The following is a 262,594-nucleotide window of genomic DNA, read 5'->3' as shown; positions in this document are numbered from 1 at the left end:
ATTTCCAAATAAGATTGCATTTTGGGGCTGGGCACAGTAATCCTAGCACTCTGGGAGGCCGAGGTCACTCGAGGTCAGGAGTTCAAGACCAGCCTGAGCATGAGCGAGACCCAGTCTCTACTAAAAATAGAAAGAAATTAGCTGTACAACTAAAAATATACAGAAAAAATTAGCCGGACATGGTGGCACATGCCTGTAGTCCTAGCTACTGGAGGCTCAAGCAGAAGGATTGCTTGAGCCCAGGAGTTTGAGGTTGCTGTGAGCTAGGCTGACACTACGGCACTCTGGCCCAGGGAACAGAGCAAAACTCTGTCTCAAAAAAAAAAGAAATTACATTCTGGGGAACCAGTGGTCAGGACTCCAACATATGTTTTTAAGGGATACAATTTAACTTATGACACATACTCGTCCACTCCCCATCACAGGAGATTGGATGGTGGTCTTTGCTAAACTCTTCCAACCCCTGGTTTATCCCAAGTCAAGCTCAGCCCCGGCTCCCCTACCTTTCAGGCCTTCCCTTTTTAACAACCTAATCCTTCTTGCAAACATAGTCAACAGTACTACTGTTTTCTATGACTATTCCTGTATGCATGAATATATTTCATCTCTGAGTACTCACTTGGAAAAAAAACCAATATTAAAGCATTTTCTTAGTGTTCCACTCCTGACTGAGACATGTTCTTAAACTGTCATTCAGTTTTAAATCCATTTCACAGGGTTTTAGGAATGCAGGAACTACCTAGTTTGTCTTTGTAAAAGCCTAAACTGAAACTTGAAAGGAAACCTAGAATATAGGGATAAACTTTCAATCACTTAGCAAATTACATTTTTGTTAAGTGTCCCTCATTTTTTTCTCATACAGATACACGGACACATGTCTTACAGTGAATTCCTTTAATTATAGTCTTTGCCACTCACAGTCAAAAATTGCCCGTGTGTGTGTGTGTGTGTGTGTGTGTGTGTGGTGTGTGTGTGGTGTGTGTGTGTGTGTGTGTGTGTTTATGTATGTGTATGTGTGTGGGTGTGTGTGGTGGGAGTGGTGGCCTCACACAGATTTCAAGTCCTTTCCCCCATTTTATTATCAAAATGCAGACAGCCTTGGGTGGTTAGAGTCCTGAGTAAACTGCCTTTCAAGCATGGGCCAGATTTCTACTATTGTGTGGTGAATGAGCTGCTATCTATGGGGCAGGACTGGGGGGCTCCTGCAGATGTCACACCTTGTCACCAGCCACCCCCACCATGCAGAGAACACCCTGTAGGCATCTGTTCCCTTTGAGTAACTGCCACCCTCCAAAGGGTTTTATCTTTTCCACAGGACAAAACATGCTTCGCACAAAGTCCATTCCTGATTCAATGAGGGGCACAAAGAACATTCTTCTCAGGGGTTAAGTAAATGATCTAAAATGTAGGGGATATAACGTTTTGCATTTTTTTCCTACTGGCTGCATCTTATCAAAGGAAAGATTCTTATTGCTGAATCACGAACAACTGATGGTGTGCATTAGTTAATTTACGGGAGTAAAAAGAAAAAAGGGAAAACTAATAAGTATTTCAGTCGAGACCCAGGAGCTTTTCTATACAACAGAGTAAAAAAAAAAAAGCCTGGTAAGATGTATTTTTCTGTATTTCTTCAGTCTTTGCCCGGGGGCAGTGCAGCCCCTGTCTTTGAACAAGGTCAGGTGCATTGTGCATACTCTTGATTTGAAGAGCATTGAAAGATTCCTGCAGGGGGTGTAGCCCCAGTAACAAATGGGTCTGTGGGGGAGGAGGAGGGACCCCACACAGACTGCCTCTTTATCTCCCAAAGGTAGGAGCCCTGCAGGCTCTTAACTAGCAGAGGTGGGTTAACACCTGCTTCCAGAAAGAATGTACTCAGGCTCTCTGGTCACAGGTAGCTGACTTCCTGATGGGCACGGCTGGAGGCCCCTCTCGTGGGAAATTTGTCTCTCTCCACAGCAATGGTAAATGGATGGTAGACAACTGTACAGTGTTTTCCAAGTTGTAAGGTCAACAGGCACTAGCTCTCAAAGCATGTAGCAAGGGAAAAAAAAAAACCCTGAAAATGTCAAATACGTACATGTTTGTATACAACTGTCCATTTTTGTATTTTAACATTACCTTTGGATACATAAATATTTTTGTTAAGCATCATAGTGTACTTGATTGAGTAATTAAGAAAACTTGAGATGCGTGCAGTAAATCAGTCTGATAATTGATATTTATATCAAGAACTGCTGTGTGTGGCTACCAGAGACTATGTCATTTGGAGAATGCTTTAATGATAAGTCATGGTCCCTGCTTTTAAGCAGTTGGCAGATTATTTGGAAAACAGGACATGCACACACATAACATTTCTAACAAATCAACAAGTACTGACTTGTAAAACATATCACAAGTATTAATAGAGGATGTCAATACTCAGGCTCTGTCAAGTGGAGGAATAAATAGGAGCCAATCATAGGTATCTTCCAGAAGGATTTCTTGCATTATCACAGAGGATGTGGAGCTCACTGCGGAGAGGGGGGCTTGAAAGAAAACTCATTTATTTACCATTTTCAAATGAATTGATTCAGACTTCTATAATGATTAAAAGGCTGTGAGTTCACCTTTCTGCTCTGAACATATTACCAGTGACAGATGAAATATTCTTAAAAAAGAAAAGAAAAGCAGGAAGATCTAACCAGGCTCTGGTACAAGATAAACATCTCTGCAGACCAGAAACAAAAGAAAAACATAAATTGTGGGTTGTCTGGGCTCTGGAAGTAGGCAACAGTGAGAGTTTGGTCGCTCTGGGACAAGGAGCTCTAACTGTGAGTGAGACCTGGCGCAGAGCCAGGCTTCCTGTTTGATGCCAGAGCGGACAGGGCCCTCCACCCTGCTAGGACTGTGACCTCAGATGAAGCTGAGAGCCTGCAGGGACAAAGGGGGAGATGAAGTGTGACTCCCAGGAACTGAGGTCCAGACTCAGCAGTGGATCTGCCATATCCCTCAATGTCCCCTGGGATAAGTACACCCCGAGCTCAAATGGAAACCTGGTCCTGCTTTAGGTGTAAGAGAGATGAACCAGGTGGAGAAAAACCACCAAACTCTTAGGCAGGGAAAAGTTTGGAGGAGATACTCAAATGAACTGCAAACCAAAATTTCAAAATGTATGAAGAAGGCTAATTTCTCAAAGGACAACCAAGAAACAAAAGACTTGAAAGTGTAATTTCTCCAGAAAGAGTAATTCAGTCCAAATGAAAGGTATTTTAGACAATAGTCTGAAAAGACATCAGCATTAATTTGTTAGGGTCATTCAAAGATATAAATAAAGGCATTTATGCATTAAAGAAATAAATTATGGAATAGAAGTAGTCATAAATGAAATGAAAATGAAGCAAATTAAATCACATCGTCAGTTCTGACATTGCTAGAAAGGCTGGGAATAAGCCTAGGTCATAATCAGATTTCTTCACCTGCCTAGGAAGGCATGATGAATCCGTGAGACTTACACAACATTATTAGATGGATGGAAGATCTCTGTTGTTAGTCCATCCTGGTCATTGTTAATGGCCTCATGTCTAGGACCTATGGTCCCCCACAACAACTGAGCTGCTTGAGTTATAGGGGGGCAAAGACTGTCCTGAAGCTAAGAGACCTCCTGTCCAGGGCTCTGGCTTCCTGGTGTGCAGGTCGTGTCACTGAACAGAATGTCACCAAGGAGGAAGACACCAGTCCCACCACTCTTAGGACATTCCCATCACTTTTGTGTTTAAATATATCACACATGTTCTTAGGCCCTATTCAGAAATTTTTGATTCCTTAGATCTGGGGCAGGTCTTGGAAATTGGTGTTTCTAGAAAGCTCTTCTTGTGAATCTTACTCAGCAGGCCCAGCACTTTGGAAACACTGATATTGTTTATAATCCTCATTTTTCAAGTGATGAAACTAGGCAGAACCAGAGAGAACAATACTTGCCCAGGTCCCATGGTTAACTGTTGCCAGAATAAAGCCCGATTCTTTCTTCTGTTCATTTTAGGATTAATTCCCTCTTCTTTTTCTAGTTTCTTAGGTGTGAAGCAAACTCATCGATTTCAGACCTTACTTCTATTCTCATAGAGGTGTTTAGTGCTATAAATTTCCTCCTAACTACTGCTTTAGGAATCCCACAGATTCTGATATATTGTATTTTCACATTCCATTCAATTCAAAATATTTTTTAATCTCCCCCTTTGAATTCTGCTTTGACCCATGGGTAATGTATAAGTGTGTTACTTATTTTCCAAATATTCGGAGATTGCCAACATATCTTCCTCTTATTGATTTCCACTTTAATTCCTCTGTGGCTAAAGAACATACCGTGTATGACTTGAATCCTTTTTGATTTACTGAAACTTATTTTATGGCCCAGAATATGGTATATCTTGGCAAATGTTCTGTGTGCCCTTGAGGAGAATGTGTATTCTGATGTAGATGGGTGGGCTGTTCTATAAATGTTAACTGGATCAAGTGGCAAAGGAGTATCAAGTTTCCTGCTGATTTTCTATCTACTTTGTTTATCAATTATTGAGAGAAGGATGGTGAAACCTCCAACCATAATTATGAGTTTTTCTATTTCTCCTTGCAGTTCTATCAGTTTTGGCTTCATGTGTTTTGAAGCTCTGTTGTTAGCTATATAAATATTTAGGATCAGTATGTTCCTTTATGGAATTGACCGCTTTATCAATATGAAATGGCGGTTTTTTTATCCCTGATATTAGTCTTCGTTATGATATTGACTTTGTTTGATATTAGTACAGCCAGTCCAACTTTCTTTTGATTAATATTAATATGGTATATCTTTTACCACCCTTTTACTTTTAACCTATTTGTGTATTTATATTTAAAGTGGTTTTCTTACAGACAGTATATAGTTGATTCTTTCTTCTTTTATCCAATCCAATAATTTCAACCTTTTATTTTCATTTTTATTTTTTATTTCAGAATATTACAGGAGGGAGTACAAACATTTTGGTTACATAAATTGCTTTTGTACCATTTGAGTCAAGGTTATGAGTGTCCCCATGCCCCAGATAGTGTGCATTGTACCCGTTAGGTGTGGATTTACCCATCCACCCCACCTGCTTGATTTCTAATGAATTTTATTTCCATATGTGCACATAAGTGTTGATCAATGAGTTGCAATTTGATGGTGAGTACATGTGGTATTCATCTTTCCATTCTTGTGATACTTCACTTAGAAGAATGGTCTCCAGTTCCATCCAGGTTAAATACAAGTGGTATTAGTTCACCATTTTTCTAATGGCTAAATAGTACTCCATGGGATACATATACCACATTTTATTAATCCACTCATGTATTGATGGGCACTTGGGTTGTTTCCACATCTTTCCAATTGTGAATTGTGCTGCTATAAACATTCAAGTCCTGGTGTCTTTTTTATAGAATGTGGTTTTTCCTTTGGGTAAATATCCAATATTGGGATTGCTAGATAAAATGATAGTTCTACTTTTAGTTCTTTCAGATATCTCTATACTACTTTCCATAGAAGTTGTACTAGTTTACAGTCCCACCGGTAGTGTATGAGTATTCCTATCTCTTTGCATCCACGCCAATATTTGTTGTTTTGAGACTTTTTGATAAAAGCCATTCTCACTGGAGTTAAGTGATATCTCATTGTGGTTTTGATTTGCATTTCTCTGATGATTAGAGATGTCGAGCAATTTTTCAATGTTTATTGGCCATTATTCTATCTTCTTTTGAAAAGTTTCAATTTATGTCTTTTGCCCACTTTTTAATGGTGTTGTTTGATTTTTTTCTTGCTGATTTGCTTAAGTTTTTGTAGATTCTAGTTATCAGTCTTTTATTGGATGTATAGTACGCAAATATTTTCTCCAATTCTGTAGGTTTTCTGTTTGCTCTCATGATAACTTCCTTGGCTGTGCAGAGGCTTTTTAATTTGATCAGGTCAGACTTACTTATTTTTGTTGTTGCTATGATTGCCTCTGGGGTCTTCTTCATAAATTCTTTGCCTAGGCCAATGTCTATAAGAGATTTTCCAACATTTTTTCTAGAATTCTTATAGTTGCATGCCTTAGGTTTAAGTCTGTTATCCACCATGAGTTGATTTTTGTGAGAGGTGAAAAGTACGGAACCTGTTTCAGTCTTCTACATCTGACTATCCAGTTTTCTCAAAGCCATTTATTGAATAACAATTTTTTTCCCCAGTGCAAGTTTTTGTCTGATTTTTCAAAGATTAGATGGCTATATGAGGATGGTTTTATATCTGGGTTCTCAGTTCTGTTCCATTGATCTATGTCTCTATTCCTATGCCAATACTATGCTGTTTTGGTTACTAGGGCCTACAAGTATAGCTTAAAGTCTGGTAAACTGATGCCTCTCAATTTGTTCTTTTTGCTTAAGATTGCTTTGGCTATATGGGGTCCTCTCTGGTCCACATGAAGCATAGAATTATTTTTTCTAAATCTATGAAAAATGATGTTGATATTTTAATATGGATTGATTGCATTGAATCAGTAGATCACTTTGGGTAGTACAGATATTTTAACAATGTTGATTCTGCCTATCCATGAGCATGGTGTGTTTATCCATCTGTTTATGTCCTCTGCTATTTCCTTTTTCAAGTTTAATAGTTCTCCCTGTAGAGGTCTTTAAACTTCTTAGTTAAATACATTCTGAGATATTTCATTTTATTAGCTGCTATCATGAAAGGTATTGAGTCTTTGATTTGGCTTTCAGTTTTACTGTTATTGGCATATATGAATGCTACTGATTTGTGTACATTGATTTTGTAACCCGAGTCTTTGCTGAATTTATTATCAATTCCAGTGGTCTCTTGGCAGAATGTTTGGGGTTTTCTAGATATAGGATCATATCATTGGCAAAGAGTGATAGTTTGATCTCTTCTGCCCCCATTTGGATACTCTTGATTTCTTTTTCTTGTCTGATTGCTCTTGCTAGGAATTCCAGCACTATGTTGAATAGAAGTGGTAATAGTAGGCAACCTTGTCTGGTTCCAGTTCTAAGCAGAAATGCTTTCAATTTTTCTCCATTCAGTATGATGTTGGCTGTGGGTTTGTTGTGTATGGTTTTTATCATTTTTAGGTAAGTTGCATCTGTGCCTATTTTGTTAAGCATTCTTATAAAAGGGTGCTGAATTTTGTCAAATGCTTTTTCTGCATCTATTGAGAGAATTATTATGGTCTTTGTTTTTACTTCTATTTATGTGGTGAATTACATTTATAGATTTGTTTATGTTGACCCATCCCTGCATCTCTGGGATGAAGCCTACTTGGTTGTGATGGGTTATTTTTTTGATGAGCAGCTGAATTCAGTTGCTAGGATTTTATTAATAATTTTTGCATCTATATTCATGAGGGATATTGGTCTGTAGTTTTCTTTTTTTGTTGAATCCTCTCCTGGCTTTGATATCAAGGTGATATTGGCTTCATAAAACATGTTGAGGAGGAGTCCTTCCTTCTTGACATTATGGAATAACTTCTGCAGGATAGATACCAGTTCTTTGTAGGTCTGGTAAAATTCAGATGTGAAACCATCTGGTTCAGCACTTTTTTTGTTGAAAATTTTATATTTTTGCTTCAATTTCATTACTTAATATTGGTCTGTTCAGGAATTATATTTCTTCCTGATTAAGCCTAGAGAGGTTGTCTGTTTGTAAGAATTTGTCCATTTCCTCCATGTTTTCAGGTTTATGTGCATAGAGATTTTTATAGTATTCAGAGGTGACATTTTGTATTTCTGTGGTATGAGTTGTAATTTCTCCATTTTCATGCCTGATTGAGCTTATTAGAGTCCTTTCTTTTCTGTTTCTGGTTAATTCAGTGAGAAGCCTGCCAATTTTGTTTATCTTTTCAAACAATGAACTTTTTGTTTCATTAATCTTCTCTATAGTTCTTTTGCTATCAATTTCATTTAGTTTTAGTCTGATCTTGGTTATTTCTTTTCTTCTACAGGGTTTGTGATTGGTTTGCTCATCTTTTTCCACATCCCTGAGATGATTCATTAAATAATTGATTTGAGATCTTTCCGTTTTTTTGGATTTAGGCATATGTGTGACTATGAATTTTCCTCTCAGAACTGCTTTAGCTGTGTCCCACAGATTTTTGAAAACTTGTGTCTCTTTTATCATTTAGCTCAAAGAATCTATTGATTTCCATCTTAATTTCCTCCTTAATCCAATAATTATTCAGCAGAAGGTTGTTTAGTTTCCATGACTTTGTGTAGAGATGAGTGTTTCTGTTGAAGTTGATTTCTAATTTTATTCCACTGTGGTCTCAGAAGATGCATGATATAATTTCTATTTTTTTTAATTTGTTCAGACATGTTTTGTGGTCTAGGATGTGATCAGTCTTAGAGAATATTTTATGAGCTGAGGAGAAGACCGTAGGTTCAGTAGTAGGGGAGTAGAGTGTTCTGTAAATGTTTGTTAGGCCCATTGATTCTAGAGTTCTATTTAAGTTATTTGTTTCTTTGTTTATTTTATGTTTAGAGAATCTGTCTTGTTCTGTCAGAGAGGTGTCAAAGCTCCTGGCTACTATGGTGCTGCTGTTTATTTTTTTGTTTAGAACAAGTAGGATTTGCTTTATCAATCTGCACACACCTGTATTAGGTGCATAAATATTTAGAATTGTTTTGTCTTCTTGTTGAATTTTCCCTTTACCATTATAATGACAGTCTTCCTCTTTCTTTACTTTTGTTTGATTTTAACAACAAACATATGTTATCTGATATGAGAACTGCTACACTAGCTTTCTTTTAATTTCAATTTGCATAGAATATTGTTTTCCATCCCTTTACCTGAGTCTGAATAAGTCCTTGTGGGTTAGATGCGCTTCCTGGACAAGAGATGCTTGGCTTGTACTTTTTTAATCCATTTCATCAGCCTATGTCTCTTCAGTGGGAAGTTCAAGCCATTCACTCACATTTATTAAAATAATTGATAAGCGGGGTAGATTTCTGATCATCCTCTTGAGTAGAACTTTGTTCTTTTGTTTTATCTCTTGAGCCATTGTGTCTGGGCTTTGACCTTTAGCTTTTGGGTGATTTTACAGTAGTGGATGTTTGTTGTGCTCATCCATGTATAATGCAGTTCTGAGTACTTCCTGGAGGGCAGGTCTGGTCTTGACAAATTCCCTCAGCATTTGCCTGTCTCAGAAAGTCTTTATTTCCCCCTCATATATGAAACTTAGCTTTGTGGTTTAAAAAATTCTATGCTGGCCATTATTTTATTTGAGAAAACTGAGAATGGGGCCCCAATCCCTTCTGGCTTGTAAGATCTCAGTTGAGAAGATGTCTACAGTCAGTCTGATGAGTTTTCCTTTGTAAGTCACCTGATGCTTTTGCCTTACAGCTTATAGGAGTGCTTTTTTTGTCTTTGTTTTGGCCAGCCTGATGAATATTTGTCATGGTGTTTGTCTCTTTGTGATGAATTTCCCAGGAGTCTTTCACCTTCTTCTACCTGGATATCTAGATTTCTGGCAAGATCGGGGAAATTTTCCTCAATTATTCCCTCAAATAGGTCTTTAACCCCTTGAGTATTATAGTCTTCACCATCAGAGATGTCTATGATTCTTATGTTAGGCCTCTTTCCATCATACCATATTTCTTGTAGCCTTTGCTCCTTACTCTTGTTTCTCTGTTCTATCTCTTTGATTGACTTGATTAATTGAAAGGTGTTGTCTTCAAGCTTTGAGATGCTTTCTTCTGTGTGAAATAACCTATTCTTAAGGTTTTCCAGTGTGTTTCATATTTCCTTGAATGAATTTTTTTCATTTCCAGAATTTCTATTTCATTTTTTAATAATTCAATTTCTTTAGTGAATTTTTCATTCATTTCCTGCATTGTTTTTGTGGTTTCTTTGTGTTGGGTTTCTATTTTATTTTGTATTTTATTAAGTTTCCATACAATCCATGTTCAAAATTCTTCATCTGTCATTTTGATATTCTGATTTTGGTTGGTATCCATTGCTAGAGAGCTGGTGTTCTCTTTTGGGGGTGTCTTTTTGCTCTGATTCTTCATTCTTCCCAGAGTTCTTTCCCTGGTCCCTTCTCATGTGGAGCAGCTGTTTCTTCTTACTTTGGGATTTTCTTTTGTTTAGATAATGACTCACCCAGTTTAATCTCTGAGCCAGTAGGTAGTGCTTGTGGATGAGAATAGACCACATCCTATAAATGGGTAAAAATTGACCTCCCTGTCAGTAGATAGTGCTTGCAGAATGAACAAGCTGCAATGCTGTTTGGGGGTCATGGGACCAGCTCTAGTTCTTTAAGAGAAACATTCAAATGCCCCAGATAGTAGGTGAGGCCCTGGAACTTCCAGATGAGTCTTTATTCTCCACTACAGCATAAGTGGGTAGAAAAATGAGGCTGGGCAGGGTTAGGTTGGGTGAACCTGCCCTCAAGCTTCACAAATGGTGGCCCAAAGTATCTGCAGTGGTCAAAAGTCCATTCCCCACCTCTGGGCAAAGCTTCCAGGGGGGGACTGAAGTGGCCTCACTCAACCATAGTCTGCATGTAGAGGTGGGGCTGTATGAGACCCACAATACACCAGTCTGGAGAACACCTCACTCCTTTCCACCCTCCCATATTCCATGGTTTCCTCTTGGCCTCTGCTGTCAGGCAGGACCTCAAGCCATCTGAGCTCCCCCACAAATGTGATGCAGGCTGGGAGGTTCCCTGCCCTGGCCTGAGCTCAGATAATTGCCCTTTCTTGGGAGGAGGGGTCCCCACAACCACATTGCAGCTGGAACCCACATTGTACTCTCCCTCCTGTTCTGCCCCTGTGGGCACCCACACCTTCCGAGACTAATTCACAAATATTCCCTCTGTGCCCCCAGGCAATGTGATTGAGACCTGGGGGTATGGACTCTTGCCTGGGGTCCCATCCCCAGGTCCCAGAGATCAATCCATGACCATACCAGGGAGAAGCATGCTGGTACTCAGTCATCCAAGGGGTATCCAAGCTGGGCCAATGTCCCTCCACTTTGGGTTATGTCCTGCTCTGATGGAACCATCTGGCAAGCAGCACCAAGGAGGGCTAGTGATCAGGGAGCTTACAGTCCAAGCACCCCTCAGTTCAGTTCACTGTAGGACACCAAAAGGAAAAGCTGAGCCCTGCTCGCTGTGAAAGCCTCCATGTGGCAGATCAATTGTCTCTCTCTGTAGCTGCAGGGTGAGGGAGGAGAAAGGGAGAAAAAGAGTCTGGGTTGAGGAAATCCACTCTGTTCCAACCTTCTCTCCAGGATGCAGTCCACCCAGAATGACTAGACTTAGGAGTCACCAGGTCATCTGGGACCCACTGGACCCCTGTGGCTCCTGCATGCTGGACCAGAGTTGGGAAATGTCTGTGTGGGGAAGAGCAAGACAAAACTTGAGGATTTGAAGCCCCCTTGGAGGACAGAGGCCCACTGTGGGTAGAGAAGCAATAAGTTGCCTGTCATCAGGGCTCAGGTATGTGGAGTGAGAGGCACCCTGGGAGGGCTAGGAGCCAGGTACCCTGTCCACCAGCAGCTCCCAGCTCAATGGTGGTGGCAGTCTCTGGGCTCCTGTGGACAGAAGGTCCCTCCAGCAGCTCAGTATCCCACCAACTGTCTGAAATTCAAGAGATGGGAAAACTAACCACTCCACCTACCCTTCTCGGTGGTTTCCCAGCCTTTTAGGGGTTGATCTCCCCTATAATTGATTCCTTCCAGTTCTGCCCCACAACCTCTTCCCATGGAGTCTCCTGAAGGTTCTGGCACCATTCCTTCAGACTATCATCTGATCTATGTTTTTCTGACTCTTTGGCTTTTCTCTTTCATCTAAACCTTCTTCTTACTGAGACACTCTGGCTGGTGGTGTCTCTGGTCCACCATCTTGGAGTGACTCCAGATCATATCATCTCTACCTTTTAATTAGAATTCTTAGTTTATTTTTATTTAAGATAATTACTGATATGGTTAGGTTTAAAATCTACCATCTTGCTATTTATTTTCTATTTATTCCTTTTTCCTCTTTTTCTGCCTTCTCTTCAATTATTTTGTATGATCCCACCTTATCAGCTCTGTTCATTTAGATATATCCTTTTGTTTCATATTTTGAGGTTTCTTTAGAGTTTATAGCATATAATTTCAATTTATCAAAATCTCTCTTGGATTAACTCAATACTACTTTATACATACAAATATTAATAATAGCATAGTTTCATTTTTCCCCTCCCAGGCTTTGCTGTATTATTATTATCATTTATTGTACTCTTCCTATGTTAGAAACTTCACTTGACATTATCATTTTTGTTTAAATAGTCAATTAATTATTAAAAATATGTAAATAATAATAAAATATGTTATATCCTTATCCATGTACTTACCATTTCTGGTGTTCTTCATTGTTTTGTATAGATTCATATTTCTCCCTAATATTCTTTTCTTCTCTCTAAATGACTTCCTTTAATATATTAGTATGGTTCTACTACTGGTAAAAATATTTCTTCCTTATTTTTCAGGAAAAAAAGAGACTTTGCTTTGCCCTTGTTTTTGAAAGATACTTTTTTGTGTATAAAATTCTAGGACTTTACGACTATTTCTCCACTGTCTTTTCACTTGCATTGTATCCTATGAGAAATCTGTAGTCATCCTTATCCTTGTACCTCTGTATGTAATGTGACTTTATCTCCTGGATGTTTCCAAGATTTTATCTTTATTACTGGTTTTGAACATTTTGACTATTATATACTTTGGTGAAGTTTTATTTCTGTTTCTCATGCTTTGGATTCTTTGAGCTTCTGGAACCAGTAGCTTTATAATTTTCACATAATTTAGAAATTGTTCAGCCATTATTCTTTAAAATATTTTTTTGGTCCACTCTCCTACCTCTTTGGGGACTACAATTACATGTTTATTAGATTGCTTGAAGTTTTCCCACAACTCACTGAAGCTCTGTTCATTGTTTAACTCTTTTTTCTTTTATGTTTCATTTTGGATAGCTTCTATTTCTATGTCTTCAGTCTTGGTCTTTTCTTCTATAATGTTCAATGTGACATTAATCCCATCTAGTGAGCTTTTTTCCTAGTAATTTACAGGTTCAGAGAAACTTCTCTAGTAACAAACTATAAAATGATCCCTAAAAGTATAGCCTTCACTCAGTGTACCTTGTACCTCAAACATTGTAGTTTTCACTTTTACGAGTCTGATTTGACTTTTTCACCTTTTATTTCCTTATTAACAATCTTCAGTCTTTCCTTTAGCATTTTGACCATATTGGCATATAGCCACATATGTTATTGTAACTGATTTAATGTCCTTGTTGACAAATTCTATAATTTCTGTATCAATTTTAGTTGATTGCCTTTTCTCCTCATGCTTCTTTGCATGCCTGAAATTTCTCATTAGGTATCAGAAATTGGAATTTTACTTTGTTGGGTAATGGATATTTTGAGTTTTTAAATAAACATTCTTGAGCTTTGTTCAAGGATGCAGTTAAGTTACTTGGAAACAGTTTGATCCTACCAGGTCTTGCCTTCAAGCTAGACCTTTTGTTAGGTGAGAACAGAGCAGGGTCTAGGGCTAATTTTGCCCTACTATTGAGGCAATACCCTCTGAATACCCAATGTTCCATGAATTATGAGGTTTGGCTGGTGGTAATAGTCACTATTCCCAGCCTTCTGCAACTCCTGCTGATTGTTTCCAGCCACCCCATCACTTTGTCTAATTATAGGAAAACTAACCATATCCCAGGATCAGGCTCTGTGACATAACAAAAAATATATATTTGATCTTTGCCCTAGGTTACTGGCATAGAGCTCTAAAACCCTTGTAATTTCCTAAGTGATAGGGATATTAGGAACATCTTTGTATTTAATATTTGGTCTTTGATCCTGGTTCCCAACATAGAGTGCCTAAATCCCTTAGAATTTCCTGGAGATAGGAGCATCTTTTGTTCTTATGAGGCAATTTTGGATGGGCTCCCAGATAGCTTCAGGATTGAGGGAGGTCACCAGAAAGACGAGACATGATCAGAAGCTTGGAACTCAGCCCTACTTCCCATCTTCCAGGAGGGGGAAACAGGTTGGAGATTGAGTTAATAATTGGTCCTGCCTCTATAAAAATCCCTAAAGTGTGGGGTTCAGAGAGTTTCCAGGTTAGTGAACACATCCATGTGCAGGGAGGGAGATGTACCTCAATTTCGTAGGGACAGAAACTTCTGTGCTCAGATTCCTTCCAGATGTCATCTACATACCCCTTTCTCTGGTTGTTCATTTGTATCCTCTGTTACCTCTTTTATAGTAAATCAGTAAGTGTAAGTAAACATCTCCCTGAGTTTTGTGAGCCACAACAGCAAATTATCAAACCTGAGGAGGCAGGCATGAGACAGTTTCAAACGAATAAAAGCATGCAAGCAACTTTGTTTCCATTCAGTTCACAAATCATAAATGTAAGGTTAATCATGACTTTTACAGAAATCCCATAGAATCTTTTATAACAAACCCAAGCTTACCAAGAAGCCTCTCCTGGAATAGATGCCCAAGGGAATGAGATGAACCAGTCAAAGAAAGGACCTGTGTAAGAGATAAGTTTTTGGAGGTTTTGTAGGTAGCATTAGGCACTAACAACTATGGCTTCTTCAGAAGGGCCAGAAAGTTCACACAATGTCACTCATGTTGCTATCTTTTTTTCTCCTTCGGCTTCCCCAATAAATAGAGTGCAAAACTGCTGAAGAAGGATCCTCATGACTCACAAGGAAATGTTAACACACCTCAGGGCTTTAAGTAAGTGTATGACATGAGGAGCCCAGCTTTATGCCACATAAAGTAGTAACAACGTTGATGGCAAATGAAATCTACTCTTTAAAAGCCCCATAGTATTAATTAGTCTTCATGAACGCTGTTAGGCATCTTAGGAAAGACTAAAAAACATTTTGAAGAGAGAAGAATGAGTTTAACCAGTAAGATCAAAGCTATCTGGTGAAAGCTTGAATTAGCTCCACTTTCCCCGTGGTAAACCTTCCCTGCAACCCTCAGCTTCAGCCGAACACATGATAGCAGTAGTGGTGTATTCCTTCTCTTCCCAGACACTAGAGTAACTAACAGGATCTGATATCAAAAATCATAAATACTCCCAGAGCAATGCAGTACCACTAAGAGCAGAATTGTTTTGATGCTGCCTAAGAGCTGCCCTTCAGTAGTTACCTAACAACACTATACTCTGTGCATAGTCATCTCTCTGCAACTGCTTCTGCAGCTCTAATCTGTGCTATGCAATTAACACCTCATTCTACCCTACTCTGTTCTCTGTGCTTGGCTCTTTAGCACTTTGTTTTGTCAGTATAAAACATAGTTAATTATCACATTGTCTTCCCACTAATTGCTATTTGTGATTATTTTGTTTTCTCAACTAAATGTTAAACTTCTTGTGAACAAAAAAGTACTGAAACTCTTTGGCACAGCATACTTACTAAAATAAGTCTAAATACCTACTAGCTTCTTTATTATAGAATCAATAATTGACCGGGTTCAAACTACACATCAAAAATAAAACAAAACGGAATTATTTCTTAGTTTTTTTCTTCCCCAAATTAGATGTTGCCTCAGAGATACTACAAAATGTGAGATTTTTTTTTTTGTTATAAAATCCATTTTTTTCTTTGTAAAAGTCCCTTTTAGGAAACCAGTCAGAAAAGTGCAATACCACAGAGAGATGGTGACATCATAGGAGAGTGAAGATAAAAGGGGCTTCCTCTTAGAAATGCGGTTGTTTTAGTACTAATTTGAGTCTTCAACTGGATTAATTAGATTAAGAAGGATAGAACTATTCCTCAGGCATGTTTGGAAGAGTCAAATTTGGACAGGTGGAACACTAAAGATAAAAAGAACAAGACCCAGGTCAAAGGTCTTCCCAAGGGAGAGCACTTCATGACTCTGCGTGATGAAACCCTTAGTGTCTGTCACTATGTTCAAAGCACAAAACAGTGCACAGCCCAGAGCAGGCCCCTGGTTCCATCTGCCCTGTGATTAGTGACAAGATCACTGAATTGCAGGCTGATGGGCCCAGTTGCTGACTGAATCTGTCGGGCTCACTTTTCATCATCCTAGTAGGCATTTGTGAATAACCAGAGTTTCCTTCCTCCCCTTCCTGTCTGGTTTGCATCACTGACAAATTCCACTTTTCCTATCTTGAGAAAGACATTATTCCTTGGCCTTGCCTATTTGGAAGAGCACATTCCATTTCAAGATGAACTGGTATACGGCCTTTATCATAAAACAAGTGTAAGTGGTTGAGATAAAGCACCCAATAAAGCAACTGGAAGCAGAAAAAGGCAGAAAGAATCCGTGCCTTCTTATGAAGCAATACTCCCCATCCATCAGCTAAGAAGGAAAATCTGGGACGTGGCTTAAAATTTTCATTAAAATGGAATAGAGCATCAGGAAGTCAGATTTAGACCAATAAGGATGAAATATTTTTCTTATGGTTCCTTTCCTTAGGACAGCCTTGCAGTAGGCTTCAAAGTTCTCTCTCTGACCAAATTCAGTGAAGTTGCTTTTTCCTCCTCTCTCTGATTGAACCAGAGCTTTGGGAAGGGCAGTGAAGTAAGCCGAAATGAAATTGCCAAAGTTATGGTTCCCAAGTAAATGAGATTTTCTCTAATGCTCACCGACTGTCACCAGGTCAGATGGATTTTTCTGCTTGAAGTCCCTTGATGCATTAATTTCTCTGCTGTCTCATGGTATCCCTCTGAAAGTAACCTTAGCAGCCATAAAAACGTAAAAAGAAAATGCATAGCATAACTGGCATACAAAAGGATGGTAAGAAATAAAAAGTGGGAGAAGGCTGGAAGAAAGGTGTTAGATAAGCATGTTGTCTTGCTTGGCTTCCAGCTCAGAGGACAATTCACACATCATTCTATTCAGACCTACCGGAAAATAGCATGATGGGAGAAGTCTGAGTGGCCTGAACTAGAAATCCTAAGGTAGCTGTGTATTCTTTTTTCTTGGTTCATCGAGTGCAGTGATTTTTGGAAAACTCATTAAAACAGAGGAACCACGATATAGAAAGGAGGTGAAAATGAGGCTGCCCTGGTTGCGTAAAGGGTCTGTCCAGGAGGGGCTCTCCTTCCCACAGCAGTAGCCCAGGCAGGATTGGAGGCAAGATAGTCACCACTCTAGAGGAATTTTAGTGATCCAGCAAGTGACAACACCAGGACTTAATTTCTCTGAATACAAATGGCTGTCATCTAAGTTAGGGAACAAAAAGACATCCTCTGCTTCTCTGTAATGTATTCATGTACAGATTCCTCCTTCACTCTGGTTTCTTGGGCTAAAAATGAGTATCATTTATAATAGATGCCACAAGCCTTACCACCTACCATCCAACAACCTTCATCTTCCTTCCTTTGAAAAGCACTTCACCGGGTGCTTATTGAATGTCTCTTATGTCCAGGGCACTATCTGGTCATTGAAAGACATAAATAAGTAAAATAGTAGTAGTGGTTATCTTAGTAATAGTAAAAAAAAAAAAAAAAGCAAACACATAATAGCACTTACTAAGTGCCAGACATTGCTCTAAGCTTCTTACATGTATGAAGTCATTCAATCATCTAAATGACACTCTAGGAAAGACATGATTGTCATTTCCAATTTACAGATGAGGAAACTGGGGACCAGAGAGGTTGAGTAATTTGCCCAAAATTACATATCTAGCAAGTGGCAGACCTGAGATTTGAACCTAGACAGTTGAGCTCCTGAATCTGTGCTTTCAGTATATTGCTTGTGCACTGTCCTTGGTGGATGCCAGTATGCTTTTATTTGTCTTATCATCTATCCTGAAAAAGAGAAGTTTCTGCTCATAGACCTTTAAAAGTCTCTCTTCCTTTAAGAACTTAATAAAGGACTATGGACAGTGTGTATGTGAGAAACACCCTGACTGCATCTTTCCCTCCCAAATCACTCATCGAATGCCTATTATTTCTTAGGTATTTCACATAATCAATACCATTAATTATAAATGAATCAATGAAAAAACTGAGGATTAGAAGAATTTATTAATTTGCTCACAGGCCTATAACTCATGAGGATTCTTGCTGAATTCTGACTCACACTCATCTCACGACCAAACCCATATCCTTAACTCTTCCCTTATGCTGTCAATCTTGGCTAAGATCGTGAAGTAGTCAAAGTTGCTCATCAATACCTCTAATTAGTATCATTAATGCCATGAATCTTTTGCTTCAACTTTCTTCTCTTATACTGTGTATGTCCTCGGGTAATTGTTACGTTGTATATATACTCCGCAAAGCATATTTATAGCCTTTCACTTATTGACTGACAGTTGTCTAAGAGTGGAAGAGGGACAGATGCTGGTTCCTTATAAGTCCTGAAAATGGCATGTGGCAAATATGGGGACTTGGACACTCCAACTCCTGTGGTTTTCCACTGCTTTATCCTGAACCCTGAGCCCTTGCTTGCTCAGAAGCATTCAAATGTCTGAATATTTATGATCTCGTTCACTCGTTAGAATGCACCACAGAGCTTTGATAACTTGAATGAAGCTAACAGGAGCTGACAAAATCTTGCCACACCAGGGGAGTTGAGCTAGTTTCGAAGAGGGGCAAGGATGACAAGTCTGCCTCTGTTTAAGTTGGTGTTCACTTCCCTTGCCTACCAACTGGCAAATAAAGCGGTCCAAAGAACGTACACACAATTAAAGAGCAACACGAGCGGTTATCATTCTCTGGTTCCTTTAGTGAAAGTCAGCGGCCCACTGGAGAGAGGACTCTGCTGTGCTGGGGGACCTGGACCTACAGACTTGTAGACGGATTATAATAAGTACCCAGGAGTGCCCGGGGTGGGCCGGTACACACGCCAGTGCACACTGGTACCGTGTAAGGAATTCCGTGCAGCGGCCAGTCCCACTTTTGAGTTCATCACTTACTGCATCGCTGGGGCTGCAGCAGGCCTGGCCACGGCCTATTGTACTGACACAGAAAATCACTGACGTCACCCTTGCATGACTGATAAACACTATTCCTGCCAGACGTCATTACGTGTTCTGTCTGGGCTGGGTGTGGGACTGTTTGGGTAGAGCATGGGGTTAAACAACACCACTTCCTGAAAGTCTTTTGGGTTTTGTTAGCGAAAAGCCACCTATTGTAGATATTCAGTGAATTTCTTACTCATGGTACAGTACTTGAAGATATTTAAAACAGATGCCCACTAATTTCCCTTGATTTTTATGAAACCTCACAGACTCATAGCAAAGAACTTGAATCCTCTGTACAATGTGGCTTCAGACATGACGAATCTATTGGATGGCCTAGGCATCCTTAAAAAGAAGCAAACTCCAAGAAATGGAACCTGAATTCCTGCAAAAAAAAAAAAAAAAAAAAAAAAAAACGTCTTGAGGAAAGACCTGTCAAGCATAGCCAGCTGAGCAAGAGGGGCTGAGCCTATCGTTCTGAGTGGGGATTAAGGCCCTCGGATGCCCACCCAGATACAGCCCATCGTGCCCCCAGGATGCCTGGGAGCTCAGCAAAGCAGAGGGATGGGGAATGGGGGACTATGTCATTAGCCACCCTGCAGCTCTGATATGGGGAGCCCTTCTGAAAGATCTGGCCAGGGAAGCAGAAAGTGCTTCCCTAGTGAATGGTGTGGAGGAGAAGCCACGCGATTGGTGAATTGGACAAATTCAGGCGCTGTGTTAATTTGGAACCTGTGGCAGCAGGGAGGCCAGTGGTCCTAGGGCAGGCGGGGCCTGGTGAGGGATAGAGCCAGCAGGCTCAGGCTTGAGCAGCTTCCTGTGGTGGTGCAGACACAGACAGGCCAGGGGAAAGCCAGCAGCAATGTGGGAAACAGCAAGGGCAGTGCCCAGCGGGTGGCCAAGTGACAGCAGAAAGATGAGAGGCAGAAGCAGAGCTGCAGAGCTGCATCCGCTGTGAGATGACGCCCCAGCTGGGACTTATGGAGGGGGACTAACTCCATATCGGACCCTCCAATCCTAGAGGAGGAAGGGGGGAGCTAGGAACAGTCACGGCGCACTTGTCATCACAGTTAGAGATTCTCCACCACCAGGGGAGAAAGGAGACCAGGCTTCTTGCCAGCTAGGCTGGCAGGGGCTTTGGAGCATTGAGATTCCAGCTATTACTACAAATGTGACATGACATCTCACCGTGTGAAGCCTAGGACTTACAAATTACATGAATAACATTTGAATCTTAGTCCAGATGAGCGTGCCATCTCTGTTGTTTGGAAAGGGACGCTGCTGGAGTTATGTTTCAGGACATAAGTCTCTGGGGGCTGCTTTAGTTTGTATGCGTCCACCTTTTTTAATTCAGCAAACATTTGTTGAACATCTGTAACATGTCAGACAGTAGGCCAGGGGTTGAGAAAGCAAAAATACATACACGAAAATAAATATGGTGTAGTCTCTGACCTCAACAATCTCACAGCTTAGTGGGGCACTGACCTGTTAAATAATGCATGTGATATGAAGTGATCGGTGTCACACAGAGGTATGGCCACGTGTGGGTGGATACAAAGGAAGGGCTTGGGGGAAGTTCCAGAGGGTAGCAGCATGGACGAGCTATACAGGGTTTAATGGGTGACAATGAGTTTGCTGGGTCAAGTGGGAGGCAGGGCATTGGAGCTGCAGGGGTGAAGGGAGAATGCCCCCCACCATTCTCCCTGCTCTGTGTCCTGTGAGTTTGACTTCTATGAACCACGTCGCCCCTTGTTCTCTGCCTTTCAGTTTTGTATTTCTAAGGGGAGGTGCCAGAAGGATGTCAGAGGGCCCCAAGGAAAGAGAGATGTTTATTCCCCCAGCTCCCTCTCTGCCCAGTTTGGCAGTAGCTGTGTTCCTCTATCCAAGACCAAGAGCACAGAGACCAGAAGGGGGCAAGATTGGCAGCTTCCTGCTATTGCTGGCCCCAGGGTAGTTACCTTCCCTTACTGGCTTCATTAACCTGCTCACACCTCTGTAAAGAGTCCCTTCATTTAACGTCTTCCATCACCTTTCTGGAAGCACCATCTGTTCCTGTTGGGGCACCCCCCTGCCCTGCACGAAATAGCGCTCTAAGCATAATAGCACGTGCAAAAGAGCTGTGAAATGACACCGCTAAATCAGGGAGCTGTTACTAGATCACTGGCTGGAGGCTGAGCTCCCAATGCAGAGACAGGAGATGCAGGCGGAGAAGGTGTCAGGGGCCAGGCCACATGGACCTCGTGTGCTTTATGTAAGAGACTTTATTCCAAAGACCCTCCACTGTTAATATCACTGGGGTTTATGTATTTGACTTCACTGGTGGGTTCTTCAGAATGCCTCAAAATCCCTTAGAATCTCATATAATTCATAACTTTGGATTAAAGGTATTTCTCTGAATTGTAGAATAAAGCTTTCAAGTAACCAAGCTGAAAGATAATACGATAGAACTCGCTCTGTCTTCTGCTGAGAACCCCTGTGAATTACTCTTAGGATGAAAACACAGGACTTAGTCGAAGGAAGTAGTTTCCCCCTCTCAATGTGCATAATCCCTAGACAAATCATCTACTAGTAGATGATCCAGAACTTACTGCTCCCCTAGAATTAAACAGTTGTTGCTCTTCATTTTATCTTTCCCCTAAACAACCACTGAATTATCATGCGGACATGAGCCAGGTGCGAGTCTTTGCAAGCCCAGAGAATAAAAGGTCTCTGTATTACATATTCCTTCTAAAGGCAGATTTTTATGCTAGCTAAGAGTAGAAGAGCCAAGTGGCAGAGAAGACAGTTCTTTATTATCAAGCACAGAACATTTACTATAATAGGATCTTGTTGGTGGACGAGGGTTCTAACACATATACTCAAACTCTGTAGCTAGCCCTGGATTAGAGAGCTGTTGTAGGTGGGCTGATCTACACTTATTCCCAACTCCTTTCTCCCTTGTCAACCTCTATCATAGGAAACAGAAAAGTTAAATATTCATTTCACCCACCTCCCTTGTAGAATGAACATGTGTTGAAATTTTGACCAATGAAATATAAGTGGGAGTCTGTTAGGGGTTTCTGGGAAAACTTATGCATTTGTGAGAAAAAAGAGACATCATTCCCTCCTCAAGTCCTCCTGACCTGAACGTGGAAGGGCTGTCTGGAGCAGCAGCAGCCATATTGTAAGCAGGAGGCAATAACTATGAGGACCAAAGGTATACAAAGAAATTGGGCCCCAGATGGCATTGCTGAGCATTTAAAAGAACAACACAATGGTTCCACCTCTGGATTTCTTGTTATGTTAGATGCCATTGAGGCTAATGTTTGTTGAGTAATCTGCTCTTATAACCAAATACATTCTTAACTAACACACAGGAATCACAGAAAAGCCACAGCTATTCTAAACCTTTCATTTTTTTTTTGATTGGAATCAGTGGTTTTAAAAGATAATAGCGTGTCTTGCATAATGAGCCAGTATTTTTTTTCCCCAAATGACCTTGACATGTCTCTACACAGAAACTAATGTTCCTATCTCAACTGACACACATTTTACAGGAACATTAAACTCACTTCCATTCTTGCCCAGCTTAGATTCCACGGCCATTATTACAAGAATTTTTTAAAAGATCTTCCTCTCTTAAACCCCTCACTCCCGTTGCCATACTCAATTTGCAAGACCCCACAATCGAGAAATCCAACCATCTTCTTCTCCTTGTGGGCACCCAAACTACTAAATATCGGAGACTGGTTTCACATGAAGTCGCAGCTGCCAACCTCAAATGGGCTCTCAACTCTGCCCCCAGATCTGTGTTTCTTTAGGGCCTTACGTTTCTACTCTCTCAGATGGCTTTTCTGCCCTTTTTTCTCTTCTCACATTTCCTATTCAGCCTCCTGCCTTCTCACTGTCACAGTTTACTAAAAATCTAGACACTCTCAGGTAACTACCCCTTCCCACCTCTGCAGCTGCTCGTTTTGTCGGGCTTCCCTATTCTTACAACCAAAGAAATAGCGTTTCTTCAGTTAAAGGTATAACCCTTTATCCTCCATTCTTGCTACTCAAAGTGGTCTCTGGACCTGGGAAACTGCTAGAAATGCAGAATCCCAGGCCCCACTCCAGACCCACAGAGTCAGAATTTGCCATGTAACAAGCTCTGAGGGGGACCATGTGTATATATATGTACATGAACATTGGAAAAGTACCACTCTTGATTCATTCTTTCTTAAGAACTTCATGCCTCCGGCCACCCTCATTCTCCTTAGTTATCATTTGCTTTTTCTCCCACTGACGCATAGTTAATTCCTATTACTAGAAGATTGCATTCTTCTTTGGGGAAGGTGGTCTTCTTGATTTGGCAGAACTATCAGAAGGGGCCTTTTACTCTTACTTAAATAAATCAAGTTCCTACCAAGTTTTCTTTGGGTAAACTTTGAAGTCCTCATTGACCTAAACACTTTTAGTCTGCATGCTAAGAACGCCAGGTCATCTGAACCACTTGGTATAATTAAAGCAAAATTATTGCTCTCCCCTGCTTATGGGTTAGGAAGCGTGTGTTTATCAGGCAGATTGTATGCTGCGCTGTGCCTGCTGTTGTCTCTTCTTGTCTCAGAGGCCTCGGGACAATCTTTTGTAAGTAAAAGCTCACCGAGGTAATGAGGAATGTGAAAATCAGAATCAGAAGTTACCATTTATCAAGAATTTAGTACCAATCAGGCACTGGGCTAAGATCCTGGTATATATTGTCTCAGTTCATGTCTTGACACATCTTTGAGGTAAGTACTATCTTTGTCTCCATTTCACATTTGAAGGAAACAAGACTCAGTGGTTGAGTTACTCTTTCAAAATGTAATATAGCTACGTAGCAGCAGAGCCAGGGTTTGAATAAAATTCCAGGCAGTGTTAAGGGATGTGTATCAAGCACTGTAGGTTAAGGAAGGATCTTCATCTCTTGCTGGAAGGAAGAGAGGCACAAACAAAAGCAACTCAACAGGACTGGACTGGTCTGGCACGGTCCTACACAAGGTGCTATTAAAGGCTGATTGCATTGTTGGCCAGCATGTGCTGAGTCATTATCCGGCCGGGCCAGTGAGCAAGACCATGTTCTCTTGGGCGAGGTGGGCTTTCTCCACAGGGAAAAGGCATTTCCATTGTTCACTGTCTTGGGAACAGGAAATAACGTTTGGAGAGGTGGGCCTTAGTCTGGAGAAACTAGAAATTTGCTCCCCTTTCCGGGGCCTTGGCTCTGAAGAAAGGACACGTGTGGAGAGCGTGGAGTAGCCTTGCCCCTGCGGTAAGGCCGAGCCGGGGAGGCTGGGCCTGTGGGCAGTGAGTGCAGCCAAGCTAAACACAGCGGCGAAGCTCCGCTCTGCTCTCAGGTGTGCGATCCAAATTAAGAGAAGGGCGTACTCTCAGGTTTGAGAAGGAGAGATAAAAGGAATAGCTGCCCAACCCCACCTCACAAGACCAGACTTTGGTGACGCAGTGACCCAAGGGAGACAGTGTCCTGGGGCCCTAGGGAAAGTGTCAGAAACAGTGGTGTGACAGCATGACAAGGAACAGAGAATGCCAGAGGCCTCTCTGAGGGACCTATTTCTGACCACTGGTAGGAAAGCACTCTTTGAGACACAGATGAGGCCGGGCGCGGTGGCTCACGCCTGTAATCCTAGCACTCTGGGAGGCCGAGGTGGGTGGATTGCTCGAGGTCAGGAGTTCGAAACCACCCTGAGCAAGAGCGAGACCCCGTCTCTATTATAAATAGAAAGAAATTAATTGGCCAACTAATATATATAGAAAAAATTAGCCGGGCATGGTGGCGCATGCCTGTAGTTCCAGCTACTCGGAAGGCTGAGGCAGGAGGATTGCTTGAGCCCAGGAGTTTGAGGTTGCTGTGAGCTAGGCTGACGCCATGGCACTCACTCTAGCCTGGGCAACAGAGTGAGACTCTGTCTCAAAAAAAAAAAAAAAAGACAGAGATGACTGGGAACACTTTTGTTTCTTGTCCCCGCCTTCTGATGATGAGGATCTAGCCTCTCTCATGCATAATTCATTGCTTAATATCTGTGAGATTGTATTTGTAGTCATAAGCTGGTGAGACCTTTTCTTGTTTAAGGTGACATTCTTGACTTATAACGGATATTTTGTGTTTGTGTTTTAGTCAGAAATCTTTCAGATGCTGTGACAGAAATCCTGCAGAAAAGGGAATTTCCTGGCCCATAGACCCTAAAAGGGTGGGAGCCTGGGGCCAAAAGGTCTCCAGTGCTCAGGGCAGCCCTCACCCTGCCGGTTCTGCTGTTCTCTGGGCTGGCTTCTTTCTCAGGCAGACTCCCCCGTGTTGTGGCAAAGATAGCCCCTGCTAGTCCTAAGTGGTGCTCTCTTTACAGCTAGCAATCCCAAAGGAGGTGTAAGACAGGGCCACTGGCCAGAAAAGCTCCCACAAAAATTGCAGAGAGAATTTGCGATTGACTTGGTTTAGGGCACTTGCCCCCTTCTGAACCACTCCCAGGATTGAGGCTAAAGGGATGGGCTATTTTGGCCAGCCAGAGCTGGGCACCACAGAGAACAAGAGAGACAGCTCCATCAGGCAGGCAGCTCCTGAAAGCAAAAGATGCTGAACTAACAAAAAAGTAACATATGTCCCTTTCAGTGAATAGCACATAATCAATGGACAATTTAACCAAAGGCCCTTTCCAGTGGGAAAAGATGAAACATGAATGTGCAGACACAGAAGAGTGACCTGGAAGAAAGAATAAATCCCAGAGGTAAAAAGAAGAAAAAGAATGACAACAAGGAGGAAAAGGTAAAAATGGGTTGACTCCAAAATAACCAAGAAGCCAGTGTACCACTGAAAATATCCCGTAGATAACAGGAGTTCCCATGGTCTCCCGAAGGTGTAGCAATGATTTCTAGAGCTGAGATCCCGGGATATGCAACCTGAGACGATGACATCCCCTGCAGTCCCCAGAGAGAAACAAAGACTATTCACAGACTGGAATTTGGAACACAAGGGGGAAAGGCGTCCATAAAAAATTCACAGGTTTTGGGTTTGTCCTTTATTATTTCTTGTAAATTAAATTTCTGTGCAGGCGAGCTATAATTTTAGATATTCAAAGGAGTTCCAGGCCAATAGTGACGACTTTCCCTGAAGCAGAATACTAGGGGATCCTACATGATCAAACTGGTATAGCAGCTTGTATGTAATGCCCAGGGAGGCCAAAGAGAGAAAGAAGCTACATGTTGGTTATGATCTTGAGATATGGTCTGACTCCAAAAGTGTTTAGGCCCAACTGATATCTCTGCCAATCAGTCTCTGGAACAACAGCCTGACTGTGGAATCCTGTTAAAGGTAAATATCTGAAATCAAGGCAGATTTCATAGACCATGAACCACCTGGTACCAGGCATGTAAGTGTCTCCATTCAGAATACTTTAAAAATAGGAAAGGGCATACAAATAGGGAGAACATACACACAGAGAACGAGAGAAGGATTTTGGGATACGTTATAACTGGCACCTTATTTTCACAAAGAAACTGGCACCTTATTTTCACAAACCTGCACAAGGTAAGAGAGTAACGTGATGAATTCCGTAGGGCACACAGTAGCCAAGGGACTGCTCTGGCTCATAGTGACCCTATCACGGAAGAGTGATCCCCACGGTTTTAGCCAAAGGACCAAGAGAAAGATGTATCATGTTTTCAGCATTTCAAGTTATCATCTTTCCTCCCTGTGCCCTAATCCCTTACCTATAGCATTTCTCATAGTGCTGGGATTTTCTTTCACCTGACAAGACATCTAACAATGTGAAAAAAGAGCAAAAAGTAAGTCTAGAACAGGTGAGGAGCATGCATGGGGCCGTGCGAGTGATGGAAAGGGGAGAGAACGCACAGGTGCTTAATTGTCAGCCAGCCCCAGTCCCAGAGGAAATCATCAAAACAACTGTTTCATTAAAAGTTAAACACCAGCCATCATCCCTGTTATGTCATCTTCTAGGCGCCACTCATATTTCAAGTTCAAGTGCGCGGACACTGTATTACTTGGTTTTGAAGATACACTAATAAATACCCCACCTTGCAGATTCATTTTAATCAGCCCTGTCTTGAAATAGCTGTTTACTAATTTTGTATAATATAATTAAACGCCCAAACACTGTATTTAAGAAACATTAAAGATATGACTTATCCTGATGAGAGTTGGGAAATTCCAAATTTAGAATATCTACAATCCCTGGTGTTGTGAAAATAAGATTCCCCACAAAGACAGCAAGTTGGAATGAGAATTAAAGAGCATGGTTTCGCTTCTATTAAATATGATGATACATGCAGAATACAAAAGGCAGGAGTTCAGGGACATTCGGAATCTCGTTCAACATTTTCTCCCTCAGCGAACCCCGTCCACAAAAACTGAACTCGGCATTAGCTTTTGGAAGCCCCTAGCTGGAAGAGTTCGAAGAGAAAGGAAGAAAGGTGTGATAAAGGAGTTAATCGTTTCTACCACTTTCCAGACTACCCGTTCCCTCTCTGTCATTTGACGTCTCCCCAAAACCTCCACAACCAAGTAAGAAACCTTGAGGTCATCTTTGATTTCTCCCTCTTCCCTTTGTATATCTTTGATGTCTCATGTCTGAACATTCTTATCCATCCTACATGGCCTTTGTCCCAGTGAGGACCATACTACATAATACCCTATGTGGGTCTCCCAACTGGGCTCCTAAGTCATTGCTGCTCATACTGTCAAATTGGCCTCTAAGAAGTTGTCTATGTCATTCCCATTACTCAATACCCACCAATAATACTGCAAACTCTTGCTGCTGGGATTTAAATTTCCAGGCCATGTTTCTCATATGTTTTGGATGCTTCTCTACTCAAATGTTTCTGGCTCAGGCAAATTGATTTACTTCTTTTCCCCCTAGTAAAATAGGTCAGTAACTTAGCACAGTGCCTGGTACACATAAAGGAGGATAAGATGTATTAGTTTATCCCGCTTGGAATTAAATAAAGCTACTATGCTCCTAGCCTTTTGTCTACATCATCCCTGGTATCTAATGCCCTCCTATCTCTTTGCCACCTGTCAAAATCTGTTCTTTCTTTCAAGAGATAAGGTTCCATGTCTTCCAGGAAGCCTTTTCTATCCAGCCATTGTGGTTATTCCTCTCTAAACTTTTGTAGCATTTGCCTGTCTAGGGCATTATTGGGTTCCAGTCCAAGGAAGAAGCTGGGGTTATTTGTCCACTGACTCCCATCCATCACTGAGTGAGAGTTGCTTTCAGGAGCATTGACACTCTGGCATTTCAGCCCTCCCCATGCATGGACCAAGAATGCTTTCAGCCAGAGAAAAGCCTTAGACAGAAGATGGCAATTCTTACAGTAGAAAACTATAGGATTGTAAGGAAATGTTGAGGTCCCAGGGGCATGGGAGGGACATCCTTCCATGGTGTCCCAGACAGGGAAGCACTATGAGCTCCCCCAGGAAGCCTCTTGTGTGTCAGATACCCGCCTCCCTGCCTCTGTGTTGTAGCAGTCACCCTCTCCCCTCAAGATGTCATTATCAGATGGAGCATGGTGGCTCATGCCTGTCATCTCAGCACTTTGGGAGGCTGAGGCAAGAGGATCACTTGAGGCCAGGAGTTTGAGGCCAACCTGGCTAATATACCAAGACCCCATCTCTACAAAAAATAAAAAATTAGCTGGATATGGTGGTCCATGCCTGTAGTCCCAGCTACTTAGGAGGATCACCTAAGCCCAGGAGTTTGATGTTACAAGGAGCTAGGACTGTGTCATTGCACTCTAGCCTGGGTGACAGAAGAAGACCCTGTCTCAAAAAAAAAAAAAAAAAGGACATCAGTGTCAGTAAGTGACTCCAGTAACCCCTTTCTCTACCTGCTAGACTCCTGGCATGAGGAGCCAAAATGGCTGGGCAGCAGTGGATTAGTATGATGTTCTGTGGAATAGCAAGATAATCAAAATTCTTTGGACTATATTCTGCCAGAGAACAGTGAACACAGCCAAGGTGAGGCTCTGATTGGGTACTGCTGTTCATCCAGGTGAATGGAAACTGCTTTGGATCCACTTTCTGATACAGCCTCGGGGTACATGCACCAAATAGTCACATACCAGGTGCCCAAGTGGGAGGAGCTATGTTGATGTGACAAAGACACTACATCCATCACAGTGCTGTGACTGAGGCTGCTACTTGCCTGAGTTGATGGTGGCCCACCATAATTTGCCATGATCCACCTGGATTTTTCAAGGGCTAGGTGGGTGTATTAAATGCAAAAACCATTGTGGGAAACACACAGAGTACCCTGGGGTTTATGTTCTGTGTGAAGCTTGTCTCCAGAATCTTTGCAATCTGGGGATTATCAGAGATACTAGGGGTGAAAAACAAGGCTGCTTTCAACTGGCAAGAGGTGGAAGACTTGGATCCATCTAAATGGTTTGACCTGGGAAAACCACCTGAATCAACCATTGACTTATATGAATGATAGATACCATTGCTAGAAAAAAGGGGTTTGAGATTCTCTGGCCATATGTTGCTAAACTGTTCAAAAGTTCCCTGTGTTGGAAGCAGAGAACGCTGAAGAGTTAAGGGGCTGAGGGCTGGGCGCAGTGGCTCACGCCTGTAATCCTAGCTCTCTGGAAGGCCGAGGTGGGCGGATCGCTCAAGGTCAGGAGTTCAAAACCAGCCTGAGCGAGACCCTGTCTCTACTGAAAATAGAAAGAAATTAATTGACTAACTAAAAATATATATAGAAAAAATTAGCCAAGCATGGTGGTGCATGCCTGTTAGTCCCAGCTACTCGGGAGGCTGAGGCAGAAGGATTGCTTGAGCCCAGGAGTTTGAGCTTGCTGTGAGCTATGCTGATGCCACGGCACTCTAGCCTGGGCAACAGAGTGAGACTCTGTCTCAAAAAAAAAAGAGTTAAGGGGCTGGGACTTCAAAGTCTGAAGCGAGAGTGGTGCGAGCCTCACGCTGAATTCACTAGGGAGGAGTGAACAACTGGACCAGGATGGATAAAGCTTCACCTGGCCTGTTGATATCCTACACATGGAGGTTAGACCAAATAACTCAGACTTTGGGAAATACACCCGTGTACTCTGATATCGTTTTTCCGATGGAGATTAAAGGCCAGAGTTGTAGCTCTCCCTGGGAGCCTGGTCATTTCCACTCTGAGTCATCCTGGGAAGCGTCAGCTCTGAGGACAAGATAGAGATTAGAGACAGGCTTTCAAGGAACTAATACTTTGAGGAGAAGATAAGAATATAAACAGTGATTATTAAAATAAATAATTATAAACAAAAACAAAGAGTACTGGGTTATCATTATTTTCATCACAAGTTTAGCTGCCCAAGCAGGTTTAGCCTGAAATCCTATGAACCAGTGCCACAGAAGGGAAACACGCAACCAATAGCAAGGACCCACACAACTAGAAAGCAACTGTTTCATCCTGCAAAAGAATTTCCAAGGTGCTGTAAACGACGCCAAGAAAAAGATGGGCTAAGGTCAAGGATAATGGAATGAGCAAAGGAGCTCAGAACAAAGGTAGTCATTACACTGGCTTTATTTCTCTTGAAATCTTTAATAGAAAAGACCAACCCTAACTGACAGTCAAATACTTATACTGATGCTGCTTGAGGTGCTCTGAGGTGCCAAGTAGCAGGTCGTTACTGACCAGCTCAGAGTACCAGCTTGCAGGGACAAATCTGTGTCTTCGGCCCCCCTGGCCACACCTTCTCCTACCGCTCGTGGGATCCACTGGGGGCCTCCACAAGGCTTCAGATTTCTCTAACCCCATCACCAGAATGGGGAGTAGTCTCTCCACACAGCTTAGGGGATTTTATTTCGCATCATTATTTGATTTGGTGTATCTCCTCTCCAGCGATTTCCAAGGCAACGAAACCTACTAAAGCTAGCTACAAAGCCAACACTTCATGCATAACCAACCATCCATCCCCATCTATAGGTATTATTAGGTAATATTCTGTATTATCCTACCAAAACGGGATAGATCCTAGTTATTGCTAAGTCTTTGATAATAAAAAGTAAGTATATTCATCCAGTTTTCATATCACATAAAAGGCTGTGAAACACTACACCTGGAGATTGGTACCTTCTTTTCACAATGTGTCCCTCTTTGCCTTTGTTCACAGAGCGGCCAAATGTTATCCTTTTGTCTGAAGCTGATGGATGGGGCCTCCACTTTGTCTACTCTCAGCAGCTGCGGCCATCATCTAAATGAATATGTGAATTGAATTAACGTGCAAAGTGTACCCACAGTGTCCTGAACTATATTAACAATGGGGATTGATGGCCCCGAGGAATAAGTTCCTCTTTTCTTTGAAGCTCAAAATCTGTGCGAGGAATAGATTAAAACTATCTAGTCCATAGTTCGCCTCCCAACTGTGAACTAGAAAGATGGATAGCTCGTAAGTGTACTTTACTTTGATCCTGGGGTTTATTTCTGTACCAACCCCTATAGGTATGGGTGAAATTCTGGGAATTTATGAAACTTTGATCAAAATAACAAAACCACTATGTGAAGCTCTGAGCCTGCCAGGAAGGGTGTTCAATTTCCCCTTGGCAGTCCACTCCAGACTGAAGAGGCCATAGCTCTTATAGTCGGGGGCCCCCCCAAAAATAGAAGGTGTGCTCTGATGGGGTTTCTGGGGAGACTATAGTGAAAGGACTCCCGGCAGAGGTTTTGGTGTGGTCATGGAAACTTGCAGGCAAAGCTGCGACTCCCAAGGATGATACCAGGGGAATTCATTACCACCCTGACAGTTCAAATAGTCTCTGACATTTTGTCTGTGTCTAGATGCTGCTAGTGGTGGTCATTCACCTTTTGCCCTTTCCTAAATCCATTCTCCACCCTCCTCTACCCTGACCTCTATAGGCTACAACATCTGGGTTCCATTGCTCTCTGGTTTCTGGTTGCATTTGGCCAATGTGAGGCAATGCAAGAGACGGAAAGGCAGGGAGAGGGAGAAAGAGGTCAGAATGTGTCTTCCACTACCCGTATCTGGAACTAGTTCTAGTTCCAGTGGTGGTTACATATCTCTCTCTCTGACGGTCACTCTTCCTCCCCTGTGGACCCCTGTCCTCGCAGCTCTCCCAGGCTCCAGTAACACTCTATCAGGCCTCAGGGTGGTATTTCCCAAAACATATTCCAGATGGGGGATCTGTGTGGGTGGGTGGGAGGGGGAAGTTTCCCATGCTTGCATTCATTTTGGAAACACTGGATTAACTCATTCAACTCTGGATCAACACACAAAACAGGTCTCATTACTCCAGGAATTTTCAAAGCTGCAGTATGCTCACAAATCTTTTTTTTAACAAATAACTGAGAGCTACGATGGGCCAGGCACTGGGCCTGGTGTTAGTGACACAGTGGTGATAGGGTGGTGACTACACTTGCAGTCCTTACACACAAGTGGAGGGCAGACATAAGCAGCAAACAAATAACTTACTTATTACAAAGTGTTTGCAATGAAGCCATCACATGGGAATGAAACGTGAAGTGTGTTTCAAACATAAGTTATTTAGCTTCAAAAATCCTTATTCTGGAAATCTTTTAGGGACAGAAGGACTGTATTTGAGGAAGACCACTCTAAGTTTTTCTCAACTATCATTTACATGTTTTTGGTCTAAAATTTACTTAATTAAATGCTTAAAACCTAGTTTTTGACACCAGCTTTTCCCCCTGCTGGCCCTCGGCAGCCAATCAGAGAGCAAACCCGAGATTTACAGAAAACAGGTAATGTGGAGGTAACACAACAAATGGGAAGTAATGTCTCAGGTGGCAAAGCCACTTAAATCAACTTAGCATTTTTCTTGCAACGTAGACTTTTTCTTGGCATCCGTCCTATAAGGCGAAATGAGATTGTTACTGAAATGACCATCTGGGTAGAGGTGCATGGGGAAGACAGACTGACTTACCAGGTTTCAAAGCAAAGTGCACCATGGTTCAACAAAGATAAACAAAGAGAAGAGGGTAACTTTTAGGGGTAATTTGTTTATAAGACACATTTACCTGACTTTCAGTTAGAGAAAAGGCTTATTTATTTATTTATTTTTGAGACAGAGTCTCTCTCTGTTGCCCGGGCTAGAGTGCCGTGGCATCAGCCTCGCTCATAGCAACCTCAAACTCCTGGACTCAAGCAATCCTTCTGCCTCAGCCTCCCAAGTATCTGGGACTACGGGCATGGACCACCATGCCCAGCTAATTTTTTCTCTATATATTTTTAGTTGGCCAATTAATTTATTTCTATTTTTAGTAGAGACGGGGGTCTCACTCTTGCTCAGGCTGGTTTCGAACTCCTGACCTTGAGGGATCCTCCTGCCTCGGCCTCCCAGAGTGCTAGGATTACAGGTGTGAGCCACCACGCCAGGCCAGAGAAAAGGCTTTTTAGAAGAAAACATGTGGCAATTGGCATAGGTGTGGTTATCTGTACGGTGCACGCTGCCCCAGCTGCTGTGACTGTCGTTTGCTAAGGGCTAACAGCTGTCCCTTCTTACACCTTCCCTGACCTCTCTCCTGCAAGGGGCAAGTGCTCTTGAGTGGTTTATGACAGAGGCACCTGCAAATCAGGCCAAGGCTCCACGTCACCCATGCCACATGCGTGCTGACCTGCCCCCTCACTCCTTCCCTCATAAACTATTCCTACAGAGCCTTTCCATGGCTGTGGCCCACTGTTGTCATCAGCTTCACAGGAAACAGGAATCAGAAGGGACCTGGAAAGAATCACACAGCAAATTAATGACAGAGTGTGAAAGACATTATTAGCTTCTTCAATATTCTGTCGGCTGGCCTTTCTATTATGCCTCGTTGAGATCTACTACATTAGCACATTTAATAGCTCTCAATTTTGACTCATCTTCAAAAAGAATATATGTGTAGAAAAGCTTATTGAATTAACTCTTTCTGCTACCCACGTCTATGAGAAGCTGAGCTATTTAGATCATTAGTCACCATGACCTTCTGTTGACTATTGATCCAAATTATGGGCTTAACCATCTATGAAGAAAATAAAAAATGTGAGCTTCCAAGGGAAGCACTCTAGTGAGCTCTTTAACGTGACAGCAAAGGTTACAATCCTTAAAGAATTGTGCCACATATTAAATGTTGTTAGAATAGCATTTGCATTGCACATTATGACTTATAATACACTATCATAAATATTTCATTTATCCTCACAGTAACCCTGTGACCTGAGTGAAATATTAAGATCTCTATTTCCTAAGTGAAGAAACTGAAGTTCAGAGATATTAAGGGACTTGCTCAATGTCTAATAGTTATTAAGTTGCATAGTGGAGATTTGACAGAGTATTTTTTTATTAGCAAATTTGGAGCCTTTCTACTTAATTATCTATTTTATCTATTTTATTGTGTTTTGTCATTCCTTAAATTGTTAGACTTACAACATCAGCTTATTTAATCATCACAAAACTCTGTAGTACTGTTTGTTTGTTTTTTATTTCAGAATATTATGGGGGTACAAACATTTGGGTTACATATAATGCCCTTGCCCAAGCCAGGGCTACAAGCGTGCCCTTCCCCCATACAGTGCACTCTGCATCCATTAGTTGTTTTTACCCACCCCCAAAATCCCCCTCCCACCTGACCGGCACCCAGTGAATATACTTCCATGTGAGCACCTTAGTGTTGATCAGTTAATACCAATTTGATGGCTGTGGTGCTATGTGTGTGCTAGAACATGAGACCTTCTAGAATTTCTGTAAGGTAACAAAACAGGCTGTATAATTAAACATTTATCCCATTTTTATGAAGTTGATGTGTCAAGATTTTTGTTTCACTCCACGTGTTACGAATTTGATTTGTGGTTCTATAAAATTAATGTCCATTGATTTCTTAGAAAACTGTGTATTCCCTACAAAGAGGGTTTAGTTTTTAGAAGAACCAAACAGTATATCATTATTGATTATGTATTGCCTTTCCTTAAGCTGTGTTGAGAATGTGAATACTCTTCTAAACGGATACTCAAATGTAACACTTTATTTAATTCATCTCCAAGATTTAATTCATCTCCAGATTCAGCCTGTCTCATAGCCAACCACAACATAGTTTACTTTAGAAATATCAATATATTTTTTTCAGCCTAAAAAAGTCAAACAGGAAAATATTGCCCCAAGTGTTAGCTTTTATACACAGAGAAAATGTATGGTTTCAACTTAATGAGAGAGAATAGAAACCATTTCTTCTCTGTAGCTTATAAAGATATACTCTCCATTTCCAGTATCTTCTTGATACTGGAATGTGCAGTTGAAAGGGACAATGGGAATATTGATAAGCCAGAGAGGGAACACAGAACTATTGAGGGGCTCTGGCATATCTTACAAATTATCATTCCAAGTTCCTTATGCACTTATCTCTGACTCTGGGCATGCATGAAAGAGCCAAGCAAATTTCATGTAATTGCCATACTCTGAAGGCTCCAGAGGGAAATCACCGATCGCAATTATTTACTTACACACAAATGGGAAACTTAAGTAACCTCAGGGTCACACCGAAACAGCTCTTGACTTGGGTTACAATTTCAAAATTAATGGGGAAAAGCAGGCAGTAAGGTCACTGGGGCCCATGGAGCAGCCTCACCATAATGAAAGACCCACACCAGAAAAATGACATTATCCGCTGCTCTGGGAGGGGAGAGGGTTTGCTCATTCCAGCAGATCTTAAACATCAGGTAGTTGCAAGTTTTGGCCACAAAGTTCTATGCCTTTAAGAAAGCAAGTTTCCTTCTGTGTTGTTGGTAAACTGTCATGGGCAGTCATTTTAATTACTTTTAAATCTTTTCTAATCATGTTATCAAAGGATTTACATATCATCCCGTGCCTGGCATAGGGCTGCAGGCACCGCGCACAGAAGGTATCCATGTACGATTAATTAGCTCTAATAAGCATAGAGAGCTTAACTCGGCAAGCTTCAAACAAACATAACTTGTAAGTCGATCAAGTTGCTCAGAGCCAGAGATCTAACTGTTAGATTCTTGGAAGGTACAACTCACTTTGGAAGGTTATTAGAATAACAAGATGAAGTAAGATTTGGAGTGGAGTGAGAAACACGTGCAGAGCCCCAGCTGACAAAACTTCACTGCCAAGTTCTCCTATGGGACACATGCAAGCAGCGATGCAAGCCTGTGAATGCACCAAGGTCACCGCGGGTCCCTGGGCTATTCCATCACAGCTGGGTTTCCGTCACTGTATTGGCAGAGTCTTTGTCCAGAGATGGCTCTTCACACAAGGAAATAGGCAGCTCTTACCTGTGGCCTCCCAAAAAAATCCTACTCTGGTCACTCACCCTTAAAGATGGAGATGCCACAGAGCTCCCCTTTGTGAAACGTGTGAACATAAATAAGGCAGAGAACCAAAGCGATACAGCAACAATGGAGAAAAGAAAAAAAAAATTTTTTAAATTGTTTCTTTTCAAGATAGCTGATAAAATTAGCTGACAGAAATTAGAGTGTTTGTTTCTTTTTTGTTTTGGGTGTGGTATTTTTGTTTCGATTTTTGGATTTTTCTTTTTTTTTTTTTTTAGCTTTATCTGCATGATTGCAGATCTTCTGATTCCAGCTGCCCAATCTGGGTGATGACACACCAGACATTGGTTCCAGAGGGATCTCATTAGGGCTGAAGGTTGACACAGGGGCAACTGGCTTCACCATGTTCAAGGCCCACACATTTCCTCAACTTTTCTGGCGTAGAAGGAGCAAAAACAGCAACTTAGAGAGCTGTAAACAAGAACAAGAGATTTCGCTTTTATAGAACTTTCCCACATGACATTTGAAAGGCATGACAGGTCTGAAAAGTTGGATAATGGAGAAGCTGAGTAAGCGCTTAAGAATCATTTGCCCCAAGTCAGGGAATCTGATAGAGTCACCTCTCCCAGGTGCAGTGGAGCATCTTTGTGAGTGGAAGTATTTGGGATTAGCCACCCACAAAGGTGTCCACTGTTTTTTAGTTAAACCGATTCTCAGCAAGCACTTGAAATATCAACCAATGTTTTTGAGTCTGTAAGTGATCCACCAACATCTTCCTTTGTCATGGATTTCTACTTCATTTCCATTTTATACTCTTTATTTGTACAGTACCAAATTGACTACGAATGCTTACAGAATTCTGGATGCAATACATGGAAGATTTGGATCTATAAAAGTTTCCCTTTCCCAAGCATTAATGTTGACTGTATCTTCTTCCTAGTATAACTCAATCAGACTAAGAGATAAAACTAGGATCCAAATACCCACGTGTTCAATACATGAGTGGATTAATACAATGTGGTATATGTATGCCATGGAGTTCTACTCAGCCACAAAAAACAATGATGATCTAGCACTTCTTGTATTATCCTGGATAGAGCTGGAGGCCATTCTACTAAGTGAAGTATCACAAGAATGGAAAAATAAGCACCATATGTACTCACCATCAAATTGGTATTAACTGATCAACACTTAAGTGCACATATTATAGTAACATTCATTGGGTACCGGGCAGGGGGAGGGGGGAGGGGATGGGTATATTCACACCTAATAGGTGCAGTGCGCATCATCTGGGGGATGGGCACACTTAAAGCTCTGACTTGGGTGGTACAAAGGCAATATATGTAACCTAAACATTTGTATCCCCATAATATTCTGACATTTAAAATAATTAATTATAAAAAATAATTATGTCTTCCTAATAAAGTGACCATTTTTTGTTATAAAATGTCTCCGCTTATCTTAGCTAGTTCTCCTTATCCTGAAGTCTACTTTGCCTGATATGAATATAGCCACTCCAGCTCTCTTGTGCTCACTGCATGTATGGTATATCTCTATTCATCCTTTTACTCTCATCCTATCTGCATTTTTATATTTAAAATGTGTCTCTCTCTTATGTTAAAAAAGCTGGGTCATTTCAAAAAACTCATCAGAAAAAAAACCAACAATAAATATTCATGTTATTGGTAGACTACAGAAAAATCTGTGTTTCTTAATATAACAATCAGGAATACTGCCTGCTCTCCAATTATTGGGCATTGTATTAATTTTTTTAAAAAACCAAAAATATTTAATATTTAAGTGGATTGTTAAACATGCAATGCTAACCTACTTGCTGCTAAGTGCGAAAGAGATTTTAATGCACCACTCGGCTGGTGAAGCCATGTGTGCCTAGGATAGCACATGACACATGTCCCTGCAAAGTTGTCTCAAGCTCAGTGTCTACACCCACCTTCCTAGACGGTAGGATCAGGAGCCTCTAATTTCTTCCAAAATCTTCTGTGGCTCTTTAAATGAAAGCTACCAACAGCATACAAATTAAGCTACAAGCCGGAAGAGGCATTTAAAGAAAAGTTGAGGATCTGCCCTAACATTATTCCACCATTCTTATTCTAAAGAAATCTTTTGTATCTTTTTATAGTTAAAAAAAATAAAAAGAGGAAATTGCTCATTTCAGAAAAGTAAAATCAGATCATTTGTATGTGTCTTCATATTTTCAGTGACTGATAGATAGGCTTTTTAAAATGAATATCCTTTTTGTTTCTTGAAATAAATTTCTTCTGTTCCAAATGCAATGCTTTATTTTCAATTAATCTAAGACCTGAGAGCATTAATTATCCCAACAGCAATTCAAACTAAAACACTGATTACAGACATTTAAACTTTGACCCTAAGAAGTAGTTACTCTTCAACATGATTCATTTTATTTTTTTCCTCTGGAGGTCTAATCTTTCAACCCTTCCCAGACAACCTATAATTCTGTTCCTTTGCCCTCTCTGAAATTACCCAAGTGCTGTCTGCCTTCAGGGGAGATTTACTGCCCTCATGGCAGAAGCTGTGAAGGTCAGCCGAAAGCTTCAGGTCTGTCTGCCTAGGGACAGGGGATTCCTAAATAATTTCAGCAGTCCCCAAAAATAATGATCGGTTTCAGTAACTTGATGACAGGCAAACTACTACCCCATAGAGCAAGGAAGTTTGTTTCTCCACTGGGAAGAATTCATTCTCTGAGTTTCTGTATATAATGGCAGTCACTGACAGTGGGCAGAGTCAACATGACTGACTCTGTGACATCATCAACAAGCTGTTAAACCACCAGCACATCTCCAGGAGTCTGTGGCTGTTGCTCCCTTTTAAGCGCGCACAACATTTTGTTCTCCTACCGAATCTTGCCCTTGCTTTCCTCAGGGCCGTACAATGCAGTGTTTTATCGCCCATCACAGAACTGCCTCAGACCTGGCTTCCCAGCTTCTCTTAAAAGATGTATGAGATGATTTCAGCTAAATTCTTTTGAAGGTTTGGTCTTGAACTAGGTTAATATCCATAAACTTTGTGAGCTAGAAATGGACTCGAAATGAAGAAGTCAACTCTTCATTACCTGAGAGGGGTTTACACCTTGGCTCCCATGGCCCCCTACCTGCCCGAGGGTCAGCCCATAAAACACCAGAAGAGACTAGATGAGGGTAGGATGAGAGTGTGAAGGTTCCAGAGATTGGTGTGTGTGCTGTGGCTCAATGTCCTTCCCATGTTGAAAGAAAAGCCGAGAAAAGAAAAAAAAAATGTCTTTCCCATGGCCTGAGCAAGGCAGATATTGATAGCTCAGTGTTCACTGAGTCCATTTATGGTTAACTCCCTAGTATCTTCCACATTTTCCCCCTACTAATTGCATGCTTAAATTATGAACATAAAGCTTGTCACAGATGTGACATTATATTTGTGGACAAATCCACAAGTATTTGTCTGGTTAGTGGTCCTCTTAAGCAGTTTTTAGCGTCAAGTGGACAAAAAGTCAAAAAAGAAACATACCAATAGCATGAGGCGAGTCTTTGGAATATCAAAGAGTTTAGTTCCTAAGGCATAGCTTAATTTTGTAGCTGGCATCACAAAAAGCATTATTCAAATAGTAGAGAACTAGACTTTCTTGTACTCCACACCATCTCCTTTCCATTTCAATTTCTAGATTTCAATTCAGTTTCAATTTTCTTCAAAAAGCACCAAATGAGCACCCCAAACACATACTGATGCACATAAAGTCACATGATCTCAGCTCTGAAGGAATACCAAATTGTACTATTTTCCTTAAAATCTTCACAAGTCATTCTTTTCTGCTCCTGGGCCTTCATCTGCCTTTCTCAGAGGGTGATGTTGACTTTCTCCTTTCATCTGTACAGCATCAGGGAGCTCATCTTATCTTAAAATGTCTTCAAAGAATTGCTACTTCTTAAATCTCTTTCCAGGCTTCACTGTTCCTCTTATGTTCTACTTCTCTAGCTTTCTACAAACTTCCCGTGGTCATTTAGCGTTGTTCGTTTTTTTTGTTGTTGTTTCTCTCAAGCTGGATGCATGAACAAATTCAATGACACCACCTATACATATTCGCATGGGGCTATTTGCCTTATTTTTATCCTCGCTTTAAGGTAAAACTCATTCAGTTTTAACAACTAATTATTGTATATCATTGCGCTCATTATATCTATACCCAGAATACACACCAAAGAAAAGTTATTGGTTTTCTAAATACTAGACCATTACCCCACTAATTGCTATTCTTGTTTAGAGCTACTTATGCAGGCTTGAAGGTCATAATTTAGCCTGGCTTCCTTAAATAAGTTTCTGCCTCATTTTTCTTCCTTTATTTAAACTTGCTTTGTCCTTTTTTTCATCCTTCAGTTTGATTATTAATCATTTGTCCTTGTTTTCCACCAAACTGAGATTAAATTTCTTAATAAAAATCTCCCAAATACTAAATCAGCATTTCCTATGCAGCAAAAGACACAATCATTCACACTGTGCGGGGGATTTGCCATCTATCCACAATAACATCTGCTTCCAAAAACAAAATCAGATATATTACTTCTGTTGATTTTTATATTTTGGTTTCTGGCTTCCTCAGAAGCTCTGGATTTATTGCCCCATTACTATGATTTGGTCCCTACTTCATCTTTGCATTGTTGACCCTTCCATCTATTCACTGATACAATTACTTTCCTTCAAAAATGGAAATAAATCTGCCTCAACTTGGGATGGAATTATAATTTATTCTTTCGGTTGACTTCCTTGATTAGTCTCTCACTTTTCTTTAAGAGTAGTGGATTTTTCACATCATCTCTTTGTCCTTGCTTGTCTATGAGAGTCAACACCCTATAGTAATTTGATAAGAGTCAGGTAGCATTGGTTACTCACACATTTTTGCAACACTCAATAAATTCGGCACTAGTTCCCTAAGGTTTAATCAATAGAACCCTTGTAGTATACTTGGCTAAGCAAATGAACCTTTCTTGAAGTTTTTCAATGAAGGGAACTAGCATTTACTGCCATGCATCTGTCCTTTCAACACAGTAACTCATTTAATTATTGGAAATAGACTTATGAATTATATATTATTATCCCCATTTTGCAAATAAGAAATAGACCATCTCACAGGTGAAGTCACTTCATAAATTATATAGTTGCTAAATAGCAGAGATGAAATTAGTGCCCAAGTCAGCCTGACTTCAAAACAGCTGCTTTGCCTATAATATACTATACCATTCTGTCTCTAAACAAATTCTATTACTCCTTTCAAGATACAGAAGAGCAAGACCTACCAGCCTACCCTCCCTCCGAGTCAGAATAATAAATAAATAAAATGCACATTCTTTGTTAATGGCCCACCATATATTACTCCCAGACGAGCTGGGGCAGGCCAGTCATTCCATGACTGTTCATGTTGGAAAGACTTTTGCTATCTTCAGTTTCTAAGTTCTATCCAAACTATTCTTATAATTTAGTATCACCAGTAACTAGCTCCCGAACCTATCAAAATTTATTAGCTTGTTCTTAAACATTGTTGACTCTGAGTTTACATAGTATGTTTGTGTCTACAAAATAGCCCTCGGCCATGGAAAAACAAAAAAAAACTTTTATGATTTATCTGCGTGGCTCATCTAACATTAAAGTATTGAATATGTATTTGAGAGCATCTGGATTTTCAACTATACATATCCATTTTCTCCCAGCTGTTAAGCATATAAATTCTGTTGCCATTGTTTACTTGTTCTTCTTTAAAGAATTTCTTGGTATTGCCTCTTTCTGTCCATTCCCATAAACTTGGCCCTTGGATTTTTATTCCTTTGTTGCTGTAAAACATTCCTGCATGCAGACTCTCTCTCTCCAATTCACAGGACGTGCCATCATAGCCAAGCTAATCTTTTCAAAGCTTTGCTTTCATCCTGTTACCACCTTGCATAAGCATTTCCAATGGTTCTGCTTGTTTCATCAAATATGAAATTCCTCTAACCGCTGAGCACTCAGAAATCAAGCCCCACCCACACCAAACTCCTTTCTCCCTGTTCCCCAGCACAAAACCATCCCTTTGGTCAGGCCAGTTCTCTCCTTGGGTTCCACATGAGTCTGTGCTGTGTAACCTAAAGTCCCACATCTGTGCTGACAGCAATGTGGCTGCCTTGATCTGGAACCTTCTCCATGTCCCACCCATGTTGTGTAACTGAACGTGCATCTGGTGGAATGAATGGCTGGTAGACAGGACAGACACCAGTTGGCCTGAAGAAGGCCCATGAAAGTTCGTGGGAACTGTGATGCCTCAGGAACAGAGTGTCAGCAATGGACCCAGGAGGGATGAGAAGAGGAAAACGGGCAAAGCAGAGAAGAAACTGATAGAAAGGGGGTTAAACAAGTGATACCCTTACAGGAGCAAAGGTCTTGGGGAAATAAAGCATGAGCCTATTTCTGGGACGTTGGAAAGAAATTGGAGATCGTCAGAAGTCAATGAACTAAGCGGAGAGATTTCTATTTTCCTAGTGTAGAAGCAGAGAATTTAGATTCTGAAGAGAGACTTACATATTTTCAACAAACGCTGCTGGAAGTAGATATTTATGGGAAAGAAGTAAACCTGGATTCCTGCCTCACACCATACCTGTACATTAATCTGAGATGGATTATACCTCTAACTGTAAAAACTAAAACTAAAAACTTTTAGAAGAAACATTAGTGAACATCTGTACCACGTTGAGGTAGGCAAAGATTTCTTAGCGGGAACACAAAAAAACCAGTAACCATAATGTGGAAAACTGAAACTTAAACCTTATCAAAACTTAAAAGTTCTTCTCCTAAAAATAATGTAAAAACAAGGTCTCAGAATAGGAGAAAATGTTTAAATGTATCTGATAAATGACAGGCATCCAGAATATATAAAGATCTCTTACAAATTGGTAATAAAATGACAAGCACATTTTTAAAAAATGGACATAAGTTGTAAATTGTAATTTCATTAAAAAGATGTAAAACTAACCAATAAACACCTGAAAATGTGCTCAACATCACTAATCATAAGGAAAGTGCAATTATAATACCCATGAGACACCGTTTCAAACCCATCAGAATGTCTAAAATTAAATAGGTTGACAATAACAAATGTTGGGAAGGATGTGGAACAAGTAGAATCCACACACATTCCTGGTCAGAATTTAAGATGGTACAATCACTATGGGAAATCACAATATATTATTATAATTTGAGGATGTTTGCCCTTTGACCTAGCAATCCCACTCTCAGATATTTACCCAAGAGAAATGAAAACATACATCCACAAAAAGACCTGTAGAAACATTCATAGCAGCTTTATTCACAATAGCCCAAATCTAGAAACTACCCAAATGTGTATCAATGTATGTATGTGTAAAACAAGTGTGGAATATTCATACAGTGATATGATAGTTAACAAAAAAAGAACAAATTATAGACTCATGTGACAATATGCATGTATATCAAAAACATTTTGCTGACTGAAACAAGCCAGGCCAAAAAAAAAACCATATTATAATAAGATTCCATTTTTAAGCATTATAAAAATAGAAAAAAACAATTTATTATGTTAGAAAATCAGAAGAGCATTTACCTCTTTAGTTAGGTAGGGCTGACTGGAAATGACATGGGAGACTTTTCTAAGGTGACAGAAATGTGCTCTATTTTGGTTCGGGTGTTAGTTTTACAGGTATACATAGTTATTAAAACTCATCAAATTGTTCACTTTATTGAATAAAAAGTAATTTTTTTTATTTTAAAGTAAAACTACTCTATCCAACTGGTCATGGTCAGCCTCCTCCTCCTCATCCTCGTTAGCAGTTTAGCTCCCTGTTCTCCCAACTCTAGCACAAGACTCTCCTCAGAGCAGGCAAGAGAGCACGCAAGCCCAAGTGTGAGCTCCAAAGCACTATTAGGTGTTGCCCCCACTTGTTATTAGACCTTGCAACCATGGGGGAGGGGAGGAAAGAATTTATCAAAAGGGCAGAATTAATTTTTATAGACATGTCAAAGTAGAGTTGTATAATATCTTCCAGGATTTCACCTGTCCCAGTTGCACCTAAGGTTAAAATAACCTGGTTTTAGGTAGTGGTGCATGCTGTAGAACAATCTAGAAAATTTGCATGTTCCCACAAACAATTTTCCAAAGAGAAAAATATACACTTGCTAAATAATTGGTTCAACTGTTTTGTGCACTGACTTAAATTTGTATTCCTTTTTAATTTTTTGTATGTTTTGCCCAGGTTATATATAGGGGCTGAAATTTACTACATAACATCCAGCTGGCAGAGCAGGGTCTAGGTTTTCTCCAAACTTCGCAATAATCCAGTTCCATTCAAGAGATAGCCTCTGATTCTAAGTAAGTGTGAGTATTTATTTTTTATAGCCTGAGCTTTTTATGAAAATGAATCATGTAGCAAAAGTCTCAGAAGCTATTGAGATCTTGAAAGAAGTTTGACTTATATTAAGTCATCCCAAGTAACTCAAAGAGTTTTCAAGACTATTTTCTAGTGTTTTCTGCCTCTCACCTTGTAGTCAGGTTGATCACAATCATTTCTATTTTTTTCCAGCTTCATTGAGATAATTGGTAAATAAAAATTGCATATATTTAAAATATACAGCGTGATGTTTTGATATACATATACATTTTGAAGTGATTACCACAATCAGGCTAATTAACATATCCATCACCTCACATAGCTACCTTCTGTGTGTGTGTGTGTGTGTGTGTGTGTGTTGAGAACATTTAAGATCTATGTGCTTAGCAAATTTCAAGCATATAGTACAGTATTATTAACTTTAGTCATTGTGCTATATGTTGGAGATTCATCTTGTTCATCCTGTATAACTGGATTCAACTTGTTCATCCTGTGTAACTGAAACATGGTCCCCTTTGGCCACTATCTCTCCCCCCGCTGCCCGAGACCTTGGTAACCACCATTCTACCCTCTACTTCTACCAGTTTGACTATTTTAGATTCCACATGTAATTGAGATCAAGAGGTATCTGTCTTTCCGTGCCTGGCTTATTTCATTTCTCATAACATCCTTCAGGTTCACCTTGGGAAAAGTATGGTATAGTAGTTCCTATCAGGAGGTCTGATCCTGGTCTCAACCCTTGACTCTAACCACATGAGCACTCTGGGCCTCAGTTTCCCCATCTGTTAAATAAAGTTGTTGACCTATTTATTGCTATACCCTTTTTGGTCGAATGTTATACCCTAGAGAAATGCAAAAAGAGCAGATGAATCAAGGTCTTTACACATGGCTATATCTTTAGTACATAACAGTTAGGGTCTTTGAGCTACTCTAAGTCACAGTTTTTAAAGCCTAAAGGAAAGTATTATTAATTTGCCAAACAGCTAGAATTATATCAATCTATTATAGCACTGATTATGTCACATCAATCAGAAACTCCAATTGGCAGTTAAGTATCTTTGATTAATATTTTTTAAATTACTTAATAAAAGAAGTTGATTTAGTATGCTACAAGGCACAGAGAAAAGTGATGAACACTTTGCAAACCACTAGCCTATGTGCCTAGTACCAGTGAAGATATCCCAGCCACTAACAGTTTCATAGGAAAGTAGAAGTGATGCTAATTTCCTCTATAGAACACATAACAATAGTAATAATGAACATACCCAATAGTGTTGGGCATTTATAGTGAGCCAACAACTGTCCAAATCTCTGTATGTGTGTGACCTCCTTTAATACTCACAACAACTTTGTTTAGTTATTTCCATTTCACAAATAAGAAAACTGAAACTTGGGAATGGGACTTGTTGTAATCTAAATACATAGATCTCGGCCAGGTGTGATGGCTCATGCCTGTAATCCTAGCACTCTGAGAGGCCAAAGCAGGTGGATCGCTCAAGGTCAGGAGTTCGAAAGCAGCCTGAGCAAGAGCAAGACCCCGTCTCTACTAAATATATAAAAAACTTACTTAGCCAACTAAAAATATATAGAAAAAATTAGCCGGGCATGGTGGCGCATGCCTGTAGTCCCAGCTACTCAGGAGGCTGAGGCAGGAGGATTGCTTGAGCCCAGGAATTTGAGGTTGCTGTGAGGTAGGCTGACGCCACGGCACTCTAGCCTGGGCAACAGAGTGAGACTCTGATTCAAAAATAAATAAATAAATAAATATCCAGAATGCAGTGTTTCAAGAACCAAAAAGTCTATAAAAAAATAGTCTGAAAATATTTGAAATTAAATGCCTCTTTTTTTCAGGCGAAGCATTGGTAACACACAAGCATACATAGGATGTAGCTACTACTGCTGAAGTCCTGAGTTTTAGCAGGATAAGTGTTGGTAAGACACATAAATAACATATGACTGTCATTTAGAAAAAGTAACTGTGGGTGGATTACTTATGTAAGAATTATCACTGGAACATTTTTAGTTTACTCTTGATGTCTCCATGCTATTCAACACCCTCTAGGTTTGTAAATTCATATAATTAGTGTGAAAGTACTAAAAAACATGAATTTTCATATTAACCCAAGCAAAATGTAATTAAGGAAGTAAATCTACAGCAGAAAAAAAAAAGAAAGAAAGAAAGAAAGCCATGTACTGCTTTGCAACATCCAAGAAAATAGCTTTTGTATTATCTTCTATTAGGAAGTATTCTGCATATGTTCCCTTCTCTTTACTCATTTATTCATTCTATAATTATAGGGAACCTGCTAAACATACAGGAATGTGACCCTGAATTAAGGCAGATTATGGAAAACTGATGGTGCTGAATTGATGTTGAACAACTGTTATCATCATTAACCTGAGGTCCCTTCCAGAGATGTCCTTTGATCTCCAAGTACAGCTGCAAAAAGTGAAAAAGAAAGAGAAAAGTCAACATTGGCCACAGTCAGGGCTTTGTCTTTTTGGCCAGAGGGTTCAAGGTGGATTTACAGCTAAATCTTTCACAACTGATTCCAATTACACAGCTGAGTCTCACCTCCCGCCAGTGTTGTCCTAATCTCCCCCAAAATACAGAGGTCACTTTGAAAGTGCCTCAAACAAACTCTAAATTACCAGGCTTACTTGCTATTGTTTTGAAAATGACTTTCATGTGAAAATGCTCCAGCAACATAAAAGTTAATCACCCCCTATCATTACTTGCAGCGAGCAGCAGGGTAAAGAGGAAATTGAATTCTTCTTCTTTCTTTCCTACAAAATGAATTAGAAGCTCACTCAATCTCCTTCATAGTATATGTAGAAATGGAGCACAACCCAATGCTTCTCTTTTTTTCTTTCTTTCTTTTTTTTTTTTTTCTTTTTCAAAAAGCCCAAGGTAAAACACAGAGAATGTTCTAAAACTTTCAAAGTTGGAAAGGAATTCCAGGGAGAGTTATATTTCTACCAGAGGTAGGAATACACTAGGGGTATGTTATGAAGGTCTGGAAATACAAGTTAATGAGAGGTTAGTTCTCTAGCAAATGAGATGTGACTTATTCATATATTCAACATAAACCATTGGGGGCTACATAAGAAGTCTGTTACCCCAGATAGTTTATTGTCAGTATTCAGCAAATCCTTTATGTTCATTTTTTTAATAATGATGCCCAATCTCCAAGCTCCCTTCCATTTCAAACTTTTCCATAGACTGGCCTGAGTATGAAATGGAAAACTTGTGTTTTCCTAACTCCAGGCTGCTCAGCTTGAGCTCTATGAATAAAATATGACTCTGATCATTAAAATGTAATAAAAGCTAGTACTTTGAAGCCTTAACCTAAACAAGCTTGCTCTCTGATCTTGGGGGCAAACTTCAGCTGTTCTCTCAGCAGGGCCTCCTCTGCAGAAATCCCAGGCCTCCTAGAAACCACTGTAACCTGCTAATCTGAGACCTACACAGCTAAACACACAGTCAGGACCATTTCCACAGTGGGGACCTCCCAGTGGCTCTCGGTGTGTTGTCATTTTCAGCATGCAGGAGTCTTCTCACCCTCCTGCCAAGAAGAACAATGGAGTAGGCAGGGGTCAGGCTCGGGTTATACAGAGGCTAAGTTTGTAGCTGAGTGTCACTACCTTTTGTCTCCCCAAAAATCCCCTTCCAGGGGAACAGAATAAGGTGACTTTTCAGGCAGCTCGTTCTTTAAGGGAAGGTCGGGCAAATGTTCACAAAGATTGGTCAATGGGATGGAGAGAGAAGGCCCTCAAGTAACCCACAGAGAAACGATACACCTGTGGTCAGACTGTGCTCTGGGAATTTCCTCCTGACTGGTGTTAGTGCAACCACCTAAACAGTGGATGGGAAACAGCCCCAAACTACTGCTGCTCCTGCTGCCAGGATTTCCCAGACAGGATGTTAACACCCAGAGAAAGCTGTCCTAAGGCCTGTGTTCCCGTGCTGGGGTGAAAAGGCCAATGGCAGTTCACGTCCCAGTGTGGAAGTGGCACTTCCGTTCAAGAGAACATGGTTCAAGATTTCTCTTCTATTATCACAGCATGGACAGAAAACAGAATAACTCAACCAGAGGAAAAAGAGGTTTTATTGAAGAAAATCAAAGCTGTAAGTAAATAAATAGATAACCCCAGGTAATATACAACTAACTGATGATTTTTGTGGGGCTTTTCAGAGGAAGGAGAAAACATCTTCGCAACACTAGTGATTAAACTTTTATACTTAAAGAGAATTGGGGGTAATCACGTAATAAGAGTGAGAACTTCCTGAAATAAAGAAATAAGTAAAGGACTGAGAGTCTAAATTCAAGATCCTGGACATCCTAGTTCGAGGCAAGTGTGACTATGTCAAAATGGTGGGTTTGGAATTTACTGAAATACTGATCACTATAAGTTTTTACTCACAATACAGAGCTAGCAGCAGAAGGAGAAGGTAACTGGCCCAAACACACACACACACACACACACACAAAAAAAAAACACACACACATACACACACACACAGAGATATCAATTAATTTGGTAGGGGCTTTTGAAGATAGAGCCGACCTATGATCTAACTCTTAATGTATGCTTGTCCCAGATCTGGAACTGTGTTGAGTAAATTTCTGCTTGAGGAATTTGATCAATAGCTTGAATCCTTTAAAGAGATCAAATCACCAAATAAGATGGAGTCAGGGTATTCTTTCGATACAATACTGGCAAAGTTCTATGCTCAACTAAAGCATTTTTCTTAACCTTAGCTCCTTAGGAGGCTGGGTGCCCCAGAACAGTCTATCAATCTAACCCCAAAGCTCAGCTGGTTTCTGGAAAATATCTATATCATTGATGAATTTTTCTCTTTCATTTAGGCCAGAGTCAGGTAGGCTGACCTTCAGAACACATCTATTCCTTGTTCTAATTCCTTCCAGCCTACAGGATGATAATATTTTAATCAGTGCAGCTGAAAGCCAGAGACTAATCCTTCTGTGCCTGATGTAGTAACAATCCCATTAACACAGCAGTGATATTCGACGTGTTTGCCAACCCATGTGCTTGGAGCCCTGGGACAGGGCCCTGCAGACTCTGCTGGCCCCGGGGTTAACCCTTTGGTTGTCAGGTGGTGAGAAATTAGGGTCATAAAGAGGGGGCTGAGGCATCAGGCAGCAAGGAGGAGTAAGTGGGTGGTGTACCTTGGTGCTGAGACCATTGCTAACTCAGTATTTTAACAGCTGCTACCACTGGACTGGTTCATCCTGGCTGAAGTGAGCACTGAGTGGCTCACAGAATACAGGTCAGAAGAACTAGAGCTGTGAAAATGAAAGATCCGTAGAATCAAAGTTTTAAGTGCCTAGTTTAATGTACCCAACAGTTAACCTCTACTAAAGCTCCCTTTAAAATTACTCTGCCCCTCTTTAACCTCCTTCCCCTTTCTCTCAACCATCTCTCGTTTTTCTCTATTATTATACTTATCTTCCATTTAATGCCTGGACTCTCCCATCGCGTCTTCCCTTCAAAAAAACAAAAAACGTCTACATTGTTCTCTGTCTTTGCTCCTTTTCTTGTTGTCTTCCCTTTTTCTTCCATTTCCCCTCTTATCACTTCTCCATTTCCTACAATGTCCTAAAAGTACAACGTTTAATTTTGTAGAGTTTTTCTGTAAGTCATTGTGGCCTACTCTATGTAAGGGGTACATGGAAGGAATTATACACATAAGAAAGTAAAATGAAGAATAAGTCTTTGTCTTCATTGTGTGCAGAAAAAGAAATTAATTTCAAAATTACTAATTTTAAAATCCTCCACCCTGCCTTCCTTGGATGCGTTACCAAAGGCACCCAGTTCTTGGCTTTCCCAAACCAACCTGCCAGACTTGTTTCCATAAATTACTTAATTGCATTGTTCAGCTAAGGTCATGAGTTTGGCCATTAGGTTGCGCACCCTTCCCCTTGTCCTCCATTTGCACTTCTACCCTAGTACCAAATTGTCACAGCCTTGGCCAAACCTGAGGAGGACAGTCATTTCCCTTCCAACTGACAGCAGCCTAAGCATGAAGCTTAGCGGAGAGGCACCACGAAGCCCAGCAGATGACATGCACAAAAAGAGCTGGGATCTTCCAAGTAAAGCCCTGCACCGGCGTTCCAGGCACATCTTGCCATCCTGGGCCTGTCTGCCTTGGAGTGATTCCCTGCCTGTTCGCTGCCCTGCTGTTTTCCTGATTCCCAAGGCGGTTGGCTTCTGGCTGGAGGAAGAGAGAAGCCAGTGTGTTTCTCTCCTTTCCTTTCTGCTTTGGACTATTGCCCCCCTACTTTTCTGCTTCAGACAGAACTCTGGGTTGGCTATCTATGGCCTGGTTGGTTTGTCAGCTTCTTTTACCTTCTGTGAAATCAATTCCCTGAATTAAATTCTCTCTGTTTTAAGTGCTCGTGATGATTCTCATTTTTCTGGTTGGACCTTGACCTTGGTACATCGCCTCAGGAGCAGCCACTTACTTTAGGCAGCACCACTCCTGCCTCCCCCATCCCTAACTGCTCCCCACCCCCGCACACACCCTCAGCCACCACCTACACAAATCTGCACCTTCCTCTGTGCCTTTCCAGTTAAATTCCTGTTGTTGCAGGGACTGCAGACCTAACTCTTCTCCACTAGAGGAATCCAGGACCAGGGTCCAGAATCAAGCGCGTCTGGGTTCAGGACACAGCAGAGTAGGATTTGTGTCCCCAGTACCTGGCGTCTGCGCCTGCTCACAGCCAAGGCATCCTGAACTGTGCAGTCAAATGACAAAAACTTCCCCAGAGATCTCTGGGTGGATGCCAGGGAGTCAGAAAACCTCAGGAGCTGGCATGTGAGGTTTTATTTGAATGTGTCTATGTCTTGTTTATCAGGGGAGACGGTCTATTTATTTTATTGATTTCTTGAAGGGAACACAAGCCAAAAACTGGTGAAGGAGAAAGTGACTACGTCAAAATTTAAAACTTCTGAGCACCAAAGGACACAATCGATAGCGTGAAAAGGGCAACCTATGGAATGAGAGAAAATATTTGCAAATCATATATCTGATAAAGGATTAATACTCAGAATATATAAAGAACTCCTATAGCTCAACAACAACAACAAAAAAAACAACTCTATTAAAAAATCAGCAAAGGACTTGAATAGGTATTTCCCCGAGAAGATATGCAAATGGCCAATGAGCACATGAAAACATGCTTAATATCACCAATCATTAGAAAAATGCAGAGCAAAACCACCTCACACCCATAGAATGTTTAGTAACAAAAAAATAATAGAAAATAACAAGTGTCATCGAGGATGAGGAGAAATTGGAACACTTGTGTGCCGTTGGTGGGAATATAAAATAGTGCAGCCACTATGAAAAATAGTGTGGTGGTTCCTTGAAAAACTGAAAACAGAATTACCATATGATCTGGCAATTCCACTCCTGGGTATACATCCAAAAGAATTCGAAGCAGGGCCTCGAAAAGATTATTTGTGTACCCAGGTTCACGGCAGCATCAGTCACAATAGGCAAAAGGTGGAAGCGACAACACCCAGCTTGACAATTTACAATTTTTAAAAAAATTTTTTAAAAAGGAAAAAGTTGAAACCTACCATACACTTGAGAACCTATTTTATAGCCCAAAAGAGTAAATTAAGAAAGATTGGATTTAGGTCATATTACATCTGTTCTTCACAACTTAAAGTCATTCACTGGATTGGGGGTTTGGTTTGCTAAATCTGGGGGTGTGTAACTGGCCAGAATTTCTCGGATGAAGATGGCTTTGGAGATGTGGTGTGGAGGTATTGATTTGTTTTTAGATTTCAATAGATATCACATAGCAAGTGGGTTTATTGCTGAATAGCCAATCTAGGACCTCGGCCCTCTGGTGAAAAGAAAGCAACACGGCCTGAAGAGAGGAACTTTAAACCTGGAGTCGGGAAATCTGGGCACGAATCCTTGTCCCATCACTAATGACCTACAGCAAGTCAAACAACTTGTCTGTGCCTCAGATCCTTCGTTGAAAATGAGGCAAATGATACCTGTTCCCTATCTCATGATGTTGTTACAAGGCTCCAATAAGAATATGTACGCAGATGTACTTTATAAACTGTAAATGTGATTCCAACAAAGGTATTAGCATAAAATTTCCAGTTACAATACTTGGTTTATGTTCTCCCTCAATTATTTTTACATCACTTTTCCAAGTCAATCTGTTATTCATTAGTTCTATTAACTTAAGCAACTTAGCATATAACAAAGACTCTAATAAACAATACCAGCCTTGTGAAAACTATCTTCCAATCTTTGTTAATGTGCAGATGCACATCTCTATGTTGTAATGAGCTGTTGCATACTACTTTATGTTCTGTCTTTTCCACTTAACATTATACACCATTCTCAGGTATTAACATGCCATGTAAAATAACTGTGTTATTGCAAACCATCAACATGCTATAGTTTGCAGCATCATTCCTGAATAGGCCTTGGCTTAAAATATCAGCCAATAAACAGAAGGCTTGAGAGGAGAACCCACATGCTAGATGTGCTCTTGTACGAAAATGGCAGACTATACTCCGATGGGGTTCGGAGAAGAGGCAGCCTCAACCTTCTTGGTTGAGAGAATTCTGAGGCAATAACTGAAGGAAGACAGAAATGATGAAGGTAGTAAATGACAGTCCTACAGGAGAGAGAACTAAAGGCTCCAAGTTATTAACCAAGAAGCAAGACTAGATTTATCATAAGTGAAAGACCAAAACAGTCCAGCAGGGAGTGGGGAGAAGATATAGAAAGTGGCCCACAATTTCAATAGCGAGTTCATGAAAACTTGGGTTTGAGTTCTGATTCTACCACCAGCAGATATCACTTACCTATCATGAGACAAATACTTAACCTTTATCAGTCTCCATTGTTCCATCTATAAGAGGAGATAATAGTAGCATCTAACTCATGGGGCTGTTTGGAAAAGTCAATGAGGTCATACACATAAAGCACTGCGCTAGTGCTCAACATTGCAGATATGAAATCAATTTTGGCAGTATGTTTCTGTATCTTCTCCACGCTTAATGTAAAGGCTACATGAGGTCTCTGCAGAATGTTCAAAGCATATCAGTCTTGTGGGAGTCAAACAGACATCCTCAACTGAGGGGTACCAACTCTCAATCCCTTCTTAAACATGTTAACTGTTTCATAAAAGCAGCATTTTGGTTGCAGAGCATTTGGGGCTCTGCATTGGTGAGCATCTCCCCTGTTCGTGCCCACCTTTCCTGGGCCTTTTTGGGCAGCTTTAAGGAAGATAGCCACTGCTGGTCTGGTTGGCCTGGATTTAAAGCTGTTAGCTTATTTTTTATATGTGTTATAAAAAATACATTATTTGTGTTTGTCACATTGAAGCTCATCTGCCTCATTTTTGAAACACTCCATCACAGAACCTCATGTTAGCTTTCTAATATAAATGGCTACTAGGGATTCCTAGAGTTTCTTTGATCCTTTTTGCAAAGTTGGCAACTTCTGTGCTCTTGCCTTCAAAACAAGTATAAAAGACATAAAAATATATGGACCCAGCATCAACTCCTATGGGACCCCACATTTAGTCTTGCTGATCTGGAGAAATACTCATATAATTCCTAGTTTTACATTTCCTGGCATTCGTTTGGTTTCTTATCCTTGACAGCATATTTTATGAAGTTTATAATAACATATTTTTTAAAGATTTTGATGTAAAACCTAGCCCTTGACCTTTCAAAAATCCAATACTTATATCTAGTAGTTGACACTTATCCAACTAATGACAACAATGGTAATAACTAACATCAGGAATTTAGCATGTACTAAGCAACTTGCTAAGTGATTACATGCTTTTATCTCTTTGAACCCTTTCAAATATGCCATGACATAAGTACTACTACCACTCCAAGTTTAACAACTTGACTGAGGTCACGATCCCTCTGCTTGCAGAGCCTCAATGAGAATTGGTGTGCACCTGCTGTCCACGCTCTTAACACATTATTGCCCCTTTTGACGCTCACTCACTTCCTTGAATAAGGGAACTAGATATCCCACGCTATATTAAATATTGTGAATTCTTCATTACCCATGTTAAAATTAAAGCACCAAAGTGCATTTCAAAGCTATAGTTATTTTTGAATTGGTAACTGTTCTTAAATTATCTGCCGCCACTGGCATTGGTAATCAAGGTTTGAATGTAAATAGTAACAATCAAAAGAGTAACTGGAAAAAATACTTGGCCCAAAGTTTTGGTACAAAGAAAGGAGCAGAAAGAATCCCTCCTTTTGTCTGACTTTGCTGCTACAGGCAAAAGCGATCTTGTTATACTGAAGATGTTTCTAGCAAACAAATATGTAGGCAGGCGTATTAGGTGTCTTTATATTTATTTGTTACTTTATCTTTTTTTCTATTACTGTCTGCTCTCGAGAAGTCCACGGGATGAGTGTGCCAACCACTTATTTAATGTTAATAGTATGAATTGCACTTTCCTTTTACAGGACTGTGATAAATGCCCAGACTGTGGTCATCAGCAGCCTCAGGAAAGAGGTACTTAAACTTTCATAGGAAAAGTTAAGGGCCAAGAAGTCACTGAGAACATTATGCTAATGTACATTAATACTTATAAACAGAGTCCACTAAATTAGAAGCTTTGAACTGAAGAGGTAAGAGAAGTGAGGGTCACTAAGAAAGTGTTCCTCTAAGACAGCTCCTCTAAAACAGGCTCAAATGAGGACATGGAGGTTTTAAAAGGCTTAGTTTGAAATGAGCTAAAAAAAGAAGCCCGATAGTGAACTGCTGGACAGAAGTGAACTGGCATACATTTCATTCTAGCAGTATTTTTATCCTCGACATCATTAGTTCTGTGACTGAATCAAGAAGAACACTTGAAAATTAATTACACGTCTATTCAAAAATGGAGATAAGCCCGTACACACAGGCCAAGAAAAGGCTTGTTAGCTGAGCATGTTAATGCAAAAGCTCTGAGGTCATGGAAAACTCAGTATAAACCTCAGTCACCTTTGGGAATTGGACAATGAAGAAACAGGGCTGATGGGGCCTGAGAGATATTTATTCATTTCAAGTATAAGCCAATTTTACCGAGGTTGAACTATCTCCTTGGAGGTGATAATAAAACACTCACCAGGAATAGTCTTTTCCATGAAGAAAAAGAAAAAAAAAAATAATAATAATCCTCAGAAAAAATTCTCCTCAATGAATCTGCCTTATCTGTTCTATTGCAGTTACAAAAAGAAGAAGGAGGGAGGAAAAGAGGAAGGGAGGGAAGAAAGGGAAGACCTGCCAAAGGAAAACTCCTCTTTCTTTGTCCAAAAGGCAGTGCAATGTTTATAGTGATGTTAAGAGTATGGTGCGTATAATGCCCACCACTATTCGATTTTATTCTTTGACCCTGCTTTCTTTGTTTTCACAGTGCTTATCAATGCTTGAAATTAGCACATATCACTTATCTATTTGCTGGTTGTCATGTATTTTCTCCACTGCAATGTAAGTTCCATATCAGCAGGGGTGTGTCTCACTCTAGCTATATCTCCAGCTCCTAGAATACTGCCTAAAACAGTAGGCACCCAATACGTATTTGCGAAATGACTGAGCTAATGAGTGCACTGATTGATTAGTTAATTAATTAATTAGCTGAGGTATCAGAATATTTTATTTTTTCAAAATATTAATATCTGGGCTTCCTTTCCCTCGTCAGCCATCATGGCATGGAGGTGGGAGGTTGCTGCCATTACTCCTCCAAACTTAAGTCCCATTTAGGACAGCTGTCTTAAGCACACATACACACATTTTTGTTTATGCAAAGAAATTCAAGCTAAAAAGAAAAAAATACTCTCTGATAGAAAGTCAAATGACAGGAACAGGCAAGTCAAAAACCAACCAACAAACAAGAGAAATAGCAAAAAATACACTTTCTGCTGTGATTAAAGAGATAAAATTTAAAACAGTATTGAGATACCAGTTCTTTAAACTCTTTGCCATTGGAATGCAAAAGAGCTATAACTATTTTTGCAAGTATACAGGGAAACAAGCACTTTTATCTACTATTGGTAGGAGTGTCAAGGGTTGGATGTTCTGTTCACTCCATGTAGCCTTGGAAGGGCTGTCGACCCTGGATGTGCACTTTTCCACCACAGAGGTAAGTCCAAGATGGACACAGGACCCAACAGAAGGAAGATAGGCAGTTGTGCTGGGAAGATTAATCTTTTCCTGGTATAGATCGTCCCTATAGGGTCCCTATAGTCCCTATAGGGACCCTATAGTCCCTAAATGGGACTTAAGGTTGGAGTAATGGCAGCAACCTCCCACCTCCATGCCATGATGGCTGATGAGGAAAAGGAAGCCCAGATATTAATATTTTGAAAAAATAAAATATTCTGATACCTCAGCTAATTAATTAATACAGATACATAAAGATGTTGAGCTCATTCAGACAAATCAATGACCCAAGAACTGACCCACCCCCTTCAACTGACCAGAAGAGCAACATCCTATATGGACTTCTGGAGAAAGAAAGAAAAAGAACATGGTTTTCTGTAAGAGGCAAAGCTACAAAACACGCATTATCTAAAGCAGTGAAGAAAAAACTACCCTGTGAGTAAAACAGTTCCTCCTACTAAACCAATACCTCACAGAACCATATTATTATCTAATAAGACTATAAGGAAGAGAGTAAAAGAGGAAATGCCTCGTTGAACTATGGGCTGGGGATAGCTGTGTACTTACCGATACTCTGCCCATATATGTTTCTTATTTGAAAGCCAGTAGCCTTGCTTTATAAGTTATAATACACATTTATCTATATATATGCATATATATATATATATATATGCATATATATATATATATATGCTGGGGGACACCTGAATGATTTGGTGTTTGGTATCAATACTAAAACAATTTTAATCGGATTTTTGTTCACTTTCGGTTAGATAATGAGTCATTTTTCAATAAAAGCCATGTAGAAATTTTTGTGATTCACTCATCATTTTCCTAAAGTGATATCAATTTACATAAATAGAAGTATGTTCTCTTTTCTATATAGTTTAAAGAGAATCAAGAGCAATTTCCAGAGTTTATCAACTAAATATCCTCCTTTTAAATAGCACAAAAGGAATGTCATATCTAAAACAAAAATGTAAATCCTGGACCTGTCTACTTTCAGTGATGTAAAGTCAGATGTTGCATGCCCAGACCTAGCTTGTGACAAAAGGGGCAGGGTGATAGTTGTTCATCACTTTCTTGGAGTAATGGTGGATTCTGAATCATTGTGGCTAAGATTTCTGAGTTATATTTAGTATTATTTTCTCCATGCTTCCGCTTTAGGAATTCTAGAAATTACATTTGGTTAAATGGGAATGGTAAAAAATAAAAATAAAAAAAAAATAGAAGAACCATGGTCTGTCTACCACTGATTAAAAGTTCATGGAAAGGCCTCATTCTTGTTCTCCTTTCCTTCACACCCCTCCCTGCAAGAAATGGAATGTTTCTCCTAAAACTCACTTATGTGAGAAAAACTTCACTTTCACCATCAACTCCAGAGTCACTGCACTTTCAGAATTCATTGGTTCTAGAACTGATGCTTCTTTGGCTCTCGTCTTCATGGTCATGAAAGGGTTGGTTGCCCCTGCCCCAGTCGCCATACATTCACGTTACATTGCCAGGCACAGGAAGAAGGGTAGGGCAGGGTTTCTCCCATAGTCACAGGAAGATTATATGATTTACCATTCAAACTAGAATACTGCTGCAAGTGAAAGGAAACATTACTCATAATTATACAAGGACAATATATAAAAACCACTACTATCTCAAGATACATGTCCACCTTACTTATTAGAGACAAAAGCATTTCCCAGACACCCTGGGAGTTTGAAAGGGTCTCCCCTTCTTTGAGCCCTTTGCCACCAATATTGGCTTCTGTCGCAAAGAAGATGGGTGAGCTGTTGAGTAGGCAACAAACTATATCTGCCGTAATCCCAGCCCTCAATACGGGTCTATGATAATAAAACTGAATTTGTCCGTTAGGCGTTAGAAATAGAGAACGATGTCTGCTTTTCTGAGAACAAAGCTGCAGCAGAAAGAGGCAGAGCTTTGGTGGCAGTTACCACCCATCCTCCAGGCTTAAATCCTAACAAATCCCACCATTAGACATACAACTCTCTACTGTCCCATTTGAGTTAATGTTCTCCAAGTGCGCACAGCAGTACCTTATATTTGCAATTGGTTTTTCAATGAGTGGACATTCATTCGTGAGCCCAAAGCACACATGCACACGTGCAGTTAAGAATGCTCACCTGGGGAGACACATTTCAGCCCAACTCTCAGGGGGACTGGCATTTATATTCTCAAAGTTGAGAATTCCAGAATAAATATTTTAAGACTTTATTCTAGTTTCATTCTCTAAGTCATAACAATGAAGTATTGCCTCTTATATAATTTCTAACCAGCCCATTTTTAAAAATCATCTGATACACCTTTAAATCCAAAAGGCTCAAAGTCCTGAAAGGTTATTCAAAAGGCTGGCAAGCAGTCAAACAGATGTGCAATTAAAATCTTTGTAATCCTTTTTAGATGGCATGAACTATCTGAAAACCTCAATTCGACATTCTGTTCCAAGACAATTTCTTATGGTGGGAACACATACACAACATGTCTTAAAAACTAAATGCTCAGGGCGCTGAACCAGTTCAAGTTCAATATGTTCACAACGAAAGGGGAAACACTCGCTGTCAGATTTTGATTTTCCTTCACATTCATACGGTATGATGCCTAAGGTCCAAAAACCAAGTCTTTGGGTTTCAGTATGAAAAATACTTTTACTTCTACTTTTGACATTCAGTATGAAAAATACTTTTAAACCCTTATTTCCATCTGGAATCATTGACAATGAAAAGTAAGGATGAAGAGAAACCCTTTTTACTTTCTCTTAAGTCTGTTGCCTGACTTAAGCAGTGCAGGTGAGATTGCAAACACCAATCGCTGGAGCAAGAGGTCACAGCTGGAGAATGCTGTAGGATGCGTGTGTTTACACGTGCAGATATTAGGGAGTGATGCTGGTCCCTCAGGGAGGACTCAGACTCAATCACCACACCTCTAGGGGCATCATTTCCCAAATCCTCAAGGACAAGAATTAACCTATGTGTCAACTACTGTTCCTCTCAGTTCATAAAATATTGAAAATCCCTAATTAAGTAGAAGGCAATGGGAATCAGACCAGATTCTCCATTTTTAACATAATTATAATCCCATTATTCTAAACTGATGGCTTCTTCTCAGTTTTTAGTGTGTATTAGAGAGGCCCCTTCCCTTCCATGAATGTGTAACATGCCCAAGAAAAGAGAGCGCCCTAACTATATCTTAGACTTTGGTTTCAGTGACCTTTTACCAAGGAGGGTCGATACTCATAAATGTGCTTCCCAAATGATCATGTATAATCTCTTCTAATCAATCTAGTCCATTTTTTGGACAAAATCATATTTCGCTATTATTTTCAGCCACCTTGCATTGGTCAAAAACAACACAAAAAAATCAACTCAAACATTAAAATACACTCTATTTCTCATGAAATGAGCAAAAGGGCAGGTCCCCTGCATGCTCACTTTTTTCATGCAAGAACAAAATGATGTCATGGAGAAGATATTAATTAGGGAAGTGGCTTTGGAAGAGCAATTTTCTGGACATAAATGTTAGCCAATGGGGTGGGGGCGGGGCTGGGAAAAGCAGTTTCGTACCTGTCAGACAAAAGGATTCTCGTTCAGTAGGTTGCAAAGACTAGGGTTCAATCTAAGCCCTTAGTCTCCTGCTTAGATCTCAGACTGAACCCTAATATCACCACATAAAGTCCACCTTCCACCTTGGAAGACTTTGTTGATTTCTTTGCTTTGCAGCTCCTCGTGCAGAAATCGCATATCAAACATGTCATCCCGGGAAAAGCACCCAGGTAAACTGCAGTCAGGATCCTGCCAAGTGTATTAGGGGGTGACTAATAGTCAAACGGATGCAGGTAATATCTTTCTTCTTCTTCAGTAATAGTCTCAAAAATCCACAGGAATACGTTTTGCTTGTTTGCTTTTAACATGCCTCATTTATATAGCCTAAAATTCTACCTTGCTCAGCAAATGGGCAGATCATTTTTACCCAGAGGACAAATTTCATCAGACAATGGATGGTTTGTCCCAAGCTTCCCAGGCAGTGGTTCACTCAATGGTGGTTCTCGGTAAAGGCACCCCAAAGTCAGGAAAGCACCCAAGGAGGAAGGAGTTAGAAAGTAAAAACAATTCCAATAACAAACTTGGCATTTCCAAACTGCCTCTGCATTCTCATATTAAAAAAATAAAATCTCTAGATAAGTAAAATTGTTCTCAGCACACAAGTTCACTCTATCCTCTCTTGGATCTCCACTATAGCATTAAATGTTACCAGCATCATTCCCCCAATTAAAGACTCAACACAGATTGGGGTGCCCTGAGCTAGTAACACTAACATATAATTTAAGACCTTTACAACCAAATCATACTCCAAACTCACAGCTATTGACATAAAGATTCTCTACTCCCATGTGACTCTTCTGTTCTAGAACTTGAGTTCCCCTTTCACCCCAGCATTATACAGTGACATGAAAACATGCTAATTTTTTAAAAGTTAAATGGAAAAAAATATGATAAATAGAAATAAGACAATAGTAGTTATTCTTGAGTTACGAAGCTATGGGTAGTACTAATATTTCTTTCTGCTTTTCAACTATTTCTAGAGTTCTTCAATAAATATATGTTATTTGCATAAAGAAAAATAAATGCATAGAAAACTAATAGTCACAGTCATTATATTGTTGATATATTCTCTTTCTGAAATAAAGCATCTGGACTTTTCTGAATGCAAATGTTATGCAGTTCTCTTCAGTAGGTTTATTTCCTATTCAACTCCTTTCTTCACTTTTTTCATTGCTTTATAATTTCCATATTTAGGTTGGAAAGGGCTCAATCTTTGGTCCTCTTTAACAGAATTTTTAGACATCAGTTGAATACAAATAGATTATATATACTGCTACAACATCTAAACATCTTCCATGTATCTATGTACTCTCCTTTATAAAAAAATGTCTTGAGGGTAGGAAAATTACTATCTATGCATTGTATGCAGCTGTAACTATAAGGGCTTAAGTGGAAATATAATACAGGACCTATTCTCTTACCTGAAAGAACATTTTATTTACTTAGTATCTTTTCAAATGTTTCAAAACCCAATCAGCTGAAAGCCCCAGAGTTCTGAATGGTAAAGTGTGGAAGAGAAGAGATGTCCTAAATCTGGGAGATTCTGAGAGCAGGGTCTATCAACTTTCTGCTCCTTCCAAAATATAATTTTAATATTTCAGTAGAATACTTGAATTTTGAGGAAGACTGCACACCAATGAACCTGCTAGGTCAATTAACTACAAAATGTGCTTTCAGGTAAATCATTTACCCCTGCCCTCTGATGCACATCAAGCCCCTTTGCAATCGTTTCCACGCTGAGTTGAAATTATTCCCATATACCTCTACTGCTCTGGACATAAGGATCCTGGTGAAGGCAGAATGCTTGCTTCTTCCCTCCCAAGTCCTTATCAGAGTGCTTAGTGCATAGTTAATATTTATTAAATATTTACTCAATGACTCATTGAATGTATTGATTATTTGAACTTTTGCATAAAGTTGAACAAAGCTATTACCAGAAAAATACATTTTTTTAAAAAAAGGCCTCTGTGATAGACACAGATTAGCCAAGGCATGACACTTTTATCTATTCCTCTGCCCACTCCTGCTTCCCCTTTCTTTCTTGCACAGGAATTGACCCCCAATTAGCACCATGCACCTCAAAGTCTGTTTCTGTACCTGCTTCCAGAGAATCCAATCCATGACTGCCGGAAAATAAAACATAAGACAAAAAAATAGACTTTAAGGCAAAACACCTTAATGGCCTCTGATCAAATGTCACATCCTCCGAGAGGCCTTTGCTGACCCCTCACCCTAAAATAGGTCCCCCTGGTCATCCCCACTGACTCCACTCCTCTTTCTTCCCTTTTGTTGTTGCTCTATTTTTCTCCCTAGCAATATCTCTTCCTGGATTGTCTGCTTGCTTACTGTCTCCCTGCACCAGAAGATAAATTCCATAAAGCCAGGACTTTGACTTGTTCATTGCTGTATGCTCAGCACCCCAGAGCACTGCCTGGAATATTGGAAGCATTCAGTAAATATTTATTGAGTGAATAAACCATTACTACATTTATTATCTTGGAAGCGTAAAGGAAAAACCTAAAAGCCAGGTTCTATATAGTGAAATTTTAATAAGAATTTCTTATGGTTAAACTTTTTATAAAAACTTATTGGATATACCAAATAGTCTCAGCAGTTAATTGGATTCAGCGGTTATAACTATAAGCCTTTGTGCAATCATGGAAATAATTACAAATTCATAAATCCTGAACAAATAAAAATCTGAGGCAAACCTAAGAGGATCATCATCCACCTTTCTTCACTACTGTATTTTGGTTTGGTTTCCATGCAACCTTGTCTTATTTTGTTTTGTGCTATCTTGTTTTTAGAGAAAACTGGAAGGGTATTTGTTTTAGGAAGATGTCATTCTCTCATAGGCTGGAGAGGGGGATCGTGGTAGAGGGAAAATGCAATGGCTAGGAAGAGAAGGAGATGACATTATTCTAGGTGGGCTCAGCCTATTCATTAACTAACTTCAAAAGTATGTATTTAAAAGTATAGCAACAGAGAGATGACTTTGAGAGCTTTGGAAATAGATCCAACCACCTAGGTGAGAGTTGAGAACAGCTTTTCAACCGTGGGCTGCTCATTAGAGTTTAGATTCTAATGAATCTTCACTTCACATTTCACCTCTGACAGTTCGCACTTCTAAATTTGGATTCCCTGCTCCACACTCCTTATTTCACACTTCCTAATTCCCACTCACAACTGTAAAACTTTACAACAGTGTGATTCTATTGCCCTTCTGTCTGTGTGCCATTATTATATCTTTTACCTGTACGTTCATTATAAACTCCATGTTAACACGTTACTCCTCTAAATGCTTTTAAATAGTTGGATGTCTTCTAAGAAAGTTAGAAGAGAAAAGCCATATGTTTTTATATTTACACATTTTCCACTTCTTGTGCTTCTCATTCCTTTGTATAGACACGTTTCCAGACCATTTCATTTCTCTTAGCCTGAAGCTTTTATCTTTTCTTATGGCACAGTTCTTCTGGCTACAAATTCTATCATTTTTAATTTATATGAAAATGTCTTTATTTCACCCACATTTTAAAATAGTATGTTCACTACATACAGAATACTGGGTGGAGAAGTTTGGTATTTCTCTCTCTCTTTTTCTCAGCACTTTCAAGATGTTATTGTCTTTTGATGTCTATTGTTTTTGGTGGAGTATCCAGCCATCATTCATATCATTATCCTCCACATAATGTGAAATTTTTCTCTGGCTGCTTTCATAATTAACCATTGATCTTTGGATGTCAGCAGTTTGACCACAATGTGCCTGGGTTTGGTTTTCTTTGTGTTTTATCCTGCATGAGGATTACCAAGTTGCTTGAATGTCTAAGTTAATATTTTACATCAAATTTGAAAGATTTAGACAATGACTTCTTTAAATTTTTTCCCGCCACATTTTCTCTTCTCCTTCTTAGACTCCAATTATGCATATATTAGACCATTTGATATTTTCTATGAGTCCCCAAGGCTCTGTTCATTTTTCTTCAATTTTTTTCCCTGTGTTCTCCAGATTTTATTAATCTATCTTCAATTTCACTCTCTATTCTGCCATCACCAATGTGTCATTGAGTCCACCCCTTGAATTTTTCACTTCAGTTATTTTACTTTTTAGTTCTAGAGTTAAAAAAAAAAACTATTTAGTATACAAGGAGAGAAGGAATGTGGAAAAAAAAGAGAGGAGATCTAGTGGAAAAGAAGAGAGATTTATCTTTAGTTATAATGAAAGGGAGGAGGATGAGAAGACAGGTGCACATGAAGACTGACTTTTAGATTCTATCATGGGGGAGTTCAGAACTCTGCTCAATAGTGTCTGATTTCTCAGTGAAATATGAAGCATGTTGTCAACTGAGACAAGTTATGAAGAGGGGGAGACTTAAGCAGACAGAAGATGGTAATGCATTGTTATCTTCAAAAGTAGGAGTTTCTTTCTTAGAAAATAAGCAAGGATTGTTTGGTGTGTTTATAGGAAGACTTTTTTCATGACTTTCTCATAATGTTGGGCTACGTGACTGGAGGTAATTGGAAGTTTTGCCAGACAGGTGTGATGAAGGGAGAGGACAAGGCATTTGAGTGAACTTGATACTCAGTAAGCAATGCCCAAAAAGACAAATAGGAAAGTGAAGGTATTTGTGATAAAGTGTTGGGATCACTGAAGGGAAGGTCATGATGAGTTAGAAAACTTGTAGCGGTGAAGGCAGATGCTCTAGGGATCCTTAGGTAGATCCTTTGGTAGATAGAGCTGGGAGTGATCCAAGGCTGTGATGTTTAAAACTGAGAGTTTTAATTTGGCAAATTTTCTAGTGAAGAAAACTTTCTGCTAGAAATATAGAAGGAATTCATAGTTGAGACAGTCAAGGAACTGAGATGTTAGGGGGTCGAATGAATAGTAAGGCTTAGGAAGGTGAGAGAGTCTATGAGTCAAAAGGTAAACTAGATACAGAGGAAGACCTTTGAGGGGGAGAGAAACTAGGAGATGTGCCAACCACTAAGTAGAAAAAAGTCCAGGTGATGATGGAGACCTGGAAAAGAGAGTGGGACTTTTGGAAAGACCTGAAATAAACAGGGATGAAACATGATAGAACAAGTTTTAGAGGTCCCTTTAAGGGTGAGAATACAGTTCTAGAGTTATGGCCATGAATATTTAGCTCCTTCCAGCTCAGAGCATTCTGGCAGAGAAATGATTTGTGCAAACTACATACAATTATTCTGAAGGTCTCTGATGTAGGCTTGGCTAGGCTGATGATAAACTCCACCTCAACGGCAATATCTAGGCTGCCAAAAAATTTTTCTGGAAAACCGATGTTATATATCTATCTAGCTTTGGTGTTCCCCAACTCTCCCTAAACCAAGTCAATATAATAACTTCTATAAACATACAGATAGAGAATTTTTTCTATTTAAAAGAGAAATGAGTCTTAGAACTATTTTTATCAATCAGCATGCCTCTGAGTTTGTTCATGAACAAAGCAGAAGCAGGTACCCAGAGGCTCTTTTGCAATAGGTTTACAAATGCAGTCTGTGGTTTATAAATGTCTGCAGAAATTTTATGCACTCTTTGGATTTTGAACCAAATGAAGTAATATTGAAAAGGAACATATATGTTAGAACTTGAACTCCACATGTTCAGCACAGCTCGTTAGGAAAGCATTCCGCCTCCTTTGTGCTTGCAAGCTAAACAAGCAAACTACAGCATGGTTTTTAAAGGAAAACCCCTTCATTTCACAAAAGTAGCACAATAACACGATCATTTCATACACATTTACCACAAAGGACCCTCTGAAGATGAAGCCAGTCACATTTGTAATATGATATGTGCCCTCCCCATGTACCCTGATTTTTTTGACAAATATGCATTTCGATGTATGTATTCTTTCTGGTATTCCCTGCTGCTCTTAGGGTAGGATCAGTGGATACAAAGGCTAATAAAACCTTGCCCTCAGTGTCTGACATGTAACAGGTACTCAAGATGGATTTGTGGAGTGGATTGATATAGGCAGGCAAAGGAACACACCAATGTAGTCTGGCAAGGAAACTAATGTTGTAACCCCTTGAATCCAAGATTTGGAACAGAACAATAGTTCATCTTCTCCATTCTGTCTCGCATGGAAAGGAAGAGTTAATATAATGCACGAGTAATAAAATGGTCAGACTTTTTCCTTAAACTGAGTTTTGAATAGCACTTCCATGAAAAAAGAGAGGCTTCATGCTTCCAGGACAGAGAAGATGAAGAGAACACACTGACTCACCAAAATGTGCCAAGGAGTTGACTAGACCAAAAGCTTGTAAAAGTTCTTGCAGCATTCCCAGACACATGGAGGCATTTAATACGTAGCCTCTACTGACACTAAATTGAACATGGTATGTAGGCCTTGATTGACATATTGTAGAGATCCACTCTAGGGTGACAAATAAACAGGTATGTTGCAGTTGACACTAGTGGCACCTTTGAGAGTTTCTGGTTCTGTCCTTTCCTATTGCTATTTTGTGTGGCTGCATATACCAACAGCTTTCCCAGATACTTTAGTAGAAAACAAAAAGGGAGGCCGGGCGCGGTGGCTCACACCTGTAATCCTAACACTCTGAGAGGCCGAGGCGAGTGGATCGCTCAAGGTCAGGAGTTTGAAACCAGCCTGAGCAAGAGCAAGACCCTATCTCTACTAAAAAAAAATAGAAAGAAATTATCTGGACAACTAAAAATACATATATAGAAAAAATTAGCCAGGCATGGTGGCGGATGCCTGTAATCCCAGCTACTTGGGAGGCTGAGGCAGGAGGATCACTTGAGCCCAGGAGTTTGAGGTTGCTGTGAGCTAGGCTGACGCCACGGCACTCTAGCCCAGGTGACAGAGTGAGACTCTGACTCAAAAAAAAAAGAAAAAAAAAGGGAAAAATAGTATCTTAGTTCATGGAGAAGGGGGAAATTGGTATATAAATACTGTGTACACTTTAAAAAGAAAAAATTTGTGAATTGGCAATGCATTCGATATGTAGAAATCATTATAGCAGAAATCTTAAGGGAAAACATCCAGATTTTGCCTCCAAAAGTGATACAGCTAGTCTGCCCACTTAGCAATGGTAATACACCTCCTACACCCTTCCACATGCCTGTGATCATTGCGCTTTTCCCCCGCACAGGCCTCTGCAGCGATAGTACTTTGCACTGGCTTATGTATTTCCTTTGTGGTCATTAAGATTATTCACATGAGACCTGTTTGTTTTGTCATAATAAAGATTCGCAAAATGATATACTTTTTCCTTTTCTTCTTTCCCCTTCTTCTGTAGCTCTGCCTTTCCTTCTGCTTGTCTCTCCAGCTTTCTTTCCAACTTCTTCTTTATTTAGTCTCTAAAAGGGTTGCCTCAATCCATATGTTTCTCTCCTTGTTTACAATCACATTCCCACCACCCACTCTTAACTTCTGGGCTCTCTATAGTCTTGGAACTTTACTGGGTAAAGGGAAAAGCATGCCATGCAGAAGTGACAACAAGAATTTGTCTTGGAGGGCAGGTAGGAGGTGACTTCGACATACCTCTTTTTCAGTGCATCCCTGTGAGATACAGAGGATGGTGGTTTAGCTTGAAAGTGATGCCACTCACCCGGGCAGGAAAAGAATGTCAGGTGTTGAGAATGGAGAGCCAAAGACCACATCTGATCTCAAGGGCTGGGACATGGAAGTAGGAAGAGAAGGGCTCATTCCCGATGTAGTATGTAGCCAAGACTAGAAACCCCTCAGACACATCTATCTGCCATGGCATCATAGCAATGCCTGGGGAAATGTCTGTGCTTAAGTCCTAAAATAGCTAGTAACTTTGGGAGCCCAATTCTCAGAAGGCTTGGAATGACTTTAAATGAGCAAAACAACTGCAGATAAAGAGTTTTACCTCTAACCCGGGACCACTGATATGGTCAGTGGCCCTTGTCCACCAAAACTCTCTTCTTTGGTGAGTATATATCACTCCTAGTTGCCAGGTTACTGGACTTCAGTGCCGCGTCCCTGCCTGTCCTTCCAGCCATGGGCTGGTGTGGCACCTGGTGGCCTGATGTCAGTGTTTCAGCAGGATAAAGGCAGCAACTACCAAAAGAATAAGAGGACTCTTGGCTGGCTGAGCAGGTTTCCTGGATTTCGGTCAACAGAAGATGATCAAATTAGGCCTAAATCCCAACACAGTGCAAAGACTACTGAAGTTCTTGGAAAAATCCCAGGAAGGCTAACATCAGAGAGGAAAGAATGGTATTATTTGTGATAGACAGAATGGGACTCCTTGACATTTAATGTGCGTATTAAAAGTAATGAGCTCTGCTCTATGCCCTGAGCTGAAGCGGTCACTGCACCTGGCCAACCCAGAGGTCACATGCAGACAGTTTTTGCATGCACCAAAGTTCTGACGGCTCTCTCTGGAAGGAGACATATCAGCATGTTCAGCCAGCTGGCAGGGCAGCCCAGAAGGGTGGAGTTAACAGCCCAGGAGCGACCCTCAGCCAATGACTGACCCTCCTTGCCGCTCAAGGATACAATTCTTGGGTATGATCCACAGTGTCTCAGAATGTTCCAGGAGGATGTAGCTCCAGTTGCCGATAGCAGTAGCATGCTCGTTTTGGTCTCCTTCATGTCTCTCCTCCTTTTTCTGTCTTGCTTCCCCACTCCTTCCTGGGGCTTCCTAGGACTAGCTCTCTTCCCCTTGAAAATAGAGAGAAAAGAAAAAAAGCTGATTTGTCCACAAATCCTTGTCTCAGGGTCTGCTCTGGGGGAAACAAAACTAAGACAAGCCTAAACTATGGAGAGAGACTCATCTATTTAATCTCTGCATGTCTGGCTTCCTACGAGACTGAACTCTTTGGGGGGAAAGGACTCTATTCTTTGCACCTACCACATCCTGATATTTAGAGATTAAAAAAGACCTCATCTGTTCTTTCAGTGTTTGGTGAATAAATGAATGAGGAACTTGAAAATGTCCATTTAAGCTAACAAATTTTCCATCTTACAACCAATGCGTTCAGTTTATTGGGTAAAAGCAAACTGATGCCAAATATTATAGCCAATGAAAAGTGGTGCCTAGTTCTAAAAGAGATGTCCATTTGGCTTTTGACATAATAAGAAGCAAAGATGACCTCGCAGCCTAAGTCTACCAAGAGTTCACTGAGGAATCATTCACCACCACACACACAAACACACATACACGCTCACACACATGCACATGTGTGCACGCTTGCATGCTCATGTATATTTGCACACATATTTACACACACATGCACATGACTGATGTTATTCGAGGCAACACCAACAGTGTGCACACCATGAAGGGAAACACAGAGCTAAGGCAAGGTGCCTTTCCATTCCTCACAAAAGCATTCAGCAACACACATCCAGACTGGTGAAACAAACTTAAGAGAACTGTCTAGCTGCCGTCAGAGTGGAGAAATATCTGAGACCCAATTTTGAAAGACAGTAGTTTCAAACATAATTTCTATCCCTTACTTCTCAGCCTAGTTTTTGTATCTATTCCTTTCTACCACTCCCCCAAATTAATTGCATCGCTAATAAGTCAAAGAATGATCCAACATCAGTATATTCTTGGTTTTTCAGGCTTAGCTAATGGTATAATTTTTATTTGATTTTTTTAATTTTAACTTTTTTATATTTTATTTTATTTTAGTGTATTATGGGGGTACAAGTGTTAAGGTTACATATATTGCCCATGCCCCCCTCCCCCTCGAGTAAGAGCTTCAAGCATGTCCATCCCCCAAATGTTGCACATCTCACTCATTGTGTTTGTATACACCCATCCCTTCCTCCCCCCCCCATCCTCCCGACACCTGATAAATGTTACTCCTATATGTCCACTGAGGTGTTGATCCATTAATACCAATTTGCTGGTGAGTACATGTGGTGCTGGTTTTTCCATTCTTGAGATACTTCACTTAGTAGAATGGGTTCCAGCTGTATCCAGGAATATACAAGAGGTGCTATATCACCATTCTTTCTTAAAGCCGAGTAGTACTCCATGGTATACATAGACCACATTTTATTAATCCACTCATGAATTGATGGGCACTTGGGTTGTTTCCACAGCTTTGCAATTGTGAATTGTGCTGCTATAAACATTCAAGTGTAGGTGTCTTTTTCATAAAGTGACTTTTGATCTTTTGGGTAGATGCCCAGAAGTGGAATTGCTGGATCAAATGGTAGATTTACTACTCTATTGCTTTGAGGTATCTCCATATTGCTTTCCACAGAGGCTGAACTAGTTTGCAGTCCCACCAGCAGTGTAGGAGGGTTCCTCTCTCTCCCGCATCCATGCCAGCATTTGTTGTTTGGGGACTTTTTGATAAAGGCCATTCTCACTGGAGTTAAGTGATATCTCATTGTGGTTTTGATTTGCATTTCCCTGATGATTAGAGATGTTGAACATTTTTTCATATGTTTGTGGGCCATTATTCTTTCTTCTTTTGAGAAGTTTCTGTTCATGTCCTTTACCCATTTTTTGATAGGGTTGTTTGATTTTTTCTTGCTGATTTTCCTGAGTTCTAAATAGATTCTAGTTATCAGCCCTTTATCATAAATCGATTCTAGTTATCAGCCGTTTATCACATGTATACTTTTTATATGCTTGTTTTCAAGGTGAAAGGGTCATAATGCACCATCAGGGTGGGAAGCAGGTCTCTTGAATGAAGTAGATATTTCCCTGCAGTCACCCTGAGATGAGGCAGCTTCTGAGCCATGAACAGAGGCCTGGGAGACAAGCTATAAAACTGAAAGGGAAAGAAACTCTTTCCTTTCTTTGTACCAGGTAAAGACAGATCTGCAAATAATGAAAGCATGAGAATGTTCGATAGATTCCCAGCCGTCAGGGGTATTGTGGGCAAGGTAGCGGATGGTGTTGGCAAGTGGGTAGGAACGGTAGCTGGCTGGTGGCACACCTCCGTGCCAGGTGGGTGTCAGGGCCCTGTAGAGTGACCCTGTGCAACTGCTTTAAGTATCGGTGGTCACTTAGCCTGTGCTCTACTTTCTCTCCAAGTTGACCTAACTTGTTTTGTTCAAACTTTGCAGCCTGGTCTTAGCTAGAAGGGATTAAGAGAGAGGATTAGTGTAGGGGAGGCCATGCCCTGCTCTCTAAGCCCTGAGTGGTGTTAAGAGGAGCAAGCAGCAGGAGCGCAGAGGAGGGTTTGTCCTGACCATGGGGAATCAGAGAAGAAAGATGCAGGGAACCAGTTTTTACAGAAAAACAGCATTTTGGGGAGTTTTTAGAAATAATGAGAATCACTCTTTGATTGTTGGTTTCCTAGGTCCCCTCAAAGTGGGCATGGCTGAACATTCCCTGGAAGTCCTGGGTTGCATGCAGTGAGCTTCTGTTTGTTTTGTGCCATGATAAGGTGGTCAGATTGCTCAAGACACTGCCTCCGCGGCAGGCTAACCAGAAGTGACCCATCCCTCTCTTGAGAGTCCTTTGCAAATATCACCCAGACAGTTCTCATCTCCCAACTATTTGTCAAGAGAGAGCAAATAGCATTTATTGATTTCAGTGCTGGCTCATTGCAATGACCAAGGTTAATGATTGGTCCATTTTAACTAGACTAATGTGTTTACATTAATCATTAGGGTCCTGGAGAAAATTTTAAGGAAGTTGGGTTTTCAAACTTCTTCAGTTTCACTTCGATCTTGGCATTTGAAAACATAATTCATCAATCTGTGAATTCTTTGCTGCCATTTGGATGGACATCTGCTTTTTGGACTTTGCCTTTTACTGTACATCTATTAGGGGTTAATCGATAGGTGTTAAATTCTAACTCTCTCTCCACCTCACATTCTAGAGCCACTTTTTCTATAAAAACCAAAACAAAACCTACACAGAAATGATTGAAATGCATTGAAAATGGGACACAGAATGAGACCATGTTTCTGAAATTTTGATATAGAGGCACCTTTCTGGAAAAGCTCTTATACACTGATAGTCCAGATCTCTTGACCTTCGGGAAACACGAGAGACAACCCAGTAGCCAGCCCTTGGCCTGATGTGGTCAGAGTCCCAGAGCTGACATTATTTATGGAAATATAAGAGGTTGGTTGGATGAATGCCCAGGGACCTCGGCATTGGAGGTACTTAAATAAATCAAATGATCCAGAAAACCAGTATAATGTGAGACCTCCACTTGAACTGCCACCTCCCCCGTACCCACTGGCAATCCAAAGGGCAGGGAGGAAGAGCATTACAAGGAACAGCAGAGCCAGGGAGGATGAGGGGGCCCGGCCAGGCATGTCCACTGTTAAGCGACATGGAGACTTTGCAATATCATGGTAGGAGGCAGAAAGAGACTGTGCCCTCCAGAAATAAGAAATGCTGTTTAGAGTGTTTCTGGTGCAAGCTCGGCTTCTAGAATCCAGGCTGTTCTTTAGGACTTTGCCCTGAAGCTTTACTGAAGCATCCATGCATTTTAAATCAGGGTTTCATTATTTTAATAATTTTGAAATAAAGTTATTTCTATCATTTTACTAAACACCTTTATCCCTGTGGCTTGCTTTTCAAAATTCTCGTTATCTTGCAGTCTCAAATATTTCTCAGAAATTTGCCCCCAGGAAAAATAAATCCTACTTGAACATATTAAAGAAATGCAAACTTGCCATCTAAAAACTCAGGCTAAAGGCAAAAAGACCTAATTGAATATTGACCAAATAAAAGCTATCTTGCTTATTCCTTACTTTAATATTCTTTCTTAAAGCAAATTTAAGCAGTCTAGCCTCTTTTCCATTAGACAGATCTTCCAGCAAGATCAGCAGGAAATTGGAAATGCTGCATTAGGATATTTAGATCATAAGTCTCCAAAACTGGAACCACATCTGTCTGCTGGTTCAATGGATACTTGGGGAGACCAATGGATGTTACATCAATTAGCACAACAGCTACACCAGCAAATGTGCAGTGAGTTACAGCGAGAATGCATGCAAGATGGACTTCACTTCCTCAAGAGTTAATTAGATGCTGTGCATATAAATAATCTCACTCATTCTAATTTCCAATCCCAGTTAGAGTCACCCTGGACCTGCAGCCACTTGCTCTGCTTCCCCACTAGGTGTTGATCTGAAAACTAAGAGCAATTAATATAAGGGCCTGCCCCAAAGGAAAGCAAGCTTTCTGGACTTTTCACCTCTCGAACCTCTTTCTTTGTGCCTCTGTGGATTGTATCCCCGTATAAGCATAGGCCCCACTGTCCAAAACATTGGAACAAAGGATGTTTTCCACCAGCTCTTATCTTCAAAGTTTCAAGCCACTGAAAATGTGATGGCTGGCAAGTCATGGTCTTATTGATCAAAATGCAAATACTGATGGAATAAATTGGATGTTGGGGGCAGGTGGGGTATGGAAGCGAGAAGAAAGACCAAGAGGGAAAAGCACCCACACATCGCCACATTTAGTTTTTGAAAGACCCTCCAAGGTGTGTCCCCATATATTATTTGGGGTGCTGACCAATCACTTGGCCCACCTATGGCCACTTTTAAGGGAAACTGCCCCACCTAGCTGCCGTGCAGAGGGACAACACTGGGACCGGTGCTTCCTCACCTGCTGCCCTCCCCACTGTTGGACCACAGTGCCCTGGGGCAGAGGCAGCCAACCTCTGGGCCAAACAGGGGACCCTGTGGGAGCCTAGAATGGAAATGACTTCCACATCAAGAAAGCGCTGAGCAAATCAAACTGTGCAGTTGGAGCAAATGCAGAAAGGTCATGAGATAAAGAAGTTACAAGGGCCCAGGAAGCCAGAGTCCTGAGGGGCTCAAACATCTGAGTAAGCAGAAGCTACACCATAGAGAGAGAGGCAGGAAGCCAGTTTCTAGGAGAAACGATACAATGAAAAGACACCAAAAAGAAGTATAATTGGAAAATCATGTCAAAGGTATTGCAGTAGAGAGATCCAAGCTCTTCTGCTTTACAAGGGTCTTGAATCCTGGTGGGCTTTTTATTGCAGTCTCAGAAAGAACTGGCTAAACCACGTTCTGTTCTGCCCAGGAGGCCTGGTTCCTACGCCGCCTTGTAGCCGGGAGACTCGCTTTCATTTTCTCCACATATTAAAACTAAGACTCTGATAAGCTGGGCTAATGCTTTTCTGGTGGGCGCATTAAAGTCTCCTTATGTAACAAGCATCAAGGACAGCGTAGGAACACTCCAGATGAATTTGCTTTTAACTGTCAAGTGCAATAGAACTGTTACCCATCAGCATCTTGAGAAGCAGGCAAAAGCAGGATAATTAAACCCAGCCTTTCAAATAAGCATAGTTGTAAAGGTTACAAAACACTGCAGTGTTGCCAAACTTGGTGAAATCAATTTCCATTTTGTTGCAGTATGTGTCATGCAGAGAATGCTGAAGCCAACAAAATGAAAAGCATTAATAATTGGTATTAATAGCATGTGCAAATTAATTTGCTTATTTGCCTAAAAAACTTAGCCAAACAATTCATTAAGTGGAAGCCCTGCACGTTAGATAATATAAACATATACTTCCTATTGTTTTCAAAAATGAGCTGTTTGAAGTTGAGAAACTCTAACCTTAGAGTTGATGGAAACTAAATGAAAATCTTTGCCAAGAAAATGAAGTCAACTGAATGGGGTACATAAGAAGCGTCTTAGTGACATCAAAACCATAGAAAATATAAAGGATCGTGAATCGAACATTACTGATTGGCTTAAAGTGAAATGGAGATACTATTTAATATGTGTTCACATCTGTTTGCAGCACTTGCTGACGGCTAAATACTTGATCTTCCTGCAACACCTAGGAGGTAGATGGGGAATAGACAAGAAGCACAAATGGGAAATCAAATCCTGGTGAAGTTAAGCACTTTGTGAAAAATATTTCATGGATTCAATTTAGCAGGTGTTTATTGTTGGGCAAAGCCACGGTTTGCCTGCTGCCGGCTCTATTGCAGGAACCAGTGGTGGAAGGTGCCGGGGGGGGGGGGGGGAGTTGAAGACCCTCTGTGCCCAGGTTTTGTTTGTAATCATGTCTTTTGTCACATGCCTAAGCCACGTTCACTTCTTCAAAGACTAAGTTACAAGCTTTGAGGACTGCTAGACTCTAGGCATCATCTTTCCCTATTGTTCCTCCTTTCTGCCTCTTTATTTTTATTAAGGATCGTACCAGAGGTTGATTTCTAACTGCTCCCTATGAAGGACAAATACATGAAAAGTTGGCTACAATTACAGAGTCTTAGAACCTTATCATAAAAAGGCAGAACTTCAGCTACGTGGTGTAAGACAGGGAGTAGGAAGAACCTGATTCTCAAATGAAATAATATATGAGATTGCAAAACCATTTCCTAGTCACAACTTGTACATTATTCACTTTCCCACCTACTGACCTACACAACATGATCCACGCATCCTCCATCCAAGAGAACCACAGCCAGGAAATAGGAAAAGCCATTCTCATTCAACAGCCTGGTCCTGGGTGCCTACTCTGGGCCAAGCATTTGGTACATTAGTGCATAAGACATTCAAACGCTGGTTATAAACTCAGAACAGAGCTGCAACAGCCAAAGCCCCCCGAAGGGAAACCGTTAGGCCAGCCTTGACCCCTAAATTGAAGGTACTGCTGAACCCAGGCAGATTCCAAGAGAGCGAGTTGCCAAGACTCTCCGCATGTGTGGTTTTCCTACTCATCTGTGCAGATCTCAGATTACACTTCCCCTAAAGGCACTGCAGGCTTCTCTGAGTAAAAGAATTAAATGCTTATTAGGATTCTGCACGTGTGCCCTGGGAACTGCATCCCACATACGATGGTGCTGTCCTTGCATCGTTAGCACAAACACTTATCCAAGTCTGACAAGGGACATCAAACCACTTCAGGTAATTGCATTTTCAGAGCAGCTGATAATGAAACAGGAAAGATTTGGCCTTGCCCCTTGCCTAGCTCAGAAAATAGATAAGATCTAGCATTCTTGCTTTTTTTTCCCCCTTTAATAATCAGTCAAAAAGTTTTGCCTCCAACTATTTTGACTGTTTTCTCCCTAACCATGAACTCTAAGTTATAACCCCGTTCCTTTTGTTTGCAATATGTGCGTCATTATCTTATTTAATCATGGATTATCTTTCCACTTAATTAAACTCACTTTTCACATTGAAACTTTGCATTAAAAAGAAAAATACAGATGTCATGTAGAATTATTCCACTAATCTATTATATCAGTCAAATAATTGCTCCCTGCCCCCAGGTAGTTAAAGATGAGATATTGTTGCAACTATGATCAAAATCTTTCTCTTGTCTTTCTTCACATTCCTGAATGTTTAAAGCCAGGTACGTATAGAAGTGCCAGATCCTGAATACTGCTATGAAAATCTCTTCCAAAATCAATGATTACCATTTGATTTATGATTAATTACAAAAAAAGCCCACCAAAAGAAATGTGTGTTTACCTATGTTAGGTGCAATACTGCTTTATTCCTTTAGTTTACCTTTCAACTTAATCCTACCTTCATTTTCCTTGGTTGGGTAAGATATAAAAGTACTTTCCTTAAGGATCTGTCCAGATCTCTAACAAAAAGGTATTCTCTCAGTCTATGGATGAATTCTGATCAAAATTCATTAGTTAAATGTGGATAGATACTTAATATTCAGGACTCATCTCTGACTCAAGATTGATTTCATAATAAATCTGGTAATATTTAGAAATAACAAATGACTACTTCAGAGAATTCTTCAGAAAACACATGGAAAGATAGGAAACAAGAAAATATAATCAGAAAACTTGTTTTCTTGATTGAGTTACTGTTGAGCCCTCAGGAGTGGTGAGCACAAGTTTGATTAAAATCAGTTCTGGACACTAAATAGTCAACAAACATAAGAAGCAAAGAAAAATTATCTGGAACTTTCCCTTTTTTAAGGTGACCTCTGCTCACCTAAGGATGATGGCAACAGTTCTGTACAGGAAGGAGCCTATGATCTTGGAGACGTGAGTACTTCTGAAGGTTTAAGCTTCATTCATTCAGCGTGCACTTATTTAGTACCTATTAATAAGATACACTATCTATTTTGTAAGTCAGTTTCTTACCCACCCCCACGTTTTTGCAGGTTCCCCCTTCATACCTCTGTGCATTAGTAAGGTGGTGTTGGCTACACCAAGTGTACTCTACGGAAAGCAGACGCTCAGTGAGGAAAAGGTTCTCTCATGGAGTCATTTGGGAAGCGCTGCAGACTCTTTCCACCCCTTGCAGATTTGCAGTGTACATTAACTAAAAGAAAGGTAGGGATTGCAGGAGGCTGGGGAACTTCTCTGTCTGGGTCTGCTTGTAGCTCGCTGTGCGCTTACAGCAAGTTCATACAGTTCTCAAAGGTACAGCTCTCATCTCTGATATGATGGCATTGTCTCGGCCACCTGCCTCCCCACCCAGCCTCTCACCGTGCGACTCTGCAGCAGACCGTTCTGGCTGCCCACCCAGATCCATTTCTTCTTGCCTCCTTTCCAACCCTATTTTGTTCGGGTATCTCCCCTCCACCCGTGCACCCTACATGCCTCGGGGGATACTGAGTGGTCTTTAGCTGTACTAAGCCAAGGGCAACCACATCTTTTTTGCTTGTGATTTGCTGGGAGGCTGGGTGAAGACCTTCTCATCTTGGAGAGCTCCCAGCAGCTTCCCTCTGTCTGTTCCCCGGCGGGGCTAGACACTGGGTGGGCAGTATAGCACGGCTGTGGCCATCTGGGTACAAAGGACATGAGGGAGGTGAGAACCAACAGAACAGCAGAGAATGGAGCTAGAACCACTGGATAAAGTCCACCTTGAAACCCACTCTCCCTCTGGACTTCCAGTTGTGTGAGCCAAGAAATTCATTGACACCAATTTGGGACTTTCTGTTATTTCTAGTTGAAGTTAGCTGATGGCTACCGCACTCCATGAAAGGTGCCCTCCTTAGCTGGTGACCCTCAAAAACCTTACCAGAGTCTATCTCCAGGACCCACCTGCCCCATGTTGCCTGATATCTTTTGGATAATATTGGCATTGGAACTGGTTTCGAGTCTGTGCTTAGCCCCTGTGGATGGGCTCACCTTGTCTTTTGCTCTGCATGGCTTCTTCCTGTCTCTCTCAGCCATGACTCCCGGGGACTCCCCCGAACACCCTGCCTGCCTGCCTGCCTGCCTGCCTGGAAGGGGGCCCAGCCCAGACTCCCACCCCAGAGTTCCCACTTGTCCCAGGCATCCCACAACCATTCCCAGTGAGGCAGCCCTGCCAAGCCACAGTGTCCTCCAAGTGCTCTGACCTCTTAGCTGGGACTGATTTTCATGAACCAAGAGAGTCTTCATTTAGAGCTTTAGAAGGCATGCAGTGCTCTCAGCACAGAGCTCTATAGCCTTATGCTGAGGCCCTGGGCTGTTTATTGGTTCTGAAAATGAAGCTCTAAGACTACCAGTGTGAGAATCACCTGTAACAGAATCAGACGCTTGTTAAAAATGCAGAGTCCCAGGCCTGCCGCACATAATTCCTAGCAGAGCTGTGGAAGCCCTACTTTTCACAGCCCAGCCGTGGTCATTGCAAACTCCGGGTCACCCCAAAGGCAGCTCGGCTTCCAGCCTCAGCATCTGATGAAACAGAGGCCGAGGCAATGGGCGAGGGCGGCTAGGGAGGAGACAGAACTGTGAAGGTGGAGAGAGCGTGGGAAGCGTGACAGAAAGGTGCCGGCCTGTTTCGGATGCACAGTAGGGAACTGTGCCTAAAGGCGGGCTTGAGTTATCACAGATGTTTGTTTTCCATTTCCTTTGATTTTCGCCTTTGCGTGTCTGCGAGCCTTTGTCTGCAGGCATGATTTGCCTCCAGACACGTCCGGCATCACTGCACAACCCTCTACAGATCTAGAGTCAGTGACAAAGGATGAGGCTAAAAACAAAATGTCCAAGATCCAAAGGACATAGCAAACTCTTGTTAGCTGGTGACCTACATGTCACATAAGTTTTGCCTAACTAAGAGTCGAGTCATCTGACAAATATATTTCCCCGATTCCACGCCCCACCCCACCTCCCAGGTCCGTGCCCGTCCGTGTTTCTCACTTCATGCTTTGTGTGGCTTTCTAAGTTCTTTCCCAGGAAAGAGAGAGAAGCCTACCCACCACCACCTTTTAACTTATGAAATTTGTTTTACCCAGTGACTGACATGACAGAATGCAGATTGCATGGAAAATAATGCCTATAATTTCTGACTGCTAACTTGGACTCCGAATTGAATGTAGGGAGTTTGGACATAACTGGAGAAGAAAGTGTTAGGTTCCAGTTTTTGTGGTTTTTTTTCTCAAAGCATGATTGATGGATGGGAATTCAAAGTTTATTCTAGAATGTAGATCTATTCAAAATGGACCTTGACAGGCCATTCCCTCAGACCCTCCTCATATTCATAGCTAGCCTCCTTGTTTCTTTTATAACCATAAATCTACATATTCCCCTTCTTTCCTGGCCCCACTACTCCAATTCTCATTGGACATTTTGGCCCCAAAGTACTTCTCATTTTCTTGTGCGCTAGGGGCAAATTAATCTGAGGTCTGGGATATCTGGCCATTTCAGGTCCCTATGCAATGGACTTAAAAATCCATTTGATGAGCCCTAAAGTCTTTTTTGGATTCTGGTTTGTAAATTACATTGGCGATACCTCAGAGTCACCTTAACACGCACAGGGTTTTCACGTTAGAACGCAAAGCTCAGGTCGCAGTCTACGCCTCTGATCACCAGGAACACCCCCATATTTCATTCTTTCGTTTGGTGGCTCACAAAGTGGCTGTGTATCAGAATCACTTGAGGAGTCTGTTAAGAATACAACTTTCTTACTCAACCCAGACATCAAGAATCTGACTTTCTGGAGTTGGGGGCCAGGAGTCTGATTTTCTCCCCGCCCACCCCCCCTTTTTTTTTTACAAACTCCCCCATATGATTCTCATGCAGACACCAAGGACCTGTTTACTGAAGACTTTGAGGGAGCGCTTCCCTGATCCAGCGGTTCTCAAACTTGTTAAAACACAGATGGAACCCTCAGCGTTTCTGAGTCAGCAGGTCTGGCTGGCGTCCAAGAATTTGCATTTCTAATAAGTTTCCAGGTGATGCTGATGCCACTGGTCTGGGGGCCACACCCTGAGAACCTCCCTCTGACCCAGGTAGCTTGTGTGTGCGTTTATTATTCATTAGCATTTCTGCTATGCAGCCAAGGTCCAGGCTTCAGAAGAAGGAAATAATCCTCTGGGGTCAGAGGTGACACTCTGGCTGAGCATAATAAGTTTCACCTGAAAGTTTTTATTTTTTTATTTTTAATTTAACATTCAATTATTGGCATTAGGCTTGGGCTTCTCATCTCAGACCTACTGAATCAACATCTCCAGAATGCCCTGAGCATTTGTTTTGTTTTGAAGTTACCCAGAAGAGTCTGATTTATTACAAGGATTTGAAACCGTTTTCTTAGATGAGCCAGACTTGTGAGTTCATGAATAACCTCAATAAAAAAAATACTTGATTTTTATCGGAAATTCAAATTTAATGGGGCATTCCATATTTTATTTGTAAATCTGTAAATTAAGTTGTTGTTTACCTAAAATTCAAACTTAATGGAGCATCCCATATTTTTATTTGTAAATCTGTAAATTATTTTTTGTTTATCTGAAATCCAAATTTAATGGGGCATCCCATATTTTTATGTCAACCTCCTACTCACTGGGCTGTCTTTGCCAGAAGTTTCTTTCCTCTGTGTATTCCCTCCTTTGCTCAATAATACCCCTATTTTTAACGGCTTGAGGGAGTTGAGGTGAGAAGAGATATGCATATAAACGTGATGTGTGGGGTGAAGAAGAGAAAATTAAGATGTTTCCATGGGAAAGAATAAGGAAAGCACATACACAAAGAAAAATTCATTAATCTAGACAGCAGAAACAAAATCAGAAAAAAAAAAATGTGCTGTCTGCTAATGGTTTTTTTACCAGACAATTCGTCAATTACACAGTCAAAAGAAACCCCGGGGAATAAAAAGACACAAAAGATGCTATTAAAATGTTCCAAGTGAAGCCATATATAATTAATTTCAAACAAGCATAAGCTATGAAAAAGCAAATACTTCAAGGTGCTGAGTGAAAGGTGGGATAAATCTAACATCAGGCTTCAAAACGGATGCTTCCAGGTGAGTCTAAGTTTAGGCCAGAGACAGGGAGATAATGATGTCTGCCCCCTCCCTGTTTTATGGGACACTAAAGAGCCTTCAGATGAAACGCTCTGTGTGTGTCAAGGATGAGACGAAACATAAATACAGGATAGCCCACGACATTAGCACGTAACTGCTAAGAGCTGGAATGGAACACATGGAATAACAGAGAAAAAATATGCACTGATGCAGAAGAGAAAACAAGGGAAGGGACCTGGCAAACCATTGCCCAGGCTGAGTAATCCTCATTAGCACCATGGTGCCTACAAAGTAAGCAGTTTAAAAAAAAAAAGAAAGCAGTTTTCTTCTTAAGCAGTCTTAACATGTCATAGGTGAGGAGTTAGCAAACTTCTCCTGTAAAGGGTGAGATAGCTTTCAGACTTTGCAGACCATATAGCCTCTGCTGCATCTATGTAAGCCTGCCATTGTAGCGGGAAAGCAGACACAGACAATAAACAGACATAGCTGGGTTTTAATAAAAATGTGTTCACAAAATTAAACGGTGGGACAGATTTGGCCTGTGAGCCATAGTTTGCCAACCCATTTCATAGGTGGCCCGATACTGCAAGGATAGCATTATTACTAGATTCTAAGGGCACTCAACATTCTAATGGTAGACTTTTTTTTTTTTTTAAGAGCTAGGGTCTCACTCTGTCACCCAGGCTAGAGTACAATAATGTGACCATAGCTCAATGCAGTCTGGAACTCTTGGGCTCGAGCAATTCTCCTACCTCAGCTTACTAAGTAGGTGGGACTACAGGTGCACATCACCATACCTGGCTAATTTTTTGCAGAGATGGGGTCTCACTATGTTGCCCAGATTGGTCTTGAACTCCCGGCCGCAAGTGATCCTCCCACCTTGGCCTCCCAAAGTGCTGGGATTACAGGAATAAGCCACTGTGCCCAGTTGTGGATGTTTGATGAAAAAACATTCCATTAATGTATCACTATACATACAAGGGCAGAATGTTTAAAGGTCACTCCAAAGTATGAAGGCAAAAATCAGGATTCTAGAAACAGGGAGAAGACGCTCATTTGAATGTCTAAGGTTCTGCTTCTCTTTTAGGGAAAGAGAAGGAGAGAAGGGAACCAAGTATTTTACCAAGTGTTTAGAGAGGTTCTCCTTGGTGGACCTGACATTCAGAGAGATGATGACTATCGTGGGGAACATGGGGCCCTCACCATTTTCTCTGACTAGGACTCTTGAAGCTGCTACTGCTGAGGGTGTATCATATAAATAAGGAGTCGTCTTCCTTGATCAGGGAAGTTCCCTGACATTCTCAACTCACTAAGTTTATGTTTACCATCTGAAAATGTGTCCTTCCCAAAAAAACAGGAAAACTAAGTCACTTTGGTATAGAATTTTATACTTTAACCCAGCATACATCACCAACAGCACATGGAAACAGGACTTCAGTGACGCCCCCATGAGCCTGGTTACACCAGAGGCCTCCACATCAGCCAAGAAGCACGAGCATGCATTGACAGTGTATAATTTAAAAGCTTTATTTCCCCCCAACCATTAGCAAATGGATTTCAACAGTTAGTTCAACAGCAAGTTTTCTCGGTAGTCGCCTTTCTCATTGTCGATGCCATTGGTGGGGGAAACTGCTCTCTCATAGGGGGAAGGGTTAGACTTCACAGAGACACTCTGAACTAATCACAGAAACAAGAGGGTTTGCCCTGGCATCCCCCTGTCAACAAGGTCAACAAACCCTTGCAGCCAAAGGCCTAGTCGGGTGGGACTAATCGCCAGAATCTTCCCTGCAGACCTGGCCAAATGGAGCTCCCTTTTGACCAACAAGCCTGGAAGGTGGAGCATCTTCTCAGTTCTTGCTAAATTCCCATGCTTGGTCTTATGGTCTCACACGGGCGTATTTTATCCAAGCAAACCACCAGCTTCTGCCCTGGGGTCCGAGGTGCACTCTTCACCAAGTGCAAGATTGCTCTTCATGCCAAAGTCCACCGTGCACATTGTTGATGGCTTGTGTTTTCGAGGGCTGGTCTCTGCCCCTCCGAGGAATGGTGGCATCATAGAAACGGAAGCACAAAGACCCAGACGAGCACAGGTAGGCAGGGCACAGGGACGCTGCTGCCGGATGCTCTCTGAGCGTGCATTATGGCGAAGACCGCGTTGGTGTGATTGGTGGGTAGCTCTACGTTGCAGATCATTCCTTCACAGCAAGACCTGCACTCCTGTTACAAAAGGAAAAGAGGAGGAAGAGAGTGACTAATAGGAAAAAGAGAGAAAGGGAAAAACAAAGAAAGTCAGAAGAAAGGCTTCACCAGCTTTGTCTGCAGACAGACAATTAGAACTGGCTCTCCAGACTGTGTGTCACTCAGGTTCTCAGGTATGTTTCCCCTGGAAAGGGACCAGGAGAGAAAGACCATCTTGAGAGTCTTTTCATCCTAACTGTAATTTATCTGCATCAAACTCGAGCATCAGCCAGGCAAAGACTAGGAAGGGAAACGGAATAAGACCGCTTGATTAAGTCAACAAATCTTCTAAAGGTTTGTAAAGGAAAACACTGAGACGAAAATGAAAGCTAGGAAACTTTTGGATTAGTCATTGATTTTCTTTCTCAGGACTACTTGTTAGTGGATAATAATGGCTTTCTATTGTCCATGCTAACACCTGATTCCTATCATCACAGCAGCAATGGTTTGATAATTACGGCTGCTGAGTGAGAAAAAGGCTTGGTCCCTAACAGGTGTTTTCAGAGGATGTTTTCAGGCAATGCCGATTTGTGCCTGGTACCATTGCCTCCACCAGATCAACCCAGCCACTTACAGAGGCTTCCAGGACGGCATGATGAAGGCATCAACTCTAAGCATCTGTCTCAGTGGTTCTCAACCCTGGCTACACATCAGAATCACCTTGGGGAACTTTTTTAAAAAAAAAAATCCTAATGCCTGGGACCCCTACCCTGAGGTTCTCTTTTAATTGGTCTGGGATACCCACTACCGCCATGAGCACAGCTTGCAAAAGCTGCCCCGGTGAGTCTCGTGTAGCCAGAGCTAAAAACCTCTGATGTGGGAACCACTTTCTACACTCCAGCCTAAATCAAATTCTAAAACCTCATGAAAGAAACATACTTTCAAGCAATGTTTTCTCAAACATTTCAGGATTCCAGGCAAATGAAAGAGTAAAGTGTTCGTTTAGGATGATAGAATGAGAAAGGTAAAGAGATCAATTGGTCTAAAAATTATCTATAATTCATTGTATTAAACTGAGGCTAATCCTTCAGGCTGTCACTCCCTCATTAAGCAGAGGTAGTGGGAAAGACAAGGTTTCCTCAGTAAAAGGTGTCCCCATTGTCCCTGTGCAGTGTTCTTGGTGATTCCTGGCCATGAACCAAACAGGTGAGCTACACTGTCGTGTCTGTCATTCTCACGCAGATGGTTTGCTCTTGAGCCACTAGAGCTGGCTTCAGACCATTCACCCAGAGGCCTAGGGGCCAGCTCTGGGAACTGTCACTCATTTTTAGTAGCATTATTTCTCGCTGAAGGACAGAAAATCTTTGATTTCTTTTGGTCTCTGTTTTATCATCGTAATAGAGTCTTTCCTCAAAATATAAATATGTTCATCATGTTATCCTTACTTCCTCTCCCATGAGGTATAACTTACCATTACAAGCAGGAATTTTGGACAGTAACTTACACATACACACGATCCTTACCGTATGTTCGGAATCTTGGCTGCGGTGGCAACCGACAAAATGACATTCAGTCTTGGAGGCACACTTTTTGGTGATGGAGGTACTTCTTCCACGGCTGTTGAAGTGATGAACTGTCAAACAGTACTGTGTATCTAGGCAAGAAAAAACAAAAACAAAAACAAAAAAGCAACTTCATTTTCAACATTGCAAAAGAGATCTCTCAACAATCACTTCAGAAATGTCTAAAATTCAAGATGATCCTTAAGTTTCTGCAAGAAATTTAATAGCAGTGAACTCTAGAGTTTCCAGGTGGTATTTGTGAAAAGACATCAGCTTCTGAAGCGCATGTGTGTTTTGAAAGCGACTCCAAGCAGACACCCATCCGTTGGTTTCAGCTGAAGCCGAGGAAAAAAACGTGCAAGCTTTTCATCAAAACCATGGGTCTACGCATTTAACATTGAAGTGTTTATGTCTCTGGGCTTCTTTCTCTCCCCCTCTGAAGCACATGTTCTGGAACTAAAATACCATGAAAATTGTGAATGCAAACTGCAATGGGTCAGAACACCTATTGCATTATTCGATATTTGTCTCTTATATACTAATGGGCCACGTGTGGAACCGGAGTGAAAAGCAGATGCTTCAAATGACACATCAAGATCACCTTCCTTATCGTCTAGCTCTTACTCTTGTTCTAATCCTCCCAATATGTTAGACTTTTCCTCGGCAATGTATTTCCTGGTTTTCTCCTCTCTTTGACTCTTGCTTTCTCTGCTTCCGCCCACCTCCTGCTCTGCACAGCTACAGCACCGCGTTTCTACACAGAGTCATTGTTCCGGTTTTAACCACTCGCATGTTACGACTTCAGGTTCTTTCAAGACGTTTCACTCGATAACCCAGGACGTTCTTCTTTGGTTCCGCGTCTCCCCCATAGGCACCTCAAGCCAATGAAATGCGTCCCAGTTTACTGATCAGGGATTATGGCAGCAATGTCATAGAGTGGGGACAAAACTGCACTGAAGTTGAGAAGACTGGCCTTATGGAACTGCCTCTGTGGCGAGTGAGCAAGTCATGCTAGATCTTTTGATCTGGTTTCCATCATTTTCCTCCAGTAAAATGATGATAGCAAATGCCCTGACATTTTGATAGGGTTGTTGGGAGCTTTAACTAATGTCAACAATAGCAAGCATGTGTTGAATATGTGCCATCGGCCAGGTAGGTACTTCTAACTTGTGTTCATTCATTCAATCCTCACCAAACTCCTTAAGGTAAGTCCTATTAACATCCTCATGTTACAGATAAAGAAACCGAGGCCCATGGAAGAAAATGGTGGAAGGTAGGCTTCTAACAAAGGCAGTTTTCTAAGGTTTGTCCTCCTAACCAGAACACTATTCTAACCCTTAGGATATTTAATATTAAACTCGATGGTGTTATATATACTAGAGTGCTCTAAAAGAGTAGGTGACTTCTGGGTTCAGAAGGAAAGGGAACCACTACATGTTTTAGAGAAGACTTTCAATTTCTAGTACAAACAAATAAGAACTGAAAACTAGTAGCTGCATGGGTTCATATAGAATGTCACACATGCTAAAGCAACCCTAAAAAGTCAGCATAAAAGCCAGGGTAAATAAAACGAGAAATGTCATTCTTGTCATATCCTGTTACACTGAGAATCTCTTTTAACGGCACCAACAGACCACAGAAGTGAAGCTATAAAGTGCAAAAGAAACCTGAGATGACAAAGAACAATAGCTGCAGGCCTGTTTGCCCCAAGAAATGGTTGACTGTCACTCCCCGAAATCATGACAAAATGGAAAGTGAGAAATGACACCCTCAGTTAGAATTCCAGATGGTTAGCATCTTTGGGACTTGACTGGTAAGAATGTCCTGTCATGCCATGCTGGAATGCAGGCACATTCCATGTTAATCTCATCAAGAGTCAGCTCATCAGGTGGACAGAGCATTGCTGACTCTCTTCCTCCCTCCCATCCCTCACGTTTTCTTGGTGGTGGAAAGCCTCAGCTTTCCCTTTCTGTTCACCTAATCTTTCAACGGAGAAGACAGTCTAAAACCCAGAAATAGCCATGTATCGTCCTTGCATGCATGTTAAAATGGCTTTGGTTAATGAATGACAAATTGGTGCATTGTGCACACACCTAGTAGGAACAGTGTTTTGGCACAATCAAAACAACAGCATTGTCTATGGATGCAAGAGGTTGGACGTCAATGCTTCAGTTTACTACTGTTCTAACCCTTACCACACAGTTTTTAGGGGAATTTAAAGCAAATTGTTCAAGAATGATATCCTGTGAAGCAAATTAGTTAAGAGAAGTTATCAACCAACCTTGAAAGCTTTGAAATAACTAAGATAAATTTCTGCGGAAAATGTAGAAACAAATCCCCAAATGTACACAATCATTCATGTACCCATAAGTGCACACACGATTTAAGAATGATCACTCTACAGAAATGTAAAAGAACCCTAAGAACAACATTTTGGTTATCAACTATTCTAGAGAAGAAATAATAAAATATATTGTCCTTATAGATGTCACAGTCATTTGTGTTCATTTACGGCGTAAGATTCTTGGACACGGTGGAGGTCTCCAGGGTGGAGTAGTTATCTGCTCCACACATTGGCTTTATCTGAAAAAGGCAAGGCTAGGCCACTGTCATAAAGACTGTGGTCTAGAAATTTCCCCAAGAGTCAAGGTATAGTAGACTAAAACTAGTAATCTCTAATTCTGTAGGAGTCTATTTGTTTATTTTGGTCTTTTTGCATCTAAAAAACCTAAAAAATAGTACACCCGAAAATCTGAACACAGTCTGATCTCCTTATAAGTAGAGTTTTTAAATTCCATACCATCCATCAGCACATTCTGTCCCTGTCTGTTCCCACTTGGTGTTCCCTTCTACTCTTGTCCCAACCATCCATTCTTCACACCGCAGCCAGGGCAATGTTCTAGAATATGACCAGTATCACGTAATTCCTAGCTGACAACTCCCTACTGTACTGCCTTCCCATCACATTCACAATGAAATCCAAACTCCTTATTAGAAAAAGAAGACCTTGCATGTCCTGCAAGATTTTTTATCTCCCGCTGATTCTCAGTGGCCAGGCTCCTTCCCGACTACAACAAGGCCAAGCCTACTCTTGCCCCTTGAAACCTTTGCATGTTCTGTTCCTTCCTCCTGGCATGCTCTTCCTTCAGATCTCCACACGGCTGGCTTGTTTCAGGTATTTGGGTCTCAGTCTTAATGTATATTCCTTAGAGATTTCCCTGACTGCTCCATCAAAGACACTGACTCATCCGGTCCACAAATATTTACTGAGTCCCTAATATGAGCCAAGCACCGGATTAGGCACTAAAGACACAGGGCTGTCCAGAAAGTATCCAGCCCTGTTATATTTTCTTGTTGTATTAACAATGGCTGGATACTTTCCAAACAGCCTTTGTATATCAGGGCACTAAACAAACTAAAAAGGTACTCAGATGTTATTTAACATTCAGCATTATCTACCATTTTAGCTTGCTTGTGATTTTTCTTAAATGAATGAATGAGTTTCTCAAGGATCAATGTATCTCAAGAGTACAGAAACCTTTCTTGGCTTCAAGCCTCAGTCAGTGTGACTTTTCTAGAGGCATCATTAAGCATTTCTGGAATTCTGAAAATGCCTTAACTGACACTGTGGTCTATCTGTTCTCCCTGGTAGACACTACTTAAGAAATACTTCCTCAAGGCAGCAACTACAAATTGAGGCATTGGCACCAGTTTCCAAGTCCTCTCAGAATAGTCTGATGTCTGGGTAGTCGCTCAGAAAAAAAAAACCCTCTGATTCCTAAAGAATGTCATCAGCCTGTGAGTACACTAATCCATTAGGTAAGACATCTCTGCTCTAGGCAAGTCGGGAGAGACCTAAACGAAGTGAGATCGCAGAAGAGTGTTCCAAACACAGCACACTTACTTTGTGGACACCATTTGTCTTCTGCCCATCGATTGCAGTTGTAATTATCTGCTGCATTTTCACAGGTAAAACACTTGAAGCTATTTGGAAATGGTGTAGCTTTAAAGAAAAAAGAGGAAAGTGAAGAAATAAGTTACAAAAATTTACAAAAAGTTGCAAAACTTTCAAACCTCAGATATGGCACAAAATTAGCAACTTTTATTAGATGAAACAAAATTTATAAGCCGTCATCCTTAGAATTTCTGTTTCCAGGGAACTGGATTTACCCATCAGGCTTTCAGGCTATTTCTTTATTCCCTATTATCTAAATATTTCATCTGTGAATTTCCACTATAAAGTAATGAAAGTGATTCCATAAGCCACTCTGAAAGATCCATGATATTGTTCTACTATCATCAATGGTTTGGGAATAAGTGAGGTTGGAGGGGGTGGACAAGGGGGGTAGTAGTATTAGAACCAATCATTTGATCCGTATGTCGTCCCTGAGAAGAACTGGAGTCCAATTAACCTGAGTTTGGAATCTATCCCTACCACTAATTAGTTGTGTGATGTTTAACTTCTGAGATGTAATAATATTTATAATAACAATGAAGATCCCCATGACTTGCAAAGGTATAGTGAGGATTAAACGGGCAGTTATAAGAAAGATACCCAGTGGAGTCTCCAGCGCATCAACTCATGCTGGTTTCCATGTGTATGTACTTCTAATATAGCTACATTTAACCTCACGAGTAATCTCATTTGATATATGTCAATTATCACAACATTAGACCCTGACCAGGAATGTAACATTTAATATGAGAATGACAGTAATTCTTAAGACCTTACACTCAGGTCAGAGTGTTATGGAAAGAAGAAATTCTGAATTGCTGGAAGTATGGATTGAGAGTAACTAGTATTTTTTTTTTTTTGCCTTGTATCTCATCATTTTAATGGGCAAGAAGAAAAAATGAAATAATTTGATATTTATGAATAGAACAGGGTATAGGGACCTGCGTAAAACTTTCAGGTCATCCATTTTTGGAGAATGAAATAGACAAAGAAAAAGGTGAACCCCAAAGCATCCCAAGAATATAACCCAAAGTTGGGGTGGAAATCTGAAAGCAGTGGGCATTTCAGATAAAGGGGATGATATGTATTGTTGCACAAACCAAAAATTAAAAAAAAGCTAAATTTTGCAGGACATGAAGTTAAATATTATGAATACATTTCAGTTTTGCCTATTTATTAATATAATAGTATATTCAGTAGGTAAATAAATAATGACATCCATTTTCATTTATTAAATCAGTATAGTTTAAAAATACTAATAGTCGATGATGGAGGGTAAATGGTTAAAGTATAAATTGGCACAACTTTTTAAATTTGGTAATTTTAATTCCAAGAAATCTATTCTAAGGTCATTAGCCAATTGAAGAGAAAAGTACATTTAACAAGATTTTCAATGAAGCATTATTTAACATTTAGCTTGCTTGTGATTTTTTTTTTCTGATACAAAGTATGGGGAATAGTAAAATAAGCTACAGGCAGCCATATGCATTTTTTAAAAATGTAAAAGAAATTAAAATATTTTCAAAGACATGGAAAAATATTCAAAATAGAGTGTAAAGGGGAGAAAACTAATATAAAATTAAATTTCTGTGATCTCAGTATGTCACATACTTAAATATATATACATAGAAAAATGCTGGAAGGAAATATTCTAAAATATACAGAAGAGCTTCTTTGAATCTTGAGGTTATGCATAAATTCTACTTTCTTCTAAACATTTCCTGTTTCTTTGGAACTTTCTATAATGAACATGCATTACTTTTTTCTCTTTGTAAAATTTTTATTTATTTTATTTTTTTTGCAGAGACAAGGTCTCACTATGTTGCCCAGGCTGGTCTTGAACTCCTGCATTGGCAATTCTCCCACATTGGCCTCCTGAAGTGCTGAGATTACAGGTGTAAGCCACTGAACCTGGCCACTTTTCTCTTTGTTTAATGATTTTTTTTCTCATCATAAAATTATACTAAGTACTGTTTCTGGATACTCTCAAAAAAAAAATAAAATAAAATAAAATAAAATTATACTAAGCTTAACATGTTCAAAATGTGTAGATAATTTAGAATCTATGAAAACGATATGCCATGCCTTTCAGCCATCAGTGTATCATCATTATCAATTTAGAAATGTAAAATAAATGATAGTTCAAGGCATGTAGCATGCATGTGTATCTGTACACGTGTGCAGTATACATGTGTATTCACACATACAGATATGACTGTCGTAAATAATAAAGAAAACACAAAGTAAAGAACTGTAACGATACAGATCTCACTTAGTATAGCATAAAGACAGAGGTTCTCACACTTGACTGTGCATCAAAAGTATCAGGAAGGCTTTTTTAAAAAGAAGAAGGGAAAAAGAAAAGAAAAGAAAAGAAAAGTATTCTGCATCTCACCCTCCTGACTATTAAATCTCTGGAGAAGTGACGTGGGGATAGTAGTTTTAAAGGCTTTCATCCTGAATCTGATACTCTTCCAGGTATGGGAACCACAGGCATTCACATGTGTAATAAATAACTTTTACCATAAGAATCTCTCTCTGATAAGGAATATCAGAGAAGTTTTTTTTGTTTGGAGAAAGAGAAAGGAAAGGTTATAATACATGTATACACATATTTATACATATATGTCAAATGCATTAACATTCATTATCCTGTAGAAGGTATACACTAATGTTTGCCTATTTTTAAACTATAGTGAAAAAGTTGAGTGTTATATAACCTTTGCTAGTGTTGATCATGTATAATAGTAATAAACATCCAGATAATATTCCTTTCCAAATTTCAAACACACAAATCTGTTTTCGAAATTATTAATGGTCATTTGAAAGAATTAGTATATCATTTATGCAGAAGCTTTCCACAGCCAATATCTTTTTCCAGTGAAGAGATTAACAAAGAACAATGAATTTCCTCTGCTAAACCATGATTAAGGACAGTGTTCAAAAGTTTGTTGTTTTTTGTTTTTTGTTTTTTTTTAACAGGAAGTCTTTCAAAACTTCAGCAGGAAGCCAAACCATTTTAAAGAAATGGAGAAAATTCCTGTCATCATACTCTCACCCACAGAAACAGTGAAGACTTTCTGTTTTATTCTGGTTATAAACTAAATGTTCCAGAAAGATAAATGGAAAAGAGGGCCTCAGATGGACACTCTGACCCTACAGCCGTGCACTGGGGCGGCAACTGCTACTTACGGTCAAGAGGTGGCCTCACATTATAGAAGTTGATGTTCTTGGCAAATGCCCAGTTTTCTGAGAAGATAAAGAGCTGGACGACAGCTACAGCTAGGGCGTGACAGAGAGGCAGCATTGTGACCTTGTGTTTTGGACGGTCCAAACGCAGGTATCTATAGGGAAAAAACAGACTGGTTCAGTTTCTTTATATTTTACACATCAATGGGAGCACATTTTGTTCCTGTTTGGAAAGCTCATGATTCAAATATGTTCAGCCATCTACCTGTTGTGCGGGCCCAGTACCTGTGAGCAAACTGCAATCTTTTTGACCAGATGAAAGGTAAGCAGTGACTGCCTTCTACTGGTGAGGCCTCGGCACTAGCCAGGTAAGCTCTAGCAGGATGCCTGCCCAGTGGCCTTTCAGGTTCAGGAAGAACAGGCATCCGGAACTGGCCTGCCCATCCACTTCCACTGTGCCTGAGGCTAGCTGGTTTACTGCATGCTGGGTCACCTGATCCCTTTAATCCACCCCCAGCTCTGAGGCACGTTCAACTGAAGTTACTCGACCACCTATCTGTCAAGCCCGCTCCCTGAGTAAACACCTACGTTTGATAAATTTTGCAACCCTCTCAAAACCTGGAGGAAACAGTAAAAGTGGGAGCAGTGGGCAGGACAGTGGGGAATGGAACAATGAGGCTGAAAAATAAAATCGCTGCCAGATCCCAGAGCACACAGACATTGAGAAGAGAAACAAGTATCATCGTGAAATGCCAGCCCCAACTGTTTCTGTCACACTGGGGGCAAGGAGAAGCTGCAAGGAGGTTCTAGAAGAAACAGAATAAAAGTTGTTTGAAAAGCTGAAAGCCACGTAATGTAAGTCCTGGCCCACAAATACTACTCTCTGCATTCGTAGACTTTACTTAGGCAGGGATGGAACCTAGCAAAGGGACAGAGATGCACATGGCACTCAGGGAAAGACAGGATATCTTAAGCCCCATAGATTCTACCCCCTAGAGCAAGAAAATCTATAATTATAATGTCACCACTAACAGGTTCTTTTTGACAAGGGGGAGCTGTGGGTGGGTAGCAGAAGAATGTAACTTGGAGTCCAGTTTTTGGTTCAGGTGGCAGCTCTGCTACTTATCACCTGCCTGACCTCAAACAAGCTCTTTAAACTCTATTAAGCTCAATTTTCTTATGTGTAAAGTGGCTTAATAATACTTGGCGCTGACCACATGTTTAGGTAAATACAGGCTCAGATAGGATCACCATAGGATTGTGTACGTAAAGCACTCATAATAAAATTCTGTGAAAATGTTGGAATATTAGAGTTCAATAATACTGGCTGAACTCATTTTCTTATTGCTAAATCAAATGGCCTCAGTGAGTTTAGGGAACTTTTCAAAAAAAAACAAAAACAAAAACAGGTTTCATCTCTGCACATATGACAATTATCCTTCACATGGACATCTGGTTTGAAGCCAGGGTAATAATGCAGAGATTCTAGGGATTTGCCTCCCCCTCTGTTGTGAGTATATTGGTTTTGCCCATGTGTCTAATAATGTCTACCTATGGAGAGGGAACTAAATATTAGAAAAAATGTAGACACAACATCCTATCATCCCTATAGATGATATGTCTGCCACTGATAGAACTGAGTCGCTAAGGAAGTACTCAGTGTAAAAACAAAAAACAAAAAACCCTGGTGAGTAAGTTTCAAAAAGCAATAGTGCTAGACTTTCTACTGCATTCCATCTCAGTACATAATTGGTCCTAGTGATATATAAAATATTTATATAATATATAATTCTTTCCTAGTTCATTTCAGAAACCAAGATTGACCTTTCATAGTTATTGGATTTCTAAATTCTATTCTTATACTCTTTCCAAAGAAATCGACATTTATCCAAAAACACTATTCCTTACAGGCAAGTGGTTACACTTATACAAATTCTGCTTCTCCCATTCAATTCTCTGAGTTGGTCTGTTCCCTAGTCATGATTAATTTGTAGACAAGGAATGGATACCCCTTCTGTATACTGGGGAGACTAATCCCTTTTTCACAAATCTCAGAATGACTCTGTTGTAACAGCAATCCACAAGTGTTCTTGTAATACAGAGATGATGCCTAAGATTAGCAATTTCAGAATCATGTTGTTGACATTCAAATCCCTTTATTTTATTTTATTTTATTTTATTTTATTTTATTTTATTTACCACTAAGCAACTATGAGACCTCGGACAACTTGCTGAAGCCTCCCAAGCCTCAGCCTCCCCATGTGTAGAACAGGCATGGGACAGTACTCACCTCACAGTTTTCAAGTGAGGACTGAATGGCCCAATTTGAAGCACCCAGCTAAGTGCTGAGCACATACTTAATGCTATTAATAACATTTGTTGAGCACTTTCAACCTGGTAGTAAAGAGCATTGGCTCAAGCACCTCCTTCCTAATCTGCTACTTAGTGTAAGTTCCTTAACTTCCGTGTACCACAGTTTTTGCATCTATAAAGTGGGAATAATAAAAATACCTACTTCATAGGATTGTAGGAATTAAATGCATTATCTATTAGCAATATGCCTAGAATTTTGCTAATTCTGGCTAAGTAAGCATTTACGATTATGAACAAATCACCAGCTTGGAATCACAAGTCAAAATCCCTGGTTTTCCTCATGTAATCTCAGTGTGGGACAAAAGCCCATTTGTTCACTCAACATGTTGTTATTGACACCTAATATGTAGCAGTCATTGTTATCACCACCTCCCCAACAAGGCCTTTACTGTCATGCAAATTGCATTTTAGAGGTTGAAGACAGGCAATACACATGGCAAAAACATAATTTCAGATAGTCAAAAATTCGTGAAGGAAATATTAATATAGTAAGGTGACATGTTGGTGAACAGGAGAAGCTACATACATGGTGGCCTCAGGACATCTCTCTGAGCAGGTGACATTGGAAGGGGTGAGTTAAGTGATGAGAAGGAATTGGCCAAGCGAAGAATCCAGGGAAAAAACCAAAGTGCTAAGGCGGGAAGAAGCTTCCTCCTGGGGTGCGCAAAGAGCAGCCAGTGTGACCGGAACACGCAGATTGCGGGGAACAGACACGCTCAGGGATCACATGGGCACTTGCATACAGGCCGTGGCAAGGATTTGGAATCTAGGACAATCACAAAGTTGTTTAATTTCAATGATCTAATTTTGCAAAATACCAAAAACACTTTGTCTGTGTAGAGTAATTGGGCCCAAATTCCTAGCCTTATTTCCAGTTCCTGGGAATAAAGGAAAACAAACGATGGTCGGTACAGAGGACTATGGAATTCGGATATGCCACAGCGGTTTCTCCAAATAAATAAATGAATAAGTGATAGGCAACTTAAAATCAACCGAGTGAACAACACAATCAAGGACCAGACTTCGGTTTTGGTTTCTACATCCCTCAAAACAGCAGTGTGGGGACCGTAGCATCAATCATCTCATTGCATAAGTAAGGACATTGTGGTCCAGAGGCAATATATGCGAAGATTCCAGCACATTGCCCAGAACATAGTATCTGCTCAAAAAGTTTCCACAGAGCACACTTGGGACTACTAAACTTGAAAACAAATAAAAAGTAAACCAAATGAATACCGCTTCCATATAGAAAGAATGTATTTTCATTTCCACTTTTAACTAAAACAGCATAGCTTTATTCTATCCAAATTCTCCAAAACTGCAAAGGTTTTTGCCTGTCAAATGAGAAAAGCACTAAATAAAAATGTCTTATATCTCTGGAGCATGCTTTATAATCCATTACCATATACCACTTTTTCCCAAGCACTTCTATCTATCTCTGTCTATTCTTCAGTGTGTAGGTTTGTGTTAACATGACTGTTTTATTTTTCACAACCAAAAGACATTAGGATAATGAAAAAGTAAATGACTAACTGTAGCATCTGAGAGTAGTTTCACATTTGGAATCATTTCACGGAGACTCTGAACTAAAAATTATCTGCTGAGTAGGCTCTTACTGCAGTCTTTGTGGCAGAACAAGGTTATGATAGAGCTTATATTTTGTTCCAGAGAGAGAAAAAAAAACGTGTGATATGAGTTAGACTAAACCATTTGTGTTATTTTCTCCAAGGCCATCATATAGAGCAGGGTTACCTCTCCATATGAGGGAGGGGGTGACCTATGGGCTTCCTAAGGTTATTTGCAAAATTGTGTGTCTGGACATACTTTGGTGGAATATCTCAAAAGAACCTGCAACCAACATAATGCCTAAGAATGCTGCTTGCTGTTTCAGAATATGCCAGCAATAACTTGACTTCTTGTGACTTGAATATTTTCATATTTTGACACTACGAGAAAAAGTTCTACATATGCATCAGGTATCTGGTCCACACTCCTCAAAACTCAAGGGTAGCTCAAAACATTCTTCCCCAAACAGTACTTATTACCTTCATCCATTTTCCCTCATAGTAAGCCTGGTCAGAAACCCCTCACCTATGGTGTTGGTCTCCTCTGTGTTACATGAGTCTTCTCTTTGGAAGATCCATTGAACCTTGCTCCAGAAAGCGGGGTGCTTCTCTGCCAGGAGAAGGAATGGATTTCTGCAAAGTGTATTTATAGGAATATAGCAGGGATAGACAACTTGTAGGCATTCTATAGAATGGCAGGTAGCCAGATTTATAAATTTAAGAAACCCCACCTGAGACTACGGCCCACTACTGTCCAAAATAAAGGACTTAAATGGCACTTGCTCTAGAAGCACAACTATTACCTAGGTCTGAGCCCTGGTAACCATCTCATCCTAAGTGTGGCATTCTACACCTCCACAGAAAACACAGACAACTGGTGGGGGCCTTAGGAAGCAGCATTATCTTTGACATCATAAACTCTTTTGAGGTACAAAAATAGCCTACATTATTTTTTTATGTACCCCAGGCCCATGCTCAGCGCATGGTAGATACTCAGCAAATACTTTCTGGAAGAGAACCAACATCACTAGCTATGACCTGTAAGGAGTGCTTTTCTTAGCAAATAAGACAAAGGCTGTGGGCAGTAAGGAGCTGGGAGGGTGTCCAAAGATGATAAACAAATGATGGACTCAAAAGGAGATTTGGAAAAGAAGAGACTAAACAGAGGTGGTAAGTCCTGGCATTTCTTGCTCAATTGCTAAAAAATGAGTCAGCAAGCACAAGGCCAACTTCAACTGCAAACAAGACAAATAAAATAGATAATGGAAGGGAAACAGCTCTACTAAGGCCAACATGCCTATCAACACTCACGTTCACACCTTCCTGCAAGCACCACTTATCTCACAGTAAGACACTTTAATGACAATCTTTAATAGGCCTGGCTTTCCTTGTAAAAAGAATAGAAGGCAAAGTAGAAATTCAAAATGAGTGCTGAAATTTTACTCAGAAAGAATGGAATAGATGAAAACACTCCTCTCACAAGGGGAAATAAGCCAGAAAAGTTTACCGTCCACAATAAGGGTTGTGATACTTGCTTCTGGCTGTTAAGCCATGTTGACAAAAGGAGATATTCTAGTTCCCATTAAATTTAGGGTGAGTGTGTAGGGTTTATTTTGAAAGTGGATTCTCACTCCCTTCTTGCAGGGAAACTAAGGTTTCAGTTTCTAACCTTCCCTGGGCATTGAGAACTCAGTTCCTAAGGCTTTAGTTTCTACCTTCTCTCAATGTTCTTTCTCTATATTTTGTATGTAGAGGGTTATTTCCACCTCCTGCAAGTTTAAATAGGAATTATTTTAATTTTGAAGACATTTCTAGCATTCTATATGCCTGAAGCAGAATCCAAGAGAGAAGTTTAGCTTATGATCAATCCATCATCTTGATCTGAAAATATAAACTCTCCATAGACCACAACAGACTTTGCTCTTGGATAACAACATTCAACAGAGAAAAACAGAATCATGATTTAGCCTTCATTACAGCTTGTCCAAATCTCGAAAACAGTGTGATTATAAGTCATGCATGTATACCGGGTATTGCTCCAAGTGTTTAGTACACAATAGTGAATAAGAGAGACACAGTCCCTGTGGTCTAATAAATTATTGGGACCAAAAAGTCAATCTGAGCCACCGGTAAGATGTGATTGACATGATTTAATGCAATCATCTTTGAGAGGAGGAATAGCAATGGGCTTTAGATTCAGAAAGACCTAAAATGAAATTCTGGTTCTAGATTAACTAACCAGGTGACCACAGAGTTAAAAAGTATTGTGCCATTTGCCAATAAGAAAAGTGAGGCTTAGGGACATGCAGGTAACTTTTCTAAATTGTGTGGATTGAGTGCAATTATATAAGTAAAGCACCTTTTACTTAGATGGAGTTCAAGAAATCTTAAGTTCCTTCTTCCCCCATCTCTCCCTCCTTCTCCCCTTCTCTAGACATCAATAGCAGAAGAATACAGATCAGATCAAGGGATAAAATTGTGCAACTTCATTCCATATAAGCTGGACCAAATCTGGTAAACAGCATTGAGTTCTATGCATTAATTTCTTAAGAGGATTTAAAAATTCTCTGTTGCAACCAAGGGGTAAGTTGGTTGACCACCAAGGTCCCTTCCCTTGCTAATATTCTATGATTTTGATGGAAGGAGATTAATAAAGAATTTCAGTTATTCTATAAAAAAGTCATGAATGTAATACAGTATTCACATAATATTTCAGATTCCTGCTGCACTGCTTTAAAGAGTACAAACCTTACAAAAAGATCTCAACAAGCACAGAATCAAAAGCTCACAAAAATGAATATCTCCTAAGCATAAAACTGTACCTTTTGCAATACCAAAGACAGAATCCTTTTTACTACATGCAACCTGATCAAAGAGAATGTCTGAAACAGTGCTGATGTTAAAATAATTTCATTATGCAAATCAATTTTAAATCTAATCATGAATTAATACACGGCCTATAAGTGTATAATTTGGGTAGAGAAACAGTCTAATCAATTTTAGAGACATCTTTTTAATGTGATTCAAATTTTCAGAAAAAGCTAAAAGACATTTCTAAGGTAATAGCTTTTCAAATGCACTTTTTGTCAAAGACATGATTTTACATCTTTGAGGATGCTTTCATGGCACCAGAGGGGTAAGAACTCCACATGTACAAGATTTAAAAGATTAGATGTTTAGGAATTAGCAACTGTACTCCCATTAAAGAGAATCAAGATTGGTTTGTCATGTCTTATGCAACTATTTGGACAAATGGCAGGAACCTAATAAAAATGTGTTGATTAAATTTGACAGTATCCTTCACATAGGTGAAATAATTTTTACCCAGTTTGCTTCCATAAACAATTTTTAGGAGCCTTATGTCAAATTACTTATGCATTAAGGCACTTACTATACTGAATAAAAGCCACACTGGATGAGAAGGTACTAAAGATCCTATGCCCTTCCTCAAACAGCTCAGCTGTGCATGACCCTGTGCTCTGCACTTCCTGGAAGCCAGGGGAGACACAGTGGGACACATTCATTCTCATTATTTGAGAAAGGGAAACTCTTTCTGATATACTTAATTCTCAAATTAATGAGCCTTATGAGTTATCATACAGAGGTCACCAAACAACGTATGGATAAGGCCCACAATTTGTTTTGAAGAGCTCCAGATGCGTCTGTTTTTTTTGGACATCTCTTGAAAAAAGCCAAGGACATAATATTGAAAGGTAATTCTATAGAGATACTTCTGCTATCAGGTAGGTAAATGAAAGATTTGTTTTTCTTTTCCATGGGAGAGGGATGTCTTTACATTTGAGATAAAGATAGAGCTAGACAGAAGTCCTGCAGCAGAGCTGCAGGCACACAGGTGTTTGGTGCTATTAACGAGCAATCCACTTGCAGAACGGCATGGATTTAAACCGACTGGCAACCCAAGCTGGGCACGGAAGACAGTGTCTTTTATGTTTCATATCCTTGCTTGCTTTACTGAACTCATTTATTTTAATAACCAATCAAAGCTCTCATAATAGAAATCGAGGCTGAAATGTCTGACAGCTGGCTAAGGATCCATTACTCTGCATTTGTTGAGTGGAGGAGTGTACCATGCCAAGAATGCTGTCTCTACTACGTGGCATTCAGTACTCAATGAGGAAATTTAGCATTCAGGGTCACTGGGTGTGTAAGGTGATGGCTAGCATTTTTTACTTAGTTTAGCCTCAATGATATAGAAAAATGATCATAAAATAAAGTGTTCATGCAGATTAATTTCTCATTTGAATCTCTATATGTGTGTATGTATATATGGATATGTATATACATGCATACACACACACAGATATATATACACATTTTACTGAATGAACTAATTGTTTAAGCACTATGTGCCAACTTGTAAAGTGTCCCTAGAACTCTGTTTAAGAGACTGTATTGCCAATAATCTCAGCTGCTTTCAGCACCTAAACACCCACACAGTTATCTTGCAATTGGGAGAGCTGTAGGATGTAGAATTATCACTATGCATTTGTTCTGTCTTCTTTCTTCTGATCTAGGGTTTTATGTCACTGGCCATTGTTTATAAAGCCTCCATTAACTCAACTTTACTCTTCCTTCTACACTAAAAATATAATACACAAGTAACTAACATGTTTTTAGACTATCATCTGGAAACAAAAAGGCATTTAACACACTGACTGCCACACTAGAAAAATGTGTTTTTTTCCCTTGGGGCCACGGTGTTTTATTACAAAAATAGAATAAAAACGTTTAAAACAAAATGATCCTTTCTAATTTAGTGGAAAAGTAGTTATTTTTTATTGTTTTCTATGTGTGACTATATGCATCTTGAAAAATAGTTCTCCCAGCTCCCAAGGTGAAAAGACGTGTGAGTTACATATGCTTCACAAGGCCCCGGGCTCAAAACTAGCATGAGTTAAATACAACTCAACATGGCAGTTAATGTGTTAAAAAAAACAAAACAAAAAAAACAATGAACTGCATATGATGGCAAAAGAATATCATGCTGACTTTTGCATAGTCCACAAAATCCAGAACAGATTATTCAAAGAACTCTCTGGATGCTGACAAGCTTATAAAAGCAATCCTAATAAAAAAATTTCTGCATTCTGCATATATAACAAAGTTACAATGTGTCACTTGCTCTATAAATTGTCACTATTACCACTTGGAGCAGAACAAAATGTACATCTATAAAGATATATATATGCATAATTTCATATTCTCAGAGGAAACTGAAAAATTATATACATTAAATAGTGTTTTAATTGCCACATGAAGAACTACATTAAATGGTTCATGATATGGTTCATGATCCCACAAGGGTAAAGTTGAGCATAAATGCTGTCTGGTAAAATGGGGGGAAAAATGGCCTTTGTAGGCACTCGGGCCTGGGTGTGAATTCTGACTCTGTCCTCCATCTACCACCTCTGGCTATTACTTCATTGTTCTGAGACTCAGTTTCTCTCTTAGTGAAAGAAAGTTATTAAATATCCATTTAGCAGAGAGACGTTTCGTGAATTAAAGGACGATGAATGGTGAGTCCCTACTCGCTGCCATTTTTGTCAAATTATTAAATCAATTAGGAAGCTAAATGTAGAGATTTATTGTTCCTGTATGGATTATCATACTGGCCAATATCATCAAGGTCATGCAATAGCTGACAAGATTTAAGACTGAAATTCAATATACATTATTTTCGGCTCTCAAATTCTATAATTATCTGAGCATATATGGGAGAGCAGGATGTAAGATTCCTCTGAAGACTAATTTTAAGAAAACTACTCTAGAATATATGTGGGAACAATATGTAGGCCTCACTAGAGCATTTCCATTTGTCAGCTTCCCCATAAATCTATATTCTTTGCCTGTACCTATAGCAGTCGTTCTTAAAGCATCTGTTTTAAAAAGCAGTAGGCTGTGTGCTTTCACAGGGATCATTGTTTCATCGCTTCAAGTACGTGTTATATTTTCTTCCCACCCTACTTTGAAGGCCCAGTGAAATATTTCTCATTCACAAAACCTTTCCATACCTACTCCAGCCCATGAGGTAGTGTCTAGCCTGAACGAAGCTTGTTTGTGGACACAGGCTGTCCTTTCTTGCTCAGCGCTGGCTTGGGCAGAGAAGTTCTAGTCCATGCTTAGCTTGGAGATGGGTTGAAGGTCTCTACATGATTATAGACCTCACACACTTGGAGGCATTGGCACTTTAAAAAATATCTATTTTTTTCATCTTTTCTACCAACAGAATTATCATTTCCATTTTTATTAAATACTTAAGTGAATAATCTTTTAACAATCTCTTAACACTCTTTTAAGTTACCCACATGGAGATGGTGAGAACTCCATTCTCAGCAACTGGAGGTCTGTCCAATAATGACCTAGTGCATTTGTGTGTGGTTCAACACACACTATGTTGGGCCTAAAGTCGGCTGCAATCACACAATCTTCCCAAGCTCTTCCAGCTGGTAGACGGAAAGGGAACTCTGCTTTGCTTCACCCTCTGCCCCTCCAGAGCCACCCTCCAGCCTGCTCCACCTTGCACTGCACCCCAGGAAGCTGGGCTATAAAGACCACTTGCATGGTTCCTCTCTACTGGCTTCCAGTTTGGCTTGGCCAATAGCAGGTGCTCGCAGACTACGAGGTGGAAAGACAGTGAGGCTGGACATTTATTCCCCTGACTCCCTTCCTGTCAGGTTGTCATCATGTCCCACAGCTCCTGCCAGCTGGCCCACTCCATAGCTACCAACTCCTGGATTTTGGTAACCGTTTTCTCCTCTGGTCCTTTAGGCCTGTGATAGAACATGGTGGAAATGGCTCCTCTCTGTTGCTAACTCTGGAGCCTGGCATTGTTCCTGAATCTAGCCCACACCACACTAAACAGCCCTTTTTTACTAACTCTCTCAAATAACACCAGTTTCATTATGCCATCTGGTTCCTGCCAGGACCCCAACCAAGCCTTGAATCCGGGTCTTGAAACACCAGGAAACGAGCCACTCTGGACCAAAGCGTCATGGCTCGTGGTTATGGCAGAGCTAGTGCAGGAACAGCTGCAGGGAATAAACAGGAGCCTCTTTACCAGTGAAGTGTGGGTTATAGGAAACTAGCAGTTGGACTTATGCTACAGACCAGTCAGGGTAAACAGGGAGACTTTAGTAAGAAAATGAGAATGTTCATGAGCACTGTACCGGAAGATAAATCTGGCTGAAGAATATTTTATAATCTTGTGCAAATATCACGACCCACCAGAATTTAGCTTTTTCTGCTTCTATCACCTCTGAAGCATCTCATTAAATAAGCAGAGAGAGATGGGCAAGATTCTTGAACTTCAATAAAAGAGCTGAGAAATATGAATACCTATCGTCATGGACAAAGTACTGAACCCCACTAAGGCTATAGTATATTCTGGGTTGTACCTTCTTATTACATTATAGTACCTATAAATATCTGCACAGGCATGAAAGTTTATTTGAATATAATACACTCATTGAAAATGGGAATCCTCTCATGATCCAGTGTGCCCCATAAAAAAAAAGAAAAAAAGAAAATGGGAATCCTAGCACTATTAAGGTAATAGTGCTCGCTCTGCCCCATAATGTCCCTCTTAAGATCTTGTATTTCAAGAAACAACACTAGATTCTTACTTAGCAATGGGCTTCTCATCTAAATTAAGAACTTATTCCTGAGCTGCTGTCTGGTTATTCTTCCAGTGACCTCTCACCTTCCATAATCCCAGACCTTTCCACTGGGACAATGTTCTCAGGAGCCTCATGTGCCCAGGGAAACCGTTTCTTTTACTTCACTTCCCAAACTTACTCATACCCACCTTTCTTAATTTTCTTTCCTCCTCCTCTTCTTATTCTACTCCCTGCCACCCTCATTCAAGGACACCTCAACGGAAAAAAAAAGTTTAAAAAAAAAAAAAGTTCAGCTTGAAATGCACATTGAGATCTCATCCATATTCTGTACCAATTTCCAGACCATAAAACTCCTTATTGGCAGAGAAAGACATGTGTTCTTTGATAAAGCTTAAAATCGCCCCTTTTACCTTGTGTTGAAAGTAAAGCACACCTTGAATGTGCTTTTAAAAATAGTGGCATGCAACAACAAGAGTCAAAGGCCAAAAAAAAAAAAAGACTCTTCTCTCTTTTATTCCTTTTTTATTAATGAATGTAAAGCTTCTTCTCACTAAACGTGCATAAGAGACAAGCCTGGCTGAGGGGCTCGGTGAGGGTGGCATCTGGACGGGGAGAGGCCCGAGGCAGCACCGATGACCCTCAGGTTGTTCAGGGTGGGCCGGGCGCGGCGCGCACTGTAGCGGATGCTCATGCCCACCGATGGCAAAGACAGCTTCCACATCTCACAACCTGGGCAACCGTCTTCCACTACTGGCAATGATCCCTCCAGCAGGGAGCACTGTGCCTGCACTTCAGGGCTCCTCACCCTCCCAGGCAACCTCCCCCAACTCCCTCCCAGCTGCCCATCAGGGTCTGTGCAGGAGAGGGACTCAGGAAGGAGTCCTCGAATAAGGCTGACTCCATTCTTTCCTTCAGCTTGCAAAGCCTACCCCTGCCTCTGAGGCAGACCGATTTCCCTTCACCCTTGAGTGTCTGGGTTGGGGCAGGGGGCAATTATCCCAACTCCAGCGCTGGGAGGCCTCAAATTAGCACATTCACTGTACTACATGATTCATCTTCAAAGAACTTTCCCATCCGAAACTAATTAATCCTCCCCACATCCCTGTGAGGTAAGTGCAGTGTGATCATCTCCAGGGTATAAGGAGGAAATTGGGGATGAGGAGGTTACAGGCTGTGCCAAAGGTAATTAAGGCTGTCTGCGAGGGAATGAAGTCATAACACAGCCATCCCAGATTCGGTTTCTCCACCTTCCACCATGCTCTGACCGCCTGAGCACTCTCTGGGCTTTGGCGAAGGTGCAGACACAGCCTAGCAAACATGAGCATTTCAAAAAAAAACAAAGTGTTAGGATTTGCAATGGCCCTTTAAGGTGTCTTTCCTATAATAACTTGGTGTTAGAAGTCACTTCTCTTGGATCATTTCTGGTAAAGACGTGTTGCTGGGTAGATTTCGTGCTGTGTCCTGGGAAGAAGGCTGAGAATAATACATACTCATCCACCTTCCTAGGAAGCACGCGATGAGGTCCAGTCTCCCATCTTCAGAGGCACAAGCTGGCGCACAGGCAGCCTTTGGGGTTCGGGGTTACTGCCCGTCCAGACCCGTGAACTGCCCAGAGCAGAAGGAAGGATCCAAACCATCCAAAGTACAGCCCTCTTTGACACGCCTGACCTGGGTCCCATGCTCTGCAGCACACTTGGTGTCTCTGAGCACTCGCAGAGTGCGGCATATGGCAAACATTTCCGTCTCCTCTACCGTAAAGCTTCCTGACTTTGCTGAAAAACCACTCCAGCTATTTCCAAGGGAGGAGCACGCTTCAACCTCCAAAACGTTGTCCTCTTTCCTTTGCTGGGCCCTCTTCCTCCTCCCACCTGCCCCGAGTTTCAGGCTCTTATGTTATTACTATTTACTTTCCTGTAGCATGTTCTACAGGACGTTATTACTAGTACTTTCCTGAGGGATCGCATTCGCTGTCAGGCATTCAACTCCCATTCCTACTCTGTCAAGTCCTAGATCACCAGGCCTCTCCCTGACCTGAGGAGGCTGTGTTGCAAATGATAATTTTCTGCCATTCTTATATAGTGTGAGTTAGAGTAGATAATTTGCTATTTCATTTGAGGAATGACTAGCCTTAATATACATTAAAACAATCCTTTAATGTGCCAATAATTAAAAGAGTGTAGTACTAGCGTATGAGTAGACAGACAACAAGAACAGAACGGAGAGCCCAGAAATAGACTCTAATACATATGGGAAATTTTTTATACAATAAAAGTGGCTTCTCAAACCAGCAAAGTAAGGATAGACTTTAAGAAGTTGCGTTGGGACAACTGAGTAGCCAGGAAAAAATAAGGTTGGATACATACCTTATACTGTATATACAAAAAACAAAATCATAATAAAACCAGAAGAGAACATTTGAACGCAGCATGGTGGTAGTCCATTTTAAGAAATTATTGGTACGATAATGGTATAGAGTACACATTTTTAAAAGCCCTCTCATGTTATTGATATATATAGGTATACTTATGAAGAAAATAATATGCTGTCTGGAGTTTGTTTTTAATATTCTCAAAGTGGGTAGGAGAATAAAAAAAAAAACAAGATTGGTAAAATATTCCTAATTGTTGAAGCTGGATAACAGGTACCGGAGGTCTATTATACTATTTTCTCTAATTTGAGTATGTTTAAAGTTGTCCATGATAAAATGGGGTTTTTTTGAGTGCCAGAAGAAAGTATGAGTGACTTCTTGGAAGTAGAGGAAGGCTTTTCTAACTATGATTCAAAACCCAGAAGTATAAAATTAAAGTTCGATAAATTCAACTACATTAAACAATAACTTCTATATGACAAAATATATCATAAGCAAAGTTAAAAAACAAATAACAACCTGGGGAAAATATTTTCAACTCTCATCACAGGCAAAACAATAGATAATCTTACTAATATGCAAACAGCTACTAGAAACCAATAAGAAAATTATCAGAAATCCAATAGAAAAACTGGCAAAAGAGCATGAACAGATATTTCATAGGAAAATAAATAAAATGACCTTAAACATCATGAGAAAAGTTGAGCATATTCTCAACAGGAGAAATGGAAATTAGAGTTATACTTTAAAACTTCTAGATTTTGGCCAATCTAATAGACGAAAATGTTTTCTAACACTGTCTTTTGAGGGGATCACAGAAAAATCGGGCATTTTTGTATATTGCTGGTGGGAATACAACCCTTGAGGACCAATTTGGCAATGTCATTAAAATTACAAATGCATTTACCCTTGACCCCCAAAACTCCTACTTCTGGGAAATTTTTTCTACAGGTAGATGTGCTTACATTCACACTGATATGTTGCCATGATTTTCACTGCAGCACCGTCTGTAACAGCAATGGCTGGAGACAACCCAAGTACCCATTAAAAGAAATACTCACACACACATACAAATATCATATGTCACCTTTTGTGTTAGAGAGGGAAGAGAATAAAAAACTCTATATGTATTTACTCATATGTGCACAAATATACTAAGAATATAAAGGAAACTAATAAAAGTGATGGTCTGCAGGTCAAGGGGACAGAGATGAGAAAGAGACTTCTCAGAGTATAACTCGTGAATGTAATGACTTATTCAAAAATTAAATCAAAACAATTCAATTGGCTCTATAGTTTATGGATATGCACCTAACATATAGTTAAAGCTCAATAGTTCTCTCTAATGGACTGGTGGCTTGGAAAATCCTAATAGAAGATGGTACAAAATGGTACTTTCGTTTGGCTTTGAAATGACTCATTTGGGGGTGGGTGTCCCTGACAATTCACCATCCTAAGGACATTTTGCAAATTCCACTGGTAAAGAACCCTGAGATCCCAGTAAAAATACAGTCCCAGGTGTCTAACGTAAGAGCAAACTAAGAATGAAGGTATGGAAGATAAACAGCCAGGAAGCACTGCCTTCCTTCGGAACAGGTTTAGCATTGGAGTGCATAGTATTGCGATTTGTTGGCTATTAGCACTTCTCTCTTATGCTCCAGGCCAATGGATGCTAATTTTTTCATCCCCAAGGTCCATTTCTGTCTTGTCCTCAATCCAAACTTCAGATTCCACATTTAGAAGCATTTACTAAACTGTATGTAGAAGATAATAATGTTACCCATTTTTAAGATTAAAAACACGCAATAGCCATGAAAAGTGATTCACATGCAACTAGATTATTAACATGATACATAATTTTAGAGAAATACAAAAACATGTTTATACACTCATTAGCCCATATTGTTTTATCACTCCTAAATGAACAATTTTGTTTATGCTCTATGAAATAATAGAAATAGCAGCTCAACATCTCCCATGACTACATTTGATGTTCTGAGATTTCAGATTTTAGGCTACTGAGTAGGTAAGAGGAGGAGGCCTGAGAAACCTCACTTCTTAGCCCTGGCATGAAGTCATCTTAGGTGAGAGGGGATATAACCCCCACCCATAGGAAGGGATGCAATGGTTCCTTGTGCACATATATCAACGGGGAAAATTCCTGTTCTTTAGCTCAGTGAATAAGTGAAATATTTTGCCATACCAGGGCTATTTCTCCCAGCATTTCAGTTTCCTTACATATAGAATCAGGCCTTAAAAGTTGGTACATAACATTGGGCAAGTTATTGACCCTCAGTTTCCTCATTGTAAAAATGATATAATAATATAATAATAAACAATGCCCTCCAGTGAGTGTTCATGTGTCTCAAGCACTTAGAATAAAGCCTGGAAGATAGGAAGAACTCAATAAATATTAGTCACCCACATGTAACATCTTAGGGGTGAGTATGTTTAAAACTCTCTCTCTGGAGCCAGTCTGCCAGGGCTACCTCCTGAGAAGTTACAGAATACAGCTTCTGTCACCATTTTCCTTAGACTAATTACCTTTGGTACAAATGGAAATTATTGACTTTCATAACTTTACTAGTGTTGAGTGATTTACATAATCCTGTAGCTAGGAGGTCCCAGAACCGCATTCCTTTCTTTGGCAAATTTGTACATCTTCCTCCAAAGGCAATATTTGTTCATCGCATCTTGTCTGAGTAATGACTTTGGGCTGGGGTTAGGTGGAGAACGGCAATCCCTTTCCCCACCCTTCAAGGGCTTGGGACACCAGAACAGAGAGAGACATTGTACATGGAGAAAGCCAAAACCAACCAGCCCTGGGCTTGATGAGAGAGCTTAGAAGACACCCAGGGTAGGGCCTATTTACAAATGAAAAAACAGGGACTCCAGTTAGACTCCAAAACCTGACACCTCTGAGTCTCTGTTTTCCATCACAAGGGAGGATATTAAACTCATGATCTAGAAGTGAATGAGGGAAAACATCGTTTAAAATCAGTAGTTAAAACGTGTTTGTCTCTCTGCTATAGTGACTCTTCTTCATACTATCCAAACAGTAGAGCAAGGAACAGGAAGTAGAACAGGAAGTGGGAATGCTATACCCAGGAAGAAACAATCTAGAATATTACAAACTTGCAAGTTCCTCAAGTTACTTGATTTTAGGGAGGTCAGTGGCTGATACCTATAATCCTAGTACTTTGGGAGGCCAAGGCAGGAGGATCACTTGAGGCCAGGAATCCAAGACCAGGTCATCTGATCTTAAGGAAGAAAATGGAACCAAATTCTGTGTCACTTATAGGAAATGAAAAGACTAACATTTTCCTGGCTATGTGTTTGAAAAACTCACTTTTGCCACACTTGAAATCTTCAGCCATTCTTTCTTTCCTTATGCTTTCCACATTTAAAATGCAAATTTTAATTACTAATTTAATAATTTCATAAAATAATCGAATTTATACCCTCTAAGTGAAATAAAAACATTCAGTTACCCAGCCAATACTTACAGGGCATCTACTATCTACCAGTGCTCATTATGTTCATTAGTATAGCCTGTTCCTGCCCTCAGGGAATCCTACTTTCTGATATTTTGCTGATGATTTCCTCTATGTGTCATCATGCAGAATAAATTCCTTTTTAAGCTCACATTTATTGAGGGCTCATAGGTGTCAGGCATCTAATATCATTAATTCACTTAATTCTTGTAATACCCTTGCAAGGTAGGCATTATTATTATCCCCACCTTACAGATGAGGAATTTGAAGTTTAAAGAGGGGATGAGTACCTTGCCCAAGGTTACAAAATCAGTGAATCACAGACCTGAATTTAAATTCAGGTCCAATTGCAAATTCATCCATCTTAATCCTTACTCTAATATACTGCCTTTGAAACTTCTTTGCTATGGTGGGTATATTTAGTTTATAATAGTCTCTTCTGCGTTTTCTTTGTTTGGTTTATTGTGATTCTCATCTTCTGCACAAAGCCTTTCTAGCATCTAGAAAATGATAATTTTACAACAATCGCATCAAGTCGTGGGACCATGGCAGAGAAGGCTAAGAAATGACAGCCATTTGTCCATAAATATTTAAATATATGCAATACACTTCATTTAGTGCATTATTCAAATCCCAGGCTTATACAAAAAAGTTTCCGGAACTTACCAGATGCTTCCTTTTGTGACCTCAATGATTCTCAACCAAACAGGACTCAAAGGCACCCCCCAGAGACATTGCAGGTTCAGTTCCAAACCATCCCAATACAGGGAGTCACACGACATGCCTTCCTCACTAAACTTAATCATGTCTAGCTTTTGATTTAACGTGACAGATGTGAGACTCTGCCTTTCACTTGAACCCTTAGAGGCCATTGTTGGCTTATTAAGTGGCTTAATTTCAAAACTGCTGTGTCTCGGAGAAGAGGGAGGCCCAAGGAGAGCAAGAGAGAGAGATGGGGGAATCATCAATTGCTGAATCAGTGAGAACACCCACAACATTTTGTCAATCAAGTTTGCTGTCTTACACAGGTGCGGTTCATGGTGCCCCAAAACAATTACCGTAGTAACATCAAAGATTACTGATTGCAAATCACTATAACACATATAATGATAATGAAGAAGTTTGAAATGTTGTGGGAATTACCAAAATGTGACAGAGACATGAAGTGAGCCTATGCTGTGGGAAAAATCGTTCCGAGAGACTTGCTCAACCCTTGCCACGAAATCTTCCATTTGTAAAACACGCAGTATCTGCAAAGTGCAATAAAACCAAGTGTGCCTGTATTTTCCAAATCAGCCTCCTGACACCTACCCCTGGTCCCTGATGTCATCTGCCTCCCTTTCTGCCAACCCCAAACTGACTAGGGAGGGGAACTCATTGGAATTCTCTCTCCCTAATTGCTTCCTTTCCATTTTCTCCAAACCTTGCATTTCCCCCTAAAACCACCTAAGCCCAAACCAGAGTTCAGTGAACTGAGTGTGATTACACAATTATAAACCAGCTCGGGGAGTAGCTCTAATTACTCTAATCAAGGATGCGTTCCCAGATTGCAGGAGGCCTGACCGGCCTAGAACGTTCCTTCCTCTCCATGAGCGGTGTGTCAGCAGATGGCAAACACTGCTGCTGTTTCACCAGGTTAATGTGAGATTGTTCTGATTTGGGGCTTTAGACCCTCATTATTCTCCTCAGTGACTTCTTTAATGGGTCCACTGGAAAAAAACTTGCTTTCAATCACAGAATGTCCCAGAAGCCCATGTAACCGTTGGGCATGGTGCCGGATCCTGCAATGGGAAGAAGAAAATAATGGGAAAAAGAAAATGTGTGCAGGAGATGTCTGTCTCCCTCTCTCCCTACATATATGCCAGCTCCCTGATGGCAGGGCTAGGCTTTCACGCCTAGCAATGGGCCCGGCACAGAGCAGAGACCCAGCTGCTTGTGGAATATTGTGGAATGCAGAAAGGTGGTAGGAAAGCAAATAAGCAATGCTCCTTATTTCCTTTTGAGGAGCACTTTATAAGATGATGAATAGATTAGAAAAAATGCTTGCACAAGGGATGTGCATATCACATACTACACTTAAACTCTGAGAAGACAAGGACTTACACGTGTTCTAAGCCACATGGCCAGTGCTCAGTATATATTTGGTACATATTTAACAGCGATGCTTATCTGGTCTCTCACCTTAGTGCCAAACAGTTAGAGGTGGTGAATCTGCATTAGAAAGAGAGAGAAAGAGGTAGAAGTTGAAGTGCAGAAGGAAAGTACCAAGCTGACATTGAATCCTGAGCTTCCATCAGGAAAGCAACAGCTGCAGCAATGACCAACATCCTAACAAGACCCATTTGGTTATAAAATCCTTCAAGGAAAATTCCAGAACCTCAGAAATGTAATACCTTAATAAGGCCTACTAGGTGGCTGTATATAAAAATATGACTGTGCCTTCTCAGGTTTTTACTTAACTTTCTATACCTTTTGGCAATGGTAGGAAAGTGGAAAGCTGTTCCAAGAGTTCCTTTATGAGGCTGAGTTTGCTGGGCCCTGCAGAAGGACGGATCTAAGAAAACGTGGCCGAGTTCTGCAGCTGCTCTGCAGCCCCATCCTGATGAGTGTGTTCCACATAGTTGGCTTCCTTTCATGCAGGCAGTAAGGTTTTGCACTGGATTAGGAATGTCATGTTTTGGCATCATCAACCCAAATTTATCTTTGGAGTTTTCTTAGTAGAGAAAGTATTAATCAAATAAACTGTTAAAATTGAAAATACATATACATACATATATATGTATACATACACACATATATAGGTACATATATGTATCTTTCTATTTTATCCATTTAATAAACATTCTTGAGCACCTACTGTGCACTATATAAGGAACTAGAAATAAAAACTTAAGTAAGACATGGTCCATGCCCTAAAGTGATTTGAATATAGTGATGAAGTTAGTCTAGGTACAAATGGCAAACATGTGGCAGTTGCCACAGGGACGGTGAATTATGGAGCATTACTAACTCTGCTACATTCATTCTTCTAAAATGCTAGCAATTCTTGTAGCTTGTGGTAGGTAGGGAAGCATATTATTTATGCTGAAACCATGCAGAGATGTTCCCAGAAATAAGCACATCTGCAAAAAACAAATCTACATACATTATAGATTGGCCAAGTAGAAGAAATGTCTCAGGAAAAGGGGAAGGTAAAGGGAGGGAGGGTGGGGAGGGGAGGGGAAGAGAGGGGAGGAAAGGAGCCAGCACACTAGCTGAGGCTCTGTCTACTTGGAACTGGGCAATCTCATACTTTGATGATTTTTAGCAATCTCCATAGCTCTCATGTCCCCATTCTTGGTTCAGAAATTTCACCCTTCCACCAAAGTTCGATTCCTCCAGAAGCATAAGGTATAGTAGATATGCCAAGCTTGGAAGGCAAAAAAAATTAAACTTTACTGATGGCCAGCTTACCCTTTGCAAATTAAATCTCCAGTGTAGTAAGTAGCACCCAGAAGGCCTCTGTTTCCCTAACAGTTTATACCAATATGCTCACCTTATTTTCCTGAAGGGATTCTAGTTATCTTTTAAAAATGATATATTTCCCTACGATCCAAAATGAAATAATTTTCACTTACACGAAGAAGTATTTGCCATCCACTTACTAAAGTGCTAGGAGCATTCACTCTGATAATGGACATAACTTAATACAGGAACCTTTGAATGCAAAGTCACGTGGGCTGTGAAAATACATAGCCTCTTGAAGCCATCAAAGGGCTATTTTGCTATTTCTGAAGCAGCAGACTCCTCAGTGAATAACAGCATCGTTCTGACAGCCTGGCAGCATTCTTACTGGCAGGGACTCTCTCCTGGTTGGTGGTGAGCACCCTGCGAGTTTTAGAAAGGTTACGCTGACCCAAGGGACTGACAGCTAGATTCATTCTAACTGGTCCTAGAACTGAGTTCCACTTGAATTAATTTTCAGGAGAGTACCTCACCCAAACGACTTATTTACGCTGCTTGTTAAGGTCCTCTATGTCCATTTTCAACCCTTAGAATATCGATCTTGCTTTGGGAGGACTGAGGATTGCCAGAATTTCAAGTAGTCTCCCGATGAATAAATGACCTCTGCTGCCAGCACACCACAAATAGCAAGGTGCTTGGAGGACATCAGAGACCAAATTTCTATTAAACAAATCTATATCAAGTACCTACTATGTGCCCAACACTACTGATAACCACTGTGGAGTTTTACAATATTAAAACAACCTTTGACCAAAATAACTGGTGGCACACGAAATGACTAGAGTAAGCAAAAGGCAGAGCGTAACTAAGAATTAAAATGAGTGCTATAGACTACAATAAGTGATAGTGATAATACCTCATGCTAATGCCTTATTATTAAGAACAAAAACTGAAATACACAGAGTGCTTAAAATTAAAGTGCATTTACATACAACACCTCTTTTGATTCCTACAACCACATGGTGAAGTAGGTAAGAGAGAAGATAGTGCATTATTAACCCCATTATATAGACAAGAAAACTGTGACCAAAGAGGTCAAGGGGCTTAGCCAAGGGCATTTCGCAGATAAGCAGCAGAATTCCAGGAAGGTGGCCCTAGCGTCTCTCCCGGTTCTGTAATCTCACGGCCACACCCTGCTGCCTCTCACTAAGTACCACGGGAGGGAGAAGAGGGTGAGCTGTAAAGGATGTTGGTAAGGGACAACCATGACGTAGGGTGTCTATGGGGAGAAGCATATAGTGAGATGGGCAAAGAGTACGACCACAGGCTTGGGGCCAGAGAACAGGGTGAGAATGACACAGTGAAATGGAGGTGTATTGGAAGGAGCTGGAAAATAGGGTTTGATAGGAAAATTAAAGCATCCATGGAGTATTCAGAAAGTCAGGAGTTTGAGTTTTGGTCATTCAAGCACTGAGACTCTTTTGCAAAGGAGACTTCCAGGATCAACACAGAGTTTAAGAAAGTTGATACGGTGTTCGTGCAGCAGAGGGGTCCGAGGGGTAGAAGGTGGGGTGCAAAGAGTCTGGGTTTCTGGAATCTGGGGACAGGGGGCAACTGAGGGCCTGATAGAGTTCTGAGATGTCAAGGGAGCTCGGCAGAATTCATCACCCTGATTCGTTTGCTCCTCTGCTGTCACTGAACAGCAGCAAGCGCTAAAAGACTCTAGTTACAAGAGCAAGGCACAGAAAAGACAAGGACGATTGGTGTTTACAAACTTAACATGGATGAAGTCATTTTAAGTTGCTTCGCTTAAAACTTGTAAGATAACGCTGTCTCCAGGACTCAGGATTAACAAAGGTAAAATTACCTGCATTTTCAGGCCTTCATTTAATGCAACTTCCTGCACAGTCAGCCAGTCTGTCATTAAACTGGAATGGAGGTGGCCCCACCAGCCAGCACGGAGTTCCAACAGATGAAGGGGACTGGAGTGTAGTGGGAGGTACTCTGGGTCCCTCATCCCCCATTTAAATGAGAACAGATCACATTTTAGGATATTTCACAAAATTCCATTTGGGTAAAGGGTTCCATAGCTTAAAACATCTGAAAAACCAGTGATCTAGTCCAAGCCCAGCCACAGACAAGACGAGGAAGTAGGATCAGAGAGAGGTGCAGGGCCTGGTCCAAGGTCACAGAGCAGGTAAGGCTAGTCGAGGGGCCTTTTCAGGTGCATTAAATTGGCCAACTGAGGACTCAGAAAACAAAAATCATTTCATGTACTTTGAAGCCGTGGGGCCAGGATTCTTTCCAGGTCCTTTGAGTGCCTGTGGCACAGCCAGCCCCCAGACGCCCTAACCAGGCCCAGACTGAGGATGGGGACAGGGCTCCTGGGGACACCACGCCAGGCTGGGCCTCGCAGCAGCGGGAGACCTGCAGACCCAGAGCCTGCTGCCTACAAATAAAACTCAGGGAGCTTCTAATAAGAAAAGAGTCTAGTTAACACCTGCTCTGACTCAAATCATATTTCAATGCTTGCTTATTTCTTTTTGCCTTTCTTTACCCTTTTGGAGGCTAAGGCCAAAACAAAACAAAAACCACCACCACCACCACCACCAAAAACCACCTTAAGAAAAGGGCTGCATGTGGCCTGGGGAAGGTAAAGAAATGCTGCAGGTTTGGAATTCTCACTGCTACCAAAGAATTATGGCCCAGAAGCAGGGAATCATTAAATCCGGCTGGTTTCACTTGTATAACAGCGTATAACATTGTACTGGCTACCGAGCTGCCCGCTGAATCAGGAAGTTTAGGGAGGAAAAAAAAAAAAAAACCCGCAGAGCCCCTAGTAAATCTGTCTTTTTGTATTCCAATCATAAAAAGCATTCCCCGCACTTTCTCACACAGGCCTACCGTCACCTTAACTGTGTTTATCGAGACAGACAGAGTGTCTTCGCTGAAGCTAGAGCATTTCTCTTCTTTGACAGCAAACACTGATTAAATCTTCCTGGAGAAAAGTTAGGCAAACCAAAACCCACCTTCTTGCCAGTTACAAAGGGACGGCCTTTCCTATTCCCAGCATTTCTTTTCCTTATCTTATTGGTCAGGAAAAATAAATAAATAAAAGTGATTGAATGTTGGAGAAAATTTCCACTGAATTTATAGCTTTTTATGTTTTCACTTAGCTTGAAAGATTTCCTGCCGGTTTTATGAATTATCTCGTCTAACTAAAAGATTTCCTAAACCACAGATGCTTCTTATTGTCAATTTAGAAAAACCGGGGAGAATACAGATGACACACAAAGCAATGGTGCCAGTTAAGCTTTGCCCCGGGCAGGACAGCACGTCATTGTTTTAGGATACAGAATGCCGAAGGGATCATGACTTTGCTTTCAATGATATTAGTGGCAAGAGATTGTAAATTATGAATTAGCAGCTCTCTGAGAACCGATTAATTCCTGGATATCCTGAATGCCTGGTTTAAAAACTAACAAATCAAAATGACCTTTTGGGCACTCACCAACACTGCTAACAGAAATAGATCCCAGTTAGAAATCTAGGGGGGAAATCACGTTTGTGGCACATGTGCTGATCCGAGCAACAGAGCCTGTCTTTTTAGTCATTCCTGTTAGGAATATAAAATCTCCTTAAAATAAGTCGCACAGCTCTCTGCATTTCGTGAGCAATTCGCCAACACGAAAGCTCCAGATTTTGTAATAGTTACCGGCACTGCCGGCTAACCGCTGAGAGTGACTGAGGCGGGCAGACTTGGTTTGAGAGTTAAAATATCCTGTGCTGTCTCTGAAAGTTATCTGCATAATTGCAAAGCTTTCTAATTCACATCGAAGATCCATCATTATCCCAGGAGAAATTGAGGCTCTCTGATCCCCAGCCATCTGATAACTCCACGCACAAACCTCCCTTCGGATTCTTCCGGAAGGACCGGTGCTTTAGCATCGCCCTGGGAAGCGGGGGCAGGCCCCCAGCATGCACTTCTGCCTCTGGCCTGCCACTGGTCAGTGACTGAGTTCCCAGCATGCACTTCTGCCTCTGGCCTGCCCCTGGTCAGTGACTGAGTTCCCAGCATGCACTTCTGCCTCTGGCCTGCCACTGGTCAGTGACTCTGAACTCAGTGTGTACAGATGGAACTGCCTTTCCTGGCTCCCAAACTTGGGAATCTACCAACTGGCCAAGGAAGGAACAATGAATAATAATCTCTTGACCATTGCAGTAGCCAGATAAGAATGAAAACTGATAGATGCACACTTTTATTTTTTGAGATGAATTTAAAAAAAAAAAATGTAATCTCCATCCTCCCAAGCTTGAAAGGGCTGCTTTTCATTCCATCGCGTGCTTTGTGCAGATCGGCCTGTCCTCTGACAGATTTACTGACAAGACCTACTGGTTAGAGTAAGTACAGGGATGCATCATTTGGTGAGAAAGAGAAGAATATATACCACTGACAGGTTTCCAGGAGCTCATAAAACAGTCGTTAGGCTTAGAAGACCATGTCTACATGTATTAGTATCGGGAAGAAAGCATTAAAGGCATTTCTCAAGTTTAAAGGAAAACAAAATTTCAAAAGCAAGGTGAGTTAGCTGCCAGTGTCCATCTGGAAGTGGACAGAGACTCCGAGTGCTTTAACTCCAACAAGCTCTGCTCTGGGAACTGGGGCTACACCACGTGGCCCCTTGTCTCATGGGGGCGAGGGGGAGAAAGTGGGAGAAAACGGCCTTTTAGTTAATTTTGCACTGACCTGTAGATGACAACAATGACATGATGTTGTCTTTATAGTATTTTCAATTTTCAGAGAATGAAAATGAAATATCAAAGCTCTGGCATTATTGGATGGCAACAGAAGAAAGGATGAACCACTGTCTATATCCTGCATTCCACCTAAAGAGACTGTGCTGGAAGCCTAATCACTTCTCAGACTGAATATCCCTAATGGAACACAAGTTATTCTTAAGGCTTAGTGTATCCTGGATTTAATGGGAGTCAGGGATTCCTTGTTCAGATCCAAAACTTAGGAACTGCTAGGAATTGTTGAACCTACGCAAATTGCTTGCCTTCTTGGAGTTTCCATTTCCTCACCTATAAGTCAGGACAGTAACATGTACATTTCAGGGCTGCGGTGAGGAGTAAATTATAAGAAACAGTGAGAATTAAATTAAATGAATTAACTATAAAGTATGTTTCACAATGCTTGGCATATAATAAGTGCTCAATAAATGTCAACTCCCTTTCAATTTTTTTTTTCTTTCAATTGTAGAAAAGCAACTCTTACAGGAAGGCAAAAGTGCTAGGTTGTACAAGCAGATAACGCAGGTTGAGCTTTCTTGTTACTCAGGTGGCACACTGAGACGAACCACCATCAGTCCCATAAACCAGCTCTGCTGAAGCTGCTCATTGCAGGGAATGGATATTGAAGTGCCCGGCAGGGATGAGATTTGCTAGCAGAGCATTAGCCATCTATTCCAGTCCCTGGCAGATCCCATGGCAAAGCATCCTGCCACTGCCTCCCAAAACGTGGCCCTTCTAAGCCCAAAATCAATGCATGAGTTGTTTCATTGCCCCTGGTCATTTGCATCCATTTTCTTGACAAAAAAAAAAAAAGCAATGCTAGTGGCTCCCAAAGAAACAAGGTGAAGAGGAGTAAGAGACAGGAGGAAACAGCCAAATGGAAGAAGAGCTAAGGTAACCGAATATAATAAACATCTCTCTTGACTGCCGGGACCCTAAAAGCAGAATCCTAGCCAGCTTTGTGAGTTCCCACCTTAGCCAGCTGGCTACATATTTGATGGGAACAGAGATCCAACAATGGAAAAATAAAAGCATTTCCTCACCAAATGAGGAGTAGTCAGAAAGGCATTTGAAGAAAAATGGCATCAGGGTGTTCCAGGTTGATTCTCTCCATGTGATGCTAATCGAATTGACTCGGCTCACGCGCTTGGGGGCTGTTTCTCCAACTACCAATGCTGCCAACTCCACCTGCAATCTGAAAAACCCGGCTGCACATTCGGTTCCTCAGCTCTCCACAAGTAACGACTGAAACAACGGTTTTCATGCTCTACAAAATGCAAACACAGCTGAATTGATCCACTTCAAATCTCCACAAGCAATTCCACTGAGGATGAAAGCAGGTAAGACATTTCAAAGCAAAGACGGCGGATGGCTGGGGGTGCAGGGATGGTGGGTGTGTATATGGGGGAAGGTCTCTTTTCATTAGAGTTAGCCCTGGTTTAAAGCATAGGTGCTACTCTCTAATTTTAAAATCTGGCAGGTATGCATTCTACATGGCTGCATGCGATGTCTTTTAGAGTCCAATCCACTACCTTCTCTGGACTCCTTGGGCTGCTATCATGCCAGGAAGCAGGTGGCTCCCAGACAGAGCCTATCAACTGCCTGCAGTCACGTGTTTCACCTGAATGCCCCACAAAAGTCAAAAGTCAGACACAGTTTGGAAGTCTATGCCAAATGGTTGAGGAAAGGGCAAGAAAGTCAGTAGATTACACGATTACGTGACCAAGTGCGAGCCAGGGGTCTGGGGTGACGAGGTCACGTGGGCAGGCAGAAGGGCCTGCATAGGCCTGACCTGGAATCCAGGCTCCTCCAGGCAGTTTGTCCAACAGACACTTTGTTCCTTTCTTTGAATGCCCTTCCACGCTTTCTAAAACTAATGATTGATTGCTTATTCTGTAAAGCCCAGCTCAAATTTTATTTCCCTTGTCCCTGAGCTCACAGGCAGTTGTCTGCTCTCTTGGCTATACCATAACTACAGCTTATTTACTGTATTATGTTTATAAACCTCCATCTTTATTATTCAAGTAACACACACACACATGCTCTTGTGCCTCATACCAACGTTTCCCTCCAGGATGGCCCACATAGACAACAGTGGTCCCATAAGATTATCACAGAGCTGAAAAATTCCTATCCCCTAGTGACATCATAGCTGTCGTAATGTCACAGCACAACACATTACTCACATGTCTGTGGTGAGGCTCATACACATAAACCTACTGTGCTGCCAGTCATATAAAAGTATAGCACACACAATTATCTGCAGTACATAATACTGGGTAATGACAATAAATGACTATGTACTGGTTTATGTATTTCCTGTACTATACTTTTTAATTATTATTTTACAGTATACTCTCTCTACTTATTAAAAAAAGAAACTTAACTATAAAGTAGCTTCAGGCAGGCCCTTCAGGAGGGATTTAGAAGAGGCATCGTTATCATAGGAGATGGCAGCTCCATGCATGTTATTACTCCTGAAGACACTGCAGTGGGACAAGATGTGAAGGTGGAAGACAGTGATATTGATGACCCTGACTCTGTGCAGGCCTAAGCTAATGTGTGTGTTTGTGTCTTATTTTTTAACAAAAAAAAAAAAATCTTTAAAAGTTAAAAAAATATATTAAATAGCAAAAAGTTTATAGACTAAGGATATAAAGAAAAACATTTTTGTCTATGGCCATACCAGCCTGAATGTGCCTGATCTCATCTAATCTTGGAAGCTAAGCAGGGTTGGGCCTGGTTAGTACTTGCATGGGAGACCACCTGGGAATACTGGGTGCTGTAGACTTTGTATTAAAAAAAATAAAGAACAATATTTTTGTGCAGCTAAAACAACAATGTGTTGTTTTAAACAGTGTTATTACTTAAGAGTTAAAAAGGTTAAGAATATTTAAAAGTTTATAAAGTCAAACAGTTATAGTAAACTAAGATTAATTTATAATTGAAGAAACAAAATTTTTTATAATTTAGTGTAGCCTAAGTGTACAGTGTTTATAAAATCTACAATAGTTACAGTAATGTCCTAGGCCTTCATAGTGACTCACTACTCATTCACTCACCAACTTTCCTGGAACAATTTCCAGTCCTGCAAGCTCTATTTATGGTAAATGCCCTATACAGATGTACTATTTTTATCTTTTATACAGCATTTTTACTGTACCTTTTTTATGTTTAGATACACACTTACCACTGTGTTACAATTGCCTATTCGGCACAGTAACATGCTATGCAGGTTTGTAGTCTAGGTGTGTAGTAAGCTGTACCACCTAGGTTTGTGTAAGTGTACTCCATCACGTTTGCATAATGACGAAATTGTGTATATCTCTTCCCTTCACTACACTATGAACTTTTTGAAAGCAAAAATCATGTCTTGTGAATTGAGTACTAGACTAGATGCTGAAGAGTCACAAATAAACATCTTTTTGACTTAGTCAGTGAAGGTGCAGATTGATAAGTAGTTGGTTTGTGAGTAAGAAAGAAAGAAAGAAGTGGTTAGTTAGGTCTAGGATGGGTGAACCAAGCTAAAGTATAGCCAAGCAAATCTCCCTGCATTTGTGACATGGTTACAGGCTATTACATCAGTGGAATTCCATATATGACCTAGATTTTGGCAAGGCAATACATAAATGTTTTTATCCTTAGGGAAATGATAGCAAATTATGATCTGCCAAATAATGTTTTTTAATAGACAAGCCTCAACCCTAAATGTTCTATTGGTATGCTGCACAACTCTTTCTTTTTTTCCTCTCTTCTCCTCTCCCTTCTCCTCCCCTCCTCTCCTCTCCTTTCCTTACTTTATTCCTATTAACATATTTACCAACTACTTGAATGAAGGTAAGAAGGCTTCTTAGGAAACTTACTGATCGCACAAAGCCAGGAAAGGCAGCTACTATGTTTCATAACAGAATTAAAGTCCAAAATAAGCCTTGATAGACTAAAGCATCAAACAGAAATCAATAAGATATTAAATATAAAGGTGTGCATTTTGGTTCAAACAATCAACAGCATAGGCACAGAATAGCCAACTAGTCCAGCAACTAGATAGCAACTAGTCTATATGAATTATGAGTAATTGCAAACACCACGTCCTTTTAAAAAATATATAGTAATTGTGCTGTTGCTTCAAGAAACTAATGCACCACTGAGCCTCATCTTTAGATAACAACATCTGCATCAAGCAAAAGTCTTCTTCATGAGTGTATTAGGGTTTTCCAGAGCAATGGAACCAATGAAACATACAGATGGAAAGATTTATTAAAAGGTATTATCTCGTGAGGTTAGAGAGACCAAAAAGTCCCATTTGCCATCTGGGAGCTGGAGACCCAGCAAAGCCGGTGGTACAGTATGAAGGCCTGAAAGCCAGGAGCACCAAGAGCAGAAAATCCACGTCTCGGCTCAAGCAGTCAGGCAGACAGAGCAAATTCAATCTTCCTCTGCCGTTTTATTCTAATCAGACCCTCAGTGGATTGGATGATCCATCACAGTAAGTCTGATCTCTTTTGGAATAGTATATCCAGTTCTGATTAGGAAGCCTACAGAACCAGATATCCCGGTTGTACCCATGAACTTGACACAATCACACACGCTGCATCAGCTCCAACGAGAAATCGCCTATCCCAGGAGAGCTCTGCTCTTTCAAACCCACACATGTGGTCAAGTAGCTTTTGCAGCTCACAATGACCGGCCAGGGTAAGGAGTAGCTTACTGTTGACACCTTAATGTAAAGAGGCATATGGAAAATGAGGCAGAAATGAGCCAAAAGGGCAAAGGCTAGAAACAATGAGCCTGGAAGGCAGAAAGCAGGAAGCCTGGAGTGAAGACCCACAATTCTGAATGGAGAGCAATAATCACCATGTCATGGGCTCCCACACAGATCATTGGTTTTTACTGCAGATCCTGGGAAAGAGACCACAGAACACATTTCAGTAGTAGACTATTTTCTTCCTAAACCAACACAACCACTTCTTCTGCAGCACCAATAGCCTCGATATTCTTATATCTCTAAATAGTGGAGAATAGCATTGAAAAAAAAAATTGTTTTATTCAAAACCTTTTCCCCCATCTCTATGTTACTGCAAACATGTGGCCTTTTTTGAGTCCTGCTTTCTATGTCCGCTGACCTCTCCACTCATACACACAAAACAACAAAAATAAGCTGAGGGTACAGGGCCCCCCAAAAATAATAAGACTTAAAAAAAAAAGCCCTCACATAAGAAATGACAAAAACAGAATTCCTATCCTTGAGTTATAAAAACTGAAAGAGAAGGGGAATTTTATAGACCCAGAAAGTGATGAAATGAAGAGAAAGACATCATAGTCTACCCAACAGGCGATAAAATATTTTATTTGTTTTTTGGTTGTGAAAAAGAAAATAAATCATTAAAATGACTGTCAGAATGCCTCAAGGATAAGGGCATCGAACAGGACTTGGCTATAAATGTTGTCAAGAGCAATAAAAGAGTTGGTTTTGTTTCCTTAGCATTTGTATGGGCTGAGACTTCCCATTTCAACACAGGAATCACAGGCAACAGTAAAGTCAACCCGCTCCCGGGCACACATTATTGCCTTTCCACGCAGGGCCTGCCCAGGAGTCCCAGAGCAGCTGCCCCCGCCTGTAACCAGGTTTCCATCTCACACTGACCCTACAGGACATGCCGTCAAACTGCCAGGGCTTCACAGGGTCACCATTCGATTTATTTTCACAGCCACTAATTATTTCACATATGCCATGCTTATAAAACATTTATTTTTCTCAGTCCTCAGAATTCTAGAAGAAGACGATAAGGTTCCTGCCCCAATGAGCTCAGTCTACAGTCTAAAGAGCCTTGGATTAATTCTGATGTTATTTAACAATGTATTTTAAGTGCCTGAAGACAAAGAAAGGTGATAGAATAGCTGTTGTAACAGCGACTGTTGGTTTATCTAAGCCAGCAGTTCCCAATCTTTTTGGCACCAGGGACCAGTTTCATGGAAGATAATTTTTCCACCCCCTGGAGCCCAGGGGGCAGGGGTTGGGAGTGGTCGTGGAGCTCAGACAGTGATGTGAGTGATGGGGAGCAGACTGTAGATCTAAACCCAAGAAGGATTAGTTAAGAATTGGTAGAAGAGGTAGGATTTTCTACTAACCCACAAATTTGCATTCAGCATTCTGCCTTGAATATATTCTTTTGATTTTCTACATGTCATGTTCTCCCACTAACCACGATGGCTCAACTAAGCCTCAAAATATGGCTCCCTTTCAAAGCTAAGTTTCTCTAGATCTGAAATGGATACAAATATCAAGAATTTGCAATAACCTGAACTGCAAAAGGAACTAAACACACATGCCAACCAATGCTGATCTCTATCACTACCCATACATCCAAACATAATCTAGGACAATTTTGTCTCATAGTTGTCTTCCAAATCATATTCAACAGGACCTGAGAATAGCACAGAGAACAGTGACATGTTAGAATACACGTGATATTTATAAAATGGAAATGACTCTAGCTACCTCTCGGCAGTACTGGTCTATGATGGCTCATGTCAAGTGTGAATGCCCTCTCAGTACCATCACAAGAACAGGGACTGAAAAGGGGTTTACTAAGACCCCCACTGAATACTCAAGGGTCTACATGCAGCACTACTAAGAATGCATAGGCAAGAGGTACCCCTAAATCACTATCCATTTTAACAGCTGTATCTTTACCCGTGAGATCAACACCATGCAGGCCAGAGAGTCTGGTCACTCATGTAACCATTCTACACTGACCATTCAGATGGACACTTTTGATGAGACCGGCCAATAGAATTTCTCAAATAGACACACAGCTGAAGACCTAGACCTGTGAAATATCTTTCCAAAAGGAGTCATGGCTCCATGTCCAAGGCACATTTATATAATTCCCATTGCTAAACTGGAGCCTTGGCCCTAGGCTTCCTCTGCCTGAAGATTCTTATTCAGTGGAAACCGACATGCACCAGGCTGGATGACTCAGGGGGAGCAGTAATGACGGGATGAGTAATGGTTCTCTTGAAGTCTAGTTAGGAGAAGAGCAGTTCTTCATTACCTGACGGGACAGGTTTCTCAGGCTGGCAGAGAACAGGACAAATAAATCAATGTCACTTTCCTCCCTAACATCTTAAAACCCTGTATTTAAAGTCTGCATTTCAGCTCACAATTCAAGGAAAGCTTTCCACAGAGCTATCCATTTGGCCTCTGGTGATAACAGGATCTACCTGAGATAGGTGAGAAACGACAGAGAAGACATTTGTAACTTTAGTTTTAGGACAGAAATCCTACAGGAACACTAGCTGGTTCTCTGCTCTCAGTCACTGTCTTGGTTATTTTAGGAATTCTTTGTATAAAACTAATAAATACAATGTCGTATTGAAATAGGCCAAACAGGCATGTTGACAAGGGAAAGTAAAAGCCTCCAACATGGCAGTACAGTTTTACAATTTTACAGCGGAGAACCTTACCCCTTCCAGAGTCATAACCAATCTCAGAGCCGGTCAGCGAATGCATTAAGGATCCTCGTTTCCTAACTGATTTAAATCCTCCCCACTATTTCCATATTGCATTATGGTACCTTACCCTTTTGAAGGAGATCTGTTAAAATATTGCTTAATTACAAATGAAGTACTACTAAAAACACAGAAAACACACCAATTTAATAGATGGCAAGTAACTGTCTACATGACTGCCTCACATTAGCGTTCTGTTGCATAATTTCCAAATAGGTTCGTACCACGTGTGATTTGGGCAACAGTCTGGGGATATCGCTAAAGCTCCAGAGTAAACTTAATAGGGCTTGACCACACACCTGATCAAAGCATACCTGAGGTTTCAATGCAAAAGAGAAGCTAGGCCCCTATGATCAGAGTATATGCTACAGGTTATGTTACCACCCAAACACATTTACCCATTGTCTATCCGGGGGCACCACCCTGGGTGGTTATACAGATCTGCCACCCACGAGGAACAACCTTTACCCTCTCCAGTCTAGCAAGGACCCACATTCAGAGAAAGGGAGTGGGGAAACACAGCTCAGAAGCAAACAGGACTCAATACTCATAGTCTAAATATGGACAATGATCCTGGTGAGAACAGGTAAATTGTGGGTGGGCTTGTCATGTTTAGACACGGAGCAAGTTTTTTATCTCTATTCTAGAACCATTTCCTAAGGATGAAACTGCAAGAGCAGCTTAAGGTTCAATTTGGGACGCTGTGCTTTAGCTGGACTGTTGGTAACAAGCTTTAAAGAAGCAGCCACTGTAGATTATAAGAATGCTGCTAAAGTGGCTGCTACCGTTACTATGGGTTACAACCTGACGGGTACATGCGCAGTTATGTCAATACCCTTCTAAGCACTCAAAGTAGTTACCTGCTCTGTATTCCTTGCCAAGAGCCACCCTGCAGCAAAGTTCTTTTTTTTTTCTTTAACTCCCTTTCTATGTTTATTGTTGTTAAGCAAGCAATCATCTTCACTGCAGGGTAAAAAAAAAAAAGAAGAAGAAGAAGAAAAAGAAAGAAAGAAAAGAAAAGGAGGGCCTTCCACAAACTTTCAAGTATTGTCCTCCTGGAATATTGGTTATAAAAGCAATAAGAAAGGGGAACAATTAAACCCAGCAATCCTAGGGTGAGTCAAAACTGCAGTGATTTCAAGGAAATGCCAAGTCTGAAACATCCTCTATGGGGATAAGGTAAACAAAACCTCCCCTTCAATAGGCAAGAGGACTTCCCCATGCCCAGGAGGACACATTACGGTGAGCCACAATCCTCTAAGCCCACTACATCACGCCCCTTCCTGCACTGTCCTGCAAGGCCCCGCTGTCTCTCACCTTGTAATCAACTAAACCTACTGAAAAGCAAAGCTGCAGGTAGTGGTAGTGTCCTGGTTCACCAAACAGGAGGGAGCGAAAGAGGTGCTAGTCACACTGGTCTGTCTGATGCATCTCATCGCAGGAAGCAATTAAGTTTATGGAGGGGAAAGAGCAGCTCCAAAGGCCTCTGAAACAAAAGACGCTTCCTGCCTGTTGTCTGTTCTGGGCCATCCTGTCATAAAGGCAGGGCCGAGCTGCTGCACAGCACTGTCTGCACAGAGAACCAGCCCAGTCTCGGCTGCAGAGACCTGCCCGGCAGGTTTTCCCTTCTGCGCTAGGGGATAAACTGTCCCAGCTGGTTTGAATAAGAAAAAAGGGAAGTAAGCGTCCACGAGAAAAAAATACTTAATGCAGGAGAGGATCATAAACTCTTCAAGATCTGTTGAAGGAAAAGATTATAGAGGTAACAGAGTTTCCACTGGTATGGGGAAAATGTTCTTAGGATGTTGTGCTTGACAATCAAGAAATCTGTCCTTCAGAGAGGTTACTGCTGTGGGAAGCAGAGAGATGATGGAAGGGGAGGGGGTGTCTGCAGCTGGGTCTCCCTCATTCCAGCCCACGTTCTTTCCTCTCGGGTGGGGCTGTGCATGTCCACAGAGCCCGTCTTCCAGCTCATGTTCTAGCTCGGGCTGACATCAGGGTGCACATGCAAGTTCTCTTGCATACAGAGTTGTAGCAAACACTCCCAGCAGCAAGGGGACAGTCACAGATGCTAATCTTAGTCCACATAAGAGGATGAAGACGTCACAAAGAGGCTAGTTATGAAGTCAAGAGACAAGGATGGGACTGGAGGGAGAGAAGAGGTTAGGTAGCCGGAGTGACTTCCACTAAGCCTGAGAAAGGTGGTCTCTCCCCGACTCCTGTGCTAAATGCAAAGTGAGAAATGACCATCCTAAGATGCTAGTTAATCCTCACCCCTAAACGTGTTCCATTCCCCTCAAACTGAGGAAGGGGTGAAGAGCCCACTGCTAAGATATGGGTACTATGGACCACTTCATCCACAGCTTTGAGAAGGACCTCATAAACGTCAGTGAAACTCGTCATTTTCCTTAAATGAACTACTTGTTCTACCTGGAGACTGGACTGAATTTAGTTCTACAAATACTAGATCAAAAAGGCTGTCAACCTACCCTCTCCCTAGGGTAGTCAGTCCTTAAATAAAAAGCTAAATAAATACAACATTCTTTCCTTTGGGGCTGAGTCTTTCTGATTACCTAAAGCCAAAACCAAGAGGCTATCTGAAAGGCTTCAAAGGGCTTTATTAAGTATTCTCATTCTTCAAACGCTTCCCCACCCCACATCCCACACCCAGGAGACACGACTGGGCCCAGGAGAATTACTCTGTGTTCCATGAGATCATAAGTATCTCTATTACATCAAATTAGGGTCTCCTATAATGCAACTAAATCCATTTTTGGTCACATGGGTGTACCCAGAAAGGACTAGTGACCACCTCCAAATAGCCAATTCCCCTGTCTCTGGAGAAACCACATGGTCCCAGAGAGAACTCTGCTAAGATGTCAGGAAGATTTGGTTTTCATTAACTAAATAAGAAGCAGTTGGAGTTAATGCACAGATACTGGAGCCTGACTTCCTGGGGTATGACCCAGAAAGTCTTGAGCAAATAAAATGATTGTTGTTTTTAGCCACTAAGTTCAGGGTAGTTTGTTATGCAATAGATAACTGATGCAGAGTCCTACACAAATGAAGCTTTATTATCAATAGCATTCCAAACACACACACACACACACACAAAAGACCAGGTCATTTGTCTATTTGCCAGCAGTTTTACTAACCACCACATAGTGTTTCAAAGCTCTCATCCCACCCACCTAGGACCAGTGAGGGCACTGAAGTCAACACATTAACTTGGAAAAAGCTAAGACCAATTAATGATCAAATCTGGAGAGAGGGAGGCAAGCTTTCTATACCAATGTAGGTATCAAGTGAGGTCTTTGCAGAGGGGAATGTGGTGGGAATACAGGATTATATGGTTCTTTCTAGTCTCTGATAGAATACAGGATGAGCAATGCCAGGATTTGGCTTCCTCGGAAACAGTGTTACTCCACGGGTCTTGGATATTGCACAATGATGTGGGTAGACGCCTCCATGGCATGAGCAAACCAGTTCAAGGTCAGCATCACCAGGTAAGAGTCAGGGAGCCAGTGAGAACCAATCATGTATGACCCATGGTCCAGATAGGTGCCTCCAAGAATGCAGGAAGACCCAAATACCTTTGTTTTTTTCCTGCTGGTCAAAGCAAGTGAAGGAGTTCAGGATATGCCACTCCCAAAATATGTCAAATAAGTACAATTACTTTGAGCTGAAGGCACTTGAAAAACAGCAAACGCAGGGAGAGGCTCCCTCTGAGCTCCCCTTATCTGCCTAAAGACAGATCCTCCAAAAGGAGCTAAAGTCATCATTCCCCTCCCAGGGAAGATTAACTTTTATCACAAGAGAAGAGACTAGAAAAAACACTACACCCAGACACAAACTCTCCTATCTTCTATCTATTCTTCTGAGGGCCCATCTATCTTTCCCCCAAATCATTTACTGTCTCCTAAGTTGTCTACATGCCTCCTCTCCTCTCCCTTATGAAAAAGGTACACAAGCTCCTAAATCTCACTGTTTCTTTTGCATTCACTTTTTTTCCCCTATGATGCCTCATGCACATAATAAGTTTGTGTATACATTTTCTCCTCTTTATCTGCCTAATGTCAATTTCATAGACCCAGGAGAGTTCAGAAAACCCTTGATTGCACGGAATTACAGAACTGCTTAGATGTCCACAGGTGATCCTATAAAATAGAGTAATTTACCCAAGAACTTGCAGCTAGTTTGGTGTAGAGCCGCACCTGGTTCTCCTGGGATCCAGGCCAGCAGTATTCCTGCCCCACCCCACAGAGACCCTTCTCAAGACACAAGGTGTTTATGTTAAGTAGATAGCAAGGACCTCTGAGACTCTCCTAGGGACAAAAGTGGGTGCCTTGCCTTGGTGTTGCCTCGACTGGGAAGAATTGCCCCAACTGGGAAGAAGGACAAGGGTGGGCACCCTGTCTTGGTGCTGCCCCACCTTAATCCTGTCCCGAGCAACTGCTACACCTGGGGGAAGGAGGAACCCCTGCTAATCTGCAAAAGAATGCAGGGAATCCCCCAGCCTGCAGGCCAGGCATCCCAGGCACAAGGAAAGTTGCCTAGAGTAACCGAAGGCTAATTATCATGTCATCACCCATCAGAGTGGTTCCATGGTATGATGTCTGAACCAACAGGAGGGCCCAAACCAGACACTATAAAACAGGACCCCAGACCATAAGCAGAGCCCTTTTGTTATGACGGTGGGGTACGTTCATAGTTCTGTGGTGAACGAATCCTGTTCTTTCTCTGTAAACCTATCTTGTCCTTCCCTTAATAAACTTTGTTTCCCACTTGCCTTGCTTTTGATGTGTCTGGCCATTCTTCAGCCAAAAGCACACCAAGAACCGAGAACAGACTGTGACTATGACCCAACATTCACAGTGTGAGGGCACTTAGGCACCCCACAATCCAACCCAATTGCCCAGCAAACAGAAATTTGCTATCACATATAGTGAGGAGAAACCCTGCACTTGTCAAAAAGGAGCAACTCAAGGGTACAGCTTCTTGTAGAATAGACTCAAAAGCTCTCTAACCACACATTATATATATAATAGGGTGCCCAGCAGCCATTAAAATAGGCTTAATGTTAGGTAGATAGTTAGGATCTCTGGCTCTTCTTGGGACAAGGGTTCCCTGCTTTGCTACTATTTTGAGCAATTGCTCCACCTGGGCAGAAGGATAAGGGCAGGCACTCCATTTTTGTGTTGCCCCACCCTTATTCCTATCCCCAGAAACTTGGGGAGGGAGGTTGCTTTATCAAGCTGGGAATTCCCCAGCCCAGGCATGATAGGATTTAGAAAGTGACCTAGAGTAACCTAAGGGTAATAGGGCCATTTGCTTGACTCTACATTACGGTTCACCCACCTCCAGGTGGGCTTTCAGAAAGGGAGCTCCTATCAGCAGATGGAATTTTGAGAACACCTGTTGATCATCTGCTAGCATCCCACACTTCCGGAAAGCCCTCCGTGAGACTGGGTTAATAAAAGGAAACAATCCGAGAATAGAGAAAGTGGGTCAGACCAATGAGTCAGTTGGTCTCTCTGAGCTGCTCACGTGAAACTGCTTCCTGCCTGGGGTTACTCCCTGGTACTGGCCCTGCTGGTGATTTTTCCAAGATAATAGTCTGGACTTGACACTTTGGTGTGTCAAGTCATTCTTCGGCCACAAGCACACCAAGAACCGAGGGCAGACTACACCCTGACATTATAAGAGCAAAAGTACAAGAAACTACTTATGTTAAATTTAAAATTCAAAACTTAGATATACAGTAATTATGTGAAGAAATGCTACACGAGGGGAAAAACCACAGCAAATTACGCTAAAGTGTTGATGACTACAACCGGCATCTCTTCAAATTGGGCAATTTTTATTTTTAATTCTTTGGGTTTTTTTTTTTCATAGGCCAAATATTCTTTAACGATCTTGCACTACCTGTATATTTCTTAATTTCTGGCTACCTCAATGCAGAAAAGATAATATGTGAACAGCAGATTATGGTCTGGGGCAAAATGGAACGTGAGCAGGTGTGAGCCCAGAGTTCCAGTCGAGCACCAGCCAGAAGTGTCCACATGGTTTGTGCCGTTCAGTGGGTTCCATCCCACTTCTGCCACTTTTTGGGTTGGCAGTCTAACTGTGGGCAATTTACCTAACCTCTTTAAACCTCAGTTTCCCCAATTGTAAAAGGTGGATGATAATAGAACCTTCCTGGAAGGAATGCTGTGCAGATTGAATGGATACAAAACCTCAGTCTGCTGCTTGATAGATGGTAGGAGTCAGCAATGTTAGTTATCGTGATGGTGGTGATAGAGATGGTTAATATTAGACTTGGGATTTTTTTAATCAACATTGTTATCCTTATGATGATCAATCACTATGATTATTACGTTCCTAACACTGTATTTAACATTGTTACTAACAAGAAGTTTCTTTGCTTTGGAAGATGACCCAGTGATCTCTATGTTTCATTGCTGGACTGTCTTGCCTCTGATCTTCATATTTTGGGGGTTTATTAATAGCAGACTCTTAAGTTGGAGTAATGGCTCACATACCACCCAATATGCCCCAGGGAAAAGAGTGATGATAATGTACACATTCTTACTTGTTTCCTTGGGCCTAATTAGGGTAGTACAATGTCATCCATTTAAAAAGGCAAAGAGGAAGGCATCTTGGTAGATAGTATAGAGAATTCTGCTTTGTACTTGAAACATATAATTATCCTTAACAAATAGGGTGCTAATAATTCAATCTGCTCTTTACACAAGAAACAGGAATATAAACATAGCCTTGGCCCTATCAGCTCCTAATCTCAGCCAATTTCCTTTGGATGTTCCCTTCCACCCATCAGATGCAAAGTGGGAGGTCTGTCTGCAAGGCAGAGGGCTCCTGGGCTGGGAGGTGACAGGGCTGATGGCCCAGAAAGAAGTCTACTCAGCAGACCAGGATCAGCCCCTGAAGCCTTACAAAGGCATTCCTTGGCATTTGCAGCCTGACCTCAGAGAACCAGACATCTGAACTGATTTCTTCACCTGGAAAATTAGAGACAGGTCACACAGTCTAACCTGCTCGGCCTGTGCACTGAGCACCACACCTACAGCCAAAAGGCAAAATGAACGAAGTAAAAAAGCAGTCATCAATAAAACACACAACTTCAAATGTGCCCACACCTCTGCTGTTGTCTCTTTTTGGGGGGAACACTCTCACCCTGTTTTGGATCAGTAAATATTTTCTGAACTTTAACATTTACATGTCTTATAATTACAAATGCTCAATAATTAGCACACATGCACCCTAAATGTATTCAGCAGTATATTTCATTGAATATAGACACTTTTGTAAATTTCTCCCACCCCTCACATATCCCCATCCATCCCTGAGAAGGTTACTCTGAGTAGGTTCTATTTTCATTGAAATAGTGTCTTCGATGGTAAGCAGAGATGTCTTTGATCCAGTCATCATTCCCTGGGCATGGAGACCCTCCCCTTGGGTTCACCAGAAACGTAACTTAAGTCCAAACCAGGCTTCCAAACCCCAGGACCACAGTAAGCAGTGAGGGGTTGGGATGGGATAGAAAACCTGGCAAGCTGTCAAGGAGATGGGAAAAAGAGTCCCAAGATGATCAAGGAGTCCACAGGGATCTCCAATAACCTAACCCAGACAGCCCAGATGAAAAGCCGAGGGCTGTTCATAATAGCTGCAATTCTTACCTTGAGAAAGAGAATGTGGTTGTCAGGCTCCTCTCTGGAACAGGGAAGAGGTTTGTACTCAAAGCAACTGGCCTACCAAAGATAAAAAAGATAAGGCAAGAGCCACTGCTGCTGCTGAGCTACTGAACAACTGGAAGGTTTTCTAACGAAAGGCAGGCTTCCGGCTGCTTGGAGATGGTTCAGAATGGAACAGCAATAGAATCAACTGAACGATATCAAATGCATGAAATCCCTGGAATCGAGTCAAGGTGGGGCCGTTAGCGTTACAGAGAGAGTGAGCTAGCGTTTTATTAACACACACCTGGGCCCCGTCTAATTGGAAATGGTAATAATTGGTGAAATCATACACCTCATCACACCCCTCCCCAGAAACGTCTGTTTACCAGAGAGCTGGCAGAACTCTCGGTAACACTGACATACATCAGGGTGCCTGGCAGGCCACGGCCCTCACACGTTCGCACATTCGACACATCCACAATGAAGACTCTGTGCGGCTGAACCCAGCCTGGCTTGGAAGACAGCCCTGCCAGCTGATGAAATGATGACAACGTGGGGCTTGAACCCAGATGAGGAGGTGGGAGGGAACTGGAATCTTTCCCTACATGTGCTCAACTAAGCAAATATAAAAGACAATATGCCCACTTTTAAGAAAAATCTGTTATATATTTATCCCTATCTGTGATGGTTAGTTTTATGTGTCAACTTGGCAAGGCCTCGGTGCCCACTTGTTTGCTCAAACTTCAGTCCAGATGCTGCTGCGAAGGTGTTTTTAGATGTGATTAACATTTAAATCAACAGATTTTGAGTAAAGCTGATTACCTTTCACTATGTGGGTAGGCCTCATTCAATCAGAGAGGCTTTAAAAGACTGAGGTCTCCCCCCGCCCCCCCGGAAAAGGAGTTCTTTGTCCAGACTACCTTTGGACTCAAGATTGCAACACTTCCCTGGGTCTCCAGCCTGCCCGCCTGCCCTGCAAACTCCTCACTTGCCAGGCCCCATGATCTCATGAGACAATTCCTTAAAATAAATCTTTCTCTCTCTCTCTCTCTCTCTCTGTCTCTTGGTCTCTCTCTCTCTCTCTCTATATATATATATATATATATATACACACACACACATACAATGAGATATTATAGATACATACATACACATATATGTATATATGTGTACTGTGTATGAACATATATACATTATGTGTATGTATGTATCTATAATATCTCATGTATACACCTATATACATATATATACATACATCCTCTTGGTCAGGGTTCTCTGAAGAACACTAACTACTACACCATCTAATTTCAAAAAAGGATGAGTTAACTTACAAAACTTGTATACTATGTAAAGACGACAACATAAAAAAGAGGCTAGAAGAACACACATGAGGAAAAGTTAGTCCACAAAAATGTATGTTGTAAGGTGCTAAACTATTACTCGATATGGTTCATAAATTAGGCCCTGAGCTTCCAAATGGCCAAAGCAAAGAAGAAAAATAAGCACAATATAATCACATTGAACCTAATATAAAATACAGTATGCACACCTCCCCAGAGTGTTAGCTGCTTCTTGTCATTGTAGAATTTTTCCAAGGTGTTAACCTTCCCGTCCTTGCGTAAATTCTTAAAGGATCCTGGGGGAAGTAATTAATTAACAATGTCTCTAAGTATTCATAGTAGGGAGAGTCCTATAATGCTTCTTACTGCGTCCCTCAATGTGCAATATGACCCCAAAACACAAGTCACTGATGTGACCTGACAAGGCCAAAAGAATAAAAAAAAAAGAAAAAGAAATAGCCCAATTACATAACAATCTGAACACCTGGCTTGACCAGGGATAAAAATTAGAATTTTTGGAAAATTAATGGACTCCATATCCTTTGAGATATTTCTTATAAATATTATTATTTCCCAATAAAAAGCTGAATGGGAATTGGATTACAATTGTCTGAGACTACGGTCCTGACAACAGCCAGGAGTAAACTTTTTTTCTATTGCTGATTGGGGCAGATGCACAGAAAAACTGCCTTCAGGCAGATTTCTAAGCTCAGGTAATAAATGTCTAAGGAATAAAAAATGTTTATTTTATATTTTTGCATATGCAAAAAGTCTCATATATCCTTCCTGTGTTGACATCAATTTTTAAAACTTTTTTCTATTATTGTAAAATATACACAATAAAAAATTTACCATTTTAACCACTTAAAAATATGCAATTCATGTGGCATTGACTATATTCACAATGTTGTATAACCATCATCATTATCCATTTCCAGAACTTTTCCATCATCCCAGACAGAAATTCTGTACCCATTAAACAATAACTTCCCACTTTCCCCTCCCCCAGCCCTGGTAGCCTCTATTCTCCCTTCTGTCTCCTTGAGTTTGCCTAGTCTCATACAAGTGGACTCAGACAGCATTTGTCCTTATATTTGGTTTATCTTACTTAACACAATGTTTTCAAGATTCATCCATATTGTAGCATATATCAGAACTTCATTCCATTTTATGGCTGAATAATATCCTGTTGTAAGTATATACCACATTTTGTTTATCGTGGAGTCAATTTTTTAACATAATTAATTCACCGAGTAATTATTGAGCATCTACAATGTGAAAAGTCTTGGGTTTTCAAAATATTGGCTATATTCTAAGCACAGTATATAAGAAGCAGAAGAGCTATTCCACAAGAAAGAAATTAATTATACAAATCCCAGTTTCAGAATCAGTAGTAGCAGCAAGAAAACAAAAGTCTGTTAAACAGTTTTTCTGCCCTAAGGGTTTGGTAAAACCCCTCATCTTAATTAATGTTCTTTGTATTTAAAGCTGAAGTGAGATTAGAATATCCCCTACCACGTGTAACTCTTAATAGTAGGGTGTCTGAAGCTTAGAATGTGTCATTCTTGACCCCTGACCCAGCGATAAAGAGCTTCTATCAAAACAGCTGATGTCAAGAAGCTGCCACTGCATTACCACGAAGCACCGGTTTCTATCCCTGCAGACAAAATACCCTGACAAAATCCACGAGATAAGCGTATCTCCCCCTAAGCTGCTTGCCGCCCCAAAGCTTTTCATTTCTAGGGCATATAAAAAAGGTAACCAGCCTTCTGTGTGGACACGTGGGGCCTCAGAAAAACACAGCTCCCTGGCAAGAAAATTTAATGGTTCAAATAAAAAGAGAGAAGCTCTTACTCTGCTCTGGTTTTCACCTTCAAAGTGTATCGAAGAGCAGATGGCATGAAGAGGGGATGTCACGGCTCACCTGAGTGCACAAAAGTGTGCCCAGTGTGGCATCAAAAGATGTCCACGGGAAGTTGACAAAAAGCAACCATTTCTGCACTCCAGCAGGCTGGCTGCAAGCAGAATCAATAGCCATAAAGGATTCAGGCCGCTTTGTTCGGCATGGACTTCCCAGCTGGGAGGATGTGCTGTCATCCCAGACTGTTAGCACTCAGCTGAGCTGAAGTTCATTTACTACTTTGTGTTCTGTTAGCCGGGAACATGTCATTCAAACAACAAAAGCTGTTTGGGAAAATTATACAGAGAATGAAGTCTTGAGTTCCTCCTGTGTGTTTTTATCTAGAACAAGAGGGATTTTTTTTTTTTTTTAGATAAAGACAAAATGAATACTATTAAGACTGTTCTTCTTAATAGTTCTTTTAGTACAGAGGTATGCAATCCATTGCCTCTAAAACAGGAGACATTCCCACAGGTTGTAGAAGCCGGTCCCTGACAGGCTGAAACTGGGACCGATACAAAGGATCCCGAGGTAGCCTCAGAAGGCACTCAGTTCTCTGTCCCAAGTCATTATACAACCCCCAGTGGTCTCAGGGCATCAGTAATACACACTCTAGAGGTAGATGAGACGCACAACTTGAGCACTAGAATTTTACCTGTGACAATCATTTTAACCCTCCAAGTTGTAATTAAGTTCATCAAGCCTTTCTAATGCATAACCCCTCCCCAACCCCCCCCCTCAAAAAAAAAAGTCCCATGAACCTAAAGCCTAAAGCCATCCTCAAGGATAAGAATCCCAACAAGGCAATCAGGGTTCATCAGTTATAAACTTGAACTTGGTAGACTGCCAGTTCCCTTCTGTTCTGGGCTGAATTGTGCGTCCCCAGCCCCCAAATTCATATGGTGAAGTCCTAATCCCCAGGACCTCAGAATGTGGCTTTATTTGCAGATAGGGTCTTGAAAGAGGCAATTAAGTTAAAATAAGGTCACATGGGTGGGCCCTAATCCAATACAACTGGTGACTTTATAGGAGAAAATTAGGACACAGACAAGTACAGACAGAAGACGTGTGAAGACACAGGGCGGGCACGGCCAGCCACAGACAAGGAGAAAGGGCTCTGAATGAACCAGGAACCAACCCTGCTGACACCTTGATTTCAGACTTCCAGCCTCCACAGCTGTGAGAAAATAAATTTCTGCTGTTGAAGCCACCGCATCTGTGGTACCCAGTTGTGGCAGCCCGAGCTAAGACACCTGCCTTGGCCTTTCTCCTCTGATTGCCAGAATTGCCAGGGAAGACCCTGGAAAGGATGCAGGGACCCTCGACCTCCTGTCCCCTCTCAAAGACCTCGCTGCCACTCACTCCCTTACCTCTAAATCCAAAGAAAGTGACAAACAGGAACATCTCACAAATGTGCCAAAGACCCCTACCCTGAAACAGGGGAGCACTGCCCTCCCCAAGCCCTCTGACCTCCATCATGGGACCTCTCTCTTCCCCCCCAAAATTCTCTATGCTAAGTAGAGGTTGCCCTGCAAACAGCATTTTTGGGATGCTGTTCCCAGAAACTGCATCCTCATTTCTCTTGCCTTGTTACCCGGGGCTGGCTCAGATGCCTTAACCAACCTCAGTTTCCCCTCTTCTTAAAAAGAAGACGAGGAGTAGGGGGACAAAGGGCCTTACACATTATAGGAGCCAACCCAGAGCAAGAGGTTAGCAGGGACAAAAGGACTCCCAGTTGCCTCAAGACTTGATTGACAAGTAATTACTTTTTCCTTCACTGAAAGTTTCATACAGGAGAGCTGACTGATGTCCTTTGTTTGTGCTGGGAGCCACCAACACTGCAGTCTATTTGCTATTCTCTCCATAGACAATGCCTGGCCTATAGCATAGGTGGGCATCAGGTCTGCCTCCCAATCCTATGGCTCAAAGGGGGCTGCAGTGTATTCAGAGGGGGACCACAACCAGATGGACTGTTGGGAGCTAAATCACAAGTGACGGTGATAGAACGAGGGATCATCTAGCCTGTCCTTGTGTCCCAGGTCCATATACTTCTTAACTCCCTGATCTTGCTCACCAGCCCCCTGACACAGCCCATACAAGCTTGGCAGGGCTTGCCCAGAAGTATACACAAATGAATATGAAATCGTCTTTGTTATCAGTGATGCCCTCGAGCACTCCTGGGGTCAGCGCTAGAGGCCCCTTGGTCCTCTCCAGCCTGCAGTGACACTGGAAGTTCTCCTCCAGGGCACATTCCAGCCCCAGGGGACTGCTGACACCTGCCCAGTCCCAGCAGTGGAAGAAAAAGGAGAGGAGACTGAAGCAATTAGCCAGGTGAACAGGGAACGTGTCACACCATTCAGATAAAACAGTCCTTGAACACATTCAGTTCCCATTATCGCAGGGTGACTGACTGTGTGTCCCCCCTCCCCCAGCCCCCGCAGATTCTGCAGTCTGCAGAGCATTTTCCTAGCATGAGAGTGAGAAAAGAAAGGATTGTTTCTCAGCCTACATATTCCAGGGCTCTACTGTTAAATCAGCACAGATCATACCTCAAGCCAAGGGGTAATTTGACTTTAAGGGATCAAAGGACACACCCTTAATCTCGAGTGACTTTGTCACAGAATCTCAAACTCAGTGATGAATTTTTTAAAAAATTCAAGCGCCCTATTTATTTTAGAAAGTCAGCTAGGCTTCCCTGTCCAGTTCCATACTCCTTACATTTTTTACCCATTGATTATGTATTAGCTTTGCTAAACAGTTTTGCTTCAGTCATTGGATTGCGAGAGTCTATATGGAAACTTATTATCTTGGCTCGCTCTCAGAGCCTAGCATAGCGTTGGACACAAAATAGAAACTCAGTAAATGCTCAGCTACTGACTGCTTCTTGCTTTTGAAATAGTTTTCCCCGCAGGGAAGCAAATCTCCTCTACTTGCCTGGTTTTTCAACACCACCACTCTCCCCACCCCGCCCCCAACACCAGACTAACATCAGCAACAGGATCTTCACAATGAATGTCCATCTTTTCAGCAGATCGTATAAAATAACCAAGTGACAGCTGGGGCTAGTTGGTAAATTCTTATCACCTATTTTGAAATCTGGACATATCTGAATTAGTTTCCTAGGGCTACTGTAACAAATTATCAAAAATTTGTTGGCTTAAAACAACAGAAATGTATTCTCTTGCAGTTCTGCAAGACAGAAGTCCATAAGCAAGGTGTTGGCAAGATTGGCTCACGCAGGGGGAGGGGGGGGCAATCTGTTCCAGGCCCCCCTTCCTCCTAGTTTCTGGTGGTGCTAACAGTTGCTGACATTCCTTGGCTCGTAACCATATAACTCCAGTCTCTGCCTCACGTTCACAGGCCTTGATCCCTGTGTCTCGTTGTCAAATCTTTCTCTCCTTTCTCGTATCAGGGCACCAGTCATTGCATCCAGGGCCATACTAAATCCAGGATGAGCTCATCCTGAGATCCTTAACTACATCTGCAAAAGTACTGGGGATTGGGACTTGGATATATCTTTTGGTGGGGGGATACTATTCAATCCACTGCAATATATAAAACCAGAACACATCGTCTTCACCACAAAATTCCATCCTCTTCCCAACTCTCTTTTTCATATTATTAGAACCACCATCCTCCTAGTCAGGATCCAGGCTGACCTCCCGCGTCTTCCTCAAGGGTTCCCACCCTGTCACTCTGCCAGTTCCAATCAGCTCCATAATGCGTAATGATGACGCACGGCTGAATCCTCTGGGCCCCACGACATGGTTCACGCTTGAGCTCCTCTGCCGTGCCTCCTGCCACGTCGTCCTGGCCCCAGCTTGGGTCACCCGTCTTGGACCAGGTCATGACTTCTTAACTGCTCGCCCAGCTTCCCTTACCAACCACACCACAGGCTGCTCGGAAAGAGCCTGATCCTGCCATGACAGGGTCCATAAATGTTCAGTAGCATCGAACCAAATAAAACACAACCTCTTTGTAGCCAAGCATCCAGGTCCACTAAAATGGGGGCAAAACACCTCTTCCAAGCTTACTTTTCACTGCCCCCCTCCACTTGGTCCAGATTCTGGTCACAGTAGGTTACTGACTATCCTTACATAGATCCTCAAAACCTCCTAAGTCTTTGAAGACCCTCTTCCTGGGATTTATTCATTAAGTCAAGAATCCCCTATATCTTGACCTATATCTGCTTGTTAATATCTTACACGGAAAGGCCCGACTCAAGTGACAACTCATCCTAAGTCCTTGTCCAGGGTCGGTGACCAACCTCCTTCACTGAGCACATTGGATTCCTTCTTTTAAAATGTAACAGCATACCAGACAGATAAGGGATTCTTGTCATCTCCTCCCGTAAGGAACCTGGTGCTCCCTTAGAGCAGTCACCACAAGCCTCATGACAGAATGCGGATGGACCACTGCTTTCCTCCTGACGTCCCCCATGGCCTAGCACAGGGCCTTGCATGTGGCATGCGCCCATAAATATTTGGTCAATAAAGGTCTAGAGAGTAAGTGAATAACATAGTCCTTGCCTGCAAACAGCTTACATTTGGGGATGGGGGAGGATGAGAGAAGCACAAAGGTAAATAACAATGACCCATTTCACACTGTTGTTAACATCATAAAAGAAATATAAATGAAATTCTGCGGGAAGCACAGAAAAGGAAGCTTATGAAAACAGGGAAGTTTTATGGAGGAGGTAGAACTTAAGACAGATCTTGAAGGATAAACAATAGTTTGATGAGCAAATATTGGGGAGTCAGGGAAAAACATTAAATATCAAAAAAAAAACAGCATCAGAAAAGACACAGAATGGTGAGTGATGGAAGGTAAGGCTAGAAAGTTAGGCCAGCATCTGGACAGCTGTGATAAGAAATTTGAAGCTGTATCTGCAGGGGATGGGAGCCGTGAAGGCTTTGGGACAGAGGGAGATGTGGGTTTGCATTTTCAGATGATCACTCACATGGTACGGCAGGACCCAAACCAGGAAGTGAGTCAGAATCATCTGGAGAGTTTCAAAATTACTTAATGTACATAGAAAAGTATGAACAACAATATAATATTTATCCATTCATAATAAAACCATGTTGATGTTTTGCCATCTTTTTGCTTTAGAATTTTAAGAGAAATAAACTATACCACTGCTTGAGTTCACTTTTTTCCCCTTCGCCAGATATAAACACTTTCATTTGGTGATTACCCTTCTAGTCCATTTTTAAATGGAGAGGGAGACAGAAAAAAAAATAAATATATGTATCTATCTATACATAAACTACACAGTATTGCTTTTTTTAGATCTTCATTAATACAAGATGACATACAGCAGCAGTCCCCAACCTTTTTGGCACCAGGGACCAGTTTCATGGAAGATAATTTTTCCATGGACTGGGGTAAGGGTATGGTTGGGGATGATTCAAGCACATTACATTTATTGTGCACTTTATCTCTATTATTATCCCATTGTAATATATAACACGATAATTAGACAACTCACCATAATGCAGAATCAGCGGGAGCCCTGAGCTTGTTTTCCTGCAACTAGACGGTCCCATCTAGGGGTGATGGGAGAGGGTGGCTGACCTGACAGGAGGTGGAGCTCAGGTGGAGAAGCGAGTGATGGGGAGCAGCTGTAAATACAGACGAAGCTTCGGTCTCCCACCTGCCCGCAGCTCACCTCCTGCCAGGCGGCCCAGTCCTCAGCCAGAAGGTTGGGGACCACAGATATACAGCATTGCCTTTTGTGTTCAAATCATATAAACGGTTCATTTAGTAAACACTGTTTTAAATATGCTTTTTTTCAAAATTCAGATTCCTGTATCCCCTCTAGATTTAATTAATTACAATCACTGGATAGAGGTGTCCAGAAATATGCCATTTTTAAAAAATCCCAGTTCATTTTGATGTCACGAGATTTGCATTTGGGAGTCACTGGTACAGAAGACGAACAGGAGAGAAGAGAGAGCAGAGGTGAGAAGAACAGTAAGAACGTTTTGAAACAACACAAGCGAGAGGTGATGAGGTCCTGAGCAAGGGCAGCGATGAGGGAAACAAAAGGTGGGGACAGGTTCTGAGACACAGTGAGGACAAAAGCAACTGGACTTGGTAACTAATTAGATTCTGGGGTGAGAACAAGTTGCAGTTAGAAATGGCCCTAAGGATTATAACTTGAAAGAACTGGAGGACAGTGACCCCATTAACATAAAAATGTAGAGCACAGGAGAACGAACAGGCTGTGGGAGATAAAATTGAGTAGGTTTTAGATGGGTGAATTCGAGGTTCCAGCAGGACCTTTGTGTAAACATCTCCAACAGGCATTTGTGAGAGCTAGACTGGATCAAGGTCCAGCACAGACTGTCATAGGAAATAAAAAATAAGAAAAAAAATAAGAAGATATAAACAATATTAAAAAAATAAAGAAAGAAAAAATAAAAAAATAGACTGGATCAAGAGAGAAGAGCCAGGATTCCCTACTTACAGGGAAAAGCTATACACATGGAAATAGACATGTCTGTTTCAGAAGAGAGAAACTGGAGCACAAGGCAGGTCCTTGGGGTGCATATGTTAATATTTGGGGAAGAGCAGACAAAGCAACATCCCTGAGCAGATGAAGCAAGCTCATGGAACTGAGGCATGGCCAGAGGTGAAGGGCAGCTGGGACTAGGAAGGACCAAGGTCAAGAATCCACAGTGACAGGAGTGAGGCGGAAGAGGAAGACTGAGATAGGTCATGAAAGTGGAGAATCAGTGACCATTCAAAGAGCAGTAGCATTCTTGAGGGAAAGAGTCAGAGTGTGACATGGGTTAAAAAAAACACTGGAAACAGCAACGTGAAGTTGCTCTTCAGTGCTGAAAGAAAGGAGAGGTCAAAAAGAATGGTTGAAGGATAATTATTTTCGGGTTTAGAAGAAGAATCTGAATATGTTTGCAGGATGTGAGGAAGGAACCAGTGGTAGAGAAATGATGAAAAGATGAGAAAATAAAGAGATAAATTAAGGTCTTGAAGAACTAACAGAATCCGATCAGGAAACAGAAAGACGTCCTATTACAAACGGCCAACCAGTTGTACAGGCTCCTGTCCTTCCCTTCCTGAATCCTCACTGAAAAGAATGTTGGTTAATGCTCTTAAATTGTTCTTACTAAGATGAAGAGAACAAGAAGTAAATAATTGCAGATGACTTCAGAAAATAGAAAGCAGAAGGACAAATGGTAACTAACTCAGCTCATGATAGTCTTTGCCCTGCCAACAACCTGCAAAAGAGGAATCTGGAACAAGCCAGCTAACTCCTCCTACAGAATCTCTGAGCTGTTCAGTACCTGAGGACACCAGGTGGCAAGAAGGCAGGGGTGAACCTTGGGCTGAAAACAGATGATTTTCTAAAAAAGTAGACAGAGCAATTTAGACCTTCAGAGCATCTCCACAGCCCTATAAAGCAAGGCACTGATCCTACAGAAGACTAAGGCTTCATTCCTTGGAAAAATCTAACTAGAGGGTTCTCAGGACTAAAGAGCACCAGGCACAGTGGAGCAGTGGGATGAAGTGAGAGACTGAGAACTGGCGAATCAAACAACAGTCTGCATACTGACACCCCTGCTCCCAACAGCAGCGTCCAGCTATAGAACCACACACCTTCCTCCTGCGTTCCCCCAGCACACCTGTCTCCTTCCCCAGGAGTCTGGACCATCCTCTGCATCCTCTGGAGAAACCAGAGTGCCCCAGAGGAATACCATCCATCACCTACAGGAGTGCCCCACCCACTGGCACTGAACTTTCAGCTAAAGACAGCCAAGGACCACCAGACATTGGAGGAAAACCTCCCACAAGCAAAAATGGGACCAAAACAAACAGATAAAGACTATACAGAAATCAGACACAACAAGGAATATGAAAACTATATATATATACACACACACACAGGAAAAATATATATATATATTCCTCAGAAAGAAATGTCATCCAGTTCTTGTTTTATAGATGCAATATTTTTTTGTAAAGGGAACAATGAGAATAGGGTAGGATTCTTACGTAGAAGTATAAATAAGTTAGTAGAAATTTTTTTAAATCAGGAGAAGGGTTGAAGATGAAGTCAAAGAAATCTTTCAGAAAGTAGAAAAATTTGTGAAGAGAGATGGTAAGAGGTACAGAAGATCAGTATGAGTCAAAGAACTAAAGTTCTAGAAACAACCAGAGGGAGGAAAAACATAAGGAAAGAAATAATCAACTAAATTCTTTTAAAATTTCCACAGTGAAATACATGAGTCTTCAGGTTGAAAGGGCTCAGTGAAGTGTCAACAAAATGAATGAAAAAACATGCACATCACTGTGAAATTTCAGAACCTGAGAAAAGGAAAACATTTTTTTAAAGTTTCTAGAGAGGAGAAAATAAAAAGATCACCAATGAAAGATCAGCAGTCAAAATGACACAAATACGGAAAAGCATGGGAAATGCCTACAAAATCCTAGAGGAAAACTATTTCAATCTTTATTCTAGCCTCATACTTGAGAGATTATTTGCCTGGCACAGAATTAAAGATATTTTTAGATATGCAAGGGCTCAAGAACTTGGCTTCCTGTTAAAAGATGCTTAGAAAGAAATTAGAGGATGTGCACCAGCAAAACAAAAGAGTAAGCAAAGGAAGAGGATGATAAAAGCATTCTGAAAACAATAGTCCCAGCAAAGAACCACTACAAATACCAGGGAAATACCAGTACAACAGCTTCACAGCAAACACAAAGGGCAACCAGTACACATTAAAGAAGAGGACTAAAGGCACCAGGCTGCTCATAGCAATTATTTTGATATACATTCAATCAATGATAACCTCCAAGTAAAATGAGAAAATATACAAGAAAGGGAGTATGTATTCACAGTACATCATTGGGTAAGTAGTGACAACATTGCAGGATTATAATAATGTGAATAGTTACTATTAATTTAACCAGAGTCTTCTGGTATAACAAAAAGTCATAGACAACATCTAAACCTGGTGAGACAAGAAAAAGTGGTGTATGCACATTATTTAGAAATGCAGAGATCAATACCAAAAGCAATAGCTACTATAGAGGGAGGAAGTGTCTATGGAACAAGACCAAGAAAAGAAATCAAAAGGCCCTCATGATAAATCTGTCAGAGACTGCATGAAGAAAAAAAAAAGAAGAAAGATTGACTCATAGATACTTTCTGAGGATCAAGTGAGAGGAAGGAAAGTTCCAGATGTTTTCATATAATCAGGAGTAGGCAAGGTTATACAGGGTGTCCCAAAAGTTGCCATACATAGGAAAATGGGAAATTGTAGCTAAATGTACCTTGATTTACAAAATATTCATTATGAAATTTTTCTTTTGTATGGAGACTTTTGGGACACGCTGTATATTTGGAGAGTGAAGTAAGTTGGGGGGTGAGAAAAGAATTTAATTGAGGAACTCACTTTACAATTGTGAACTAAAATAAAATCTTAAGACTCTCCCATCCCACCTGATGAATGGACCCCCTCCTGGCCAAGAGAATACCCTAAAACTTAGTCGCCAGACAACAGAGGTAGTTCAGTTCAGACATGCCCCATCACCATGCCCACCCTTCTTGTACATATCCTTTGTAATTCACTGACAGGCCTAAGGCTATGCAAGACAAACCTCCAGGTCCTCAATTTATACAACAAATTTATGTCTGGTAGCTTGTCCCTGATAAACAGACTTATCTTAAAACATTCGGAGCCTTTAGACAAAAGCTTCTTTTTTAACCAATTACAAGTCAAAGAATCTTTAAACCCACCAATAACCTGTAAGCCCCCTGTGCTTCAAGATGGCCCACGTTTTCAGGCCAAACCAATGTGTGCCTTCCATTTATTGATTTATGACTTTACCTGTAATCCCTGTCTCCCTGAAATGTGTAAAATCAAACTGTAACCCAGCCACAGTGAGTCCATTTCCTTAAGGCTTCTTGGGTATGGCTCTAGCTCGTAGTCCTCAAATTTGGCTCAGAATAAACCTCTTTAAATTATTTTACAGAATTTGGCTTCTTTTCTGTTGACACAATGCATAATATATAATACATTCTAGTTCCTTATATGAACATCTTCCCTGGCCTCTTAGAATATAAACTCCTCAAAGGAAGGTACTTCCTTTGTACCTCCTACAGGGATTTGCATTCAGCAGTGATTTAAAAAATGTAAATTGAATGAAAAAGCAACTAAGATGAACAGGGACAGCCATTACTGTACAGATCTAGCACACAGGCATGTATGTTTGCCTCTGTGTGTTTGTGTGTGTAGGAGCCGAACTGAGTGCAAGAGGAGACTAATTTATGCTCAATAAACTAAGAATGAGAAAAACAGCATTATCAAAATCACACACAAAATTAATTCTTTGACACCTTACTTTCTAGACCTTAGTTTTTTGGTTTTGCCTTTGTATCTACCTATAAAATGAAGAAAACCATATGTGAAGGCATATAACTTCTCAAGTTCCTTCGAGATCTCTGGTCATTCCTGCCCAACTCTGAACACCAGCAATGCTCTTCCTTGCCCCTCACCCCATCCATGTGCTACACACACAGTCTCAGTTTAACCACCTTCTCAGAGTTCCTCCCATGCCCTTTTTCCCTGGGTTAATGACTTGGATTATTCTGTTTATCACAAGCCAAAGGTGATTTGGTAGTTGGATTGATAATAGCTCTTTCCAAATTGCTTCCCCATGGGGTTTCTGCCTTGTTCTCACATTAGTTGCCCTGGTACTATCTCCCGCAGTACTCTACTCGCTACAGCGCTTACCACCATTCCCAATGATATATTTGGTTTGGTGATGTGGGCCATAAACCTTCTGCAAATCCAGCAATAGCTCTGAACTCTCTTCTTAGAAGAACGCCCAGGCTCACACACTCCTGGCCTGCCTTTTTCTCCTCGCTGTTTGCTCAGGAAGACTGCAGGCCATAGGAGGTCAGCAGTACACGCTTGCCCGCCAACCCATAATCCTACTCTATGCAAGTCGGCCGAGCACTCTTTTTATACATGTTAGCCATGGAATCGGCCTTCCCCAGCACTTCTTTAAACAAGAGGAAGCAAACTGGCAATCGGAAGGCTAAAATGGCCCAGAGAGGTTTTTAATTTGGTCAACACAGTTTGTTTTTTTTTAAATGGAAAATTTCATATAAATATCTGTATTTCTAAGTGCTCTTGAAAAATCAAAATAGCCAGCCATTTGGACTCATATGGTAACACCACATGTCTGGAGACCAGAGCGAGACAAGGAGAAAGAGGCAGGCCAGGAGTGTGTGAGCCTGGACATTCTGCTAAGAATGACAACCTAGATTTGCAAAAGGTTTATGACTCAAAAAAGAGGTTGGGAGTCTTTCAATGGCCCCTCTACCTCCCCTAACATTATATTGTCCTCAGAGTGTTCTGCCCTCTGCTCCTCTCACCCCTATAGTTGGGCAAAGATCTGAATTTTACTCCTTTAATCTCTTTTCAGTGACTCCTTCCAGCCCTTAATCACTTTTTTACAACTCTTTTCTAAATGCTTCTGATTTGTCTGAATCCAGCGGGGAAGTCCTGCATTTCTTTGCCCCAAGAAGACGTAACACACCTTAGAATTACTAAGCAAGGTTTCCCCTAAAAGCTTTTAGAAGAAATATCCAAGATTTGACATGTTAAATCAATTTTCACAGGCAGCTGCTCCCCTCAGAAAGGAAGATGCAGAGCACTCCAGAGAATGGAGGCACCGGACTCTTGCGTGTAGATATTCTCCTATTGCTTCTTGTGTATTGGATTGACACAGGCCGGCGGGTCCAGAGACATCTGCTCCTGCGGCCATCTTGAAATATCCTGACAGCAAGAAGAATTGGAACCATTCGTAGCACAGAACGTATGACCACAACCATCTCTGACTACACACACACACACACACACACACACACACTAGCTCATGTGCATAAATTTGTAATCAGCCAAGCCTGCCCTACTCAATCCCGAAGCTTCCTGCAGTCACACGAAAGCATCACACAATTTTCTCTGACTAGAGGTAATCATAATACATAAATAAATTTCTGTCAAACGAGAATTCATTTAAATTCTGTTCCAAGCTTTTCAAGAGGCAGAAAAGCCTGCCCTTCAGAGATGCCTTCTCCTGGGTTAATGACTTGGATTTTTCTGTTTATCACAAGCCAAAGGTGATTTGGTAGTTGGATTGATAATAGCTCTTTCTCAAATTGCTTCCCCATGGGGTTTCTGCCTTGTTTTTTGTTTCGTTTTGGATGTGTAGAGTTTTTGGCTGCACAACTATCCCCACACCTGGACCCAGAGTAGGCACTGGGAACTTGGGCACAGAAAGGCTCAAAGAGAACTTGAGCCAATGCTCCAAGGAAAACGCTGAGAACCCGGAATGATGCACCTCCTACCCGGAGTCTCAGAACAGGACTGTGTGGGAGGAGCCCTTCCCCTGGCTGGCACCAGCAATCCCACTGCAGGGAGGAGCCCTCAGGAAGGGTCTGTATTCATGGTTCAATTCTAGAACTTTCCATGTGTGCACCTCGAGCTTCTTGCCCTATCTGCCAGTGTTGCTAGGGGAAAAAAAGTACTATTGTAGAAAAGCCTCTACAATGTTTGAAAAATATTCCAGCAGACAAGGATGAGGGTCTTCTAACTCCACAGCTACCAGCCCCAAAGTCTCTAAGGTCTATTGTTTGTTACTACAGCAATTTTCCTGGAGTTGCCTTTCCTTCATACATCCTTGGGGTTGTTAATATTTGAGGTTTCCCAAGCATGGCCCCAGTAGTCATAATTCAGGCAAGACTGTCTAAAGCTGAAAGGGCCTTCAATATCTGGGGGTCCTCCTGCCTGGGCCTTGTCAAGTATCTCTAACCTGATTATAATGCTTCTCTATGCAAATGCCCCCAAAAGATTCCCAATGCTCTTCAGAGAAAGGTGAATCCTTTCACATGGCCTGTCATGGCCCAGCCCTTCTGCCCACCTCCTGCCATTCTCCCACGTGTTCTATCAGCTCCGGCCACACTGGCCTTCTTTCGGGGGTTCACACTGGCCACGCTCCCTCCTACACCACAGAGCTTTTGGACATGGTGTCTGCAACCTAGAGGCCCTTTCCTCCCTTTCTCTTGCTCTTCCCATACACAGCCGTCCTGTCTCAGCTCCCGAGCCACGCTGCCTGGAAACGCTTCCCTGACCTCTCTCACCATGTTTAACTCCACCTAACAAAGGCTCTCCTACGTAGTCTGCTCTTCATTCTCCTGCAAGCACTTCACCCAGCTGCAATTTTATACTTGCCCGTGTGCTTACGGGATTAGCATCTGTCTCCCACCTTGGATTTTAAGCTCTGCAGGGGAAGGGACCATGACTGTTTTTGGTCACTAAAAGTATCACCACTGGCACAGAAGAGAGGCTTAATAAATATCAGATGGATGCACGGAGGGAAGGATGAATACACAGTCCCAGCAGGACTGTCTCCTTCCCCTCTCAAGTCTGCACACCCTACCCTCTCACATTTTCCCCTTTGGTCATGAGTTTCCTCTGTCCAGGAGTTCCTGCCCCAACATCGTGACCAGTTTCTTCAGAAGTCTACCTCCCCTACTACTAGAAGCAGACCTTGTACACCCTCTCAGATTTCTTAAGGCATTGCCTTTTTTTCCTCTTTCTTTGGGTTGGCACCCCCACATTCACTGGGTCACCCCTCTGCTTTTGGATTGACCAGAATAGCACACCATGGAGCTTCCTGGGCAGTCCCTGAGGGGGGTGGAGAATGCCAGCTCGAAGTGAGGTAGCATTAGCTCCTCATGGGACAAAGCCTTACCAACGTGGAGAGGGAGATGGGAGGGAGGCTGGCAGATAAATCTACCCCCCCTTCTACCCGCTATGCGTTGTTTCAAGGTGTAGCCCCTCCTTGGGACCCTCCTGCAGAATAAACAGATGTGGTTCTTTCTTTAGGCTTGACAGGAGGTGTCAGTTAGCACGGCAAAACATCCCAATGCATTATACGACATCTTCCCTTGTCCCACTTCTCTTTTCCCTCACCCTCAGCACCCTGGGCTTGTATCTTCCAAATAAATTGCTAGCACCTTGATCTTTCCCTCAGACCCTGCTCTCTTGGGCATCCAGGCAAATATCGTCTGACGTTGGGTGCGTCCCCTAGAGAGAGCAACTGTACCCGTGGCTCAAGCACACAGTGCAGTGCTTTGAGAGAATCTGCTCACTGAATTCTCAATGAATGAACAAAGCTAATGAAAATACAGCCTGTACTATCAGAAGGGAATTCATAATCCCACTGCTTAATCCTGCACTAGTCAGAACCCGCCATCACTGGTGCTGATGTTAATTTTTGAGAAACCCACTTTAAAACTGTCTCTCTCAAATTTTTCAAATGATGGACCTCTTAAAGAATCTGATTAAAGCCATGAGTACCTCTCCCCAGAAAAATGCACATATGCATCTGTTCACTTTCAGTTTTAGGGAGTTCTCAGAACCCTTGGAGGCTTATCCACAAATTTCATGTCAAGAAACCCTGCTTTAGAAAAACAAAGACCACCACAATCAATGGACAATGACAAGTAGAGCAGCTGACACCACGTTTTATAAGGAACAGCAGAAAGAACAACTAAATCTGAAAAGAAAATAAAAATCAGGGATGCACAACATGAAAGTTGATGTATTTAAAGGCATATTGAGTGGAAGAGGATTAGATGTTTGCTCCTATAGTATCTCCTCTTCTGGGAGTGACTCTCTGATTGTCCCCATTAGACCTAGCTGTGCCTTGTCTTTGCTGAGACAGCCCCATGAGTGTGCTGCAGTTCTAACCCTTAAAATAGTAGTCCTAGGCTGGGCGCGGTGGCTCACGCCTGTAATCCTAGCACTTTGGGAGGCCGAGGCGGACGGATCGCTCAAGGTCAGGAGTTCGAAACCAGCCTGAGCGAGACCCCGTCTCTACCAAAAATAGAAAGAAACTAATTGACCAACTAAAAATATATATTCAAAAAATTAGCCAGGCATGGTGGCGCATGCCTGTAGTCCCAGCTACTCGGGAGGCTGAGGCAGTAGGATCGCTGAGCCCAGGAGATTGAGGTTGCTGTGAGCCAGGCTGACGCCACGGCACTCACTCTAGCCTGGGCAACAAAGTGAGACTCTGTCTCAAAAAAATAAAATAAAATAAAATAGTAGTCCTTTATCTAAAGGGCCAGATAGGGATAATCGCTCTATTTTGGCCATAAATGCAAAAAAAAAACAAACAAAAAAAAAAACAGTACCAGTAGACCCAACCCCTATCCCTGTTTCTTCTCTGCTCTATTAAATCAGCCTTAGCTCAGGGGCCCTACAGAAACAGGTGCAGGCTGGCTTTGGCCCACATGCCACAGTTTGCCATCCCCTGTGTTCAAGACTGTGGCCACTGATGAACCAGTCCATCTTCCCCACCACGCTATGAGTTCTCCAAGGCTGAATTCATAACTTACCGCACCCTGCGGTCCCAGTTCTAACACCGTGATGGGTACACAGTCAAAGCTTAATCCATGTGTGCTGAATAGAAAGATCCCCCGCCCAGACTCTCTCATCACCCGGCTTGAACTGACCTCACCCCGTCTTGCAGGGCCGCTGACCCCTCTCAGGCACCCAGTTATGCTGTGTGTCGTGGCTGTCTGCAGGCTGCAGTGACCTCAAATGAATGGCTTAGAAAAACCAGAGAATTCTTCCTTTGCCAATTTTCAGGTTGGTTTTTCAGCTTCTGATGTGAAAACATAAAATAACCACTCGCTATGTATTTCCATAAGCTAGCCTTTTAAAAGTATTATCAAAAGTGGGGATGACGCCAAGAAATCTGTTAAATATTCTTGCACAGCTGTTCACATCTTAGCATTTAATTAGTTATAATTGCAATTTAAAAAACAATTAAACTCTGTGGGGGTTATTTACTGCATCTCCCGATGATTCTGTCTTTATGCGCCTCAAAAGAGACAACTGGAAAGCGAGATCTGGGTCTAGAACTGCTGAGATAGAAGGGACAAGTTATTGTCACTGATAGTTAATTTCCTTTGCCATTCTTTTGGGGTAAGGGTGGGGTGGTTCTTTTTATGTGTCATTTTGCAATTTTAGAACACAAATTTCTAACTTTTGAAATAATATAGACAAAACTTGGTAGTGCAGACATGTAGTTTCCTTTTCTTTTTTCTCATATCCTCAGCACAGGAGGACCAAGATTTGCCATTTCTGAACGTCTTTGCCCACATCATAAACTCATTTAAGCATTTATAGCCCTAAAAACAAGTTGGAATCAAAATTTACATACTTCCAGCCAAGAAGTTGGGATGGAAAAACAAAGGGGAATTAAAGTGTGTTACTATTCCTGTCTTATACAACAGAGAGCTAACAATTAAGGTAAACTTTGCTGGGAAATAAATGGATTTATGAATATAAGAAAAAATTGGAGTCCATAAATGTAACGTTGTATCCTAGATGGGTCCCTGGGACAGATAAAGGACAGTAGGGAGAAACTAAGGAAATCTGAATAAACAAGGATTTTAGCTAATAATAATGTATTATTATTGGCTCATTAATTGTGACCAATGTACCATACTATTGTAAAATGTTAATAATAGCAGAAACTAGATGCAAGGTATGTAGGAGCTCTCTGTACTATCTTTTCAACTTTTCCGTACATCTATTAACTATTCTAAAGTAAAAAGTTTATTAATTTTTAAAAACAGGGATAGTCCCTAAAGAATATAATTAAGATATGTAGCTTATAAAAGAGGTGGAGAAGAAAAAAGTAGATTAAAAAATATTTAATTAGTCCACAAGAAGGAAGAAAGCCAAGCAGGGTGGTGTGTATCTGTAATCTCAGCTACTTGAGAGGCTGAGGCAGGAGGATCACTTGAGCCCAGGAGCCCAGCCTGGGCAACACAGCGAGACCCTCTCAAAGAGAAGAGAAGGGAAGGGGAGGGGAGGAGAGGGGAGGGGAAGGGAGGGGAGGGGAGGGGAGGGGAGGGGAGGGGAGGGGAGGGGAGGGGAGGGGAAGGGAAGGGGAGGGGAGGGGAGGGGAGGGGAGGGGAGGGAAGGGAAGGGAAGGGAAGGGAAGGGAAGGGAAGGGAAGGGAAGGGAAGGGAAGGGAAGGGAAGGGAAGGGAAGGGAAGGGAAGGGAAGGGAAGGGAAGGGAAGGGAAGGGAAGGGAAGGGAAGGGAAGGGAAGGGAAGGGAAGAAGGGAGAAAGCAAGAAATAAGAAAAGGGTATCTATGTGGGGAAAGGTTGATAAGCATTGTACACAGCAAATACAAAAGAAACCAATGAAAATAAGGGTTGAGTTCTAAGGATGCGGTATCTCTCGTGCCCTGATGTAATATTTGGCTGCCACTCTCCAACTCCCTTCTCACTCCTAACTTCTCCCACTCATATCCCAGGCAGCTTATGAGTGATCTATGATTCAGTCAACCAATTAACTCAATTATCCTCAGTAAATGCCATGGAACCAGACCACATTCCCAGAAAAAGCCAGGTGGCTGCCCCCCCCATGGGCCTCCTTCACATATGCCTCCCGGACCCAGTAGAGGACTGGCTGCAGACAGCAGTGCTCAATAGACATTGTCCAGCTTGTCTCCGCAGAGGGTCTGGACCCTGACTGCCCAATGAAATCAGCTGGGGAGGTCTCCATAAATACCAATGCCCAGAGCCACACCAACAGGCATTCTAATTCAACTGGTCTTGGGTGACCTTGGCCAGAACACCAGTATTTTTTTTAAAAGCTGACCAGAAGTTTCTAACATACAGCAGGGTTGCACATACAGGAGACTATAAGGTGAGCTATAACAGAGTCTAGATGTTAAGGTATCAGTTAATTGTCACAGCAGTACAGATGTGAGAATTCCAGATCAGTACCATTTTCTCCCAGCAGCAACTAACTCACTGTGCGTACAAGAATGGAGTTATGCAGCTGCAGACCAAGGAATGCCAAAGATGGCCAGCAAACCACCAGATGCTAGAAAGAGGCAAAGAAAGATTTCTCTACATGTTTTAGAGGAAGCATGGCCCTCCCAAAACCTTGATTTCAGACTTTTAGCCTCCAAAAGAACCATGAGAGAATAAATTTCTGTTGTTATGAGCCACCCAGCTTTTATTGTTTTGTTACAGCTGCCCTAGGAAACCAATGCAGCTTCCAATTAAGCATGGGATGAGGAGGACAAATGAAAACCTGATAATCTAGCAGAAGGCAGGACATTTTTGTCATTGCAAAGAAAAAAGAAGAAGAAAAGAAGAAAGATTTAATTAATATATAACAAATACAAAATAACATGGCAGAAATAAATTCAAATATATCAGTAATTCAGAACCTATGGACATATTAAATTAACTTAGCAGACAAAATGCTGAATGGGTTTACAAATATGATTCATTGATACATGATTTTCAAATGACACTTCTAGAACAAGCAGAACAAAATGATACAAGACACATAAATAATAAAGTAAATGAAAAAGATACACCAAACGGTAACTTAAAAAAAAAAAAAGCTAATACCAATAACAGAGACAAAAAGTAACAATTCATGTTCACAATATACCCACAAGAAATAACTTCAATGTCCCTAAAAAACATAGCCTACAAAATCATAAAGGGAAAACTGACTACTTTAAGGACAAATATAAAAATGCACAGCCAGAATGGGAGATGGTCCCTTCTGAGAGAAGTGGTCTGAGAAAAGACGTAGGTAAGAATGAGTAGCACAACATATGACGTGAATAACGTGACCAGCACCATTAATCTAAAGATATGTGTAAAACCCTACTCCCTATGAAGAGAATTCATGTTCTTGTTTTAAAGCACACAGGAGTATTTATAAAATTGACCATGTACTAGGTTTCCAAGGATTTCAAAGAACAAGAATCACGTAGGCAACATTCCTTGACCAAAATACAGTATCGTTTATCTCTGAATTCAAGTTCATTCAGAGAGAAATGCAAATTAAACTAGAATGAAATAGCATTTTTCAATTACATTGCAAATACAAAATAACAGTAACACACTGTGTTGGTGAGGACGTAAGAAAACGGGACTCTCGGCTATCAGGGTGAGGGTAAATTGACAGAATATCAAATTTAAAATTCCCCTTTGCTTCCAGTCCATTTATAGGAATTTTTCCTATGGATACACTTAACAAATGTACAAAAATAAGAATGCACAAAGATATTCATCACAGTGTTGATGATACGCAAACCTTCATGTCCATCAATGTGGGGATGATTAAGTTATGGTCTTTTCATGTAGTTTAATATTAACAGCAATGATGCAACTCCATGTTTACTGATATGGAAGAGTTCTAAGATCTGCGAGGTGCAGCACAATGTGTATAGTCATAATCCTAATTTTTAGAAGGAGAAGGGTATCTACATTCTAGAAACATACCCAGGAATCTGCTAACAGTAGTTGTTTCTGGAAAGAAGTATTGGGAGTCAGGAGAGACCTACTTTCACAAAATACTTTTTTGTAATATTTGTATTTTTACCATGTTCATGTATTACCATTCAAAGAATAAATAGGCAAAAGCTCTTAATCATTTTATTTGTCCATTGAAAATACACTATCTAAAGAAAATGAAGTCTGTAATGATAAGCCTAAAAAGCTTATTGCAGAAATTCCAAATTCCTTCCCACATTCCCTTTAAATTCCTTTATTTATGAACTGTCAGGGCTAACATGTCTGTACACTTAAACCAGCAAACACGTTCAACAAGATTTGCAAGAGGTTCATTATCGAACTGGTATATGTAAAGGTGCTCACTCAAAACAGCAGGGTGAGAACAGTATGAACAAATGAAAGACTGTTTTTCCTTTCGTGGCAGAGCAACCTGACAAACCATGGCTACTTCTCTGCTCTGTCTCCCTCCCCTACCTGATGTGGACACATCAAGCATGTGCTGGCCCTGCCTCAGGACCTTTGCATGCACTACTCCTGTTTCTTGGAACGCTCCCACCCAGACAGTCACATGGCTTACGCCCTAGATTCACTAGTTCTCTGCCCAAATGTCATTCAGTCAGAAAGGCGGGCCCTGGCCAGCTTACCTAGAATAGTATTACCCTTCCCGTCTATCTCCTTACCCTGTTTTACTTCTTTTTTCATCACTTACCACTATCTGACATGATCTTTGTGCTTATAGGTTGGGCTTCCACATTAGAAGAGAAGCCCCATGAGAAGAGGGACTTTGTTTACTGCTATCTTTTAGTACATCATAGGTACCAAATAAATATTTTCCCCATAAATAAAATAAATTTTGCAGATGGGAACTCTAGAGCACAGTTTTCTATATGTTTTGGCCAAACCCTCCCTAAAGTGTTTGTTTATTTTTGCAAACTGCAGCTTTCTCTTGTCTTTTATGCCTAGCTAATGATCAAAGATAGGACAAAAGGAGAACAGTTCTTTATGGAAAAAGAGGAAACTCGAGGATGGAGAAAGGATTTGTACCATGATGCTGGGTTTTGTTGAAATTCACCAGGCTAACACATTAATGGTTCAGAAATGTCATTTATTTTCTTGGTCACCCCATCCTAAAAGTAAGGGAAGACTTTTTTTCCAGACAGTATAAGGAATAAAACACCAATGCTACAGAAGTACAAGAATTCTGAAAGCAAGGATGAGTTTAAAGAAGTTATTAGAATCTAAGAGTATGGGAAGGACACTGGTCCCCATGGCCCGCCATGTGTGAGCCAGATCTTGCTAAGTCCCTGAGGGTCAAGCATTCAGCTGCCCATCCCCTGGCTGGACCCCCTGATTCCTGTCAAATAGACTTCACCCATGTACATTCCCTGGGCCTCACTTGTCAGAGAAGCAGCACTTACTTATGTCAGAGAATGACAGGGACAGAAAGAAGTCTCAACACCTTGCCACTTCTAAACAGTTTCGCCCTGTAGGCACTCCCCACACTTTGGTTCTTTGAGCGAGCCCCCCATCCCGTTAAGCACTGAGTCACGAGCTCGCCCATGACCTCAGCCTCCCCAGCTCCGATTCCAAGAGAAGACGGTGCCAGGTGTGGGCGGCAGGCCAAATACTCCACTGTCCCCAGCCCTTCCCCACCATGGCCTGTCACCCTGTAAATACAGAACTACCTGGCTAATTCCTGCCCACACCCACATGGTCCTCTGACAGCAGGTTATATCCTTTTGTGAATTTGCACACAGCCTGGTGTCAGCCCAATAAACCACTTCTGGAATCCGATTCTGGTAAAGAAAATAACTGCTTACTATTAAAAGCCAGAAAGGAAGAAAAGAGAGAGAGAAAGAGTATGAGAAAGAGAGAGAAAGAAGGGAAGGAAGGATCAGAAGGGAAGAAAGGGAAAAAAAGGAAAGAAAAGAAAGAGGGGAGCCTTCTCTGCTTCCCACCCATGGGCTTTTCCAGTCTCTAGTAAGTTCTTCTTATAGTCTAACCTAATTCCTCCTTGAATCAATATAAGACTTATATATATGTCTCCCATTTTCACTGGAAGTGGAGAGGAGTTCATAAATATGTTCCAAATTACATATCTTCAATTACCTAAGGGCCTTTCTCTGCCTTCTCTTCTCTAGAATAAACGAGCTCTCTTCAAGTCCATGGCAATCCTCCAATTTACTTCATTGCCACCTTGATCTTTAAAAACTGCAAATTCGAATGGGAGATTTAAAAAATCGTTATCCTGCTGCAAGTTCTGCTCCTCTTACACTTAAACCTGCCCAATTATGATACCTCTCTGCTTGTTATATTTTGAACGGCGCAGGGAATGAGAAAGAACTGCCTTTTCGAGCACCTGTCACCACTGACCCTGGGTTACCTCTGAAGTGTATGCTTACAGCATTTACCTAAAATTATTAAGTGCTCCAGTGACATTATTACAAGAGGGGGCAGGAAGAGCGTCAACCTAATGAAGCGTCAGATTATATCTGACGGTCTCCATCTGAAAACCAGCGCGGGCCAGGCTGTGTGCTAATCAAATCACCAAAGGCCCTTCGCCCTTGGACAACAGCAGCCTTTGTCTACACCCGAGAGGAAAATGAGCTGCCTACTTTCCAGCGCTAATCAGTTTAGTGGAGAACGGGTTATGTTCCATGGGAAAAGCTGGGCTCTCCCCTTCCAGGGCAGATATCCAAATCCAGGGCCTCAGGGAGGCGATAAACCACCCCTTCCCGAGTTGGAACTCAAACCACTTCACTGGAAGGCTGACACTGTGTCCTGGAGTTCATAATTGCCAGCACTTTTCATGGTTCTTCTGTGTAATAAGGTCTCCATGTATGTTTATTGGATAAATGAAGAAGTGAGTTATTAAGATTTACATTTGGTTCTGAATTTCCTGGTAACCAAAGCAAAAAGAGGAACATACTAGTTTACACGGCTTTCATATGTGCATAACAGAGAACACCGCTTTAGAAAATGCAGTGCTGCTAACGTTCGTTTGGAGAACGTTGAGCACATGCTTCTGTGCATTCTTAAAAATCCTTTGCTGAAACCCATGCAAAAGGCCACAGTCACTGCTTTATTTGCTAGCTGGAAATATCTGCTGGTCACAGATGGATTTCCCATCCACATATGCTTTTGTGGCAAAGATTAAGGTGAGTAGCTTCTTCTTTACATCCTTAACAGCTAACATGAACATGTATCATGGAGTTGCATTCATTCGAACTGGCTGGTTGGGCCTGGAACAAGAGATCGCACGATCCTAATGGCAGGAACCTCCCACAGAGGGTAGATTTGGTTTAGCAATACATCCATGGTTTCTCAGCAAGTGGTCAAATTCCACTTGCTAATTATGTGCAACTAATTCTAGACTTATTTTTCCTCCCTAAGCATATATTTACCAATAACAAGAGACTGAATCCATATATTCAAACAGGGGTGCAGAGAGTTGAAAAGAGAACATAATTTGAGTTTAAAAATACTAATTTCATTGAATAATATCATCACACACCTCCCTCAACCCAGAAAGAGAGAAGCCACAATATATTGTCCTACCTTCTAAGCAAGATAAATAGAGACTTAGAGGAAGCAATAAGCCTCTTGAATTTTGGAATTTAATGATACTTTTATAAAGTGTGAGAAGATTAACCCCTAGTTTCAGCCAGGTTGAGGTGAAACAGATAATTTTACATGGTATTAGAGGCAGTGTCATTGATATATGTGCCAAACTGTCCCAGAAAGATTTTATTAAAATTTTAAATATGTATTCCTTTGATCCAGCAAGTTCACATCCAGTTATCTATTATAATGAAATAAAGAATATGTCTTTATAAATTACAAAGATGTACAAATATGGGGATTTATTTGCAGTATATACATGTTTATGAAAAAAATGAAAGCAATCTAAATGTCTATTAATAGAAACTTGATTAAACAAACCATGGCATATTTAAGAATTACAATGAATATTTCATTCTTTTATGCAAAAATATTTATCAAGCATCTGTTATGCTGAGCTTGGTTCTAAGCACGAGAGTTACATGACACGAAATATACAAAAATCTCTGCTCTTGTTGAGTTTGTATTTTAGACGTAATGTTTTTAAATAAATTCTTAATTGGTAAATCCCAAAATGGCTACATATTTTTGAAATAGAGACATATATATATTTGGGAGATATACATTTTCCTGTTTATATAATGCCAGATGTGCCCTTAGATGAACCTCTTGCAAAAGCTCTGAAGCTCCTGTGGGTCCCATGCAAACAGGAAGCCAGTGGAGTATCTTAAAAATGCCGAAATAAAAAAAAAAAAAAGAAAAGAAAATAATGGCACACTGAGCATTAGAACACACTTACAAGGTTTCAACCCTGGCTTTGATGTACACACTAACTGCATGATCTTTACAATGTACTTACTCTCACCAATCCAGCTTCCTTCTCTTTGACTCACCGGATTACCATAAGAATTCAGGAAAAAAGAAAATTATCTAACACTCTTCACAAGATGCCTAGAAAATAGTAGATGCTCAATAAACATCTGTTTCCTTCGCTCTCTCTGCAGCCTGCCTTGGGATTCAGGACACAACTACAATACTTACTGCCCTTCTCTACTAATTCATTATGCGACGCAAAAGAAAATGTATCCATCAAAAACATTTCAATGAAGAATTATTTTTGCTGGATCAAAGGATTTTTAATTTTCTCCTCCATTCTTTTTCCTTATCTCGGCCGGCACATACGCAGCACAAATCAATCCATCTTCTTTCCCTCGGCTACTGCATCTTTTGTGCTTCTTAGTGCTGTTCCCCCCTCATAGAAGAAGCAGGTTTAAAAATATTTTTTAATTAAGCAGATATTCATTAGCTTATTTTCACCTGTATTCACATTTGTCTTCACAAAATAATTATTCTCCCATAATGCCTCTCAGTCAGCAAGAGCGGATGTTTCTGTGGGATTCGGAGGAGCCATACCCTGCAAGTCCTAGCTGACTGCTGCACCCTCACAAGTCGTTCTCTATTGGATGTTCCTTCATTTTATGTGAGACAGAGTCTTGCTCTGTTGCCCAGGCTGGAGTGCCGTGGCGTCAGCCTAGCTCACAGCAACCTCCAACTCCTGGGCTCAAGCAATCCTTCTGCCTCAGCCTCCCGTGTAGCTGGGACTACAGGCATGCACCACCATGCCCGGCTAATTTTTTTTTCCCCTCTGTATTTTGAGTTGTCGAGCTAATTTCTTTCTATTTTTTTAGTAGAGACGGGGTTTCGCTCTTGCTCAGGCTGGTCTCGAACTCCTGAGCTCAAATGATTCTCCCGCCTCGACCTCCCAGAGTGCTAGGATTACAGGCGTGAGCCACTGCGCCCGGCTGGATGTTTCTTCTTAATTCATGCACTTCACCTAGTGCCTCGGTCTGATGAAATCTTTCAGTAGAAGATCTATTAGACAGTTGCAATCCGGAATATAAAATCCGGTGGCATAAAATAAGGCATCTCATGGACCCATTGTCACCTGGGGAAGATGTTCTTATAGCGAATCGGCTAAGAAGCTAATGAAGACCCAGAATCTCTGGATGCCACAGTTGCCTCCAGCTGTCAGTTTCTACCAAAAGCCATTTAGTCCAGGGCAAGAGTATCTTATGAAGTGTTGAAAATAACATTTCTTATGAAGCTCACTGCCTTTATACCATGTTTCATCAGATAAATACTTTCAGGAACTTAGCACCAAGGGGAGGAAAAATATATCTTCTGGAATAATAGTCTGTTTAGACTGCGTATACATATGAAAACTGTGAAAGCAATACAATTTTTTTTTTTTTTGCTTTGGTTACCAGGAAGTTCTGAATCAGACATAAATGTTAACAACTCATTCATTCGTCTATCGAGTCAATAAACATAAATGGAACCTCCGTTGCATGTCAGGCACCGTGCAAACTGCCGGTGATTTTAAGCCCAAGTACAAATGTTGGCCTTTCAGAAAGCCACAGAAAAATACTGAATTAGCAGGTAGCTACTACCACGATTGAGACATACATGGGATACCCTGGGAGCTCAGAGGAAGGGCACCTCCCTCAGCCTGGGGTGGGGAGGGGTGGGAGGGAGTACCCATTAAAGTGACATGAGATATCAGCTCTAGTTTTTAGCAAATTACCTCTCATTTGATTTCTGATGTTGCTTAATTCTTTCCTTAACAATGTTTTAGGCCTCCCAACTAAAAATATAGAAAAAATTAGCTGGGCATGGTGTCGCATGCCTGTAGTCCCGGCTACTCAGGAGGCTGAGGCAGGAGGATCGCTTGAGCCCAGGAGTTTGAGGTTGCTGTGAGCTAGGCTGACGCCACAGCACGCTAGCCTGGGCAACAGAGTGAGACTCTGTCTCAAAAAAAAAAAAAAATGTATAGAAAGAGTTTGGGAAAAAATACATATTTATTGATTCACACATATATATATCTAAATATACACAGAAAACTCATTAAACAATATCCTTTCACCAAAAGAAACTCTCAGAATATACAAAAAAATAGCTTACAAAGGCACCCTGGGAAAATCAGACACAACTGGGAGTAATCTTTGAAGAGCTGATGGTCGCTGTATTTTCCATGATTCCAAAATAACTTTGGTTTAGACACATTAAAATATTTTATTAATTTAGCATATCCTTCACCTTGTCTCCTTCACTACAGTTTATTCCGCCACTCCAACCCCGAAGATCTTGATCAAGCAGCTCTGAGCTGGCGGATAGTGATTGACAACCCAGACTGACTATATGGTTTCAAGATGGGTCCTGGCTTGCTTCCAGATTTGGCTAGTGCGAAGCCAACGCATTCCTTTGCCTCCTCCTATACCAACTTTTCCCTCCAGCACATCATATACTGTGAGAGAATGGGGTTGCTGGCATAACTTCAAGTGATATCACTGATTCAAATCTATTCCCAAGCAAACCTGCTTTTATTTCAGAGGAATACTCTCTAGTGATCTCAATTGCAGGGGCAGTAAAACAACCCCACATTTATGTAAGCATTCTCAGCCCCCAAGGAATAGCTTTCTGTGCCTACAAATACCTTAGAAGCGATAAAGAGTTTGGTAGGTGGGAGTCTTTTTTGTGGCTTTTGTAAAAAGCAAACTTCCACGTAATAGAAATATGATGAATTTGGTGCTTACCAACAATAACAACAGCTGCTTTCATAAATGTATATTCTGTGCATAACTCTCATTTAATAGTAGCTACTTCTTAAAACTGTGGTAAAAATGATAAGATCCAACTGATAAATCAGAATCAGTCAGGGTAGCAAGATGTACCTTCAGGGAAGGGCTGCAGGGAGAAGCCACCTCCATCCTCATGGTGCCCCGTCCTTCTCCAGCTGAGAGCCACAGGACCCTCACGCCTCCTTCCTTTAGATCAGCTCAAATGCTGCCTTACCAGGAAGGCCTATCCTGACCATACTTCACAGAATAGCACAACCCCAGCTTTCCCTAGCCCCCTTCTCTGCTTGTTTGCTTTGCTAGCTCTTCTTACCTACCTTCCTTCCTTCCTCCCCCCTCCCTCCTTTCCTTCCTTCCTTCCTTTTCTCTTTTTCTTTCTTACCTTCTTTACGCTATTTATTTATTTTGCACAGCACTTGTCACCACCAGAAACATATTTGCATGTTTGTTTTCCCTCTTCCCTTAATAGAACATATGCTTCAGAGAGTAGGGACTGTGTTTTGTTCCCTACTGTATCTCCAACATCTGGCCCCAAGGAGGCATTCAATAAGTATTTGCTGAATGAATGTGTTTTTTTTAATTATTTCACTCTTTTAGCTCGCCCACATTCCATCCATGCATCTCCATACTGAAACCATTGCACACTGAAAATAGAAAGGACATTTTCCCAATCTCCTCTTCTCCCTGATTTTAGTGAGAAGCAGCATCCTACAAAAAGTCAAAGCCAATTGAAGCAAATGCCCCAAGAAGTTCTGTTAATCCTGCAGCAATATGTCTAGAACTATACCTTACAAACCAACATTTGATCGTATTTTGACTCAATTGTCCTGAGACTTTGAAAGATGCTCGCTCTAATTGGTTACCCAAAATGTTCCCTACACGTTTCTTAAAAAGAGGAGAAATCAAGTGAAGTATCACAAGAAAGAAAAAACACCATATGTATTGCCCATTAAATTGGTACTAACAAATCAACACTTATGTGCACATATGGAAGTAACATTCATTGGGGATCAGGCAGTAGGAGGGGGAAGGAAGAGATAGGCAACTTCACACCTAACAGTGTGGTGCACACTGTCTAGGGGATAGGCACACTTGTAGCTTTGACTCGGGCTGTGCAATTTATGTGACCAAAGAGTTTGTACCCCCATAATATTCTGAAATACAAAAAAAGGAGAAATCAGCAGCAATGTCTAGTTATGATCTTAGAATGAAACAGATTTAAATTGCCTCTCTTTCCAGCATATAAGTCAAGGGAGGGCAGGGGACATACTAAGACCCAGTGACTATCAACAACATGGGCATTCATGAACCTCATCAAAATGACCTCACAGACTCAATTCACCAAGGCCACTTTGCACTCAGAATCTCTCTGGCCAAAAACAGTAATCTTCCTGAATATGAGTCTGTGGGACCCTTTAAATCTTGTTAAGTCTGGCTAAAGAGGAAGGAACCTGGATGTGCACAGAAATGAGAAGCTGTGAGCTACTGAAGTCACTGGGGATCTAGAACCAAGTAAAAAGAGAACTGTGAGATATAACTAGATAAGCAGTACAGTTCTTTATCCATAATTGCTCTGGGTCTGTCACCACAATGGAACGCACTATAGAAAAATTTTTTAAATAAGTAGATAAATAAAAGCATCAGTCCACAGGAGCCAAGCAGCTCTGAGCAGACTTAATTCTAAGTCTCAGTATTCTGTCTTGGCGCTTGCTAGCAGATTGTTCTGCTAAACTGCCTGCCAAGGAGCAGTGAAGCAGAGCACTAGAAATGCTTCCAAAAAACTACTGAGAGTGGAAGGCTAATTTAACAGGGCAGGGCCAAGTGCAGTTAACAAACTGCACATTTGTAAGACGGAAATAAGTTGTCCTCAGTCTTTAGCAGTAACTCTCCTTGCTAAGTAGCTCCAAAAGAGTTCCGAGGCCTTTCTTCTTCTCGGTGTATAGCTGCCAAGGAGTTGACTTCCATCTGCAGAAAAGGTGAGGCAGCCAAAACGTGGGGTTTCCCCCAGCACCCATCAGAGCTGCCAGGGATTGGGCAATTCAAGCTGCACCTAACCCCTTCCCTGGAGAAAGAACATGTGGAATCATGTTCTACTTGTTATTAACCTATGTAGCTTTTCTAAGTCCCTTTCCTTTTGCCCAAACAGAAATAAAATCATCATACATCGAAGGTGAGTCCATTTCCACATGAACCCTTTCCTGGGTTCCATCTAGAACGTTGCTTCTATTTACTGCACACAGGCAGTCTGGCATGGCCAGAAAAAATAAACTTCCTTCTGGGCACGGCTCTTCTTTGAGCCTTCAACGAAATAAACTCTTATCTGCCCTATTTCATTTGATTCCATGCAACACAGCCCTGATTTGCCTAAGATTGTTTCTTGAAAAGGCAGCATAACAGTAGGGAAAGGACATTATGTGTGGCTTCAGCCAGCCCCTCACTGTGTAGCTTTAGGTGTGTCGCTTCCTCTATCTTGGTCTCAGTTTCCCCATCTCTGAAGCAGAAAGACTAAACTATCTGAGAATCCTGTCTACTCAGATTCTGTGGTTCTGTGGACTTGTCTGAGATGTTTCTCTCTTTGAAAGAAACACTTTCATCATCAGTTCTTTCTGGCCTCTCTGTTTTTAGCCCTTTTCTCCCAGTGACTTTGCTGGTCAGATGTCCTTTGGCCTATGCTGGGAAATTTTCTGTGTGACTCATCATGACTTAAGACTCAGGAATTTCCAGCTCTCTGGTCACCCTGGGCCCTTTCCCATCCTTTGATCGATCATCAAACTTAGGTAGGAAAGAAATGGTCCCGACTGTCATCCTGTATAGTTTCTTTAGGGGGCCTAAAGATGGGCCCTTCCTAACTCTGGGCACATAAATCATCATGCAGAATATTTACAGCCCTGAAGTAGTAAGTGACCTAGATCACCAAGAGGCTTCTCTTCCTTACCTTTATCTTTCTCAAACTTGTTCATTCTTTCTTTCTTTCCTTCTTTCTTACTCCTCCTCCTTTCTCATCTTTTCTCTCTTCGCTTGGTCCTGGCCAGTACAACTAAGGAGGTTATTTAGACCCATGAGTGACTTGCAGGAAAATAAAATAAAATAAAACAAGAAATCGCTGCTTATCTTCAGTGAACAGAACCACAAGATTAGGACTCAAAGCTGTCTGAAGCACTTTCATGTTGACAACGTTAAGGAAGCTATAACATAAAAGCGTATGAGATGAAATGAATTCATGATTGCAAATTAAGATCAACAACTACCTTTATGTCCAAACATTCTAAGGCATAGCTTTCCACCCAAAGCTTTCATAAAAAGCTGATACGAGTAGGGGAAGATACTGAAACCATGGTGTTTAACCGAGGAACAAGCGCGCGTAATCCCTGAGATTAATGAAACTCCAGATCACAACTGTTTAGTATATTTTTGCTAAGCATGAGCAGCTCATGTGGTGAGGATTTAGAGTTCAATCAAAATACCTTCTCTACATCCACTTGCGAACATAATACTCACAACATCCATGTGATTAACAAGTGCGGCCTACTCCAGGAGGGTTGCCAACGGCAGGCAGAAGTGTGGCATATCTAAACAAATGAACATGAAAAGGTATCATTAGGACTGATACTGTAGACATTTGGGATAAAAAGGCTTGTAAGTAAGTAGACGGTTTTAGGCTGGGGACAAGTCATAAAGAGGTCCTTGGGTTAATAATCTTTCCTAGCGACGAACCAGGCACAAGAAAAACCTGTATTCTGTGCAGCATCCTTTTGTCCCCAAGTGGAAAGATCTGATGGGACACAGATGCAATGGATACCAATGATTAGTGTCTGCAGCAACAGGGAAGAAGAACGCAGTCAATACTCCTCTCCTCGGTCACGGAGAATCACTTAATCCAGCTCTGCTATAATTTGGTGGGACCAGGCCTAACACCCTCTTTCGGGGGCAGAAACCTTTGGTTGTGAACAAGCACCATGAACTTTACCTCCAGGTATGAAACAGAACATGTCACGTACCTAAGATGGATGAGTAACTTTGGTCGCGCCCCCCCCCCTTGATTAATTACTCTGTGGACGTTTGTCTAAATAAACACTCGTTATGATATGGCTACAGGTCCTCAGCCAAACCACACTGATGTCCAAATTAAAACAGTGGCTTTTCCCTTTCTCTTCCCCTTCAAAAGTTATTTAAAGATTTCTCCCTCCCCAGAATAATACAAATGGAATACATCTGGAAATTCGTCATTTTGGTAGCAGGGGCTGGGGGACAGCTCAACAGAGTGGTGCAAACTGTCCCCGGCAAGAACCTGATGGCAGAACCAAGCTTCTGTCCGTGAATCCAAGGCAGAGAAAGGCACAGTGTTGTCTTGAGACGTGGAGGGAGAAGAGCTGCCATTTGGGGACCTGGTCCAATTGGCCTCCCAGGGGGCATCCAGAAAGGAGGGACTTGCGTTCACTAAATTGGAGCAGAGGTCCCGCAGTACCCAAAGGCTCTTAGACCAAAGGTGAGGGCCTGGGAGGCTGCAGAAACAGAAGTCTCGGGGAGCAAGAAGAAAAAAAAAAAATGAGAAACAAGAAAGTCACTTTTTTCCACAAAAGGAAAATTGGTATCAAGAAGAACTGAGCTCTGGGAGACTGAGGCGGGCGGATCGCTCAAGGTCAGGAGTTCAAAACCAGCCTGAGCAAGAGCGAGACCCTGTCTCTACTATAAATAGAAAGAAATTAATTGGCCAACTAATATACATAGAAAAAATTAGCTGGGCATGGTGGTGCATGCCTATAGTCCCAGCTACTCAGCAGGCTGAGGCAGAAGGTTTGCTTGAGCCCAGGAGTTTGAGGTTGCTGTGAGCTAGGCTGATGCCATGGCACTCACTCTAGTCTGAGCAACAAAGCAAGACTGTCTCAAAAAAAATAAATAAATAAAAAGAAGAAGAACTGAGACGATGGCAAAAGAAAGAGTGAGACAATGTCAGTGTTCCACGTCCCAGTCCCTGCAGGCTGGGGACCTGTCTGTGTGCCTCTTTCTTTTTCCTTCCCCGGTACCCTGGCCCTGCTGATGGGTCCTGGGCTGACATCCACTCAACAGCCAATACTTACAGAGCTCCTACCTAGCACCGGGCATTGAATTAAAAAGGAACGATACAGAGATGAATTATACAGGTTATCTGCTCTGTATATAAAGCCCCTTCAGGAAAGCTGGATGAAGTCCACCATGAGTCTCATCTATTTCATCACGAGCATAACAGTTGGGGATGCTGCCAGCACCATGCAAAAAGCATTACAACTCTAAAAAAGCACCCAGCACTCCCCACCCCTTCCTCAAAGGCAACTTCTGCCCCCCAGTAGATACACTTGCTATTACACAACGAGAACTGCATTCCATTGACTTGAACATTATCTCCAGTTAAAGGCCAGGAGAACGAAACCCATGAAGCTTATTAGTCATTTAACCTCGGCATGAAGGAGTTAACTGCATCTTTCCCAGAGATAAGATTTTTAGACAGAGAGTTTGAGATGTGGTTCCCTAAAGGAAGTACAGGGTAGGAAGTCAATGCAGAGGGCAGCCCACATCTGGCACTTGCCCTCATTCCTTCAGGCCATACTCCCAAGAAACATCCTGCTTGCTGTATTTTGTATATTCTCAAGCTTGTAAAAATCATCTATACTCTAAGTAATTTCACCTGCTACAGCTCTTGTTATTTTGTGGGTTTTTTTATTTTTCATTTTTTTCCTTTTTCTTATTGGGGTCTTAGAAGTCTGGAGGAGATAGCTTTTTCAGGAGCCTTTCTAAACATATGGATTTTGGTCATTCTTGCCTTGCATGACCCCAGCAGGTAACCAGCAGAGGACCTCTTTGTGTTTAAAGGATATGCTCTGTATGCTGCGTTTTAGGAAGCAGGAAATTGACTCCCCAGATCCCATATTCCCTTTGCTATTCACCCACTTCGACCAATCAGGGATTACTTATCATCTTTCATTAGAGAAGAGACGAGATTCTCCAGGTAAATTCTCTCTTTCTCTCATTTGTGAAATTAAGGCAGGTGAAATACATAATTCTCATCAAGTTTTCTTCTGGTGTACAATCAAGGACATCAGAACACTAAGCAAGATTAAAAATAGAGCAATCTGTCAAGTGCAAATAAAAGGGAGGTGATATGTTCTTCATTGGCCTGTCCTTATGCACCTGAGCCATGAACAGATACGTAATGTTCTGCAAGGTACTCTGTTGCTATTTTGTTGCTACAAAAGGCTCTGTAATTGCCCCAAGAAATTTTGACTTGTTTTGAGAGGTTATTTTTTAAAAGAGAAAAATTTAGGAAGTGTTTCCCATTCAAAGACCCTCTTATCACTATTCACTGGGAAATGCTGAGCGCCTTACGCATTTCTTTCCATAGTCTCCATCCAGATGAGGCAAAAGCACTAAAGACCGCTTTGATTAACACCAAATAAAACCCAGTTCTATCTCCACTTTCTATCCTTGTGAGACTCTCTCATGTAATTACAGCAGCTGCTCCACAATAATATGGAAGATGTGGTACCGCTGATTAGAAGTAGGACAAGGAATCCATTTTCAGAAAGTATCCCTGAAGTCCATGATTTAAATCTCCAACTTGAACCAAATAACTTGCTCTACTAATTAAAGACTGACCTATCAGGAAATTTCAAATGCTATCTGAAGGAACATCCCTAGATACCACACCCAGATCTCTGTGAAGCCATCTGGAAAACGCAGTTCAATTCCAGAGATGCTTATTACATGGTAGGTATAACTAGACAGAAAAAGAAAAATAAGGCACAATCCTGATTTTCAAGAAGCAAGTGATGGCAACATTATATCCAAGTGGAATGAATAAAAATATTTTAGTGGTAACAGTTTTTTTTTTCTTTTAAATAAAGAAATCATGTAAATGATATATGTTAGCTGAAAATATATCTTTTAAAGGAAATGAGCACCCAAATATTGGCTCCAATTTGTTTCTTTAAAAATATTCATTTATCTATAAAATTCTATATTTTGAAGACATAGCTCTGGCCAACAACTTTGGGTGATCAGTCCAATAAAAGAAGACCATAAGGTAGAGCGTGAGATGCTGGGCATTAGGGCACCATTATACCCCATAAACCAAGAATAGAGTAGTTCCAAAGCTCAGCCTACACTCAGGCCCACAAGTTAGCTGTAACTGAAAGGAGATAAGAAACTGGGGCCCACTCTACAGAGGTTATTTATTATTATTATTATTTTACCTCTAGCCCATATTCTGCAAGGTCCTCCTGCTACAATATATCAAGATCCTGAATAAATACAATAAACAAACCTTATAATGCATTTCTGACCACCAAAAAAGTAAAGAAAATATCCCAAGAAAGTACATATACACACATGGGAGGGAGGAAGGAAGGGAGGGAGGGAGGAAATATAGATAAAATCAAAATACTATGTGACAAGCACATACAGAAGTCAAGGTTGCCCCAGGAGCAAATTCTGTGAAGACTCTGGAGTCAGACTGAGCACCAGGTCCCTCCCATGATGGGTTAGCTAAACCTGAGATTTATGCAGTAAGCCAAGATCCTTGGAGGTTGCTATAGCAGTCCCAAATCAGTCCTGCACCCAAATTCTAGGACACAAAAAAAGCAAATCTTCTCTGGGGGAAAGCTTTCAATTTAAGCCCTCAATATTGCTATACATTAAATTGAATCAAATATAAGCTCTCACAAAAATTTCTCAAAATACAAAAAACAACATCAACAATAATTAGTGGAGATAATAAACAACAGAATCATACCCTCAATTACCAAATATTTAGTATTCTCAGATATAAAATATTACTGTATAAAAACATTTCATGTAATAAAATATGGAGTTAAAAAAATGAATAAGGAGAGATTATCAAAAAATGACCAGAAGGATTTACAAACTAGCCAAAGAGAACTTTTAGGAAAACAAGAGCAACAATATAAAACCATTAAAATTAAAGACTCAATGGATGGGTTAAACCACAGATGTACAAAGCTGAAAAGAGAATTACTGACTTGATAAACATTATGAAAAAAGTGCTCATAATGTCTGGGGGTGGGAGGGGAAGAGAGAGAGAAAGACATGGAAAATATTACAGGTATTCAGAGGCATGGAGCACAGAATAAGAAGGTTGAATACAAGTCTGAAAGAAAGAATAGAGAATGGAGGAGATGCAATTTTGATATATAATGGCCAAGATTTTTCTAGAACTGAAGGAAGACATCAATCCAAAGATGCAGAAAAACACTATAACTGAAGTAAAAGAAATAAAGTTTTCCAAATCTAAATACACTGAAATGATACTGCAGAATACCAAAGGCAATCACCATGTTATAAAAGCAGCCAGAAAGATATCAACAATTAGATTGACAACAGATTTCTCAACAGCAACAATTGAAGTCAGAAGACAGTTATCTTCAAAGTGCTAGGAGAAAATAACTATTAACTAGGACACCCAATGAAGCATTTTTTTTTTTAAAGAATGAGAATGAAATAAATATATTTTCTTATAAACAAAAACAAAGAGTCTACTACCAGCAGAACTTCACTAAAAAAATTTCTAAAGAGCATACTTTAGAAAGGAGGAAAGCAAACCCAGAAGGGATGTCTGACATACAAGGAGGAGAAAAGGTGGTAAATATGTAGGTAATTTTAGACAGATATTTTTAAACTGTCTCTGTAAAATAAAATCAATATCTGTATTGTGATAATAAAAGGAGTCAAAACTAAAATATTAGATAACATTAGCATATAATTCAAGAGAGTATGATTGTAGTACTCCAAGGTGCTCAAGTTGTTTGGAAAGTGGGTTATGATGCTGATTAGCTTTATTCCCAGTGGGAGAAAAATGGTATCAGGATCCAAATGCACCAAAACTAGCACCAGCACTCCCTGGCCTCTCTCCCTCCCATCCTAACTCATCCCAACTGAGCGGGCCCCTTCCCAGTCGTGATGGGGGTGGGGAGGCATGGTTTACCAGTTTCTGGACAAAATGTGATTCCCTGGAGGGATTCCATGGCCCCTAGAGGCAGGGTGGCTTCCCTGAGGGAGGAAGAGGGGCTCTCAGGAAAGAAAAGTCCTCCAGGGGAAAGAAAGACTCTTTTGGCAGCCTAAACTTTCAGCTGTGTCTAGAAAGTAATCCACTTATCCTACCTCGCAGGCTAGGCGTGGCTTTGTTTGTGGAGGGCTTTGTTGGGGCTAGGCATTGTTTGACTTTGGCAAACAGGCTTGGAGATTAGTGATTTGTAAAGTGACTGCACTGACTGGTAGGGAAGGATGTGTTTGAGTTTCTGGGTTTTGCCAGTCAAGAGGTGTGGGGTGGTGGACATGAGGGGCCGTGAAAAGTTTATGTTTGAGTAGGAAAGTCCAACTTCCTCCTAGAATTTTTCTGCTAGATGCAGTCTGACCACATCAACCCACACCAGCTTTCTTCTTAGGGGGGGAATAAAAATCACAGCAAGGCTGTTCTTCAAAGGCTTCCTTGTAACCTGGTTACTGAGCCTGGGGCTACTCGGTGTTGGGCTCTGGGAAACTTACCCAAAGTAGCTTCTCGCGGCTATGACTTCATCGCCATTACTGACAACTTGGACAATGGGGCTGGTACAGGAAGAGGGAGGTGATAAAAGAACTGGGGAGGAGAAAAACTGTAATTAGACTCCTAACTTGTGGAATTTGGGCTCCATTTTATATAATCTTAAAGCAAACAAGGAGAAAGGTCAACTGGTGGGAGAGAAACTGCATAACACATTTCAGTGCCAGCTCCAAATTACTTATGAACAATTATTTGGATGATCACTACCTCTGATGAACTCCATTAAAGGAATTAGTGAGCAGTGACAAGAATAGTTCATAACTGCCCTGTTACCATAACTTTAGAAGTGTTAGAAGTGACTCAGCTCTCATGGGTTGCTAAGGACAAAATGTGTTGCCTAGCTGTGAATACTGGGCTACTCCAGCATGCACACCTGTTGGTGGTATCATATGATCCACCGCATAATGCTTTATAACCCCTGCGAAAGAACAGACCCACGCATTTAACACCAGTCACGCCATTACCTGGGTTTCCCACATGCATATAATTGCCCTGAGTGTTGATATAAGTTATCTGCTATGTGCAGAGAGGAGACAATGTTCTCTGCCCAGTGGAAAAATTGTCACTAAAAATTACAAGGTAGTTTGTCCCAGCCCCAAAGAGGACTAATATTGGCATCCCCCAAGAAGTACTGTATTAGTAAACCACATCCTTGGAGGGGGAGTGCAGTGAGGAATTTAAAGGAAGAGATATTCTTTAATGTTTTCAACACATGGAATTAATACGTAAAATCAGTCAGCAAATATATACGAGAGTTCAGTATGCCACTTGGATATGGCAGAAGTAAGAAGAATAGCCAGTGGGTTCTACAAGAAAGAGTCCCTAACTAGAAAATCGTAGACCGAATGAGCCTGTGGGGTTCTCTTGGCTAATATCGTGTGGGTACTTTCTAAATATGTGATACTACAGCTTCCAAAAACCTCATGAATTCTTGGGGTGAAGATTCATATAGTCTTTTATAAGATCTTTTCTTCCTTCTTCCTTCCCTTCTTCTTTCCTTCCTACTTTCAATCAATCAGTACATGGAAGCCAAGATGACCAATTTAATACCCTTTCCTCCACACAGTAATTGTCTACCTGGAGTTATGTACAGACCTTTTTAAAAGAAACATGTTCTCTTGAATCCCGCTCAAATTATCATTCTTAGCATGTTGCTTAGAAAATGACCAACATAAAACCAGGTGCAAAATCCTTAGACATATCACCTTTAATCTACACAAACCAAAGAACATTTATAAATAAATACAACCCAAACTGTACAACCAATAGCATCCAAATTACGACATTCATTTAACATGCTAGAGGATGTTCTGCTGAAACCACGTTGCTGCCCAAAGGAGGGGGTGTGTGGTGCTGGTCACTGTGGCTTCAGTCCTTGTGGGCTTGGCCAGCCCATACTTCCACGTTCCATGTGATGACTGGATCCTCCCACCACTCTCCCTGCTGGAATTGCCGTGTAAACGTCCTTCATCAGCCTGCTCCGTGAGCTTCTGGTCTTTGAATGTAAATAGTGCTTTGGGATCAAAGTAAGTCTACCCTGATTTTTTCTTAAGAACCCTCCACGTGTAAAGTGGTTTTACTTGACACTAATTTGAACACAAACCCACATGCAGATGCAGACACCGACGTGCTGCAGTGCTCAATTATAAGACAGCCATCCCAATGGTCCAGAATATGTCTATATTAAATTTTGAGTGCCATCCAAAGAAAAGCAATATTCTAGAATTCATAGAGAGGACTCAAAAGCTCCCTAAGTCCATAAATGCTCAGAGACTTTGGGGCCCCAATGTGAGAAACTGCTGTGGGGAATGAGACCATGTTGCTACACAGACGATCTGCCCTGGGCGTGCATTTGAAACTAGAACACACTCAGCTCAAAACCTTGAGGGGTGAGGTCAGGAGCTGGAGGAGACGAGGAACAGCTATTATGAGGAATAAAATCAGAGCTGACATAAGATCACTACAAAGACTGCCAAGGAGCAAACAGAGCCCACAGACTTGGGACTTGTTTTCGAGTCAGTGATGAGTGCGCTTTAGGAGTCCCCAGCTCTCTCGCTGTGACCTGGTTTTCATATAAAGGAAATGTCATATTCAAGGCCTTTCAGAAAGACTACAGTCCAGAGAGATGTGAAAATGATCCAAACTTGAGATTCTGCAAAATGGGCCCTGTACTGCTATTGACACAAACTTCCCGTCATTATTGTGCTACTTTGTTTTGCTTGTTTGGATTTTTCCATTTGCCACTTCACCTCCACCAGCCCCAGATCCATTGTCTGTCTTTTTCTGTGTTCCAGGAAGATGAACCCTGAAGGCAGCATCACCCAGGTTCCTGTGCCAAGTGACTTCGGTTGGCACTACAGGAGACTGGAGGGAGGGAGGTTGAGGTGTTCCCTCCCACTCCCGGCATGCCTCAGCCCCAATAGGGCTCAGGTGGAAGCTACGTCACTCTACAGCTCCAGACCAGCAGGCTCTGCTTCCACCACGGCTGTAGCTGTAAGGGCTCCGGGAACATCACTTCCTCCCATTGCCATGAGCACTCATGAAACACTACGTCACTCTCTTGTCCATTTGGTCCAGGGCCTTTCCACTGTTGTAGTCCCTTGTTTGCTCCGTCACCAGCATGCCCTTCTGTGTGGGCATAGCCCCTTATCAATTCTTCTTTGTTTGAACCAACAGGGTGAATTTTGTGTCCTGCTGGGACGGTTACCAATGCAATCATCAAATTTGATCAGTCAAATCAGTACTATGTGAACTCCTCAATGCTGATTAGACTCTGAAAACTTAACAATATATAAAAAGAAGAACAATCATTCACTATCTACCAGGGAAGCAAACCCATGAAGATAAATCACATAAACAAATAGAATTGGCCTTGACCCTCTAAATCTATTCTTGAAAAATTTAACTTAACAATACTTTAGGCAATAAAAAAATCTATCTTCATGAAGAAGTTTATTACATTATCATCTGCAGCAGAGGAAATTCTGGGAACAATCTAAATGTCCAACAGGAAGGGAACAGTTATTATAAATTATGACCTATCAACTTGATGGACTATGAGACTACCATGAAATGTTATTAAGACTTTGTATCATAGCTGCAAAAAATAGTTTATATTAATAATAAGTAAAATATGTACTTGAATCTGCATCCAAATTTTAATTATGTAAAAATACATATGCATGCACCTAATTGCTAGATAAAATTTCACAAAACTAAATCCCATGTTGGAGGACTCAAATTCTAAGTACTATATGTTTCTTTTCTAAAATATCCTTAAAAATAAAATAAAAGAAATAAGGCAAAGTGCATAATATCCAGAGACTTCCTGGCTACAGCTCATGATAGCAGAGCTACACCCTAGAACTTCCCGCCTTCCAATCAGTAAGCAGCCTTAAGCAAGACATTTAACTTCAGTCTCCATTTCTCTCCTCTGCACTCCTTCTTTCCATTTCTGACCCACTCCCAAGAATGTGAAGTTAATAAAACCTAACAGGACTGCAAAATATTTTTTTTTTTTGCTTTCATATACATGCCTCAATGTCTACACTGACTATACAGGCTGACTCTAGCTTTGACAGTTTAAAATGAAAGCATTTCCTGGGACAGTTTTTGTTGTGTAGTGCTTGTGAGCTCCGTTTCAGAGATTGCACACTTTCATTAGGAAGTGGCAAGATGAACATCATCATCTGGGGGCCTTCACTGGAGGTTTTAAAATATGTTTCCTGCGCCTCCTTAAAGAGATCCCATCTAGCGGAGTGATAACAGATTGATGGCCGTGACCTTCTTCACATTCTTCTAACTCCTTTTAAAATGAAATCAAGGCTCTTGCTGCTGGTCTACGGGCCAGGCGCCAAGGCAATGTAATGAGGGCAACATATCATCCCTCGCCTCGAGACCATCATCCGAGTTCATCGCTAATGTGCTAACGCCATCAGGGATCACATCGAAGAGGGGAAAAAAATCAGTGAGAAACATGCCTTCCCCATTCCCAAGGCCATTTTCTTTGAGCAGTGGTTGTCAGAAAGGCAATGCCTTCATGTTGAAGACAAATATGACACCACATTGACATTCCAAAGAAATGCTTTTACAGCCATAAAGCTTTTTATGCTTTAATTTTAAACTGATGATTTAATATCTTCCTAAATTATACATCAGAGTTTCCTAATCTAAAGCATGTATTGGTCTAGAATATATATTAACTTGAAATACTGCTATTCCCATTTCATAGCCAAGCAATGATAATTTTCCTTAATTACACATTAATTCCAATGTATTGCCTGGATAGGCAGTTATTGTTTTAACAGGGTCAGGATTAATGGGCAGGTGCTCTGCTGTAATCTGACGAAAGAAGAAATGAAGAATGATACATGATTCATTTTCTTACTACTCCGAGCTGAATAATATTAATAACACTGCCACCTTAAATTTATAAAGCACTTTTCAGTTTCAGAGTGTTTTTGTATCTGGGATTACATTTTCCTGGATCTTTTACCTTTGACAGATCCTCCCAGATACTACACAACTCTACTGCTTTTCAACTTTCTATGCCAAAACATTGTGTGTGTGTGTGTGTGTGTTTATGCTTTTATATCAATAGAATACAGTGAGAGGTAGTAGATTAACCATGGCTGACAGATCTACAACCATTTACTGCATGACCTTGGATGAATTACTGTGAGTATCAGGTTTGTCACACTTACAATGGCCTTCCATCAATGGCCAGTAGAAAGACCAAATAAGATACCATTTATGAAAATGGTCTGGGACATATCTGGCACTCAACAAATAAAATAGTTATTGCCATTATTAACAGCCATTTCTACACCATCTTAAACATTTTCTTGCCCCTGTCTGATCCATTTTCCTCAAAGCATTTGGATTCAGAAAATATGGAGGAAGTGGACAATCAAGAATTACACTAGTCCCAAAAAGTATAACAGAAGGTACCACATCAGGGTAATCTCAGGCCCCCCCTTCTATTTTGAGGGTCTTATTCAAGCAATCTGCAAAAACTCACCCATTTCCTTTCTGCTTTCTGTTTGGGTACAGTGTAAAGTCAACAGTGCTTTTGATCAATCTCAGTATTCATCAGTTGGCATTCCTGCATTCTCAGTTTAAAAGTGTCTATCAAACCCAAGAAAACATCTCAAATAAATAATGTTCTTTGGTTACCATGGTAGCCAGCCCCCAATGTGGCACCAATGATGTCACCTCTCGGTGTTCCCACTTTTGCAGTCCCCTTCTCCCCCCCCCAACACACACATTGAAGTGGGGCTGGCCTATCATGCAACCTATAGAATTAGGTGGAAACGATGACATGGGAGGCTAAGTCATAAAAGACACAGGAGCTTCTGCCTTGGTCTCTTGCATTAACTGCTCTGGGAAAAGCCAAGAGCACCATGTCATAAGGACTCAAACAGCCCCATAAAGAGATCCACATGGACAGCGACCAGCTTGCCAGCATCAGCTGCCAGCTATGTGAGTAAGTCACCTTAAAAATAAATCCTCCAGCCCCAGAAGAGCCTTCAGATGACCACAGCCCTAGCCAACATGTGACTACAATAAGCTCAAGAGAGACCCTGACGCAGAATTGCCCAGCCAAGCCACTTCTGAATTCCTGATCCACAGAAACCATGAGAGAGAATAAGTGATTATTGGTGCTTTACACCAAATTTTAGAGCTCTTTCTTACATGGCAATAGATGATTACTACAAGAAAAAGGGTAATTGGCAAGATCATAGATTGGAGTGACTTGGCCTTTCACCATACAGCTACATAACCCAGAGAACATGGTCAAACAATGATGAATGAGCAACATGGCCCTGCTATGCAAAGAGAGACGGCTTTAACATAGGGGACACTCACATTAAGCATAACCACTTCACACATTGGTGAATCCTCAATGTCTCCAAAAGCCTAAAGAAAAACTGAGTGACATATTTGATTACATAAAAATATAAATTGTCTATATGGAAAAACCATAAATAAGTAAAAATCTATTGACAGATGAGGAAAATTATCAGCAATGTAGGATAGAGGGTTATGCAGAAAGAGGGTTACTACTCACTATATAAAAGACAATGTATAAACCAATAAAAATAAATCACTCAATAGTAAAACAGAGAGCAGACATGACTGAGAGATTCAAATGAAGGAGAAGTCCAGAGCCTGAGGTCTAGAGTATTGATATTTGGATACCAGGAAGAAAAGAATTCAGCAAAGGAGACCAGGGAGTGGCCACTGGGACAGAAGGAAACTAGAAGATTCTGGTGTCCTGGAAGCCAAGAATCAAAGAGAGCTTCCATAAAGAGGGAGTGATGAAATACGCCAAACTCTGCTTGTGAGGTCAAGGAAGATGGGATCTAAAGGTTTACTAGATTTTGCCACGTGGAATCAGTGGTAACAGCCACACCATCCAATTTCTCTTCCTATTGTCAATAAACATTTATTGAGTACCCATTATATGCCAGACACAGTATTCCTTGAACTTAGCTCTCATCCTTTATGTTGCCACTGCTAATATGTCATGACTGCTAATACAGTTTGTTCCTTTAGATTACACCAATAGGACGTTGGAGATTCTTGGAGGTGGGAGGATGGGAAAAGAGTCAAAGTAATCAGATTCAAATCCAGTAGGTGCTATACAATGGCACACAGCAAATTAATAGTAAATATCAGGAAGAAGCTAGGAGATAGCTGATAATTAATCACAGTAATAAATTTAATATTTATTTATACTTAGAGCAGTCTGGATAGGCTATGTTGTGCTGCCATAACAAATAACCCTCAATCTCAGTGATCTGACATAGCACAGTAGTGCCCCCTTGGCCTCAGGGGATATGTTCCAAGACCCCCAGTGGATGCTTAGAACCTCGGATAGTGCCAAAAACTACTATACCATGTTTTTTCCTATATATACATACCAATGATAAACTTTAATAAATAAATTAGGCACAGTAAGAGATTAATAATAATATAATAGAATAATTATAATATACTCTAATGAAGGTTATGTGAATGTGATCTCTCTCTTATTGTACTGTACTCATCCTTCCTCTTGTGATAACGTAAAACGATAAAATGCCTACATGATGAGATGAAGAGAGGTGATAGATGTTGGCACTGTGACATGGCGCTGGACTACTACCGCCTTGGACACAAGCACTGCAATGCCATCATGCTCTAATAACAGAGATGCCTACTAAGTGACTAACGGGCAGGTAGCATACACAGCACGGATACATTGGTCAAAGGCATGATTCATGTTCTGCACAGGATGGAACAGGACAGCAAAAGATTTCATCATGCTATTCAGAACTGCCCACAATTTAAAACTTATGAATTATTTCTGGGTTCTTCCATTTAATGTTTTTAGACCGAGGTTGACCACAGGTAACTGAAACTGCAGAAAGGGAAACCTTGGATAAGGGGAACTACTGTATTGGTCCATTTCTTGTTTACTCCAGGCCACTGTTGGTCTAGGCACCTTTTCCTGGATCTTCCATGTGTTGCCTTAGCATTCTAGACAGCTCTGAACTATGGAACATTTCCAGACTTAAACATTTCCACAATCGCCATGGCAGGGAAGAGAACCCTAAAGGGTCTTACACCAGCAATGAAGTGTTGTGGCCCAGCAGTGACTCATGTTCAACCATGACCCACTGCCCAGAAAGTGTCACACAACCTGCCCAATTGTAAGGGAAATCAGGAGGAGGAATCTTCCCAGGAAGATAAACTAGACATGGATGAGCACCATGTCTCGACCATAGTCAGGATGCTAGTTTTTCAAAGGATCTGACATATAATCATCCTTTGACCATGAGAACATCCCCAATGAGGGAGGTAGAGATTCGAATCTCCATTTATGGGTGTGGAAATTGAGGCATCAAAAGTTTAAACAACATATCTAATTAGTGGTAATATTTAACTTACATCACTCTAATGAGGATTGCCCCCTAGCTTTATGAGCTTTCATCCCACAAGTCCATGTTGACATTAACTGGAGGGAAAAAATCATTAGGATCACTGATATCTGTGATCATTACGGTATATCTACAATATATCACAGAATAGAACACTATGTGATATCCTAAGAACAACACACAAAAGAAGACCCTTTGAAATAGCTGGGATCAGTCCCTTCTGACATATCCTTGGCAATGACTGGCTGATGCCTAAAATGAAAGCTAAAAGGGCTTAGGATGGAAGAAGGCTTGAGTTTTCTGTGTAACACTTGAGTCTTCCTGTCTGTGCATCTGTCACTAAAGATCAGCCTTCAGAACAGTTGTGTGTGAACCCCCTACATGTTAGAGATGAACTTTAAGTTTCAACATTCCCTACAGTCCTTAATTCCAGGCTGCTGGCAGCCCAGCTTTAATGGAAACCAGCCTTTATGACTTTTGTGCTAAGCCTTAAGGTACAATTTCCTTCTCTCAGACATGTGGGGTCTTGATATGGTTTTAGGACAATGAGGAAGAGCTGTATGTGGGGTTTTCTTTATCACAAATGATTTACTTAATTCAGCAACACAAAATGTTAACACTTTTCCAAAAGAAATATTTACCCTGCTTCCTACATCAAAATGAAATATCGCTTGGCATTGAGATAAAAGCATTATTTACACTGATAAGACTTTTCTCCAAAGAGTGTGTATTCAGAAAAAGTTGAAAGAGCGATTAGCTATGAGCTTTTACTTTCTGTTTCAAGCCTTAAATTCCACACTGTAATCTTTAATTTAGAAGTTGGTATGTGAGTAAAGTACTAAGCAAAAGCCTCCGTTGATACCAGGTCAAGCCCTTGAAGTTCTGTCCACAGTTTCCCTCCCTTTTGCTTTCTTGGGTTTTCTGCAGGAGAGAGAAAGGAATGGAATTTCCAATGTCAAGATAAATCGCACATGCCTAAATCTGACAATAGTCAACCATCTACTGTTTCCCCTCCGTAATGAACAAGCATTTTTCAGGCCAAAACCCTGCATCTTCTTCTCAATACCTTATGTAGCAAAGGCACTTTATATAGTAGAGGTAACTTAGTCTCCCGAAAAAGCAACCATGTAGCTCTTCCTCCGGGAAGCCACCTACACCCATTTTTTTATCCTAGTCAGAAAAAGCCCTACCCCAGAGAGTGTGGAGAAGGTGCCCAGATGTGTGTTATAATGCAAAGAGCGTAAGGAGACTTGGTTTTATTCCCAGATCAATCAATTACCAGCTATTCCCATATTTATATTTTTTAAAAAAGCCTACTAGAGAATATAGTGAGACTCAAATGGAATTGCACATACACATGAAGACATTTTGCATTTGAATAGAGCCTTAAGGTTTGCAATATATTTTACTTAGTATTGTTCCCCCTGGTCTATATAAAGAACACATCCTTATGCTGTCCACTTAGGACAGAAAACTTCACAGTAGAGTCTCTTCCCATCCCAAATGCTTTTTTTTTTTTCTTTTGAGACAGGGTCTCACTCTGTCACCCAGACTGGAAAGTCATCATAGCTCACTGCAGCCTCCAACTCCTGGGCTCAAGTGATCATTGTGTCTTAGCCTCCTGCAAGTATCTGGGGCTACAGGTGAGCACCACCACAGCTCATTTTTCTATCTTTTGTAGAGATGGGGTCTCACTCTTGCTCAGGCTCGTCTCAAACTCTTGGCCTTAAGCAATGCTCCTGCATCCGCCTCCCAAGGTGCTAGGATCACAGGCGTGAACCACCACGCCTGACCCCAAATGCTCTTTATCTTTCTTGACTTGGTAACAGAATTTTTGTATCTAGAAGTTGACCTTGACATACTTTTGATCTCCATGACCCACCATCCTACTCTCCATCATAAGATACAAATCTCTGAACAAAACCATCCAAGAACATTATTGAATCCCACCGTGAAAATTTTTAAGGGCTCCACGTCACTTAAGTAGGTGCAGACCATACTTCAACATCCAAACCTGGGCACTTCTGAAAGTGAGAGGGGACCCTATAAATGATGACACCAGGAACAGGTAAACTGGGGCTGCTTTACAGGCCAATCTCCTAAAAAATCTCAAGTTCTAAGTTGAACTACAACTTAGGCAGCAGATGAAAGCCTTAAAGTTTATCTATAAATGAAATTACATTTTCATTAAATTATTTTCTGATGCATTAGATTTTCTCCAACTAATTTTTTAGATGGTAGGCACCATCTGAGCTTTCAGTTCCTCTCCTACTATACCTTCTATACATCTTCTACTCCTGTTAAACAAAAGTCAGTAAACTGAGCAAAAAAAGAAAAAAAGATATATATATATAATCCTCTGTTTCTATTTAAAGGAACTCTGTTTATTTGTTGGCTGGCTGGTTTCAAAAACACAGAAACTGTACTGAATGGAAAATAACCATCAGTTATTTCTCCGTCGTCTAGAATCAAATACTGCTAACATTTCAGCAACTGTTGTTCCAATCTGTCTCCAATGACTCTAATTTTTAATTACACCAGTAATATATGAATATTTTGACCCTTTTAAAACATTGGAAAATAAAGAAAATTAGAAGGAATGGCGTAATGGCCCAAGAACCTACTAATTTCCAGGCATTTAACATATATCATTCCATTTAAGTCTCAAACTAACCCTTAATGATGGTAGTGTTTTTATATACATGTAACAAATAAGAAAACCAAGGGCAGGAGACATTAAGTGATGCATATGGGAGCCAGATTTTAGCCCAAAGTACTTCCAAAGTTCATTCTATTTCTGCTGTATAGCACTACTGTTAATATTTTATGCATTTTCTTCCTATCTTTTCTCTGCATAGTTTTTGTTTAACCTAATCATACTATGTATAATGTATCTTTATGCATACTTGCACATGTTAATATAAACCATGTGAGGATTGCATCCCAGTAACAGTAATGCAAGCTTGACTGGGGGAAAAAAAATCAAAGAGCACAGAAAGTTATAAAGGGGAAAGTACAACTTTCCTTTATCCCCTCTATACCTAGGTCCATTCAACCTGTCTGCCAGAGGTAACTACAGGGGACCCTTTTTCACGTTTCCTCTAAGGCATCTAAGTATGTCAGGCACATGCGTCAGCTGACACCCATTTCTATGTTCCCCTTTACAACATGACTCCAAGGACCACCCATGTTCACTGTCGCCACTTCCTAGCATCTGTTTTCTCTTGAATCCACCCCAGTCAGACTTTCATTCTTACCACTTCAACAAGACTGCCCTTGTCAAAGTCACCAATGTCCCCCACATTGCCAAATCCCAAAGTTACTTCAACAATCTCATTTTCTTCAACTCTGAGGAGCAATTGACATAGTATACCACATCCTCCTTCTTGAAATATCTTCCTCTCTTGGTTCCCAGGATGTCACTCTCTTGGATCTCATCCTGCCTCTTTGACCATTTCTTTCTGGTCTCCTTTGATGGCTTTCCTTGTTTTCTTGACCTCTAAATGTTGCATAATCTTAATCCTCAGCCACCTTCCATTCTCTATCTATAGTGACACCCCACATGATCTCATCCAGGCCTGGCCTTTAAATGCCTTCTATATGCTGACAACTCTCAGATTTATGTCTCCAGACCAGACTTCTCCCCTGAACTTCAGATTTGTATATCTAACTGCCTCCTTGATGTTTCATAGAAAATCTCAACATGTCAAACCTGAATTTTTTATTCTCCTCTCCCAAGTTTCTTCATCCTACTAAATGGCAACTTTATTTTTCTTGTTTCTGGGGGTGGGAGGCTGGGGGAAGATGAGAAGACAAACAACAATAAAAAAAAAAACCTTGAAATCACTCTTAAATTCTCTCTCTCTGCCTCTCTCTCCTCCTCCTATTTAATCCATCAGCACATCCTGCTAGCTCTAATTTCTAAATTTGTCCTGGGTCTGATTGGCTTCTCATCACCCTCACAACAACCAATTCTTTGGCCTGGAGGAATATAATAGCTTCCAACCTGGTCTCTCTGCTCTACCTGTCACCTACAGTCAATTCTCCACATGGCAACAAGAGTAACCCTTTAAAAGTGCACGTTGGGTCATGCCACTACCTTTCTCAAAACCTCTAAATGGTTTCTCTCACCCTTTTAATAAAATCTAGTTCTTACTGCATGCAGCAAAGCCTGTATGACCCCCATCCTCCTAGTGCTTCCTCTGACATCACTTCCTGCCATTCCTTCCCTCACGTTCTTACCACACGCCGCACACTGGCCTCCTTGCTCTTCCTTACACGTGCTAAGACCATGCTCTCCTCCTATTATTCCATCCCAGCACTTATTAGTCCATTAACCTGGAATGTCCTTCACCACATAGCCACCAGCTGTGCTGCTTCACTTCATTCTACTCTCCGCTCAAATATCAGCTTTTCAAAGAGTTCTTCCCCAATATTCAAATACTGTTGTACCCTATTCCACTCCCCTTTTGTTCTCTCTCCTTTACTCTGCCTTATTTTTCTCAAAGCACATATTACTACTTGATAAATTATATAACTATTGTCTTATTGCCTATCTCCAGCCATAGAATGTAGATTCATTGAGAGGAAAGATTTTGTTTTATTTGCTATTCTATACTTGATGTCTATCACATTGTCCATATTCAGAAAATAGTCATTGAATAAATGAGAGAAACATAGCTATAATTTATGCATTTTTACATTAAAATGGAATAATATACATAATTGTCATTTCCACTAGCCAGATGGAAAAACTTTATAATTCATAGGACATATGACATAGTACTCAGAATTGTCTTTCCTCAATACTGGAGAATGCTTGGCCCTAGTTTAACTGTTGCTATGGTCCTGCCTAGAAAATACTAAAAAAAAATACCAAAAAGGATCAAACTGTTTCCAAGAAACTTAACTGCATCCTAGAATGAAGTTCAGGATTACTTATAGGAATGCAAAAATATCCAACACCTAATAAGGTAAAATTCACAATGTCTGGCATGCAATCAAAGATTACCAGGCATGATAAGAAGCAGAAAAATACAAGCATAATGAGGAGAAAAATCAATCAATCAAAACCACCCAGCACAGATAGATATGTTAGAATTAGCAAGCAAACAAGGACATTAAAACTGTACCCTGTATACTTAAGAAGTAGAGATATATAAAATTTTTAAAAGCCCCAAATTGGACTTATACAAAAGAAAACTGAAATGTCTGAAATGAAAAATACACTCAAAGAGATTAATGACTAATTAAACATAGCAGAACAAAATATTAGCGAACCTAATAATATAGCAATATAAACTATCCAAAATAAACAAAGAAAGGAAAAGAATTTTTAAAAATTAAAAGAACATCAGTGAACTGAAGAACAGCTTTAAGCAGCCTAAAATACATGTAACTGAAGTTCTCTTAGGAACTAAAGATGTGAGACAGAATAAATATTTGAAGACATATGGGCTAAAATTTTTCCAACTGGATGAAAACTATAAACTTACAGATTTAAGACACTCAAAACACCCTGAGCATAACAAACATAAATAAAACTACAGCAAGGAATAGAATAATAAAACTGTTTAAAGCAAGTATTAAAAAAAGAAAATCTTAAAAGTAGTCATAGAAAAACGGCACCTTATGTACAAAGGAACAAAGATCAAGAGGACAGCAGGCCGGGCGTGGTGGCTCACGCTTGTAATCCTAGCACTCTGGGAGGCCGAGGCGGGCGGATTGCTCAAGGTCAGGAGTTCAAAACCAGCCTGAGCGAGACCCCGTCTCTACTATAAAAATAGAAAGGAATTAATTGGCCACTAATATATATATATATATAAAATTAGCCGGGCATGGTGGCTCGTGCCTGTAGTCCCAGCTACTCGGGAGGCTGAGGCAGCAGGATTGCTTGAGCCCAGGAGTTTGAGGTTGCTGTGAGCTAGGCTGACGCCACAGCACTCACTCTAGCCTAGGCAAGAAAGAGAGACTCTGTCTCAAAAAAAAAAAAAAAAAAAGAGGACAGCAGATTTCTCACCAAGAACAATGCAAGCAAGAAGACAGTTGAAAACCATCTTTGAAGTACTGAAAGAAAACAACCTATAAACCCAAAATATTACACCCAGTAGAAATATATTTCAAAAATCAAAGTGAAATGAAGACTTGTTCAGATAAACAAAAGCCTTAAGACCTATACCACAAGAACTATCAAAGAAAGTCTTTCAAATGGAAAGCAACTGACACTGGGTAGAAATATGAATCTACACAAAGGAATGAAAAGTACCAGACATGGTAATTACATGGAGAAATGCATAAGATTATTTTCTTATTATTTAACTCTTTTTAATAAATAACTTAGGCCAGGGACAGTGGTCATGTCTGTAATCCTGGCACTCTGGTAAAAACTCTCGGCAAGTGAGGAACAAAAGGGAACTTCTTAGACCTGATAAAGAGTATCTGTGAAAAACTTACACTTAATGTATTACTTAATGGTGAAGGACTGAAAGCTTTCCCCTATGAGGAAAAATAAGGATGTCTGTTCTCTCCTCTTCTGCTCAACATTGTACTGGAGGATCTAGCCAGTGCAATAAGTCAAGATAAAGAATTAAAAGGCAACCAGACAGAAGAAATAAAACTGTCTTTATTGAAGAATACCATGATCATCTATGTAGAAGATCTGATAGACTCCTCAAGAAACGTTACTACTACCAATAGGAGTGATGTCAGTGAGGCTGTAGGAAACAACAAGATCAACACAAGAAAATCAATTGTATTTCTACGTACCAGCAACAATGAGAAATTAAAATTTTAACAAAGCAATATGATTTATAATATGATCAAAATAATAGAAACATTGAGGGATAAATCTGACAAAAAAGTGAAAGAATTATTCACTGAAAACTACATAATTCTGCCAAAACAGAGTATAAAACACTTAAATAAATGGTGAGTTATAGGCTTGTTCATGGACTGGAGACACATATTGCTAAAATGGCAATTCTCCCCTAATCAGTCTATCCACCATTTAATCAGAATTCCAGCAGGCTTTTTTGTAGAAAGTGACAGGCTGATTCTAAAATTCATGAAATGCAAAAGGACCCAAAGTAGCCAAAATGACTACTTGATTTCAAAACTTATCACATAGCTGCTGTAATCAAGACAAGAGAGGCATGTGGATCAGTGGAACTGAACAGGGTGCAGAAATAGACATACATTGGCAAATATATGAATTATTTTTGACAAATATGTAACGGCCATTCGATGGAGAAAAGGATAGATCTCTCAGCAATGTTGCTGGAACATAAATTTGCAAAAATTTGAACTCTGATCCATATGTTGCATCACACAGACAAATGATAAATGTTTAAAGTGATGGATATGGTAATTACCCTGACTTGATCATTATACTATATATACGTGCATTGAGACATCACATTTTATCCTATAAATATGTATGATTATTATGTGTCAATTATAAATAAAAAAGAAAGAATAATAATTCAAAACATATCATAGCCCCAAAGGTAAAACTTGAAATTATAAAACTTTAAGAAGCAAATATAGGAGGAAATTTTTGTGACTTTGGGGTAGGCAAAGATTTCTTAGATATGACACTAAAAGCAAGATCCATTAAAAAAATCTTGATAAATTTCATCAAATTTTAAAACTTCAGTTCTTTGAAAGATACTGTTAGGAGAATAAAAAGACAAGCCACAGATGAGAATAAAATATTTGCAAAGCATACAGAATACATAAGAATGCTCAAAAAAATGAATGATAAGAAAACCCAGTTTTTTAAATGGGCAGTCACCTCACCAAAGAAAGCATACGAATGGCAAACAGCACACAAAGGATACAAAACATGACTCAGTTGGGAACTGCAAATTAAAACCACAACATAAAATGGCTCACATACCACAAGTTGGTGAGGATGCAGAGAAACTGGAACTCTCACGCACTGCTTGTGGGAACATAAAATGGTATATAACACTTTGGAAAACACTGTCTGTACAACTACCAAACAAGCCAGCCATTGTACTCCTAGCTGTTTACCCAACAGAAAAGAAAACATATATCCATACAAAGACTTGTACACATATGTCCAGAGTAGCTTTATTTATAATAGCCCAAAGCTAAAAACAACCCAATTGTCCATCAACAAGTGAATAGATAAACAGATCATGGCTTAACTATACAATGGAATATTATTCCACAGTAAAATGGAATGAACTAATGATATACATGACATGTATGAATCTCACAACAATTATGCTGAAAGAAGCCAAACAAAAATGAGTATGTACTGTCCTCTTATAAAATTCTAGAAAATGTAAACTAATCTATAGTGGCAGAAAGCACTTCCCCGCGTGGAAAAGGGGGCAGGCAGAGAGTAGTGGTGGAGTGGAGATTTCCAAGGGGTACAAGAAAACATTTGGGGGTGACAAATGTGTTCGTTATCTTGATCGTGGTGATACTTTGGCAGACATGCACTACATAGGTCCAAACTTAACAAATTGTACACTTTAAATATGTGCAGTTTGTTGTAGGTCAATTATATCACAAAAAAGATGTTAAAAAAATAAAAAGGAGAGATTGCCTGTTTGAGGTTGCCCTTTTGCCAACATAAAATTTGGCTTCATTGCAAAAATTTTCTTGAACAGTATTTAGGAACAGACTGGCATTGTTAAGCTTAATGCTCTGTGAAATAGTCTAAGCTAATTGTTTCAAAGGCCTGTGGCAGCAGTTTTCTGAGATTATATCACAAGACACTTTTTTTTCTTTATGTAAACATAAGCTCGTGTTGTCGAGGGAAACCAAACAACGCTGTTACTGCAGTAGTCCCAACCATGTTTGCGCCAACAGCCGAATGTGCTGCTTCACCTAAAGAGGACTGAGAACAATGCCCTGAGTACCCTGAGTCATGCCTGTCACAATACGGTGCGGCTTCTGCAGGAAATTATTCAAAGGCAATGGCAGGTTTGAGTCACTGGTGGGCTGGCTGGTGTATGTGTATCTATAATATGAGCATACTCCTGTGTGAGAAAGATTGAGAGACAGAAACTGAAGGACAGGGACACAGAGGAACATATAAAGGGACCCTGAGTCAAGTGTCAACTAATAGATGTATTCGCCTTCTGGAACTTTCTGGCTTTAATACAGGTGTTCCATTTCTACAGAAAAAAAAACAAATGTGGTGTCAGTTGCTTGACTTCTAAATAGCTGCCCTCTCCCCTACATCCTTTCGTCCCACCCTCAGGAACTCACAGAGTCCACAGGTCAATTGCTCAGCTTTTGCTGATGGAACAAATGCACGTAAACACAGATTCGAATGCATACAATGTGCATCTGAACCCAGGTCCCTCCAACACCAGCGCAAATATTTCCTTTTATTTGCTTCTTAGCAGAAGTAGCCAGAAGAAACCTGTGTTACCGCGAAGGCCTCTCTTCCTCACACTCAACAATTGCATCTCACGCTGGGTCTCTTTACACTAACTTACTGTTTCCTAAATTCAGCCATGCCAGTGACAACTTGGATTTGACTAAAACAACGAAGGTGGTCCATCACTAGTAGTAGTAGTATTTACCTACTATTTTTTTTTAAATCAACTCATTTCTATTACATATTAATTTATTTCTTAAATGTTCCTTTACTTCTTCAAACAGGAAGCCAGTATTCCCTAGTAAAGGTAGAAGGCAATTCTAAAAAGAAATACGGTCAACATTAAAGCCATGAGAAAATGCCTACACAATGCCCCGCAAGAAGCCTCTGGGTCTAAGCTCAGCTCCCTCTTTGGGGCTGGTGTGTCTAACTAAGGCATCTCTAGCACCGGCTGGTATCTCTTTTTAACAAACTGATACTCTCTTCTTGACTAATGAGTAGGGCTGAAAGAGAGTTAAACAGGGAATAACTGGTTCCATGTGTTGTGTGTGCCACCTGAAGTCATCTTGTGCCATGGGAGTTGTTGTCTTCTGAAATCTCATGGAGAACCTGTCTCCTGAGCCTCGAGTCCAAGATGGATTCAGAGTTCATATAAAAATCTGACTCTCTCTGAGAACCCAAGAGCAAGCATCAAGGCCCCCATCAGCACTCAGTCTGGGCAGATGAGCCCTGCTGTGCACAAGGCTTGGAGAGAAGACAGTGCTTGTGCGAGTATTCAAAAAGGTCTCCCTCTTCCAGGCCAGCGCAGCCTTCTGCCTGGCAGCATGTGTGTTGGGTTTTGGCCCCACTTGAGCCCTTGGTTCGGTGCCCTTGTGCAATGAACAATGGACACTGCTATACCATGATGGTTTGCCAACCATTACCTAAGCTTCAGCATTTCCACTAGTTACTATAAACTCCTAAATCAAGTGGCTGACTTTTTAGGGCTACCTGTGGTATCCCTGAACTTCTGCACCCCAGTTCCTTTTTATTTCCAGCCTTTGAGCTGTGCAGTCACTCAATAGAGCTTCCACTGGGACAAAGAACAAGACTCCACTGGGGACAAAGGAAGCATTAGCACCTCCCTTGCAGGGTCCTCTGGTCTTGGCTTATCCCTGCTCGCTCTGTTGCCTTCTATTTTCATGGCTGGCACTAGAGGAGATGCACCCCTTCGTGGAGATGGCTAGCTGCCTCCCAGTCATGCTGATACTGAAGAGCTGAGTAATTAGCTGAATTTGGAGGTATGCCTCTTTTGCCAACGGCACATGCTAACGAACACAAAGTCCAGGTAAATTATTGAAAGCAGCAGAACTGGCAACAAGAGGGTCTATTGTTTAAGTGAGTGTGTTCTGACGGTCTCAAGACACATCTCTGCCCTGCAAGATTAGCACATCGACAAGGGTTGGTTCAATCAACAAGAGTACGGATTAAAAATGCCACAGAGAGCTTGACGGCAGGCGGGGCTGGGTCAGTATTAGCACAGACAAGCAGCAGATTTTTGTTTTGCATCTTACACTCTGAATTCTGGGCAACTCACAGCTCAATCTGCATGGTAATTTTTTAAAAGAGGATTCTAACATGTAAAGTTCGAAGATGAATTCACATAATTCCTTACATAAAGCCACCATCTTAAAAAGGCCACATAAATAAGACAGACTTGGCTCATAATGCCCAGTGGGAGTTGGAAGGAGTAATGAGGAAGAAGTAAACTTGTCCAAGAACAGCGTATGTTGACCGGTTAGCTCTCTTTGAAGGCAAAATTCCTGAAGTCCCCTAACTCAGTCCAGTGATCCACTGCCCCATGGTGACAGGGTAGGGGGATCTAGAGGAAAAAGCGAGGACCCCCTATGCCCAACCCCCACTGACGCAGTCGACATCCCATCCCCAGCGGCAGACCACCCCTTCAGCCTCAAGTCTTGCGGGCCCTATTTCTGCCAAGGCCAAAGGATACCGACCTGCTTTTAGAAGATCCACAGAGCTGCTTTTGAACACTATATTTTGACAGAAGAAAGGAGAAAAACTAATCCAGCTAAACCAAAAGTGGCCACTGGCATCGGCTCATGAGTCAATGCCAACTCACTAGCAGCAACTGCTTGGAACACTGAGCTGAGCAGGGTTCTGGGGTCACCCCTGGGCACAAAGGAAAAGGAGCTATGTTTGATGACGACTTTAAAATACACAGCCCAGTGTAGACTACCGTGTACTCCTCTCCAGCAGCCCCTGGCAGACATCAGTAATAAATCTTTTCCAAACAGGAAATAAGTGGGTATAAATGGTTCTTTTTAGAACAGAAGTATGAAATTGAACATAATGAGGTCAAACTGCTCATTGAGAACAACAGCACTGAAGCAATGGTGGGACCACCCCTGTGCTGAGGACAGCTTTTTGAGGCCCACGTGAACCTAGGAAATACCTCCTGACTAAAGCCTCTGGCCTCCTAGTTATTAAATATCACATTACTATGCCAACAAGCTTGCAAGTGGTCTAACGCTAATGCTGGACAATCAGGTGTGGGCTCACCTTAAGGGCTAGCTCCCCTTTCAGGTTTTAGGAAAATAAGGTTTCAAAAGTCTCTGGGTCAAAGACATGGAAACAACCCAAGTGCCCATCAACCCATGAGTGCATTAATAAAATGTGGTATACGTATACCATGGAGCACTACTCAGCCTTAAAAAAATGGTGAACCAACACCTCTTGTATTAACCTGGATGGAACTGGAGACCATTCTCCTAAGTGAAGTATCACAAGAATGGAAAAACAAGCCCCACACGTACTCACCATTAAATTGGAACTAACTGATCAAGACTTATGTGCACATAGGGAAATAACATCCATCAGAAATCAAACAGGTGGGAAAGGGGAAGGAGGGGATGGGTAAATTCACACCTAGTGGGTAAAATGCACACTATCTGGGGCATGGGCACACTTATAACCTTGACAAAAGCAATTTATGTAACCAAAATATTTGTACCCCCGTAATATTTTGAAATGAAAAAAAAAAAAAGTCTCTGGGTTTAAGGCCTGTCTTCATGAAGATCAGCCCACCAGAAAAGGAGACATTTGGTCATGCACTAGATGTTGCTCCAGGGCTGTGCACAGAGCTTTTGAGAACTCTGGGAGGCCAGAGATGGGCCTAGTACTTCCTGGTTATTAGGACTCACTTCATTATACAGAGAATGTGGTCTTCAGTGGTCATGGGTTCTACAGGGATCTCAGAATATAGAATATAGATTGCCTCCTCTTGGCTCTGGTATGATCCTACCATGAGAAGGCCATTGGGCAGTTCAGAGACCCACTCTGTGAAGAAACAGATGTAAGAGAAGTGCCTCTGTCCCTCCCTGAAGGGATTTACCTGCCCTCCCTAGCCCAGCAGACCGTAACAGCAAAGCTCTTCTTTATAGATTTCACTAAGAATGAGCAGTAGGCCTTCAAAAATCTCAGCTCATAATCAGTTGTATATGGAGGGTGTTAATGGTCATTGGACATCAGGAAACATTTACTTAAGCAATTGTTTTGGCAGCCGGTCAGGAATGCAGGAGGCATTCTAAGCCACTGATCATTGCTATGACAGTTCAATATGTGGGAAAGGCATTTGGGAGCCTTGTAAAAGTGTAGGATGTGGCAGTGCATCAGAGTCATGTCATTGCACATTTGTCTTAAACTTTGCACTGTAAGACAGTATGGTTTAAAAAGAAGAAGAAACATACACACACATATAAAACAAAATTCCAATGGATTTATACAACAGATAAGCTTAACTTACTGAAGCAATGCAAGAAATCAAACCCATTTTTTAAAATCTCCTTGGTCATGTCCTATACAACTCATGCAGGGAAAACAGATTCCAACAACATGGATCAAAATCAATCTGAGAATATAAAAGTTAGAGAAACTTTAGAAAATTTAAGTCTCAGGGATTCAAAATGGAACTCACTGCATAAACACAGGCACTTGCAAAGGTGTGCTGAAATCATTCACGGAGAACATAGAGGCTGGGTCTATTAACTCCTATGATTTTCCACCTCAAAAAAGCAAACAAACAGTAAGGTTATAAAAAGTAGGTAATTATTCACAATATTTATTTGTAAGTTCTTTAAAAGATACTGCCTTCAAAGTAATCAAAAATGTAGTATTCAGGCCATGCCTGTAATCCCAGCATTTTGGGAGGCTGAGGTGGGAGGTTCATTTGAACCCAGCCTGGGCAACATAGTGAGACCCCATCTCTACAAAAAAATTGTAAGAATTAGCTGAGTATGGTGGCACACACCTGTAGTCCCAGCTACTCAGGGAGCTGGGGCAGGAGAATTGCTTGAGCCCAGGAGTTTGAGGTTGCTGTGAGCTATGAGATGACGCTGCACTCTAGCCCAGGCAACAGAGCAAGACCCTGTCTCAAAAAATAAATAAAACAAAAATGTAGCATTCAATTCTATGATTTAAAATAAAAATTATACTACCCTCTATTTCTTAAGTAAATCTTGTGTCTGTGCATTATAAATCATTTGGGTATACTAGGGAATGACCAAATACCCGAGGAAAACTGCTGATGTTTAGATTCAAGCACACTTGTTTTTCTCACTAATGCAACAACAGCCATTGACTTTTCTGAAAGTTGGTAAAGCAATTGAATTTATTTAACAGGATCTTTTTATTGCCTACTCTATAACTTTGTATAAATCTCTGATGATATCTGATCCAAAAACTTTGCCTTCTTCCTTTTACAATGATTCCTACTTACATCTACTCAGCTTTCTGAAAGAAGGTACAAGGACCCCAGACCAGATGAACTTGTCACGGCCCTGAGGATGATGGGCTTAACTACTGCCCAGAGGAGACTGTCAGGGCCTCGTGGTCCCCAGTGGAGGTGACTCTCCATGGCTCACCAGTTTAGCAAACAAGAATCCAGGGTGCTCGTTCAAATCTGATCTTCAGATAAACAACAAATAATTTTTTAACCATTGTTCATCTGCAATTCGAGTTTAATTGGGTATCCTATTTATCTGGCAAGTCTACTTTCCTCTACAGTGTGTTACCATGTATGATGCACATGAAAGGATATTCCTCCCTAATATCATGTTGGGACAAATGCAACTTAAGCAGATATAAAGCTGCCTACATCTGCACCTTGTCCTTGAAGGCCTCGTTCTTTAGGGACTTTCAATGTGCCTTTGCCCTGCACTTCCAGGAGGAGAGGTTCCCTTTTGGGGGCCCAAAGGGGGAGCAGAGGACAGTGGTGCCCAGTGCCCTGGGAGCAGCGTGCCCATGGGTCTTTCAGGATCCACTTCTGTAGTGATGCACAGCTCCCAGGGCACTCCATTAATTACAGTAGTAATAATAATGTCTTGTTACTTTTGAGCACCTGTTTACTATTTGCCAGAAACTGAAATTGGAAAGCATGTTTAGACACCTCCCATTGAGAATGGAATGGAGATTTAGCTCCACATTTTGAGATCTAGCTGAAAAATATTCCTATAAAAACAACTGGATTTTTAAACGTTTTATTCACACTTAAAAAAAATAATTATCTCTTTTGGGCCTAGAAAAAGTAGTTGATCTTTCTTTCTCCTCGTTTTCAGGCCTAAAATATTCCATGTGTCCCTTCTCCTCTTGATGGGACCCTTACCTACCTCCTCAGTCAGCAACTTGCTATCTTTTCCCACCTGCAGAAAGTGGGTTTAGGAAAAAAACAACTAAGAAGAAAAAAAAAATCAGCCACCTAGGGACACTGAGAGGTTTAATTATTGCCTGGAAAGCAACAGCCTTTCACAGCATCTTTAAGACTGATTTTCATAATTACTTACTGATTGAAACTGGGACTTGCAACAGAGTAAGCTCATTTCCATATTAATATTAAGTAATGATTAATGTGGTTCAGGACCCAAGTTCAGGATCTGAAAACATGGTCTAAGTGGAAACTAAAGGCATTTAACCCACAGGGGTAAATTTGCTATTTGTCTCTCAAATGACTTTCCATTCAATAACCTGCATTCAATAAACGTACATTTGTGCCACGATAACGCACAAAGAGAAAGTTCGGGCAGTTACCAAGTGCCACAGCAAACATCCTACCTCCCCTTGCTGTTTCTCCCTGTCCCTCCCCTGCTTGTTCTAGTGCACATTCTCTCTCCCTGTCTGTGTTCCTGACTCCCTCCTATGTCCCTCTGTTCCTGTGTCTCTGTCTCTCCCCTATCTATCTACTGTCTATCTCTGTCCCCTCTCTCTCTCTCTTTCTGTCTCCCATTCTCTGTCTCTTGTCTCTCTAACACCCTCCCTTGCCCACTCTCCCTGCCTTGAGATCTCCTGCTCCATCTTTTGTCTCACACGGCCCCCCTTGTGATCTTGCTCTCATTTCCTCTCTCCCACCCCACAGAATCAATGACTCAACACCAAACACAGAGAGATCATTAACCACATTAGCTGAGAGTAAATAATGTTTATGTTCAATCCAAGTGCATACAAATCACTAAGCATTGAGGTGCTTAACCAAACTTCCATTGTAGGGGTGTGGGGGAAAACAGTTAGACACACATTAATCTTCACCATAAGAAGTGAATGTCTTCACTTGTATTTATCCAAGAGCACGGTATTACACTGGACTCCATTAAACTCTTTTAAAAAAGAGAAATGTCCTTTCAATTTTTGCCTTTATCTTACTTAATACATCAGTCATGGTTTCGATGCCATAATTGTCTAAAACAAAAATTTTTAAACATTAAAAATCACACAAGCCAGAATAATGATATTATAATAATAATTTCTTATTGTTTTTGATAGCTGTTTTTGGAATTGCTACTTGATACATGCATCATTCTCCTTAAAAGTCCTTTGATAAGCAGCAAAGCAATGCCAAGTAAACAAAGCACCCACAACATGATGGTGGTTTAAAGTGCCCTCTTTACAACAAAGTAACAAGTTAGGTTACCTATTGACAAGGATCAGAAATGAAATTAGGGAATGCAAAAAGTGCTTATGTTCATATTTTCTATAAATCTTTGTTTTAAATGTTTTTAAAGTAAAATCTGTTTTTATTTATTCTTCACAAGAATCTGAGGCTAATGAATGCTCTGAGAACACCAGTCTTCATGGGAAGTACATAATTACTCTCCTGCTCTGATAGACACCACATCCCCAACCTAATCCCTAAGTGGTTAACCGCAGGGTAGCTGTCTCCTTACTACCTATTCATTCCCACCAGCCTGGGGTTCACTAGTATTTTCCAGATAATCCTCTGGATATTTGGTTTAGCAAATCTAATTACGATCTTAACGTGCAAAATGTTTTCCCAAGATTATATCATGTCCCTGGCATCCCAGAAGTTAAATTACAAGGTTTTATTCAATTTTTCAAATTTTTCCCAGTCCAATTGTTCCTATGTAGTTCACTCACACAAGTATTTAATGAAATTGCATGCTGATATTCAAATCCTTGCTTGAGCATTTAAAGACGAAAAAAAAGTTTTGCCCTATGCACTATTTATGTCTATTCATTCACACACAGGGACCAAAAATAATTAAATCACTACCAAATATTAAGTAGATAATTATGTTCTTATTTGCTGGAGGAAATCTTCTCATTCATTATACATGTTTATTTTATCCATTTATTGCTCCTCCACTTTATAGGCACTCCATAATATCAAAGTAATATTCTATTTGAATACATCTGGAACAAAAAAAGTCAAGAAAACTCTTGTTCCATTATAATCAGAAAGACAGAGGTGGTATAAAGGAGTCTCAAAGTGACTGATAAGAATCACAGATGAAGAATAAAATGTGTCACCACTGGTGGAAGAGCTGGGACTAAGAGGGAGAAAATAATTTAAAGTGACCATCATAAATTAGAAAAAAATCAAATTATTTACAGACAAGAGCTGAAGTAAACAAAATTCAGATTCATAATATATGCAAGAAATGTAAAAGAAAATTTAAGGGAAACAGAAAGTCATAAATTGTTTGTAACAGCCATGAATAACGAAGAAAATGTGATGTCAGAATATACATGTAGAAAGTGGGAAGAGACCCAGTCCTGTCCAGAGAGCGAGGAGTGAAAACGTATAGCTCAAAATATCAAATCTAAGGGAGATTAGCTAAGTTTGATCTTTAAAGAGATGACCCATGAGAACTCTGAGAAAGAGTAAAGTTCATCAGGAACTACCATAGACTGTCCCAGAACAATGGTCAGTAGACCATCCTTATTCCCTTTCTGAATACTGTTCCCCGTCTTACTAATGGAAATACTGATAGGACATCTGACGTTTATTATGCAATCCCTTCTTCAGACCAGGGCTTATTCCTGACCCAGCTTCAGCACCTACAGACCTTACTTTCATGTATGGACCAATCCAAGTTGCATCTGGACCCATATAGATGCAATACTACATCAAACATCTGCTTGAATCTTTGGGACTAGCCTCTGCCACCATAACTCACATCCTCCACTTCCTTGATCTCTGCCAAAATGTAAATTCCTACCTGTGCATTCCCAAATTCTTTTCCCCAACCTTGTCCTCATTGGCAACCACCTTCCTCTGCTCCTTGCCCTCCAAGCCTTTCCCCTGTACCTTCTGACCGTGTGGTTCCATGTAAAACATCCCATATGCATCTATCCAACATCTGACTTAAACTGAAATCTGACTCTGTCATAAAGAGATTGCTTATTCCCCTGCTGATGCCAACTGCTCCCTACTCCCAATCCTGAGATATGGGGAGTAGTTTGGCAGTGTGAGCAAAAGTTCTCTGCAAAAGGAATTTGGAGGGGAGACTTTATTGCAGTGAACAAGTTTGCAAACCAGGGAGACACAGCCTTCTGTAAAAGGAAGGTGTGTTCCAGAGAACAAAGGGAGGGTTTGGGTTTTACAGCAAAAGTTCTCGCCCAGGTCTGTTCATGCAAAGGAATGATTGAAACTCACTTAGTTCTGATTGGTCAATAAAGCTGAGTTCTGATTGGTTGATACAGTCAAGGCAGGTGAGCTCTGATTGGAGGTTCAGGTGAGTTCTGAAAGTTCCCAAAATTAAACAGAGGTGTGAGTTTTTAAGGAACTCAAGAGTATGCGTGTGTGTGACCTCTAGTCAGCAAATGGCTGCTTGGGTCTATTTTATTAATACATTTAGGCCCAGGTAACCACTCAGTATCCAGCTTAAAGGATTAACTCTTTCAGATTCACAGCTGTGAGTAATATAATCCCCAAGACAGCAATGGCTTTAGAAGATAAGACAATGTATTTCTCTCACACACAAAAAAAAATATCTAGCAGTGGGCCTCACAAAGTCAGGATGAACCCAGGTTATTTCTTATCTTACTGCTCCACTACCTTGAACAGTGTCTTCTGCCTCATGGTAAAAGAGGATTGTCTTTTCACAGGAAACCAAATGTACCGAAGTTAGCAAGACAAGGGGTGGCTTGTTTTTTCTTCCCAAGGAGACTTTGTGTCTTCTGCATGCACCAAGACCACTTCTATTTTATCGGTCAGAACTTAGTCACATGGACATACCTTATACGCAAGGTGTTCTGGGAAATATATACTCAGCTAAAAATTATGTTTACAATGTCAAGGAAGAACAAATAAGGGAAATCACCTCACCATCTCTGCCTCAGATGTGAATCTGTGACTCCAGGGTTGCTTCAAGGTTGTATGGCTGTCTTGCTTTATAGGGACCACCTAGTCACTTACACACAATGACTGATGCCTGGCTCATGGTCTTTATGATATTCCATGTCCTGTCATCATCTAAGACAATTCTCACGTACAAGCAGAGAGCTTACTCAGCACTCTAACATCACAATTATTTGACTTCCTCAGTGGTGACACTTCCACATCCCCTCCCCCATCTACACACCAAACCCTGTCATCACCTTTGACTTCTTAAACTTAACATCCCCACCACATCCACCATTCCCAACGTCCTCTCCTTCAAGCTTTCTCTCTCCTGCCCTGTTACACATCAAGAACTCTAGTGCCCTGACAGTTCCATTTCTCACAATCTATCAGGCTTTCTCTCTCTCCCCCTCTCTCCCACCCTGCCTCCCACAATCTGCATAATACATTTGCTCATGTGAACTACCACCAGCAGACCAAATTCCTATGGAGCCAAACCCTTGCCAGGAAACCTCCATCCTAAATCAATTGTTTCTAAAGCAGTGGTCCTCAAAAATGACTTAAATTTGTCACATTATCTTAAAATTATCCTTTTATGCCACTTTCTCCTCTGCTAGAATAAGGTGTATAACCTCTCTATATTTTATTTGCAGAAGTGGCAAAGTATGTGATTCACAGGAGGCACTTAATAAATGTTGATTAGTTTATGGGTAGAATGATGGATAGATAAATAAATTGATGACAAGAACATAAAGTGGACTTTAGTATACTTAGGAAGATTTGTAGATTTGTACCTTTTTTTTTTTAAACCAAAGAATGGCAATCATGATGAATATAAGCCCAAGGGAAGCTAGTGAAAGGTACAGTTCATTACTTTATCTTTGGACTTGTCCTGCTCAGAAGCATGAATGAGGACATAGTTTGCATGACTATTAAACATACCAAAGACCTGAAGCTAAGAGAGTAAATTAAACATGCTATTTCAGAACAAGATCCAAATGCTCTCAAGAGACTAGAATAATGGTCCAAATATAAATATCTATTCTATGTAATAGAATAGATTTATATATGTAGATTTACATATAATCTTTTTAATCTCTCATATATATATTTAAATAAGGACAAAGATAAAGTCCTTGATTTCATTAAGTCTTTTACTTAGATCCAACACCTCAACTTCATAGATGCAGAAACAAAATGGAATAAACCAAATTATACACATGAAAATATATCCTGTAAGGTTTTATTGTATTGCAAAGATCAATATAAATCAAGAGTTACCCAAAAGTTAATACCACTTTCTCCTACCTTAATAGACATAAAGCATCAAGAACTGAGACCTACTTTATTCTGTATATAATCACACTTTAAGCACTGTGTTTAATGCAGGGTACCCACATATTTCAAGAATAATTTGAATGAACCAGAACAAATTCAAAGGAAAAAAACCTCACAAGATTCATGGGAAAGGTCTGTATATTAATCTTTGTTTTTACTTGTTTCTATGCTTAGCACACTACATTGCCAAATGCTGTAAGTTTTACAACCTCGTGGTTTCAAAATGGCCAATGCCTGTTATAAAATAGGCACTTAGTATAAATCTGTTAAATAATTAAATGAATAGACAAATTCTTATTACTTTTATATCAAATTTTTAAAGATTTAAGACCCTTCCATTTGCTTTATGTAACCAATATCACTGGGTCCCCTGTCTGAGTTATCTCATCTAATAGTCTGAGATTATCTTTTTTAATAAATTTAATAAAAATAAATTTTTAATAAATTAAAAAGGTATTCTTTCAAAATAACTAAAATATAGTATATCTATGTAACTCTTATATGTAGAATTTTTCTGAGTTTAATATGGACAATCTTGCAAGAAGAAGCTAAGAGTATTGACAATATGAATAGAAATCATTTCCATTCCTAACAGTCTACAAATATTTCCAAATTCCCTCACTTGAGCCAAGAGAAAGAAGTTGAAAATGTAAAGGAGTGATCCAGAGGGCTGATTCAATTGCATTATTTAAATGCACATTGATTTCATTCTTTCATTTAAGTCATTATGACCCTCTGGTCAGTTGGAAATTATATCTAAACCATTCTTGGAAAAATCAGTCCACTTGCCAAAAAGCCAATATAATTTCATGTAAGTCTATCTTATGTTAATGACTTGAGCTGGATTTATGCCCTTCAAAGGGTAAATATATGTATTTCTGAAATACAAAGCCTTGTTTAAGGATATCGCCTGTTATCATTAATTCAACATCTTGTGATGACACAAAATCCTCACTACACAAAGAGCAATGGAAATATACAGAGAGAACTATTAATATAAAATTCCCTGAACCCTCCAATATACAAATCAATGGAGAGCTACAGATTTTCAGTTCCCAGAATAGGTTGTCTCTATCCCTATCACATACTATTAGTTGCATTTTTTAGAGAAAGAAAATGAGATAGGATCTGTGCACAAAGGGTCAAGATTTCTACCACATCTATGAAAAATAAACATTTTGGCTACATCAACATTGTTCCAAACACCATCCAGCCTCTGCACAATTAAGTGATTTTGATTTTTTAAACGGCTTTACTTTTTTTAATGCTTTTTAATTGAATCACTTAACTATTTTGAAATAAATACTTTTTAAAAAGGCTCATAGCTATAGGATGGGCAAGACTGCCCAGCAGTAATTAAAACAACCAACAAACAAAAACCAGAAGTTCTTAACAGATACAAGAAGCTGCCAGAAATGTACTTCCTCAATTTGAGAATGAATACTCTTAATCCCATTCTACGAGGCCTGTATCACCCTGATACCAAAACCAGACAAAGACACAACAAAAAAAGAAAACCATAGGTCAATATCTCTGATGAACTTAGATGCAAAAATCCTCACCAAAATATTAGCGAACCGAATTCAACAACACATTAAAAGGATTATTCATCATGATCAAGTGAGATTCGTTCTAGGGATGCAAGGATCAATCAATCAATATCAAATCAATGCAAATCAATCAATATCATACATCGTATCAACAGAATGAAGGACAAAAACCATACAATCATTTCAATTGATGCTGACAAAGCATTCGATGAAATCAAACACCTCTTCATGATAAAAACCCCAAAGAAACTGGATGTAGAAGGAACTGACGACCTCAACATGATAAAAGCCTTAGGTGACAGACCCACAGCTAGTATCATACTGAATTGGGAAAAATTGAAAGCCTTTCCTCTAAGATCTGAAAGAACACAGGGATGCCCACATTCACTACTGCTATTCAACATAGTACTGGAAGTTCTAACTGGAGCAAACAGACAAGAGAAAGAAATAAAAGGCATCCAAACTGGAAAGAAAGAAGTCAAATTATCCTTGTTTGCAGATGATATGATCTTATATCTAAAGAAACCTAAAGACTCCACAAAAAAAAAACTATTAGAATTGATAAATTCAGTAAAGTTGCAGGATACAAAATCAACATACAGGCTGGGCGTGGTGGTTCATGCCTGTAATCCTCAGACTCTGGGAGGCAAAGACAGAAGGATCACTTGAGGTCAAGAGGTTCAAGATCAGCCTGAGCAACAGCGAGACCCCATCTCTACTAAAATAAGCTGGGCGTGGTGGCACACGCCTGCAGACCCAACTACTTGGGAGGCTGAGGCAGGAGGATCACTTGAGCCCAGAAGTTTGAGGTTGCTGTGAGCTAGGCTGACACCCTGGCACTCTAGCCTAGGCAACAGAGCGAGACTCTGTCTCAAAACAAACAAATAAACAGGAACAACAAAAAAATAAAACCAATGCGTAAAAATCGGTAGCATTTCTATATGCCAACAATGAATAATCTGAAAAAGAAACCAAGAAAATAATCCCATTTATAATAGCTATACACAAAATAAAATACCTAGGTATAAATTTAACCAAAGAAATGAAAGCTCTCCATAATGAAAACTATAAAACATTGATAAAAAAGTTGAAGAGGACACAAAGAAATGGAAAGATATGCTATGCTCATGGATTAGAAGAATCAATATTGTTAAAATGTTCTTACTATCCGACACAATCTACAGATTTAATGCAATCCTATCAAAATACTAATGACATTCTTCACAGAAATTTTTAAAAAATCTTAAAATTTATATGGAACCACAAAAAACCCAGAATAGCTAAAGCCATCCTGAGCAAAAAGAACAAAACTGGAGATCGTATTGCCTGACTTCAAATTATTCTACAGAGCTGTAGTAACCAAAACAACATGTTACTGGCAAAAAAATAAAAAATAAACAACAACAACAACAACAAAAAACCCAGACACACAGATCAATGGAACAAAATAGAGAACCCAGAAATAAATCCATATCTTTGAAAAAGGTGCTAAGAACATACATTAGGAAAAGGACAGACTCTTTCATAAATGGTGTTGGGGAAACTGGGCATCCATACTCAGAGGAATGAAACTAGATGCTTCTCTCTCACCATATACAAAAATCAAATCAAAATGAATTAAAGACTTAAATCTAAGACATGAAACTATGAAACTACTGAAAGAAAACATTGGAGCAATGATTCACGACATTAGTCTGGGCAAGGACTTCTTTTTTTGAGACAGAGTCTCACTCTGTTGCCCAGGCTAGAGTGAGTGCCGTGGCGTCAGCCTAGCTCACAGCAACCTCCAACTCCTGGGCTCAAGCAATCCTGCTGCCTCAGCCTCCCGAGTAGCTGGGACTATAGGCATGTGCCACCATGCCCAGCTAATTTTTTCTATATATATTAGTTGGCCAATTAATTTCTTTCTGTTTATAGTAGAGACGGGGTCCCGCTCTTGCTCAGGCTGGTTTCAAACTCCTGACCTCGAGCAATCCGCCCACCTCGGCCTCCCAGAGAGCTAGGATTACAGGTGTGAGCCACCGCGCCCAGCCTGGGCAAGGACTTCTTGACCAATACCCGCAAAGCACAGGCAACCAAAGCAAAATTGTATAAATGGGACCACATCAAGCTAAAAAGCTTCTGCACAGCAAAGGAAACAATCAATAAAGGGAAGAGACAACCCACAAAATGGGAGAAAATGTTTGCAAACTACCCTTTTAACAAAGGATTAATAACTAGACTACATAAGAAGCTCCCACAACTCAATAGGAAGAAATCAAATAATCTGATTTAAAAATGGGCAAAGAATCTGAATAGACATTTCTCGAAACAAGACATACAAATGGCCAGCAGGTGTATGAAAAAATGCTCAATATTATTAGTCATTAGAGAAATGCAAATCAAAACCACAATGAGATATCATATCACTCCAGTTAAAATGGCTTTTATCAAAAAGACAGGCAGTAACAGATGCTGGTGAGAATGTGGAGAAAGGAGAACCCTTATACTCTGTAGATGGGAATGAAAATCAGCACAACTACTAAGGGGAACAGTATGGAGTTTCCTCAAAAAAAAAAAAACAAACTAAAAATAGAATTACCACATGACCTGGTGATCTCACTGCTGGGTATATATCCAAAGGATATGAATTCAGTATGCTGAAAAGATATCTGCACTCTCATGTTTATTGCAGCACTATTCACAAGAAGCCAAGATATGGAATCAACCTAAGTATCCATCATTGGATGAATGAATAAAGAAACTGTGCTACATATATACAATGGAATATTACATAATCACAAAAAGGATGAAATCTTGATATTTGCAATAACATGGATGGAACTGGAGAACATTATATTAGGTGAAATAAGCCAAGCACAGAAACACAAATATCACATGTTCTCACTCATATGTAGGAGCTCAATATTAAAAACAACTGATCTCTGGCCGGGCGCGGTGGCTCACGCCTGTAATCCTAGCTCTCTGGGAGGCCGAGGCGGGCGGATTGCTCAAGGTCAGGAGTTCAAAACCAGCCTGAGCAAGAGCAAGACCCCGTCTCTACTATAAAAATAGAAAAAAATTAATTGGCCAACTGATATGTATATAAAAAATTAGCCGGGCATGGTGGCGCATGCCTGTAGTCCCAGCTACTCGGGAGGCTGAGGCAGAAGGATCGCTCGAGCCCAGGAGTGTGAGGTTGCTGTGAGCTAGGCTGACGCCACAGCACTCACTCTAGCCTGGACAACAAAGCGAGACTCTGTCTCAAAAAAAAAAAAAAACAACTGATCTCATGGAGACAGAGAATAGGATGACAGTTACCAGAGGCTCAAAAGGGTAGTGGGGAGGGGAGGATAAAGTGGGGAAAGTGAATGGGTACAAAAATATAGTTAGTTAGATGAATAATATTTAATAGCACAACAGTGATGACTATAATCAACAATAACTTAGGGTATATAATTGGAAGTGTAAATTGGAATGTTCCTAACACAAAGAAATAATAAACGCCTGAGGTGATGGATACCACAATTACCCTGATTTGATTAATTCACATTGGATGTCTGTATCAAAACATCACATGTATCCTATCAATATATACAATTATTATGTACCCAAAATAATTAAAATTTTAAAAAAAGAAATTTACTTCCTCAATTTATCCTAAATGAATGCTTTCCTTAAATTTTTTTTACCATATTCATTGAAGCATGATATTTCCAAAATATAAACACATAGAGTATGAATGATCATTCAGGAAAAATATTAACATCATATTTAAGTATTTTAATTATTTTACAGAATCACCAGTTCTGTATAATCACCGGTTCAAGCATAAAAAGGAATGGAAAAGAACATTACTAGATCAAAGAGCTTAGCTATGAGTTAGAGTGGAGGGCTGGCAAGTACATGGCATGCACGTTACCAATATTCCCCTGGAACCTGTACAGACACAGCAAATCCCAGCATTTGCCACTGCAGGCAGGTTCAGCCTCACCATCCTCAACCCTGCATGTCAATGGGACCCTTCCGATCTGAAATAAAATATATTAGCCAACCCTGAACTGGACTCACAAAACACTGCTATACAACAAAAGATAACTAATTGTCTGGAATGTTCTCCGTTCATGTTTGTTACACTATATGTCAAATAGCTCTCTCCCTATTTAAATATGACATTCATAGAAGTCTGAACGTGCACACGAATGCACTTATAACATGCCAGGCACTATACTACATGTTTCACATGTGTTATATCTTTTCATCCTCATTATATTGGGTACTAATATCATCACCATTTTAAGGGAGAGGAAATTGAGCCTTCGAGAAGTTATTAATAAATAGCTCCTCAAAAGATGCTCAGGATATATGTGGTAGCTCTGTCCAGTCCTCATTCCAAGGACTGTGCTCTTAGCCACGACATTGAGTACTATCTCCCCTTTTCTTCTCAAAGGCTCCAATTGTTGATTCTATGAAACCTTTAATGGGAGAATTTCGCAAACTCTATTTGTCCCAGTATCTCTTGGCCCTAACAAAGTTAATTACTACTGTGACAGTCCTCTAAGTTTTCAACACCATGACACTTTGTTTAGCGATTGTGCATGGTCCTAACACTAAACCTCTAACCATTCAATTTAAATTGTATTGAATATTCTTGTATATACTTAGAATTCCTTTCCCTAGATGATAAACTTTTAGGAGGACTGTCATGTGGTAGAGCTGTATAGACATGGTCATATTTTCACACCATTAAAAGTGGTACCACCAGCAAGGAGGAGGAGGGAAGATAACACGGCTGGGATTTGTTCCTGGACAGTGTAACTTCCCACGTGATCAGTGGTCCCAAGAAGAAAAAACCAACCAAACCAAAAAGGCGACAGCATGTTCACATAATAAATTTTGAAACTCAAAAATCAAAAAACTGGTTGGTCCGAGTGCAGTGGTGTTTACAACTAATTCATCACAACCAGTTGCAGATTCCTTTGTTCCTTCTCCACTCCCACTGCTCCACTTGGCCAGCCTTTAACAAAAAAAATCAAAAAACTTTGAACAAAAGAACATTTATTATATTAATGTATCCATTCATGCTTTCCTCCCCTATAGCAGAACCATATTCTGGGATGGTATAACCCAGCCTACACTGAACACAGACCACAGGTAATTAGGAAAATGTCCCCAAAGCACTTTAGCTCTAAGCATTTCAAAGAAAACCTCTGCAAGAGTGATGTGGTTGGTCTGTTTTCTAGATGTTTTAGAAGGTTCTAGAAGGTACCTGCCATCACAGAGAAGAAGGAACTTAGGGCACACCAACATCCTCAGAGAATATAACAATCTCAAAGGTGGAGGACAGAGGGTGCTATGTGAGGAAAGGCGTGGAGAAGAGAGCAAGAAGCTATGAATCCTGTTCTTACAAAGGCAGAATGTGGCTGGGAGATGAGAAGGACCAAAAACCAGAGGACCAAATTATCCATCTGCAAAGGGAGAGGTGAGATGACCATTACCACCTAGTGATGTGACAGAATTGCAAGCCCTGCCAGTAAAGCAGTAATTTCCAAATTCCATTTGCATGGAATCTCCTGAGGCAGAGGTTGAAAATGCAAATTCCTGCACTCTGTTTCCAAGGACTCTGGTTCAGTGGCTATGATGTACAGCCCAGGGATGAACATTTTTAAAAGCTTTGTATGTGATTCCAGTGCAGGTGGCACTAGATTGAAAGGCTCTTGAATTTTCTTTGGGCACTAGGTCCCAGTTCTGCAGTTTTCACCAAGGAACTGCAAGGACCTGTTAGTAGGCAAGAAAAACCCTGGCATATCTGCAGATACGGGAATTTTGCACAACACATACACAATCTGTCAGAGAAGTATAACTATTAAAGAATAGTATATATCATAACAACCGACTTCTTTCTTTATATACCTAAAAAATCTAAAAAATTGCAAAAGAAAGGGAGAGCACCAGTTAGCTATTTTTTCCTCATTGAACTCAATTATTATAGATCACACCTTAAACTTTACTATTGTTGTTCTTATTTCTGGTGCTGTTTTGTTGGCATAAGGGAGAAGGTGAAGTTGCCCACCAGACCACCTTTTAGGAAGCTTGCTTGTAACAGCTTAAGTTGCAAATATATTCATGATTTTTAATATTCAAAACAAATAACAGGATGTGCCAATTATGGGTTAATTTGTATACCCCCAAAATTCACATGTTGAAGTCCTAATCCACACATACCTCAGAATATGACTGTATTTGCAGATAGGGTCTTTACAGGGCTAATTAAGTTAAAATGAAGTCATCAGAGTGGGCTTTAATCAAACATGACTTATAAAAAAGTGAAATTTGCACAGATAGTTCCAGAAAGAAAATGACGTGAAGACACAAGGAGAAGACAGCCATTTACAGAGAGGCCTGGGACGGATCCCTCCCTCACACCCTCAGAGGAAACTCATCTTGCCAATGCCTTGTCAACACCTTGCTCTGGGACTGCCAGCCTTCAGAACTGTGAGAAAATAAATCCCTGCTGCTCGCGCCCCTCAGCATGTGGTGTTTTGCTATGGCAACATAGAAAACCAGCACATCTCCCCATATGAAAAGAGAAGTGGTCCTATTTCACCCAATACCCTCCTTAGGACAGCATGGGACCTTTCCCCTTGTCCTGGCTCTGAAGGGAGGCCAGCCTTTCTCAGAGTTGACACTTGGAGTGAGACCAACAAAAGGGAAGGAGGAAGAAGAACACCAGATTTTAAAAATTCATTGCTTCATGATACGTCAGAGCTCACGGCACCATGGCTGCTAGATTTCCGGTGGCTCCTTTTCCCCTCCTGAGGCTGGGGGAGCAGAGCGAGGATCAGGGCTGCAGTGAAAGGGGTCCAATATCCACATGCCCGAGGCCCACCCCCCCTTCTCCTTGCCTTTCTGATCATGGATAGGACGGATGGCTGCTTTCTGTTTTCTGGATGTAACATCCTTTGGTTTGATCAACATGAAGTGTGCAAATACAGGTAGCCTGTTTTACACTGGGGCAGGTTCACCTTGGGGCCATGTTTATGTACATAGGAGCAGGAGAGCACCTTCTGGAAACATTTGATTTTGGAAGATGGAAAGGGGCCGGATTCCACTCCAGTCAAAACATTTCACGTAAGGTGCATCCATGCATTGAAAAGGCAGAGGCCCTTCCACCTGGCAATGCTCTGGATCTTGGTGGCGTTGTTTTTAATGGATCTTTCTGCTGCTCCCTGCATTAATCAAGAGGCGCTGATAGGCTGACTTCCTCCTGCAGGTAGTCCCAGCCCCCACTGCTCAGCCTTCTGCAGAAGGCCGCTTCCCATCCACTCCCACTTGTCTCTGATCATCCTTCTTCCACAGTAGTGACAGAAGAGTTGGAGAAAGGATAATCCTTCAAGTCACAAAAATCTTAAGGCAAAGTACTTTGACATATAAGTTACTAGATGAATTCTTCAGTCTCCTCTTTGCTTTTGCAATATTCACTAAATCCTTTCTCAGCTTCCTCAATTTTATACCTGGCTCAAACAAAAGTTGATTCTTAAAGAAAACCAATGCCCCACATCTACATGCCCACTGCTGGAACCCTCTAAACACTTCTGAACTTAAGCAGTCTTTAAGCTGATTGCCAATAGTTAAGAAACTACTTTAAATGGCTCCACTCTTACACAAGGGGAACTTGTCAGTTAACTAACTCACATTCCTCAAAGGCAAAGGAAGCCCAAAACAAACAAACAAAAATCACACTGGGAAAAAATAAACAACTCTATTGAGCCACCTCTCCCTATTTCGGTTGTAGCAGGAAGCCAAAGCCTTCCTTTCTTCTTTTTCGAGTTTTGGGTTGGGTTCCCATTGTATGGGCTTTGCTACCAGCTCAGGGTGAAGAAGCTATGTTGCAAATGGACCTGGCTCTTAGAGAGGTCAAGAACAGGCCACTCGATGCAGACTCTTCTGGGGATATGAAGAGGTACAAGCACATGCTGGTTACACCTACGGACTGCAGAGCCAGTCGCCTGTGTGCAAAGCCAGCTCTGGCAGATCTAAGGTGTGTATTTGTGCAACTCATAAACATGGCCCCAAGGTGAACCTGCCCCAGTGTAAAACAGGCTACCTGTATTTGCACACTTCATGTTGATCAAACCAAAGTGGCTCAGCTTCCTCATCAGTACTGGGAATATGGCATATCAGCACCAATGTCACAGGGTCACTTTGAAGATGGATGAGTTAACAGCTGGAAAGTGCTCAAGACACTGCCTGGCACATAGTAACTGGTAAGAGATTTTTGCAACTGTTGTTGCTGCTATTTCTTCTATCCTTGAGATCTAATCTGTACTTCATCCAGGGTTGGTATTCTTGTCTGTCTACAGATACTCTTTTCTAGTCACTGACACTAAATCACAGTTACGCTGATTTTGAGAACAAAGAATTCCACACCCAAGTTTGAGACAAAATGAATAAACAGAAGAAACTCAAGGCAAGACAAGGACAGCTAAGAGTCCATGGGAAAGACCAAGAAAGAAGGGAGAGGATGCCAGGAGGACAGCCCCTAAAATACCAGCTATCAACAGAATGTCCTTATTCATTTTGAACATTCCTCTTAAAATCTTAGGTTTCAAAATATGAATGAACTCATGACTTTCTAAAATATATTTCCCAGTTCTGTCCACTGAACAAATGTAGAATGACTCCCCAACTAGCAACAAGTCCACATGGCATTCAGGTCAGGGTTTCTTGCTGCATTCTCCACAAAAAGGAGCCAAAGATTATTGGAAGAGTAAGGACTGACTTCAGGTCTGGGATGGGAAAAGTGCAAGATGAGCTTGGGGCATCTGGTTGTGCCAGAGAACAAGGCACCATCAGTCACAGGGGCTCAACCTGAAGGACAAGTAGAGTATCAAAAACAATAACGGCCATTATTGATTATGACATATTAAATAAAAATGAATCCATAGCAATACTAAGAAAAAGCATATGTGAGGAAAACTCTTCTTTACAGAAGAATATCAGCAGCTCAATGTAGAAGGAATGAAAGAATTATAAAATCTTCGTTTTGCAACTCCAATACAGTAGCTGATTTAGGCTACTTGATTCCAAGGAAGCTTAAAAACTGGGTTGGCGGCCGGGCACGGTGGCTCACGCCTGTAATCTTAGCACTCTGGGAGGCCAAGGCAAGGCGGGTGGATGGCTCAAGGTCAGGAGTCCGAGACCAGCATGAGAAAGAGTGAGACCCCATCTCTACTAAAAATAGAAAGAAATTAATTGGCCAACTAAAAATATATAGAGAAAAAATTAGCCGGGCATGGTGGTGCATGCCTGTAGTCCCAGCTACTCGGGAGGCTGAGGCAGGAGGATTGCTTGAGCCCAGGAGTTTGAGGTTGCTGTGAGCTAGGCTGACACCATGGCACTCTAGCCCAGGCAACACAGTGAGACTCTGTCAGAAAAAGAAAGAAAGACAGAAAGACAGACAGAAAGAAAGAAAGACAGAAAGAAAGACAGAAAGAAAGACAGAAAGAAAGACAGAAAGAAAGAAAGAAAGAAAGAAAGAAAGAAAGAAAGAAAGAAAGAAAGAAAGAAAGAAAGAAAGAAAGAAAGAAAGAAAGAAAGAAAGAAAGAAAGAAAGATAGAAAGATATTGTTTCTGGATACTCTCAAAAAAAAAAAAAAAAAAAAGAGAAAGAAAGAAACCCAGAAAACTGGGTTGGCAAGTTGTTGGGAAGCAACATATTTGCACTTTGCCAAATATCACTACACAAACTCTTATTAATTGCAAAGGAAAGTGTATTTTTACAGTGAATGACCCAGCAGTCATCAGCTCAACATCAGCAATACTGAGACAGCAGGGCACCGAGTGATCCAAAGTTCACAGCGTCACCTATGAAGTAGCTTTGGCAAAAATGTTTCACCTGAATCTACTCAATACCACTATACCTAACATCCAGTTTACAGGAAATACACAGGATAGAGGAGTAAGTCAACGACACTCGAGGAAACATCAAGAAACCCACAATATGGGGCATTCTCTAAGATAACCTTCCTAGACTCTTCACAAAGTTCAAAAAGAAGGTGTGGAACTTGTTACTGCTTGCAAGAGATTAAAGAAGCAACACAACCAAATGCAGTCCATGAACTTTATTTGCATCCTTGTGCTGAACAAAGCTATAAGATGTTTTTCAAATAAGTAGGGAAATTTGAAAATGTACTAGATGGTAGATGATAAAACAGAATCATCGTTAATTTTCTTAGGCGCAATATTGCATTATGGTAATGTAGGGGAAACGTCCCTATTCTTAAGAGATGCATTCTGATGTACTTAGAGGTGAGATGCTATGATGTCTGAACTTGAGAGAGAGTGACAGAAGAGCAGGTCTAGCAAAATGCTGTTTGCTAGTGCAGCATACAGGCACGGTATGCATGAAGCGCTTTCCTTTTTCAGTAACTGCTCTGCAGTTACGCCCTACTGTGCCGTTTTATTACCATTAGAGGGTCCTTACTCAGTCCAGATGCTAGCCTGGAGACATGGGTTTCTGCATTGGCTTTGTTATCTGACAGTGGGAACATCTGCTCCATGTGCTGGCTTTGGGCTTCCTTTCCAGAGGCACACCCAGGTGCAGCCAGGCAGTGAGAAAGCTGTTCCACACCCTGGATTCCTTATTTCCTACAGGCAATGGGGTAGAAAGGGAGGCCTGAATTATGGCCACAGCCAGCCAGGTTCAGCGGAAAGGCTTTTCCAGCTGCCGTACTGCATGGTGATTATTAACCACACAATGGAAGTCCACCCAACCTGGGCCCCCCACCGGCACAAGAAAAATCTCAAATAATTTCAAAGAATAACAATGCCAACCACAGCTCCTGAGTACTTAACTGCATGCCAGAGACCATTCTAAATGTTTTACATGTATCATAATTCATGGATTTCCAGATGGGCTTAATCTCTACCATCTTAAGTACTACTGTCAAGTATTCCATGAAACACTCATTGTAGGCAAAGACAAAAAGAAAAAAACCTATAATACAATTCACACTCAGAAGGCTAAGTCATATTTGCTAGAAAAAGCAAAAAATTGGTACTGGGGGTAGAGGAAGAAGTTCACTGTTTCTCTCCTAAAAAGAACCATTAATGCAAATCCACCCTCTCCACCCCACATTGCATGTCTAGGCATCCATAACCATCTACCATGAGAAAGAATGTATCACAGTCAAAATCACAGTTTGCTTCCTGACCGGATTCTGCCTACCACGGCAATCAAAGCCAGAGAAGCAAAGATATATTACCTCATCCAGTCCTCGCTCCCAGGGCATCCCTAACCAGCTGTGTGGCCATGGCTCACAACTCTCTTTTCACACGTTAATGTTAGAATGTTCAAAAGACTAGACCAGATGTTTCCCTCCTCAAAGTTACTGCAGATAGTGATTAAGGGGCAAAATGAGCTTCACACATCCCATAAAGATAGAATAAAGGGGAGTGGGGAGACCTTCAAACACCAAAAAAGTTAAGTAGGCATTTGAATCTTTCAAGGTGGCAAATGAATTATATGAACGTGTCAAAAAGAGAAGTGTGGGAAACCATTCAGAAAGTGACTCTGGTGTTGACACCGTAGCCATATAGAACACAGTATTTTTCATTAATAAACTAGGAAGGCTATACCGAAATACCATACAACAATTAGAATAAAAGAACTACAATTATAGGCAACAACGTGGATGAAGCCTCACATAATATTGACTGAATAAAGTCAGACACTAAAGAGTGCATACTATAGGACTATATGTGAAATTTAATTTTTTAATTTATTTAAATATATTTTAAGATATGTATATAAAATCCAAATCGACCAAAAAAATGATGCTGATAGGCCGGGCGCGGTGGCTCACGCCTGTAATCCTAGCACTTTGGGAGGCTGAGGCGGGTGGATTACTCAAGGTCAGGAGTTCGAAACCAGCCTGAGCGAGACCCCGTCTCTACCAAAAATAGAAAGAAATTAATTGACCAACTAAAAATATATATACAAAAAATTAGCCGGGCATGGTGGCGCATGCCTGTAGTCCCAGCTACTCGGGAGGCTGAGGCAGTAGGATCGCTGAGCCCCGGAGATTGAGGTTGCTGTCAGCCAGGCTGACGCCACGGCACTCACTCTAGCCTGGGCAACAACAAGTGAGACTCTGTCTCAAAAAAAAAAAAAAAAAAAAAAAATGATGCTGATAGAATTCAGAATAGCAGGAAGGATACAGTGACAAGGAGAAGGGATGACAGAGGGGGTTGGTTGCTGGTCAGATTGTATTTCTTGATAGGGGTGTCAGTTACACAGGTATGTTCAGTGTGTGCAAATTCATTGAACTGCATTCTTACACATGCATTTTTCCATATGTATGTCATACTTCAATAAAAAGTTTAATTCAAAATACGAAAGCAATACTCCTACACCCAGAGATCTCTGAAACAACCTCAGAAATGGTGGTTACTACATAAAATCCTAGACTTAAGGGAAGTGAAGAGCTCAAGGCAATTGGAGCCAACATCTAAGTCTATATGTAAAGTGAAATTAGACACAGTCCCTGCAACAGCCATACAAACAACTCTGCAGACAGTAGCAAGAATTGCTGGTGGAAGTAATTACAAAGGCCTTTGATCTTCTATTATAGCTTCTATCTGGGATCTCAAAGAAGCCAGGAAACAAACAAGGCTCTGCAGCTCTCTAACAGAGCTCCTGAGTTGCCACCTGTTTACAGCACCAGGCCCGGCGCCAGTCACCCTGCATGGTAGCAGCTAAATTCAAGAAAGGACCTAGAGGTTACTAATGTCCTGATGGAAAGACATCATGACTTAAACCAGACTTCACCGAAGTTCACTTCTGTCTACTCTCTGTAACAGGATTCCAGTTAGAAAGCAAATCTACATGTCCCACATTGGCGTTTTCTAATATATAGGATTCTTAAAAGTGAGGAAGAATAGAGAACTTGAGAGAAGTAGAACAGCCTGCCATTTCAGACCTCCCCATCCTATCTGACCTTTTTGCTCACCATACGGGTTGAATTGTGTCCTCTCCAAATGCACATGTTGCAGTTCTAATCCCCAGGACCTCAGAGCATGACCTTGTTCAGTAATAAGTTCACTGCAGATGTAATTAGTTAGAATGAGGTCATGCTGGAGTAGGGTGGGTCCCTGATCCAACATGACTGGTGTCTTTATAAGAAGGGTAAATTTGGACGGACACACACATACACACACACACACAGAGGATGCCATGTGAAACCGGAGTTATGTGGCCATAAGCTAAGGAGGCACAAGAAGCCAGAAGAGAGGCCGGGAACAAATCCTCCCCTAGTGCCTTCACAGGGAGCCCAGCCCTGCCATCAACTTCCTTCATTTCAGTCTAGCTCAGAAACTACCAGACTATATGTTTCTGTTGCCTAAACCACAGTTTGTTGCTTTGTTATGACAGCTCTAACAAAATAATACACCTGCACAGATCCCTCTGGCCATCTGGGTAAACAAAGCAGTGCTATCCTTATCTTAGAGATTAAGAGAAAAAATAGAGAGGTAAAAGCAGATTGCCTGAAATCACAAAGCCACCTACTGACTGAGTTCAGAATTCAGGAATCAAGACGAATTCTGCCACAGAAGTGGTGAGTAGTAAGCATGAAAGAAACTCCCCTTCCCTGGAGGCCTGCTAACTACTCTATCTGGGTTGGCTTAAGATGCCTCTGTCTAAAGGGAATTGTAGGGGCTAAAGACCATCCTGGAAGCTGCCTCTTGGCCCCACAAATCTAAGCCAACACCAGCACACCTTCCCCTATGGGACTTGTAATTCCCACTGTGGGAATGAATTACTTTTCAAACGCCTGAGTCTGCTAATAAGAATGTAGTTACTGAAAATGAGGCAAGAAAAAAAAGAGAATATGAATAGAAATGGCATTTTAATAAGAAATGAGACTTCAAGGGAGGCTGGTAGTTTAGAATCACTTTTGAACTTTAAAACAGAATTAATCCACATTGTCTTCTAAAAACGTCAAGTCCAGCAGAAACCTTGCATGATGGTGTCCATTTCAAAGGCAGCCGCAGAAAGTAAAAAGGAACCTCTAGAAGCAATCAGTGTTGCGGTGGGTTTTATGAATTGCTCTCTGGTATATGCCAGCTATGGCTAAAATCCAAATTACATTAAACGCCAGTAATATCTAGATTCGATTTAATATTAGCAGGAAAAGCATGGCTAGAGTTAAATTCTGTGAAATAGAAATGCTCTCATTTGAGAAATATCAATTAGGCACCTGCCATATTCCAGATACCAGTCCGAGCACTGAAAGTTAGGCCAGTGGGGAACAAAGCAGTCAGAACTGGGCTCACAAACCGGAGTCCAGAGGTAACTCACACCGTGGTAATATTTGTTGGTCTTAAAGGTGAAAATGTCAGGTCAACAATCTTAGAAATTTCTATTTATTCTTCCACGTTTCAAAGTTAGCCAGACCTCCATGATGGTCTTTGAAATTAGCACCAATGGCTAGGTTTTGGACTCGCCTTAGGTCCTGCATGGAAGAGCAATCTGTGTTGTGCACCAACCACGGAAGCAGACCAAGGCACGGCATTGGAAAACCAAGGTCACTGACTTAATTCCCCAAAGGACCAGGGAACATCAAGAAGACTGTACTCTTTATCTTGGTGACAAGTTTCAAGCCATTGGTTTATAGAAAGGGATTATACCTCCAAAATTCAGAGGCAAGCTATGCAAAGCATTTCATGAGCACAGAGGGAAGCAAAAGCCAACGCAAAGGAAGATCCTATTGTGGCCAGAAACACTCAGGCCTCTGCCCAGGGATCACGGCAGCTTCCAGAAGGAGGCAGGGCTGCAAGGTAATAGCAGCATTCCCTCTGCTGCTATAGACAGGGACTCACTCCCTCAGTCCTTCAGGGACCCTCCCTTGGCCTGACAATGTGGCACTGTGACCTGACATGGTCAGCCTACCAGGGGAACTCTCAGTGTCGACTGTCACATTCCTTGTGTGTATTCTAGGATTCCCCTTTCCTGTTGAGGACTGAGCAGCTCAGCAGCAGCCCCACTGATGACGCCTACCCTGCAGGAAGCAGCAGCAGTGGCTTCAAGGAGGCGACTCAGCTTCAACCCAAAGCAACGCCATTAAGACTTGATGTCGGAATAACACCGCCAGACAGAGGGTCTCTGCAGAAAAGACCGATTCTAGCAGAAACTAGAGAAAAGAAGCAAGAAGACGAGCATACAGCGGACAAGGGCCGGAAGGAGGGGTACCTGAGACCCCGGGAGACTCCACGGGAGGAGGCTGCGGAGGAGAACTGGAGGCTGAGACCACCGGAGCAGCCCGGAGACCAGCGGCAAGGGTAGGTGGATTTGCTATTTCCCCTCCCCTGCATTCGGGACTGCTGGTGGGCTCCCCAGCGGGTGGAGAGACCTGCGGACATCAGCCCAGAGACTGCCGCCGCCTGCCAACGGTGAGCCTGTAACAGACGTGGCACCAGGTTCCCAACTTCCTCCGGGCACCTCCGTGTGCACGGAGAGCCGCGCGGCAGGCGCCATATTGCCTCCTCCTCCCCTCCGCCGACCCTACCCGCGGCTGCCCAGAGAGACAATACAGCCACCAGCCGGAGGCACCTCCAGGGAACAGGACCTTCCCGTTTGGGACCCTGCCCGCCCTCCCAGGTGCTGCTGGCACCTTGTTCCCAGGAAAACGGTGCCGACTCAGAGGCTGAGAGACATAGACCCAGCTTGGGCTCCCTGTGGGTGAATTAGGACCGGAAACCCTCTCCCTGGTGGGAATACAGTTTGAACTCTGGGACCCAGAGGTCGGACCTGCAGACCAGATCCCCTGCACCGAGGGCTAGCATTGCCCGGGGCACAGAAGGATTATACGTGAACAGCCTACTGAGGTCTGTGTGCCTCCAGGGGCGGATCGGCGTCCTAGAGGTCTGTGTGCCTCCAGGGGCGGATCGGGCGGAACGTCCCAGGAGGAGGCCGTGCGCCCAACCCAGGTGGCGTTCCTGTGCAGGGAACCTCCCCGCCGGCATCACAGTCCGGGGAGGCCTGGTGGCTTGTGGTCTGGCCTGCTGGCAGAGGCTCAGGAGTAGCTGCGGAGTTGGGGAGGGTGGAAAGAAGCGAGGCCTGCTGCAGACTGTGGGTCTCAGACAGCCCCACCCCCACACCCAGACTTTCTGGCTGAGCGGGACCATCCCAGCCCCGCCCTGACAGCAGAGAATAGAACTTTGACCCCTGCTAACGGCCTGAGGGCAGGCTTACCCAACCCAGCTCCGCCCAGAACGAGAGCTGATAACAGGACTCAAAATCAACACCATAGCCTGTTCCTCCAAGCAAACGCCACCTACTGACAGGGACAGCATCTTGCACAGCCTTTCCACGGCACCCACTGACTCAATATACAGGGAGTGGTCCAATTTCACCCACAGGCACCACCTAACGCCTCAGAAACTAAACAAGGTGTGTGAATACCCAAACAATAACCTAAGGAAAGAAACAACAACTGATCGACATGGGAAGAAATCAGCGAAAGAACTCAGGAAATATGAAGAACCAAACGGAAAACACACCCCCAAGGAGGAGCACCAGCCCCCTAGAAACGGACACCGACCAAAATCAGGCAACCAATATGACAGAAAAGGAATTTCGTATGTGGATCATAAGAACACTCACCCAGCTGCAACAACAACTCAATAACCAACACCAAGAAAACACAAAAAACCTCCAAGAAATGGAACAAAGGTTCAACAAAGAGATTGACACAGTGAAGAAAACTTTAACCGAAGTCCTGGAGATGAAGAATCAACTCAGAGAACTACAAAATACTGTGGAAAGTCTCAAGAACAGGGTGGATCAAGCAGAAGAAAGAATCTCAGAGCTTGAAGATAACACCTTCCAATTAAATAAATCAGTCACAGAAATACAGCAGAGAAACAAGAGAAAAGACCAAAGTCTACAAGAGCTGTGGGATTATGTGAAAAAACCTAACGTGAGGGTCATAGGTTTAGCCGAAGGGGAGGAAGACAGCACTCAAGGGCTGGACAAGCTTTTTGAAGATATAATAGAGGAAAATTTCCCAGGTCTTGCTCAAAATCTCGATATACAAGTTCAAGAAGCCCAGAGGACCCCTGGGAGATTCAATGCAAACAGGAAGACGTCACGTCATGCAGTCATCAGACTGACCAAAGTATCAACTAAAGAGGCCCTTCTAAGAGCTGTAAGACAAAAGAAGCAAGTGACATACAAGGGAAAGCCAATTCGAATAACATCAGACTTCTCTAATGAGACTTTACAAGCAAGGAGAGACTGGGGCCCCATTCTCACTCTTTTGAAACAAAACAATGCCCAGCCTAGAATATTATTCCCTGCAAAACTAAGCTTCATATATGAAGGAGAAATAAAAACATTCGCAGACAAGCAAAGGCTCAGAGAATTCACCAAGACAAGACCAGCCCTACAAGAAGTACTTAAAACAGCGTTATGCACGGAACATCATAATAATAATCCACGGATATAAAAACAACCAAAACCCAAAGATATTAAAGGCCAGATATTACAATGGCTCAAGACAGAAATCATAGCAACAACATCCAACCCAAAAGAATGATCAGTAATCTACCTTACCTATCAGTTCTCTCAATAAATGTGAATGGCTTAAACTCTCCACTCAAGAGACATAGGCTGGCTGAATGGATAAGAAAATACAGGCCAAGTATATGCTGTCTTCAGGAAACACATTTAACCTGCAAGGATGCACATAGACTAAAAATAAAAGGGTGGAGATCAATATTCCAAGCAAACAGAAGCCAAAAGAAGGCTGGTGTGGCAGTTCTAATTTCAGACGATTTAGTTTTTAAACCAACAAAAGTAGTAAAACACAAAGAGGGTCATTATATAATGGTGAAGGGCACAGTCCAACAAGAAGAGATAACAATTTTAAATATATATGCACCCAACTTAGGTGCACCCAGATTCATAAAGCAAACCTTACTGGAGCTAAGCAAATGGATTAATAGCAACTCCATAATCGCCGGGGATTTCAACACCCCACTGACGGCACGAGACAGATCCTCCAAACAGAAAATTAATAAAGAAATAATGGACTTAAACAAAACTCTAGAACAATTGGGTCTGACAGACATCTACAGAACATTCTACCCAAAATCCACTGAATATACGTTCTTCTCATCAGCTCACGGGACATTCTCTAAGATTGACCATATCCTAGGACACAAAGAAAATCTCAAGAAATTTAAAAAAATAGAAATCATACCATGTACCTTCTCAGATCACAGTGGAATAAAACTAGAAATCAACCCTAACAGAAACTCACATTTCTACACAAAAACGTGGAAATTAAACAACCTCCTACTAAATGATTACTTCGTAAATGAAGAAATCAAGACGGAAATAAAAAACTTCTATGAAGAAAACGACAATGGAGAGACAAGTTATCAACTCCTCTGGGACACAGCTAAAGCAGTTCTGAGAGGAAAGTTTATCTCCATAAATGCCTATAACCAAAAGGCAAGAAGATCACAAATAGACAATCTAATGAAACGGCTCAAAGAGCTGGAAAAAGAAGAACAGACCAACCCCAAACCCAGCAGAAGAAGTGAAATCAACAAGATCAAATCAGAACTAAACGAAATTGAAAACAGGAAAGCCATTCAGGAGATTAATAAAACAAAAAGTTGGTTCTTTGAAAAAATAAACAAGATTGACACGCCGTTGGCTAAGCTAACGAAAAGCAGAAAAGAGAAATCTCTAATAAGCTCCATCAGGAATAAAAAAGGAGATATCACAACTGATCCCAAAGAGATACAAGATACAATTTATGAATACTACAAAAATCTTTATGCACACAAACTGGAAAATGTGGAGGAAATGGACAAATTTCTAGAAACACACAGCCTCCCTAGGCTCAACCAGGAAGAAATAGATTCCCTGAACAGACCAATCTCAACAGCTGAAATAGAAACAGCAATTAAAAATCTCCCTAAAAAGAAAAGTCCCGGTCCAGATGGCTTCACACCTGAATTTTACCATACTTACAAAGAAGAACTAGTACCTATCTTGCAGAAACTATTCCACAACATCGAGAAGAACGGAAACCTCCCCGACACCTTTTATGAAGCGAATATTACCCTGATACCAAAACCAGGAAAGGATGCAACAAAAAAAGAAAACTACAGACCAATATCCCTAATGAATATAGATGCAAAAATTTTCAACAAAATCTTAGCTAACCGAATACAGACACTTATCAAAAAAATAATCCACCACGACCAAGTGGGCTTCATCCCAGGGATGCAGGGATGGTTCAACATACGTAAATCTATAAATGCAATTCACCACATAAACAGAAGCAAAAACAAAGATCACATGATCCTTTCAATAGATGCAGAAAAAGCTTTTGACAAAATTCAACACCCTTTCATGATACGAACACTTAAGAAAATAGGCATAGAAGGGACATACCTAAAAATGATACAAGCCATATATGACAGACCCATAGCCAACATCATACTGAATGGGGAAAGATTGAAATCATTCCCACTTAGAACTGGAACCAGACAAGGCTGCCCACTATCTCCACTTCTGTTCAACATAGTGCTGGAAGTCTTGGCTACAGCAATCAGACAAGAAAATGGAATCAAAGGTATCCAAATAGGGGCAGAAGAGATCAAACTTTCACTGTTTGCTGATGATATGATATTGTATCTAGAAAACCCCAAGGATTCAACCAAGAAACTCCTGGAACTGATCAATGAATTTAGTAAAGTCTCAGGATACAAAATTAATACACAGAAATCAGAGGCATTCATATACGCCAACAACAATCTAATTGAGAACCAAATCAAAGACTCAATTCCATTCACAATAGCAACAAAGAAATTAAAGTACCTAGGAATATATTTAACCAAAGAGGTAAAAGACCTCTACAGGGAGAACTATGAAACACTGAGGAAGGAAATAGCAGAGGATGTAAACAGATGGAAATCCATACCATGCTCGTGGATCGGCAGACTCAATATCATCAAAATGTCTATACTACCCAAACTGATCTACAGATTCAATGCAATACCTATTAAAATCCCATCAGCATTCTTCACAGATATAGAAAAAATAATTTTACGCTTCGTATGGAACCAAAGAAGACCCCGAATATCAAGAGCAATTCTAGGCAACAAAAACAAAATGGGAGGCATTAATATGCCAGATATCAAACTATACTACAAAGCTGTAATAATTAAAACAATATGGTATTGGCACAAAAACAGGAATATTGACCAGTGGAACAGATGTGAGAATCCTGATATAAAACCATCCTCATATAGCCATCTCATCTTTGACAAAGCAGACAAAAACATACGCTGGGGAAAAGAATCCCTCTTCAATAAATGGTGCTGGGAAAACTGGATAGCCACCTGTAGAAGGCTAAAACAGGACCCACACCTTTCACCTCTCACAAAAACCAACTCACGCTGGATAACAGACTTAAACCTAAGATATGAAACTATTAGAACTCTAGAGGAAAAAGTTGGAAACACTCTCCTAGACATCGGCCTGGGCAAAGAGTTTATGAAGAAGTCCCCAAAGGCAATCACAGCAGCAACAAAAATAAATAAATGGGACATGATCAAACTACAAAGCTTCTGCACAGCCAAAGAAATAGTCATGAAAGTAAACAGACAGCCTACAGAATGGGAGAAAATTTTTGCATCCTATGCATCCGATAAGGGACTGATAACTAGAATATACTTAGAACTCACGAAAATTAGGAAGAAAAAATCAAATAACCCCATTAAAAAGTGGGCAAAGGACTTGAACAGAAATTTTTCTAAAGAAGACAGAAGAATGGCCAACAAACATATGAAGAAATGCTCAACATCTCTAATCATCAGGGAAATGCAAATCAAAACCACAATGAGATATCACTTAACCCCAGTGAGAATGGCCTTTATCAAAAAATCTCCAAACAATAAATGCTGGCGTGGTTGCGGAGAGAGAGGAACACTCCTACACTGCTGGTGGGACTGCAAACTAGTTCAACCTCTGTGGAAAGCAATATGGAGATACCTTAAAGCGATACAAGTGAATCTACCATTTGATCCAGCAATCCCATTGCTGGGCATCTACCCAAATGATCCAGTGACACTCTACAAAAAAGACACCTGCACTCGAATGTTTATAGCAGCACAATTCATAATTGCAAGGCTGTGGAAACAGCCCAAGTGCCCATCAATCAAAGAATGGATTAATAAAATGTGGTATATGTCCACCATGGAGTACTATTCAGCTCTAAGAAACAATGGTGATATAGCACACCTTATATTTTCCTGGTTAGAGCTGGAACCCATACTACTAAGTGAAGTATCCCAAGAATGGAAAAACAAGCACCAGATATATTCTCCAGCAAACTGGTATTAACTGAGTAGCACCTAAGTGGACACATAGGTGCTACAGTAATAGGGTATTGGGCAGGGGGGAGGGGGGAGGGGGGCGGGTATATACATACATAGTGAGTGAGATGTGCACCATCTGGGGGATGGTCATGATGGAGACTCAGACTTTTGGGGGGAGGGGGGGAATGGGCATTTATTGAAACCTTAAAATCTGTACCCCCATAATATGCCAAAATAAAAAAAAAAAAAAAAAAAAAAAAAAAAAAAGACTTGATGTCATTCCAACTCGCCTTCTTTCTCCATGACATCAGATCACTTTCAGCCAAATGATTAATTGAAGAACAGGAGCCAGTGTGATTAACTTCCATTTTTACGTTATTAAATGTGCACTTGCCCATGACAAAGACTCCTGGCACTTGCCAGGACCGGGGCTGGCACACCGTGCCCGTGGGCTGAGTGTTCACTGTGGCACAGGCGAACTTAAGATTGAGGCAATTGCAATTGCATGCGCTCACGTGCTTATGCTCAGCTCACCGACTTTACAGAACGAGATACTGTACATGAAAAAGTAGGGACGGAAACCTTCAAAGCTACTCTCTTCAAATCACTTTTAAAGTAGGCTGAAAACAAACACTTTGCAGAGCTGCTCCGGCGGAGTCCTAGGGAAATTTTTAAAAACTATGGTTACCACTTTGTATTACATGCTACACCGTTGTTGGTTTTTTTTTTTTTTTTTGGTTTTTTTTTGAGACAGAGTCTCACTCTGTTGCCCGGGCTGGTGTGGCATCAGCCTAGCTCACAGCAACCTCAAACTCCTGGGCTCAAGCGATCCTCCTGCCTCAGCCTCCCAAGTAGCAGGGGCTACCGGCATGCGCCACCATGCCCGGCTAATTTTTTGTATATATTTTTATTGGCCAATTAATTTCTTTCTATTTTTAGTAGAGACAGGGTCTCACTCTTGCTCAGGCTGGTTTCAAACTCCTGACCTTGAGTGATCCTCCCGACTCAGCCTCCCAGAGTGCTAGGATTACAGGCGTGAGCCACCACACCTGGCCAATGCCACATTGTTTTTAACAAGAAATCGAAATGCATAAAAATGAAGTTTCCAGGCTGGGCGCAGTGGCTCACGCCTGTAATCCTAGCACTCTGGGTGGCTGAGGTGGGCGGATCGTTGGAGCTCAGGAGTTCAAGATCAGCCTGAGCAAGAGCAAGACCCCGTCTCTACTAAATAGAAAGAAATTAGCTAGACAACTAAATTATATATATATATTATATATTTATATATTAAATATATAAATATATATTATATATATAATTAGCCAGGCATGGTGGCACATGCCTGTAGTCCCAGCTACTCGGGAGGCTGAGGCAGGAGGATCACTTGAGCTCAGGAGTTTGAGGTTGCTGTGAGCTAGGCTGATGCCACGGCACTCTAGCCCGGGCAACAGAGTAAGACTCTGTCTCAAAAGAAAAAAAAAAAATGAAGTTTCCAAATGCAAAGGAAACATACTTTCAGAGTTAATCTATTGTGTCCAAGTGGCAGTTTAAGGCATGTGGAAAATAAAGCCTCACCTCCCCAGGCTACAGAAAGCTAGTACATTCCACTGCTCTCCAGGCTTTCTACAAAGGCAGGGCTGGGGGCCTCTGTGCTCTGGACATACCCCCTGGTGAGGTCTTTTGCCTTATCTTTTTTAAAGTTATAAGCAACTTCCTGGGAATTAAAAATGAGCCGCTGGGGCATTCTGTGGCATTTTACAAGCCACTGGTCACTAAGTCATCCGTGGCCGTCCATGCCAGCAGCCAGCACTTTGGCTAATGCCAGAGGCACAGTTTGTCATTGCTGCAAATTACAAATACCAAGAGTGCATGGGGGGGGGGAGGGCTGCAAACTCTGCACGTCCTAGATTAGGAATGTTTTCCCTTCTTCCCACTAAGAGTTGCCTCCTCCTGTCTCCTACTCACATAACCAACCCCAAACCCAGCACACCTTAACCTTGATACTACACAGCTACAGATTTTACAAAAATCCCTTGAAACTCCAGGTTTAAAGCATGCATCATTAATATCTTCCATTGAATAAAGGCAACCAACTTTTCTATCCATTTTTGACTCTTGCTTTTTTTTTTTTATTTGAAGTGAGGATTTTTCCTTTACTTTTTAAGGTAACATAGACTCATTGTAGCTTATATATTAGATCCAGAATGGTTTTTTAAAATTTCATCACATATACACAATCACCATTACATTTCCTCCTTGTCTTTTTTCCATAGCATTTTATTCTGCTTCATCTCTAATTTAAAACCTATCCTAAGTATTATCTTAGCTGTAAAATGGCCCACCATATGGATATAGTACTATAATTCATTTATTCATTCTCTTCTTGTTAGACAACTCACTTGCAATTTTTCTTATATATATTACTTATTTTCTTATTATATATTACATTTTAAAGGATACCTTTATGCCAAATCTTTTTCTGGATGTCGAGCATTTCCTTGGAAATCATTTTCTAGACGTAGAATTACTCTGCATGTGAGTAATTACTCAGATGGGCAAACTATTTTAAAGCTTTCAACGATATGCTGCCAAAGGGTTCTCAATCATTTCAGTGCTAAATCGTATGAGTAACATTTCACTTTCCCGCACTCAAAATCCACTCTCCCCTCATCCCTAGAGTCTTCCCAGGATGATCCCTGCTTCTGCCCACCAGCAGGAGAACAGTATCCAAGGTCGGAGGCTTAACTGGTCTCACTTGTAAGAGTTGGGGTGGTTGTCTGAATTTGCTTTAGTTTCTGCCTGTTGTCATTCATCGTCCAACACTGCTACAACACACTCTGGAAAGTACTCTACTAACATTGTTTTACTTTGACTTTTAATTTTTTTTAAAGCCAGTCCAACTTAGCAGTGGGGGATTGAATACCAACTTTAGTGACACTAATGTTAATAAGTTCTGATAACCCACTACCATCGGACCAGCCCATTTTTAAAAATGAATTATATATTTGTTTAGCTCACCTACTTTTTGCAGTATAAAACATTTAGTGATTAGAAACATTTAAATATTCACCAAAAAAAAAAAAAGAAAGAAAAAAAGAACAAAACTAAGATAGTTCTGTGACCAACTTTCTAATTTCTTTCTTTGCAATGTTTTCTACAAATTTGAAGTCAAACTCAGGTCATAGTCAAATTATTCACATTAGTTACAAGTTCTTCTATCAGGAGAGCTTTCTGTAATTTCTGTCCTCCATCCCTTCATTTACACAAAATGAACAACTCTCCTTTTTTTCTTTTTACCTTGAGAAATTTGACAATTTTTAGAGTTTAAAAGTATGGTTTACTGGCTGTTTTGTTTTTCTACTATCCCAGGAACTATTTCATTCCATAACATTAACTGATTTAAAGCAAGTCTAAATTGCTGAGACATGTGAAGTTCAATAAGATGTACATATTGCAAAACAAAATATAAAACAACAACCATAAACATATATGTCCATCAAAATAGATGTGGTCAATTTAAACTTGATTGGCTGTTTTGATATTTTTCTATTAATATTTGTTTACTACTTATCCTATCAGGACAAGCAAAGAAGCAACAGCAAGTGCCAAAGATTTAAGAACAATTTATGAAAAAGGAGGGAAAGAGACAAGGATGAAGATTTCTGAATTTAAAAATCAAAAGCATCCAGAATATACAAGAAACTCAAACATCTCAACAACAATAACAGCAACAACACCAACAACAAAAAACAAATAATCCCATTAAAAAGTAGGCTAAGGACATAAATAGACATTTTTCAAAGGAAGACAAATGGCCAATAAGCATATGAAAAAATGCTCAACATTACTAATCATCAGAGAAATAAGAATTAAAACCACAGTGAGATATCATCTTATACTAGTCAGAATGGCTAGTAAAAAGAAAAAAATAATAGATGTCGGTGAGGATTCAGAGAAAAGGAACTCTTATACACTGTTGGTGGGAATATAAATTAGTACAACCTCTATGGAAAACAGTATGGGGATTTCTCAAAGAACTAAAAATAGAACTACCATATGATATAGTAAGCCTACTACTAAATATCTACCCAAAGAAAAAGAAATCATTGTACCAAAAAGACACTGCACTCATATGTTTATCAGAGTGCTATTCACAATAGCAAAGATAACAGAATCAACCTAAGTGTCCATCAACAGATGACTGGATAAAGAAAATGTGGTACATAATATACACAATGGAATACTATTCAGCCATAAAGAAGAATAAAATCATGCATTTTGCAGCAACATGGATAGAACTGGAGGCCATTATCTTAAGTGAAAAAAACTTAGACACAGAAAGACAAATACTGCGTGTTCTCACTTGTAACTTAGAGCTAAATAATGTGTACACATGGGCATAGTGTGGGATGCTGGACAGTGGAGACTTGGAGGGTCCAGTGGGGGGCAGGAGAGGGGTGGATGATGAGAAATTACTTAATGGGTACAAAGTCTGTCAGTTACTCCAGTGATGGATACACCAAAAACTCTGACTTCACCACTTTGTCATATGTCCAAGTAACAAAATTACACTTGTACCCCCTAAATTCATACAAATAAAAATAAATAATTTTCTTAAATAAAAAGCACAAAATTTATAGAGCACCTTAGTCTGTGGTTGCAAATTAGGAAAAGACTGCCATCATTTAATTTTAGCAACAAAACAGGTCTTGGAATAACGAACAAGAGGAGCAAAACTTTACTTCCAAGACACTCTCTCCCGTTCTTCATTCCATGTGAGCCTCACAGTCACTCTGCCACCTGAGGCCAATGCTGAAAATGACAGATAGCAGTAGCTTCTCAAACTTCCACATGCCTCTAAATTACCCACCAATATGTAAAATGCTGATTCTGATTCAGGAGGTCTGGGCAGACACCTGAGATTCTGCATTCTAAGAAGCTCCCAGGTGACATTGGCACTGCTAGTCTGAGGACCAAACTCTGTGTAGCAAATACATACTCCACCACATCTAGAAATTTTGTAATCATTGGATTTATAATAAAGTTTCTAAAATACAGCTAAAAGTGACTGATTGGCTGTTTTATGAAACACAAAGTCCTTAAAAAGAGAAAAGGCATCTTTTTTTTCCCTTAAGATTAACACTGACCGAGCACACTATATGGTATATTCACAAAATATGTAAGAAACTGGGAATATGGGTTGCCTTGAGGAAAGAAACCAGCTGATTGAAGGAGGAGGGATGGGAGGGGGATTTTCACTGTATATTCTTTTGCAGCTTTTAAATGTTAAAACATATGGGTGAAGTTACCTATGTATTTTAAAATTTTAAAGCATTTCGATAGGACATTCTGGAAACTCTAATAAATGTTAACTCAAATTAATCCATTTCCCAGGAAAGTAAGTGGTAGGCCCGGGGAGACCACTTACTTTATATAAGTTAGCATTTTTCTTCAAAGAGGGAACATCCTTTCATTGAGCCACCTTCTGGGATCACACCAATATTATATTTTTATTATACTAACATTTTTTCGGCCTGATTACTCTTCTCTGAGACTGGAAGGGCCCAAGAGCGTACCTTCATTCACAATAGATTGGGAAAAGCCTCTATGTGTGTCGCTAGAAGTCAGGGTCCTACTGCTGATGGCAGGGAGAAAACTGCAGAGAACTTTATCATCTCAACCTCTGTACATTTGAGAATCAGGCCTATTTGTGCTATAATTGTTCCTGTCGGTGGCATTAAAAGTTGGTGTTTTAGATGGATACAGAAGTAACTGCAACTAAAATCAGAAACCAAAGAAAAGCAAGTAAGTGAGAGATTGAGAGTGTGTGTGTATGTGTGTGCACTTGTGTCATCACAGAAGTGACCCTAAGGCCAACCCTTCCGGTAAACATTAGCCAGACCATCTGACCTGGACCCATGTTGACCCGGCCCCACCTGTGTACTCCCAGGTCTCCATAGCAGACTGTGTTCTTCTTGGTCACGTCTTGGCTATGACACGCTCTGAAAGCACTAGTTGCGTTTGCAGCTTCTGAATTAATATTCATCCTGAAATGCTCTTCTGGGTTCTGATTTTCTGCTGAGTCACCATAAGCCAACTGAACCATGGTCTGCTGAGGCTTCCGTCGCCACACCCTCACTTCTGTCCTCCTTCTCTGTCTGCACGGCCATCACGCTGGTCTGAGTCTCCATATCCTCCCCCGGGGTCACCGTCCTCTCCCTTTCGGGTTTGGCCTGCGCTTATAACTCAGTGGGTCAGCAGCATGCGCTACAGGGAAAGACCAGAGACATGTGAATCCAGGCTAGAGGGAACCCGAGTGCCATCGCCCTGCCCGAGGTCCAGCCTGCGCCTACAGAAGCGGGGTCACGTGTGCCTGCTCAAGTCTCCAAGTCTGTTATCCCAGGAGACACAGCAGTGGGAGGACGGTAACCGGAAAAGGAGGCCTCAGCAGTACCATGGATCTTCCTGACTCTCTATTCAGCCCGGAGCCCCCAGCAGCTGCAGGACACAGCCCAGAACCAACACTCACTCCCAGCAACACAGGGGTGGGCTTGGGCAGGACGACGGCAAGAACAAGGCAGGTCCCAGGACCCGGCCAAGAGGGCTGCAGTGGCAGCAGGAACATCAGCCCCAAGCAGGAAATCGAAGAAACTCAGAAATGCAGGCCAAGAAAACAGTGAGGGTGGAGGTGTGGGCATCCTTCAGGGCATGTGCCTGCTCTCACTCAGGCCTTCAGCTGGTTTCCTACCTGCCACCTGACGTGTGTGAAGCTGCCAACGCGCCTCTGCCCACATCAGCAACGGATCGGGAACCAAGAGATCCTGCGAGTAAAAAGCTCGCGCAGCTCTAACCATCCGTGGCTGAAAAAAGCAGTTACAGACGCCAGCCTGCCATTCCACTCACTCAAAACCCTTCAATAGCTCCTCCTACATCACCATTAACATTGTCATTAAAACCAACAGTGACTGGGCACACTTGACCCCTGAAGACATTGCCTCCTCTTAGCATCCTCCCTGCTCACTCTTCTCCAGCCACTCGGTCCTCCTCGATGTTCCTTGAACAAACTGGGTAAGCTGCCACCCCAGAGCCTTTGCACTCGCTGTTCCCTCTGCCTGGAAGGCTCTCCCCACAGGTGCCTTCACAGCATTTTCCCTCTCCTCCTTCCATCCTTATCCACTCGAGTGTCTCAGTCTTTCTGGACCACCCTGTTTAAAATAGCAAGTCCCCTCTTCCCTCGACCACCCCAGCATTCTCCCCCTTTTCTTGTGTTATTTTTATAGCATTTATCACACTGACATTCAGCGTGTTTTACTTATGTGTTTGCCTATTGTCCCCTTCACAAGAGGCACATGTGCTGGGGGGCTCGAAAGGAAATAACTTTTAAGAAAAAGAAAAGATGTCACCAGCAAAACAACCAATGCCCATGATGTCCTTCTTCTCCCCGTGACACAGCCACTTGCTTTCCCAATCCTGTATTTGACCTTTAACACCTAGAGCGAGTGACCTCCTCCTCCTCCTCCTGGAGGTTCCCTCCTGCTTTTCTGGTCTTCTCTTTCTCCAAACTTCCATGGCATTGTCTATTCCATGTAAAGCTTCACACTAACCTTATAGCACCTGCCCTGATGGGCTACTGGGAGGACTAAATGAGTTAATTCATGCTTAGAAAAGCACAAAGCCAGTACTCAGCCCTTACGAGTCCAGTAAGTCACAGCCATTATTATTATTTAGTGTTTGTACCTAGTATCACATATACTGATTCAAGTCTTAATGCCACAGCTAGATTATAAGCAAATCGAGGGCAGAGATCTTATCCTATATTTTGAAATCCCTTGGAATCTGTAATACAGGTTTTTAATGATTATTTGACAACTGATTGGAACAAAGGATTTCAACTTTTAAAGATTCATTTGCAAACCCTTAGAACCTCTATTTAAACAGTGATTCCAATCCTTTGCCTCTCCCAGGACTGACCTGGTATGCAAATACAGCAAATCCTCGAAAATGGCAGTTATAATAGGAACTTTGCTATGGCATGAACAGCAAAGCCAAAATACTATACAAAAGATCAAACAAATATTGACTCAAAGAATTTTCCCCAAGGCAACTGTTATAGTCTTATCTTGAATAGAATGTTTGCACAGTTAATTAAGTATTGCTATGGACTCAGCAAAATCCCAGGCAGACCCTGCCAAGCCGAGTTGTACATTCCCACCATCTTATCACTATTTACAAAGCCACACACAAGTCCCTCTCCTCCCATCCCCTCACCTATCAGTACTGCTAATGCTGGCTGTGGGATTAAATGATAAGTAAGTCATACACCTTTTATCCGTACACAAAAGATAATGAATCTCAGTGCCAGAGATTCCATTTACCTATCCCACGGCAAATATGCTCTGTCATTACCCTCCCAGAAATCAATCAGACTGCATCTGTTACTACCTGTTGACTTCTTGGAAATGTATGAAATAGTAGAACTGTGTAGAGAGAGAGGCATTCACTGGTTTCACAAGGACATGCCTCTGTACACCAAATACTAATCAGAGTTTACTTCCTGTGGTTATCAAGCATGAAGCCTGCCAGAACACAGGGGCCTCAAAATTCATCTCAAAATCACGGACTGTTCTGTGCACTGGGTCAGCTGATTGCTAGCTTACACTGGGCTGTCTGAATTGTGGCGGAGGTCAATTAGGATAAACAGAAGCCAACAAGATCATTCACAACCTGTCTTCCTTCCCCTCCTTCCATTCAGCCGTTACTTACTGAGTGCTTACCATGGCCCTGGCCCCATTCCAGGCACTGGGAATATATTAATATCATGCCCTAGGGAAGGTTATATGGTGGGGCTAGGGGTGGGGAGATCAATAAGATAAATAGGTAAAATTTATATTGTGCTAGCTATTGATAAGTGCTAAGAAGAAGAGGAAAAAAACAGGAAAGCAGGATATGAAATGCCAAAGGGCCAAAAGGAGAAAGTGAAACTGCAGATGGGCAGCCACGACATCCTCAGTAAGAAGCCAGAGTTTGAGTCTGAAGGAAGTAAGGGAGCCAGCCTTGCAGGAAAGTGAGGAAAAGTGTTCTAGGGGGAGGAACTGTATATGCAAAGGCCCTGTGGCAGAGCATGGCTGGCATGTTGGGGGCAGGTGGGGGTGGAGCCCAGTGTGCACAGGGAGAGAGGAGGAAATGAGATTTGAGAGGAACAGAGAACGAGACCATACAGAGCCTTACTTCCAAAAACGTATGCCTTTTTATTGATCATAGAAATGCTACCTGTTGACCAAATTTTCATTTACTCCAAACTCTCCAGTGGTTATTTTTCCAAGAATTTATATATCCATATTTCAAGAGAACAATCCACTAAAAAAAAAAGAAAAAACAAGTTATACAGCAAGCCAACATATTTACCTGGGGAAAAGCCTAAGCTTCTATTAATAAAAATGAAAACTGTTCATGGCTTTGAGTAGAAGCTTCTGTAGGGCTGGAACTGGGCATCACAACTGTGGACGCTGCTAGGCACCGTACACAACTGGACACTCAATGGCGCTATATATAAAGATGTCATGCTGGCTGAAAGTATTAATACACAGAATTTCAGGAGAATGGGGTGTTGAAATTTACCACAGGGACATTTTTTTTTTAATGCGGCAAGGCTTCAAAGTCTTTGGTATATTTAAATGCCAAGCTGGCTCATGCAATATCCAGACCACATATCCTTCCTGCCCAACCAGCTTCTCAACATAAATAAAATGCTATCGGCCGAGATCTGCGACACAGCAGATTCAGGGTGGTACCTTAAGATCGGCTATCTTCCGATTCTATTCTACTCTGATCGACCCAGTTTCATTCATCATGTTAAACAGTTTTCCATTAACAAAAATTCATAAACAACTCTACTGCAGTTGACTCCACTGTTCTTAAGTACATACACACAGTCTGTGCTACCAAGGTGGCAAGCATGGACTACAAGCCATGCCCTGAAACTTGTGTAACAAAAAATAGTTATTATAATCATTACCACTATGTAGTCACAATCCTTCCCCCATCAAGCTCTCGTGAGGCCACTCCTACCACCCCACCCACAAAATGGACAGATTCCTGTTGCTGGGTCACTTCCTTGGCTCTCCTCAGTTGGAAGTTATCCGACAACTAAAAGAAGTGAGAGAGAGAGGCTGAAGTGAACTTGAGGGGGGTGGAGAAGGGGGAGGGAGGAGAAGCAGCTGAAACTTCAGAAAGGCATAGATGGAGAGGTAAAAATGAGTTTCAAGGAGAAGTGATCTGCAGAGTATGGAGCAAGAGACAGGGAGAGAATTTTAGAAATGTAACTTCGAATACTTAGAAATATACATTGAATGCCTTTCAATGTTCTCTAAAAGATGGGAGAAAAGCTGAAAGTTTGGAAATACTAGTTACTTTAGTTTCTGAACTGTGTTCTTCTGAATGTAAATTGCATCAGTTACTCTTGAAACTACTAGACTTGGAGAAACAGTCTAATCCATGGACATAAGAAATGCACCAAATTTTTCACTTGATGTAATGCATTCTGCATTACTGAGAGCAATGATGTATTCTAAAACAAAGCATGGCAAAGATGCTACAGGGAAAATCACAACCAAAATCACAACCAATCTTTTTCCCTGCCTCAAACACAGGTGCCTGTTATTCTACAGAGGTTAAAATTACATGCTGATTTCTTCTCTAACTGCCGTGAAAAGCAGAGATTTGGGCAAGGATTCATTCTAGCCTGCATTTTTCGAGTCTCATTAAAGGAGCCAAATAACAAAAATCTGCCTCCTCACAGTGGTAAGTGGGTCCCCACTCATCTAAAAGTTTCTAAGCAGTTGACTTGAGAAAAACAGGACTTTCTGTTGGGATCATTAATGTATCCAGACCTTCCCTCCTCCCTCCAGAAGACAATCTATCATACAAGTTTGAGAGGAAGGTGGTGACGTTTCCTTCATAAGCAAAAGGTTTTCTACCCTCCAGGTAGTTTCTGGTCAAAGAAGATTCAAATACAATACAGAATGTGCCCTGCCAGTGAGTAGGGACATTTTTTCAATTGCACAAAAAAGATAATAAGTTCTCCATTCCGATTATAAAATAATTATTTCAGACATTAATGATTATATCAGAAATCTCTTAAAATAATATATAACTTAAATAAAAACAAGAAAAAAAGACTCTTTTCTAAAACAAAGACAAAGGTTATCTGAGAGTATTCTCTTAAAACAAAGGAAAGAAGCAAAGACTGTAAGTACCACATTACACACTACAAGGATCCTACATAATGCCTACAATCAGGAAAAAACATAAAGTTTAAAAAAATTATACACAGAAAACATACCTTTAAAATATTTTCAATAGTATACTAGAGGTGTAAATTGCTGTTTACTTTTTGCTTCTCTGTATGTTCTGAAGCTTTTATAATGAGAACGGATTAATTTATGATGAAAAGAACTTTTAAAAAGCTGTTTAAGTTATTAAAATGCCAAAAGACTAAAATGTATTTAAAGGTTTTAATATGTAAGTATAAAATAGGATCAAGAAAATTATTCACCTGATCATACCACCTTTCCCAGTTAAACAATTTATGCATTATATATCAGTGCTTCTAAACTGGAGTAGGCATAAAACATGTGGAGAGTGTGTTAAAACACAGGCGATACAACCTGAGAACCTGCATTTTTTTAACAAGGTCTCAGGTGGTATGATGGTGCCAATCAACCCACTTCACTTTGAGAAGCCAGGTTTGATGCAACAGGAAGTGAGTCGAGTCCAGCTTGGGATCTCTCCCAGGAAGCATGCCAAGCTCATTCTAGACTGAGCAGAAAAGAAAGTGAGCTCTAAATTCCATCTTCTTTCAAAGTTCTAAGGCAGGAGCACAGATTCATTTCTCTCTAGTCAACCTTTAGTGATTAAATACTCAGTCATGTCCTTACAAGGGGTCAATGAAATTAAGATAATCATGATCCCAGGACTAATGAGCTTGTTAGAGCATCTGATGGAACCAGCCTTTGGATCCAACTTGGCAGACTGCCTCCATCCTCCCTAGAATTCTCTATAAACACAGCAAACCTTTTGGCAGTCGTTTTCAAGCATCACCTTGTTTCCTACAGTAATTTTGTTGGATGCCTGAGAATAGGAGGTAGTCCACGAATTCAGTGTCTATTGTTCATAAGGAGACAGAAGAAGACAAACATGCACTGTATGAGCTGACCAAGCACTCACCAAGTGACTCGGAGAACACTGGAGTGAAGGGAAGGAGGATGCCCTTGTAAATAGTCAGGCAGTCCCTCAGTAAGAGACTGCAATGCCCAAGAAATTACTCAGGCCCACCCCCAATATCCTCCATCCACCGAGCAAGCCCATCAAAGCACCAGAGGGCGACCTTCATGTTTCCTTTACTCTAAGGGAGAAGGTTACCTGGCTGGGAGGCCTCCAACTTCTATGCAGTGAGAGCCTCAGAGAGAAACTAACTTAATTAACCATTCAGATGAGCACAGAGAACTCCCACCAGCCTCCAGGTCCCCAAACGCCACATCTGCCATTTATTCCCAATGCTGTCATTTCCTGCCTGCGGTGAACTAATTACACACAGTGGGAATTCTGGGGCTGCCGCTTCTAATGTTTATCTGCTGTTAACGTGTTGTGTGACCTCAAAGATCCATCTCTAGTGCCTTTATTTCCTCTGCTATAAAAGCAAGATAAGGGAATGACATGCTTGACAAAGTGCCCTAATATAATACTATAGCTACCAAGGTGCTCACAGGAATGGTAATTAACGTGTCTCTTTTACCAAGGCCTTTAAAGATAACTGATGACAGTGTTGTCAAAAGCGTAGGATCTCAAATGATATTTCCTCTTCTGCTAGAACAGGTTTTAGTAGCAAATGCTACCTATAAAACTGTTGGTAAAAACAGTATCAAATGTGTTTCTTTGTAAATCACTCCGTTTCATTCAAGGAGATGTCCAGAACCATAACTCTAACCATGGCATCGTAAGTCGAAGAGATCCTACAAACATCACCTTAAGTTAGAGTTCCATAACCATTCCTCATTCAAAACTTAGTTAAGTAAAACAGAGCCGTGCTTCCTCACCAAAGAAATACTTTGAAATCACCAAAAACCTATGTTTTAGAACACCAGTTAGTGACGCTGTCCATGCTGGTATATGAGAAAAAGTGTTTATGAAGCATCCTGTATATGAGACAATCAGTATATTCTGATTTTGTAAATCTATGTGGGCATATAAAAATATTCAATGAATGGTAGCTATTATATCCCACATCTGTTAGGGCCTCAGACCTTGTCTTATGCATTTGAGTGTGCAATACCTTAAAGTTATAATATATGTTAATCATTTATGTGTCATAAATTTAATGTAAATTTTCTCAGTCTCTTGTCTCTTCATTTGTATAGAAGTTTTAAAATTTAAAATACTCAAATTTGTTCATCTTTTCCTCACTGGTTGCTTCTCTTGCTTTAAAGCTATGAAAATTGTCATTCCTACACAGACTTAATAAATATTATATTTTCTGCTACTTTTTCTAATATTTGATTTGCAATATTCAACCATCTGGAGTTTATTTGGGGTATCTGATACGTTTAGTGGGGTTTAAATTGATATCTTACTTTGTCTAAATTTTTTTTTTTTTTTTTTTTTTTTTGAGACAGAGTCTCGCTTTGTTGCCCAGGCTAGAGTGAGTGCCGTGGCGTCAGCCTAGCTCACAGCAACCTCAAACTCCTGGCTCAAGCAATCCTCTTGCCTCAGCCTCCCAAGTAGCTGGGACTACAGGCATTCGCCATCATGCCCGGCTAATTTTTTGTATATATATTAGTTGGCCAATTAATTTCTTTCTATTTATAGTAGAGACGAGGTCTCGCTCTTGCTCAGGCTGGTTTCGAACTCCTAACCTCGAGCAATCCGCCCGCCTCAGCCTCCCAGAGAGCTAGGATTACAGGCGTGAGCCACCGCGCCCGGCTAAATTTTTTATTAAATAATCTATGAAATACTTTCTTATTATCTTATTTTGAAAACTTTAGCACATTTGAACTACATATAGTTTGGAAATTATTCTAACCTACTTTTTAAAATATCACTTTTTTTGCATCTGTAAGATACAAAATCCTCAAAGTAAAAATCCAAATATACATGATAGTTCTTAAGAAATCTCAGTAGGGATTATCCATAAATCAAATCATCATCAAGCCATTTCCACTTCAGTGGAACATCAGTCGGCTAAGCAATAATTCCTATTTAAAATCAGTGCTTCCTATTCAGGAGAAGATTTTGTGAATGTAATTGCAGAGTATGTAAGTATATGGTAGCTGAGTCACCATTACTGTTTGAATTCTCTCCTTATTTTATGGGGAAGGGCTACTTCTTGGGTGGCAATGTTATTCTAACCCTGAAACAACTGGAAATAACATTCCCTGGCCTAAAAAAATAATATTAAAACCAAAGAAGTAGAAGAATTCATTGTTTAACTTGGTCAAGATTTAGAACTATCATTTTCACCCTATTGATTTTTCCTCTAGATATATTAGAAACCTGTCATAATATATACTATATAAATTTGCACGCATTTTTAGGTTTCTAATGTCTGCATTTTGCCATTCCCATTAAGATATAAGCTCCTAGAAAACAAAGACTGTGTTTAATGGGGAAGGAAGGAATAAAGGGAGGGGGAGAGGCAGGGAGAGAGAGACTGGTCTGTGAACCTTGCAGCTATGTAGCTCTTTGCTGAACTTTACTCACAGTGGATTCTCAGGAAAGACTGCCAATAGACCACCTATTTCAGTATTTCAGCCATAAATGATGCTTAAGGGGAAAAAAAAGAACATATATCACTGAAAGCTTTCATCTGAATTCATCTCCCCTACTGACTAATATGGACAGATTTTTGCCATCAATTCACACCCTGAAGCACAAGACATGATGATCTTTCTTTCCATTTGCATAACTATGATTCGTCATTATCCAGCCCTATTTTTTACTCAACAAAATAGCATTGTACCATTAGGATTTCAGCATGCCTATTCTTGCAGTGACGATTTTGAATTGTGCCTTTTAGAAGCAACAACTTAAAAAAAAATCATCACTTCTAAGGTATGAGAAAGGTTCCTCTGGAGCAACACAGCTGATGAAGTCCTCAGCTTTGTAATCCTGCTTTTAATACCCTCTCCCAATAAATGGACTAGAGAAAGCACCACCACCATCATCATCACCCCTGCAATTTACTGAGCATTTTATCTATGCCAATCACACTCCTGAGTGCTTTCATGTTATTTCCTGTGCTGCTTTTGTTACCAAAAAGACTCTAGAATGTATTTTCTTCCCATCCCTGAAAAAAAAAATGCTCCATCTAATCTTATACTTAAGCATAATTTTAGAAATATTGTTTAATTTTTAATCTAATAAATGACTAGTGTTTTAAGAAATTTGATGTTTCATTTCATAATATATTCTCATGTATGAAATAGAAAAGTGAAACCTACAAGAATGTGCTGCCTGTCCCTCTGTCTCTCTTTTCTGCAAGAACACGTTTGCCATACAGCATGAGGAGGCAGGGAAAGGAGAGAGATTATTTTACATGCTGGCAAAGGACTCATACATGCCTCCTCCCATCGCTGGCCCCATTCTACTCCCAAGCCCTGAGGAGCAGAAGAGAACTGAGAGGCAGAGGTACACACCAACAAACACTGACTGGGCTGCCTCTCCCTGCCCCGTTTGCCCAGGGGTGTCAACAGGGAGTCAGGCTGGCCTCCCAGGAGGCTTCCAGGGAGAAGAAATCAAATGCCAAGGAGTCCAGAAAAAAAATGCAATTCTCTCCATTGAACTGGGAGAGGGGTATCTAAAAACACACATAAACAGACACATATTACTGATTTAAGCATTAATTCTTAACGGCAGTTCACATCTATTACAAACCATGTTTGAGAATTCACTGCAGCCTGGTAGGTCTGAGAAAGGCTACAGAACATCCCTGCAGAAACCCCTCTGCTCACCTCCAAGTTTTCCATTAAGTATTACTGGAGAAGGTTATCATCTCCAATCCTAGGCAATAAAAACAAAATGAGAGGTATCAATTTACCAGACTTCAAACTATACTACAAGGCTATAGTAATTTAAAACAGCTTGGTACTGGCACAAGAACAGGGACATTGACCAGTGGAACAGAACAGAGAACTCAGATATAAAACCATCCTCATATAGCCATCTAATCTTTGACAAAGCAGACAAAAACATACACTGGGGAAAAGAATCCTTATTCAATAAATGGTGCTGGGGAAACTGGATAGCCACATGTAGAAGACTAAAACAGGATCCACACCTTTCACCTCTCACAAAAATCAACTCATGCTGGGTAACAGACTTGAATATTAGGTGTGAAACTATTAGAATTCTAGAGGAAAACATTCAAAATACTCTTCTAGACATTGGCTTAGGCAAAGAATTTATGAAGAAGACCCCAAGGGCAATCACAGCAGCAACAAAAATAAATAAATGGGACCTGATCAAATTAAAAAGCTTCTGCACAGCCAAAGAAACTGTCAAGAGAGCAAAGAGACAACCCACAGAATGGGAGAAAATTTTCACAAGCTACACATCTGATAAAGGGCTGATAACTAGAATCTATTTAGAACTCAGGAAAATCAGTAAGGAAACAACAAACAACCCTATCAACAAGTGAGCAAATGACATGAACAGAAACTTTCCAAAAGAAAACAGAATAATGGCCAACAAACATATGAAAAAATTTTCAACATCTCTAATCATCAGGGAAATGCAAATCAAAACCACAATGAGATATCATTTATCTCCAGGGAGAATGGCTTTTATTAACAAGTCCCCAAACAATAAATGTTGGATGTGGAGAGATAGGAACACTCCTACATTGCTGGTGGGACTGCAAACTAGTTCAGCCTCTGTGGAAAGCAATATGGAGATACCTTAAAGCAATACGAGTGGATCTACCACTGGATCCAGCAATCCCATTACTGGGCATCTACCCAAAAGAACAAAAGTCACTCTATAAAAAAGATACCTACACTCGAATGTTTATAGCAGCACAATTCACAATTACAAAAATGTGGAAACAACCGAAGTGCCCATCAGTAGATGAGTGGATTAATAAAATGTGGTATATGTATACCATGGAGTACTATTCAGCTATAAGAAACAATGGTGATATAGTACCTCCTGTATTTTCCTGGATAGAGCTGGAACCCATTCTATTTAGTGAAGTATCCCAAGAATGGAAAAATAAGCACCACATGTACTCACCACCAAATTGGTATTAACTGATCAACACCTAAGTGGACAGATAGGAATAACATTTATCAGGTGTTGCGCAGGTGGGAGGGGGATGGGTATATACACACATAATGAGTGTGATGTGCATCAACTGAGGGATGGACACTCTTGAAGCTCTGACTCGAGGGGCGAGTGGGGGAGTGGGGGCATGGGCAACATATGTAACCTTAACATTTGTACCCCCATAATATGATGAAAAAAATAAAATTAAAAAAAAAAAAAAAGAAAAAGCAGGTGAAAGGAACAATGACATGATGGAGAAACGGATATGGAGACAGGAGACTTAAAATTTCAGTTTTAAATAACCAATTCTTCATTTCTAATAAACGTTAATTAAACTGCTCAACACCCCCTGGGTCTCCCACTATACGTTCTTCAATTAGAATAGCTCTTTCCTGATGGTTTCCTCTGCCGAACCTCTCCTTGCGGGCTGATGTGCTCAGGAGAGTGTCTTGGGACAAGTAACAAAGGCACCGTTTGCTTGAAACCACAGGAAGAATCAAAGGCCTGTTCCTTAAATGTTCACTCTTGGCAACGCAAAGTATACATAAAGGAGATGGAGGAAGGTTCGTGGCAGAAGAAGGCAAATTATTAAGGAGTAAAAGGAAAAGATTTCCATGACAAGGAATAAATAGGTGAAGACTCGACACGAAGTCAAAAAGTTTTATTTAACAGGAGCTAGCAAGTGACTCACAGCAGGGCCTGCTCCCAGAACCCGACCATGGGGCTGACAGGTGGTGATTACCGTCTGTCTTCCCCTGGGACCCCCACGAAAGGGCCCGAGCTCGGTGGCCTGCCGGTTCCTGCAGAGAGCTGACCGGGGTGCAAGAGGGAGGCTGTGGCTGCCCTTGAACTCCCCCACCACCCAGGCCACCCACAAGCTTGGAGGGAAGGAGAAACTATATTCAGTAAGAACAAAACGGGCTGTTCCTGGAGTCAGAGGCCGAGAGCCTGTGAACACAAACTCCTTTCCCCGCTCACAGCTGCACATTTACTAACGAGTGCCGTTTCTGTTGCTAAAGAGCCACATCCTGGTGTCACCTGAGCAACCGGGGGGACCCCAGAATCATGGGTGCCCCTTGATCCCTTTCACATTCAGCTTGGAGCAGACGTCAGAGTTACAGACGACTGAACGTAAGAACCAGAGACATCCTTGAGATCAGGCCACTGGTAGTCTGCAAACACTTTATTCAAACAGTACAGAAGGATGATATAGGAGAGGAAACCGAGGCTGCTCCCTTTTGGGGGGCAGGGGCCAGGAACCCCAGAACCACTGAGATGGCTTGATGGAGGCTTGGGAATTCCACTGGGAAATCATGCATTTAGTCCAAACCTGCATTTTTGCACATATGAAAACTATGGCTTGGAGGGGTAAGGTAACTTGTCCAGGATCACACGGTCGGAAGGCAGGGAGACCAAGAACAGGACTCAGGTTCCCGGCTGCTTTTTCCGGGAATGGCCACGTCCCCATTAGCAAGTCCCAGGGCCACTCTAGGGCTCAGATTGAGGTAAACAGTAAATGATTAACAATATGTTTTAGTGAAGCATTTGTCACACGTAACAGGAAAGCTCTGCTATAACCAGAGGGGACCAATCTGTCTCCTCCTCACTGCACCCCAACTGATGATCCCCAGCATGCTGTCATCGTCAGAGACTTGCAGTGACCCGGAACCTCCTCAGGATCCCCCTTCCCACCTCCTTTTCTCTTCTGCTGCATTTTTTTCCTCCCTGAATTAAACACCTGCCTGTGATGTGTAATTCTTCCATTTGCTAGTTTGTCCCTATACAGTATTTGTGTTTGGTTTTAAAATGCTGTTTGCTCCACTATTTAATTTCATTTTAGAAGCCTGCAAGGAGAGAGGCCAGCATTTAATCGCAGGGACTGGAGAGGACTTTACAAATCGCTTACAAGGCACAAATAGTTATTTTCCTATTTCTCTTTTGATTGAATTGGCTGCTGTATCATATGCAGTAAAAAATGTGATCCAGAAAGCACTTCCCCATCCTTATCTCACCCCCTCACATAATCAAAAGAAAAAATGCATTGCAATAAAAAAAAGGGGAGGGAGGAATAGAACTTCGTATTTGTTCAAAAGTTAATTAAACTTGAAAGGTTTGTGGAGACGATTCATTTTCTTTTGTAGCCTAAGACCATAAGGTTTGCATTTCATTTTACCAATAGGATGATAACAAGTAACTTGATGTTATTTTCATCCTAATAATAAATAATACATAATAAAGCTAGCATAAAAGGTTTCTTTTTAAATAGAAAAGTAAAAATGGAAACACATGTATCATACAATTCTCAATAGACTTATTTTTAAAAAACACTGTGTAAACTACTTTAAGGTATGACCTATTCAATTGCTTTTGTTAATGCTACTTTTATTCTTTCCTGGAAAGAAGACTGCACTAAGCACACAGGTATGACTTTCTGTGCATCCTTGTTAATCCTCTGAATTGACAAGTTTAAAATAGATGGAGTATCATCTTTACAAAGAAAAGTTGAGCATACAATTAAGAAGAACAGGAAGCCTCCCTGAAGTTTTCTGCATAAGTCAGATTTGGAGTCGGATAACGTCCCCCTCCTTGTCAGTTCCACGTCATAAGCATCAACTGGAAGGACAATGCTGAGTAGTTTTTGCAGGCGAGGGGAAGCAGGAATCCTAGACGAGTCATATTGAAGATGAACATGGGGCTGGTGTTAGATTACCCCAAAGCAGACACAACAAATGGAGCCAGGAGTGGGCTGTACATGGATTGCCTCCTTATGGAGAAGGTCACACATGCACACGTGTGTGTGTGTGTGTGTGTGTGTGTGTGTGTGTGTGTGTGTGTGTGTGATAAAACATTTCAGAGAAAAAAGGAGTTGCTGATGAAAGAGAACAAGAATTTTTGAATAAGGTAAGAGGTTCTTCCTGTTGAAAAATGTGGACTTGGATAAAAGGATTTCCAAAGATCCAGTCCTAAAATTCTTTGATTCTGTAGGGTAGAAAGTGAGTGTGCCAGTAGCAAACTGGGACCCCAAAACCTGAAGAGTGAAAGCCGTATCTGTCACCTGCTTCCTTCTGACAGGTTATCCTTTAATGGGAGCCACTTGCCAGAATACTGAATTTCTTAATCCCTGTGTATCTGCCCCAAAGGACTTTTCCATGTGCACCTTGAGGACAGGGACTGTGTTTCATTCACCTTTGGGATCCCAGCACAGTACCTGAAGCATATAGTGGGCACACAAAAATGTGAAAAGGCAGCATGGTAAAACTAGTATTTAAATTTTATTTTTAAATAATGAATGCTGACATATTAGATAATGCTAGTCAAACTCCTTGGCACCTAGATGTTACATGAATAGACTCTGAAATTAAAATACTTCTTTTCTAGTAGCCATTTTCCCAAGCCTCCCAGTGCACAGTACAAAATGAATCTTTACTGTTTGGTCCTTTCCTAGGAGAATCAGCCAGAACCTCCTGCTCCGTAGCCCAGATTCTCAGTATAAAAATGACCATAGAAAATAGCATCAATCATACCATCTCACTAATCAGGAACATCAGACAGAACAAAACAAGGATGTTGCTCTCATCACTTCCATTCAGCATCGTACTATGTTTTCTAGCAAAGGCAATTAGGCAAGAAAAAGAAATTAAAGGCATCCAGTTTGGAAAGAAAGAAGTAAAACTACCTCCATTTGGTGATGACATGATCTTGTATATAGAAAATCCTAATGAATTCATTATGAAACCATGATAGCTAATCAACAAGTCCAGCAAGGTTTCAGGATACAAGATCAAAACATAACAATCAATCAACTATGCACTACCAAGGAACAACTCAAAAATGAAATTGATAACTTCATTTACACAGCATAAGAATAAAATGCTCACTCGCGCCTGTAATCCTAGCACTCTGGGAGGCCGAGGCGGGCGGATTGCTCGAGGTCAGGAGTTCAAAACCAGCCTGAGCAAGAGCGAGACCCCGTCTCTACTATAAATAGAAAGAAATTAATTGGCCAACTAATATATAAAGAAAAAATGAGCCGGGCATGGTGGCACATGCCTGTAGTCCCAGCTACTTGGGAGGCTGAGGCAGGAGGATTGCTTGAGCCCAGGAGTTTGAGGTTGCTGTGAGCTAGGCTGACGCCATGGCACTCACTCTAGCCTGGGCAACAAAGTGAGACTCTGTCTCCAAAAAAAAAAAAAAAAGGATATACAGATGGCCAATAAGCACATGAAACAATGCCCAGTATCATCAATATTAGGAAAATGCACATTAAAACCACAAAGAGATACCATTTCACATCCACTAGGATGACTATAAGCAAGAAGATGAACAATAGAAAGTGTTGGCAAGGATATGAAGAAACTGGAACCCTCATACATTGCTGATAGGGATGTAAAATGAAACAGCTGCTTTAGAAACAGTTTGGCAGTTCCTCAAAAGGTTAAACATAGAGCTACCATATGAGCCAACAATTCCATGCCTAATTATATATGCACCAGAACTGAAAACATGTCCATACAAAAATTTGTACATGAATGTTCATAGAAGCATTATTCATAATAGTCAGAAAGTGAAAACAACCCAAATGCCTATCAACTGATAAATGGATAAACAAAATGTGATATATTCATATAATGGAATATTATTTAGTCATTTAAAAGAATGAAGTACTGGCTCATGCTAGAACCTTGAAACCATTATGAACCTTAGACCTTGTAAACATTATGCTAAGTGAAAAAAAAACAAGATACAAAAGGCCACATTTTAGGATTCCATCTGTAGGAAACGTTCAGAAGAGGCAAATCCACCAAGACAAAAAGTAGATTTGTGGCTCCAGGGAATGGGAGAGAACAGGGAGGATTTGTTAATTGGGGTGAGGCTTCTTTTTTGGAGTGATGAAAATGTTCTGGAATTAGACAGTGATGATAGTTGCACAACTTAGAGAATACATTAAAAACCACTGAATCGTATACTTTAACCACTTCGGTAGGAGTGTCGACTATAGTCAATAGCCATAGATCAGGCATCTTCAAACTATGGCCCACCTAGGACATTTATCCAGCCCACCAGGTGTTTTTGCCACCGCTGCCTGTCCTGCTTAGCAGCTGACTTGACCCCGGCCCACAGTGCGCATGTGTGGAATATGCGCCGCACTCTCCAACGGCCCTCCAACGGTCTGAGGGACAGTGACCTGGCCCCGTTTAAAAAGTTTGAGGACCCCTGCCATAGATGAACGCGCACAGCCCAGCGTCGACTTTAGCCGACAGCCAAAAGCTTTTACTTTTACAGCTTTTATCTCTGCAGTTGCAGTGTGTACGTTCAGCTAATAAGTTACTACGAATCTGTGATCTTTTAACAAGTCCTTAGTAGGAGTTATTATAGTTATTTTAATAAAGCTGCCTGTAAAGTAAAACAAGCTTTCAGTGCTTTAAAGCTTTCCTCATCACACAAGAGCAAAATGGATCTGTCATCCATGCACAGCACACACTACCCTGCGGACTATGAGAGCCGGCTGTGGGCAAGGTTTCGCAGCGGTGAGCGCCGTACCAAAGTGGTTAAAGGGATGAATTTTATGCTATGTGTATTATATCTTAATTAAATAATAATAATAATGGTGAGATACTTTCATATACTGCTGATGAGAATGTTCACTGGTAGAACTTCTTGGGAGAGAGGTTTGGACATTGGTATCAAATTGAGACTGATAGTTCAAATTCTAAGAATTTAACTTTAGTAAATAATTAGGAATGTCACAACTTTAGCTGTAGAGATGTTCTCTGCAATGTTGTTTATAATATCAACAATGTTGGAAATATCCTGAAGGTACAATGGAGATTTTAAAAGCTATCTATGTACATTCATTAGATGGAATACAATTTAGTCATTAAAATTATGTTTATGACATATTGTCAACCAGAAAGGGAATATATAAAACACAATATGCTGTATGATCCTATTTTTATTTTTTTAAACTGTGTTTGTATCTGTGCCTTCCTATTAAGAAGTAATAGAACTAGGCGGTCCAGCACTGTAGCTACTAGCCACATGTGCGTATTTAAACGTACCTGAGTGAGGCCTGGTACGGTGGCTCACACCTATAATCCTAGCACTCTGGGAGGCCGAGGCGGGTGGATCACTCAAGGTCAGGAGTTCAAAACCAGCCTAAGCAAGACCCCGTCTCTACTAAAAATAGAAAGAAATTAATTGGCCAACTAAAAATATATAGAAAAATTTAGCCAGGCATGGTGGCGCATGCCTGTAGTCCCAAGCTACTTGGGACGCTGAGGCAGAAGAATTGCCTGAGCCCAGGAGTTTGAGGTTGCTGTGAGCCAGGGTGACATCATGGCACTCCAGCCCAGGTAACAGAGTGAGACTCTGTCTCAAAAAAAACAAAAACAACAACAAAAAAAATTAAATGTACATGAGATACAGTGAACCAAAATTAAAAATTCAGTTCCTCAGTTGCACTCGCCACATATCAATAAGCACACGAGGACGGTGGCTAGTGTGGCGGGCAGAGCACATCAACGCTTCCAGCGTGTCACAAGGTTCCACTGAAATGAGCTGACAGAGAAGAATGTACAGCAAGTGGGCTTACGGGGGCTTTTGTTTTCTTCTCTTTATGTTTATTTTCTACTTTTCCTATAATAAACATAAATGGTTATAATAAAAGAATATTGTTGTTTTATTTTTTGAAAGCGTCAAAGTAAACTAAAACAGGGGAGAAGGGGACTGGAAAAACACTCATGGGTGCAGATGTCACCATGGCCACACGTCGAGAGGGCCCCTCTGCTCTGGGCAGCACCAGGTCTGGAGCCCATCATCTACCTTCCTTGCCCAGGCAGCACCTCTGCCCGCAGAGGCGAGGCGGGGTGGTGGATCAGGTCCAGGCAAGGGCACCATAGAACCCCACTGTTCTTACTCGAGAAACTGTTCTGTAGTTTTTCAAGAATAAATGCTCCTCAAATTGCTGCATGCCTTGATGGATCACTAGCGAGATAAAACGGCTGTTTCTGTTCACTTTGTCCAGATTTATAGTAGCTTTTTGGGAGTGAGAATTTGCTGGCCTTCTCACTTGGCCATAGCCAAAAGTCCTACCTCATAATATAGATTTAAAAAAATAATAATCCTGGTGTTGGATGAGGCTTAGGAGAAGAAGCACTCTCAAACTCTAGGCAATAAAATAAATTAGTTCATGCTGTCTGGTGAACAACATGGAAATACATACCCAAAGCCTTAAAAGTATGATAGCCCTTTACTTCACTACGTTGTTTCTAGAAGCTTATTCTAAGAAAACAGTTATGGATGTGCTCAGAGACTTAGCTATAAGAAAATACATGATAGAACTGTTTGTAAGAGCAAAAAGCTAAATTCGAGCTAAAATACAGCCACATGATACATCCTCATGATGAAATATACCACCCATTAAAAATAATGCTGTGCATAAATATTTGATGGCATGTTGATAAATGTTAAATTTTAAAAATGAGTTTTAATACAATGTGAAAAGTATCATTCATGCTTATATATATGTCCCTATATATACATAACACACTTGGCGGAGATTAGAATGACTATGATCAAAACATAAACAGTGACTATTTCAGTGTGGTGGGAAAATATCTGGTTGGGGTGGAGACCTATTATTTTTCATATCTTCTATAATGAATATATATTGCCTTGGTGATGAGAAACAATAAAGGTTATTGTTTTTAAAAAGGTAAAATCATGTTAATTAAGACAGGAAATCCTTGTACTTAGAACTTGAAATAAAATTATTACTATAATTGAGTGTTTTCACATTTAGCTCCAGGCTTCCTGGCTGCCAAGGCAAAAAGAGAAATACAAAAAATTATGTAGATCTTCACTATTTGATATATCAATTCCTCCCAGGAAATAAACTACCACCCCTGCATTAAATTCTAAGAGAAACATATAATGCACATTTCTCAATAACACTAATGTACTTACCCTGTCGTGCAGGCACATAGATTACTCATGTCCCTTATCTCTGTTCTAACTCTTCTTATAGTTGCTTAAGAACTCTGGTCCCCATGCCTTGCTAAGGGACAAATCACACACACACACACACCGTGCCTATTTTTTCCATAATGCACTTCCATCCCCATTTTCTACCATAATAAAATAGTCCCAAAATGAATGAGATGTTTTCAACCTGACACTAATGATGTACTGTCTGGCTTTTATGTGATACGTTGACGGTGGCACTGTTTTCACAATGAACAAGAATCCTCAGACTATGTCTCGCAGATGACATGGAGCATGAAGAGCATGGGGCGTAGCATACTTAGAGAATGTACATTTCTTTATAATGCATCTGGTTAAGCGCCCACTGAGAAGAGAAAGTGGACAAAATTAGGCTAGCAGCTGTGGATGGTTGCTCCAAAGCTTGATGGAAGTCACACAAAGGCTAGTCTGAAGCCACCAGCCCTGAAGTGGCCCCTGGAGAGCTGAACGTCATCATGACAAGGAGTAGCCTTCAGCACAACAGACTGTCAGAGTCAGAGCCCCTGAAGCTACAATATGGGGTGCAGGGGAATGAGGGGAGTTGAGTCTCGTACTTTCTATGGATTTTGTGTATTCACTGCTATAGAAACAATTTAAATGAGATTTCCCCTTTGTTTATAACCTACAGTTTCTCATAGATCCTATGGATCCAAGTCACTCACAGAGAGCAGAGGTATCGTGGAACTTGGGAGACTGTTAAAATAGCTTCTTCCTCCTTCTAAATCCTTCACATCCCCAAATACTTCCCACTCTGTATGTCTGATGCTCACCTTCAAAGCCAAAATCAAGCCTTTCCTGACCACCTGTGTGACTCTTTTCTCATCTGTGACCTCTAAGAGCACATGTCCACTGCATGACTCATTGATACCCATCTTGCATGTCCCCAAATGAGCAGTGAGCTCTAAAATGTTGGGCCTCTTACCCACCACCTGCCACAGTACTTAGTGCATAAAACCGGCCAGCATAGTGGGAAGACTGGAGAAAATGTTGAAGGAATCGGCATTACAGTAGACAAAAGAACACGCTGATGTACCAAGGGAGCTGTTTTGAAACCTTCAAAATCTTATCCACTGGCAGATGGGCTGGACAAGCATTTTTCATACTGCAAGAAGCAAACCATTGCTAGATCATGATATCAATTTAGAGGTACAAGATTTACATTAAGAGTAAGTGCTGTTTCATAAAATGCTCGACACAGGTATGAGAGTCTGTGTGTGTGTGTGTGTGTGTGTGTGTGTGTGTGTGTGCGTGTGCATGTGTGCATATGCTCACACACTGGGTCGTACAAATGGATTTCGTTCAAAACAGTTTGTAAGACAGTAAGTTAGACAAATTATGTGGTATATTATAGAAGGGCACATTTCAGTTCAGTAGAAGAAAAACACCACTAACAAATAAAACTGTCTCACAATGGGGTATATTATTTTGAATGGCAAAGAGTTTCCAGCCCATGAAAAATTTCAAGAAGTACCCCAGCCACAGATTGTCAGGGAGGGTATGCGTGTTAAGTAGTAGAAAGTTAAATGAGCAGAACTTTAAGTTTTCTCCCCATTCTATGAGACTACCAGTCTAGCTCACAGGCAATTCACAACCAATAAAGGCACAATTAGGGGAGCAATGATTCCACAGGGTGAATGTATACAGCCTGAAATTTCATTTGGCCATGTAAATTGGAATAGCACTTCTGTGAAAGGAAAGGTTGAAAGTGGTACCTATATCGGGGGTTCTCAACCTAGATGAATGTCAGAATCACTTTCTGAATCCTGACATAGGAGAGCTGTCCAGAAAGTATCCAGCCATGAATACGATGGATACAATGGCTGGATACTTTCCAGACAGACCTCCTATACCAACTAAAACACTGGGGCCCAAAATTTGTATTTTGTTTTAATGCTCTCCAAATAAAGGTTGAAAACCACTGATGTATATGTATGAAATGTGTAAATGACATTTTACAATGCACAGAAAGAAGAAAAGTAACACTAAGATTTTACATGAAAGCTCATAAAAAGAAAAGGCTTAAAAACATGAAATCAGGACTATTGATTTCTGCTCAGGATGAAGAGAGCTGAAAAAAAAAGCATCACTCCTCCCATGCTTACTCAAATAAAAAGCCAAATAAACCACGAGTGCATAACTTTCTGAAGTCCATTCGAAAACTGAGGTCACAGGAGCACAGACGAGCCCCGAATCTATAGATAGGAACCTGTAGGAAGAGGAAAGACATGAGCACTAGTCTGCGGGTGCACCCGGGCACTACCTAACAAGTAACAGGTAACAAATGACAATGGGCTACTCCTGGGAGAGTTGAAAGGGCATGGAGGCAGACCACTCTGAGGCCCCATACAAAAGGATGACCTAAGCCAGTGGCACAGACATTGAGAAAGACCCTTTGGCAAGTGAACTCCAACCCTAAACACAAGGAATCACTAGAGAAACTTGAAGTCAGGGGTGCACAGAGGTTAAGCATAGCAACAATAAACCTCCAATCCACTTCAATGCCCGACGACACTGCTCAATCTTCACACTAAAGGCCTAGTGGAAATAGAAGGGTGTGCCCATTTCCAGGCATAAACCCTATCTATCCCAGTCTCTAACGTCCTACATAAGATGCCTAGTTCTCAACAAAAAATTACAGGGCATACGAAAAGACAACACTGCCAAGAGACATAGCAATTAACAGAATCAGACTCAGATATGGCACAGATGTTGAAGCTACCAGACACAGAATTTTAAATAACCATAATTAATTCTAAAAGATCCTAGTGGAAAGGATGGACAACATGAAAGATCAAATGGGTAATTTTATCAGAGAGAAACTATAGGAAAGGATCAAATGGAAATACTTGAAAGGCTAAACACAGTAACAAATAAGGGATGATTTCAATGGGCATTCTTTAGTAGACTTGACTCAACAAAGGAAAGTATCAGTAAACCTGAAAATAGTTCAAGAAAATTACCCAAAATAAACAAGGGGAGGAAAAAATGAATAGAACAAAAAAGAACAGAGTGTCCAAGAGCTGCGGAAACAGCAAAAATTCTAACCTGGTTGTAATTTAAGTTTCAGAAGGACAAAAGAGAATAGGGCAGAAGAAATATTTGAAGAAATAATTGCTAAGAATTTTCCAATATTAATGACAAATACCAAACCACAGATCCAAAAGGCACAAGAATATCAAGCACACATGTATATTCTCTCTCTTTCTTTCTCTCTTTCCCTCTCTCTCTCCCAATAGCATACTGAAAGAGCTGAAAAACAAAGATAAAAGAAAATCTTGAATGCAGTGAGAGAACAAAGACACATTAAATAAAAAGGAACAAAGATAAGAATTACAAAAAAAACTTATTATTAGAAGGCATGCAAGTAAGAAAAGAATGAAGCAATGTCTTTAAAGTGCTGAAAGAAAAACAAAACTGTCAACCCAGAATTTTATACCCAGTGGAATATCTTCAAAAGTGCAAGAGAAATAGACTGTCACAGAAAATAAAAACTGAGAGAATTCATTGCCAGGGTGCCTATACTACAAGAAATGCTAAATTAAGTTCTTGAAGCAGAAGGAATATAATGCCAGACAGGAAATTGGATATACATAAAGAAATGAAGAGTTCTGGAAATGAAATAAATAAAAATCAAACAACATTCTTTCTTTTTTTATTTTTAATTGTTATAAAAGATAAGTGAATGTCTAAAGCAGGAGTCAGCAAACTATAGCCTGCAAGTCAAACCCAACCCATGGTCTGTTTTAATATGACCTATGAGCTAAGAATGTTTGTATATTTTATACATATATATACTTTAAAAGATTATTTAAAAAAAGAATATGCAACAGAGACTATCTATGGCCTAAAGCCTAAAATATTTATTTTCTGGTCCTTTACAGATAAAATTGGTTGACCCCTGATCTAAAGCCAAAAAAAAAAAAAAGATAGCAACTTGTGTTTATAGCTTATGTAAAGAACATGATAACAATAACACAAAAGATGAAAGAATTACAAATAGACAGCTACAAGACTCTTGCACTATACCCAAAAGAGTATACCACTTGAAAGTAGACTCTGATTAATTAAAGATACATATTGTTAACTCTAGAATAATCACTAAAAAAGACAATTAAAGAGGCATATAAAAGAAGTCCATAGAGAAGATAAAAGGGAATATAAAATATGCTCAAGAAACAGGGGGAAATAAATAAACAAAGAAAGAACAGATGGAACAAATAGAAAACAGCAAGATGGTAGATTTTAATTAGGCTATATCAATATCATAGTAAACGTGAATGGTCTAACATACCAATTAAAGGGCAGATATTGTCAGATCGGTTAACAAAGTAAGACCTAACTATATGTTGTCTGTAAGAAATCCACCTTAAATAAACAGACATAGATAGGTTAAAAGTAAAAGAACAAACCAGGCACAGTGGCTCACAGCTGTAATCCCAGCACTTTGGGAAGCTAAGAGGGAAGGACTGCTTGAGGGCAGGAGTTCTAAACCACCCTGGGCAACATAGTGAGACCCCTATCTCCATAAAAATAAAATAAAATATTTTTTTTAAAAAAGTAAAAAAAAAACAGAAAAATATATATGATGTAAATGCTAACCAAACAAAAGCTGGAGTAGCTATATTATTGACACTCAGAGTAGACTCCAGAACAAGGAATATTAACAGGAATAAAGGGGGACATTACAAAATAAGAGAGGGATCAATTCCCCAAGAGAACATCACAACCCTAAATGTGTATACACTTAACAGACAGTCAAAATATATGAAGCAAGAATTGATAGAACTGAAAGGAGAAATAGAAACATCTACACTGTAGTCAGAAACTCTAACATTCCTTTCCTGGTTATTGTTAAAACAAGTAGATAGAAAATCAATAAGGACATAGAAGACTTGAAAATCCTATTAAGCAACTTGATCCTAATTTATATTTGTGCAACATTCTACCCAACAACAGCAGAATACACATTCTTTTCAAGTGCACATTGAACATCCACCAAGATAAACTATATTCTGGGCCATAAAACAAATATGGACAAATTTAAAATAATAAAAATCATGCAAAACATATTGTGGGATAGTAAGAGAATTAACACATTAGCTGCCATATGAGTTGTATTTAACTCACTCTAGTTTTGACCCCAGGGCCTCATGAAGCAAATATAACTCACATGTCTCTACCTTGGGATCCTCATGGTACTCAGGCAACCGAGGCTGCCATGCTGTAGCATACATGTTAAGGGACAGGTGGCCCCCTGGGCAAACCCTGCAGAATTTTTTCATTAACATAGAAAGGATCATTTTGTTTTCTAAGTTTTTATTCTATTTTGATAATAAAACACCATGGCCCCAAGGAAAAAGTTTGGGTTTTTTTTGGTTGGCAGTCAAAGTGTTAAACTAGAAATTGATAACAGAAAAACTTCTGGAAAATTTCCAACTATCTTAAAATAAATGACATATTTAAAAATTACAGGAGATAGTCTCAAAAGAAATTTTAAAATATTTTAAACTAAATGGAAATTTAAATACACATATCGAAACTGTGCAATAAAACCATAGCAGTGCTTAGAGGGAAATTTATAGCATGAAACATATATTAAAACAGAAGAAAAATCAATAATATCAGCTTACCCCTTAAGAAAATAGAATGCAAGGAGAAGAAAGGCAGTAATAAAGAGCAGAAATCAATGAATTTAAAAACAGAAAAATAATAGACAAAGTTAATTAAACCAAAATCTGGATTTTTGGAAAAGATCAATAAAATTCGTAAACCTCTAGACAGACTGTGCAAGAGAAAGACTGAAGATACAAATTACTAATTTTAGGAATGAAGAAGGGAATATCATTAAACACCACAGACATTAAATGGATAGAAAGTAAAGGAACACCACAAACAAGTCTATACCCATAAATTTGACAACTTAGGTGAAGTGGACCAAGTATTTGAAAGATACAAACTGCAAAATTTATCAGGAAGAAATAGATAACCTGAATATTTCTATATCTATTCATAAAATTAAATTTGTAGTTAAAAACCTTTCAGCAAAGAAAACTCTAAGACCAAATGTTTTCAACAGAGAATTCTACCAGACATTGAAGGAAGGACTAATACCAGTCCTACACAGTCCCTACCAAAAATACATCCCAACTAGAGTGGAGTTTACCCAATGAATGCAAGGCTGGTTCAACATTTGAAAATCAGTGGAATTCTCTATATTAAATATGAAGAAAAATGATCCTGTCAGCAGATGGTACAAAAGCATTCAACAAAATTCAAAATCCATCCATAATAAAAACTCTCAGTTAACCTTAGGAATACAGGGAAAATTCCTTAACCTCATAGTGTATTTACAAAAAACCCTCTATTAACACCAAATTTAATAGTGAAAGATTGATTGCATCCCACCCTCATGATAAGAAACAAGGCAAGGATGTTCTGTCTCACCACTGCTATTCGACATTGTACTGGAATTCTTAGTCAGTGCCATAAGGCAAGAAAGATGGGTGGGGAGAGGGAGGAAGAAAGACATAAATACAAGGTATCAGATTGGAAAAGAAAAAATACAACTGTCTCTATTCATAGATGACATGATTGTGTATGTAAAAAATCCCAAAGAATCTACAAACAACACACCTAGGACAGAAAAGTGGCTTTAGCAAGGTCACAGGATACAATGTCAATATACAAAAATCAGTTGTATGTTTATATACTAACAACAATAGCAATCCCCAAAATGAAATACTTAAGTATAAATCTAACAAAATATGTGTATGGTCTATATCCTGAAAACTGCAGAACGCTGATAGAAGAAACCAAAGACTAAAATCAATGAAGAGATATACCACGCTCATAGATTGGAAGACTCAGTATTTTGAATATTGACTCAATTCTTCCTAAATTCAAAGCAATCCCATTCAAAATCTCAGCATGATTTTTGTAGATATTGACAAATTGATTCTAGAATTCATAAAGAAAGGCAAATGAACTAGAAGAGCCAATTTTTGAAAAATAACAAAGTTAGAGAACTTATACTACCTCCCAAAACTATTATAAAGTCACAGTAATCAAGACCATGTAGTGTTGGCACAGTGTAAGCATATAGATCAATGGAATAGAATTGAGAGTCCAGAAATAAACCCTTACATTTTGGCTAATTAGTGACAAAAGTCTAAGACAATTCAATGGGGAGAAGGATAGTCTTTTCAAAAAATGGTACTGGAACAATTAGACTTCCACATGCCAAAAGAAAAAAAAGAAAAGAAAAGATCATTGACCTATACTTGATACCTTATACAAAAGTTAACCCAAAAAGAGTCATAGACTTAAACATAAAACTATGAAAATTCTGGAAGAAAACAAAATCCGCAAGACTTTTGATTACTCAAAGAATTCCTAGATACAACAAAAGTTTAATCCATAAAAAATGATAAACTGGTTTATCAAAATTAAAAACTTCCTGCTCTGAGAAGACAATGTTAAGGGAATAAAAAAAGATAAAATAGCAATGGGGAGAAGTAATTTGCAAATTGAATTTCTGACATAGGACTTATATCCAAATTATGTAAAGAACTCTTTAAACTGAACAATAGAAAAACACGCCAATGAAAAATAGGTAATTAAAATTACCTCTTCAATGTATAACACTTCAGTGGTACAAATTTTCATTTGAATTTGTATATTTTTTCCAGTCAGTAATAGATCCAAAACATAACCACACACCAATGTTCATTTGTACCATATTACTTGACCTTGGAATTAGACTTTTGATCTTATTAAATTTGACACACTTTATACTGACAAAAAGAACTTATTAGTTTTCTTTGAACTCAGGAGATAAATTTCATATAAATCCTTAGTAAAGAGCTCACTTTCCCTATCTTATAAAATTCCTTCTTCTTAAACACCAATAAAAAGTTGTAAGTTCCTGAGGCATCAAAATTTATTTTCTCATCTTTTAAATAAAGAACGCTTGAGCGTGAATCACTGCAATTTTAATCACCATACTTCCTCCTTCCCTTGCTACCAAAACTAAACAATTCTGGAACATAATGATGAAAGAAATGGCCCTTATTTTCCTTTTGCTCATATTTCTTTAGTTATTTCTCCTCACCTGGTACTCGCTTTTGTAAGCCATTCTAAGTCATGTTCAGGAACAATGTGAGGTATAACAAACGAATAATTTCTACATGAAAGAAAGCCTATAAGATCAAGTTATTCAATATTTAACTTTCTTTTTCTAAGTGAACATCTGGGTTTTTTGGCCCCAAACCATATCTGCTCAGGCCACATTTCTCTGCCGGAAACAAGAGAGAATAAACCATGAAGATTTCCATCTTGTTTCCAATGACTGCACTCTTTTCTGGACCTATTTTATTTTTCATTACAGAACCTGACATATTAGACAAAACATGAATAAATGTCTTCATCCAGTAGATTGTAAGCTCCATGAGAACAGGGACTTTGTCTTTTTTACACATTCTTGTATCCTCAGCACCTAGAATGGTGTCTGGCAATAAATATTTGTGGAATGAGTGATTGCCCTAGACATCTCGCTCTCCCTCATTCCCTCACAATCTTTTAGTGATCCTAGCCAGCCCATGGCAGTACTGCTGGAGAAACAACAAAATAGGTGGCCCTCCACCCACTCCTATCTTCTAGGATTAGCGACCAAGTGGTTTTGCCAATCTCTGTGCTAACTAGATATTGAGGATGGACGATGGCCAGAAGTAGCATCCCTGGCTACCCAGTCTAACTCCAAATGTCCACCAACATCCACCACAACAAGTGAAAACAAAGGGCAGCACTCGCCTTGTGCTTCAGATGAAAGCAGGCCCTAGATGATGTCCAAGCATCTCACGGTAGAGACTGGTTTCCTAGCCTCTACACAACTACCAAAGCAGGCAGTCCTGACTTAGTGTCAGGAGAATTGTTTTCTAGTCCAGAATCCCCCATTAAACCGCCTCTTCACCAAGTCCCAGCCTGTTAGTCTGAAGACAGGCAACAACACTGAAATAAACATGATCTAGGGCAAGTGTACTTAAGGTGGGGCTGGGGGAGGTACGAGGCTTCTCAAGCTATACATGCCCACCCCCTTGAAACACATGCACCCCTTGAGAATCCTCACCATAGAGTGAGCCACGCCTGCTTTTACTAATGGAAGTATGCAAAACTCATAAACACTTTTCCAGGTTTCCAGTGTAAGTTCGTTAAGGAATGAGACCAAGATTGCCTACACTTCTTAGTGGCACCCACAGTGGACTCTAACATAGGGTACTGCTGTCTTTATCTGCTTTTCCAGCCTCAGCTCTTTTCCTCCCCTTAGCCATACCCTATGCTTCTCCTATGGTACCAAACTCCTCCTGGTTACCCATCGATGCCAGGCTTTGCATCACCTGTCACCACCTGTGGGAGACATGGTTGACTGCCTACGTAACAGCCCAACAGGCAGTTTTGCTTTCTTCCTGGCTAACAGAATCCTGATTGTGTTCAGATATGGGGCGTGGAAGTGCTCAGGGAAGCTGAGCCCCAGCCCCAGCCCCAGAAGATTGCTTAGGCAAAACAAGCAGAGCCACTCTCTTCTCTTTTGGGCTGGTTTGAGGGTAAATGTGTGACCATTCTGGTCGTTCTGATGCTGTACCAATGGCACAGGGAACTTCTGGGAAATTTTGTCCTTTGTTATCTAGAGAAAGACTGAGAAGCAATCTCTGTTCTTCCCTTTCTGCTTTGGATGTTGCCATGTGAAGGCGTGGTGGAACTCCAGTAACCCTGTGGAGGGCAGGGGAAACCAATAGAATTTTTTAGAAGCCAACCGAGAGCTATGACCACCTTGAACTACCTACCTTCAGACCTCCTAAGCAAGACAGTAAAGGAGCCCAAATAATGTTACTTACAACAGAAGGCAGCCTTACTGATACCCTGCCACATGGCCTGGTTTCTCAACTTTTTCTCCTAGAGCATCTCTACTCATTTCCAATGTACAGCTCAGCGACAGTTTCCTTGAGAAGTCTTCACTATGTCCCCAGACAGAGAAGCAGTTCCAGACAATGTTACCTGCACATCTATCTGTCTTTCCAACTAGACTGTGAGCTTCTCAAAAGCAAGCATGTTCACCCTGTCAGAGGCCCTGACATATGTTGGGCATTTATTAAGTGTTGAATGAGTGAATATAAATAAAAATAATAATCAATAAAAGGATGACACACAGGATGACTTCCCTGCCTTGGATAAAGACTTGACTGACAGAGATAGTGCAATGGATGAGTCCTCTTGTCTGGCCAGAACTCAGACTTCTCACTGGCAACTGCCCCCAACTCCTAATCCCCTGCAGTTGAGATGGGACTGTCTATCACAGAGGCTGAACTAATCCTCCCAGGCACTGGTGGCATAAGATTTGGTACAAGGATGGGGGAAATGGAAAGAGGGAGAGCTCCCCCTCCAACTCCCCTGCCCCCACAGAGTCCTAGCCCTGGAGCCTCACATGAGCCTCTAGATCTAGCTATGCCTTCAGCTAAAACCCCCAGCCTTTTCATTTATGTGACCCAATCCATTTCTACTTGGCATAAGGCAATTTTCAAATGCCCAAAACCCAACCCAAAGAAAATAACTGTGACTAATACAATAGGTAACAATGAGACCAGCCTACTAACGTCACATCTGCAGAACCTGGGCACCCACACCTCTCATCTTGGCCCCTGGGATGGTGTCCGGAAGTAAGGCATGCTGGGCGAAGCCTGGTCACCCACCCTGCCACACACCACGGCCGTGCTTCCCACGTAAAGGAGGGTGACCTCAGGCCCCTGGATCTTCCTTCTGATCAGAAAGCTGTGGGGACCTCCGGGAGGCATAAAGAGTTACATGAGCACAAACAGGAAAAAAATGGAGAGAACTTTCCTCAAGCAGCACGCCATTTACATTATGGACGTCATATAACTTAAGGCTGTTAGTAATTATTATAATACCTATTTTACCTTTAAGGAAACGGAAGCTCAGAGAAGTGAAGTAACTTGCTCAAGGTCACACAGCTAGTTACTGGAATTTAAACAGCATCCCAGACTTTTTCCCACTTTCTCACTCTCTGTTCTCCAGGCCCTGGGCGGTGGACAGCACCCCACCCCACCGCACCCCCACGAAGCCCCAGGCACACAGACCTGCAGGTTTACAAGCTAAGCCCCCTGGAGTCACAGCAGCACTGCAGACCCAGCTTTTCGGGAGCCCCAGGTAACCAGCCAGCGTGCAGGTCGGTTATTCAACACCAAAAGTAAAGAGCCCGGCGGGCAGCAGCGGTACCGAGCCGGCCCGGGTGAAGCGCCGCAGAGGGAACGGCGGGAGCTCGCTCTGTCCCAGGATCGGCCTTGAACCCCCGGCCCAGCCCGCGCTCCTCCAGGCAGTTCGGGCCCCCCAGCCCCTCCACTCCCGTCCAGCGCCGCCGCCAAAGTCAGCGGTCCCGCGTCGCCCTGGGCGCTTGGAGACGCACGCAGCCCCAGCCTTGCGGGGCCCCCAGCTTGAGCCCGGTCCAGAAGCTGAGAGCTGCGCGCCTGAGGCGGCGGCGGGACCCGACCCCTCCGCGGCGCCGCGGCCGGCGAGCTCCGAGCTCCGAGCTCCCCCGGCGCGCCCGGAGGGGGCGCAGCGCCTTGCCCGCCGCAGCCGCGGGGCCCCGCAGGACTCCGGCGGGCGCGGAGTGAGCCGGCCCCGAGCGCCCCACCGCCCCCATCCCGCAGCGCCCGCCCGCCCGGCTCACCGCGCCGCCCGCGCTCGCCCGCCGGGCCTCTCGGCGCCCTCGCCCGGCTCCGGCCCGGCTGCGAGCGCGCCCGCCGGGGGCCGGCCTTGGCAGCGGCCGCGCGGGGCGGGGCGCCGCTCCTCCCGCCCGGAGCCACCTGGGGTGCTCGGGAGCGGGCCGGGCCCCGCCAGGTGAGCCCCGCCCGCGAGGGAGCAGCCGGGCCCGGCTCACGGGGAAACCGCAGGGGTCCTCCGCGAGGTGGAAGGGAGACACGGGCGGATGCGTGTTAGGTGACACCTGGGACGGCTAGTGCTTGGGGAGCCTGTTCCCACCCAGCCTGGCCCGCTCAGGAAATGGAACACGGAGCACGTAAATCCGACCAGACCCAGCGCGAAGAGGAGGGAGTCCAACCCCTTTCTTTGTGGGCTGCAGCAACGGAGAGCGCGGACCCTTGGGAGTGAAAACGGTGGGGCCAAGGGCGCAGGTGAGTTAGTTGAGAACTGAAGAACTCAGGCCTTTTGCGACAGTTTCCATCCTACCCCATCCCCACCTGGGCCACTCTTCAAATGAATTCCCTTTTATGTAAATAATGGCATTAAGCCATAAATAAGATAATTTCAGATGATGATGTCCTCCCCAGCCCTGGCCTGTAAGCCCCAGGAAGGGGCAGGAAGCTTCCCTATCCGCTACTGAATCGCCAGAGCTCTGAGCAGGTGACCAGTTAGTACCTGATGGGCCGAGGAGGTGCGCCCATTGAGTCTGTTGAGTCCAGCCTTGTGCTGGTCCCCCCGCCCACAGTTGCTCTGGTATCACTCCTTTCTTTTCAGAGAGAGCCCAAAGTCAAGCTCCTGGCTTCCAGGCCACCTGTCCTCTTCGAACTGCTGACGTCCCCACCCATTGCCATCCAGGCAGCTGGCTTGTGGGAGGTCTGCATTCCCAGGGCGCCTTAATAAGTGGTCAAGCAAATATTTAACTTCTGAAGATGTCACAGGCAGGGGAACTCTGAAACGTAACACTGTCCTGCCAGCCCTACACTGTGGAAACACAGCGCGAAGTTTGGGCAACTGACCCAAGATCCCACAGCTGGTAGCAGAGCTGAGCGTGGGGCCCAGGTCTACATTTCAAAAAATAACATATTGGCTTGGGGCCTTCCAGGTGCTGGTGGGGACTGCGGTGGGGCAAATTTGGCTGGGGACAGAATTTCTGTAGAAATTGGAGTTAGGTTTGGTCTTCTGCTGAGACTTCTAATCCGTGGTCTTTCCAGATCTCTTGAGTCAACCATGACCTGAGCCACTTGCATTTACTGAGGCTCCTGACAGTTGCAAAACCAAAAAAAAAAAAAAAGTATTTTTTGGGTTCTGTTTAACAAACAAATGTCCTTGTGATGCTGCTACTCACACATTAATTTCAGGACTCACAAAAAAAATCCACTCAATGAAAAAATCCATTTCACTGCAGGGAAGGCCACACAACTTTGAAGTTACATGGAGAACATTTCTTCTTGTGACTATTTCAGTATAATTCAATGACTATATATTATTAAACTTCCGAGGCCAAAATTGGAGGCTCTCTGTTAAGGTAAGGTCAAGGCCACGTGGCCTGCACCACTCCTCCCCCTGCAACAGGCTCAACACTCTCAAGGCATAGACCCATC

The 262,594-nt window shown here is 41.0% G+C and overlaps 1 protein-coding gene and 1 pseudogene across 3 annotated transcripts; one reads left to right on the top strand and one right to left on the bottom strand.

Moving 5' to 3' along the window:
* Positions 1–82,891: 82,891 nt before the first annotated feature.
* LYPD6B (LY6/PLAUR domain containing 6B) lies at positions 82,892–261,049 on the bottom strand. Of its 3 annotated transcripts, XM_076005515.1 has the most exons (7): positions 260,962–261,049; positions 172,649–172,739; positions 166,613–166,683; positions 92,410–92,561; positions 89,167–89,265; positions 85,224–85,354; positions 82,892–83,739 (listed from the first exon to the last, which is right to left on the bottom strand). In XM_076005515.1, the coding sequence occupies exons 3-7, from the start codon at positions 166,615–166,617 to the stop codon at positions 83,575–83,577; spliced, it is 552 nt and encodes a 183-aa protein (XP_075861630.1). In that variant the 5' UTR covers positions 166,618–166,683; positions 172,649–172,739; positions 260,962–261,049; the 3' UTR covers positions 82,892–83,574. The 3 variants fall into 3 exon arrangements, with proteins under 3 accessions (XP_075861630.1, XP_075861631.1, XP_012614212.2); XM_076005516.1 differs by lacking the exon at positions 172,649–172,739; XM_012758758.3 differs by lacking the exons at positions 166,613–166,683; positions 172,649–172,739; positions 260,962–261,049 and adding an exon at positions 95,306–95,556.
* Positions 120,754–120,872, top strand: LOC142872609 (uncharacterized; annotated as a pseudogene).
* Positions 261,050–262,594: the final 1,545 nt, after the last annotated feature.

Source organism: Microcebus murinus, chromosome 8 (genome assembly GCF_040939455.1).
Source record: "Microcebus murinus isolate Inina chromosome 8, M.murinus_Inina_mat1.0, whole genome shotgun sequence".
Taxonomy (NCBI): Eukaryota; Metazoa; Chordata; class Mammalia; order Primates; family Cheirogaleidae; genus Microcebus; species Microcebus murinus.
This window is presented reverse-complemented; position numbering and strand designations above follow the sequence as displayed.

Excerpts from the sequence above, each read along its gene's own strand:
- LYPD6B (XM_076005515.1), bottom strand. Across the intron at positions 89,266-92,409 it reads TGTGAGGCCACCTCTTGACC|CTACACCATTTCCAAATAGC; the intron begins GTAAGTAGCAGT and ends TTTTCTTTAAAG. Across the intron at positions 85,355-89,166 it reads AGACAAATGGTGTCCACAAA|ATACACAGTACTGTTTGACA; the intron begins GTAAGTGTGCTG and ends TTTCTTGCCTAG.